Consider the following 286,330-nt stretch of genomic DNA (forward strand, 5'->3'; position numbering starts at 1 on the left):
TTTGATGGCAGGGGAAGGAGCAACAGCTGCTAAAAGACATTTGATTATAAATGCTGCTGGATTAATCCAACATATACATTTTGAAAATGCCTTGACTTCAAAATTTAAGTCAAAAGATATGTTACTTTGGAGAAGAGGTTTTGCTTTTATTTCCACAGGAAATGAGAGGCTGTGGATTCATTCTGGGGTAAGAAAAATCAGGTTTGACCAAAAAAGACACCCTAAAAAAATCTCTGATAGGAGCAGATGGCCCACATGATCCAACGTTTCAGAGGACCTCTGTTGGAGTTTCTTCTGAATTCTACATCCAGAATAGCCTCAAGACTGTTAGCTGAGATAATAAAGCCTCACAGAATTTTCCAGTCAGTATTTGACTATAATCTTAAATTTTCTTTGGGTCTCCATAAGATTGTCATTTCCCCGATGTTGATAGGGATTTCTGTCCTGCCCAGTGCCACAGTCATTCAGCCCCAAAGAAACACACAGAGAGCTATATTAATCATAAAGTGGTTGTCCTATTAGCTCAGGCTTCTTATTAACTCTTTCTTACATCTTAAATAACCCCATAATAATTCTTGTCTGAGTTAGCCACGTGGCTTGGTACCTTTTAACAGTGACGCATTCTCATCTTGCTTACTCTGTGTCTGGCTTCCTCTGTGCTGACTGCAGACAGAATCTTTCCTTTTCCCAGAAATCTCCTGTTCTCATCTTCCCGCCTCTACTTCCTGCCAAGTTGTCCCATGTATAAGTCCAAGAGATCTAGTTTCGAAAAATATGGGAGGGGGGAGTGCTGTGAAACAATGGTCTGTACACTGTCACTTGTATTATTTTGATAAAATGCTCGTTGGCCATTAGCCAGGCAAGAAGTGTAAGTGCGGCAACCAGGCAGGAAGTAGAGGTAGGGCAACCAGGAAGGAAGTAGAGGGAGGGCAACCAGGCAGGAAGTAGAGGCAGTTAATGAAAACAGGAGAATTCTGGGAAGAGGAAGCAGCCAGTGTGCAGTTGAAACCCAGAAACAGAAGAAGCAAGATGAGATTACATCACTAACAAAAGGTACCAAGCCATGTGGCCTAAATAGAAAAGAATTAGGGGCTAATTTAAGATGTTATAAGAGGTAATAAGAAACTGACCTAATAGCCAACCAGTTTATAATTAATGGAAGCCTCTGTGTGTCTCTTAGGGACCGAAAGGCAGCAGGACCAGGTAGGAGAGTAACCTCTGAAACAGAGACTATATATCCACAAAGCATGTATGTGTATGTATATATATATATATATATATATATATATATATATATATATATATATATATATATATTCTGGCACAAAGGAACTGAGACACTGTGTGAGAGTCACTCAAGGTTAAGGATCCTGTTATGATGGGAAGAAAATGGACAGAGCCAAGGAGAGTGAGTGATGGTACCAGCAGTCACGCCAATGACGGAGCACAGGAGCAATTGTCAGAATCACAGACTGTGCATGTACAGGGAACAATACCATACAGTACACATCAAAGCCAGTGACAGAAAGAGATGGACAGATGACTGATAGGTAGAAGGTATATGCATATGTGATAGATAGATAGATAGATAGATAGATAGATAGATGATAGATAGATAGATAGATAGATAGATAGATAGATAGATAGATAGATAGATGATAGTCACTGCGCATTATTAGATGCTCATTACAACAACATTCCATCTCCAAATGTCAAACTCTGTATAACTGAGATTAATCATCTGTATAATAATATAATAATCTGTATAATATAACTGAGTTGTATATAATCTGATAACTACAGAACTACAGTACAACTTGGTCTCAGAAACACACAGTTCTGAAGTCCATCTCAGTGTCACGGGCTGATACGGGGTTGTCACTGGTTCCTCTGGAAGCTCTGGAAGAGCCTCTTTCAGTTCCTCAGAGCTGTCATTAGTCCTTGGTCTGGGATCCCATCACCTTGGGACTTCAAGACACTCTGATTTATCTGCATATCTTTGTCATCCACTGGTGTCATATCTCTTTCGAGAAAGTTCATCTGAGTTCATCCAGATAACTCACGATCACCTCCCAGTGTAATGATCTCAGTTTACTCAGATCTATAAAGCCTCTAGTTCCATGCAACAATATGAGTTTTAGAGGTGCCATGACAGAGGTGCCATGTCTAAGGTCACTAATGACTCTCAAAGGTAAACCTAGGGCGACAAATCCAAATAGAAATGGTATAAAAGAACCTGGACATGAAAGTGTCACCACCTAGTCACATGAAGTCAGCGAATAACAGGTGACCATCATCCAGGAAGCAGAAAACAAGGTTAATGCAAACAAGGAAGAGAATAAATTTGGAAACCTAAGAAAAATCACTAGTGCATGCAGTCAGCAGAAAGTCAGGGAAATGGGCACAACAAACAAAACCACAGCATCAAGAAAATAGCCTGAAGGCACAAGGAAGTGACCAGGAGCCCAGGAACACCCAGGCAGGGATATAAAGGCTCAGGAGGCTCCACACTTCCACACTTCCCTCTACTCCTGCATCTCTGACCTACTCCATCCTCAACCCAACATCAGAACCATGAGCTGCTGTGGCTGTTCTGGAGGCTGTGGCTCCAGCTGTGGGGGCTGTGGCTCCTGCTGCTGCAAGCCTGTGTGCTGCTGTGTGCCTGCCTGTTCCTGCTCCAGCTGTGGGGGCTGCAAGGGAGGCTGTGGTTCCTGTGGGGGCTGTGGCTCCTGTGGGGGCTGCAAGGGAGGCTGTGGCTCCTGTGGGGGCTGCAAGGGAGGCTGTAGCTCCTGTGGGGGCTGTGGTTCCTGTGGGGGCTGTGGTTCCTGTGGGGGCTGCAAGGGAGGTTGTAGCTCCTGTGGGGGCTGTGGTTCCTGTGGGGGCTGTGGTTCCTGTGGGGGCTGTGGTTCCTGTGGGGGCTGTGGTTCCTGTGGGGGCTGTGGTTCCTGTGGGGGCTGTGGTTCCTGTGGGGGCTGTGGTTCCTGTGGGGGCTGTGGCTCCTGTGGGGGCTGCAAGGGAGGCTGTGGTTCCTGTGGGGGCTGCAAAGGAGGTTGTAGCTCCTGTGGGGGCTGTGGCTCCTGTGGGGGCTGCAAGGGAGGCTGTGGTTCCTGTGGAGGATGCAAGTCCAGCTGTTGTCAGTCAAGTTGCTGCAAGCCCTGCTGCTGCCAGTCCAGCTGCTGCAAGCCCTGTTGCTGCCAGTCCAGCTGCTGCAAGCCCTGTTGCTGCCAGTCCAGCTGCTGCAAGCCCTGTTGCTGCCAGTCCAGCTGCTGCAAGCCCTGTTGCTGCCAGTCCAGCTGCTGCAAGCCCTGTTGCTGCCAGTCCAGCTGCTGCAAGCCCTGCTGCTGCCAGTCCAGCTGCTGCAAGCCCTGCTGCTCTTCAGGCTGTGGGTCCTGTTGCCAGTCCAGCTGCTGCAAGCCCTGCAGTTGCCAGTCCAGCTGCTGCAAACCCTGCTGCTGTCAGTCCAGCTGCTGTGCTCCTGTGTGCTGCCAGTGCAAGATCTGAGATATCTGACACCTAGCTGTCAGCTGGGGTAGGGTAGGGTGGAGCTGACTCTTCTCCTTGTGCACAGAGCAGATGTCATCTTGTGTCTCTGGAAGTCTCTTTTCTTGAATTTGACTTTCTTTACAGCTCAGCCCCAGGTTTTAAGATAATAGAGGCCACAAGGCTTTCTAACTTTTATTGTTCACTGTCCACTCCTCCCAGAAGATGATGGATGCTAAGGGTCTGCAGCACAGGGTGAAGGACACCTGTGTGTGCCTTCTTAGCAGCTAAGAGTAACACACTAACCACTTTACACCATGTCTTCCTGCCAGCATGGTGACACTGGCTCCCCCTTCACTCCAGTTTCATACCTGTCTCTTAGAACACAGTAATATTTTCCTTCAATAAAATCAACTCTGTCGCTATAAAATAAGTCTCCTCCAGTGTCCTTCTTTCCTTTTTTTCCTGTTTGTGTGTGAACGAATGGCAAGTTCATGGTCAGTGGGCTCCTGGGAGCCCCAGGAGAAGGTCTCTTTAGAATGGGAAGGTGTCACCAGGAGGGAGCAGTGCTTGCCCAGCCTTTGATAGAGCGAGGTGGCTCTTCACAAACAGGTAGGTGATGGGTGTGTGGAAGAACCTGTGCCCTGTGTCTCAGATGAATTGCATTGATCTCCTGACAGGACTCCATTGGGTACCAAACCCTGGACTGCAGGTCATGTCACCCCTGCACTTCCCCGAGGAGATATACAGGGTGGATATTAGTCACTCCCAACGCTGAGGCTGAGATCTCCTATGATTGCTGTTTCTGGGGTCTCCCATCACCCCACTCCTCTACTTGAACCATCAAGTCCCTGTGACACACACATACACACACACACACACACACACACACACACACACACACACACACATATATATATATATATATATATATATATATATATATATATATAAAGCAAAGCATGATAACATGTTCCTGTGATTCCAGAACCGGGGAGGCTGAACTAAAGAATCTCTGGGACTCACCGAGCAGCTGGTCTATCTTACCCAGAAAGTTCAAGACCAGTGAGAGAGACCCTTTCTCAAAAACCAAAGTGGACAGAACCTGAGAAATGACAACTTAGGCCTACATATGCACACAAATATAGATAGATAGATAGATAGATAGATAGATAGATAGATAGATAGATAAAACAGGACCAAAGAGTGGATGCCCATATAAGGACCCAGAAAGGAGATGCTGACTGAAAGCCAAGGAGAGAGGACTTGGGAGATGCCAGCCCTGTACCACATCCATGTTGGGCACCCAGTCTCAGGCACACAGGACAATGAATGGGCCTCTGACCTTAAATCCACTAGCTGGGTTGGTTGCTACAGCTTCCCCAGCCAATACAGTGGTTGTGATCAGTGCTGGACAGACCCAAGTGGGGAAGTCAGAGTCTGGAGGTCAACCTAGTCTTACAATGCAAAGCTGCACAGGTTCTGCTTGTAGAAGCGTCTGAAACAAGAAGCTAGTTAAAAGCCTGTTTTTTCAGGAAATAGCCACAAATGTGAGCCTGGGATCTGCAGCTTGGGTGGATTCATCACTCAGGTGTTGGGAGCATGTTTGAGGCTGTGTATGAATCCCCTCCTTACCAGGAATGCACTGCCCTCTAGGTGAGTGGTTCTATTGAAATGAGCCAACCTAGTCCTTTTGTCCCCCTCCCTCCCATAGCATATGCCCTCGTGTCTGAGGTTATTGAAGACTGCAGATCCAGCTCAGATGTAATCCGCTCATACACTGGGCACAGGACTGGAGACATACAGTGTCTTGGCCACAGTGGAGTCAGCATGTCAAAAAACTATGGTGGCACAGGCTGGAGTAGGTGGAATAGGACCTCACATTCCACCCTAGGGCTCCAGGAAGGTACAGCTGGGTTGTGTCCCCCAACCCAGCAAGAAGAGAAGGACATAAATGGAACAGTCTCAGGGAGGAGGCCCCTCCATCTAGGCAGCGTTGGTTGCATATAGGTTCTCAGTAAGTCTGTTCATACCTACACTCACCACACCAGAGCAATGCAGTCATGAGGCAGCACTGGTCCCACAGAAACTCCACCACGGAAATGCCACTTCCCAGTGGCCTGGGACCTGGGTCTCCAAGCAGACATGTTCGAGCGAATGCTGAGACTGGGCAGCACTGATGGGGTGTTCAACCAGAGGCCACTTATACAGCAGGTGTCCTCATCAGAACTGAGAGTTGCTCTGGATCAGATGTGAGCCTCCAAACCCCTTTCTCCTCTTATTATTTTCCTCTCTCTGTTCTGAAGCAAGTGTCCACGCAGCCCAGGCTGGCCTTGAGCTCACTAGGTAGCTGAGGATGACCTAGACTTCCTGCCCTCCTTTCTCCACCTCCCAAGTGCTCGGATTGCAAGTACAACCGCCATACTTGTTCTATGCAGTGACTGATTTGAACCCTGTGATTCGTGCAGGTAAGCAAGAACTCTACCACCTTAGCCTTAATCTCTCTTAATGCTTTTTTGGTGGAAATACGCATGACATAATGAGAACACCTCAGCCATGTTCAACACATCTCCAGTATTTAACAGCCAGCCCCTGGTCCAACCCCTAATCTTTCCATAACTTCAAAACTCTGCCTCCACCCGCAGCCTCTCCCATCCTCCTGCTTCTGGCTCTTGGAATCCACCATTCTGCTTCCTGTCCCTGGGTTTTACCTACTCCAGACAGACTGTATAAGTGGAACCATAGGCTGTGACCTCATATGCCTGGCTGCTCCCACTGACCAACACGTGATGGGTTTTTTTTTAACGAGGGGGTGTGTTCTGTTTTCTGTTTTAAGACAAGGTTTGGCTATGCACCCAAGCTTGCCTTGAGTTTGTAATCGTCCAGCCTTGGCCTCCTGAGTGCTGGACTTACGAGTGATGCTTGGTCATGTTTTCAAGCTCATGACCTTATTCTTTGTGGGGAACCTCTCCACAGAGATGAGATGGCAAGGGTTCCCAGTCTGATTCAGCTGCTAGAATAAAAACTGTCTTGGCAACAATGAGGACACTAAGAGAGACATACATTTATCTAATCTACATGGGAAGTAGACAAAGACAAGATCTCCTGAGTACATTGGGAGCATGGGGATCTTAGGAGAGCGTTGAAGGGGTGGGGAGAGGCAAGAACAGGAGCAGAAAAATGTAGAGCTCAGTAAAAATCAAAAAAAGAAAAATTGAATAAAAATAAAAACTGTCTTAGGCAAACATATGTGCATGCCTTTAAAATCCTAGCACTCAGGAGGTGGAGACAGGGGGATCTCTGTGAGATCAAGACTACTCTTGTCTACATAGGGAGTTTCTAGAACAACCAAGACTTCTTAAAGAGACCATGTCTCAAAAAAACTGCCTAACAGTCCTTTGGTTAGATGTAGTTCTCTTGAGTGTATCTGGTTGGCCTCAAGCTCTTTGTGATGGCAAGGATGAGTTTGAACTCCTAATCCTCCTACCTCTACCTTCCCAAGTGCTGAGATTACAGGTACTACCAATCCCAGCTTCTATGAAGTCTTAAATTCCAGGAATTATCTTCAGATGTGATGAAAAATGGGGCTGGGGAGATGACTCAGTTGGTAAAGCTCTTGCCATATATTCAGGTCCTAAGAGGACCTTAATTCAGACCTCCAGAACCCAAGTAAAATGCTGGACATGGGAGCTCTCATCTGTAATCCCCACATGGGAGGCAGAGGCAGGATGATCTGGAACTCACCAGTCAGTTCGTCAGTCTAGCTAAATCAGTGACTTGAGGTACAATGAGAAACCCTGTCTCAAACATAAGGTTTCCACACCTCTGGTTTCCACATGGATATACAGAGATGCACACATGTGCCCTCTACACATACATCACATGCATGTCCACACACACAGGAAAAGAAAAAGGAATGAGTAGTAGAAGCATAGTCCCCTCCTCCCTGGAATACCTTGGCAGTCCTGGTGCCGTACAGCCGTTGTGCTGAGGTGAACCCTTATCCTAGGAGTGCTGTGGGCATTTCTGCCAGGGGATGAGTCCTGACACTGGTGATAAGCCCTCGATGTCCTATTTCCATCCATTTGCATGCAAAATTCAAGATGTCATTGTTTTTTACCACTGAGTAATACTCTAATATGTATATATTCCACACTTTCTTCATCCATTCTTCCGTTGAAGGGCATCTAGGTTGTTTCCAGGTTCTGGCTATTACAAATAATGCTACTATGAACATAGATGAACAAATGCTTTTGTAATATGATGGGGCATCTCTTGGGTATATTCCCAAGAGTGGTATTGCTGGGTGCTGGGGTAGGTTGATCCCAAATTTCCTGAGAAACCACCATACTGATTTCCAAAGTGGTTGCACAAGTTTGCATTCCCACCAGCAATGAATGCGTGTACCCCTTACTCCACAACCTCTACAGCAAAGGCTATTATTGGTATTTTTGATTTTAGCCATTCTGACAGGTGTAAGATGGTATCTCAAAGTTGTTTTGATTTGCATTTTCCTGATTGCTAAGGAGGTTGAGCATGACCTTACGTGTCTTTTGGCCATTTGAACTTCTTCTGTTGAGAATTCTCTGTTCAGTTCAGTGCACCATTTTTTAATTGGGTTAATTAGCATTTAAAAGTCTACTTTCTTGAGTTCTATATATTTTGGAGATCAGACCTTTGTCTGTTGCAGGCTATCCTGAGTGAGAACCTTCATCTGGCGATGGATGGAGATAGAGGGAGCGACCCACATTGGAGCACCGGACTGAGCTCCCAAGGTCCAAATGAGGAGCAGAAGGAGGGAGAACATGAGCAAGGAAGTCAGGACCGCGAGGGGTGCACCCACCCACTGAGACAGTGGGGCTGATCTATTGGGAGCACACCAAGGCCAGCTGGACTGGGACTGAAAAAGCATGGGATAAAACCGGACTCTCTGAACATGGCAGACAATGAGGGCTGATGAGAAGCCAAAGACAATGGCACTGGGTTTTGATCCTACTGCATGAACTGGCTTTGTGGAAACCTAGCCTGTTCAGATGCTCACCTTCCTAGACCTGGATGGAGGGGGGAGGACCTTGGACTTCCCACAGGGCAGGGAACCCTGACTGTTCTCTGGACTGGAGAGGGAGGGGGAAAGAAATGGGGGGAGGGGGAGAGGAGTGAGGGGAGGAGTAGGGGGAGGGAAAGGGAAATGGGAGGCAGGGAGGAGGCAGAAATTTTTTCAATTAAAAAAAAAGACCTTGATGTCCTTGGGTCTTCCTGTGATAGGGTCACTAATGAATCAGGGTGCAGATCCATGGATGCTCAGCTTCTCAAGACACCCCAACCCCCATCTTATCTTAATGCCTTTGTCAATGTACCACCAAACATGGAAGGCTCTCCAAGAGAAGTTGCAGCCTCTGCACACACATCCACCTCACCCCTGACATCCAGATCAGCCTCAACAAGCTGGAGATTTTCCAGAGGGAAGAAGTATTCAGGAGCTCAGATGTCCCGCTATGCAAAAAATGGTAGAGGGCTGCATAACCAGCCCCGAGTTCCATCTGCAGCACAGCCTAAACATGGGATGGTGGTGCATGTCTATAATCCAGCACTTGGGAGGTGGGGACTGGAGGACAGAAGCTCAAGGTCATCCTCAACTGAGACTCCATTCTCAGGTGACTCTAGGCTGTGTCAGGTTGACAGTTAAAGCTGACTAGGACATTGTGGTTATCTTTTCTCCGCCCCTTTTGTTTGCATCAGAGCACATTTCAGAGTTTGATTCACTCCAGGAAATCTATACCCAGTCAACAGGTGCACAGCACACACCATCCACACATGTCCTCAGTCCGGAGACATCCAATGCTCTCATACGGTCTTAGTAGAGAACCTAGGTAACATTGTGGAAGGGGGAACTGGAATGGGAATGCTGGCCTTGCTCTTGTTGCCTTGATCCAGCCAGGCCTCTATGCGTTCTCACTGGCCTCAGTTTCCACAACTATACAACAGGGAGGGAGCAAGGTGAAGTCAGAGTCCCTGCATCTTTACGCAGCCTCTGTGTTGCAGGAAGGTGCACAAAGGATTCCTTCACAGACTACTGCCATGCAGATTTACTTCCTGGGGCTGACACGTACTTGGACTGCCAAGGTTCAGGAACATTGTCTCATCCAGGGCCCCTGGACAAGCTGTAGGTGAGTGAAGCTGATCATCAGGACACATAGCAGCCACTCTTATGTCTAAATAGAAAATAGGATGCCTGCCAGATCTGCTCACCTCTGCCAGATAATCAAACCCTAACTGGGATGCAGTCATGAAGGTTTGCCTATATTTAAGGTCCTATATTTGTCTGTTCCATGTAACTAGCACAAAACACAAGGCTAGCTTGTCCAAGAAGTGTTGACATATACTTTGGTTGTAGGACATGGAGAAATCAAGTAAGGACTCACCAAAAAGTCCTCCTTGCAGGCTAGTCCTTATATTGATATATAGGTGGCTAGGAGAGAATCGTAACCAATGGCCTTACCCTGTTATGATCCTTATATACAATATTACCAACTTGCCAGCAAAGATGCTATCTACTGGTACAGTTGTGGCATGACTCTCTGGAGGCAGCCAACAGCCTCCTTATTGGATTTGAGCTGCCCAATATAAGAAGGTACTCATATCTAGTACTGTAAAGTTGGTCAAAGTTCATAGTTAGGGAGGCCATAGGAACCGTGGGGAAGCTGCTGCTACTGTTTCACTACATGAACATAATGCATTCATCAAGTTGCCTTCTGGATATATTTATGTCTATGGTTTAGTGCTACTGTCAGCTTTCAGAGAAGCTTCTTTGTGCAGAGATCCATAATTGGTCATAGTTCTGGGGATCCATGACTGTTGAATGCTCAACCCTCAATGGAACATTTAGATCATCTCCTCAAAGGCTCAGAGAACACTGAAGAAGAGGGGGAGAAAGAATACACAACCGGGGCGGGCAAGTGGTATGGAATGCTGCCTCCATGAATGAAATCACCACTGCACCTTGAGCCATCAGCACCTGTGGTTAACTATATGAGATCTGCACATAATTGGGTCTTTGATCTCCCTGTGATGGGGAGAAGGGCTTACAAGACCCATCTCTCCTCTATGGCATACAGACAGTTAATGTTGACTTGGAGAGGGAGAGACATTTTCTTCAATTGTGTAGCTACTGGTAAGATGTCCATGATCTTGTAAATAATCCCTCACCCATCTCCTATAAGTCACCCAAACTAAACTCATGGTTCACTAATGACTCTAAAAGGTGAACCTAGGGAGACAAATCCAGATAGAAATGTTATAAAAGACCTGGACATGAGAGTGTCACCACCTAGTCACATGAAGTCAGCGAACAGCAAGTGACCATCATACAGGAAGCAGACAACAGGTTAATGCAAACAAGGAAGAGAATAAATTTGGAAACCTAAGAAAATTCACTAGTGCATGCAGTCAGCAGAAAGCCAGGGAAATGGGCACAACAAACAAAACAGCAACCATCAAGGAAATAGCCTGAAAGCACAAGGAAGTGACCAGGAGCCCAGGAACACCCAGGCAGGGATATAAAGGCTCAGGAGGCTCCACACTTCCACACTTCCCTCTACTCCTGCATCTCTGACCTACTCCATCCTCAACCCAACATCAGAACCATGAGCTGCTGTGGCTGTTCTGGAGGCTGTGGTTCCAGCTGTGGGGGCTGTGGCTCCTGCTGCTGCAAGCCTGTGTGCTGCTGTGTGCCTGCCTGTTCCTGCTCCAGCTGTGGAGGCTGCAAGGGAGGTTGTAGCTCCTGTGGGGGCTGTGGTTCCTGTGGGGGCTGCAAGGGAGGTTGTAGCTCCTGTGGGGGCTGTGGTTCCTGTGGGGGCTGCAAGGGAGGTTGTAGCTCCTGTGGAGGCTGTGGTTCCTGTGGGGGCTGTGGTTCCTGTGGGGGCTGCAAGGGGGGCTGTGGTTCCTGTGGGGGCTGCAAGGGAGGCTGTAGCTCCTGTGGGGGCTGTGGTTCCTGTGGGGGCTGCAAGGGGGGCTGTGGTTCCTGTGGGGGCTGCAAGGGAGGCTGTAGCTCCTGTGGAGGCTGTGGTTCCTGTGGGGGCTGTGGTTCCTGTGGGGGCTGCAAGGGAGGATGTGGTTCCTGTGGGGGCTGTGGTTCCTGTGGGGGCTGCAAGGGAGGATGTGGTTCCTGTGGGGGCTGCAAGGGAGGCTGTGGTTCCTGTGGAGGCTGTGGTTCCTGTGGGGGCTGTGGTTCCTGTGGAGGGTGCAAGCCCTGCTGCTGTCAGTCAAGCTGCTGCAAGCCCTGCTGCTCTTCAGGCTGTGGGTCCTGTTGCCAGTCCAGCTGCTGCAAGCCCTGCTGCTGCCAGTCAAGTTGCTGCAAGCCCTGCTGCTGCCAGTCCAGCTGTTGTGCTCCTGTGTGCTGCCAGTGCAAGATCTGAGATATCTGACACCTAGCTGTCAGCTGGGGTAGGGTAGGGTGGAGCTGGCTCTTCTCCTTGTGCACAGAGCAGATATCATCTTGTGTCTCTGGAAGTCTCTTTTCTTGAATTTGACTTTCTTTACAGCTCAGCCCCAGGTTTTAAGATAATAGAGGGCACTAGACTTTCTAACATTTATTGTTCACTGTCCACTCCTCCCAGAAGATGATGGATGCTAAGGGTCTGCAGCACAGGGTGAAGGACACCTGTGTGCAGCTGAGAGTAACACACTAACCACTTTACACCATGTCTTCCTGCCAGCATGGTCCACACTGGCTTCCCCTTCACTCCAGGTTCATACCTGTCTCTTAGAACACAGTAATATTTTCCTTCAATAAAATCATCTCTGTCGCTATAAAATAAGTCTCCTCCATAGTCCTTCTTTCATTTTTCTCCTGTTTGTGTGCGAACGAATGGCAAGTTCATGGTCAGTGGGCTCCTGGGAGCCCCAGGAGAAGGTCTCTGTGGAACTGGTAGGTGTCACCAGGAGGGAGCAGTGCTTGCCCAGGCTTGGATGGAGCGAGGTGGCTCTTCACAAACAGGTAGGTGATGGGTGTGTGGAAGAACATGGTTCCCTGTGTCTCAGATGATTTGCGATGATCTCCTGACAGGACTCCTTTGGGCACCAAACCCTGGACTGCAGGTCATGTCACCCCTGCACTTCCCAGAGGAGATATGCAGGGTGGGTGTTAGTCACTCCCAACGCTGAGGCTGAGACCTCCTGTTACTGCTGTTTCTGGGGTGTCCCATCACCCCACTCCTCTACTTGAACCATCAAGACCCTATGACACACACATACACGCACCCACACATACATACACACACACATATATGTACATAAAAAGCAAATCATGATAACATGTTCTTGTAATTCCAGAATTGGGGAGGCTGAACTAAAGAATCTCTGGGACTCACTGAGCACCTGGTCTGGCCTACCTAGAAAGTTCAAGACCAGTGAGAGATACCCTTTCTCTAAAACCAAAGTGGACAGAACCTGAGAAATGAAAACTTAGGCCTACATATACACACAAATATAAATAAATAAATAAATAAATAAATAAATAAATAAATAAATAAAACAGGAACAGAGAGTGGATGCCCATATAAGGACCCAGAAAGAAGATGTTGACTGAAAGCCAAGGAGAGAGGACTTGGGAGAAGCCAGCCCTGTATCACATCCATGTTGGGCACCCAGTCTCAGGCACACAGGACAATGAATGGGTCTCTGACCTTAAATCCACTAGCTGGGTTGGTTGCTACAGCTTCCCCAGCCAATACAATGGTTGTGATCAGTGCTGGACAGACCCAAGTGGGGAAGTCAGAGTCTGGAGGTCAACCTAGTCTTACAATGCAAAGCTGCACAGGTTCTGCTTGTAGAAGCGTCTGAAACAAGAAGCTAGTTAAAAGCCTGTTTTTTCAGGAAATAGCCACAAATGTGAGCCTGGGATCTGCAGCTTGGGTGGATTCATCACTCAGGTGTTGGGAGCATGTTTGAGACTGTGTATGAATCCCCCCCTTTGCCAGGAGTGCACTGCCCTCTAGGTGAGTGGTTCTATTGAAATGAGCCAACCTAGTCCTTTTGTCCCCCTCCCTCCCATAGCATATGCCCTCGTGTCTGAGGTTATTGAAGACTGCAGATCCAGCTCAGATGTAATCCGCTCATACACTGGGCACAGGACTGGAGACATACAGTATCTTGGCCACAGTGGAGTCAGCATGTCAAAAAACTATGGTGGCACAGGCTGGAGAAGGTGGAATAGGACCTCACATTCCACCCTAGGACTCTAGGAATGTATACCTGGGTTGTGTCCCCCAACCCAGCAAGAAAAGAGGGACATAAATGGAACAGTCTCAGGGAGGAGGCCCCTCCATCAAAGCAGCGTTGGTAGCATATAGGTTCTCAGTCAGTTGGTTCATACCTAAACTCACCACATCAGAGCAGTCCTGTCACAAGGCAGCTCTGGTTCCACAGAAACTCCACCATGGAAATGCCACTTCCCAGTGGGCTGGGACCTAGCTCTCCAAGCAAGCAGACATAGTTGTGGGAATCCCCTCTCTGTGTGGTGATTTCCACTAATGAATAAAGAAACTGCATTGGCCTGTTGATAGGGCAGAACTTAGGTAGGCAGGGAAGACAGAACTGAATTCTGGGAGGAAGAAGGCAGGGTAAGAGGTAGACACAACATGGATCCACCCCCAGAGATAGACATGCTGAAACTTTGCTAGTAGGCCACGACCTCCTGGTGATATACAGGTAAATAGAAATGGGTTAAATTAAGATGTAAGAGTTAGCCAATAAGAAGCTAGAGCTAATGGGCCAAGCAGTGTTTTATTTTTTTTAATTTATTTATTTATTAAGGATTTCTGCCTCCTCCCCGCCACCTCCTCCCATTTCCCTCCCCCTCCCCTGATCAAGTCCCCCTCCCTCATCAGATCAAAGAGCAACAGGGTTCCCTGACCTGTGGGAAGTCCAAGGACCGCCCACCTCCATCCAGGTTTAGGAAGGTGAGCATCCAAACTTCCTAGGCTCCCCCAAAGCCAGTACGTGCAATAGGATCAAAAACCCATTGCCATTGTTCTTGAGTTCTCAGTAGTCCTCATTGTCCGCTATGTTCAGCAAGTCCGGTTTTATCCCAGGCTTTTTCAGAACCAGGCCAGCTGGCCTTGGTGAATTCCCGATAGAACATCCCCATTGTCTCAGTGTGTGGGTGTACCCCTCGCGGTCCTAAGTTCCTTGCTCGTGCTCTCTCTCCTTCTGCTCCTGATTTGGACCTTGAGATTTCTGTCCAGTGCTCCAATGTGGGTCTCTGTCTCTGTCTCCTTTCATCGCCTGATGAAGGTTACTATTCAGGAGGATGCCTATATGTTTGTCTTTGGATTCACCTTCTTATTTAGCTTCTCTAGGATCGCGAATTATAAGCTCAATGTCCTTTATTTACGGCTAGAAACCAAATATGAGTGAGTACATCCCATGTTCCTCTTTTTGGGTCTGGCTTACCTCACTCAGGATAGTGTTTTCTATTTCCATCCATTTGTATGCAAAATTCAAGAAGTCCTTGTTTTTTACTGCTGATTAATACTCTAATATGTATATATTCCATACTTTCTTCATCCATTCTTCCATTGAAGGGCATCTAGGTTGTTTCCAGGTTCTGGCTATTACAAACAATGCTGCTATGAACATAGTTGAGCATATACTTTTGTTGTATGATAGGGCCTCTCTTGGGTATATTCCCAAGAGTGGTATTGCTGGGTCCAGGGGTAGGTTGATCCCGAATTTCCTGAGAAACCGCCACACCAAGCAGTGTTTTAATTAATACAGTTTGTGTGTGATTATTTTGGTTCTGGGTAGCCAGTACAAGAAAGTGGCCTCCTCCTACAGATTGGTGCTCCGAAGTGTGCCTACCAAATCCACTTAAAAACCTGATAGTGGCCGGGCGGTGGTGGCGCACGCCTTTAATCCCAGCACTACGGAGGCAGAGGCAGGCAGATCTCTGTGAGTTCAAGGCCATCCTGGTCTACAAGAGCTAGTTCCAGGACAGGAACCAAAAAGCTATGGAGAAACCCTGTCTCGAAAATAAAAAAAAAAAAGAAAAGAACCCCAAAACAAACTAACAAAAAAAAAAAAACCTGAGAGTGCTTGAAAAGGAATTCTAGATAAAAAAAAATTACTGAGTTTAACACAGCTTCTTGCTGTTTGCTGGCAGCATGCTGCAGCTCCTTTAAGAGAAGTTTTCCTAACTCAGCTGAAGCTGCAGAGAAAAAAAGCCATGCAGTTTTAAAAAGCAGCTTGCTGGGCTGTGCCACCAGCATGAACTCTGGCTATGGAGCATTTCAATGGCATTTGTGGGCCCAGGTGCTTGTGTGCCCAGGCAGGGTTGGGAGGAAAGTAGCTGAGACCATGTCCATGGCTCAGTGCTCCCTGCCTGGGCAGGTGGTGGGATCAGGTTTACTAGGCTTGCATAGGTGAGGGAACATGGCAGATTCTTACTGCCATACACAGAGATATTTCCAGGCGGTGCAGTGTGCTGCATGGCAGATTTAGATATTACTCAAATAAAAAGGGTTTGTGGGCTTCATGCTCATTCTCAGAGTTAAAGTACTGAGTGCAGCTCCTACCTGGCAGCCTCAGAGCCTCCACCATTTTTAACCTGGAGAGAAGTGGAGCCAGCATCCAGAGCAGTTGCAACCAAGCTGCTTACCATTTTAAAAGCTCTTCAAGACAACAGAGAATTACAAATAACACAATAAGGACAGACTCAGACATAAAAAAATAAAAAAAAACTCTAAATGGGTCACAGTGTTAGATAAATGTATGTAGGACTGGAAGAAAGAAGAAAAAGAGTATAGAGTGTTGAAAAAGAAGTAAATCATTAAAAAAAAGTCTTTAATGAGACAGAGTACAGACAGTCATAGATTAAAAGTAGTAAAGAAAAATAAGCCATGTAAAGATGGAAAATTCACAGAGTCTAGATTATGTATATTATTGTGTTTTCTTTGAATTTTTTGGCTGTGAAGGAGCTAAGTACAGAGAGACATTTTATTGTATGGTCTGCTAAGCTAAACCAGCTTATATTATAAAGGTATCATGACTTTCAAATTTGGGTCTAAGGATATGCTGCTTTGAAAAAGTTCTTATCTTGTTTCCACAGAAGATGAGAACTTGTGGATTGCTTCTAGACCAATATGGTTTGATGGACCATGGCCCCCTGAAAGGTTGCTGTGAACACCCCCCACAAAAAAATACTTCGCCCAACTGCTGACTGAGATGAACCTAGCATACAGGATACACCATGAAAGACCTGATTAACAACGCCCCCAAACGCCAGGAAGTAGTATGGACAGATCTATGCCCATATTCCCAAATATTGTTTATAATTGTTTGTTTACATTTAAAGGGGGATATGCTATAGAGATTTGCATTGGTATGGATCTTGGTATATTGATACAAATTTAATGTTAATTTTGTTATATGTATATGTATTTCTGATCTTGATTAAGGTATTGTGTTTGTGTAGATCATTTAAAACTGTAATGTATAATTAAGAAATATAAGTTAATAGATAACCATCTAGAATAGTCACGTTAGTTAGATTTTCTCGATGTATAGAGATATATTTCAGTTAGTTAGGTATTCTTCAAATCTTTCAGAGACCTTCAGAATATGGCATTTAAATGTTTTAAAAATTTAGGACTTTTCATGACAGTGAGACAAATCTGCTTCTGGCAGCACCAATTACTTCAATAGGAAAATGGGCATTGAAGAGGCTTCTTATGGAGTTGGTTAGTTATTTGGCCAAGAAACTGCTCTTGCCTGAACTGCTTAACTGGACATGCAGTACCTGCAGAGAAATGACTGTTGAACATGCCTACAGGTAAGATGTTCCTTCGGGGTTCTTGCTTCATGAAAGTGTCTGATAGACATTCTGCAGGATACAGAAGAAAGTGACTGATAAAACTGCCAATACAGGCAGAACTGTCTTTGAAATTTCCTGCTTCGTGGAAAAGTCAGCTGGAAACTATGGGCCGGTGGGCTGAAGATGGATGCCCCAATGGTATAGAAGAACTTTGTCTGACTGTTCAGGTAGCAAGATGTCTCTGTTAATATCTAGTGCATTACAATGTACTTCCTGTTTACTTAGGTAATATTATATCCTTCTGGAGTCTTTGATGGAGTTGAAGAATTTATAGTTATTATAGTTATTGTAAAAGACAAAGTAGATACACATATTGTAACTATAAATCTTGCTTGATAACTGTTTCGTTGTATGTAATTTTACTATGTTAAAGTTAAAACCTTCCTTTTTATTTAAACAGAAAGGGGAGGTGATGTGGGAGTCCTCTCTATGTGCGGTGAAAACCATTAATGAATAAAGAAACTGCATTGGCCAGTTGATTGGCAAGCAATATGGAACTGAATTCTGGGAGGAAGAAGGCAGAGTCAGAAGGAAACGTGCCATGGATCCACCGCCAGAGGAAGACATGCTGAAACTTTGCTGGTGGGCCACGACCTCGTGGTGATACACAGATTAATAGGAATGGGTTAAATTAAGATGTAAGAGTTAGCCAATAAAAAGGTAGAGCTAATAAACCAAGCAGTGTTTTAATTAATACAGTTTGTGTATGATCATTTTGATTCTGGGTAGCCACTACAAGCAAGTGCCTACACATAGTCGAGCGAATGCTAAGACTAAGCAGCCCTGATGGGGTGTCCACCAAAGACCACTTAAACAGAAGGTGACCTCAACAGAACTGAGAGTTGCTCTGGATCAGATGTGAGCCTCCAAGCCTATTTCTTCTCCTCTTATTGTTTTCCTTTTTCTTTTCTAAATCAAGTGTCCATGTAGCCCAGGCTGGCCTTGAGCTCACAATGTAGCTGAGGATAACCCAGACGTCTGTCTTCACCCTCCTTTTTCCACCTCCCAAGTACTAGGATTGCTTTTGTTTCCACAGCAAATGAGAGGCTGGGGATTCATTCTGCGGTAAGAAAAATTATGTTTGACCAAGAAAGAGCCCCTGAAAAATCACTAATAGGAGTGGATGGCCCACATGATCCACTCTTTCAGAAGATCTTTTGTTGGAGTTTCTTCTGAATTTTATACCCAGAACAGCCTCAAGCCTGCTGGCTGAGAAGATCAACCCTCACAGAATTTTCCAGTCAGGATTTGACTATAATCTTAAATTTTCTTTAGGTCCCCATAAGATTATCAGTGCCCTCAATCAGCAGGAAGGAGCCTAGAAAAATATGCCCACATTCCCAAAAAATGGATTATGGATGTTTATCATTGTTTAGAATGTTGGCTATAAGTTGTTATGAATAATAGTCAGGATGAAAGATAAACAAAGGAAATTAGAATCAGATTTTTTGTTTTAAAAAAGGGGGGAATGCTGTAAAAACAATGGTCTTGTGCCCTGTAAAGATTTGTCTCTTGTATTAAATTAATAAAATGATGATTGGCCAGTAGCCAGGCAGGAAGTATAGGCGGGGGGGACCATAAGGAAGTATAGGGAGGGTGACAAGAAGAGGAGAATTCTGGGAAGAGGAAAGGCTCAGTCTGCAGTCATCAAGATGAGAACACATCACAAATAAAAGGTACCAAGCCAGGTTGGCAACACAGACAAGAATGATAGGTTAAAATAAGATGTAAAAGGTAGTTAATAAGAAAGCCAGACCTAATAGGCCAACCAGTTTATTATTAATGTGTGTTTCTTTGGGACTGAAGGCTGCAAACCAGGCGCGACAGAAACTTCTTCGAACAGAGAATATTTGCCACGAGGCAAATATATATACTAGTTTTAGTAATTTTTTTAAAAAAACTAGAAACAACATAAATGTCATTCAGGAGGTGAATGAAGAAATGCAGTGTACAGAAGGACATTACTCAACAGTACAAAGAAAGGAATTATACTCGCCAGCAGAAATGGATCTGGCACGAAAGAACTGAGACACTGTGTGAGAGTCACTCAAGGTTAAGGATCCTGTTATGATGGGAAGAAAATGGACAGAGCCAAGGAGAGTGAGTGATGGTACCAGCAGTCACGGCCAATGACGGAGCACAGGAGCAATTGTCAGAATCACAGACTGTGCATGTACAGGGAACAAATACCACATAGTGCACATCAAAGCCAGTGACAGAAAGAGATGGACAGATGACTGATAGGTAGAAGGTATATGCATATGTGATAGATAGATAGATAGATAGATAGATAGATAGATGACAGTTACATAGATAGATAGATAGATAGATAGATAGATAGATAGATAGATAATAGTCACTGTGCATTATTAGATGCTCATTACAACAACATTCCATCTCCAAATGTCAAATCTGTATAACTGAGACTAATCATCTGTATAATAATATAATAATCTGTATACTATGACTGAGTTGTATAATCTGATAACTACAGAACTACAGTACAACTTGGTCTCAGAAACACACAGTTCTGAAGTCCATCTCAGTGTCACGGGCTGATACGGGGTTGTCACTGGTTCCTCTGGAAGCTCTGGAGGAAAAACTATTCCTTGTCCCTTTCAGTTCCTCAGAGCTGTCACTAGTCCTTGGTCTGGGATCCCATCACCTTGGGACTTCAAGACATTCTGATTTATCTACGCATCCTTGTCTTCCATTGGTATCAAATCTCTTTCGAGCAAGTTCATATGAGTTCATCCAGATAACTCACGATCACCTCCCAGTAGAATGATCTCAGTTTACTCAGATCTATAAAGCCTCTAATTCCATGCAACAATATGAGTTTTAGAGGTGCCATGACAGAGGTGCCATGTCTAAGGTCACTAATGACTCTCAAAGGTAAACCTAGGGAGACAAATCCAAATAGAAAAGGTATAAAAGAACCCGGACATGAAAGTGTCACCACCTAGTCACATGAAGTCAGCGAACAACAGGTGACCATCATCCAGGAAGCAGAAAACAAGGTTAATGCAAACAAGGAAGAGAATAAATTTGGAAACCTAAGAAAAATCACTAGTGCATGCAGTCAGCAGAAAGTCAGGGAAATGGGCACAACAAACAAAACCACAGCATCAAGAAAATAGCCTGAAGGCACAAGGAAGTGACCAGGAGCCCAGGAACACCCAGGCAGGGATATAAAGGCTCAGGAGGCTCCACACTTCCACACTTCCCTCTACTCCTGCATCTCTGACATACTCCATCCTCAACCCAATATCAGAACCATGAGCTGCTGTGGCTGTTCTGGAGGCTGTGGCTCCAGCTGTGGGGGCTGTGGCTCCTGCTGCTGCAAGCCTGTGTGCTGCTGTGTGCCTGCCTGTTCCTGCTCCAGCTGTGGAGGCTGCAAGGGAGGTTGTAGCTCCTGTGGGGGCTGTGGTTCCTGTGGGGGCTGCAAAGGAGGATGTGGTTCCTGCGGGGGCTGCAAAGGAGGTTGTAGCTCCTGTGGGGGCTGTGGTTCCTGTGGGGGCTGCAAGGGAGGCTGTGGTTCCTGTGGGGGCTGTGGTTCCTGTGGGGGCTGCAAGGGAGGCTGTAGCTCCTGTGGGGGCTGTGGTTCCTGTGGGGGCTGCAAGGGAGGCTGTGGCTCCTGTGGAGGTTGTAGCTCCTGTGGGGGCTGTGGTTCCTGCGGGGGCTGCAAGGGAGGTTGTAGCTCCTGTGGGGGCTGTGGTTCCTGCGGGGGCTGCAAGGGAGGCTGTGGTTCCTGTGGGGGCTGCAAGGGAGGCTGTAGCTCCTGTGGGGGCTGTGGTTCCTGTGGGGGCTGCAAGGGAGGATGTGGCTCCTGTGGGGGCTGCAAGGGAGGTTGTAGCTCCTGTGGGGGCTGCAAGGGAGGATGTGGCTCCTGTGGGGGCTGTGGTTCCTGTGGGTCCTGCTGTCAATCCAGCTGCTGCAAGCCCTGCTGCTCTTCAGGATGTGGGTCCTGTTGCCAGTCAAGCTGCTGCAAGCCCTGCTGCTCTTCAGGATGTGGGTCCTGTTGCCAGTCAAGCTGCTGTAAGCCCTGCTGCTGCCAGTCCAGCTGCTGCAAGCCCTGCTGCTCTCAGTCGAGCTGCTGTGCCCCTGTGTGCTGCCAGTGCAAGATCTGAGATATCTGACACCTAGCTGTCAGCTGGGGTAGGATAGGGTGGAGCTGGCTCTTCTCCTTGTGCACAGAGCAGTTGTCATCTTGTGTCTCTGGAAGTCTCTTTCTCTTGAATTTGACTTTCTTTACAGCTCAGCCCCAGGTTTTAAGATAATAGAGGCCACGAGGCTTTCTAACTTTTATTGGTCACTGTCCACTCCTCCCAGAAGATGATGGATGCTAAGGGTCTGTAGCACCAGGTGAAGGGCACCTGTGTGTGCCTTCTTAGCTGCTAAAAGCAACACAATAACCACATCATACCATGTCTTCCTGCCAGCACGGTCCATACTGGCTCCCCCTTCATACCAATTTTATACCTGTCTCTTAGAACACAGTAATATATTCCTTCAATAAAATCATCTCTGTCACTATAAAATAAGTCTCCTCCAGTGTCCTTCTTTCATTTCCTTTTCTGTTTGTGAACGAATGGCAAACTCATGGTCAGTGGGCTCCTAGGAGCCCCAGGAGAAGGTCTCTGTGGAATGGGAAGGTGTCACCAGGAGGGAGCAGTGCTTGCCCAGGATTTGATGCAGCAAGGTGGCTCTTCACAAACAGGTAGTTGATGGGTGTGTGGAAGAACATGTGCCCTGTGTCTCAAATGATTTGCCATGATCTCCTGAGGAATCTATTAGGTACCATACCCTGGACTGCAGGTCATGTCACCCCTGCACTTCCCAGAGGAGATATACAGGGTGGGTGTTAGCCACTCCCAACGCTGAGGCTGAGACCTCCTACGATTGGTGTTTCTGGGGTCTCCCATCACCCCACTCCTCAACTTGAACCAACAAGAACCCTCAGCAACTGTGGCTGAGTACATAAGATCTGCACATAATCATGGCAGAGGGGCTCACAAGACCCCATCTCATTGCTTACATATAGACATTTAATGTTTACTTGGAGGAGGAGAAACATTTTCTTCATTTGTGTAGCTACTGTTAAGGTGTCCATGATTTTGTAAATAATCCCTCACTCATCTTCTATAAGTCACCCTAACTAAACTCATGGTTCACCCCCCCCCAAAAAATAGTGCCCACATACAATATTTACTTTTGATAAAGTCTGTTTCCCTTACTTTGCTGTCCTGTCTTCCTTACACTTCTGGTGACCTACCCCAATGCTTTCATGTTTATTTGGGGATGGGGGGATGATTGTGCATGTGGGCAATAGTTGTGTAGCTTGTTCTGTTTAGGGGCCCCTGGAAATGGGAAAAGGATGTATTACTGGTACATGAGCTGGTTTTTGTAACCCATTATTTATGGTTCGATGCCTTTCTCAGCCTAAATGTAGCAGGGATGGCCTTGGTCCTGCCTCAACTTAATGTGCCAAGCTTTTTTGACTCCACATGGAAGGATTTACCCTTTCAGTAGAGTAGATGGTTGTGGAAAAGAGGTGAGAAGTCGAAATGTGGGTGGTATGTAAAATGAATAGAAAATTCAAAAAAAATAATGTTGATTTTCAACAGAGAAGATTTGATGGAATCTGCAAATATATACTAGAATTAACAAATGAATTTAAGGTCAGTTTAGAGAAACCAATGTTAGAAGCAAAAAAACTGAGATAGAAAATATGGTTTTACCCTCACCACACTATATGAAAATCATGTAAACAAATTTAGCACAATTTCCTATTTATTTGTGCAAAAATGCTTCCAAACAATGCTAAAGACAACACAAAAAAAAATGAAGACAGAGCCTTTGACCATGGACCAGTATATGCAATACCGTGTATTCTCTCTAATATGGTCCATAAATTTTGTGTCATTCAGATTAAAAGGCCAAGCAAGTGTTTTTGTAAAATTTGTTAAACTGATTCAGTCACTACAGGGAAGAAGGAAAGACAGTCCAATTAAAGAAATTAGATATAGGTTACCCATGTGGGAAACAGCTCAGAAAAAGAAAAACAAGTTGAAGGTATAATATAACGCTAGCCATCTTTTGAGGAAAACTTGAAGGAAATTCTTACAGCTGCGAGGTAGCCTAAGGTTTCTTATACAGGACATTAAAAGACTGAGCCATGGGGCCTGAGATTTGGCTCACCAATTAAGAGTACTAGGTACTCTTCCAGGAGACCTGGGTTCAACCGAGAGTGCCTATATGGCTGCTGCCACTCTAGTTGAAGGCAATCTAATGCCTTCATCTGGTCTCTGAGGACACTGCATCCACGTGGCGCAGAGACACAGATCCAGGCAAAACAACCACATACCTAAAATAATAAAATATATTTGTAAAAAAGACTGAGCCATGAAAATAGATAAATAGTTTCTATTATAGTCTGCTTTATGCTGCTGTGATTAACACCATGACCAAAAGCAGCATGGGGAGGAAAGGGTTTATTTTTTCTTACATCTTTAGTCCAGCATTAAAGGAAATCAGGGTAGGAACTCAGGGCAGGAACCAGGAGGCAGGGGAGAAACAGAGGCCATGGAGGAGGGCTGCTTACAGGTTTACTCTCTGTGGCTTCCTCAACTTGCTTTCTTATAAAACCTAGGACTTCCTCCCCAGGGATTGCACCACCCACAACAGGATGGATCTTCCCAAAAACCAAGAAAGAAATGCTCCAAAGACATAGCCACACCAGTCTTGGAGAATCAGTTCTTCGGTTGAGGTTCCTTTTTCCCAGGTTTGTCAAGTTCCCAGCTGAAGCTAACTATAATAAAAAAAAAATTACTAATTTTAAAAAAAAAGTACTTTTTTAAACAAAAAATAGAAAGGTTTAGTATATATGAAAAGATATTCACTATCTGTTACCATCAGGGAATTTAAAGCCATAAGATATCAAGGATTCCTGTTAGAATCAGAAAGTTAAGAAGAATCACAATAGCAAATACTGACAAGGATGTGGGTCCACTGAAGTTCAAGTCCCTAACTGCTATCAGGGTACAACCTACTGAAACATTGGAATTACTCTAGCTATTGCACTTCATGTATATTTACTAAGAGACAATGTGGGACAACAGTCTTGTACCCTGTAAAGATTTGTCACTTGTGTTGGTTTAATAAGAAGCTGATTGGCCAATAGCCAGGCAGGAAACATAGGCAGGGCAACAAGAATAGCAAACATCTGGAGAGAGGAAAGGCTCAATTTACAGTTACTCAGATGCAGAGGAAGAAAAATGAGAATGCCACGTGGCTAACACAGACAAGGATATGGGTTAATACAAGATATAAGAGTTAGTTAATATAGACCAACTGATGAGGAATTCCCCTCTGTATGTTGTGAATACCATTGGCTAATAAAGAAACTGGCTTGGCCTGAAAAGGTAGAACACAGCTAGGCCAGGAATACTAAACTGAATGCTGGAAGAAAGGAGGCAGAGTCAGGGAGAAACCATGTAGCCCCGCTGGAGACAGATACCAGAATTTTAGCCAGTAAGCCACAGCCACGTGGCAAGAAACAGATTAATGGAGATGGGTTAAATTAAGATATAAATGTTAGCCAATAAGAAGTTAGAGCTAGCCGGGCAAAGGTGGCGCACGCCTTTAATCCCAGCACTCGGGAGGCAGAGGCAGGCGGATCTCTGTGAGTTCGAGACCAGCCTGGTCTACAGAGCTAGTTCCAGGACAGGCTCCAAAGCCACAGAGAAACCCTGTCTCGAAAAACCAAAAAAAAAAAAAAAAAAAAAAAAAAAAGAACCTAGAGCTAGAGCTAATGGGCGAAGCAGTGTTTTAAATAATATAGTTTCTGTGTGGTTATTTCTGTGTGGTTATTTTGGGTCTGAGATGCCAGGTGGCCAGGAAACAAAGAAGTGGCCTTATTACAACAGCCAACCAATTTATAATTAATGTAAGCTTCTTTGGGTTTCTTTGGGACTGAAAGGCTGCAGGGCCAGGCAGGATTGAAACCTCTATCAGCAAATGGCACCAATGTGGACAACTAAATCCACTTAAAACTAAGAGAGCTTTGGAAGTAAGTAATTCTAGACACAAAAAGAACAGCCATAAGCATGGCTTTTGGTAGCAGCATTTTTTTCAGATGAGCTCTGTTTACTAGAGGCAAGCATGTCTCTTTTAAGAGAGGCTCCCTGACTCAGCTTTAGCTGCAAACACCTTGCAGCTCTTTTAAGAGGCCCCCCACCAAACATTTAAATGGTATTTATAAATAGCTGACAGCATGCTTCTTGGTGGTGGCATGGACACTGAAACTCCACAGAGTTGTGGCAATTAGCATGGCTCCCACCAGTACCTCCACCATGAAGACAGACTCTCAGAAAGCTAAGGAATGGGCTGGATCCAGCCGTCCTGCCATTGCTTTAATCCTAGCCATATCACTTAGTAAATTAAAGACTCATGTGGTCAGAAAAAAACGATATACACTAAAGATAGATTCAAAGACGAAGAAAACCACTAAATGGTTTACAGTGTGTTTAAAAATATATGGATGTTTGGGAGAGAAAAGAAAAAGAATAATGTCCTTTTAAAAAAGTAAGAGAGTAGTTGGGTGTAGTGGCACACACGTTAAATCCCAGCACTTGGGAGGCAGGTGGATCTCTGTGAGTTCAAGGACAGCCTGGTCTACAGAGTGAGTTCCAGGACAGCCAAAGATACACAGAGAAACCTTGTCTCAAATAAACAAAAATTAAAAAGAAAAAGAAAAGAAATAAAGTTTAAAATAAAGCCATGGAAAGATGGAAAATATACAGAAAATCTGGATACTGTATATTATTATGTTGTCTTTCTATTGTTTGAAGGCTGAGGAAGGATCAACAGCTGCTGAAAGACATTTTATTATAAATGCTGCAGGATTAATAAAACATATATATTTTGAAAATGCTTTGACTTGAAAATTTAAGTCAAAATATATGTTACTTTGGAGAAGAGGTATTGCTTTTGTTTCCACAGGAAATGAGAGGCAGGGGATTCACTCTGAGGTAAGAATAATTATGTTTGACCAAGGACGATCCCTTGAAAAAATCACTTATAGGAGTGAATGGCCCAGATAATCCACTCTTACCGAGAACCTTTTGTTGGGGTTTCTTCTGAATTCTACAGCCAGCATAGCCTCAAGCCTGCATGCCTCACAGAATTTTCCAGTCAGGATTTGACCATAATCTTAAATTTTCTTTAGGTTCTCATAAGATTATCAGTGCCCTCAATCAGCATGAAACAACTTGGAAAATGATGCCCACATTCCCAAAGAATGGATTTTGTACGTTAGTCTTTGTTTAGAATGTTGGCTAGAGTTATTATGAATAATGGTCAGGATGAAAGATAAACAAAGGAGATTAGAATCAGATTTTTGTTTTAAAAAGGGGGGGAGTGCTGTGGGACAATAGTCTTGTACCCTGTAGATTTGTCACTTGTATTAGTTTAATAAAATGCTGATTGTCCAGCAGCAAGGCAGGAAGTATAGGCAGGGCGACCAGATAGGAAGTATAGGGAGGGTGACAAGAACAGGAGAATTCTGGGAAGAGGAAAGGCTCAGTCTGCAGTCGTCACCCAGACCAAGAGGAAACAAGATGAGAACACCTCACAAATAAACGATACCAACCAGATTGCCAACACACACAAGAATTATGGGTTAAAATAAGATGTAAGAGATAGTTAATAAGAAAGCCAGACCTAATAGGCCAACGAGTTTATAATCAATGTGTGTTATTTTGAGACTGAATGACTGTGAACCAGGCGGGACAGAAACCTCTTCAATCAGAGATTATTTGCCACAAAGTAAATATATATACTAGTTTTAGAAAATTTTTAAAAAACTAGAAACAACATAAATGTCAGTCAGGAGGTGAATGAAGAAATGCAGTCTACCGTGGAATATTACTCAACAGTACAAAGAAAGAAAGGAATTATACATGCTAGCACAGTTTCATCTCAGATAGACTGTACTGAAGAAATGGATCTGGCACGAAAGAACTGAGACACTGTGTGAGAGTCACTCAAGGTTAAGGATCCTGTTATGATGGGAAGAAAATTGACAGAGCCAAGGAGAGTGAGTGATGGTACCAGCAGTCACGGCCAATGACGGAGCACAGGAGCAATCGTCAGAATCACAGACTGTGCATGTAAAGGGAACAATACCATACAGTACACATCAAAGCCAGAGACAGAAAGAGATGGACAGATGACTGATAGGTAGAAGATACATGCATATGTGATAGATGATAGATAAATTGATTGATAGATAGAGAACGATGTTATAGAGATGATATACATGGATGAACAGATGATAGTCACTGTGCATTATTAGATGCTCATTACAACAACATTCCATCTCCATATGTCAAATCTGTATAACTGAGACTAATCATCTGTATAATAATATAATAATCTGTATAATATGACTGAGTTGTGTAATCTGATAACTACAGAACTACAGTACAAATTGGTCTCAAAAACAGAGTTCTAGGATCCATCTCAGTGTCACGGGCTGATACGGGGTTGTCACTGGTTCCTCTGGAAGCTCTGGAGGAAAAACTATTCCTTGTCCCTTTCAGTTCCTCAGAGCTGTCACTAGTCCTTGGTCTGGGATCCCATCACCTTGGGACTTCAAGACATTCTGATTTATCTACGCATCCTTGTCTTCCATTGGTATCAAATCTCTTTCGAGCAAGTTCATATGAGTTCATCCAGATAACTCACGATCACCTCCCAGTAGAATGATCTCAGTTTACTCAGATCTATAAAGCCTCTAATTCCAAGAAACAAAATGACTCTTAGAGGTGCCATGACAGAGGTGTCATGTCTGATCTCACCAATGACTCTAAAAAGTGAACCTAGGGAGACAAATCCAAATAGAAAACAGATAAAAGAACCTGGACATGAAAGTGTCACCACCTAGTCACATGAAGTCAGCGAATAACAGGTGACCATCATCCAGGAAGCAGACAACAAGGTTAATGCAAACAGGGAAGAGAATAAATTTGGAAACCTAAGAAAATTCACTAGTGCATGCAGTCAGCAGAAAGCCAGGGAAATGGGCACAACAAACAAAACAGCAACCATCAAGGAAATAGCCTGAAGGCACAAGGAAGTGACCAGGAGCCCAGGAACACCCAGGCAGGGATATAAAGGCTCAGGAGGCTCCACACTTCCACACTTCCCTCTACTCCTGCATCTCTGACCTACTCCATCCTCAACCCAACATCAGAACCATGAGCTGCTGTGGCTGTTCTGGAGGCTGTGGCTCCAGCTGTGGGGGCTGTGGCTCCTGCTGCTGCAAACCTGTGTGCTGCTGTGTGCCTGCCTGTTCCTGCTCCAGCTGTGGAGGCTGCAAGGGAGGCTGTGGCTCTTGTGGGGGCTGCAAGGGAGGCTGTGGTTCTTGTGGGGGCTGTGGTTCCTGTGGGGGCTGCAAGGGAGGTTGTAGCTCCTGTGGGGGCTGTGGTTCCTGTGGGGGCTGCAAGGGAGGCTGTGGTTCCTGCGGGGGCTGCAAAGGAGGTTGTAGCTCCTGTGGGGGCTGCAAGGGAGGATGTGGTTCCTGTGGGGGCTGCAAGGGAGGCTGTGGTTCCTGCGGGGGCTGCAAAGGAGGTTGTAGCTCCTGTGGGGGCTGTGGCTCCTGTGGGGGCTGCTGCCAATCCAGCTGCTGCAAGCCCTGCTGCTCTTCAGGCTGTGGGTCCTGCTGCCAGTCCAGCTGCTGCAAGCCCTGCTGCTCTTCAGGCTGTGGGTCCTGCTGCCAGTCGAGCTGCTGCAAGCCCTGCAGTTGCCAGTCCAGCTGCTGCAAGCCCTGCTGCTCTCAGTCCAGCTGCTGTGCTCCTGTGTGCTGCCAGTGCAAGATCTGAGATATCTGACACCTAGCTGTCAGCTGGGGTAGGGTAGGGTGGAGCTGACTCTTCTCCTTGTGCACAGAGCAGATGTCATCTTGTGTCTCTGGAAGTCTCTTTTCTTGAATTTGACTTTCTTTACAGCTCAGCCCCAGGTTTTAAGATAATAGAGGCCACAAGGCTTTCTAACTTTTATTGGTCACTGTCCACTCCTCCCAGAAGATGACAGACGCTAAGGGTCAGCAGCACAGGGTGAAGGGCACCTGTGTGTGCCTTCTTAGCTGCTAAAAGCAACACACTAAACACATCACACCATGTCTTCCTGCCAGCACGGTCCATACTGGCTCCCCCTTCACTCCAGTTTCATACCTGTCTCTTAGAACACTGTAATATTTTCCTTCAATAAAATCATCTCTGTCACTATAAAATAAGTCTCCTCCAGTGTCCTTCTTTCATTTCCTTTTCTGTTTGTGTGTGAACGAATGGCAAACTCATGGTCAGTGGGCTCCTAGGAGCCCCATGAGAAGGTCTCTGTGGAATGGGAAGGTGTCACCAGGAGGGAGCAGTGCTTGCCCAGTCATTGATGTAGCGAGGTGGCTCTTCACAAACAGGTAGTTGATGGGTGTGTAGAAGAACATGTTCCCCTCTGTCTCAGATGATATGCAATGATCTCCTGACAGGACTGCTTTGCGCACCATACCATGGACTGCAGGTCGTGTCACCCCTGCACTTTCCAGAGGAGATATGCAGGGTTGGTGTTAGTCACTCCCAGTGCTGAGGCTGAGACCTTCTATGACTGCTGTTTCTCCCATCACCCCACTCCTCAACTTGAACCAACAAGAACCCTATGGCACATGCATGTACACACATAGTATAGATACAGATATAGATATATAAAGCAAAGCATAGTAACAATGCTTGTGATTTCAGAATGGGGGAGGCTGAACTAAAAGAATCCCTGGACTCACTGAGCAGCTGGTCTGGCCTACCTAGAAATTTCAAGACCAGTGCAAGACCCTTTCTCAAAAACCAAGGTGGACAGCACCTGAGAAATTTCAGCATAGGCCTATATATGCACACAAATACAAATAAATAAATAAATAAATAAATAAATAAAGGACCAAAGAGTGGATTCCCATATAAGGACCCAGATACCAAGGAGAGAGGACTTAGGAGGTGCCAGCTCTGTACCACATCCATGTTGGGCACCCAGTCTCAGGCACACAGGACAATGAATGGGCCTCTGACCTTAAATCCACTAGCTGGGTTGGTTGCTACAGCTTCCCCAGCCAATACCATGGTTGTGATAAGTGCTGGACAGACCCAAGTGGGGAAGTCAGAATGGGGGGGGGGGGGGGCGGTCAACCTAGTCTTACAATGCAAAGCTGCACAGGTTCTGCTTGTAGAAGCGTCTGAAACATGGAGCTAGTGAAAAACCTGTTGTATTCAGGAAATAGCCACAGGTGTGAGCCTGGGATCTGCAGCTTGGGTAGATTCATCATTCAGGTGTTGGGAGCATGTTTGAGGCTGTGTATGAATCCCCTCCTTACCAGGAATGCACTGCCCTCTAGGTGAGTGGTTCTATTGAAATGAGCCAACCTAGTCCTTTTGTACCCCTCCCTCCCATAGCATATGCCCCCGTGTCTGAGGTTATTGAAGACTGCAGATCCAGCTCAGATGTAATCCGCTCATACACTGGCACAGGACTGGAGACATACAGTCTTGGCAACAGTGGAGTCAGCATGTCAAAAAACTATGATGGCACAGGCTGGAGTAGGTGGAATAGGACCTCACATTCCACCCTAGGGCTCCAGGAAGGTACAGCTGGGTTGTGTCCCCCAACCCAGCAAGAAGAGAGGGACATAAATGGAACATTCTCAGGTAGAAGTCCTCTCAATCAAGGCAGCATTGATTGCACATAGGTTCTCAGTCAGTCTGTTCATACCTATACTCACCATACCAGAGCAATGATGTCACGAGGCAGCACTGGTCCCACAGAAACTCCACCACGGAAATGCCACTTCCCAGTGGCCTGGGACCTGGGTCTCCAAGCAGACATGGTCGAGCGAATGCTGAGACTGGGCAGCCCTGATGGGGTGTTCAACCAGAGGCCACTTATACAGCAGGTGACCTCATCAGAACTGAGAGTAGCTGTGGATCAGATGTGAGCCTTCAAACCCCTTTCTCCTCTTATTATTTTCCTCTTTCTGTTCTGAAGCAAGTGTCCACACAGCCCAGGCTGGCCTTGACTTTGGAATCGTCCTGCCTTGGCCTCCTCAGTGCTGGACTTACGAGTGATGCTTGGTCATGTTTTCAAGCTCATGACCTTATTCTTTGTGGGGAACCTCTCCACAGCGATCAGCTGGCAAGGTTTCCCAGTCTGACTCAGCTGCTAGATTAAAAACTGTCTTAGCCAGAGGTGATGATGCACACCTTTAATCCTAGCACTCAGGAAGCAGAGACAGGGGGATCTCTGTGAGTTCAAGACCAGCCTTCTCATCATCGGGATTTTCTAGGACAACCAGGACTACATAAAGAGACCCTGTCTCAAAAAAAAAAAAATATGCCTAACAGTGCCTTGGCTACATGTAGTTCTCTCAAGTGTATCCGGCTGCCTCAAACTCACCGTGAAGGCAAGGTTGAGTTTGAACTCCCAATCCTCCTACCTCTACCTTCCCAAGTTCTGGGATTACAGGCACTAACAAGCCCAGGTTCTTTGAGTTTTAAGTTCCAGGAAATTATCTCAAGTTCTGATGAAATAAATGGGGCTGGGGAGATGACTCAGTTGATAAAGCTCTTGCCACATATTCAGGTTCTGAGGACCTTAATTCAGACCTCCAGAACCCAAGTAAAATGCTGGACATGGGAGCTCTCATCTGTAATCCCCACATGGGAGGCAGAGGCAGGATGATCTGGAACTCACTAGTCAGTTCGTCAGTCTAGCTAAATCAGTGACTTGAGGTACAATGAGAAACCCTGTCTCAAACATAAGGTTTCCACACCTCTGGTTTCCACGTGGATATACAGAGATGCACACATGTGCCCTCTACACATACATCACATCCATGTCCACACACACAGGAAAAGAAAAAGGAATGAGTACCTTGGCGGTCCTGGTGCCGTGCAGCCATTGTGCTGAGGTGAACCCCTATCCTAGGAGTGCTATGGGCATTTCTGCCAGGAGACGAGTCCTGACACTGGTGACAAGTCCTCGGTGTCCTTGGGTCTTCCTGTGTTAGGGTTACTCACAAATCATGGTGCAGATCTTTATCAGAGCCATGGATGCTCAGCTTCTCAAGACGCCCCCACCCCCATCTCACTCTTTATGTCTTTGTCAATGTACCACCAAACATGGAAGCGTCTCCGAGAGAAGTTGCAGCCTCTGCACACACATCCACCTCACCCCTGACATCCAGATCAGCCTCAAGAAGCCTGAGATTTTTCCAGAGGGAACAAGTATTCAAGGAGCTCAGATGTGCCGCTGTGCATAAAATGGTAGAGGGCTTGCCTAGCAAACCCTGGGTTCCGTCTGCAGCACAGCCAAAACATGGCAAGGTGGTGCACGTGTATAATCCAACAATTGGGAGGTAGGGACTGGAGGGGACAGAAGCTTAAGGTCATACTCAGATCCTTAGAAAATTAAGGCTCTCAAGAAAACCACATTTGGAAAAAGACGCGGATATTCCTATAAATTCATCTCACAGCCTCCCCCAGGACTCACTGTGTGTGTCTAGGGAATTACTCTGGGCTCCAATGGAGCAGATTGTTGCATTTGGTCTGCCCACCCTACTTACTCTGCACAAAGCCAGTGAAAGACACTGTTTTTATTCCCAAAATTTCGACCTACAGTCAGTTGGTTACTTCAATTACTGTAATGAAGTCTCTGTCCAAGTCAACAGAGAGGTCGGTAACCTGGCCTCCGGGAAAGCACATGGTCTCGCTGAGAACTCACTTGAGCCATGCGCCACCTAGTGGAGGCGATGGGAAAGGCATGCCTGCCCTGCAGACCTACTTACCAGAAGCAGCTGAGGTAGATGAGGCTTTGCTTCAGCCACTTTATTGGTGGGAAATGTAAAGAAAATGCACTATCTTACCTATCACAGATGATAGCGGTGAGATGCTTTGGGAAATGTACCCATTGTCTCCAGTATGTCCTTTGGGAAAAGCCTTTCTCCAGCATTTAAGATGAAGACCTTTCTTAGATGAAGGAAGAAAGCAAGGGAATCTGGGGTTCCATCAGGTCTGCTTCCTGTGTCCTTCTGAAGGCTTCCTCTGAAGGTCAAAGAAGCAATGGGGTTTTAGGAACCGGCCTGAGTGGCTCTGCAGCTTGAAGATGGGAGAGAGGAGTGACTTCTGATTCCAACCCCAGATGCTCTAGCTCCGTGACAGAGGGAAAGAAACTAAACTGCGCCCCCTCTGGGACAGAGTCCTCCCTTGATGGAGGAGCAGTCATCCAGGTTTGAACATTCTTCCTGGAGCAGCAAACAGAAAACTGCAAAACAAATAAAGAAAACTACTTAAGAGATTCCGTTGTCACCGCTCGCGGTCCAGCACTCTGGGGGATCGTAAATGTGCGATTCCGTGAAGACTGCTTAAGTGCAGATTTCATCTTTGCTGACTTTAAGAGGAAACTGATGCCCAGGGAGAAGTGTGTGACAGCCTCTAGCTGAGGACTGCCCCAGCTCTGCACCCGCATTCCAGGGTTCACTCAGTTACGCACCTGCATCCTAAAGTTGACTTGGTGATGCGCCTCTGCCCCTGTATTGACTCAACTACACACGTACTGACTTGGATATGCACCTGCACCCTGGGTTCACTCAGCTATGCACCTACACGTTGTCTCAGCGTCTCTACTGCTGTGATAAAACACCATGACCAAGACAACTAATAAAAGAAAACATTCAATTAAGTTTACTAGTTCAGAAGCCTTCGAAGGCTTCTCTCTCCCAGTTTTGCTGCCTGCAAGATACATCTCTCTCCTGGGGTGATTTCACTCCCGGTGTGCAGCTTTCCTTGGCAGATATCTCATGGTTCCAGCACACAGAAGATTTGGGGAGATCCAGTGTAGTCCAGAATTCACATTCAGAGAGTCATGTAATCATCTCTTGGGGCCCTCACAGGGACTCCTCTGCCAGACACCTGGGCTCAGCGGCTCTCCTCGACTACAGGGTTGGATTCTGGACCCTCTATCCGTGTACCCTTCATCACTCAAAAGCCAGAGTTACATGGACAACACTGATGTCTGTGTTCAGCCACCTGCTAGGAGGTTACCCTGGCCCCCAAAACCCTTATGTGGAGGAGCAAGGTTTGCAGTTCCTTCCAGGAACAGAAAATCCCTCAGGCCTTTTCTTCTCACAAGTGGGAAGTTGACTGGGTGCGGCTTACCCTGAGGGCACCACTCAGGATTTAGAGCAGGCCTCTCCTTCATTCTCAGCACAAGCCTTGGCTCCAACAATAAATTTCTCTGGTGCTCATTTTTCTCTTCAAACTAAATTTGTATTTCTTTTTGTCCTACCTGCTCTTTTTCTCCGTAGACCTGCAGAATTCTGATTACTAATCACCATTCCACGAAGTCAATATTAGTTGCTTTGACATCTCCTCCAACAAAGAAATTAGTTTGTCCATTGCTTTTCAGTTCAACCTCAGGCAAATTCTTAGGACAAGGGTTGAAGCTAAATACATTTGTTGTTGTTGTTGTTGTTGTTGTTGTTGTTGTTGTTGTTAAAATGCCACAAGAATAGGCTCCAGCCCAGTTGCTAATACTCTTCCCCTCTGAGAAACCTCAAGTTGGGCCTCCATAGTGCACTATCTTCCAAGCTCTTACTAGGATGCTCCATTTAGCTCTGCTTACAGCATCCAACCACCTTTCTAGTTCCAAAGTCCCAACGTCTTCCACAGTCCTCAAGAAAAAAAAATCACATAGGGCTGTTGCAGAAATAACCCACTTACTCCTACCAATTTCAGAGTTTATATTGCTGTGATAAAACATCATGATCAAAGTAACTCATAAAAGATGGCATTTAATTGGGGCTCACAGTTTCACAGGATTGGAGTCAATGATGGCAGAGTTAAGGCATGGTGGCAAGTGCTGCAGCTGACAGCTCACATCTTGAGCCACACGTGAGGAGGAGAGAGAGAGAGAGGAGAGAGAGAGAGAGAGAGAGAGAGAGAGAGAGAGAGAGAACAGCGCACAGTGGGTGTGTCGCACAGTGGGTGTGTCTTTTAAACCTCAAAGCCCACTTTCAGTGACACGCCCCCTCCAAGGCCTTCTAATCCTTCCATACAATTCCACCAATTAGGGAACATGTATTCAAACAGATTCTGGGGGGGGGGCATTCGCATTCAAACCCCCACAGCTGTGTTGACTCTGTTATGCACCTAGACACCTGAGTTATGGATTGGTACCCTGGAGTATACTTCATTACTTTAAGTGAGCCTGTCCTTTTCCACTTGCATCCTCAAATTGCCATTATTTACCTTAAAACCTAATGTCTGTGTAGCCATCTGTTTTACTTCTTCGATTTTCATCTATCTCTTAGGAAGCTGGTAACGTGATACCAACAAGAAGGGATGTGAAAAAACAGTATTGGATGCTCAACGATTTAAGGTCGTCTCCAGAAAGATGCTTAAAGGTTCAGAGCTTACCAGGCCCACTCTGTCTGCTTTTGCCACTAATCCTCACTGTAAAAACCACATACATTTTCGTATTTCTGGCCAATTGTTCAAGCTGCTCTCCTGGTGGCCTCACAGCTCCAGTCGTAGCATGCCGCGGCAGGAGCTGTGCTGTCTGGACATTTCCTCTGCCTAATTCATTGTGAACTGGACCTCACTCAAGTTCTAGACTGAAGGTTTCAGAGAGATTTCAATCCATCATGTAGAAGAAGGCCTGGTGGAGGGACTCTGTCTGTGGCAGTGGGAGCATGTGGGGACTAAGTAGCAGAGAGGGTGCTGGGGCCAGGGGTGGGGCTACCGTCTTCAGAAAGCTACCTCCACCAACAAGGCCCTTCCACCCACACAGCTCAAAACATTACCACCAGCTGGAAAACAAGGAGATGGACAAAAGATCAGTGGGGAGACAGCAAACCCTAACAGTGGCTGTTTAAGTTCAAGGCTAAGTAGGAGGGAGAGAAAGATAAGGCTGAGGAGCCTGAGAGATGGCCCAGCCAGTAAAGTCACCTGCCAACAAGCCAGAGGACCTGGATTTTATCCCCTGTGAAAGGCAAGACCAGTTACCTGCCGCAGGTGGTCCTCTGACTTCCACACACCTGCCATGGCACAGGCAGCATACACACACTGAAATTTAAACATAATAAAGCTCTTTTTAAAAAAATAAAAGTAAATATAAGGGTTTGAGTGAAGCTGAATTAAAAAGCAATTTGACAGAAGAACCTCAAGTCAGTAATACCTGGACTGTGATAAGCTGATGCTACCCCTTCCTGTCCTTCAGGGTTCAGAAGACTCAAGCCAGGTCACACAGGACTGTAAACATCACAGGACACTGGCAAGGGAGCCATTATGGTCTACAGCTGCTGTCACTTTCGCTTCTGCCCTCAGTATTGCAAAGATAACATGGCCTATGAACCTTGACAAGAAGCAATCTCCCCAGCATAGATACTTCTGGGCAGATATCACATTATCTTATTCACAGACACAGAGGTTCCAGCCCAGGCTCCACCTCCGTCAGTCAGCTACACCGAGTCATCTGGTGCCTGAAACAAACACAAATACACCATATGGTAGACTGTCCTCTATGGGAACACCATCCGTGAGTAACTGCCTCTTGCCATGATTTCTGTTCTAGTTCCATTGCTATTGCTATGATAAAACACACTCAACAAAAGGCACATGGGAGAGGAAAGGGCACATTGGTCTTATAATTCCAGGTTACAGTCCATCACTGAGAAGAAGTCAAGGCAGGAACTCAAACAGCTCATCACCAGATGAGAGAAGAAAGGAGCAAATGCTCCCTACTGGCTTGCTTGCTAGTTTTCTTCAGTCTTCAACAGTTCAGGGTCCATCTTAGTGAATGGCGCCACCCACAGTAGGCTGAGTCTTCCTAAGTCAGTTAACAATCAAGACAATTCCCTACAGACAAATACGTCCACGGGCCAGCCTGATCTAGTAATTCCTCATGGAGACTGTCTTGCTGTGTGATGCTAACCAGCACTCCCATCCTGGCTTGGTGCCCAGGAGAGCGTTCATGGCTGTTGGATACCTACTAGATTGCAGGGAAGGTTAGCAGTACTCTAGTTTCTGGACTTCAAAAGAGATTTCTCCTCCACCACTTCCTTCATGTGACTGGTATCAGTCCCTTCTGATCATCCCTTTGTGCCTGTCATCCACAGCACTCTGTGACACCGCCATCCGGCTTGGTTCCTGCTTTCATGCACTTCATGAAGTATTTCACCTGCCTGGTGGGTCCAAATCCCTGGCTTCTATCGGCAGTCAAGACTGTCCCTGCATCCTCTCTCTTCTCTGGCACAGAGTCAGTGCCATAGGTCCCCAATCATCTGACTCTGAATGACCCTCTGTCTTCCCATGGGTGACACTGGTTGCTACAGATTATTTCCTGAGCTTCACCTATGGCTGCTTTGTCTTGTTACCACTGTCCTTGTGGTGCACACAGAGAGTGACCAGTGTGACTATAAAAATGGTTCCTCCAGTGTGACACCCAGCACTTCTCGTTCTCTCTCACTGGCTTTGTGTTTTCTTCTGTAGTTCCTGTTCACAGTGTTCGCATGGCTTCTGCTCGCACAGGGAGAACGCCCCTCTCATACTGCCATGTCAGTGACTTTGTTGTTAATGCATTTGCTCCCGTCGTCACCGACGACATGTTAAGTGCTAGGATAGTATGCCCCAGCCGCCCTGCGTGCCACTAAAAAGAGCAATGTATCTGTCCCCTAAGATGGTTAACAGCAGCATGGGGCAGGTGCCAGAGCCTGCAGAGAGGTAATCACAGCGAACACACTCGGAAAACTGGCCTCTGGAGGAGGAGGGTCAGTCTGTGGGAATGTTAGTCACACACAGTAACTCACACTCATCCTTCTGATCGTGGGGGACACTAAGTCCTTCATATTCTCACTTTCATCGTGCCATTATGATTTTACTAATGGGGAGCTGGAGAGATGGCTCAGTGGTTAAGAGTGTGTGGTGCTCTTGCAGAGGACACAAGTTAAGTCCCCAGTACCCACACTGGGAGGCTCACAAATGCTTGCAATCTGGCTCCAAGGGAATCTGATGCCCTTCTCTGCACTCCAGGGTCACTGGGTGCTGGGAACCAGACTTAGGTCTTCTATAAGAGCAGTGCACGCTCTTAGCTGCTGAGCCATCTCTTGACCCCAATGTATTAATATTCTTAACTATCTTATTAATCATGTAAATTATGTAACTAGATCATTTAATGTGGTAGTATGTACTTGATAATATTTATTAATATAAATTATAAATATTAATGTAATAATACAAATATTCTTAACAGTAGTATATTATTACTAATGCATCAATTTCTTTTTGTTTACATGTTAACATTATTATTAACATATTGGTTTTATATGATATATTAATGTGTAATAGATTGGTTTTTATACTATTACCACAATTTCTCTCTATTTTTGAGACAGGTTTTCTCTGTGTTGCAGCTCTGGCTGTCCTAAAACTAACTCTGTAGACCAGGTTGGCCTCAAACTCACAGGGATTTGCCTGCCTCTGCCTTCCAAGTGCTAGGATTAAAGATGTATGCCACTACCATCCTATCTACCATTAACTCTTATTTTATATACTTACATCATTTCATAATCATTATATCATTCTTGTTAAAATCATATTGTCACTTTATTATAGTCTAATTAACCATCAGCATCATTAATATTTTTGAATATTACTTCTAGTCATTACTGTCTAGAAGCAAGCTCCTTGGGCTGCTCTGCCCTTTGCTGGCGGTTCCCAGGACTACAGGACTCTGCCCAATCCTCGGGGTCTCCTGTTGTTGAGATTGAAGGTTCATTCCAAGACCATTTTCGGTACTGGCCTGGTGACTGAAGATCCTGACGTTGAACTCTCAGCTACCTCTCCTACACCATGTCTGCTTGTGTGCTGCCATGCTTCCTGCCATGACAATATGGCCTAAACCTCTGACACCTAAGCCAGGCCCAATTAAAAGTTTCCCTTTATAATAATAATAAAAAAAAACAGACAGGAGGACCAATGGAACCAAATAGAAGACCCGGATATCAATCCACACATCTTCGAACACCTGATATTTGATAAAGAAGTAAAAAATATCAAATAGAAAAAAGAAAGCATATTTAACAAGTGCTGCTGGCATAACTGGATATCAACACGTAGAAAAATGAAAATAGACCCATATCTATCACCATGCACAAAACTGAAGTCCAAATGGATCAAAGACCTCAACATAAAGCCAGCCACACTGAACCTTATAGAAGAGAAAGTGGGAAGTACACTTGAACGCATTGGCACAGGGAACCACTTCCTAAATATAGCCCCAGTAGCACAGACACTGAGAGAAACAATTAATAAATGGGACCTCCTGAAACTGAAAAGCTTCTATAAAGCAAAGGACATGGTCAACAAGACAAAACAATAGCCTACAGAATGGAAAAAGATCTTCACTAACCCCACATCAGACGGAGGTCTGATCTCCAAAATATACAAAGAACTCAAGAAATTGGACACCAAAAGATCACATAATCCAATAAAGAAATGGAGTACAGACCTAAACAGAGAACTCTCAACAGAGGAATCTAAAATGACTGAAAGACATTTAAGGAAATGTTCAACATCCTTAGTCATCAGAGAAATGCAAATGAAAACAACTCTGAGATTCTGTCTTACACCTGTAAGAATGGCCAAGATCAAAAACACTGATGACAACTTATGCTGGAAAGATTGTGGGGAAAAGGGAACACTCCTGCATTGCTGGTGGGAATGCAAGCTGCTACAAACCCTTTGGATGTCAGTGTGGCAATTTCTCAGAATATTAGGAAACAAACTTCCGTAAGACCCAATATTACCACTTTTGGGTATATATCCAAAGGATGCTCAATCATGCCACAAGGACATGTGCTCAACTATGTTCATAGCAGCTTTGTTTGTCATAGCCAGAACCTGGAAACAACCTAAATGCCCCTCAACCAAAGAATGGATAAAAAAAAATAAATGTGGTACATTTACACAATGGAGTACTACACAGCAGAAAAAAATAATGACAGCTTGAATTTTGCAAGAAAATGGATGGAACCAGAAAACATTATTTTGAGTGAGGTAACCCAGACACAGAAAGACAATTATCACATGTACTCACTCATAGGTGGTTTTTAAACATAAAACAAAGAAAGCCAGCCTATAAACCACAATCCCAGAGAACTTTGACAACAATATGGACACTAAGAGAGACTTACATAAATATAATCTACATGGGAAGTAGAAAGTATAAAAAGACAAGATCTCCTGAGTAAATTGGGAGCATGGGGACCTTGGGTGAGGACTGAAGGGGGGAGGGGAGAAGCAGGGAGGGGAGCAGAGAAAAATGTAGAGCTCAATAAATATCATGGAATAAATAAATAAACAATAAATAAATAGCCAGAGATAAACAAAAAAAAGAGTCAAAATGACCAAAAAAAAAAAAAAAAAGACCAGTTTCCTCTTCTCTCAGGAGTTTCATAAGGAGGAAACATGTCTTAAATGATGAAACATCACTTGCCACACAGTTTGAAGTCACAGGGTAGAGTAGTAAGTCTGGAAGAGCCCCTGACTTCCCTGGGTTTTTTCATAGCCATTGCTGCCCCCTCTAGAACAACAGAGTGAGCCAGATGGGCAGGACCTGGTTTAGGGGAGAGTGTCCTAGACAGCCAGACTAGGGAGCTTTCTGTACGAGAAATGGAGACCTGCCCTAACCAACTGAATGACAGCCTAGCAGGGTCCTTAGGCAAGTCTCCAGCTCTGAGCAGACAGCCCCATCTGTTCTGTTCCTTTTTTTGTGCGCCTGTTCTTACAGGGAGTCTCATACAATCTGAATGCAATTACTTGTTTCCATTAGCGTGTTAATAAATCCCTAAAGAGTTCCTGGCAATTATAATGGTGCCTAGGCTCTTACACCATATCTGAGCTTAGAGAACATTCTGGTTAAACAGTCTATGGGGGGCGGGGACAACCTAGCAACTGCAGAACTACACAGAGCATCTGATCCTATGGTGGCAGGACCTGGCCACAGCTTCTTCTGTGGACCATGACTTCCTCTGTTGGCCTTTAGAAACTCAATAGACATTTTCAGGATGCCAAAGACGTGACTGTTCACAAGACAGACACTCTGCGAGTTTCTCTAGGACACTTTAGTGAGGAGGTGCAGGAGAATGGATTTAGACTCTTTACAGAAGACTATGACCAACGATCCTCAGCTGAAAATTCAACACCCAACCTCTTAGTTGGGGTACCATGGCCTTGACATATCTCAGCAGAGGTAAGGAGGATGCTACATCCCATGTCCAGGTCTCCAGGGCTCTGGAAACCATTGTGAGATGGCAGTTATGATGAACCCAAATAGCCCACCATGGAGCCAAAACTGCAAGGAAAACCTCTGGGTACCCAAGAAGAAAACTCATGAGTCCAAGTGTCAAGCTCTCCTGCCACCCTGGATGCTGTCAGCGAACTTTGGTTCCTTGAAGACACTAAGCAGATGCAGGTTTTGGGGAAATGGAGTGAGCTGGAGAGAGTGTTTCATAAACAAAGGAGGGCCCTGAGTGAGGTGACAGAGCAGGTCACTGTGATGGTCACAATGGTTCAGAGCTCATAGGCTGCAGTAAGAGCCTTCAACACCAAAACGAACTCCCTCCTTCCAACCTGAGCATCACCAACTTAGTGAGGACAGAAGAACAGCCTGCAGTCATGAGCCGAGGGCCAATGGCTTTGAAATGTGACTCCCATCAGGTATGGGCTCGAATCAAGCATCAGAAAAATGCAAATCAAAAGAAGGCTGAGGCAGGAAGGTTGCTAGGAGTTCAGAGCCATCTTGAGCTACACATAGCGTGTTCTAGGCCAGTCACAGGTACATTGTGAGACCCTGTCTCAAAAAAAATAATAATCAGGAAAAAATCAAGAGCTGGGAAGATGACTCAGGCAGTAAAGAGCTTGCTGCACAGGCATGAGGACCTGAGTTGGGTCCCCGCGACCATATAAAGAGCCAGGTACAGTGACACGCATCTGTGACCTCAAAGCTGGAGAAGCAGAAACGAGATGCTTGCAGCTTGCTGGCCAGCCAGACTGGCCTAATTGGTGAACTTTACCTGTCTCAACAAGGTGGAGGGTGATTGAGAAAGACACCTAAAAGTAGCTTCTGGCCTCCACATGCACACACACACGCGCACACACACACACATGCACACACACACACGCATACACACATACGCACACACATGCACACACACGCACACACATGCACACATATGCACGCACACGCACACACATGCACACACACATACAGAGAGAGAGAGAGAGAGAGAGAGGGAGAGAGAGAGCTCTAAACACATCCAGACCTCCCTAACCGTGTTGGCAAGAGGGTAGGGACAGGTGGACAAATGGATCACTGCTGGCAGATATCTGAGACAGTACTCAGAAGACAAACAGTAAAACTCCCATATGAGGTTAGCAACTCCACTCCTGAAATCCTCCTTGCACGTGACAGCTTATGACCGTGTTAGCACCATTCACAACAGCTGAGAAGCAGAAACAGCCTTCAAGTCTATCAGACACAAGTAAAGAAAATGCCGTCTGCACATACAGCAAACTAAATTCCCACCGTGAAAACTGGACGTTTTGTCACACCCGTGACACTGGGGATGAGCCTGGAGGGCACCATGCTGAGTGGATCAGCCTGTATCTCCAAAGGTTTAGTGGTTGGGACACATCAGTGTATACCTCCAGAACAGACTGCCAAAGGGGAGTAAATTACAGAGAGAATAGCATCGCCATCCTGAGGGCTGGGAAACCCCAGATGGAGCAGCTGGCATTCCATAACTGGGTCTGGTGACAAGCACATACAGTCTCGACTATTCAGGAAACAAAGGAGGATCTTTTGAGCCCAGGGAGTGGAGGCAAGTGGGAGCAATACTGTGAGACCCTGTTGAAGGAGAGAGAGACTCTGCAGGCTTCCGGTAAGACACCCCCACTGGTATAACAGTGGCGCAAATACTCTACGGTAACCAATGGCTGTCTGACTAGATTAGAGGACGACCTCACGGGAGAGAGTTCATACTTGGTGCTGTAAACCTGGCTGGAAGTCCCTGTCTGGGGAGATCACAGGCCCAAGCAGGGGAACCTATTACTGTTGTTTTGCTAAATGAATATGTTGTGAAACAGTCTGCTGAATATTTATGTTCATATACATAGAATAGTGATGCTCTCAAGCCTGGCCAGAGAAGTTTTTTTTTCCCCCAGTGGGCAATGGCTAACGCAGAAACTCTTAGCTGGTCAAAGTGTTGAAATTAAATGGCTGTTAAGTCATCAGCCTTAAAAGGGAAATCTATATCAAGCCTCGTTCTGCCAAGACTCAGGGAACATCACAGAAGAGGGGACAGAAATCACCTCAGAGCAGGAGGATGGAGAAGACCTCTGGGGAACTGTCTTCTGGACACAGGGACGCTGTATGCATGAACTCACAGCAGTTATGGCTGCCTGGACAAGATACACACAATGTTGACTCTGAGAACATTCCAGCATGAGTAAGGGACGGCCATACAAGGTTCTGTGCCCAGCTGTGATGCCACTGGCAGTAAAGGCTGCTGGGAGGTGGAAAGTGACTTTTCCTCAGTGAGAAAGCCTCTGGTAAGCCGACTGTGATTCAGTAAATAGATTCATACTCGCGTCCACGCAAGGAAGCCTATTTAAATCCAATAGATTGTTCGAAATAAATAGATAAGGGCCCGAGATGGCTCAGGGAGTAAAGGTACTTGCTACCAACCAAGGAAGGAGGAAAGGGGGGGGGGGGAGAGTGAATGAATGAATGAATAAATAAATAAATAAATAAATAAGGAAACAGAACGACTGTTGGGACGAAGTATTCCAGAGGAAAGGGGAGGGAGCAAGAGCACTATATTCATGGATGAAATTGTCGACAAATAAATAAAACTTATTTTTAAAAAGAAAAGAAGCCACCCATACCTGCAGTGGCCCATTTGACTGTGGCTTCACATGACAGGCAGAAAACTATACCACCATACCTGCTATCCCTTAAACAGCAACAGGGATTCACTCGCAAGAGTGAGACACCATCTGGGAGAAACCTCAGCACCACTGCTTTGGAGTAGTTTCCAGCACCTGAGTTATGAGGCCCTCTGCCCTATGGAACCAAGCTGAGCTGAGATTCAGATTCTGACTGGCAGTAGCCTCCGATGAGTAGGCACTGAGTGAGAAGGGAGGAAATGGCCAGAGACTTGGTGGTCAAACAGGTGTGGCAGGGAAAGGGATTCCACTGTAGGTGTGAGAGAAGGGTGAGTTTGCACCCACAGGAGAAGAGTGGAGAGCCCACCCCCAGAGGCTGATATAGGCGTGAGGAAACTGAGGCAGAACAGGCCTGGGAATGTCTAGGTAACTCGTGAATGGCGTGCTTAGGGAGAGCAACCAAACGCTCTCTGTAGGAGCAGGGTACTGACTCATTTACTCTCTTCTTTGTTGTTTCTAATAAGACACCATGGGTGACTTGAAAAATTAGAATATAAAATAAATGTCATCAAGGAACATTAAACAACGAAAGTATGTACATGTGACCAAGATGGTGTTCTTATGGGTCACATGGTCAGCAGAGATAGCAGATGATCACTGCACTGGTCTCTTGGGACATCCCTAACTACCTGGATCCCAGGCTCCAATAAGGTGGAGACAAACAAACAAACAAAAACCAGGAACAACACTGGAAAAAACAGAGAGGGATGCTCAGCTGAGCCATCAGGAAGTCGGTGCATGCAGAAAACATGAGGATCTGGAGGACGTGACTGCATGCAGACTTGCACCTGACCCTGCACAGGGATATAAAGGGCCCAGGCTCAGGAGGCTCCACACTTGAACACTTCCCTCTACTCCTGCATCTCTGACCTACTCCATCCTCAACCCAACATCAGAACCATGAGCTGCTGTGGCTGTTCTGGAGGCTGTGGCTCCAGCTGTGGGGGCTGTGGCTCCTGCTGCTGCAAACCTGTGTGCTGCTGTGTGCCTGCCTGTTCCTGCTCCAGCTGTGGGGGCTGCAAGGGTGGCTGTGGCTCCTGTGGGGGCTGTGGCTCCTGTGGGGGCTGTGGCTCTTGTGGAGGCTGCAAGGGAGGCTGTGGCTCCTGTGGGGGTTGTGGCTCTTGTGGGGGCTGCAAGGGAGGCTGTAGCTCCTGTGGGGGCTGCAAGGGAGGCTGTGGTTCCTGTGGAGGCTGCTGCCAATCCAGCTGCTGCAAGCCCTGCTGCTGCCAGTCCAGCTGCTGCAAGCCCTGCTGCTCTTCAGGCTGTGGTTCTTGCTGCCAGTCCAGCTGTTGCAAGCCCTGCTGCTCTTCAGGCTGTGGGTCCTGTTGCCAGTCCAGCTGCTGCAAGCCCTGCTGCTGCCAGTCAAGCTGCTGCAAGCCCTGCTGCTGCCAGTCCAGCTGCTGCAAGCCCTGCTGCTCTTCAGGCTGTGGGTCCTGTTGCCAGTCAAGCTGCTGCAAGCCCTGCTGCTGTCAATCCAGCTGCTGCAAGCCCTGCTGCTCTCAGTCTAGCTGCTGTGCCCCTGTGTGCTGCCAGTGCAAAATCTGACTTTTGAACTTAGGCCTTCAGTTTTCTCGATGCTCCATGACGTCTGGTATCCCTGAAGTAGCTCCTCTCTACGTCTGGTATCCCTGAAGTAGCTCCTCTCTACAGACTCTCCTGCAGATACCTGTAATCCCTCCCCACCTTTCCCCCCATGTCCTCATCTCCTTCCCTGGCAGAACCCTCCAGCTAGGTCTTGTCTCCGCCCTCCCCTTGGAGAAACCTATTTCATAGTCCCTGGAAGTGGCCTCCTGTAAAGGCAGCTAGCTATCTGGCGGCCAACAGTGTGTGTCAGGGTGTTTGGCCCCTGAGTCTTCCAGGCCACTTCCTTTATCCCTGTGACTCATTTTCTACAATCTTCTCTAGGACCTTCCTGCTGCCTCCTACTGTGCCTGCTTGAATAAATAAAACAACAAACAAATTTCTTTTGCGTGTGAGTGTATTGTTTAGGGGCAGTATGAATAGATGTGTTGTGAGTACACATGTTTAAGGGCGGTGTACACAGATATCTGTGTTTGTATATGTGGAAGCTATGGGTCGATCTTGGCTGTCATTCCTCATGGCTGTTGTGGTGATCAGCTGCTGTCAGTCTGACAGAATTTAGCACACTTGTGAGGGGCTTTTGAGATTGAGGGTAACGTCTGAAAGTGTCTGTAGAGGCTTGTCTTTAACACTTATTTGATGCGGGAATACCCATCTTAACTGCATGTGGTACCGGTCTACGTAGAGAGTATTCCACTCATTCATCCATCACTCTCTGTCTTCTGAAGTTTTTAAAGGATGTAACCGCGGCTCCCTTGGCTTCCCCACCATGATGACTACACTCTTTGAGTTAAGGTTTCTCTGTAGCTTCGGAACCTGTCCTGGAAATCGCTTTTGTAGACCAAGCTGGCCTCAAACTCACAGAGATCCACCTGCTTCTGCCTCCCGAGTGCTGGAATTAAAGGTGTGCGCCACCACCGCCCAGTGATGAATACACTCTTGATCTGTAAACCAAAATAAACCATTTTTCCCTTAGGATGCCCCCAGGATACTTTATCAAGGTTACAGGAAAGGAATCAAGACAGCCATTCACCTTGGTTTTGAGGCAGGGTTTCCTCTCACTGGGACCTGGGATTCTCTGATTGGGTTAGACTGTCTGACCACTGGGTTTCTATGAGTCCGCCTGTCTCTACCTGATAGAAAAACCAACAATCACAAATGGTTGGTTAGAACACAAAGAGGTCTTCAAGGTAATGGGGTACAGGTATCCCTGAGAAACAAGTAGTTCATCATGGTGCATTGGGTGGTGACAAAGAGCTCTCATCAGGGTGCTGGGGATGCCGGAGCAGTGAGTGTAATATGGAATGCTGTCTGCAGTTACCAACAACCCGCTGTCTCTCCAAAGAACAGTGCAGATAGTTCAAAGACACCACATTTGCTAAGTGAGAAACAGAACAAGATGTAGAAACACAGTAGATACAGTGAGCATGATGAAGAGCTGCAGCCAGGTCGATTCCTGGGGCTTGTTATCCGGAGTAGAGCCTACTTAACTAGTTCCAGGACAATGAGACCCTGATACAACAAGACAGAGGAACCAGAGAAATGAAGAGCAAGCCGTACACTAGCCTCCACACACTCACACACACACACAAACACGGGGTGGGGGACAGAAAACATTAGAGATCTCAGAGACTTAAAGCTTGCAATCGTATCAAAATACTTCCATATAACAGGACTGTCACTTTTGGGGGGAAATTGTAGGCAGAGTTTCCCAACACACACACATACAGATTTGGGGGAAAATTGTAGGCAGAGTTTCCCAACCCAGAAGCGCTCCCAAATAACCACACAAAAACTTAATAATAATTGTAAATGTTCAGATGATAGCTCAGGCTTATTATTAACTAACTTTTACATTTAAATTAGCCCATATTTCTTCCCATATTTCTTATCTACACTCTGCCACATGGCTTGTACCTTTTCCCAGTACAGCATGCTCATCTTGCTTCTTGCTGTGTCTTCCGGAAATCCATCTCTCTTCCCAGTCCTTAGTTTGGTTGTCCCACCTATACTTCCTGCCTGGCTACCAGTCAATTAGATTTTTATTAACCATGAGAGCAACAGATTTTCACAGTGTACAGGATTATTCCACAGCAGAAAATAAATGGGTGGGGGGGGGAATACAACTAGGGGCTAGAGAGATGGCTCAATGGTTAAGAGGTCCTGAGTTCAATTCTCAGCAACCACATGATGGGTCCCAACTCTCTGTAATGGGATCTGGTGCCCTGTTCTGGCCTGAAGGCAAACATGCAGACAGAACACTGTATACATAATAAATGAATAAATAGTCAAACTTTAAAAAAAATCAACTAAAACACAGCCCAGAGAGAACAAGACAATGACTGAGATGTCAGTGTGTCAGTTTAAATGTGTGTAGAAAGCCACAGGTCAACAAAAAGACAAAACATGGCTAACAAGTTCACTCCCTACCATCAACCAGACATCCAGGTACATAGAAAATGTGGGTACCAGTATGCAGCAGTCTTCCCTATACAAACTGGAAAGATCCCAAATATTTGCCAACCAGTGACGAAATAAATGAAATGTGGAAGGTGACAGAATACCACTAAGCAATGAAGAGTGGATACTGACGGATCATTTCCAAGGGTGGCACTGTTCCTTGGGCGAGGGGTCGTGAACTGAGTAAGAGTAGAGGAAAGGAACTAAGCATGAGCAAGCGACCATGCATACATCCATTGCTCTCTGCTCCTGACGGTAGATGTGATATGACCGACTGTTTGAAGTTCCTGTCTTGAGTTCCCCACAGTAAAGGACTGTAACCTGAAACTGCAAGTTGAAACCAAGTTGCATTTTGTCAGGGTAGTTCACCACAGCAATAGAAATGAAATTAAAATTGTCAGGTACAATGAGACCTTCTCATGGGGAAACAAGCAAGAGCCCCGGATTCACCAGGCTCAAGGAATCAACACACATAGACTGGGAGCAAACACAGAAAGGCACATTGCCTCCCGAAGGGACAATTCAGCTGATTCCCAAAATCAAACCAGCAGGGCAATGCCTGGAGCGTTAAGGAAAACAGCTGCTATTCCTGTGGAGAGATATCCCCAGACAGTGCATCGTTCTATTTCCCTACAAAGCTGGAACATTTCCTAGCAGGTGGTGGGGCTGAGCACATAAGGCAGGAAAAAGGGAAGCTGAGCTCCACCGGAAAGACTGGGCAGTGTGGAAGGAGCAGGAGTAGGAGTCTTGGGAGCATGTGAGTATCTGAATAAACAGAGATCTTCAAGTGCAGAAAAACAAGAGGGAAACCCCCATATAACATGGGTGGTTGTGCTGGGCTGGGCTAGGCTAGAGCTGCTTCCAACTCTGACCATGCCCTCAGGTAGGTAGGTAGGTAGGTCCACAGGCACAGTGCTGTGTTTGAAAGTGTAGAGGGCTGCCGACGAAGAGGGATTGTGGGGCTAGAGTGGTTTCTATCTAAGCACACTAAAATAAAATGAGAGAGGAAACTGTGTGTGTGTGTGTGTGTGTGTGTGTGTGTGTGTGTGTGTGTAACTTCTGAGTGGGTCACAAAGTAAGACCACCAACTCTCAGAAAATGCATGCCTTTATTTCCTGCACTCTTGGGAGGCAGAGGCAGGGATCTATGAAATTAAGGCCAGCCTGGGCTACAGAGCCAGTTCCAGGACAGCCAAGGCTACAAAGAGAAACACTGTATCAAAAAACAAAACAAAACAAGCAAGCAAACAAATCTATGAAAATTCCATCTGAGAGAATGGAAAAGAAGAATGTGGTAGCACATGAGTTTAGAACTAGCATGGGCTACAAGACCCTGTCTCAAGAAAAAAAAAATCCGAAAGGGAGTGTGGGTTCTGAAGAAATGGTTCAGTGACTAAGAGTGCCTACTGCTCTTCCCCCAAGAACACAAGTTTGGTTCCTAGCACCCACCCTGGGCTGCTCACAATTGCCTGTAACTGCAGTTCTAAGAGATCTGATGTCTCAGGCTCATGGGCTCATGTACACACACACACACACACACACACACACCACACACACACACACACACACTTAAAATAAATGGAAAAGGCTAAAGATGAAGCCAAGTTGGAAGAGTGCTGGATTAGCATGTGTGAAGTCCTGGGTTATATCCCTAGCACCTCATAAACTGGGTTTAGTAGGTCAAGTCTGTAACCCCAGTAGAGGTAAGAGGATCAGGCGTTCAAGGTTATCCTCCACTACACAGCAAGGTCAGAGCCTGAGACAATTTATATCCTGTAGAGAGATGGGAGAAATGGGGAAGGAGAGATAAAGGGGCGATGGAAGGAAAAAGAGAGTGGTTGAGACTGAAATAGGGCACTTAAATGCCAAGGACTGTAAGGACAAGTTTGATTAGGTCCAAAGTTGAACACGTCCACTTAGCTCCCCAGGTAAACAACAGATCCCAGGCAAGGAGGTGAATTTTGCACTGCAACTCAGACTGGGTCAGCTGGGGAGGAGCAATGACACAGGAAGGAGGATGAGGGAGATGGTCCAGAACACCCACAACCTGACAGGATGCATCTTGCCATCAGAGCAGCTCCTGGGGAGAAATGTCAGTAAAGCTACAGATATCACCTGGAAAGATGACAGGCACACACTAAGTTTATATATACAGACTAACAGAGCCTTAAATTCCAGAATTCAAGTAATCTTGTTTGTTTTGTGAAACAGGATCTTGTTATGTGGGACAGGCTAGCCTTGACCTCACCCTCTTCTGACTGGAATATCTTTTGGGTTTTTTTTTAAGATTTATTTTATTTTTTATTTATAGGTTCAGGTGTCTTTGGTGGCCAAAAGAAGGTATCAGATCCCTTGGTGCTGGAGTGATGTGCAGATGTGAGCACCTGACATTGGTGGGAGAAACTGAACTCAAGCCCTCTTCAAGAGCAGCAAGTGCGCTTAACCACTGAAACATTTCTTGAGTCCCTGGGGTATCTGTTTCTTACTAGTGTTGTAACAAGTAACCACCAATTCCCTACAAATTGTCCCTCCTGCTCCTCCACATAATATGCATGCAGGTTCATGTGCATACCACACACACACACACTGTAATAAAAAATGGGAAAGAATTAGAATAAATAGTATTTCATCTTTAAAAGAAAAAGATCGGAGGTTGGAGTGATGGCTCAGAGGTTAAAAGCACTTGTTGCTCTTGCAGAGGACCCAGGTTTGGTTCCCAGCACCCACATGGTAGATTGCAACCATCCCTTACTCAGCCCCAGGGAATCCAAATACTTCTGAACTCTACAGGCACCAGGCATACATGTTGGGTCCTATATGCATGTAGATTGAGATGACTATTCTTGGTTGTCAACTTGATTACATCTGGAATTAGCTAAAACACAAGCAATTGGATACATCTGTGAGGGATTTTTCTTGATTGGAACTTGTGAGGTGGGAAGACCCACCCTACATCCAGATCGTTTGAGGTGACAAGATCTAGGTTAAATCTGGGGCCGCATCTTCTGATGGTAGCCTACATAAAAGACATGGAAGAGGGAAGCATTTGCTCTTTGCCTGCTTGTCCTTACTCTCGATGGCAAGTCCATTCCTTTGCTGATATTAGAGCTTCAGGACTCCACCATATACTACAGACTGGATGAGACATCCTGCCTCGTGGTCTGAACAAATATTGGATTCTTAGACTGTCTGTCGCAAGAAAGACAGGCATCGTTGGAATAGTCAGACCACTATATATAAAGTCATTCTATGGGTTCTGTTTTTCTAGAAAACCCTAACTAATACACAGACAAAACACTCAAACACATAAGATAAATAAACAAAAATAAGAATTTTAACAAAGGAAAAAATAAACAGAGCAGGCTGGGAGATGATTCAGTAGTTGGTAAAATGCTCATGACACAAGCATAGAATCTGAGTTTAGTCCCCAGAAACGACATACAAAAGCCAAGCACCATGGCATGTACCTGCAATCCTGGTGCTGATGGGCTGGAGAGGGTCAGGGCCCTGGAGCTTAGCCTAATCATCAAGCTCCAAGCCTGTGAGAGACCCTTTCTCAAAAACCACAAAGAGTGGATGGCACCTGAGGAACAACACTGAAGGTCATCCTCTGATTCCACAGGTACATGTACACACATGTGCACTCACAACAGAGAGAGAGGGGGGTGGGATATTAATTAGATATGTAATATTCGTTTATTCTGTGGACTATTTGTTTAATGATGCAAAGATGTATTTGTATTCTTTTATGTTGCTGTGTTTCTTTGCCTGCCTAAAACACAGAACTGGCCTAATAAAGAGCTGAATAGCCAATAGCTAAGCAAGACAGAGAAATATGCAGGGCTGGTGAGCAGAGAGAATAAATAGGAGGAGAAATTTAAGGAAGAGAGAGAGAAGAGAGAAAAGGAGGAGAGGAGGACATCAGAGGCCAGCCACACAGCCAATTATAGAGTAAGAGGGGAAGAAAGATATATAGAATAAAGAAAGGTTAAAAAAAATCCAGAGGCAAAATGTAGTAAAAGAGAAATGAGATCATTTAAGTTAGAAAAGCTGGCTAGAAACAAGTCAAGATAAGGCCAAGCATTCATAAGTAATAGTAAGTCTCTGTTTATTTATTTGGGAGCTGGATGGTGATCCTCCAAAGAGAAAAAAAAAACTATGAAAGAGAGAGAGAAAGAGATTAAAACAGAGAAAAATAAGAAAATATTTGCTACCAAACTTAAAATTGTCACCCCCACTATATACACTGTTAGACACAATGCCCAAGAGCAAGTTCCACAAAACAGCCCAGGACTGAGTAATTCCTGCCGTGTACAAACTTTTCCAGAAGTAGACAATGTGAGATCAGGTCCATCTGCTTACATGGCTGGGGACTTGTGTGTACTACACACTGAAAGAGGCAGGAGCAACAGGCGGAATCTGAACCATAGAGACCCCTGATATAGAAGGCTGCTCAAAAAACTGTATGTCAGTAACCATCTTGAAATGTATGAAACAAATCAAAACACCCTCAAGCAATATATAGTGCACACAAATAATCCCTGCACTCAGGAGGTGGAGGCAAGTGGATCACGAATTTGAGGCAAGCCTGAGCTACACAGGGAGACCTATCTTAACCCCTCAAAAAAATTACGGACCAATTATACAACATACAAGTTATAATAACCTCCGTACCATGTGCCTCAGTAGGACAAGGGTTATCCACATTTTAAAGTCTATCTATAATTCACCATACTAAGTAAAAGGGATAGCAGAGTATAGAATGCCATCTAGAATATATATTATATATTTACATATATAGTATATATTTACATATATATATATATATATATCCTCACCTCTTGAGGATATAGGAAAATGGCCAGCAAGTTAGAGACAAAGGGCCCTTTCTTAAACTGATAAAATTTCCCACCCAGATGGTACAATACCCATTTTGTTTTGTAAATGTTAGACATGTTACCTGCAAAATCTGGAATAAGGCAAAACTGCCATTGTGCCTGTGTGACCCTGTCCGGGTCAACCACAACAAAACAAATGCTACAAAGATTGAAAGAGAACAAATGCTTTCCAACTTTCACTTTTTAAAAAAGTGTCAGCCAGGAAGTGGTGGCACATGCTTTTAATCCCAGCACTCGGGAAGCAGAGACAGGTGGATCTCTGTGAGTTTGAGGCCAGCCAGGTCTACAGAGTGAGTTCCAGGACAGGCTCCAAAAGCTACAGAGAAACCCTGTCTCGGGGGGAAAAAGTGTCAATACAAAAATAAAGAGACTCTACAGATAAATTATTAGTATTAAAAATAAAACTTGGGGCTTTGGAGATAACTCTGTTGACAAAGTGCTTCCCTCACCAGCATGAGAACCCAGGTTTGATTCCCCCAAACCACCTAAAAAGCCTGGTATGGGGACACACACATATAACTACAGCACTGGGGAGGTAGAAGCGGCAAGACTTCTGGGCTCATTCAGCTAACCTAGCCTAATAGAAGAGCTCCAGGTCAGTGAGAGACCCTGTCTCAAAAACAAGGTGGACAGTTTCTGATGTATGATATCCAGGTTGACCTCGGGCCTCTCCATACACAAGCATACATACTTACCTATCCTTTCTTTTTTTTATTTTTTAAATATTTATTTATTTATTTAACCTGCATGCCTACACACACACATACCAGAAGAGGGCACCAGATCTCATTATAGATGGTTATAAGCTACCATGTGGTTGCTGGGAATTGAACGCAGGATATCTGTAAGAGCAGCCAGTGCTCCTAACCTCTGAGCCATCTTTCCAGCCCATACATACCTATCCTTTCATACGCACACACAGACATACACACACACAAATAGAACTTTGCAGGGTGAGCATGGCAGCCCACCTAGAATCCCAGCATGCCAAAGACAGAAACAGAGAATCCCCGGCAAGCTGGCTAAATGCACTAGCCAGAATAGCAAGCTCTGGTTGCCACAGGAGACAGTACCTCAAGATGAGCAGCAGAGTGACTGAGGAAGACACCTGCAGGCAGCCTCTGAGCATCTGAGTGCTCTCCCCCACAATGTATCCCTACATACATATACACAAATACAATACATTGCATGCACATACTGTGGGAGTTTGAATCTAATTGGCCCCCATAGCCTCATAGGCACTATTAGGAGGTGTGGCTTGTTGGAGTGGGGTATGGCCTTGTTAAAGGAAGTGTGTCGCTGTGGGAGTGGGCTCTGGAGTTTCCTATGCTCAGGATACCACCCAGTGTGTCATATGACTTCCTGTTGCCTGCAAGATGTACTCTCAGCTCCAGCACGATGTCTGCCTGCATAGCACCATGCTCCCCATCATAATGAGAATAGACTGAATCTCTGAAACTGTAAGCGAGCCACCCCAATTAAATGTTTTCCTTATAAGAGTTGACATGATCATGGTGGCTCTTCACTGTAGCAGAAACCCTAACTAAGACAAATACACAAGCAAAAACAGTTTAATTACTCAAATGTGAATCTGTATTTTACTGAAATAAGCTGGGCCCTTAGGGGCCTTGATCCACTCTGGACATGAATTCAGTAACAGAGTTGACCTTACCAGGGAAAGCCAAAGACCAATGGGCAGTATGTGAGGGGATGATGATGCAGGAAAACTGGAGAAGTGACCCTAAAAATGGTACAAACAGGAACTAGGAAGTGACCATGTGCAGCCCACACCTGACCCTGGGCAGGAATATAAAGGCCCCAGGCTCAGAAGGCTCCACATCTGCACACTTCCCTTTACTCCTGCATCTCTGACCTACTCCATTCTCAACCAAACACCAGAACCATGAGCTGCTGTGGCTGTTCTGGAGGCTGTGGCTCCAGCTGTGGGGGCTGTGGCTCCTGCTGCTGCAAACCTGTGTGCTGTTGTGTGCCCGCCTGTTCCTGCTCCAGCTGTGGGGGCTGCAAGGGAGGCTGTGGCTCCTGTGGGGGCTGTGGTTCCTGTGGGGGCTGCAAGGGAGGTTGTAGCTCCTGTGGAGGCTGTGGTTCCTGTGGGGGATGCAAGGGAGGCTGTAGCTCCTGTGGGGGCTGCAAGGGAGGCTGTGGTTCCTGTGGGGGCTGTGGTTCCTGTGGGGGCTGCAAGGGAGGCTGTGGTTCCTGTGGGGGATGCAAGGGAGGCTGTAGCTCCTGTGGGGGCTGCAAGGGAGGCTGTGGTTCCTGTGGGGGCTGTGGTTCCTGTGGGGGCTGCAAGGGAGGCTGTGGTTCCTGTGGGGGCTGTGGTTCCTGTGGGGGCTGCTGCCAATCCAGCTGCTGCAAGCCCTGCTGCTGTCAGTCCAGCTGCTGCAAGCCCTGCTGTTGCCAGTCCAGCTGCTGCAAGCCCTGCTGTTGCCAGTCCAGCTGCTGCAAGCCCTGCTGTTGCCAGTCCAGCTGCTGCAAGCCCTGCTGTTGCCAGTCCAGCTGCTGCAAGCCCTGCTGTTGCCAGTCCAGCTGCTGCAAGCCCTGCTGTTGCCAGTCCAGCTGCTGCAAGCCCTGCTGTTGCCAGTCCAGCTGCTGCAAGCCCTGCTGTTGCCAGTCAAGCTGCTGCAAGCCCTGCTGTTGCCAGTCAAGCTGCTGTGCCCCTGTGTGCTGCCAGTGCAAGATCTGATTTTTGGCTTTGCAGCACTATTTTACCAGATAGGCTCTATCCCTGTCAGGAGCTCTATCCCAGGCTTTGCCTGTGTTTCCCAGTACACTAAACCAGTCTCCTCCAAGAGCTCCCTCTCCCTCTCATCCTCCTTCCCCCAAGCATGAAAATTTCCTTGTTGGTTCAGCTGCTACAAGTGTTGCTTTGGCTCCTTTAGTGGCTACCAGGCCAGTTCTTACAAGACTAGTTGCTATGGGCCTTGAGATCTAGAAAAATGACTTCTAGGGTTCCCCTGTCACATCTGCAGATCACCCCTGGCCATTTCTGCAGATATCAGTCTCACCCTTTTACATAGGGCTATCCCTGCAGTTAAGGCCTTTCTCAACCCACACTCTCTGAAGCCACTAGAAGCACCCATCTCTGCCATTTAGTAACATAATAAAGCCATTGCTCCAGCACCCTATTGCTGTGTTGTGTCTCTTTTCCTCCGGTTGTGGAAGGGTACATTGGGATAACACCTGTGGTCACAGTGCATTTCTGGGTAGACCATAGGCTGTAGTAGTATTTCAACTGTATTTTATTTCATTTTAGTTAAGATTTATTTATTATGTATACAGTATCTCATTACAGGTGGTTGTGAGCCACCATGTGGTTTCTGGGAACCGAACTCAGGACCTCTGGTAGAGCAGCCAGTGCTCTTAACCACTGAGCCATCTCTCCAGGCCTTATTTTAATAAATAAAGACTGTCTGAAGATCTGAGAGTAAAACAGTCCCACTGGTTAGTCTTACAGATCAGATTATGGTAACACACACCTTTAATCTCATTATCCATAAGGATACACACCTTTAATCCCAGTAGCCACAGTAGTTGCCATAGAAACTGGGTGGAGCACGCCTTTAATGAGGGTGGTACATGCCTTTAATTCCTTAATATTAAGGAATATAAAATGGGGGAAGACAGCACTCAGACACAATCCCATTCTGAGATTATGGGAGGCAGGATCACTGTTTTGGTCTGAGGTCGCGGTAAGAGCCAGTGGCTGGATATTTTGCTTTTCGGATCTTCAGGCTGAACCTCAATTTCTGGCCCTGAGATTTATTAATCATGCTTCAATAGGCCAGTGGGCAGAGTGTCCTCCTTAGCACAGCTCCTCCACTCACTACAGATGACAGGAAGAAGCATCCATGACAGCCACTAATCCCTTACTCCCCTACTCCCCCATGCATCTGGGGAAAACAGAGAGAATTAAGGAGACACATCGCCATCTCCGCTGATTATCCCAGCTAATGTTGCTGTCACAAAATGCCACAGACCCAGTGACTTATCAACAAGAGAAGTACGTTCTTCTCATACAGGGACAGTAGTTCAAGTGTGGCAGAATCAGTGCTCTTAGGGCTTGCTAAGATATGCATGTATGTGTGTGTGCATGCGTGTGTATGCCCACGTGTATACAGGTGCACATGCAGATACATGCAGATGCAGAGGTCAGAGGCCAATGCTAGGCATCTTCTTTGATTTCTCTCCAATTTATCTTTTGAGACAGGGTCTCTCTCTCTGAATCTGGAGCTTACCAATTCTACTCATTCACCACAGTGAGCCCCAGAGATCCATACCCACACGTACCCCAGTGCTAGAATTCTGAGTGCTACATACAGCTACCACAGCTGGCTTCTACATGACTGCTGGGGGTTGAACTCAGGACCTCATGCTTGTGAAACAAAAGCACTTTACTGACTGTGCCATGTCCCCAGCCCCATGGGGCATCTCATGCAAGTCCCACTGAGAAGGCTCCAACCTCATGATCTAACGGCCACACAATGAATGGTACTGCCTTCTGATTCCATCAACCTGGGTCTCAACAACAGAAACAAACCATTCAAACCTGGTCGTTCACCAGGGAAAAATCCTGGCTTGGTGTACTCAGGCTGCTTTGCCCCTCCCTACAGTGGCTTGAATGTCAACTATTTCCTTGGGTTCAGGCATTTGAAAACTGGGTCCATGGTTGGTGGCGCTGTTCTGGAAGGTTAGACATGGATTCTCCTTGGAGTAAATGAGTCCCTGGAGGTGAGTCTTGAGATATTACAGCCAGGCTCCACCTTCTGTCTGTCTTCTGTTTCTTGACTAGACACAGTATGACTTCACATCTCTGCCAGCATCCTGGACTCTGTCCACAGAATGCAAGTTAGAATAAGCTCTTTCTCCCTTCAGTTGCTTTGTATTTGGTCAGAGCACCATGAAAAGTTCCAGGACACTCCTTGTCCTGGAACTTACGCTTCATTCTGCAGATTCTGGGAATGATGCATACAGGGTGTTTAGTTATTTGGGGTGTGGGAGAGGGAAGGTCAGAAAGATTAGTGGGAAAAATGGAGTCCATTTGTAAGAGGTGGACCAGAAGACAAAGAGCTTAGAGGAGTTTGGGGGTAGAAGAGGATCTGCTTTCAGGGAGTGATCGGATTCCTGTTCAACCGAAACCTCCAGCTCCCTCCTGCTTGGTCCGGAAAACCCTATTCCTCTCTCTCCAAACCTCGTCCACTCAGAGGATCTCAGAACAAAGGGAAGGCACCAAAAAGCCCAGTTCCGCATTCTTGGCTACTATGGTAGCTCCTCCCCTGAAGTTGCCAGCAGTCCAAGTCCCTAACCAGACCTGGGGCAAAACCCAGCTTTTGGCGGAGGCAGCACCAGCCTTGCCTACAGGCTGTACAAACTCCTTGCCTCAGTTCAGGTGTGTGACTTCTCCTGCCTTGGGGCTGGAGAACTCACCCAGGAGAGACTTTGCTCAAATAAACCTGTTTTTTTACTTTTTCAATTTGGTTTGATCTGGTTTACTGCATCTGTGGAGAAACCTATTATCGCCCTACAGAAAACCTTTTATTTCCACTCTCAGTTGGGTCTCCGGTTTCTCTGTAGAATGTCAAATCTCAACTGCCTCCATGAAGAACAGATTTCTCTTCTAATGTGTTCAGGTTCGTGGTTCAGAGGGTCTTCGTTAGGCAGTTCGGTCCTTTTATTAGTGGTCCTTTGTAGTAGCCCATATCCCCTAAGGCAGTGATTCTCAGCTTGTGGGTTGCAACGCCTTTGGGGGTCACATATCAGATATTCTGCATGTCAGATATTTGCATTACAATTCATAACAGCAGCAAAATTAAAGTTATGAAGTAGTAATGAAATCATCTTCTGGCCGGCGGTCACCACTGTCTGGTCCCTCAAGATAGTCCTTTTCCCAAGGCTGGACATTTTGACAAAAGTCACCATCCCCTCAGGGGTTTTGAAGGAAGTTCTTGCTTGCTTTTAAAGAGAGACTCATTCTCCTTATCTCTGGCAAGAGGAACCAGTGGCTCTGGTTAACAGAAGACCGTGGTGCCTAGTAACTTAAGGTCAATCCTAGTCTCTAGGCTCCCTCAGTCCCTGCTCACAAATCCCACTGTTAGTATTCAGGCATCTATACTGGCCTGCTCCTAATGTCCACATGTGGGTGGGTGGGTACCCACAGAGGCCAAAAGAGGAGCTGGCGTTACAGATGGTTGTGAGCAGTCTGACATGGGTACTGGGAACAGCATGAGCTCTTAACTGTTGAGCCATATCTCCAGACCCTAATTTGACTCTTTTAATTGGCATATTAAGGTCTGGCTTGTTAGGGATACCAAGAGTACAGTCTCTGTTTTTAGCAGTTCTGGGAACAAAGACATCCAAATATCCACTGACATAAGAAGGAAGAATACACGTATTAAATCATGGAGAGACCTGCCCGACATAATGGTGCACACCTTTAATGCCAGCACTTGGAAGGCAGAGGCAGGCAGATGTCTATAGCATGAGTTCCAGGACAGCCAAGGATCTCTGTAAACAGAGAAACCCTGTCTAGAAAAACAAACAAGAAAAACAAAAAACAACAGGGATGAACTTTGAGGACATTTATGCCCCGTGAACAAGTGGGACACAGATGAACAAGTGCTTAGCAACTGTATTTGTAAGAGGTCCCTACACTCAACAGTCCCACAGAGACAGAAAGCAGGATAGGGGAGCCAAGGACTGGGGAGGGGAGAGGAGTCAGCATTTAGAGGGGACAGAGCTGCAGTCTGGAATATGTGAAAGGTCTGGAGGTGGAAGGCAGCAATCAACATTGGATGTGTTTCATGCTGCTGAGTTAAGTGCACTTGGACATGCCTAAGACGGTGACTTTTAGGATTGCGAGATGGCTCAGCAGCGAAAGGATCATCCCTAAGACCCATTCCTGACTGGGGATGTAGTTCAGCAGTACAGTGTTTAACTAGTGCACGTGAGCCCATGAGCTCCACCCACAGGGCTACTAAAGAAAAATAATTTTAATGATACAAAAGGTTTGGTGGTACAGTTGGGCCAATAAGATAGCTCAGTGGGTAAAGACAGCTGCTGGCAAGCCTGAGTTTAATCCCTACTATCCACATGGTGGAACAGGACAACCAGTCCTGAAAGGTGTCTTCTACCTAAACTCGCAAGTGTGCACAACACACATATAGACAGACAGACAGACAGATAGATGGTAAATAGATTGTTTTCATTTTACACATATTTTGCCACAATTTTTAAATACTAACAGTCAACTTTATTAATAATAATGTTAAAAATCAAAAAGAATTATGCAAAAATGAAAATGAAATATTGAACATGTGTTCACATACACTAGACTTGCTAAAACATAGATCTAGAGTTGCTGGATCCAGGCAACATAAAATGGGTAGCCAGGGAACGGGAGAGGGTCTACCAGGGCATTCTTTGCCCTGAAAGCTAAGTACTCATTAGTGGCCATGTGAACAGACTCAAGCAGCAGTTTGTGTCCTTGGTCACTGGTTTGTGTCATTCATCATCATGTTGTCAAGGTCCCATGATGCCTTCCAAAGGGAAGCCTACACAGAGGAAGGAGCGAGACTCACAATAGTGATTCACAGGCCAGAAGACACAGCAAGGGGCCTAAAAATAGTGACAACATCCTTATCTGTGAATCCTTCTGCCCAGGGATGTGAGGCCGTGGTAGAGTGCTTACTTAGCCTGTGTGAGGTCATAGTACTGCCAAAGAAAAACTAACAAAGCATTGGAGGTATGACTGGGCTGGCAACATGATTTGGCAAGTAAAAGCAGCTTACTGCCAAGCTCGTCATCCAGAGTTCAAACTCTGGGACCCGCGTGGTCGAAGGAGAGAACTGATTCTTTTGCTTTGACCTCTGACCTCTAGACATGTACCAAGGCATACCCCCCAATACAAACATTCACACAAAATAAAAGGAGATATAATTTTAAGTCCTTTTAAAAGAATTTTAAAATAGGTATGAATAGTTTACCTGTATGTGCACTGTGTGTGTCTGGGGCTTACAGGGACTAGAAGGAACTGCATCTCCTAGGAACTGGAGGATTGGATGTTTGTAAGCCGCCATGTGGGTGCTAGGAAAAGAACCCAGGTTCTCTGGAGGAGAGGCCAGTGCTCCTAAGTACCGAGCCATCTCTCCAACCCCCAATTTTAAGACATTTTAAACAGTCCAAAGCACAAAATAAAAAAAAAAACTACCTACATAGGGACCAACAGATGTTGTGAAACTACAGACACAGTACAGGAGGTCACCCACAAACCTTGTATTTCCTTCCTGTCACTGTGACAAGTACCCTAAGAGCAACTTTGGGGGGAAAGAGGTTTATTGGGCCTACAATTCCAAGCAACTGCCTCTGAACCCAGCAGCCTGGGGTGGTGGAATCCTTTCTATTGCTTTTCTAATCTGAACCAACAACAACAAAACAGGACAGTATTGATATTGCTGCATCTGGCAGCCAGATACTTGTTATTTTGTTCCCTATGTTTATTTACAATTTTAATTGTGTCATAATTTAAAAAGACATAGTCTGAAATGTATACTAATGGCACATGAAAGGATAACACCCACCATGCTGTATATACTAGCTAAAATATAAAAATAATCTAACATATAAAAATAAAAGGGCCTGGGGAGATGATTCAGTGGGTAAATTGCTTGCTGTGTAAACCTGAGAACCTGAGTTTGAGTCCCCAGAATCCACATAAATGCCAGAGAGGTATAGTAGCTTGCAATCCCAGCATGCAGGAGACAGAGACAGGGAGCCCTGGAACAATGTGGTGCATTAAACTAACCAAAACAGTGAGCTCTGTTCAAGTGAGAGATCCTAGTCCAATATAAGGTGGCAAGCAACCCAAGAAGACACCAGATAATAACTTCTAGCTTCATGCATGCACTCACACACATATATGAGCATGCACCGGCACACATTCAAACATGTATACACATATAGTAAGAAAAAAATGCTTTAAATAGATAACCCAGAATTGTAAGTCAAATAAATCCTTTCCTCCCCAAAGCTGTTTTCAGTCAGGGTATTTGCCACATCAACAGAAACTAGAATACCAGGTTAGTGGGTGTCCTCCTGTACCTGTTTGTAGTTTCATTTACATCTGCTGGTCCCTATGTGTAGTAGGTATAGTAGCAGAAGCCTGTAATCTCAGCACTCAGAAAGCAGAGGCAGTAGGATTACCATGAGTTCCACAGTGAGTTCAAGACCAGTGTCTTGTCTCAGAAGTGGGGGGAGGGTAGGTGGAAATAAATACTGATTCAAATACCACTGCCGACCTCCTGAAAACACAGCACACAGCCATGGTTGTGGGAAAGCAACAATAAGGAAGCATTTCCCCAACTCGAGGAAGCCAAACAGCAGAATACAGACCGTGTTTCCATATCTGTGTCTGAGCACCGATGGCATTAATCCATCAGGACAAGTGAGGGGCTGGACTAGAGGGAGTCTGCTTTCTTATAAATGTATACAGTTGTCAACACAGTTTCCACGGTGGCTGGCTGCACAGTCCACATTCCCACCAGCAGAGGATAAGGGTTCCCCCTCCCCACATTCTCAATAGCATCTGTTGCTATTTGTTTTCTTCTTTTTTTTTTTTAAAGGCTATTTGTTTTCTTGATTCGGACTGGGATGAGGTAGAATTTCAAAGTGGTTTTTATTAACATTTCCCTAATGTATGGGTGTTTTTCAAGCAAACAAAGACAGAACTAACATATATAACCCAACTACAGCCCTCAGCACCATCTACCCCATGGCCTAGGTCCACATTCCACAGAGATAGTGCACACCCACAATCACTGCTGCACTCTCCAGGAAATGGGACCACCCTAGATGTCCACCAATAGATGAATGGCTAAAGAAAATACACACACAAAAGTGATGAAAGTGTCTCACTAAGTGAAGCATGTCAGACTCAGAAAGACAAATACTGCATGTTTTCTCTTATAAAAGGATGTAGATATTTTGAGTAGTGGGGGCGGTGTGTATAGAACATGAATCTAGAAGAGGTGGCTCAGGTGTTAAGGATGCTACCCGCCTGTGGTGGTTTGAATGTAACTGACTCCCATAATCTCACAGTAGGTGGCACTACTAGGAGGTGTGGCTTTGTTGGAGTGGGTATGGTCTTGTTGGAGGAAGTGTGTCACTGTGGGGACGGGCTTTGAGGTTTTCTATGTTCACGATGCTGCCCAGTGTCTCAGTCGACTTCCTGTTGCCTGCAAGACATAGGACTCTCAGCTACTACTCCAGCACCACATCTGCCTGCATGCCACTATGCTCCCCATTATGATGATAACTGACTACACCTCTGAGACTGTAAGCAAGCCACACCAATTAAATGTTTTCGTTTATAGGAGTTGTCATGGTCATGGTGTTTCCCACAGCAATAGAAGCCCTAACGATGACACACTGCCCAAGCCTGAGGACAAGAGTCTGAATCAAAGTAACATCTAACAAGGTCTCTTGGATGCCTGTGGCCCCAGCACTAAGGGAGTAAAGAGAGAAGGATCTCTGGGGCTTACTGGTTTCTAGCATATCGAGAAAAATAGGAGCTCTAGATTCAGGGAGAGACCCTGCCTCAAAGGAATCAGGTAAAGAATGATGACATACAACATCCTCCTTTAGATACCGCTTGTGCACAAAGGCACATAAGCCACACGCCCGTGTGAGCACACACAAACTAAAACCAGAACAATGAGAAGGGACCTTACGGGATTTGGGATGGAGAAAGAGAAGAAGATGGAATACACGTGAGGGAAGCAGAGGAAGCTACTTGGGGGTGGGGGGAGAGAAAAGTTGCCAGCTAGAGAGCAGCAAGAGGATCGTAAGGGCAGTGGTGGAGTGTTATGAAAATAACATGATGAACCCACAGCTTTACATTCTAACCTTAAACTTTAAAGGGGTGGACAGTAGCAGGAGGACTGCAGAGATGGCTCAGCAGTTAAGAACATTTGCTGATCCTGCAGAGGACCCTGGTTCAGTTCCCAGCACCTACATATCACTCACAACAGTCTACAAGTCCAGTTCCAGGGCATCTGGCATCCTCTTCTGGCCTTTGAGGGCACGGTATGCACATGGCGCTTATCCATTGCAGGCAGAAAAAACTCATATATATTAAAAATAAATAAATAAAAGCCATTTCATCAGTTAAAAGTAATAAAAAAAGATAAAGTATAAGATTAAACCTCTTAGGGCTGGAGAGATGGATTGGTGGTTAAGAACACTGGCTGTTCTTCCAGAGGACCGGGGTTCAATTCCCAGCACCCACATGGCAGCTCACAACTGTCTATAATCCCAGTTCCAGGGGATCCATATCCTCACACAGACAAACATAAACATAAAATAAAATAAAATAAATAAAATAAAAGAATAAACCTCTTAGAGGGGGAGTGGTGGCGCACGCCTTTAATCCCAGCACTCGGGAGGCAGAGGCAGGCGGATCTCTGTGAGTTTGAGGCCAGCCTGGTCTACAAGAGCTAGTTCCAGGACAGGCTCCAAAGCTACAGAGAAACCCTGTCTTGAAAAACGGAAAAAAAAAAGATAGAAAGAAAGAAGAAAAAAGAAAAAAAAGGAATAAACCTCTTCCTCATGCTGGGTTGCCTTGCCCAGCCTTTATACAAGGGGAGGAGCTTAGTCCTACCTCAACTTGATAGGCTGTACTCTGTTGACACCCATAAGAGGCCTGCCCCTTTCTGAACAAAAACAGAGGAGGAGTAGATTGGGATGGGATGAGGGAGAGGTAGGGGGAGAACAGGAGGGAGGGGAAACTGTGGTTGGGATATGAAATAAATGGATAATTTAACTAATAGAAAGAAAGAATGAACATCATCCTTTTTAAAGTAAAAGAAAATGATCAGTTTAAATGGTGGCACATGGGGCTGAGGAGGATAAATTCTAGTAGGGACCACCGATATGTTTTGTAGGAAGACAAAGAATTCTGCAGATGGATGGTGGTGGCCGTACATAGCAACCTGAATATTCTCAGGGCGTCTGGGTTGCACTCTTCAATGTTGAAAGTGTGAATGTGTATTTGACCATAAAATATAATTTAAAAATAAGGGTGGAGGGTGTGGTTTTGTGACAAAATGATTGCCTAGCATTCACAAGGCACTGGGTTGGCTCCCTGGCACTGCCACACATGATGATGATGATGATGATGATGATGATGATGATGATGATGATGATGATGATGATGATGATACATTTTTTTTTAAGTCAGGAAAGGGTCATCTGCTTCATTAACATTTCATTTACTGCTCATCTTAGAAGTCAGGCTGAGCAGCCCAGGGTGGGAATGGTTCCCATGCCTCACAGGCTGAAACAAAGAGCTGAACCTTCCCTTCTCTTTGCCAGGCAGAGGGGTCAGCCTCGGGCGACCTCCTAGTTACACCTCAGGCGGCCAGCCTGCGCAGCATTCTGTTGTGGGCGGCAGAGGGCGCGCGCTGACAAAGCAGAGAGACCCAAGCTTGCACCTGCCAGACCCGGCTGGAACAACTGCATTCTGAGGCAGCCAGGACAGCCTCAGTTGGGTGAGTCCCTAGCACTTGGAGGGAGGGTCCTATCAACACAAGGAACTCCAGAAGGTGTCATCAGGCCAGCGCCGGTAGGGTGTGCTCACCTGCAGTCTCCAGTGTCCACAGGGCCGCCGGAGGTTGGATCTTGTCCTCCCTTGGCACAGAGGTCACTACTGGATCCAGCAGAAAGGATAGCAGCACCCTGAGAATGCTTTGCCTGTTCCAGACACTTCTAATCCCCACTCAGTTTGTGAATATATACTCTAGTGACCAGCACGCCAAAAGACCGCCTCACACTATTGGGGATGTGAGAGAATAAGATGCGCAGGGAGAACCCAGCACCCCACGGAGGAGGAGTAGGTTTGCAGAGCAGGTCGTGCTGAAAAGGTCCATAACTAGCGCCATTTGTATGGCAGAGCCTAGCAAGCCCAGCCACAAATTGTATGTGCCCCAACATGACCATAAGTGTGTCCCAACACAAAACTTTAAACTTACTTGAAATACTTTGAATTTTTTGCAACCTGATTATATCATTTATAATATTGTGACTAGTCTCAGAAGGGTGGGGACAGGCTGCTGGCCACACCACCCACCTGGGGTTTCCAGAAGGACCTCCAGGTCACCTGTACCCTGTTGCTCTAACCTGGCAAGAATCTGCTCCTTAATAAATCTACACACACACACACACACACACCAGGAGACTGACAGCTCATCTATCAGCCCCACACCTGCAAACCCCAAGCTCTTTCAGGTCTGCTGCTGTCTCCTCAGGAACCTACATGTCCCACTTGCCACCTGGACCTGTCCAGGTCTCAGCCTGAGTTGCTCCCCCTTCCCAGATCCCCACCTCCCCATTCCTTGGGCTCAAGGTGGGCAGAAAGCCAGCACATTTGCAATCCCCACATCAGCACTGACCTGAGTAAGCGCAGTGGAGTTGGCCAACTTCACCTTCAAGGGTTATCTCCAGCAGTCTGAGGCCTCTATTCAGAGCCCAGCCTGAGGCAGGGAGAGAAAGATCTGAACCCAGTGCCAACCCCAAGCATCCCTGGGGCCCCTTATGCTTCCTTCCTGGCAGCACTCCCAAGTTGTTTGTTTATTTTGTGCTATTTCTGAGCCAGAGACACCTCTTCCCTCCAACCTGTATTAATCCCAGGCTAGACTCCCAGACTCGCCTTGGGCTACACAGGGAGATTTCTGCAAGCTGCTTTTAAACACCCATGGTGAGCCAAAGCCAAGCAGGATGCAGCAGGGGATAGGAGAAGCTCCCCGCAGAGCTTGCCCAGCACCCACTGCTGTTTGTGGTATTCTTCACAGAACCCACACTAGCATAAGAGAGTTCCTTTGTATCTGCTTCCCTTTCTGGGACCTTTCATTCAACCAGCCTTCTCCCAAGCTCTTTCTTTCACTTAGAGACTGTATTCCAAGGGGAAGTTCAGAACCATCCCCGCTCCCCCAACGGGGCATTCATGTTATCTGGTCACCTCACTATTCATTCATCCAGCAGCCAAGATAGGGGCACTCTTTTGAAATGTCTGAAGCATCGTGGTAGGTGCTTGTAATCTCAGCACTGGGAAGGCTGAAACCAGCCTGGGATGCAATATAGAGTTTTGGGCCAACTTAGGTTGTATAATGAGATCATGGGGAGAGGGAAAACTAAGGATGCAAGTGGTTCCTGCTTGCAGGTGGACCAGGGTGGCCCAAGACTCCCCTTTCTTTCAGATCTGCCTGACCCCTGTGTATTTCTGCCCTAGTTGTAATTACCCGTGTTTTGTTCTGAGTGCTCACGTGATTGTGCTCACACAGTGGGATGAGGTCGACAGTCCCCAGTGGGCAGGGTCTCGAGATGTCGGGGTGGGAGCAGAGGACTGTTTCCAGCTGGCTTTTCACTGGAAGCGTCAAAGACAGAATGTCATAGGTAGGGGGCAGCGCCGCCAGGGGAGCATCGGTGGGTCTGGAGCACCGCCCCCAACCCCCATCCCCGTGTTCTCGGGATGAGTGACCTGAGGCAGACCACATCGCCTCGGAGCTTATTCCGCAAGGTGGAGAGCTGGGCTCCCACCTCCAGGGGTCGTGGAGAGGACAAACGCGGACGCCGCAGGTAGGGCGATTTGCGGGCGCGGCTCTCCCTGAGCGCGTGCCCGGGCCGCACCGGGGCTAGGGAGGCGCATTCTTGGAGAGCGTCCCCGCGTGAACAAAGGCTAGGGGAAGGAAAGAAACCAACGACAGCTCCGGTCTAGGAGGTCCGGGAGGGGAAGTCCCTCGCACACAGGGACAGTAGGCACAGATCAGAGTGGTGCAAGGCTGAGGGTTCTTGGAGCCACCAGGAGCCCTGGGCTGGGAAGGCTTCCTGGAGGTGGTAGCCGCGGCATGCGTGGCCCCTTTAAGAACCGGTGCCCGAGGAGCGCGGGGTGCAGGGGACCGAGGGCGGTGGCAGAAAGACCCACGGCTGCCGCCAGGGCTCCGCACCCAAGGCCCGCTCCGCTGACGTCACCTGCCCCCGAGCGGCCCACTCTGATTGGCTGCAGGTGACGTCAGGGGCTTTTTCGCTCGGCATGACCTCATCCCCCACCGGCAGCCCCGCCCTCCGCCCCGGGCCTGTCACTCGCGGCTCCCGCGGTGGCCCAGCCGGCTCCGCGGACCCCCGCCCCACCCGGACGCGGGACGCGGGACGCCGGACGCTGAGCCCGGCCGGAGCCGCCAGCCGCGCCCGCCGAGCCGCGGGCTGGGATGCGCGCTGTGAGCGCGCGTGCCCGACCGCAGTGCGCGCGCTCCGTCCCGAGCGAGCGCTCCCCGCGGTGGCGGCGACGACGACGGCGGCGGCGGCGACGCGCCCCGCGCGCCTCTCCGGCCCTTGCCCCGGCTGTGCGGGCCCCCGACGGGCCCATGGGTGGCCTGACAGAACGGGTGCCCTGAGCGCGGCACCGACGTCGGGGGCACCCCCACGGCAAGAGAGAGCCAGGTGAGCCGGGCGCGGGCACCGGTTCGGTTCGGAGCTGGGCCCGGGGAGTGCGGGAGGTTCAGCGGGTGAGCGCCCTGCAGTAGGCTCTTTGGAGCATCGAAGAAAGGATAGACGACTCTGCCCTGCGCACGGCGCGCGCTGCGAATCCGCGTCCGTCCGTCCTGAGCTGTCTTTCTCCGCGCATTCCTTCTTATTTGGAGAGACGTACATTAGAGACCTAGGGATTCGTGGGGGAGGGCTGAGATCCAGCACAGATCGCTGAGAGCCTCTGCAAGGCGCCCCCGCTGGCGGCCAGAATAGGAGAAGGTCGTCCCCGGCAGCAGCCTGAGGCCGGCGAGATGCGAAACCTCCAACGCCAGAAGGTCGGCTCCGGCCTGTGGTAGGCTCCGTGTCTGGAGGGGAGACCCTAGGACCCCCCTCTCCGGCTCTCTGATAGCTGTCAGGTCACCCCCACTTCGGGATGCTCCATTGGCCTCTGCGGATAAAGAACATCCTTACCCGACGCAGAGGCAGCAAGCGCGATGCTGGGGGAGGGGCCCCGTACAGCCGCCTCCTGCAGCCTGTCTCCCTGTCCTATCTGCCCACCGTGGGAGGGAGCGGCCAGTCAGCCGCCACGGGTACCTGTGGGGCAATCCTTGCAGGTGGAGGGGTAAAGACAGGCCCAGATTCCACTAAATCCAACCTCTTGGGTAAATTTGCCTTTGACTCCTTGTTGACAGGGGGTGCTGCGTTCTGCAGCAGAGAGATGGAAGCTCTGGTGATGCAGTGATGGGGGTGGGGGATCAGTGTGGCATCTGCAATGCTCTGTTGTGCAGCTTGGAGTGGGAGTGGGGGTGCTTCAGACCAGGGCCATAGATTCTTTCACTGTGGGAGTGGATTCAGAATGGAAATTCCGTGACCTGTAGACCCATCCTCACACTTGCTTGCCCCCCAGGGTAGCTGGGTAGGTGAGTGTAGCCTAGGATGCCAGGCTCTGCTCGAGGAGGTCAGAGTCCCTGTGCATCCACTCCTTGGTTAACAAGCACCTGCTACAGATGAGCAGATCATGTGACCAGGAGCTGTAGGTTCATCTTTATGTCTGACTGCTGAAGTCAGCTTAGGGACCTCAGGAGAGTTGCTGGGCAGGTTCTCTTTCTCTCTTGCCCTGTGCCCTTGGGGAGACTTGAGGCTACCTCCAGGGACTCAATATAGATACAGGAAGATGCTTCAAGGCAATGTGTCTAAGGCTCCTGGCAGCATCTCTCTTCTTGGGCTGATGTCCCAGCCCAGAAGTTTCAAATGGACAGGTGTTTCGGTGGGGTACATCTGTGGATCTGGAGTGACTCAGATATGCAGCTCATAGCGAAAACAGGGACAGAAGTTGAGCCCACAACAGAAGAAATAGTTATGTTGTGGTCCTAACAACCATTGTGAGCCAAAGAACTCTGGCTGGAACTCTCAGGACCACAGCTCTCTCAGGCTGTCTCTTCTTGGCCTGGCCATTTGCTTGAGACAATGTTTCTGCCCCCTGGTGCAGGGGAGCCTGGCTAGAGGAGCCATGGGCTCAGTTGCCATGCAGGAGCATTTGACACCCTCCCTCTCACCGGAGATGGTCTCTGCCAGGCTCCAGAAGTGCCCTGTGTGACAGTGAGCTGGCATATTAGTATCTTGGGCCCCTAATTGCTGACTCTTTCATGAGAGCTGCCTGACTGTGGGCAAGGATGCTCAGGCTAGACCACTGTGGGAGGGACCCAGTCTTACAAAGGCTGATGGTCCTGGCAACCATCTCTAGAAGGAGGGAATTCCTTGTTACTAGGCACTGAGAAAGAAGTAGCTTGGTATGGATGCCACCCAGGGGACTTGAGCTTTGGTTGGTCACATAAGGACTCAGGAACTGGAACATGCTGTGTGGAAACCCCAGTGTGAATGACTGGCGCTTGGTATATGGGCACCAGGAGCTTTGGTATACAGAAGACAAGGATGCATGTGCAACTGTATACTTCAGTCTTGCTCTCCAGGAGACTGTAATGCCGTATGTATGTGCAGATGGATACATTGACACATGTATAATTGCACTCAGGGACAAGATGGATTGTCACTATGGCATGCATCTGCCAGTGTGCAAAGGGATGTGTTCCTGTGCCCAGGAAACTGTGCCACAAGGGCTGGGCTGTGGACCTGGCCTGCAGCAATGGGGGCTGTCTGAGACTTCCCTGAGGGGCGTGGTCATTGGTTAAGCATGCCTAGGAGAGGCTTCCTCCTCCTGACTTTGGACTTAGGAATGCTTGCCTCCTGGCTCAAAATCCTTTGATGAAGATCTACAACCTCTGCTTAGAGGGTCCTTGACCACCCACAACCCCATTCAAGGCTCTGGAAGAGCAGACCGATAGCTGTTCTCCCTGGGAAGGACTGGGCAGGGAGTACTTGAGAGCATATGCTTTGCTCAGATTTTGCCTGGTCTATCTGTGCCCTGCTGACCTTCTCAGAATTGACCCCTGTATCTCTGTTTCTAGCCCCGGTAAATTCTAGGCCTGATGCCCAAAACTGAGGAAGCCAAGGGTGAGGGTACAAAGAGATGCTGTCAGGAAGTGCTACTGAAGACCAGCACCTGTGTGAGGGGGTTCATCCAAATCTTCGCAGTGCAGTATACCGACGGTCTCAGAGGAACAGGGAGCTCGAGAACTGCAGTGTGGGGCTGGGTCCTGGGAATTGGAGACAAGTAGGACAGGGTTGGAATAAGGGGCTCTGTTGCTGTCCTTAAGTGATAGGTCGGGACTACTGGGCACCTGCCATGGAGGAGTGGGAGCGTAGAAGAGGGAGACCTGCCTGATCTGCGGAGCAGCCTGCTTAGTGGCTGCTGCAGTAGGAGCTGCCGTTGCCTGGCACCTCTGCTGTTGCCATGGTAACATCGGAGGTGCTAACTTGCTAATGAGTCCCCCTCCGCTGCAAATAACAATACTGTAATGGTTAATGGGGCTCAGCTCCGGTTCTTAGGATTCCCTGGGAGGCAGAGGAAGGGACAGGTAACAAGCCTAAACAAAGCTGCCCCCATCCCACCCTCCACCAACCAGATCTCCCCTGCCCTTCCCTCTCAGGCTCTCAGGCTTCCCTTCCCTGCCATCCTCAGCCGCAGCTCCTTAGAGGTGCTGTGATGAGGGTCTTCAGAGGGTGCACCCCCAGCGTAGCTTCCCTCAGGGTAGTTCAAGGGCTGTTGCAGAGGCTAGGGCTGCATCTTTTCTAGCTCCCCGGACTAGTCCCTCTATGCTTCTCTTGATGCATTTAACCCGTCCCACTCACCTGGGAGGACGCGGAAACTACTGTGGGGCAGAGCCAAGGGAACAGCAAAGGCCCTCTGTGCCCCAGCATCTTGCACTATGGTTCTCTCAAAGACCTGGGTTTTCAGACTTATTGTCCAGCCCTGCTAGTAGGAGGGCTTGCTCCTTCCTCTGACCCGGGTCCTAACCATTAGCCTGTTGTTCCCTTATGCAAGATTCTGGTTAGAGCTCAAGGAAATGTCCCCAAACAGCTAAAATAGGCGTTAAATCAGACTTCTTTCATCAGACAGAGGACCATTTACACAAGTAGTTTATTTTCTGTGGAGCTTCCTCTGTGTGACTGGTCCAGGCCTGGCTCCCCAATGAAGGCTTGCAGAGGGGGCGGGGATATCAGGGATTAGTACCCCAACGCTCCTATTGACTGTGTACTGCCCAGGTCCTGGAAGTTGTGCCCTTGCATCAGCATGGCAGCTCTATCTAGGCTTTCCACAGGGCCCCAGGAAAGCCAGAGGACACTTCACCCCAGAATCCCTGGCTGCAGGGGAGGATTGGGAATGGGCCATGCCAGGTGAGGGCTCAAGTCTAAAGAGCTAAGTTCTTTCCTACCCCACTACATGTGTGAGGCTAGATGGGGGAGGTACTCTTTCACTTCCCACTGCCTCAAGCCTCAAATTTTCCCATTTTAAGGCAAACTCATTGTCCTGACACTGCATGTGTGGTGGGGGCTGCAGGGGAGACAGCACCTGACAGATGAGGGTCGTCAAGTCTGCTTGACAGGGCTTCTAGGTCCCTTGATGCCATCTATCTCCAGTTCCTTCACACATTCCCCAGCCCAAGAACCTCTAGGGTCAGACAGGAGGCCCAGCAGTTCCAAGCATCCTGTATACCCAATCTTCATCTTAGAGCTGACAGCCCCCATCCCTTTGTGCAATGGGTAGAATGCACCAACCTCAGCACACAACAGAAGCTCCCAAGCACCTGGCCTTCAGCCTCCAGGAGCCCGTGAATGGGGTGTGGGGGTTGGTCCTGCCCTCCTATATACCAGCATCCAGATGATGAGCTTAAAGAACCTTTCCTGGAGATGGAGTCAAGGAATTGGCCATGCAGCACTGTGTCAAGAAAGTGGGCAAGATTGGAGAATCCCCAGCTGGAAAAAGAGCAGAGAGACAAGCTTTGTACCCTAGGGTTCTGAGAAGAAGAAAATGCAGAGACCGATAGGACAGAGGTTCTAGATAGCTGCACACCAGTGCCCACAATAAGAATCCTCCTTTGGGGTCCTTATTTGTCCTCAGCCTTACATCAGAAGTAGGGGGTAGTCAGGGTCTCTTCTATGCACTCACCCTACTGGGTAAGGTGTTCATTCATCCATCCAGAAGGAAGGGCCCAAAGGACATGCCAGCTGCCAAACAGAGAAGCCGCTTAGGGGTCAGTTGTAGCTACTCAGATCCTGCCATCTGCTGACCAATCACCTTTCCCTCAGGTCCAGCGCCATGTACTAGGGTACCCAGAACGCTGCAAGGCCACGCCCTCCTCGCTTCAGGGGTCACCCTCCCCACTGCCTACCACCCCACCATGGCTGGGGATCGGCTCCCGAGGAAGGTGATGGATGCCAAGAAACTGGCCAGCCTGCTGCGTGGCGGGCCTGGGGGCCCTCTGGTCATCGACAGTCGGTCCTTCGTGGAATACAACAGCTGCCATGTGCTGAGCTCTGTGAATATCTGCTGTTCCAAGCTAGTGAAGCGGCGCCTTCAGCAGGGAAAAGTGACCATTGCTGAGCTCATCCAGCCCTCGACACGCAGCCAGGTACCTGTGTCCCACCATTGCATCCATAATCCCTGGGGCTGACCATTCCTGAACAAGCACGCACTTGTCACCTCTGAAGGAAACTGGAGCTCCTCGACCTGGTACCCAAGAGTCCTCTGATGAAGCTCATCCCCTTCTCTGTCCCCTAATTCCAAACTGGGTTTCTTGGGGGTCACAGCTGAGAGTGCTGTAGCCTTTAGTGAGACCTTCCTCTAGAAGTGGGGGAGGAGCCCCTTTGTCTACCCATCTTCAAGGCAGGGTAAGAGGGAAGAATTGCTGAATGGATACGGGAAGTGGGATTGCACAGAGGGTAGACCAGCGTAGGTGCAGTCGGCTGGTGCTTTCTGAGGACAGGGACAGCTGGGTCTGGCCACTCTGACTGTAGTGAGGCCAGGAGGGAGTAACTAAGGGGATTATACTAGGCAGACCATTTCACCAGCTTCCCCATTCCTCCTGCCACCTCTCAGAGTCTTCAGTGACCCAGAATGCTCTCTGCGACCCCCAAGAAGGAACTTCCTTCCACAGAGGAAGGGACCAATTTCTCCCCAGGTCTATCCAGTGCATCAGCTGGAGAGGGACTAACCTATCCAGGAGTGTGTGTGGCCTGGGATAGCACCAGCTACCAACTGCTCCCACCTCCTTTGGGTTAGATTGCCTGCCAATGGAACCAAGGCTTTGGGAGGGTTTCCAGTCTCCAAACTGCCCGCATCCAAGCTATGAAGTGAGAGAACCCAGGTGGGGTGCCGCTTGTCGGAAGTCCCCCACTCCAAGGTCAGAGCTGGCTCCCTGTGGTGCCAATGAAGGGAATCCAGTGATTAATCACCCCCAGCGAGGACTTCAGCCAGAGTGTAATCCTATTGGCTGCTGATGACATCATCCGGCCTGGGGTTGACAGCTCAGCTGGCTTAAAGGCTGAGTGTGCTTGGGAGGCAGGGACATCAGCCTGTCTGAGCAAAAGGTCCCTCAACATCTGGCCCTAAGGCCTCCATAGTGGGGAGAGAGGAAGAACCCCAGCTCCTAGTTTCTGCCTCCTGACCTGGTGATATTTGGGAGGGGAGTCCTGTTACAGCCTTAGTTTCTCCATCAGGGGCTGGGGGGCAGCAAAAAAGAAAAGAGAGATACTGGTCTTCTAGGAAGCCTAGGAGCCAGCCCAGGCTCTGTGTATGTGCTCTCTGGGTCCCCGTTATACCTACCTGTATTCTTTTTTTTTTTATTTTTTTTTTTTTATTTTTTTTTTTTTTCCTACCTGTATTCTTTAACATTTCAAGTTCTGGTACTTTTATCCATGAGGGGCATGGCTGCCCAGAACTGGAGCCACCCCCAATCCCTAGTCCTGTCTGGTGCAAAGCCTGATGGTGGAGCCATGGGTTTTTTTTTGTTTTGTTTTGTTTTGTTTTGTTTTTCTGCCTAGCCACGGGAGTGAGAAGGAGAATGGCAGCAGCCCCTGCCTCCTGTCCTCTGGCACCTTGATCTTACAAATGGCCTAACTTCTGCCCTTATGGTCCCCTAGGTGGATGCCACAGAACCACAGGATGTGGTAGTGTATGACCAGAGTACACGAGATGCCAGTGTGCTGGCAGCAGACAGTTTCCTGTCCATCCTGCTCAGCAAGCTGGACGGCTGCTTCGACAGTGTGGCCATCCTCACAGGTGAACTTCGGGAATGGGCCAGGGCTGTGGGATATACCTCCTCTTCCAAACACCCCTCCCCATGCACTTCTCTAGGACTAGAAGTGTCAGAGGAGAAGCAGAATTACTGGGACAGTAGGAGGAGCCTAAAGCCTCTAGATTTCTCAAAACCCACCTCTGCCTGCAATAGCAGAAGAGGTAGACAAGCAGGAGCTCCCCCAAAACCATGCTTTTGGTAGAGAGGGAGCCGGGGATCCAGGCTACAACCGGTTTCTATCTCAAGGAGAGGAAGTGAAGGCTTTACCTCCTGAAAACTTCAGTCTATCCCAGAACTGGTCACATAGCAGGGACCTTACTCAGACAAGGTACCAGCTGGCCACAGGTCATCTCACTACTCCATCGTGGCTGCTACTTAAGGGATCAGCAGAGTGTCTCTCTGGACTACCTGTGCTCCAAAAGCAGTCTGGCCAGCTGGCCTCCAGTCCCTACTCAGAGTCACACACACCCGCTGACTCATGTCTCATACTCCTACTCTCAACCATGTGCTTAGACACACTCACCCTCAGGCCGCGGCTGAAAGGGCTTTTGTAGATTCTACCTCCCCGAGAGGCAGCCTAGATTCCTAAATAGCTGCTGGAGTGGGCTTGTTCAAGGATGCCTACTCCGGCCGGCTGGAATCTAGGCCCTTTGCTGATGCCCTCTGCCCATGCTGGTGGCCTCTGCATAGCACAGAGCTGATGGAGTGTCCTCCACACCCACCCGCTGCATATGGAGTGGAATAAGTGGGTAGGTAGCCAGACCAGTTCAATGGCCTCGAAATCCCATGAGCACCATGACATCTAGCCCAACTGGAGAGGGAGAGCTGAGAGGATCTGGACAGCTTTAGCCAGACTACTAGGTAGATGAATCCAACCTGAGGGGCTTCGAGTGGTTTGGAGGCTCAGTATCATGGGTAGGGTGAGTTGTCTATTTGGATCTGAGTTATGTAGCATCATGCTCTGGGCCAGTATGGTCAAAGGATAGCTGTGTGTCTACGTACCGTGAGCCTCAGGTATCAGCCACATGCACCTCACTCTGGGATTGGTGCAGATGATGAGCCTGTCTGAGTAGGAGTCATAATTTATTGTGCATTTGAGAATTCCTGGAACCAGGAGCCACATAGCTGTACCATAGTTCTAGCCTTCTGGGCTTAGTTTGGGAGGAAGAGGAGTTTGGACCTTTTTATAAGCTCACTAGGCCTACAGGAATACCTCCTGTATCTAACTCACCACCCTAGTCATGAACGGAAGCATGAGGTTCTTCTGAAAATGTGAAGGGCTCCAGAGCAGCGCCCTTCCTGGCCCTAGCAGGACAGCTCAAAATCTAGCAGGTTCTGTCTCTTGGGCCAAGGGCAAGGGGCAAGGACAATTTTGGAGGCAGGAGAAGTCCTGGGCTGGGATCCTCCCAAAGGATTCATCTGGACCTGGTTGTGCTCTATCCAGCCCCCTCTGCAGTTCTAGATGTCTGCCTTGCCAAGTTTACTGGGGGGGTGGAGTTCCTGGTCAAGGCAGTGTGAGACAGACTCAGAGTGGCAACACATCGGCCTGGCCCCTGCTGAGTTAGCGTAGAATCAGAAGCAGACTTCCGAGCAGGGGCTGGGGTGATTTCACAGCACACAAATAGCTCTTTGGCCCCCTGGCCAAATACAACAGAGACCAGGCCTTCTTTAAACATCACCCTGTGGCTGGTGCTCACAGGAAGCTCAGGAAGATGGCCAGTGAAGGCAATCAGGAGAGGGTACTGAGAACCCAAGCGGTGCCCTCACAGTGGTATTTTCTAGGGGGATGTGCCTTAGGGTTTCTTTTTGTTTTGTATTTTTTTTTTTTTTGGACACAGGGTTTCTCCGTGTATCCCTGATGTCCTGGAACTCATTCTGTAGACCAGGCTGTCCTGGAACTCACAGAGATCCACCTACCTCTGCCTCCCAAGTGTTGAATTAGGAGCGGCGGGGCTGCGTCCCCAGCACCCCGGCTGCTTCCATGCTAGCTTATGCCGAAATAACAACACACAAACTGTATTCATTTAATCACTGCTTGGCCCATTTCTATCTAGCCTCTTCTAGGCTAATTCTCACATATTAATTTAGCCCATTTCTAATCATCTGTGTAGCGCCCCTAGGTGCGCTTACTGGGAAGATTCTAGCCTATGTCCATCCTGGGTCGGAGCTTCATCGCGTGCGTCTGCCTGGGAGCTGGGAGCATGGCGTCTCTCTGAGGCGTCTGCTCCCGAGAGGAGAGCTGTGGAGTCTGAGCTCACTTCCTCTTCCTCCCAGCTTTCTGTTCTGTTTACTCCTCCCACCTATCTTCTAACCAATGAGGGCCAAGCAGTTTCTTTTTATTTAACCAATGACCTTCCTCCATCACCCAAGTACTGGGATTAAAGGTCACCTGGCTAGTTAGAGTTTCTATTGCAGTGAAGACACACCATGACCACAGCAACTCTTTTTAAAAAAAAAAAAAATGCCGGGCGATGGTGGCGCACGCCTTTAATCCCAGCACTTGGGAGGCAGAGATAGGCGGATCTCTGTGAGTTCGAGACCAGCCTGGTCTAGAGAGCTAGTTCCAGGACAGGCTCCAAAGCCACAGAGAAACCCTGTCTCGAAAAACCAAAAAAAAAATTATTTATTATGTATACAATATTCTGTCTGTGTATTCCTGCAGGCCAGAAGAGGGCACCAAACCCCATTACAGATGGTTATGAACCACCATGTGGTTGCTGGGAATTGAACTCAGGACCTTTGGAAGAGCAGGCAATGCTCTTAACCTCTGAGCCATCTCTTTAGCCCCCACAGCAACTCTTATAAAGGAAAATATTTTATTGGGGCTGGCTTATAGTTCAGAGGTTTAGTCCATTATCATCATGGCAGGAAATGCGGCAGGAAGCAGAGTAGTACACAGGCAGACATGGTGCTGGAGAGGTTCTACATCTGGATCTGCAGGCAGCAGGAAGAGTGAGACAGTGGGCATGCCTTGAGCATCTGAAACCTCAAAGCCTGCCCTCAGTGACACACTTCCTCCAACAACAAGGCCACACCTCCTAATAGTTCCACTCCCTGTGGGCCTGTAAGCCATTTTTATTCACACCACCACAGAGGGTAATGAACTTAGTCCCTTTTTTCCACAAGTAAAGTTAGAGTTTATTAGGGAAGAGTTTTAACCTAGGTCTCAGTATGCTTTAGTTCTTTGTGCTGCTGTGTTAATCTAATCAAATGTAACTTCAGGGAGGAAGGGTTTATCTGGCTCCCCGGTATGGGTATAGCCATCATGGTGGGGAAATTAAGACTGCAGGAGCCTGAAGTAGCTGATCACATCACATCCACAATCGGGAACAGAACTGCAGATGTGGGTAGGCTGCAGCTCAACTCACTTTTTGTGTTTTGTACCATCCTGGATCCTCTGCCCAGGGAATGGCTATGTTCATAACTAAGATGGCTCTTCCCACATTAATGAACATAATCAAGATAACTCCCTACAAGCTTGCCAGAGAAGCCTCTCCTGAGTGATTCTATATTCTGTCGAGTTAGCAATTAACCATCACAGTGTGCATCGTTAGAGAAAGGGGGAGGGAGGAAGGGGCTTTAGCTTTTTAAACAGCAGGCAGACCCTTAGCTAGAAGCTGGTGTGACCTGTCATTGTACTATCATTGTGGAATGTGAGCCAGTGATGTCACAGCTATGAAACAAACAGGCTCTGAAGCCTGGAGATGCTGACATGTCCGAGACTCTGTTGGGTAGAGATGGCTGTAATCAGACCAGAGCAAACCTGACCATCTGTAGGCTGGACCGTGCCAAGTCCATTGCACAAAGAAATGCATGTTTTTATATGTGTCTCCCTGTAAACATCAGGCATGATAATGGCACTGTCTCTGGCCTCCCAAGTTCAGGGGGTAGAGGCTGTGTATGGGAATGTTCTATAGGAGAAAGAGCTTCAGGGATGGTCAGAGCATTTTCTAGGCCTCCCAGAGACTTACTAATAGCTGAGATGCACTCATTCAACCTTGGCACCCCCATTTCCAGCCACTCACATAGCCTGGGAGAGCCCCCCAAATACCTTAAGCCTCAGGCCTTGAGGGGGATAGAGTCCATAAAAGGAATCTGGAAGGGCGTGTAAGGGCCTCAGCCCAGCCTGGGAACTTTCTAAGGTTCTGAGAAGGCTGGGGTTACTATACTTGGCAAAAACATTTGAACCTCCCTCCTGTGGGTAGGGTGGACAGGGGTCTCTGGTAGAATTCCTCCTCTGGACAGGCTGTGGAGGAAAGACTAAGACCCAGGCTTCTGGCCAAGTAACGAGAAGACAAAAGGGGCTGTAATCTATGGAAGGGGCTGTGCAGAGGCACCATCCCTCTAGGGCCGACCGTGAGTGGTCACGGTGCCCAGCTCAGCCTCCCCTTGGAATGTAAGCTGCAGCATTGCTGCTAGTACCACCTTCTCCTCTAAGGCCACCAAAGATAAGATTTCATTGAGGAGGTAGGGAGCAATACATCAGATGTACTGGTTGAGGGGTTGTGCATACTGTCTATGAGCTGGGCCAGTGTGAAGGCAAAGGTAGAAGCTTCCCTGTTCTTAGAGATTATCCAGGTCCTAGCACCTGCCTCTTTCAAGACTGGGAAAAGCAGGGTGTGTGTGTGTCTGTCTGTCTGTGTATGTGTGTGTGTGTGTGTGTGTGTGTATGTACGTGTACACACGCACCCCAGAACACTATCTTCACTTCCTCCCATGAGACACATTGGGTCTTAGCCCAGGCATCCTGTGCTCGGATGGTGTGATTGAGACCAGAAACTGAGCTCACTTGCTTGTCAGAACTTGGCATCATGGAGTATAGGAAGTCCCATTCTGCTGAGCTCACCTCACCATGTTAAGAGCTGGTTTTTGGATGAACCCCAGCCAGGTTAGATGTGGCTGGGTTTATTTTTACCTCATTATAATTGTGTTTTTCTGAGTCTGTTAACAATGCTGTATGGCAGGCAAAATAAGGAAACTGAGGCCAGAGGCATGCCTTGCCTGAGGTCACTCAGTCAGATGTACCAGAGGAGCCGTCTTGGGTATCTCAAAATGGTGGGGGGTTTCCTTCCCTAGCCCAGAGTCTCGATCTTGGGTGTATCTAAACAGTGGCAACAGGGAGCAAGCTGTTTGTTCCCTGGGTGCAGGCTTCCCTGTTTCTCTGTCATCTCCTGCTGGGTAGACTGGAGCCATGGCTGAACCACAAATGCCCTGTGGGCTATGGCAATTCCAGTGGGTGATGTCATGCCCAAAGAGGCCCCACCTCAGAAGCCCTTTCCTCCCAGGCCTGGCACTAGAGTCCAGGCCTATGGCTTCCAGCCAACTGGAGTCAGGGAGGGATTGCATCAGCATTGAGAGAGGCTAAGTGCCAGCCTGGCCCCAGGCCAGTGATGTACAAGGGTTGGGAAAGAACTTGCCTTGCCACACCTGGGGAATAAGAGACCCCTGATAAGGTCTGAGCTGTCCCTTGCCTGGCTTCCAAGTGCTGTACTGACAGGCCACCTTAACCCCACATTTATGGGCATCAAAGCCATGCCCCTGAGCCGGTCCCTAATTAGCCTGAGGAGGAATGTGGGCGTAGGTGCCTGCTCTAAATGGGCAGCAGCACAGCCCCCAGTGCTGCAGAGAAGGACAAGTAGCCTGCCAGCAAGAGTGCAGGTGCTAGGCCAGAAGCGGGCTGGGCTTGGGGTCCACAGTGTGTGGCTAAGCCCAGAGGAACTCTCCTGCCCTGGCTGGCCAGCCTCCTTAAAAGCCTTCTGTGTCTCCTCCCACAGGGGGCTTTGCCACCTTTTCCTCCTGCTTCCCAGGCCTCTGTGAAGGAAAACCTGCCACCCTACCATCCATGAGCCTCTCTCAGCCCTGCCTGCCTGTGCCCAGTGTGGGCCTGACCCGTATCCTGCCTCACCTCTACCTGGGCTCTCAGAAAGATGTCTTGAACAAGGTGAGTGCACGGGGGCGGGGGGGGGGGAGCACCACTGGTGGTGTAAAGAGGCGGGATCTGGAATTGGGTCCTAAGGTAGTGTGAAGGGAAGAGCAGGTGATAGATGAGTATGGGGTGGGACCACAGGAGGACCCAGAGCCCCAACACACTGGACCACAGCATTGCCCAGGGAGGAACCCAGTGAGGCTAGGTGGAAGAGCAGGCTCCCGGACTCCTCTGTGGTGGGGCGCTGGAAGCCTACATGCCAAACTGCTTCTGTCACTGGGCCACTGGCCAGCTCTGAAAGAATCCCATGTTTTAAAAATGGCGAGGAGGGGAAAGGATGAAGGCACTGCCCAGGCAACCATAAAATTCCTAGGAGCAGTCTGTAGATGTGGCTTGCAGAAGCCATCCTTCCAATACCGATCAGTGGGCTCAATCAATGGTTGGGATGAGAAGGGGTTCCTGGGGCCAGTCTTTCCCATATAGCAAGATCCTGAACAAAATCTAAGGCTCAGGAGCATCACAAGACTTTAGAGTCCTTCTATTCTGCAGAAAGAGGGAGGGAGGGGGAGGGAGAGGGAGGGAGGGAGGGAGGGAAGAAGGGAGGGAGGGAGGGAGGGAAGAGAGAGACTGAGACTCTCAGCTCCTCCTCTAGGGGCTTTGCTTTTCTTTGCTACCCCATTCTGACCCATCTTCCTATCCCTCCAGGATCTGATGACCCAAAATGGAATAAGCTATGTCCTCAATGCCAGCAACTCCTGCCCTAAGCCGGACTTCATCTGTGAGAGCCGTTTCATGCGCATCCCCATCAACGACAACTACTGTGAAAAGCTGCTGCCTTGGCTGGACAAGTCCATTGAGTTCATTGGTGAGGGGAGGGGAGACGGGGAGGCTGGCTCGAGGGAAGAGTGGGCAGAGGGGAGGATTACCCCTGGGGACACCCCGCTCTGGGAAGTCACCCACACCGTCTGCCATAGGGAGGGTAGGGGCCAACCTTGGGCAGGGAGGAATAGTGCAATCTCAGTCCTCACCTGGTCCTCCACTATCCACCTGCCCCCAGATAAAGCCAAGCTGTCCAGCTGCCAAGTCATTGTTCACTGTCTGGCTGGCATCTCTCGCTCTGCCACCATCGCCATCGCCTACATCATGAAAACCATGGGCATGTCCTCGGACGACGCATACAGGTACTCTTCCCCTCCCATGTCTTAGGGACCTGGAACTCCACAACCAATGGCTAACAGTGTTGCCCCCCCCCCTTCCTCTCTCCACCCACTACTGCCCTGGCAGGGAGGGAAAACCAGAACCCAACACAAAACTTGGGTACCTCAAGGCACAGGGGGAAAATCAGCACAAGCCTGTTCTGACAAATTTCTCTTGCTTGTCCAGGTTTGTAAAGGATCGGCGCCCCTCCATCTCTCCCAACTTCAACTTCCTGGGCCAGTTGCTGGAGTACGAGAGGAGTCTGAAGCTGCTGGCTGCCTTGCAGAGTGATGGACCTCACTTGGGGACCCCTGAGCCCCTCATGGGCCCGGCAGCAGGCATCCCACTGCCCCGGCTGCCACCATCTACCTCAGAGAGCGCTGCCACTGGGAGCGAGGCAGCCGCTGCAGCCAAGGAGGCCAGCCCAAGTGCTGGAGGGGATGTTCTGATCCCCAGCACAGCTCCAGCCACCAGCGCACTGCAGCAGGGCCTGCGTGGCCTGCACCTCTCCTCTGACCGCCTCCAGGACACCAACCGCCTGAAGCGCTCCTTCTCCCTGGACATCAAGTCAGCCTATGCACCCAGCAGGAGGCCTGACTTTCCCGGCCCACCGGACCCCGGCGAAGCTCCAAAGCTCTGCAAGCTGGACAGCCCATCTGGGGGGACACTGGGTCTGCCCTCGCCCAGTCCAGACAGCCCAGACTCTGCTCCAGAGGGGCGTCCACGACCCCGCCGGCGACGGCCCCCAGCCAGTTCTCCGGCCCGCTCCCCGGCTCATGGCCTGGGCCTGAACTTTGGAGACACGGCCCGGCAGACTCCGCGGCATGGCCTCTCGGCCCTGTCGGCACCCGGACTACCCGGCCCTGGCCAGCCGGCTGGCCCCGGGGGCTGGGTGCCGCCACTGGACTCCCCCGGCACACCGTCGCCGGACGGACCCTGGTGCTTCAGCCCGGAGGGCGCTCAGGGCCCGGGCGCCGTGTTCTCTGCCTTTGGCAGGGCGAGTGCTGGTGCACCTGGACCGGGTGGCGGCAGCAGCAGTAGCAGCAGCGACCTGCGGAGGCGGGAGGTGCTGCGGGCTGAACCCCGGGACGTGCGGACCGGCTGGCCTGAGGAGCCTGCTTCAGATACACAGTTCAAGAGGCGCAGCTGCCAGATGGAGTTCGAAGAGGGCATGGTGGAGGGGCGGGCACGCGGCGAAGAGCTGGCAGCTCTAGGCAAGCAAGCCAGCTTCTCGGGTAGTGTGGAGGTCATCGAAGTATCGTGACCCTTCAAGAGTCCCTGAGCCCCCGCTCCAGCTAGGCCAGGTATAAATATATATTATATATAACACACAGAAAGGTAAATGGTTTTACTGCAATTTTTATCAAGAAGTAAATATTTCAATTTTTTATTTATTTAAGCTAGTGATCTGGCAACTGTGCGGGGCAGTCCTCAAGCTCTGTTTTTACTGTCTGATATTTAAACTGAAACAGGTTTCTAAGCAATATGAGGCCACCTTCAATCCCAAACTGGATTGACAGGCCTGGGCCCCTCCTTCCCCACCTCCCCTCTGGAAATAGTACTGACCTTGCAAAGAGCTGCCCAGCTTTCCTGCACTTTTTACATAAGAAAAGGGGGAAAAGGAGAAAGATAACCCTTATTTGCCACAAACTGAGCCGCAGACCCCTTGCCTTTCCTTTCCTTCCTCTCCTGGTCTCTCCTCTCCTGTCTTTCATGTCTTGGGCTCTGTAGCAAAGCCATAGATAGGTAAGGGGAGGGGGAGACCCTAGTGTCCCTGCAGAAGGCCCCACTAGCAGCCCCCCACACACACACCTCAAGTTGCCAAGTCTTAGTGGCATAGGGGTACCCTCTCTGCCTGTCCATTACCCCAGGGATGTTCCTTGGCAGGTCTTGGTGGGCACTGGGCCCAATGGACCAGAGTTTTCAGGGAGACTTGGCCAAGAGGTGTGGGGGGGGGTTCCTGAGAGCCAGATGAGGTAGCCCCCAAGGCAAGGATGGAGTAGACAAAAGAGCTCACACTCCTGCAAGAGTGAGATCCAGTTCCTCAAAAGGGCCCAGGAGGCCATTCAGAGGAGGAGTCTCTCTTTCCTTTGCAGATGCTCTTGCCCATTGGGAAGCCCAGTTAGACTCCCCAGCATGGACTGGGGTAGTGCCCAATGCTGCAGGCAGGGGCAGCTAGACTAACTGGGGCTGGCAGGGGCTAGCTCTGCTGGTCAGAGGGGAGTTCTGGGTCCAGTATAAATGGGGGTAGATTCACGCTCTCCTTCTAGGTTCTTCCTGCCCCTGGAAGGACTTGGAATTCAGGTGCACCTGCAGGTTGAGGGGCCTCTGGAGCAGGCCTCCTTACAGATGGAGTCAAGCACCTACCAAGCACATGAGTTTCCAGGAAGTGGGAATCCTCAGCTTTGGGAGAACTCTCTCCAAGCAGAGAAATACCCCATCTAGACACAGAGATGCTGGGGAAGTCCTTGGTGACTACCCCATCCCCACAGGGGCTTCTCAGGAGAGAGTCCCCTGTGTGCTCCCTTCCCAGGGTACTTTCCCACTGTCTTCAAGATGAGATTCTAGCCTCCACCAAAGGTGGCTTTTTTTCTTTTTCTTTTCTCTTTTTCTTTTTTGGCTCAGAGCCAATCTAGAAGCAAGGACAGGAGAAAAGTACCAACCACCCTTGCTGAATATCCTCTTGGACCATTTGGGACCCAAAGGTTTGAGGCAGAATAAGGGCTCTTGCCCTAAGAGCTCCTCAAGTGTGTAAGTGGGGCTATCCTTCGAGGAAGAAGCCAGGGGCTCGGTAATAGGCAGCTGGGGCAGGACAGAGTCCTGGAGAAAGACCTAGGATGGCACCTTTCTACCCCACCTCCCTTGCTGTGTCCTTCTGTTTGTTCTTTTGACCACTACCCTGTGTTCCTGTCATTCTCCTTAAGCAAAAGTCCTGTTGCAGTTCTCTTGACCCCACCCGTCCTGATCCCTGAGAAAATAAGATATTGTTGTATTTGCAATCTATGGATTAGAGGTTTAAGTATTTATTATTATTATTGGTTAATTATTATTATTATTAATTATGTAAATTTCCCTCCTGTCTGTCATTGAATTTCTAAGGTGACCCTGGGTGTGGAGGATGCACTGGCTTCCCCCTCCTTGCCCTCACCCTACTGCTGTCCAGGAGATAGTAGTATGTGGCCACCAGTCGGACCCTGAAGATCCCCCTTGGGTCTGGTCCCTCCCCTCTCTCTGTGGAGATATGGCATCTATCCTGAACACATGGGGCCCATTAGCCTCAGTCTGTCTCTGTTCTCACTCATGGCCCTGGTCACCCTAAAGTGAGCAGACAAGATGGAGGATAAGGTCCCAGCTGCCTGCTCTGATACAGGGTGGAGAGAGGTGGAGCATAGGCCTTCCCTGGTGGCTCTTCACCCACTGTCCAACATGTGGAGGATATAGGGTCCTCCTGAGCCTCTCTTGCTCTCTTACCCCTCATACCTGGTCACTGCCTGGCACTGGAATGACCCAGAATGCACCTGGCCCCTCCTGTTGTTTTCTGGAAAGTCCAGTATAGGAGAGGTAGCTGGTCCCTTGCCCAAGGACCAGGGTGCCAGCTTCCCCCTTGGGACCTTTCCCCATGAGGCCGCACTTTCCCATCCCTCCTTTTGTATTTGAAACAATGTGTTGTAATAAATCATAAGAACGATGTTTTCCCCAGGCCTCTGCTGCCTCTTTCTTAGGGCTGGTTGTGGGAGAGGTTGGACACTGGGGGCTGTGGCAGTCTGGAGGTTCCAGGAGTCAAGGGCCTGGTAGGTTGTGCCTGCAAAGTGGGCAGAGGGGAGAATCTGAGGCTTATCCTTGGTAGACCAGGTATAGAGGAGGGGCATAGGACCTGGAATGAACTCCTAGGATGTAAACTACCCATTTTATTATCTGCTTTTTTTATGACTGAAAACTAGGTAACTTTAAATATCAGTTTGCAGGCTGGGGAGATGCTTCAGTCAGTACAGTGTTTGCTGGGCAAGTATGCGTACCTGAGTTGGATCACCAGAAGCCAGGTACACTGGCATGCACTTGTAATCCCAGTAGTGGGAGGCAAACAGAAGGATCTTGGTGCTCCCTGGCCAAGCCTAGCCTACTTGGTGCCCCAGGCCAACTTGTTTATGTCTCAAAACGCAAGTTGAATGGCACCTGAGGTTGATCTCTGTGCACATACACATGTAAACTGCATATGCATGTGCACACACAGAGCCCAATTCACTTGTCAACTCCCCTCCCAAGACAATCCTACTGTAAACAGCTCACTCCTTGCCTTTTCCCATACACATACCCCACCATGGTCTTTTCAACAGACACAGGGTTTACAAGGAATTCTTTTACGTGACATGAGCACCAAAAGCATGCTGATGGTGCTGACTTCTGCAACACACATACTAAAACTGGAACAGGATGGAGATCAGCATGGTCTTTGTGCAAGAACAACACATAGATTCATGATGAATTCCATATATTTGAGACCCCCCCCAGTAACCTGATAACTGACTCCTAGTGAAGCCCACCTTTTTTGATCTCCCAGAGGATGTGCCCTTGGCCACGACTGTAGCCCCCTCTGCTTCATCCGTTTCCTCATCACTCCTGTGGTAGGGAAGGGTAAAGGGGATAAGGTGCAGATCTTGGGTCATGAGCTTCTCAACAGTCATCTTTTTAATCACCCTGCCTGAGACCAGGAGTCTCTTCCCTGCTCCTTTCCCCCTTTATTTTGCTCTCATCCCCACCACAGATCTTTGGATTGGATGATTTCTGACATCTCCAATTTTTTTTTTAAAGTTTGTTTTTGTAATAAATAAATAATAAACAAACAAATAAATGGAAGCATACTAGAGTGTCTGATGTGAGCCCATCCTTGTCTTCAGACACAGGGTTCCTCTCTCTGGACAGACTGCCCCTACACCAGTGCAGACCGGCCAGGGTCCAGGCTAACCTGCTATATGTCATTACAAGTCATGTGGCCGTGGACATCCATGTACCATTCCATAGGACAGACTTCCAGATCTGGCTTTTCTGGGCCACCTCAACATGTGGTTCTCATCTTAACAGTCTCTGTGTGGACTACCCTAGATGCCCTGTGGAAATTCCTAAGTGGGCTTCTTGGAGGATCTTAGTCCTCATCCCTGCCCCTGGCTAAGACAGCATTCTCCAGGTTCATCCTGTTCAAGGGACCCTTTGTGCTTTCAGGCAGGCAGTGACATTGGCCACTCATATGAGTAGCGGTGTGTGTGTGGGGGGGGTCAGAAGATAGAGGAGGAAAAATCAGGAGAGGAGGGGAGAGGATGTGGCTAACCTCTCTTCCAGCGGATCTTGAATTCTGCATCCTCAGCCCTCAAAGAAGCTGAAAGCTAGCAGCATCGTCTGCCTCTAGCAAGGATATTTTTAGCTCAAGAACATCTATTTATAGCCCTGGCAGCCCCTAGGAGTCAATAAAACCAAGGACTGGAAAAAGCTGATGGTTGTCTCAAGCGGGCTGGGTACTCTTTCTACCCTCAGCGTACATGAGCACCTGCATTTGAAGAAGGTGAGTGACAGCGTCTCTCCTGAGAGACCAGCTGGGAGCATCAACCTCACCTCGGGATCCTGGAGACAGCGGAAGACTCCAAAGGGAGTGAAGGAGGTGCCATTTACTAGCTCACCCAGACTTCTAGAGGTCATCTTGGCCAAGGACTACACAACAGAGGACTATGCTGGGCAGGCTCTCCACTCAACTCCTATACTACATACCTAGATACACAGCCTCCCCTAAAGACCTGATCCCAGCTTCCATCTCTCTCCCTAGCCCTAAGCCAGCCAAGAGCTGTTGACAGTGAGAATGACAATGAGAGAGAGAAATCGTGTGTGTGTGTGTGTGTGTGTGTGTGTGTGTGTGTGTGTGTATGTGCGTGCATGCAAATGCATATGTGTCTTTGGAGACAGGATATAACACATATCCAGATAGCCTCAAGACTAGCCTCAGACAAAGGGTAGATAGGTGGGAAGATGGGAGGATAAGGGAATAGATAGGAAATGAATAAGTAGGAGGGTGGAGAGGAGGATCGATGGATGAATGGATAAGTGTGTGGGTAGGTGAATGGATGACTGAATAGACAGGTATGTGGTTAGATAGGTAAGGGTGGCTGGATGGCTAAAAGTGAGGGAGTTTGAAAGTGTGCATGGGTAACTAATGTTCTGTTACAATGGAATTCTTCTGTCTTATGTCAAAGGCATGTGTTCAGCCATGCACAATGGTCCAAGTCTGTAATTCCAGTACTCAGCTGAGGCAAGAAGACTGCTTGGAGTTCAAGGCTAATCTGAGCTCCATGAAATCTGTCTCAAAACCAATCACATGGAGGCCAGGGAGACAGGTCAGCAAGTTAGGGCACTTGCTGTGAAGCCTAATGACCCCAGTTAAGTATCTCAGATTCACATGGTGAAAGGAAAGAATCAACTCCCCATAGGTTGTCTTCTGAATTCCAGATGCAAGTTGTGGCATGGACATGCCCACACATATGCAGGTGTATGGTCACACATATAATAAATAAATGTGGAAAAAACCCGAAGCAGATGTCAATAACAATAACGAAGGTGTGTGCTTCTCCCCATTCTATGCTGTGCTATAGACAGGCACTAACTAACCTTAAACATAGAGGGCACCCAGTGAATGCCCTCTGAGTAAGCCACACATTAGCACTTCTAGGGCTGCACACCACCACAGAGGCCAGTTTCTCTCCCAGGCCCAGAGGGAGGAGCAGTTTTGTTCAATGTCCTTCAGCAAGTCAGGGGCAAAGTGGGCTGGACTGGGCTCCCCATTTTCTCCATTGTCATTGCTTGCAAGACTGAAAAATTCCTGAAGACATCCTAGAGGACTGTTCTCAGTGGTCTTAGGTGACCTGTGCTGCCTGGGTAGATTTGTCAAAGCACTTCTCTGCCCAGGACTGGAAAGACTTGGGGAGCAATGTGGGGGGCCAGTTCCAAGAAGGGCACCATTTAGCTTCCGAAAGGCTGAGTAGTTGGGAGAAGCTTAGGGCGTGTATGGGTAAGAGGGCACTGCAGAGGGTCACCAGGCAGGAGAAATACAGAGAATGCGCTGCTAGGATCCATGGAGATGCTGGAGGCCTCTGTCTGGGCAGGGTGCTCAGGAGATGGATTGAACCTACCTTGCTCTGAAGGGCAGATAGGGATGGGAGTACAGAGGATTCTGTGGAAAAGGGGGGTCATCTCAGGGTGGTGGCAGGGGGGTGGGAGCAAGCTCTCCAGACAAATCAAATCTTATCTAGAAGGGAAAGCTAAACTAGGGAGGTAGCAAACAGTTCCAGGGCCATTCCACGCCCCAGAGCTTTCACTGGTCTCTAGATGGAAGGTGCTTCCTGGAAATAGAAACAGGGACCTCGAAGTGAAGAATCAGGAGGGGAGCCAGTCTTGCCCAAAGAAGAGAGAAAGAGGAGGCTGTGTGAACCAATTTCCTAAAACTGTCCTGAAGGGTTGGAGAGCACAAAAGCTCTCTCTCTTCTACTCCACGCCCCCACACCTACCCCAGGACACAGAGAAGGATGCTGAGGATGCTGTGAAGGGCATGCTTACGTCAAAGACCAGGCAGATGTTGGATGAGCGCCCTCCAGTCTTTCCAAGCAGAACAAAGCTTGTTTGGCTTTAGCATCTGCCAATGCACCCCTTCCCTCTCTAGCAGCCCCTGCAGTAAGGGTGATCTCAGAAAGGGGAGGGTCTGAGACAGAAGACTTGGGGGACTTCCTCTAAGTGGAAGGGTGCTAAGGGCCTAGAGATATGTCTCTGCATCTTTGCAAACACCAAAGTGAGAACTAAATCACTAGCCAAGGGAAGGGCTGGCAGCCAAAGCCAAAGTTTCCTCTTAACCCTTTCTCAACAGGAATCGCATCAAGGTATGGGGGTCGGTGGCACCATTGGTATCTGCAGAAGAAGCCAGACTCAGGCTGATGTAGTTAGTGGGCATGACTATAAATAGTGAAGGGGAGCCTCAAATAGAAGCGGTGGAGTGAGTCCCCAAAAGGTTGGTGGGGAGGAGATTGGACCTAAGGACCCGACTCCAGAGGAGGCAACAAAGCCAGTTCTGGGTCCTCAGTCTCCCACTGTCCCTCAGTCCGATAAAGTGTCAGCTCCCAGAAACATTTCAGGGAAGAGGGTAAAGTCAGGAGCCCTTCCCATGCACACTAGGGTGGTAGCTCACACTACCCTGGGACTGGGAAGGGTCAGGGAGGTGGGGACCTGTGTTCCTCCAAGCTCATTTTCCACAGCGGCTCCTGGCCTTCGGCTTTCCTGGATAGCAGCCTCCCCTCCTGACGACTGAAGGGCTAAGTAGAAAGGAGAGAAACTGCCCTATCTCTCTCGGTTTTTTCTAGTCAAGTCCTTCAATTTGACTCCTCCCACACCTTTTAGGCACACTCAGTAAGGTCCAGATGGATTGGCACTCCACTTTCCCAGAGTCTGGCAAGTCAAGTCTCTTCCCTGACTGCCTTGATCTCCTCCCTCAGAGCCTCCCCCAGGTCAGATGTGGATCTTAGACAAGAGTCTGGGTGAGACAGCCCGCACGTCCAAGAGGACACTTGGAGCCAATGGAAACCCAGGCAAAAACTTTAGGCACCAGTTGTCTGTCCTGCTTGCTCAGGCTCCTCCCCATGTCTTGTCTGCTCACAAAAGCTTTGGGCACCTAGCCCAGGACAAGCACCAGCAGGCAGCCAGTATTGAGTAGCCATACTAGGCTGAGTCCTGGAAAGAGAGACCCCTACAGCCAGTTGACAACTTCAGTCCAAGTTCTCACTGAGGACTTACCCAACTCTTCTCTCTCTGCTGATGGTTACCGGTGGAGAAGGAAAGATGGGGCTGGTAAGACCTTTCATCATGAGTCAGCACTAATCTGAACCACAGGATTTAGGATCAAGGGCCAAGTAGGATCAAGTGGGAAGTGGAGAGGGGAGTTTGGACCCCATCCCTCCCTTGGCCAGTGACTAGCGCTCCCCTCCCAACAAATTCTGCATTCTGGCTTGGGTAGAGCTGGGAAAGGGGGGAGTAGGCGCGGTCTGGAAGGACCTTGTAGGAAGTCCGCGGCCGCTGGGCGTCTGCCTGGTCAAGAGGTGCCCACGATAGCAGTGACTAGCTAAGGAAAAGCGAGTGAGCGTGCCCCAGGGAAGAGCTCCCTCCCGGAGCCCCAGATGGTGCACAACAGCGGGCGCAGTGAGTGCTCTGGGGCTAGAAGGCTTGGCACTGTGAGTGCAATGCCCTCAGGCGTACAAGGCCCGCCCAGTCTCAGCGGTGAGTGCTGCTGCGCTGGAGCTCCACCTGAGCTCCCAAGAGCCCAGAGACGAGAGAGCACGGGTGCGTTGAGAACCTGCTCGATCTGGGGTCTGCACCTAGCGCAGCTCGAGATCCTTGCACTAGATAGGAAAATGGTTGCCTGCGTTTCTCCTCACACAACCTGTCCTGACTAGGATGGTATGGCAATGCCTGTGGGTGACCTGCCGCTCCCCTTCCCTCCAACCTGGAGCCGGGAGGGCTGCGAGCAGCCCGCTAGCGCCACCTGCTGCCCGCGTCTGAGAGGAGGAGGGCTGACGCCGGTACGTGAGTGATAGTCATTTCTACTCAGTATGACCCACAGATCTGATCTTCAAACTAATAGGAACACTTGACCAAGACTTCCGAGGTCTCCAGCCCCGCCTCCTTCCTACTTTTTGTCTGATGCCCTCCCCTTGGCCTGTCTGCAGCCTCAATTGTGCTGGCATCCTGCACCTGCACCTGATGTTGGCTGTCTGGCTTCTCTCAGAAAGGTCAGCCACACCCATGGTTTCAACAGTCATCTGCCCCATTGTTCCTCGAACCAGATTTCCTCCTGGACTTTCAGACCTGGAATTGCTGAGCTCACCTAGATGGTTTTACCACCATCACTCTATTTGCCCAGCCACCCTTATCAATCCTCCCACTTCCAGACTATCTGCAATTCCTTCCAGAAGGTGCCTCTCTCCCTAGCCTGGCACACCCATTCCCTGCCCAGAGGAAGGTGCTGCCAGGTTCAAGACTTCACTTAAACCCCTCCATACTGAGTGGACAAGTCTTGGGGTTCACATTCAAGTCTTGGGGTGGGAGTCTGTTTCCACCTGTCATACCCAAAAAAGCCTGCCTGGCATTTGAGAGTTTCCCTCTAAGGTACTATGTGTTTCCTGGGACTTCTGTAACAAGTCTCATGAACTGGGTGACTTATACAACTGGAGTTTCTTTCTGAATTCTGACTAGAAGTCAGAAATCAATTTGCTTAGTGGATGGAGGAGTGCTGAGAGAGAAAACCCACGCTGGGCCTCAGTAGCTGCAGCGGGCTTCCAGAATCCATTAAGTCACCAGTCACTTGGGATTAACATTCCCACATATTCCAAAATGATGTCATCTAAATTATATGGTTAAGGGCACAAGTTCAGTAAGATCACATTCTGAGGCCCCAGGCATTAGACCCAAATAAGAATCTCAGGGGATACAACCTAACCAATAATAAGCTTTGGAGGGTGGCTACATGCACATTTGGTTTTTTTTGTTTTGTTTTGTTTTTTGTGGCTTTTTGAGACAGGGTTTCTCTGTAGCTTTGGAGCCAGTCCTAGACCTTGCTCTGTAGACCAGGTTGGCCTTCAACTCACAGAGATCCGTCTGCCTCCCTAATACTGGGATTAAAGGTGTGCGCCACCACCACCCAGCTCTTTTGTTTTGTTTTGTTTTTGTTTGTTTGGTCACAGGCACATTCTGTAGCTGTGGTCATGAAAGCCACCTGGACCGCTTGAACCACTACTAGAGCTGATGGCAGCTGTGGGCAGGAGACTAAGGAAAGTCACTAGTGGTCATGCAGCCCTGTAGATGCCCATTTCAGCATTTCTGGAATGTTTATAAGTGCAGGTTCCTTGGGTCCCACCCAGAACTTCAGGTTGAAACCTAAGGAAAAGGGCCCAGGGATGTGTCTTCAGAGATTTCCCAGAGAGACCTTGCGTTTGGTGGTATCCACCCATTGGGTGGGGGTGGGAATGGACAAGAGTGAGCCCCAGTTGGTCAGTATGGAGAAAGGTAGTCTTTGGGCTTCCTCCAAGCCTTCTTCCTGCTCTCATCTTAGTGGGTCACCTCCCAGAAATGCCTCAAATACCAGCTACTCAAGCTTGCTGAAGCACAGGCTATGCTGAGGTCAACACACTTAGCTGAAATACTGAGTGCCTCCCCTCCCTTGCCTACCCACCCTTGTGATAACTTGTTAACTTGATTGCAACTAGCAGCAAATAAGAGATAAGCCCCTGGGCAAGTCTGTGAAGGTATTTCTTGGAAGTGTTCATCAAGGTGGGAAGATCCTACCCCAGGCTAGATGGACTCTCCAGCAGTAGCCCAGATAGAAAGATGACTGAGAAGAATGCAGTGTTGCTTTCGCCTGCATGCCTTTGCTCCTTGCTTATGAGTGCATTGACTATGCTGCTGCTGCTGTTGCCATCGCTGCCATCTTTGCTGCTATCAAAACCCAGTTACTTTTGCTTTCCGTTAAGGGTTGAAAGCTCTCCAGGAATCCTCCAGGCCTTCAGCACCAGATTTAAGCTGATGAGGCATTGACTGGGGTCTCAACCTGGTTATTGTTTGACTACCTCGTTCAGATTATACAAATCAATCAAATAAATTCCATTTGCAATTATATTTATTTTATATTTTATATTATATTTATTCTAATAATTACATATATTCTAATAATTAATATACTATATATAATAAATGTGCATTTTATTAATATGCTATATTTATTCTATCAATTTTGTTTCCTCTAGAGAACCCTGACTAATAAATAGAGCCTCTCAGCCTCATCACTGAATGAAGACAGAGGCAGAGGCTGAACTATGTGTGTGCAGCAGAGAAAAGCCAGGAGTCAGTGGGGCTAGAAAGAGGCCAATGTAGCCTCTTGATCTCATGCTTCTGGCTTCCAGTATCGGGAGAGAATCCATTTCTGTTGTCTGAAGTCAACAAGTTTGTGATCCTTTCTAAGGCATTCTCAGGAAGCCCCACAATTCCCTACCAGTCACTTCAGGGTCTCTCCAACCCAGCATAAATTTGGAAGTGACAGCAAGTATCTTGGGGGCAGCACAGCCTCTGAAGTTGAACCATACGAGCCTTTGGGGACAGAGACCTTGATGTGCGTCATGTTTCTTGAAGGGTCTACTACCTCTTTAGGTGGCTGCAGCTCCCTGTTCAGTGGACAAGTTGTCTTTCAGGAAGCAGCGAGATGCTGACTGGCATGCTATCTCATTTGGACTTTGGCTGGCAGGAACTGTAATGAGCTTGTTATGGTTCCCTGTAGATACCAGACAAGCTCTCAGTGAACAGGGCCAGGAACAGCTCATGATGCAGGCCTCTGCTTCTGAGTTCCTGGGCAACACAACACACAGTGTGGGGCCTGGGTGCAACCTCCCACTGTGCCACCTCAGCCAGGTATCTTGGCTGCACCTCTATGGAGTATAGTGCCAGGCTGCCCCAGGGCCTGCTTGTGATGCATTCACCAACTCCTAGTGAGCACTTGGAAACAATGACTATACATGAGCCCACCCTGAGCTCTGGCTGCTCCAGAAGCAGAGCACCATGCCCTGTAAACCACAAAAGGGCTTACTTGTGCTCTGCAGAGGGTGACACAGGAGTCTTTAAAAACATCTCAGCCCTTCCTCTGCCACTGGGCAGAGATCTTGCTATCCAGTCTTCTCCTGTGGGTAGCCACCTCAACTGTCCTTTCGGGCCCGAGGAGGAGAGTCCTTCTGGAAAGCAGAATGGGATAAGAAGATGGAGGCACATGATCTGGAATCCCAGCTCCCTACCTGGGTTGACCTAGGTGAGCATCTCAGTCTCCACGTGAGAATCACCACCATGAGCTGCATGAGAATACAGTGGAGGCATAGCATGGGTTGCCAGGAGGACATCTGAGGTGCTGATTGAAGCCTTGGGAAAGCCAATGCCTGGCAGGGCTGCGATAGTCACAGACTATCGCAGTTGGGTCTGTCTCTTTACAACTCTTCCCCAAAACAGATCTCTGGACTTACAGAAGATGAAGTAAATACTATCCTTCATGGGTGGTGAGGACAGAGGGGCCCTCTCTCCTGTCCAGCGGGCACTAGCAGCTGTGGGTGCCCTCAGCTTCACTTGGGACAGTCCCAAGCACAGAGCCAGCTCCCGAGGTAAGAGGCAGCCATTGTTCCCAGTCTCCCAAGGGCAGGAGAATGTGTGTCACATTGCCCACCCTGTGCCAAGCCCCCATCCATGAGGGTGGCAGTGAGGAAGGGAGGAGAAGATTTCCACCCCACATTGGCTGTACCTCTGACTGGGGTGAGGCAGAACAGAGAGTGGGCCCCAGGGAAGGGAGTTGTGAGAAGGGAAGGGCCCAGCGAACTCAAGATATGTCTTAGAGTAGGGACAGGATCACCTTATCCTCTGAAAATCTGGCCACTCAATTTGTGTCGTTTCAAAGGCTTCAACCCTCCACTCCACAGGAGGACCCATAAGTCCTGACTTGAAGGGCTGCCTGGTATGGGGTGGAGACTAGCCCCTAGACAGCTGGAGATAATAACTCCTCACGTCCTGACCTAGGGACCCCTCAAAACTGGACAGAAGGAAGGGATGTAGTAACAAAGGTAGGATCTAGGACGGACCTATGCTGTCAGTTCCCAAGGCTGCCATCACAATGTACCACCAAACAAGTTGTTTAGAAGTGCAGGCACATGTTGTCTTAGCTCTGAAGGCTTGGAGTCCTGTCTTCGGTGTCCTCAAGATTGGCCCTTCCTAGGTGTCTTAGGGTTTCTATTGCTGCAACGAAACACCATGACCAATAAGCAAGTTGGGGAGGAAAGGGTTTATTAGGTTTACACTTCTGCATTGCTGCTCATCACTGAAGGAAATCAGGACAGGAACTCAAACAGGGCAGAAACTGACACAGAGGCCATGGAGAGGAGCTGCTTACTGGCTTGTTTCCCATGGCTTGATCAGCCAGCCTCCCAGGAACAACAGCCCAGCGATGGCACCACCCACCATGGGCTGGACCTTCCCCCATTATCATTAAATGAGAAAAATGCCTTACAGCTGGATCTCCTGGGAGCATTTTCTCAGTTGAGGCTCCTTCCTCTGATGACTTTAGCTTGTGCTAAGTTGACACGCAAAATCACTAGGGCTGTGAGGAGTACTTGCACTGGGTTTCTCTGTGCCTTGTAGGTGACTTTTATCACTCCTCTTTCTCTTCAGTGTCTGTCTGAATTTTCCCTTTATATAAGGACACTAAGTTAGGCCTCTCCACAGTGACCTCAGCTTCAGTGAATATAACAGTTCCTCTTTCATATACAGTCATGAGTCGAGGTACTTGGGGTCAGGGTTTCTCAATTTCTTTCTTTCTTTCTTTTTTTTTTTTGGAAGACATGCATCAATCTTTAACAACCAGCATTCTCTGCCTTTTGTGAGCAGTGGCTTTATTCTCCAGTGTGCCCATTACTTCCTGACACGTATATCCCTCCTCTTTCTCATCAGTTAGTACTTCTGCCAGCCAACTGCTCTTCCAAGGAAGATTTGTGTGTATTTTTCCACTTCTGTTTTCCAAGCACCTTATAAATGCCTCGTGCATAGCTGGCACTCCAAACCTGTTAATGATGAATAGGTGGGTATAAAGAAGGAAGGGCTAAATAGAAAGCCCTATGTCCCATCTTCTAGGTAAAATGGTAAACCAGAACCAAAACTCCATGTCTGGAGAAACCCAGAGGTGACTGTCGCTCTCCCAGTTCTGACAGACATAGAGGGGGAGCGTCCAGCATTACAGTTTTACTCCTGTTTCCATCCCTGAACAGGACAGGGAATGTTGTTAATAAATGGGATTGTCATAAATTGGAAGACATAAATGAGTTTAATTGGAGCACATCAATAGTTTTAACCCAGTAGTCCATAAACACATCTGTACATCTGAAGGGACTCTGGCAGGCCTTGCCCTTCCCCTATTCCCTCTGCCTTGCGAAAAAAAAAAAAAAAAAAACCCTGTTATATTTCATTCCTAAAGCTGGGCACCAGGTCTATTCTCTTATTTGACCACTTCCTCCTCCTGAAGCTGACCACCAATGTCCAGCTATCAAAAGTACTGTTTAATCCCAGCACTCGGGAGGCAGAGGCAGGCGGATCTCTGTGAGTTCGAGACCACCCTGGTCTACAGAGCTAGTTCCAGGACAGGCTCCAAAGCCACAGAGAAACCCTGTCTCGAAAAAACCAAAAAAAAAAAAAAGTACTGAAGTCCACAATCAAAAGACCCCCTCCCTAATTAACATATCTAATCGAAATTAATCAAAATTAAACACCTCATCCTAACCCAGTGTTTTCTCTTTTACCTTTATAAATTGCCATTTGCTTAGGACCACATCTGTCATCTCTTCCCAGAGGCAGTCCTTTGTCCCTCTAGGACAAATATCACTGTCCCCTTTCCCTTGATCCCTTTCCCTTCTTCCTTGTCCTCTGTCTCCTGTTTTTGTCTCTTATTCTCTATCCTTTGTCCGTCTGAGGCAAATAAATCTCCCTTGTGCTGAGAACTTGGTCTCAGGGTATCTTGTGCCAAATACTGGTCCCTTCAGCATCAATGAGCTTTAAGTCAGTATTATAAAATATCGGACCCAGGTTAACTTTGTAAAGGAGGTTTGTTTAGCTCACAGTTTTGTGCAAACAACATGGTGCAGGCTCTGGTATGGATCCTTCTTGGCTATAGTGCCTCACAGTATACAGTAATGGTGGAAACATGTGTAGGAAATGGTGATCAAATACCAAACCTAGTGGCATAGGGAGCTGGGAAGGGCCATGCTTGCTTCTTTTATAACAATTACCTTCAAGCAACTCCAAGAATTACCTTAGTCTTTTTCAGAGCAGAGGCCAAAGGAGCCCCCACCAAATGGCTCTTAAAAGTTCTGACACACCCCTCCCACCATCCTGGAAACTAAGTTTCTAACATTTTGACCCCCACTTCAATAAGTAGAGTGTGCCAGAAATAGCATGCCGTCTTTTGGACAATAGATGAACTTCTTGTTGCTACCACCTTGTCTCAGAAGTAAACCATTTCAAAGGCTGTTCTCCTCAAGTTATGGCCACAGAAACATGTCCCACCATGTTTAGGATGTCCCATGGGTAGACCCTACAGCTGAGGTACCAGTGAAAGGCTAGATGCTAATATAACACATATCCTTACCAAAGGGCTCTATCTTGGCTTAGTCACTGCTCTATTGCTGTGAAGAGACACCATGACCAAGGCAACTCTTAAAAAAAAAAAAGAAAGCATTTCATTGGGAGCTTGCTTACAGTTTCAGAGGTTTAGTTCATTATCTTCAAGGCAGGGAGTATGGAGGCAGATGCTGGAGGAGAAGTTGAGAGCTACATCCTGATCTGTAGACAGAAAGAAGGAGAGCCTAGGCATGGCATGGGTTTTTGATACCTCAAAGTGCACCACCAATGACATGCCTACTCCAACACGGCCACATCATTCTAACAAGGCCACATTTCCTAATCCTTCTAATCTGTTTAAAGAGTTCTACTCCCTGGTGACTAAGTATTCAAATAGATGAGCCCATGAGAGTCGTCCTTATTCAAACCACGACAGTGTAACAAGTCTTTTCCTGTCCCACCAACCAGCTCCCAAAGAATGACATGGAGACTTACTATTAATTATGAAAGCTTGACCTTAGTTTAGGCTTGCCCCACTAGCTCTTTTAATGTAAATTAACCCATTTATTTTAATCTGCATTCTGTCACATGGCTCATTACCTCATTGCCCCATACTGCTTATGCTGCTTCCTCCATGTCTGGCTGGCAACTCCACCTTCTTCTTCCCAGAGTTCTCTCTCTTCCCATAATAAGTCCCACCTATACTTCCTGCCTAGCTATTGGCATTCAGTTTTTTTATTACACCAATCAAAGGAATACATTTTCACACAGTGTACAATATCCCACAATACCACATACCCCAGGAAAGTTTAGGAACTCAGGTATAGGTGACATTTGGGGGCTCCCATGGTTTGGGAATACCAAGACATCAGCTTTAACCAGGTGTGATGGCTCATGACTGTAAACCCTAGCACTCAGGAGGCTAAGGCAGCTAACTGGGTTGCTGTAAATTTGAGGCCAGCTTGGGCTCTGCAATGAATTCCAGAGTGAGACCCTGTCTCAAACACATAGACAATGTCTTCTGAATAGGACAGAGCCATTGCACTTATGAACATTCAGTACAAGATCAAGCCAGTCAACATTCCAGCATGGACAGGAGAAGGGCTCATGAGGCTGTATCCCTAGCTGAGGAGCTATTGTAATTGGTGACTGCTGGGGAAGGAAGAACCATTTCCTTTGGGAGTATGGCTGCTGATAGGTTGCCCATGCTTCAATGGATAGGCACACACTTGCCTGCAGTCAGCACTCAGTGTATTTTTTTTTTAGAAGACATGAAGGTGAGGGGGTAAATATTGGAAGTGCTCTAAGGGATAGGGAGGGGGGTTTTAGTTGAATATGAAGAAATTTTTTAGGTGTGTGAAATTGTCAAAGAATAAAACATCATTTTAAACAAAAACTACACATGCATGCACATACACAAAAAGCAAGCAACCAGATAAAAACATTACCTCTAAAGAGAATCATAAGCCATCCTTACAGTAGTGCAGGATTCTAATTTCAGCTACTTGGGAGACTGAAGTAAGAAGACAAAAAGTTCAAGGCCAACCTGGCCAACTCAATGAGACCCTATCTGAAAATAAAGAAGTCTGGGGATATAGCTCAGTGGTACAGTTCTTGCCTAGCCTGAAGAAGACCCTAGGTTCAGGTCTTAGTACTAGAAACAAAAGAGTGCTGCATGGCCGTTGAACATCTTACCACTAGGACATAGAACTCCCAATCAGATGGTCTGTAAGGTCCTGGTACAAGCATATGATCTGTATTTTCCCTTTGAACTGGGCTTGGGCATGCCCTATAGTGCAGTATCATCCAGGGAAGAGGGCCAAGCTTGAACTTGGGGACTGCTGCACCAGCTAGTATGCTCAGGTACACCTTACTCTCCCCTGCTTCCCACCTACACAATGACCTCATACTTATGCCACATTTTTAGACACTTGTAAAATGTTTGTGTGATCTATAATGTTGTGGGCACAGGTGAAAAGCATATATGATGGTGGTCCCATAAGAGTTTAATGAACCTGAAAACTATTGTCTAGTAATGTTACATCTTACATAATCCATTACTTGTGTTTGCGATGGTGTTGGTACAAATGATCTGTTTAGATACACAGACTCTACTATGTTCTGGTTGCCTACAGTGCAGAGTAACATCTGTACAGATTTGTTTCTCAGGAGCAACACCTTACACCTTGTAGTCTGTGTGTAAAAGGCCACACAATCTAGGTCTGTGTATGGGATAAAATGGCCTAACAAGGAAATTCTCAGGATGTAACTCTATTATGAAGCAATACATTACTGAATTATTATTCTCATTACAATGAGAAGAAAATGGAGGGCTGGAGACATGCCCAGGGGTTCACAGTGCTTGCTGCTCTTCCAGAAGACAGGAGTTCAGTTCTCAGCATTCACACTGGGGAGCTCACAACTACTTGTAACGAACTCCAGTTCCAGGGCATTTGATGATCTCTTCTCAAACGGCAAGCACGTGCACGTGCGTGTGTGCGCACACACACAGAGACAGATGGTGGCAGTCAAAAGCAGGCTGGCTTACCAAGGACTGATGCTCCTCCGCAGCAGTAGACAAAGGAACATTGTAAGGCAACCAGCGGATGGTTGGCTAAAAGCAAGGTGGTTATGGGGTGGGGGAGTTATTCAGTATGACCATGGGCAGCCATGTGAATGGAAATGGAGGAGAGCACAGACCTGATTTCCTCCTGATATAATCTTGATTAGGTGACTTTCCTCTCTCTAGGTATTTCCTTCCTCACTGTTTCATCTCAGGTATCTGTTGGTTGTCACCAGCACCCATCCCCTCCAGGTGCCTATAAAGGAGGAATGGATGGGAAATCTCCCAGCATGCTGGAATGGTTCTTTTGGGAGGAGTGAGTACCATTTCAAGTACATGTATATGTACAAGTATGAGTGGGCATATGGCCTGAAGGTATTATTGGTCTGGTACCCACAATTCATGACACCCCACTGAAGACACTAGTGAACTGAGTTGTTGTGATCCCTCTGCTCAAGTGTGTGATCCTGGGAGCATCTCCACAGTGAAGAGGAGAATGGAGAGCCAGTCTTTCAGTTACTCACTGAGTTCCTGATACTGGTCAGGCTCTGGAAAAAGCTACCAATAGGACAGATATCCAGGACAATGAGGAGACTTGTGGCATCCTGGATGATAGTCACCCAAGAGCCAGAGGGTACAGCTCAAGGAGCAAGGGGACAAAAAGGGGACAAGCAAGTCCACACGGGTGGACAGTTGGGGTGAAAAGGAACAGACAGCAAAGCAAGGGGACACAGAAGAGGCAATGTGGTCATAACAGTTCAGGTAGAGGCACTAGGTGGGGCAAAGATGGCTACAGGGTTAAGGTGGCTAACACGAGGGATATAAACAGTCAGGGATGAGGCTCTGCGGAGGAAGGGGCACATACTCGGGATGCACTCTGGGGTTCAGAGTATTCCCAGTTCAGGGACACAGGGTTGGGGCCACTCTGGGGTTCCAGGCACTTCTGAGTCTGGCACTCCCAGGTCTGGGATACTGGGTTTCTGGATACTGAGATACTGGATACTCAGGTTCCAGGAATTTTCAGATTCCTGGGGTCTGTGCATTCCGCGGATTAGGGCACTGTGGGAGAAAGGGTCACTCCTGGGGTCCGGGCACTCTGAAGTCTTGGCACTCCAGGGTGTACAACACCGGATCGGGTGTGCTCCAGGGTCAAGTTCACTGTGATGTTACAGGCACTTTGCTAGTCTGGGGCATTCCGGAGTTCCGGGTAGTCTGAGTTTCCGGGGAGTTCTGAAGTTAAACGCACGTTGGGGGTCCGGAAGCTCCGGAGTTCCGGGCAGTCTTCGGGTACTGGGTGCTCTGGGGTCTCAAGTTTCGCGGTGCCGCCAGGTCCCGCCACTCGAGAAAAGGTACTCCTGGGCGGGGCCGCAGGGGCCGCTGGGACTACGCGTCCCAGCAAGCCGTGCGCGCGTCACTTCCTGCAGCGGGCGGGAGCCATCGAGTGTTTACTTCCGGCCGCCGGCGGGGCTGAGGCCGAGCGAGGCGCGGGCCCCGCGCAGCCATGGACTGGCTCATGGGGTGAGTGGCGGCTGCCGGCGCAGCGCGGCGCTGTGCGGGGCGGCGGCGAACGTAGCGAACGCGGGGCGGCGGACGGCTGGCTTTAGGAGGGGCGGGGGCTCGGAAGGACGGCCAGCCGCTGCGGGACGCCGGGAGGCCGGCCGGGCGGGAGGGCGGCGGGCGGGAGCGAGGCCCGGTCCCCAAGGCGCTGTCCCGAGAGGCCGCGGCCCCTCGCCGCGGGATGACGGGCCGCGAGTCGGACGCCGGACGCCGTCCTTCGTCGGTCTTCGCGGGGCCTGCGAAAGTTCTTCCGCCCAGATGACTTTCTTCTAATTTACTTTTGTGGAGAGTGAGAGGCGGGCGCTCCTGGCCGCGCGCGCTCTCCCAGCTTCTCAGTCCCCCGTCCCTGTGGCGGTGCCCGCGGCCCTGCTGCGGGTTCAACCTAAGCATTCTGAGCCATGGAGTTGCCCGCCTTTGGTTTCAGCAGTAGGATGGCTGCGTGGGACCCTGGAGTTAGAAGCTGGGGAGAGGCGGAGGGCAGCATAAGCGGTGGTACTTTCAGGATGACTGAGGTGATGGAGACGGGTTCTGACCTCCCCCCAGTGCGTGCAACCTAGGGAGAGGGCGGACCAAGAGGACAGGCAACCCCATGGGTAATCAGGAGACCAAGGGAGGCCAGGAGTCACATTGTGCCACTTAGGTGACACAGGGGACCAGGCCCATCTGGTTTCTCTAAGAGGCAGCACTGTCACCGACTCCTCTCTGCTTACTAGCTGTGTCCTCCTCTCAAGCCTTGCTTTAAAGCATTGCGTGTTCGATGGAAGCTGTGGAATGTTCAGTACAGGTATATGGAAGGGTGAACAGAGATAAGGGCCGGCACATGTTTGGCATACAGTAGGCATTGGCCTGGGATCTGTCCTGTTCATTTTCAAGGTCTCTGAAGCCCAGGGATGTTAAGTGCAGGACACAGAGCTGTGTCCAGCCTCTTCAGTGCAGTCTCCCTTTGTGCCTCTGTGGAGGGAGCCGGCATTGAAGATAACTTGGCCTACCTGCGAAAACGGTTCCACTGCAAGAGACCTGGATCTTCAGCTGGGTCGCTGAGGAAGCTGTCCACTTTTGTACGTGTTATTTTTACAGGGCCATACCCATGAGTGGCAGGTGCCTTTTGCCTACAGACCGACCAGAAGCCAGTCTTGAAACTGACTGAGGACTTTTGTGGGGGCTGAGTCAGCATTGCAAATAAGCATACATTAACCATCATCAGTCTTTGGAGGCACTGGTTCTTGTGACTCCTTGGGAACAAGGAGCCCTGTGGGAAGGGACAGCTGAACCCTTATCTCTTACCCTAGGATAGGGTCCGTCTAGGCCCTAGAGCATATAGCTGGAAGCTGCTTCTGCTTTTGGGGCTTTAGGAAAGGAAGGAATCTCAGCTTCACTGTAAAAAATAGAGATGTGGTTGCAAAGGGCAGTGGAGATTTTTAAGAGGGATCTGGTTGCAGGGTAATTATCTTTGTGTTCGTGTTCTTAAGTGTCACAGATTGCATACTGGATATTGGCATTCCTAAGTTCTTTTATACAGTACCTGTCTAAAAATCCTTTTTTTTCCCTAGTGGTCAGATACAGTTCCTCCTTGATGTCTTTGGAGGATAGAGGCACGATACATAGAGGAAACATCCTGCTTTCATTGTATTGCTATAAAACTAGGAAGACATGAAAGTTTTAGAGTGTGCTTCAGAGATTCCTGCCACTCCACACACACCCAGAGATCTCATCCACTTTGTCTTCTGATCCCTGGGTGAGAGCTGGCAAGGTGGCCAGTAAGGAGTGAAGCCATTTTTTCCTCCCGAGTGCCCATTGTTTGCTCAGGGCTGGAACTTTATCTGCATTTAATCCTTTAACTAGTTTTCGTCTGGAAGAATTGGAGAAAAGTATCATCTTTTACTGTATCTTGATAATTTTCTTAAATTCCGACCATACATTGTCACTGAGGAGTTTAGAATACAGTGGTTGTGTTTTGAGAAGGATTGTTTGCTTGCTTGCTTTAAAGTAGAGGTTTTGTTGGATTGCTTCATGTTGCATGGACCAAGTAATGGGTGTGAGAGTAGCGTTCTTTTCCAGCAATTGTTAGAGCCAGTGCTCTACAAAAATGCAAGTGGAAAACCACATCTTCCTCTTAGCTGGATGAGGATCAAGCTGGGACTGCGAGCATCTCACAGCCTTATCTTTTGCATTCAGCTGCTCAGAGGAAGGGAGGCCCTACAGGGAAACATGCTTGGGATAGCCAGAGCAGAGTTTGGCACGTTGGGACTTGGTAGTGGACCTGCTGGGACTTTTCTGGAGAATGCTGTAGGTGTGGCTCTTAGCTGCCTCTTGTGCTGTTGGTTTCCTCTGCTTGGAAAAACTTTGAGCTTCTTGTTAAGCAGTGTATTTAGTCAGACCACCTTCAGCTCTTTTTAGAAAAGGTTACAACTTTTGTATAGTGAATCTTTGTTCTGTTCTGGACACCCAAGAATGCGTAACACCTAAGGAGAAGCTGCTCAGGATTTGGAAGAGGGAACCTCAACAAATTGTGTGATACTTTAGAAAACTCTTGAATCTTTCCTGTCAGGGGCTGGCATTTGAGCAGAAGGTCTGAGTGTAGTTTGGATTTTATCTAGTGGAAAGCAGTCCAGAAGCTCCTGAATTTCTGGGACTCAGAAGTACACACTTTTTCCTCTTCCCCTGAAAATAGCAAATTGACCTTCCTGCCCAGCAACCCTTACTGAACCTCTCTCTGCCCCCTCCAGTAGTCCCTCTCTAGCCTGCCCTGTGGCTCCCTTTCCATGTGTTCCTGACTCTGCCCCCTCCAGTAGTCCCTCTCCAGCCTGCCCTGTGGCTCCCTTTCCACGTGTTCCTGACTCTTGTAGAACTACAAGGGCCCTTCCCAGTCATGCTCTCCTGTTACTCTTCAGGCATTGGGTGCTGTCAGGAGATTAAACTTGGTGTTGGCGGTTCATACAGTGTACATTTGGAGGTCTGCTCTTGCTCAGCTAACAGGTAAAAACTAAATGGCCTTAGGGCTTTCCAGCCTTTCTGGAGCAGCTTTCAGTAGTCTTCTACTCTGAGCAGTTGTGTGTAGGTGTCTGCAAGTTTGGCATGGGGTAAAAGGCTTTATCTCCTGGGAGAGTATTTCTGGTGACTGACTTCTGACTGGGCTTGCCAGAGTCTGTAGGTTTTGTTTGAATAGCCTCATGTGGTATGGTTTACATACCACCAAGTTTGCTTGTTTTAAGTATATGATTAGGTAATTTTTAGTAAAATTATAGATTTTTGTTACTATGACCATGATTTAATTTAGTTTACAAAATTTCTGCATATGTGTGTTGCTAGGTGTGGAACCCACAGCCTTCAGCATCTTGGGCAAACCCCCTACCATGCCATCCTCAGCCCATTATGGAACATTACCATCATTCTTTGAATAGCCCTCTAGTTGCTGCAGGTCCCCACCCCCACAAGAGGCCGCATCAATCCACTCTATTCCAGTGTAGTGTATAAATGGAGTCATGAGACCTGTTCTGTGATAGATTCAGTGATGGATATCAGCAACTGTGTCCATTTGTTGTTCCACCAGGAATTGTGAGGAGACTTGTATGTTCTGTTGTTGTTGAGGTGGTTGTTGAAAGTTTGCAGTCATGACTGATGATGTTGTAACCCAATCTTTTAGGACAGTGAACTGTACTCCTTCCCCAGCCAAGGATCCCATACCCTATGCTGAGGGTAAGGTTTTCAATGGCTCCAAGGTCAGTGTTTTGAAAGCTAAGGCTAGCAGAGGAGGACAGGGCAAGCACAATAGAAGTATCAAGGATCTGAGTGAGTGTGAAGTAGAGTATAGGAATCTTCCTAAAAGATTGAGGCATAGTTAGTGGAGAGGATACCTGCAAGAGGCCTAAAGGCATGATGGAGATGCCATCTCTTGGAGCCAGGCTCTCTAGTAGATGGTCCCACTGAAAGATGTGATTCTCGGAACACCCCTCAGGAATAGCTTCTTTCCATGAGGGGCTGCCCAGGTAGTCATCTGGGTTGGGCTTGCAAAGGTATCTGCTTGGGTCTTTTGTGTTCCCATTCCCTTAAAAAACAAAAACAAAAAACAAACAAAAAAACCCCAGTGATTGTGAGTGCTGTGTACTTCAGGACACTCTTATTTGCTTAGAATGTCCCCTAGGAGCTCATATACAAGCATCCTCAAGCTGGCCAGCATTGAGCAGGGTGAGGCCAGTGGTGTGTTGAAGAAGAGCTCTCTGTTGACTGGGGACAGTTAGATGGCACGGCTGTGCTTCCCTGTAAAAGTGTGTGAGGCCAGTGCTTGCTTTCCTTAGTGGATCCTCAATCCAACTGTTGATTCATACTGCCATACTCTGTACCTGCCCAGCCAGGCATCTTCTCAGGCTGCCTTTAGACCTTGCTATCATTCATTGTTGCTTGTGGGATGACAGTTGAGAGTACTTACTTGCAAGACTTCCTCTCAGGAGGAGCTGTGGTCTGCCACGGTCATTTGGTATAGCACATGTTAAAGGCCAACTCAGTGGGGAACGCCTATATCAGTGGTCCTGGTAGCCCAGCATTTCCTGTATCTTCCTTGCAGTGGCCATGGAAACAGACACACTTAAACCCCGCTTCCTGTGTTTGTATAGATGTGCCGTACAGCCCTGAGGGAAGCTCAGACTGTCGGCAGGGTGGACAAGCTCAGGTCCTAGTGGGCACTATCTACCCTCCCTTGCTCTACTGTGTAACCGAAAGAGTGCTGGGGTAAGGTCGTTGGGCATTTCTTGGTGGGAATTTCTGTGCACCCTGTCTTGTGGGCCAGTCTGGCAGAAGAAGGTGCTAGCTGCTCCTCTCTGCCTTGCCAGAAGTTCCTTCCATTCTGTGCCTACCTCCTGTTTGTTTTTCTTTCTGTATAGGATTTCTCAGCTGGGGCACGCCCGCTGGTGTTCACTGCAGCTTCATGGGATGGTGCCTGGGAACACGGAAGTAGAAACAATTGAAATAAAAACAAAAGGTTAAAGAGAGAAGGAAGAGGTTGTTCAATAGGGCATTCAGACCAATTGTGACCCATGGCCCCTCCACTTGGCATTGTCAGTGTCTGTGCCATGGACCATAGCCACACCTGTTTTTTTTTTTTTCTCTTTGAAGGTTCTCTTTGCCAGCATGCTTGACCATCTGGGCTGCAGTTTTCATCCAGTTGCTCCCACAATCCTTAGTGGGCACATTCCTGCCAGGGTCATGGGCCATGTACAGTTAAGTCCATGTGGTTATGTTGTGTTCTACTTTGGGCCCAGTGATTTTTGGATGATGTATTTTGTTGTTTTGGTGTGTCAGGAAGGCATGAGACTCACTTCTGTGTATGAGCTTGTCCCCCAGAGGTCATGGATGGTAAATAGGTAGAAACAGGAGGAATGGCCTGGCCTCTGGCTTTTGCCTGTGGCCTTTAGGGTCAGGCACTTTCTTAGTTGCCTTTTCATGGTACTCCTTTTCTTCCCTCATTGAGCTAGCAGAAGAGACACAGTCTCAGCAGCCCTCGACAGTTTTGGACTGCAGTGTCCCTACTGAAGGTTCCTGCCTTTACCTTGTGGGACTGTGTCCCAAATCTTTGAAAAGGCCTGACAATGCCAAGTGTCCCCAAGGAAGTGATGTTTGAGGCTGGCCTTGGGATCAAGCCCAGGAATGTAAAATTAGTCTAAGCATGGTGTAACACACAGCTTGGCTTGTCTGCATGGGACCTTGCTGTGTGAAGTCCTGGCTAGGTCCCCAGCCCTGTGTCAGTGTTCTCTGCAGAACTTCGTGCCACCGGCATACTTGCCTTTCTACTCGTTAGCCAGTTCTTTCAGTGCCATATGTGACAAGGCAGTTTGTGTGAGCACTGGTGTTGTGAGATACAAGGTGTGAGCCAGACTCTAGTGGAATCAAGGAGCTGCCAAAGGTGAGTGCTGTATGAATAGAGACAAGAGGTCTGCTACTTAAAGGGAACGTAAGGAAACTGGGGTATGGTGGATGTGGGGCAGGAGAGTAATTTTAGTGGAGATCCTAGGGTTTGAGAAGGTGCCATGAAGATGGAAGGCTGACAAGGTATGGATATTTGCACAGGAGGGCTGCCTGTACTGTCTTCCCTAGGTCACCATAGACTTGTTCAGTATTCTACAGTCAAGTACAGTCTTCATCATTTATTACTTTTATTCTTTTTTTTTTTATTTTGATGAGTGAATTGCCCCAACTTTAGCTAGTGGGAGTACTTTTGAATTAGCTCTTTTATCCCCTGAATAGGAAAAGGGATTGGGAGAAGTGGCTGGAGGATCAGGGCTCTGACCGGCACTCTAGGGCAGCAGTTCTCAACTTGTGGGGACAACCCCTTTGGAGGTAGAATGACCCTTTCACAGTAATCACATATCAGATATCCTGCTTATCAGATATTTATATTACAGTTAATAACAGTAGCAAAATTACAGTTATGAAGTAGCAACAAAAATAATTTTATGGTTGGAGTCACCACAACATGAGAGAAACTGTATTAAAGGGTCACAGCATTATGAAGGTTGAGAACCACTGCTCTAGGGGATAATGGCAAAGCATTTTGTCTCATGATTTGGCAACTGTCTTTTGAGTATTGTGGATTGAAACAAGTACATACATCATTGTCATCAGGAAACAAGTTAGGTTTTTTCCCTCTCCTTTTAGTTTTGAGAGTCAAGATCTTGCTTCAATCAGCCTCTGTATATGAGTAGTGGAATTCTAAATGTCTTGAGAGCGTGCCTGGCTTTATTACCAAGTTCTTTTTTGATGAGGAAAAAAAAGCCAGTATGAAATAATAAACTAACAAAAACCCCTATAATGTTTCATTGGAGATGCTATGAATTTACAGTTCTGTACAGGTATTCCTTAATATTTTAAGGGTAGTGCTCCCTGGGCCACCTCCAGTACAAAGCTACTCAAATGCTCAAGTCTCTTACGTAAGTGGTATATTTATATGGAACATGGCCACCCTACTATGTACTGCAGACCATCTCTAGATTTTCTTCTGATACATGACAGGTCCAACTGCCATGTAGATATTTGCAAGCTTGTATTATTTAAGAAATAATGACAAAGCCTGTCACCTGCTCAGTGCAGATACTGTCTTTTGTTTGTTGTTTGGTTGGTTAGTTTGAAACAGGGTCATATGTAGCCTGAGCTGGTCTACACCACCTCCTGAGTGCTAAGATTATAGGCATGTACCACCACACATTATGCCCTTTGGGGGATGAACCCAGAGCTTCATGCATGCTAGATAAGTGCTGTACCAACCAAGTCACATCCCCGATGCCATGTACATTGAAAAATTTTTTTCTTATTTTTAATGGTGTGTGTGTAGCTGTCTGTACATGAGTGCAGGTGTCCACAGAGGCTAGAGGAATTAAATCTCCCCAAAGCTAGAGTTATAAGATGTGAGGCTTTTGTTGTGGGTGCGGGAATCAAACTCAGGTCCCCTGCAAGAGCAGTATGTGTTTTTGACTGCTGAAGCATCTTTTCAGCCCCTTCCAGATAGATTTTTTTTGTTGTTACAGGGTTTCTCTGTGTGGTTTTGGAGCCTGTCCTGGAACTAGCTCTTGTAGATCAGGCTGGCCTCGAACTCACAGAGGTTCACCTGCATTTGCTTCCTAAGTGCTGGGATTAAAGGCATGTGCCGCCACCACCTGGCGAGGTAGATTTTTTTTTTAAGTTTTTTGTTTTGTTTTTAAACTCTTATTTGAGTGTATCTTGGATTTTTCAGATCACTATATTGTTTCATGGCTATGATTTACACTTTGCTTGTACATGAGGAGTATTATGGGTTGGCCTTGGGCTTTCCTTGTGCTTTGCCAAAATTGTCAGGAAAGAGCCCTCCTTTCTTCTTTCCATGGTGCTCTTGGCCACATCTCTTTAAAGCAGTCTGTTCTCAGCAGAGGCCACAGCTGTCTACTCATTGTACTCACTGTTTCTGTTGTGACAGGGACACTCAGCAAGGGTAAGTATATGTCTTATGGCAGCTCTGGGGACAAGTGCCTGTCCAACTCTGCATCTCTGACTGTGATTTTGGCTCAGCAGCCCCAGATGGGGCAAGGGTTGGAAGTCTGCTTATCTGTTGCTGCTGCTCCTTCCTGATCCTTAACCTTTGTGCTTCAGACAGGGTGTTTTCACCTCGCCTCCTCTAGTTCTTCCAGGTTGCCTGTGCTACCTCCATCTGTCTGGGAGTCCAAGAGGGCCTTGCTTTCTTGAGTGTCTTGGTGTTGGCTGGCTATCAGAACATGTTTCCCAATGTAGCCTTTCTTACAAGAAGTTTCCTTCTTGGCTTAGAGCAGCATTCTCAAACTCTTTGCTCCCTTTAGACTCTATGTCTTAATTAGATGTGTGTTAGTCGTGGATATCAGGACTTAACCATTTTAGACATTAAACAGAAATATCTTTAACCATTTTAAAAGGATAAGAACTAAACATAATTTAATATAAATAACTTTTTAAAAAATTTATTTATTATGTATACAGTGTTCTTTCTGCATGTATGCCTGCAGGCCAGAAGAGGGTGCCAGATCTCATTACAGATGGTTGTGAGCTACCATGTGGTTGCTGGGAATTGAACTCAGGACCTCTGGAAGAGCAGCCAGTGCTCTTTAACTGCTAAGCCATCTCTCCAGCCCCTAAATAACATTTTTAACTTGAAAAAGAACTGTTTTCCAAAGTGGAAAAACTGGCAAGAACAGCCTTGCTTTTTCCCACCTGTAGAGCTTGGTCCCAGGGTGGTTTGTGTTAGTTCTGGTGGGATTTGGCCCTTACCAAGCCTATGCATAGTTGTATTGAACACTAGTGGGGTGAAGGTGTGAGAGGCAAGTCATATTCATGGGACAGACAGGGATTTTTGGTTAACTTCTGGGCTTAGATGCTACTTGAGGCTTTGTAACTCTGGGGCTCTTCCCTCTGGGGGAGCTTCCCACCACAGTGAAATGGCCTGGAAGGGGAGAGCAGCATTCTTGTCAGTTTCTGTTGGTCAGAGTTACAGCTGCCTGGGTATGGGGGCGGGGCTGGGAGAAGAGGCTGCTCTTTGGGTACAGTGAAATTATTGTTGATCTTGTTAGCCCTTGGTTCTTATCCCAAGGTTTGGTCAGAAGGCACTAGGATCACCAAGGTGACACAGAACTCCAGGTGGGTGGAGTTCTGTGGCAGAGTAACTTCAAGTTGACCTCCAGGCAGGATGAGATAGACTTCCTAGATTCCCTGATACCTAATCCAAGGCTAAGTGACTAGTCCCTTCTGGTCTGTGCCTGCAGTTGTAGTCTTTAGGGTCTCTTCTGCTGTAAACAATGGAGAGCCTCTGAGGCCTGACACCTGACCTTCTTACTGCTGGAGATAGAAGGGACAAACTCTGATAGTAGTTTGTCCTCAGCAATGTGATTGGGCTCCTTCCTGGCCCCTTCTCTCTACTGTATCTTTTTGCTGTGACCTTGTGAACTTTCCTTGTATGACATCACAGGATGTGATGGACCATAGTATTCAAGGCCCAGTGTTCTTGGTAGCTAGCAAAGGGAGTCATAGAAGCAGCCATGTTGACCAGAGAATAGGAGTCTGCTCTGTCTCTAGTCTGCCTATCTCTGGGCTTTGCTTTTTATCAAAATAATTGTTTCTTAGTGGAAGGTTTTATTTTTAAATTATTATTTCTTCACTTATGTGTTTGGGTATTTTCCCTGGATGTACTTCTGTGTACCATATGCATGCCTAGTGCTGTGGCGGCCAGAAGAGGGCATCAGATCCCCTGGAACTGGAGTTACAGACAACTGTGAGCCACCAGGTTGCTGGGAATCAGCCTGGGTCCTCTGGAGAAGTAGCTAGTACCCTTAGCCACTGAACCGTCTCTCCAGTCTCTAGTGGAGTGCTTTAAAAAGATCATTCTTTATGTTTTTAGCAATCTCTTGCTAATGCCCCTCTGCCTCTGGGACTTGGTAGCCTTGACATGCTGACCTGCTCTGGCCTTTTGGTGGAAAAAAAATTCCTATATGGAATCTACCCTTCGTTCTGTTCTCTTGCTAGGGTCATTGCCTCCTGGTGTCTTCCTTTGGGATCTTACTTCTTCCCTCAGCTTGGCCACTCAGCCCAATGCTAATAAGTCTTCTTTTATTCTGGCTTGCTTGGTCCATTCAGCATGGCTTCCTCCAGGTACCTGGTTGGCCTCTCTAAGGCCCCAGCCCCTTTTCTTGTCCCTCTCTGGGTAGGGTGTGGCTACTTGTCTTTCCTGACCCTTATTTCCTCCCTCTTTTCTTCCTATCTGTACTTTCCCACAAGGTTCCTGTGACTCCAATAGCAGCACAAGACAGTGAGTCCATGAGTAGCTGCTGTGCCCATTGCTCTCCTGTTCACATTCTTCTAAAAAGAGATACTTCATATTATTATAGAACCGCATACCAGATGGAGGTGCCACTGGAACCACAGAGGCCTGCTCAGGATTGAGCCCACTTTAGACACTCCTTCACATTTTTCATGAGACTGCCTTGAAGAAATAGTTGCCTTTCATTGTGAGATTGATTCTCAGTATCTGGAGGGAGCGAAGAGGGATAGTTATCACCTTCTTTCACCCTGCCTTTCTACCTGTACCTCTGTGGTTACTGCTGTGTGAGGGCTTGAACTCAGGAGCCTGACTGAAGCTTTAAACCTTGCTCCTTATTCTTACTCTAGAATAGCGATTCTCACAGGGGTCACCAAAGACAACCAGAAAATACAGATATTTACATTATGATTATAACAGTAGCAGAATTACAGCTATGTAATTTTTGGTATGGAGTCACCACAACATGATGAACTGTGTTAAAGGATTGCAGCATTAGAAAGATTGAGAACCACTGCTCTAGAACGACAAGTCAGCATAGCCCTACTGCTATAGAAGGCAATACTTGCTGTATATAGCATGAAGCAGCAACTAACCCACTGTGTTTGCAGAAAGAGTAGAGGCTGGAAGGACACTGTGTTAGACTTGGTGTGTGGGGCCATTACCTTCACCTGATACTTTGACAAGCAGGTGTTTGGTAGGGACCAGGTATCTGAGGAAGGCTTAGTGGATGAAGGCTTTGCTTCAGCCTGTGTAGCCTCAGGGCTTTCTGCCTTGAGGAGTACCTGTCCCAAATTGAAGTATTAAAGCACTTTTAGAACCACTTATGGCATCATTTGGGTTTTGGTTTCTGAACTTGACTAGTTCTCTAAATGCCCTTAGGTTGCTCTTCAGGTACCTCAGAAACTGGGAGTCAAGGAGAGCCAGCAGAGAATGACCTATCCAGGAGGTAGGAGAAACCTGTGATTACCATCCAGTCCCAGGTAGTCAAGAGTCAGAAGCTTTAAAGCAAATATACTGTTCCTCACCTGGTTGGGTTGTCTCCCCTCTCTGTTGTCAGGTGCTGAGGGAAGCAAGTGAGAGAGCATTCCCATTTCTAGAGCTAGTGCCTCAAGAGTACCCAGGGCTCACTTATATCAACAAGGGTACTGCCAGCCAGTGCCTGTCAGTGGGTGAGATGGGTATGTAGTCTGAAGCTACCATCCAACCTGAGTGCTGTCTAGGTGGTATGGGGTCTATTTCTCGTCTGATTTAGTACCTACTGTGTGTGGGACTTGGCCTGGCAGATTTGTGACTTTAGTGGAAATCCTCTGACTTCCTTATGGCTTTACTCTGAGTGTCATCTCCTCAGGGCTTTAACAAGGCCAGGGAATACCTGTTGTAAGAGGGCCACTTGTTTGTTCCTGGCTGCTCAGCCCTGAAATAACTGCATAGAAACTGTATTAATTAAATCACTGCTTGGTCTATTAGTTCTAGCTTCTCATTAGCTAGCTCTTACATCTTAATTTAACCCATTTCTGTTATTTTATACTTTACCACAAGCCTTGTGGTTTACCAGCAAGGTTCCAGCACGTCTGTCTCCAGCGCAGCTACATGGCTTCTCCCTGACTCCACCTTCTTTCTCCCAGCATTCAGTTTAGTTTTTCCTGCCTACCTCTTCTGCCCTGCCAGGTCCAAGACAGATTCTTTATTAACCAATGGTATTTACAACATATAGAGGGGAATCACACATGAAATACCCCTAGAGATAGGTGCTGGGATTGCCCACTTAAGAAGGGTTACTGAACCCCCAACCTGGTCTGGATATTTAGCACCTCCTACATAGCCTGATTGATTTGCCAGCTGTGCTGCCTGGCACCTAGTAATTGGCAGAATGGTGCTGCTGAAGGAGGGAAGAACATGTGACAGCCAGGACAGGCAGTTGGCTCTTGTGGGACAGTATGCCTCCATTCAGTGACTATATCTAGCCAGGTTTCTCTGGGAGCTGCTTACCCTGGCTGTGGGCCTGCACATGATAGGCTTTAGAGGCTTGCTGCACGCTCTACAACAGCAGACCCCACAGGAGCTTACCAGTGAGTAGGATCTATATATGAGGTTCAGTGGCCTCACAAGGAGAGTAGGGTGTGGTGCATAAGAGACTGTATCATTGAACTGGACCTGTTATAGTGGGGTAGAGAATACCACAGATGGCAGGCAGTCAGACACTCCCTGTGCTCTGGTGACACCTGAGTGGGTGGGCTGAGATGGGAGGGGTCAAACCATAATCTTGGCACTTGGCTCTTAACATGTGGTCTCTCTCTGACCTGCATTTTTCCTGTAAAATGAGAGTGAATCATTATCCTTGCCTCACTGAGGGTAGAGACAAGTCAGTCTGAAGTGGACCCCACACAGTGTCTAGCACCTGGGAAGTCAGCAGGGGAAGTTAGGTTGCCATTTTTCCATATCGCATTGTTACTGTTTAAAGACAAAGAACAAAGGGTACAGGAAGGGCACTGGGTTCTGCTTATGTGTTGACACAGAGGGAGAAGAATCTGAGCCAGGAAGCCTGGAGGGCACTGCCACTCCCAGGTGGAAATGGGGTCAGGTCTGGCCATTTGGAGAGGTGGGACTGAGACACGTTTTCTTGGAAATGTGAATTTCTCTGTCTTGATTAGCTGTTCTCTGGTGGTCCGTGGTGCTACCGTGAGGTTTTGGCTGGACTGGACCTGGTGGGTGTTCACAATGGGGACAATATTGGTTTCTTTGCCCACCTCTGAAGAGTGAAGGTTGGTGGTCATGGCACTTCTGAGAACTGGGTACACAGGCATGTTTAGAACCCTCAGTTGTATTCACAGTCCTGTATGCCCAGAGCTTGTGGAATTCTTTTTTTTTATTTTTAATATTTTATTTATTTATTATGTATACAATATTCTGTGTGTATGCCTACAGGCCAGAAGAGGGCACCAGATCTCATTATAGATGGTTGTGAGCCACCATGTGGTTGCTGGGAATTGAACTCAGAACCTTTGGAAGAGCAGGCAGTGCTCTTAACCACTGAGCCATCTCTCCAGCTCCCAGCTTGTGGAATTCTGATGGGTGTACTTTGAATCCTTGTATGGGTGTCATGGGAGAGGGAGGAGGACCTCTGTTCTTGTGAAACTTGGTATTATGTGTCTATTGTAGAAAGACAAAGCACATCGAGAAAAAAAAAGCAAAAGCTAATGATCCCACCACTTAGGTAGTTCAAGCTGCCACACTCTGTCCTGTTTCCTGTGCTTGGTACTTAGAGTGTTTCCAGACCAGGTGGTGCCTTTTGAGGTCCACACTGCTGTACCTGATGGTTTCTTGAGTGGTTACTGGCGTACTCCAAACAATTCTTCCATGCTTCTCCCACCTTTCCTGCTAGCAGTAGGCAAAACAGTGTCATTCCATAGCACTAGGACCTTGTGGTTTTATTTTCTGATCATTGTCTTTGCCTTTGCCTACTCTACCTTGTTTGGTTCTGTCATTTAGTGGGCATTGAGTTCTCTGTATGGACAAGCTCCTGAAAATTAGGAGTTAGCCATAAGTAGGTTCCTAGACACAAGTGTAAGTCAAGGCAGGAACCATGGGGTTGAATAGGGCCAAAGCCTATTGCCACTTGGAGCTGCAGTGAAGCAGAGGATCTAGACCAGAAGGCAGAGGTGCCTGAGACCAGACAGTGGTGGCTGGAAAGGTTAGGGATAACAGGGACAGGCCATGACATACCTGACATCTTCTGGGCCCATGTCTGTCTTTTCCTTCATTGACCCTTGAGGGGTGCTCTGCTTTTGTTGTACCTTGCCTTCTTTACAGCCTTTTCTCTCCCCCCTAGTTGTTGAAAGTGTATACTTGTTTAGTTCCTCAGTCAGGAATCCAAGGTCTATTTGCTTTTAGCACCTCACTGCCCTATGTGTTCAGTGCTGAGACTGCATGGGGTCTTGAGAACATACAGGGTGCAGGACATTATGGAAGGCCTACAGCAATTCCTCAAATTACCTTTCAGGGAACACTTCCCTACTTCTATAACTAGGTGAGTGTAGTAGGCCCTGGAGTTCTGCTACAGGTCCAGGCATGGGTTCTTTGTATGGTATGGTGTTAGTCCTGAATATTAGGATTTCATCATAAGTTGATTCTTGAGAGACAAGTGAATGGCAAGGTAGATAGGTAGGTTAGACTGAGGGTGTCTGTCTCTACCACTCAGTGCAGCAATCATAGTCATGGGGAAATCAGTGATGTCTGGCTGTGCCATGTGTCTGTCATGGACTTCTAGGGCCACCATATTTTATGGTTGACTAAATGCTAGGGTCATTGGTCCATGGGTGTTTATAATTGACTTCTTTCCTGTAGGATCTATATATCATGAGGAACAGGAGGTTTTGAGAGCAGTCTGCTTGCTGGATCAGCTTCTGTTTTACTGGATGGGCACTCTGGTCTTAGGTACTTAAGTACGTTTCCTAGGAATGTAGCAGGGCCTTGTATTCTCTAGCTAAGTATTCCCTGTCTCTCTAGATGACTGTGTGAGAAACCCCAACAGTACAGGCTCTGCTGCCGTCTGGGTGCTCACCAGGAGCCTTTGGAGCTCACATTTCTGCTTATACAGGATCTAGCATTACTGGTCTGGTCCTGGAGCCCTCAGCAGAAGAACTGGGTAGGAAGCCTGTTCTGTCTATGCCCACGATACCCCCTGTGCAGTAAAACTGCTGCCTGGCAATACTGGGTGGGACCCACAGCTGCCTTTTCCCAGTAGGCTCCTTCCTGTCCTAGGTATTCTATAGGTTGAGTGTCTGAACTGTGTGCACTAGTACTCAGTGTTCCAGGCAGGCAGTGGTTTCAGCCCTTGCCTGGGGCATGTGTTGGAGTGATGCACAAAGCAGCAGCAGAGTGGTTCATTCAGGGCAGCTACTGGTTCATTCACCTGTGTCTATCTCTTTTTACACAAGTAATACACATTGAGGTGAGGCTGGCCAGTCTAGGAACACAGAGATTTTGCCTTGTCTGTCCAGTGAGAGGCTGCAATTGCTTGCCACTCAGGAACTGTGATGTTGGGCTGTTTTGATGGATCTGGGTATCTTTCACTATACCTGTTATATTGGTCCTTAGCTGCTAGATGGTGATTGTCTCTGCTTTGACTCCAGTAGGGGTCCTGGTTATAGAGACAGGTGTGATGATGAAGACCTCAGTAGTTATTTCCACAGTGACTGGGAAAGAGGGCAGCATTGTCAGCCCTGGGGGTGATGGTGGAGGTGTTGTGCTCAGGTGTGGGCTGTGCCCACAGATACAGTGAGGTAGAGAGTTGGGTCACTCCAGTGATGCTGTTGTCCTGCTCTGCCTCAGAAAGATGAATGCCTCTTGACTTGGTGATTCCTAAGTCAGTCTGCCTTGCCCACGGACCAACTGCTGCATTTTAGCTAATAGTCCAAAAGTGAGATTAGGTGGTACCTACAGCTGTCCTAGGTCTCTGTTGGCTCTGTATCATTTAAGTAAAGGACCAAGCAGATGAAGGTAGAAACGCCTTAGTGTCCTGCACTTCTGAAGCTGCTGTCCCTACCAAATGTGGCTGACAGGGACATTAATATTGGTATGGTCTTGTCTCCTCTTGTACTTACAATTTTTTTCTTATTAATGAATTAACTTACTTATTTTATGTGTTTGGGTATGTTATCTGCATGTTTGTCAGTATACCATATGTATGCCTGGTGCCTGGGGAGGCCAGAAGAGGACAACAGATCCTCTGGAAATAGATTTTCAGGTGATTATGAACTGCCATTAAGGCAGTCCTGGGGCAGATCCTCTAAGATTGGGACTCTAGATGTGGGAAGATCCCTGGGTTTGTATAGTGTCCTGCCAGCCCTGGGCTCAGTTAGATCTTCAAAGTTGGTAGTGAATTGACAACTTGTTGCATTCAGGAACATGGACCAAAATGGTCCTATGTGACCTGAAATAATGCAGAGTAGGTTCCAACCAAAGTAGTATTAACCTAAAACTTGACAGAGGAAACTATATAAGAAACCAAGTGCACTTCCTAGTAACCTGAGTGGTAAAGGATCAGTGAGGGGAAATAGGAAATATCTTTAGCCAGAAGATAACATGCACAGTATATGCCCAGACTTGCAGAATGCAGATAGACCAGAAGGTGGCTTGGAGGCTTGCATATGCAAGAGGAAAGTTGGGGTTCTGACTCACTGAGTTGCAGCACCAGCCAGAAAAGGTGAGAATGAAGGAGGATTAGAGCTTGGGTGAGGCAGTCAAGGCAGGAATAGACTCTCAGGGAGAACCAAGCTGGGGGACTCCGAGGCCAGAGGCTGACTCTGGAAACTGGAAGAAAGTGAAAAATCCCTGGATGTGAAGGAAGAAAGGAGAGATGTACAGACACTGGACTTGGTAGAGCATCTCACTGGAGCCTCTGAGGTCCACATGTAAGAAATTGACCAACCTCCTGTTACTGAAAGATGCACTGAAAGGTATGTTTAGGATGATCTTTGACTGGTGCTCTGACTGTAGAAAGACTGGACTTTGAAGAAAATGATGTAAACTCTTATTAGCATTTTTTTCACATTAGTTGGCTGTTGCTATTTTAGTTATCTGGGATTAAATAAAATATATTGACTAATTGCTGGTTTCTTTTACTTGTTCACCCCCTTTCAAGACAAGGTCCCATTATGTGGTCCTGGCTGGCTTGGAATTTTCTATGTAGAACAGGCTAGCTCCAAGTTCACAAAAATCAGCCTGCCTTTGTCTCCTCAGTACTGGGATCAAAGATGTGTTCCACATCTGCAGCTTTTACTTTTTTAATGTAGCTTTTAAAAGTGTAACATTACACCTAGTGCTGCAGCTCATCGCACACTGCTTGGTGTGCAACTCTTAGTCTTGGGGTAGAGCAGACAGATAGGTCACTACTTTGGCTACCTCCTCTTTCCTCATTCTGAAGGTCTCTGTTTACATGGGTGACAGGACAAGCTATGACAAGTTTTTGCAGTGACTGGAGCTGAAAGACAGCTCCATTGAGAATATAACTAACTTACCTCCTAGGTCAGAGTTGGACTCAGGTTCTCATTTACTTTGTGTCTGGTCTGTTCTGTGTTCAGAGAGCAAGAGGTGCATCCTTTACTTCTCCATCTTCACTTTTCTGCCTAGATCTTGGGGCTTGGCCATTGGTGCTATTGTCTGATCTGTGTGCTTAGCAGTTAACTCAGGAGGAACCCGAGGCTGATCCTGGTTCTACTCATGTCTTAATTCCTTCTCCTTCTCTGGGTAAGGGTTGCACACCTGGACTGTCCTGTCACATCTCCTGAACTCTAGACACTGACTCCTGCCTTCACTCACCTACCGCCTTGAGCCATTAGGACTCCGTGAAGGCAGGTATGTGCACAGATCAGAACCTGTGAGAAAACTAAAGGGAACTTGCTGCTTGTTTACTAGGCAGATGTGGACCTGTTAGATCCCCTGCAGGAAGCTCCTCCCTCTGGGAGGCATTACAAGAGCCAGGGAGGTATTTGGGAGCTCTTCAGAAGTGAAAGCCTGTAAGTCTTAGGCCAATTGCCTACCCGGGATGGAGAGCCTCCAGGAGTCCAAGTCATATTTTGCCCCAATACCTTGCATGCCTGCCATGGGACTACCTCTTGGTCCTTGATTGCTATCTTTTTCTAATGGGAGCTCTAGTGTCTTCAACTGTGTGTGTATGGGTGTGGGTAATGCAAGAAAGTGCCGCTTCTAGATTTGTCATGGTCAGCACAATCCATGGTAAGTGTTTCCACAGCTGTTGTTCAGGAAGTGTGGTGGATGTGACTGGCTACATTAAGTTGTGTCCTGAGGTTGGTGGGGGTGGAGGGCTCAGAAGGGTTTTTTTCTCCTGTGGAAGCTGCTTGTGAGGAAGGAAGTGGCTATGGCCTCATTACAAGGCTAGCTCCAAAGACAGACCAGGCAAGGCTTTCAGGTCTGTAATGAGCTAATTATGCTGGCAAAAGAGTCACTAAATGGATGTCCTGCGTCCAGGAGAGTTGTGTCAAGGTGTTTGGTACAGTGGAAGGGTGACCCTGAGAGGGTTTTGGGCCTGCCCTCCTTTTTTTCTTCTCCTCTCCTTCTTGATGCAGTACCACCCTTTCTAGTCATGTCCAGATCATATCTACATGGGACTCTAATGGAGCCCAAGAAGCTGAAGGACACAGCCCTTAACGTGAATGTTGCCCAGGCCACAGAATCAGAGGGTGGTGTTGATGACATCAGCTTGTTGCTCAGTTCCTGTTCTGCTGTCTGTAGCTCTCTCTTCCTGTCCAAGCTTTTGATGCACTTTATTTCTGTATGTGGTGCTGGGAAGCAAACTCGGGGCCTTACAATGTGGGCAGGTACTTTAGCACTGAGCTATACATTCTCCCAACCCTCTGCTGAAACATATCGAAGTCTTAGTATTCTCGTGTAAGTATTTCATTGTACATCTCTGAAAGATGAAGAATGGTTTTTGTTTTGTTTTAAGATAGGGTCTCAATTTGTCACCCAGCTTGACTTATAACTCTTAATCCTCCTGTCTCTGCCTCCTAAGTGCTGGGTTTGAAGATGTATGCCACCACTCTAGTCACAGGGAGTCTTCTCGCAGTGTCCACTTCTTCCTAAGAACCTCACACATATCTGCCCCTTTCCTTTCCCTCCTCCAGCTTTTCACTTCTTTTTCTTTCCCTTTACTCATCCCTCCCATGTTCACTCCCTTCTTGCCTCCCTTCACTCTGAGACCCAGATAAATCCCATGGGTGGCTCTCTTGGTGTTGCCAGGTGCCATATGAGCTGTAGGAGCACCTTCTTTGTACTTTTCTGTTGAGGAAACTGGTTTTGCTGTGTGACTGCCATCTGTACTGTGCCCTTTACAATATTTCTCTTTGCTTGGGCAAACTGTCCATAGGTATCTTGACAAAGGCCCATACTCCTTCACTTCCTCAGTTAATGGTGACGCTGTCAAGCACTGGTCATTGGAAGGATCTATGAAGCCTTTGGATGCCACAGGATGTTTCCTTTGTCTGCTTTTCTCACTAGGTAGACATCTATAAAGAAGTGGCTCTTGTAGCTGCCTGGCGCCCCCAAGAAAGTCAAGTACATGTTGTCTTTTCAGTTTTCCAGCTCTCATAATGAAGGTTTTGACCTAAATGCCTTTCAGAAGTGCCAGTTTAAGGTTCATATATCTGTAAGCATTCTTGGTCACCTGTTATGGCTCTCACCTTGTGATCTCCTGCTCAGCTCCAGTGCCTACTAGAGCCCTCATGTGTGTGTCCCTTGGCCCTGCCCGAGTTCCCTGCTGCTATCTTCAATCTGCAAAGTGGTCACAGAATGTTTTTTAAGCCTTGGCTCAGTGCTGCAGGGTGCAGGTAATGCATGTAGTAGATAGACATCATCAAGGCTCATCACTTAACCCTCCCTGAAAATGGAAACCTGAAACAGGGAAACTTGGGAGGTATAGGAAGGAAAACAAGCTAGATATATTTTTTTCAAGACAAGTGAAGGCTACCAGTGAGGGACTTCAGACACCTTGGCAAGAACTAAAACAACAGACTTCATGGGTTCAGCATGACCAGGTATGCATTTTTGCAAGTCCACTGTGTTAAGTGTGGCTTGTTGGGGCTGTGATCACATTCTACACACCTACTGTAGAGGCAGTCTCTCATTGTTCACTATGGCTTGAGATACCTAGGCAGGGAGATGTCAGTTGGGTAGTGAGCATAGGATAGGTCAAGCCATTGTCCTAAAGCAAGAGTAAGATGAGCATGGGTGAGGTAGAGAAGTGGGACCCAAGAAGGCCTGCATGATCAGAAGTAGGGTGCAGAGATGGAAAATAAGCACCAGCCGGTGATCATAGTGCTTCATAGGTGTATGCCTCTGCAAACAGAACTGGCTGCTGATACAGAGGTGACTTGTTGGGTTAGGTTTTCCTTGAGGATAGGACAGGGTTGGCCCTGTCAATGTAGCTAGTACTTGGCATCCTCTGTCTGGCAGCTGGAAGATTCCTCTTCAGGTAACTATTCAGAGGTCGTTGCCCAGACAAGTCCCCTCTGTGAGGGTTCTGTTAGATTTGAAACACTACCTCAGTCCAGAAACCCTTCAAGTATTGATGGCCTTTCCATTTCCAGGTCCAGGTCGAGCCAAGGGTGTCCAGCTATTGCCAGATTTCTAGAAAAAATGCTGTACTCTGCTCACTTAAACACGCCTGAGCCATTTTGTCCTCACATAACTAGTGGGGAGGTGAATCACGGAGGTTGATGAGCCCAGGAAGTCTGATTTCACAGAGCCCATCTGGTCTGCATGGAGGACTTCAGAAGAACATTCAGGCAGTATCCAAGAAATGGCTAATCCAACCTTATTTTTTCTGCCTGTGGTCTTCAGTTCCTTGAAGGCCTTAAAGGATTGTAAGCCCTGGACACCAGACCAGGGTGACTCATGTAGAACTAACCAAAGCCGTTTGAAAAGGACTATTTGTCCACATGTCAGCATGTCCCATCTGTATATGTGTCACCCCACCACCACCACATCAGGATGTAGTTGCTGGCAGGCTAGGCTGGGCCCTGTTTCCACTAGAGGGCACTCTTGATCACTGAGGACCCCACAGTGATTCTGTTCAGTACAAAGAACAGTGCCTCCCCTGAGTTACTGTGGGGTTAATGAGAGAAGGCTGAAGAAGCTCTGCATAGTGAGAACATATCCAATATCAAACGTGGACCTGGCATTGGAATCAGCACCTGGTGTGTTTGTACACATGTGCACATGTGACTCAGGAGCCAGGCCCCAAGACCTGTGCTTTGTCCCAGAAGTGGTGGGAGAGTCTAAGTGCTCACTTGTGCCATCTTAGGGTGACACTGGTATTTTCATCTCTGACATTTCAATGGGTGAAAGAGATTATTCTCATTGGGTCACTTTGGCCTTGTTTTATTTTGACCCACCATCCTCTTTGCTTATATTTAGTTTGGTTTTAGGATGCCTGTGACCACTCCTACATCTCAAGAGCAGTCAGGATAGTCATGGAGAACATGCCCATTCTATCTGTGTCTGGTTCTTACCTGAGTTCTGGGCTCTGTTAAGCAGGCACAGTCCTTGGCTCATCATGGAATGGCATTTAGGTGGCTTTTTCTGAAGGGAGCACCCAGAGGTAGGGCTTATAGTTTACTACATCATTGATGCTATTTAGGTAGCAACCATACTTAAAGATTATGGTCTGCTATTATCCCCTCTCACAGAGTGCCCTGGGTTTGAGTCATGTCACTGCCAGAATTGGGATTGGTGGCTCTGCACCAGAGGAAGAGGGAGCTTTTGAACCACAAACCCACCTGAAAGTGGTTGTAGGATTTTGTGTGTGATGGACATGAGATAGGTACACAGTAGTAGCCTGTGGTGGGTTTGCTCATCAACGGTGTGCTGGTTTGCTGCATCCTCCCCTGTGTATATTCGAGAGACAATGATTGGCAGTCCTGCCAAGTGGATAGAGAACACATTTGAGTGTCAGAGCTATAATCTTGGTCCTTGGTCACTAGGGCAAATCACTATGCAAACAGTATATCAGGGTTTTGATTTCGTTTTATTTTCTTTCTTTGTTTCTTTTTTCCCTTTTGGTGCTGGGGTATGGGGTGGGATCCACGGCCTTGTGCAAACTGGGAAAGTATCCTATATCTGAGCCCAAGTACATCAGTTCTGAAACCTTAAACCAGGACTCTGATATGGTCCACGAAATTGGACAAGGTGGAGACCCTGACCTTAAGGGTCACAGTAGTGGCACTTATTATGGGATAGGCCCGGAGCAAAGCCTCTGCCTTAGGTCTGTTTGCTGACTGGGAAGTGGGGCAGGTGTGGAGCCAACCCACCTGCTATGGGAGTCTGTATAACAGGTTTCCTCTAGATGCCTTAGAGTCTACCTGAGTGGGGATCGATGCTCCTGATGGCACAGCCTCCTCATTACACATACATGACAAAGCAGACTTTTAGCCTTCATGAGGGGAAGGGCTATGTTGCTCTTTCTGGTATGTCATTCTGTAGTCAGCAATCAGTGCTTCGTTCAGTCTCGTTATTTGAATTGTTAAAAATCAGACTTTCTGGTCCATGGGTCTTCATGTTTTGCATGCTGAAGCATTCTACGAGGTGGCTTCTAGGTAGGGAATTCCTGGCCTGCTGTAATAGAAGATAGTGATAGCCATTGTCTTTAGTTGTTTCTTCTTTTCTTTTGTTTGTTGACCTTTTGCTCTTCCCACCCTACTTGTGTATTTTTTCTTCCTTGTATTGCAGTTTTTGGGTGGAGTAGACATCTCTTTGGTGTTGATTTGCAAACATTTAAACCTATGGAATTGTCCCCCTGCTTCTTGGGCCCTTCTCTAGGATGCAGGTGATAACGTATAGACCAGGCAGAATAAGGAGGACAGCATTCCTGGGTAACCTTGGAAAGAGTCATAGAGACCTTCAGAATGGAAGTGGGGGCCTTCTGGACAGAGGGCATGGCAAATGCTGGGGTTTGAAGAAAGCCTGTCTGTGCTAGCACATATATGTCAATGGTAGGTCTTAGGGAGCTTTGGGAGTCTGAGTCAGAGCAAGACAGCCACTGCTCTGGTTTAATATGCTAATGTTAGTAGTGCACAGGCAGTACTGTTTGTTTTCTGTCATTTCTGCCCTTCAACTTTCTGCAGTGGATGCCAAAGCATGGAGGCCCTCACCAGAGGGCAGCTTCTTGGACTCAGGAATGGAGAGCTGAATAAGCCTATTATAAATTTCCTACCCAGGTATTAGTGTGTTACATCAGTAGGAAAAGGAACAAGATGGGCTTTGGAAACGTATCCAAGAGTGACTTGAGCAAGCTTGGCTTTGAGAAGGCTTCTCTGTCTGGCCAAGGGCCAAGACTGGGCCAGGGGCAGCGAGGTGGTGACTGCTAAATTGCCCTATCATGTCTGGCTGGTGAGGTGGCTAGCAGTGTTATCAGGCCCTTTTCACGGGTGCTGTATGCCAAGAGTCTCCCTTGGAAGCCACAGCCTCTCGGCTCGGTTGCTGCCTCCTTGAAGAATGTGAAGGATAGTCCCTGGTACCTGCCCTGCTGTTCTTCTCACTTTCAGAAATTAGGCAACTCCCACATCTAATGCCTCCCCTCCATCTTTAAAGACAACACTATTTCTAATTAGAGAGGAATGTGCCTTTGAGGGTACAGCCTGTCTGTCTGGTGACCTGCAGCTGGTGGTCAGCGAAGGACCAGTGTCCTGTGTCTTTTTTAGAGGCCAGCCTCCTGTCCACCCAGTCTTTCCCTGTACAAAATGACCGAGACTGGTAGAGCCCTGACATGGCCTCCTGGTTCTCTTGGACATCTCACCTGGTATTTGTGACGTAACTGAGCTAACCTCTCAGATCTTAGAATCCACTTGGTGGTTTGTGACTCCACTTTAGAGCTATAGGTCAGGCACAGTTCGTGAAGGGGTATATATTGTCCTGTGTGATTGAAGCTGCACTTCTGCAGCAGTGGGCCTGGGTCTTGTTTCTGATGGGATAAGGCAGTAACCAGTTCTCAGTGGGACCCCTTGTATTGGAATCCCCTGCATTCCCTTCTGGAGATGCCTCTTATCTTTCCATGGGGGTGCTCTTTCATTTTCCTCTGATAGGCAGTTTCTCTGTATTTCTCTCTGAAAGTCCTACTTCTCTGTATTTCAGATTTTTCTTTTGGAAAAAATAAAAACCACCCAAACCCTATTGATTTTCAGTTTTTTGGTTTGAGTACTACAGTAAGGCCATTGTGGGGGCTTCCTTGCCTGGCATGTAATGTGGAAGGACAGGGCTGGAGGGGCCTCATAACCCAATACTTAGGGAGCAGGCACCTGGCAGGCTCTGAGCAGCTCTATCCATCTCGCCAGTTGTGCCAGAGCTGCTGCCTCCCTCTTGGGCTCTCTGCCTCCTTCCCGTGTACTGAGCCAGGCTAAATTTTGCAGCTGAGGTTTTTATACCACCAGGCAGGGAGGAGCAGCTTGGCAGGGTTGGCCATCACCCTTTCCTGGCTGCCTGTGCTCAGGGCCTGGCTTGGTGACATGCCAAGGGTGTGTGATAGGCAGGATGTTACAGTCTTCCTGCTGTGAATGGACTTTGCTTTAGAACCTACAAGCTCCTGGGAATAGTGAGCAGTCAGCTTAGTGGGTGTAGAACCCACTTGTGATTGCAGGTGAGCCTAGAGCTGGTTCTGTGCCTCTCCAGTATAGGGCATGCTTTAGCCATGAACACAAGTCTTCCTTCCATCCTAGACCTCCTTCCCACTTTGCCATGTCTGTGAGTGTAGGGCATCAGAAAGGAAGAGATGTGGAAGCCTCTTAACACCCTTGCCCTTTTGTTGGTACAATAGCTAGGCCAGACAAGATGACTGTAGCCTCCAACAGCCTCTGGTTTTTAATTTTCTGGTTTTGGTGGGACATGAGCTTGAAACAGAAGGATTTGGGTAGCATGATGGTGCATTTCTTTGCCTTCTAAATTTGTCGTAGAATTCTGGCCTTCCTCCTCTTCCCTCTTGATTGTGCCAGGCAGTACTTTCTTTCCAGCCTTACTTGGCTGCTACTTCCTCACAATCAGTGCCTCACCTTTAGGAGGGTGTTTGACCTCTAACTTGGACCCTGTGAGCCCTCTGCTTGCTGCCTTGGAGGTGGGGCTCTTCCTAATTTCTTCTGGCTGAGTTGTGTCAGTTTGCAAGGCACATAGGGGGTTCCACTTGGCTTCCTCTTGGAGCTGAGGTACCCTGGCTTGTTGCCTACTCCTTTATATATTTTACATTGGCTTAGCCTGTCCAGGTCCCAGGTTGACAACTGTGGGAGACTTCTCCTGACTTGGGAAAGGATGTCCCTGTCCTTGTATTTCTCAGTTCAACATGTGAAGAAATAGGTGCTGAGTTCCAGCATCACTGACTGGCTTGTGGGAACAGTGGTGGGTTTAAAAGGGCAGAGCTCTTAGTTGTTTCTCCTCTGTAGCCCAGAGAAGGAGCAGGATATCTCATTTAAGTAGTAGTCACTTGTCTCCTGAGCCAAGCACAAGATTCCTGGTGAAGGGCTTTGGAGTCCTGGCACAGGAGCATCACTCTGGCCACATGGATGTGCACTTGTCTCCTTGGAGCTAGTCAAGGGAAAAAGGCTTCAGTGCTTATAGTGCCAGTATAGAAAACCGCGTAGAACATCCTTGGAGTGTAAGGCTGGGTCAGATCCAAGTGTAAGGGAGCCTCAGACGGTTTCCTCTCCTCTGGTAGAAGATACTGGTAAGTAAGCTAGTTCTAAAAGCTCTCCCTGTGTCTCCCTCTAGCCTGAATGGCAGCTCCTCTTCTTGTGACTTTTAGGATGTTAGTAAACAGTTGAGGCTTTTCTTAGGTTGCTTCTGGGCCATGTCCGTCAGTGGGACAGTGACTTCTCACTCAGGAGCTAGCTCAGTTGTTTTGAGAGTTAGTGTTTGGATACAGAATGTCCCATCTACCCCCTGGGGCATGTTTACATTGGAGGGTGTCTTAGTTTAGGGTTTCTGTTGCTGTGAAGAGACACCTTGACTGGGCAGCTCTTATAAAGGAAAGACATTTAGTTGGGGTAGCTTACGTTTTCAAAGAGTCCATTTATCATCATGGTATGACATGATAACTCGCAGGCTGCAAATTAAGGCATATGCTTGGGCATACACACTTACAAACCCATGTAGCCATGAGCCACACCCCAGAAGACAATATAGAATAGTAAGAATTTCTGGAACCATTCCTAGCTTCACCCTCAGCCACTGCCCGCCTGCCTTCAGTACTTCATTTGTTTTTGCTAAAATGTCATAGAAAGGGACTTCTAGGTTGCCTTGGTTTTGATGCCTCAGCTTGGGCTGTGCAGTTGGCACTTATTTTGCACTTTATGCCCGTGGTTGCTGGGAGGCATGTTGAGGTACTCTTCCCTCTGTATGGGTAAACTGACCATATCCATTGATCGGGAGCCTTGTGCTTCTTGTGTCAGTTGTACACAAATGAAAAAAAAGGCCAACAAAATTTGTCCATTGACGCTGTCAGTGGTGAGTTCTCTTTAGCAGGAAAGTTGACAGAAACCTAGACAGTCGTGCACATGGGGATGAGAAGTAAGAGCGTGTCCAGAGTGCTACTGTGTAAAAAGCTGAATGAGGAAATTGGTCAGCACACAGTTTATACACTCATGACACCACCTCATTCCCACTGTTACCTTAGGTGTTGTGGTGGTCAGGATGAAGCAGGTGATATACTTCCCCTTGGGCCTTACTGATGGGGTGATGGGACAGGGCAGATAGTTTGCAACTCCCGAGTATGTGACTGTAGTGAGGGAAGTGAGGAAAACACTTGAGAGAAAATGGTTCAGAGTCCGTTCTGAGGGAGCCTTCACAAAGCCCTCAGAGCAAAATAATTTGGGGTCCTGACCTGGCTCTGTGACATGTCGAGAGCCTGAGAGGGAAGGACACGCATGGATGTACACAAGGGCTGAGTACGGCTTTGCACACAGCTTTGTCATGTATAGCCCTCCTTAAACACCACATGGAAGAAAGGGAACTATAGATCCTGTTCTGTTAGGCAACACTTGAGAAAAAGATTATAATGGGACTGGTTGATTCTCCAGATGGTTGGAGGCCTGCCATGGACATGTGTCAACTGCCCTATTCTGTGTGTTAGGAATTTGAGAAATTGGGTGTGTGATAGTTGTAACTGTCTACTTGAAACAATCTAGATTCACTTGGGAAGAGAGTCAAATGAGGGGTTCTCTAGATCAGGGTGGCCCATGAGCAGATCTGTAGGGGATTATTTTGATTATCTTAGTTGAGGTGAGCAGACCGTTCCTTGGGTTTGGATCCTAGACTGTGTCAGAATGGAGAAAGTGAACTAACCAGTTAATAGTGCATATATTCAGTCTCTCTGTTCTTTACTGGATATGACTAGGTGGCTTGACTTCCTCCACAGTGATGGACTGAAACCAGGTAAACCAAATAAGCCCTTTCTCCTGTGTCTTAGTTAGGGTTTCTGTGACTGTAAAGAGACACCATGACCACAGCAACTCTTATAAAAGAAAATATTTAATTGGTGTGGCTTCCATTCTAAGGGGTTCAGTCCATTACCACGGTGCTGGAGAAGGAGCTGATGGTCTGGGGCATTGGGCATGGCTTGACCATATAAGAGACCTCAAAGCCTACCCCTACAGTGACACACTCCTCCAACAAGGCCATACTTATTGTGACAAAGCCACACCTCCCAATAGTGCCACTCTCTTTGGAGGCCATTTTCTTTGACACCACATGCTGTAAAGTTGTTTTTGTCCAGTATTTTATCACAGCAACAGGACAGGAAACTAGGACAAGAGGTCTCTGTGTTTCTTTTTGTTTTGTTTTTCTGAGACAGGGTTTCTCCGTGTAGCACTAGTTGTTCTGGAACTTACTCTGTAGACCAGGCTAGCCTCAAACTCAGAGATCTGCCTGCCTCTGCCTTCTGAGAGCATGCGCCACCACCCATCACCAGGCCATGGGTCTTTTTTATTTTAAACACCCACTGTGGGTATGGAAATACCCGCTCTGATGTTCTTATGGGGTTAGGAAGATCCATTGAGATGGAAGGGTGCTATGCATGCATTTCTGACAGGCAGATGTTCCTCTTCAGTGCTAGCTCTATGTCAGCTGTTATTGATAAAAGAAAAAGAAGGTCTTTGTCCCCATTTCCAAGTTTTCCTTCCTGAACTTTGTTTGGAGTCAGTGGTTGTACAATGTCTATAAGACTGCCGACCGTGTCAGAGTCCTCACACTTCCTCTTTGGGTCAGATGCTAGAAAGAGTCTTCTCATTTGGTGTGAGCAGCTCCTTCCTGGGCAGTCTTGCTGAGCACCCCCTTCCAGGTGTCTGCTGTCATCAGAAGCCATCTGGGGGTCCTGGGACCCAAGTGCACAAGCAGTGCATGCTTGCTCTGAAAAGAGGACAGCTTTCCCCATTGGTTATTTTTCGGTGACTTCAATTTTTTTTTTTCCACCAAGGCCAGTCTTGAGAGGAAAGCAGTCTATTCACTTTCCTGGGGTCTCATGTGAGCTCTCCACTCTTCCAGTAGCCTGGAGGGCTTTGGTGGGAGCTAATGTGTTTGTGGTCATTTCTTCCTTCTTTTCATTTCTTTCTTTCTAGATGAGATGTAGCTGAGTTTTAAAATTATTTTTTAGATTTTTTTATACATACATACACACATATATATGTGTGTATATATGACTTTTCCCTCATATGTATATTTCTCCATCATTGGTATGCCTGGTGCCCAGAAGAACAGGGCATTGGATCTCCCTGGAACTAGAGTTACAGGTAGCTGTGAGCTACCATATGGGTACTGGGAATGAATTTAGGTCCTCTGTAAGATCAACAAGTATTCTTACCTGCTAAGCCATCTCTTCAGTCTTATGCTAATTCTTGTGTTACCTGGCACATGAAGTAGTCCCAAGGAGTGGCCTGTCCTAGAATTTCACCCTGTAGTTTGTATAAAGTTGTCAGAAAACAACTGTTTGGTGTCCTTGCCTGACCCCTGCACAGAGTAGTCCTTTCCTACCCAGTCCAGCCTGAGTTACTCAGGGATTAGCAACTAGTTGGCAGCAGGGTTTGGGTCTGACCCAGGAGCCTCTTTGTAAAGGATACCATCTAGCATAGCAGGTGTGAAGCCCTATATCCTGAAGTTCCATGGGACTCTACAGTTTCTGCTGTAGTCATATTGGCTATTTCCACCCTTCCATTTATTCAGGCTGCCTATTCCCCCTAAAGAGAGCTGACAGGTTCAAGCTCCTTAGTGGGATGGTTTTCTGCTACCTAGAATCTCTTAGTGTAGTCACATAGATGAGATACTTGCATGCAGGTGAAATTGGAGGCGTAGAGAAGACTTGGGGGATGGGGATCTTAGAGAGCCCTCCTTCTCCTGCAGGAGAGGTACAACCACCATTGTGGTTTTGAACCTTGTGGCATACCAAGAAAAGGCTCTGCATTTCTGGAACAGAGACTCTCACTGTTACTCACAGCTTCAGGCTCCTGGGTTCTGGAGAATCTGGAGGAGTGCTGGGACAATGTACTCTTCCCCCCAGAAGCTCTTACTCTCTGGCAGTGGGCAGGCTGTGTTCCTTCTGCCCAGCCTTGGCTCTCTGGTTGCACTGCCTGGGAGTCGCCTCCGGTCCTTTGCAGGCTCTCCATAACTGTGCGGAGGATAATAGACTACTACTGTTGGTCACTCTGGATTTCTAAGTCTTTCCCCCAGGTGTGTGATTTATGAAACATCGCTCTTGCAACCTGACCAGGTGTGCTCCCAGCAGACTGGGGCATGATGTGCCTCTGCTCTTTCCAGGCTAAGGTTGCGTGGCTAGCGGGAGTAATATGTTTGGAGGCCACATTTGCTTTGCTTGGGGACAGCAGGGCACTGAGATGACAACTTTGTTACGGCATCTGTGCTCCTGGCCAAAGTGGACCCAGGAGCTTCTCAATCATGATGTTGCCTCAGGTATATAAGCTGAATGCAGGTGTGAACATGAGGGTACTTACTTATGGGCACCTCTTCTGTGGGTAGGGGTTTCACGTGGGCATATGCTGCACCTGAGTCTGCAGTGTGGGAATACTTTATGATGACATCTGCTTGTTGGTTACTCATGCAAAAACAGCAGTCATCTGGATGCTAAGCCCTGAGTCTCAGGAGAAAGCTCCCTGGGGCATTGCTCAGCTGACAGGTGCAGGTCTGTCTCCATCTCTTGTGGGGCCAGGGGAGGACAAGGCTAAAGCCAAGGCTGATGCCTCTACATCAGGATGTCACCTGAGGTAATAATGTTTCTGTTTCTGTTTTTGTTTTGTTGTTTTTCAAGACAGGGTTTCTCTGTGTAACTTTGTGGCATGTCCTGGAACTTGATTTTGTAGACCAGGCTGCCCTTGAACTCACAGAGATCTGCCTCCCAAGTGCTGGGATTAAAGACATGCACCACCACTGCCATGCTGCAGTAATGTTTCTACTGTGTGATTATCTAGGATGTCTGAGTGTCCTTGGATCTCTTGATCCTTCTGCCTCTCAGAGCAGTCTAGCTTTGCCCCATAGTGCCAGTGAAATCTCTGTTCTCCTGATTATATCCTACAGGGGCTTTCTGGATCTTCAACCTCACCTCAGTCTCTAGAGGTTCCTTCCCTATATGCAGACTTTCCCCTTTACCCCTCCTCTGACTCTTCCCAAGACTCTTGTCCCTGGTCTTTTCCCACTTGCTTGCGTAAAAGCCTGTTAGAGTTGAACCCTCAATATAGGCTGGTTGCCCAGTCTAACCAGACTGGACTGGTTAAACTTTTGAAGAAAGGACCTGGGATCTGGGCATGGGATGGAAAGCCAGATGTCTCACACAAAGAACTCTACATTCATGACGCAAGGCCCTGCCTCAGTCTGTGGAGAACTGTGTTGTCCTCCTGCCTTGTGTGCCTGGGCACCAGAGGTTGCTGGTTAGAGTTCTCTGAATGGGCTAGTGCTGTTCCATGACAAGCTCATTTCTGGAAGCATCTTTAGGAACTCAGATGCTTTGGAACCCCAAAGGCAGGAGCAAGTGAAAGACTTTCTACTCGAAGATAGCTAACAAGATACTCTGTATGTCAGGGTCTGCAGTGTCTTGTGATTGTTCTTATTTTGAGACTAATCTCAGCACTGACTACTAGACGTTCTTCCCTCTAGTATTCCCATCCCTGCTCCTGCTTGTGGGACCAGAGAACAGATTGTTCTATGGAATGGGCCTTCTAGCCTGGGCCTGAGGGTCTTGGCTGGCTATGTAAAGCCATGTGTCTGCCAACTACGGTATCATGGCAATAGAACCCTGGAGGTCTTTTTCTGGGTGGCCACAGCAAAGAGATAGCTCCATGTTTTCTGTCCCATTAGCTTGCCTGCCTCAAGAAACATTTCAGCTCTACTAAGTACCTTCATTATGTGTGTGGTGAAACCCTGAAAAGTGGCAGGAGACTCACTTGCCTCTCAGTTTTGCCTTTCTGAGATTTTTGCTTTATGGGGTGTATTTAACCTGCACTATGGATTTTGCTTTGGAAAATAGCTATGTCTTCTATACCCAACTCCAGTCTAGTGCATAACAGCTTCCCCACTTGTCCAGAGGGTAAAGGTTTGTGTGTGTGGCTATCAGGGAGGGGTATGTTTGCTTGCATGCATGTGTGTATGTGTAATAAGGGAATGAAAGAGAACAAGGATGAATGGCTAGAGCTGTGAGCTGAGCACCACAAGTCTTGCATTTTTCTGTTACTAATTACAATTGCCATCAGCTACAACGTTCAATTCCGTTGTCTCTACTGAATCATTGGTATAGTATCATTGTTAAAACTGAGTGCTATCCTGGTGATTCTGGTTTGCATGGAAGAGAGCACAGAATTAATCTGTCAACATAACAGGCACTGTGGGGTCAGAGGCAAATCACAGAAGTGAAGAGACTGCCTGGGGAAGTGTTTATAACTGAGGGGCTAAGGTTTGGTCACAGGTGAGTGTTTGGGAGGGTAGCTAAGCCTGTGGTTTGCAGAGGATCAGCCCTGGTGCCCACCTTACTGGAGTGGTCCTTGAGGGGGTTAAATCCTACTTTTTCTTTTTTAATTCTCCTTTTTTTATAGACTTTCTCCTGTCCCCTTAACACAGCCATTGGTACAGTGCGACAAATTTCATAGGGACAGACACATGGCTTCTAAGGTCAGCTTTTCCCAGATGCCAGTGTGGCTAGTTTAGGGATGTAGTACCCTTAATCTGGGTCTCTGTGGGCATCCCAGTCCAGTCAACCACATATGTCACAGAGGTTACTGTCTTGAAAAAGGCCGCCCTTTCTCCATTCCTGTCTATAATTAGAGCTTTGTACTTAACCACGTCAGCCTGAGACTCTCAGAACTGTTCTAGATGCCATCAGGGAACTGCAAGGATGGAGCATGGAGTTGATTCAGGCCTCATGGACTGAGAACACATTGAAGCAGGGTAGGTAGGCTCATTTGACTCACTGTCGTTTGACTCCCTGACTTGCCCTTGTCTTCTCTGTGCTATAAGAATTAATTTTCTCCCCTCCCCCCCTAAAAAAAGAAAAAAAATAATTTTCTGAACCAGGCATGGTGGTGCACGCCTTTAATCCTAGGTAGGTGGATCTCTGAGTTTGAGGACAGCTTAGTCTTCATAGTGAGTTTCAGGACAGCCCAGGCTACATATGGAAACCCTGTCTCGAAAAACAAAAATATTTTCTGACTATGATACTAATTTAGAATTTCTTTCATTTGTTGCCAAATACTGATTCCCTACTGGTGCTCTATTCTAGGTACTAGGGCTGTAATGGACATAAGGCCCCTGCCCTATAGTCTCTTTTCTGACAGGACAGATGTGCCTGAGGAGTGCTGGTGTCTGCACAAGGCAGGGACTATAGCGGGTACTCTCTAGATCTGACCCTATGCAACTTCTGACAGCAAACAGGATCAAGGTGCTGTGGTTCCTAAGCCCTTGCTTTCTTTGATGTGAATATGTTGAGCTGTTTAATGGCAGAGAAAAGCTGGGTTTTGATACCAGAAACATTCTCTTTGAGTTTGTGTCTCCAGTGCAGAGGTGCTACAGTGCTCCTACAACTTCAGCTTCACGTCTGCTGCACTTCTTGCTCAGAATCATACTATCTGTAGCTGGTTTGTACTAGCTCTGCAAAAGAACCTTGCTGGTCATGGGCAGTGGCATTTCAGTAGCAGGCCTTACTCCACCTTTTAGAGCAAGGCTTCTGCTTTCTAGCTGCTGCCATGTTCTTGCTAGAACCTTTATATGGACATTTATGTTTTATTTTGGGTTAGTGTATAGCTGTAGCACTACTTACTGGCTTGGTATAACTTTAAAAGAAGCTGCCAATTGTTTTCCAATTTAGTCCTTCTGCTTCATGTCCCCACCAATGTTGTGCCCCTTCTCTAGTTGTCCTCCTCCTTTACTACCTTGTCTACATTTGCATTCTATTTGGCTTAAGCCATTCTTCTCAGGGAGCATGCCGTTCCCAGCAATCAGCGCTGCTAAGCACTCTTATGTATAGCACCCTTTGTCTTAGTTAGAGTTTCCATTGCTGTGATAAAATATTGTGACCAAAAACAACTTGGGGAGGAAAGAATTTTATTTTCATCTTATATCTTATAGTCTGTTCATCCAGGGAAGTCAAGGAAGGAAATCAAGGCAAGAATCTGGAGGCAGGAATGGATGCAGAGGCCATAGAGGAGTGCTGCTTACCAGTTTGCTCACCATAGCTTACACAACCTACTTATACCATCCAGATGGCATCACCCACAGTGGTCTTAGTCCTCTCATATCAATTATCAATCAAGTAAATGTCCTACAGACTTGCCTACAGAAAATGTCTAATTTTTTAGGTCAAGATTTCCTCTTCCCAGATGACTCCAGTTTGTGCCAAATTAACATAAAATTAACCAGAAGACTGTGGGATTGTCTGTCGTTATAATATGTCTTGTTCAGTCTTTAACTCTTGAAAACAGAATTGTCTTTTCTTTAAATCATTGAGTTATAGGACTTCTGTACTTAGTGCAAATAAGAGTCTTTTGTTAAGTAATGCAGCCTGTGATAACTACTATGTTCAGCTTTTTAAAGATTTTATTTTATGTGTATGTATGTTTTGTCTGCACGCTCATCTGTGTGCCATGTGTGCGCCTGGTACCTGCAGAGGACAGAAAAGGGTATCAGGGGAGCTGGAGAAATGGCTCAGCGGTTAAGAGCACTGCCTGTTCTTCCAAGGGTCCTGAGTTCAATTCCCAGCAACCACATGGTGGCTCACAACCATCTGTAATGAGGTCTGGTGCCCTCTTCTGGCCTGTAGGCACACACACAGACAGAATATTGTATACATAAAGAAAGAAAGAAAGAAAGAAAGAAAGGAAGATAGATAGATAAGGGTATCAGATGCCCTAGAAATGAATTTCAGATAGTTGTGAGCTGCCATATGAATTCTGTGAATAGAACTCTAGAAGAGTAACCAGTGCTCTTAATAATTGAGCTGTCTTTCCATCTCCAAGTATCTTAGTTGGGGTTCTGTTGCTGATCATGGCAACTCTTAGAAAGGAAAACATTTAATTGGGACTGGCTTATAGTTTCAGAGGTTTAGTCCATTATCGTCGTGGTGAGAAGCATGGCAGCATGCGGCAGACATGGTTCTGGAGAAGGAGCTGAGAGTTCTACATCTTGATCTGTAGGCAGCAGGAGATTGAGACACACTGACTAGACTTGTGCTTCTTAGACTTCAAAACCCACCCCACAGTGACACACTTCCTCCAATAAGGCCACACCTCCTAATAGTGTCCCTCCCGCTGAGCCAAGCATTCTAACACCTGAGTCTATGGGGCTCACACCTATTCAGATTACCACCCCAAGTCCATTTATTTCAAACAGACACATGAGTCTATGGGGGCTGTTCCTATTCAGACTACCACCCCAAGTTCATTCATTTCATACAAACTTTAAAAAAGAAGTTTGTGTCTGTTTAAATGTTGGTGAGATTCTTTTTTCTCCTTTTAATTTAGTATTATTTGTATTTTGAAAAACTTTGCCTTTTCTGAGCTTGACAAAGGCACTGATTATTAAGGTTTGTTTCTCTTTAGTTCTCTGATGCATCTGGGTGTGAGGTAGGGCTTACCACTATTTCTTACCAACACATTCCTTTCTCCACTGAATGATTTCATACCTTTGTTCTGTCATAGTTTTCATTTCTCTAGGTCACATGCCCAGGAGAGAAGTAGTTGAGTCACAAGGTAATTGTATTTTAACTTTTTAAAATACATTCAAATTGTTTGCTAGATTAGTTGGGCATTTTGGATTTCCTCCAGTAATGCTTAAGGAATCTACTTTCTCCATGTTAGCACTTTGTTTTAGCTATGCTGATAGGTGCTGCTGTGGTCTGGATATGGTTTGAGTATGCCCCCCCAGAGCCTGTATGTTGTAAGACAGTCAGTCATCAGTGGAGACTGATTCTTACCATGGTGTTCAGAGGCAGGAGCTTCAGTGGGTGAGTAGGGATAGAGGAATCTCTCAGATTGGAACCCTGACCAAGTAAGAGTAGAGGCCACACAGACATACTCTCCCCATCTCTTGCCATGTGATGCCCTATGACACCTTGGACTTCAGCTAGCAAAAGGCTAGAGAAATGGCTCAGTGGTTACAAGCACTGGCTGCTCTTCCAGAGTACTGGAGTTTGGTTTCCAACACCTACAAGGCAGCTCACAACCAGTCAGGGAATCCTATGCCTTCTGGCCTCCATGGGTACAGATATACATGTGGTACAGTCATACATACAGACAAACACGTATACAATAAAGTAATAAAAGTAAAAAGGAGCTGGGTGGAGTTGGCTCACACCTTTAATCCTAGCACATGGGAAACTGAAGCAGGTGGATCTCAGTGAGTTTGAGGCCAGCCTGGTCTACAAAACTAGTTCCGGGACTGTTACACAGAGAAACCCCATCTCGAAAAACCAGATAGCTTAATAGCCAGCCAGCCAGCCAGATGAACATTTTAGGTTTGTTTTTTGTTTTTTTGTTTTTGTTTTTGTTTTTGTTCTTGGCAGTTTCCGAATAGGGGCTCCTGAACTTCAGAACTGTAAACTAAACAAGCCCTCTTTTTAAGATTGCCCAGTTTCCGTCTGACCAACCCTGCAACTACCCAGGCCCAGAACCAGGCCTATCCCAACATCTACTCTGTCTGTGATCTGCTGGAATACGTGGGTTGGGGGTCCTGCAGACCCAGGCCTACAGGATCTCCATGACACAGGGCAGCAATGGCATGTTCAGGAAGAGTCCCAGTGAGGGCTCAGTGTCAGTAGTGTAGCAGAGACCAGGGGCCTTGAGCCTAACCAACAATTCTTTACGATGACTGCCTGCATGTAAAGATACATGGATAAGGGGTTGGGTTTACTGTGTGACTCGTTGTGTCCATGACAACTTTTATGATGAGATTTTCCCTTTTTTATCTTAAATTCTGTTTTATTTTATTTGTGGGGGGAGGTTGCAGGGGCAGAGGGCAGATACGAGGGAATGGGAGATGAGTAGGATTGGGAGGCGTGATATGAAAGATACAAAGAATAAATAAAAAAGAAAGTTAAAAAATTATCTAGCTTCAGCTTATTCTTTTTTTAATTTATTTTTTAAAACAATCTTTTCTCATTTTACATACTAATCCCAGTTCCCTTGCCCTCCTCTCCTATTGCTCCCCCTATCTTCCCCTCCACCCCACTCCTGTGAGGCAGGACCAAGGCCCTCACTCCTGTATCTAGACTGAACAAGGCATCCCTTCAAGATAATGGTCTTCAAAAAGCCAGTTCAAGCACTAAGGATAAATCCTGGTCCCACTGCCAGTGGTCCCACAGACTGCCCCAGCCACACAACTGTCACCCACACTCAGTGGGCCTAGTTTGGGCCTATGAAGGTTCCCCCACTGTCAGTTCAGAGTCAGTGAGCTCCCACTAGCTCAGGTAAGCTGTCTCTGTGGGTATCCCTATCATGGTCTTGACCCCTTTGCTCATATTTTCTCTCTTCGATTGGACTCTGGGAGCTCAGCCTAATGCTAGCTAGATGTATCCCTACATCTGCTTCCATCAGTTGCTGGATGAAGTTTCTATGATGACAATTAAGGTAGTCATCAATCTTTATTACAGGGGAAGGCCAGTTCAGATACCCCTCCACTATTGCTTAGGGTCTTAGCTGGGGTCATCCTTGTGGATTTGTGAGAATTTCCCTAGTCCTAGGTTTCTTGCTAGCCTCATAGTGGCTCCCTCAATCAAGATATTTTTTTAAGATTTTTTTTTTTTTTGAGACAGGGTTTCTCTGTAGTTTTGGAGCCTGTCCTGGAACTAGCTGTTGTAGACCAGGCTGGCCTTGAACTCACAGAGATCTGCCTGCCTCTGCCTCCCAAGTGCTGGGATTAAAGGTGTGCACCACCACCTCCTGGCTCTTTTCAGGTTATTCTTAATAGTAAGACAGAATAAAGTGATGCCGGTTGCTAGAAGTCATATTGGATGCTATCTCTCCCATCATCGATATCAAACTCATCGTCAGACCCTGGTGCTATCTCCAGAGCATGCTGGGCAAGTGCTTCTTCCTACTCCATGTTCCTCAATGTTTGTAGAAGCTGCTAGCCCAGACTTCTTGTTCTATCCCCATTAGTACATGCCACCAGAGAACCAGAGACACCTGTGAGGAATATAAATTAGGTCATGCCACTGCCCTGAGTAAAGCTGTTGATAATTTTTTGTCCTGATCCCCTTTCAGGACTTTGGGCCAGCCAGGTCCAGCCTCTTTCTGTGTCTCTACCATTGCACACCACTGATGCCCCCTTTGGTTCTGGCCTTCTCTCTGTTCTTTAGCTAGCTGGTTGGTTTGTTTTCCCTTCTCAGTGTCACTAGGGTCTCATCTCACAGTGTGACAGTTTGACTTACAGGTTTGTGTGTTCTTATTCATTTGGATACTGTTTTTTAAATTCTAAAAATTGACACATAATCAATTTGTGGGGTCCAGTTACTATCGTTGGCATCTCAGAATCTGTTTGCACTAGCATTCTTTCCTGGTCGTGGTTTGTTTTTCTGCTTCTTTACACATCCAGTACTTTTTAAAAATACTACTCCCTGGAACTATATTATTCAAAAAGCTCAGTTTCTTATAACCAGACTACTCTCCAGGAGGTAAGAACAAGCTTATCAGCAATTACCTACTCACCTGTGGCTAAACAAAGCCTCTTCCTTCCTGAGAGAGGCTCTGTGCAATGGAGACCTTGCAGGTAACCCAGCCAGGACAGCTAGGGCTCCTGACTCAGAGACAAGTCATGTGGGGGACTCTTGGTGGGAGGTTAAGAGGGCCATCTGCCTTCCTTTCCCCACAGCTTCTGTCTAACCGTGGGGAAAATATAAAACACCCAAGCCTGGTTCATACCTGTCACTTATGTGGAGAAGTGCTGTAGAGCCTATCCCTTGATTGGCGGCAGCATGGGAGCTTGACTCACACCCAAACTATAGTGGAGTTTGTGGAGCAGAACCTCCCTATCAGTCCATATTGGCTACTCTGACACCACAGTGGAGTTCAGGATGAGATGGAGTGGGAGTACCACTCCCAGATATTTGATTTCTATGGCTGGGCAGTCTCCTGTGTACAGAAAGCCATAAAGAAGGTCTTGGCTACACAATTTGAGAGCACATGAAATGATGCAGATATTTCTGATGCCATAGTGGCAGTGGTCCTGGCTGGTAGGCCTAACAAGCAGTCCAGAGCCAGCTTTGTGCCCTCCAAATTCTCCAGAAGCCTGTTGACCTTTTCAAAGCTTGTCTGAAGCGCACCTGCAGAGTAGCAGCAGTTGTGCCCACTCCGGAGGGAACCTCATGGCCTGTTGATCCCTTTTCTGAGCGTGCTTGCTGCAGAAGCCTTGCCTGCCTGCTGATTTCCAGGCTTTACTCTTCAGGACTGTATTCAACCCTAGGCCTAGGTGGCAAGGGAGGGCCTCCAGGTGTGACTTGGGCTTCTCTGGCAGGCCCCTCCTACTGCTGTCTGCCAGGTCTCCTCCCTTCTGGCTTTGTTGATCCCACCCTGCCCAGCCAGCTCTTCACCACTTTGAAAAAGCAGTTCAGGCACTCCCCTATTTCGCCAGCCTGGGCGGCCCTTGCTGTGTAAAGAGAGCAGCTGTTTGTCTCTCCTGTGGTCCTCATTGGCCTAGAGCAAGGGCGGAGGGCACTTCCGAGGGAGGGAGCCCAGATCTGCATTGCCTGGCCTCCACTTTCCCTCACCAGCTCTGCACTCCCCACATCATGTTTGGAGAGCACTGCAGTCTCCCTTCAGAGCGAACTCTGCTCAGCCATCCCCCCAAAACTGGACTCCGCTGCAAAATGGTGCTTCAGGCCGTCAGCAAAGTGCTCAGGTAACAGGCCCAAAGACAGTCTGCCTGGGAGGCAGTTGGCTGTGGCCCTGATTGCCTTCTCAGCAAAGCAGCCTGCTATGCTGAGCCTGCAGTGGGGTGGGTGTGCCGTCCTGGGCCTAGAGCTGGGCCTAGCAGCCAAGCTTACTGCTTGCTGCCCAGGAGCAGCAGTCTGCATTAGATCTTTGCTATGTGTGGCTCTCCTTGAGATAAAACGAGTCCTACCTTGCTCCCTCTGGAGAGTGCTGGACAGTGAGTGAGAGTGCCTTTATCACCAGCAAGTGTGTCTGGCTGGGCTTGTGTTTTTTGGCCAATGACTGTCTCTTGAGCATGGGCCTTGGCCAAGGCAAGGATTTCCTGGAGCTTGTCCTTGTGTGTCCAGAGAAGTGATGGTATGTGCTCCAGGTGCCTGCAGTATGTGAGCTGCTACTGGGTGCTGCCAGGAAGACTTTTCAGACGTTTTTAACCTGCAGTGGTGCTCTTTCCCCAATTCTGGGGTGTGTGTGGCATGCAAGTGGATGGGTGAGAGGGTATATGCGTGACTTGGTGGGGTGGCAGTTTCAAGGCAACTTGTTGCTCAGCCACGAGGGGAGAGGCACTGCCATTTAGAGTCCAGTCAGTTTTCCTTCAGTGATAGAATCTTGTATTTGCCTCTCAACCCAATAGGTCATCTCCCTTCCCTTCCTCCCCTCCTTCCCTGCCTCCCTTCCTCCCTCCTTCCCTCCCTCCTTCCTCCCTCCCTCCCTCCCTTTCCTCCTTTCTTCCCTTCTCTTTCCCACTCCCTCCCTCTCTCCCTTTCATCCATCCTTCCTTTCTTTGTGACAAGGTCTCAATATGTAACCTTGGCTATCCCGGAACTCACTGTGTAGACTGGCTGACTTTGAACTCACAGAGATCTACCTGCTGAGTGCTAGGATTAAAGATGTGTGCTGCCATGCCCAGTAGAACTGTTATTTAAAATGAAAGTAAGTAGCATTTGCTTTTCTAGTGCCTCTTTTGACTGTGAACTCCTAAAACAGAACTCTTGGTGAGGCTTTTGACATGAATCCAGTCTCTGGTAGCTCCTTGCAAGTGGCTGATGAGTTTTGGGATATATGTGTCTGTGCATCTGCCTGTCCCTATTCACCTCTGACCCCACCTGTTCCCCTGGGTCACTGCCCCACATCATTAACTGAGTACCTGAACAGGGAGTATCAGCAAAGTGGTGATATCACCTGCCCTGATTTGGAATATTATTGATGGTGACAGTATACACAGAGGACCACACACATGTCAGTATGTGTGTTTCTACATGTGTGTGGATGGCAGATACCCTCATTAGCTCCAGGCAGGCTAAAGAATGGCACTTACCTGCCAGTGACTCTTGGCTGTTTACTCTGGGTAAGGTCCCGTTGGAAGACATCTTAGCCTGGCCTTCCTGAAGATCACATTGAGTTTAATAGGGTAAGTGGGTACTGTCTAGGCATACCTCAACCCTGATGTGTCTGTCTCTCTACTGCCTTGTTCTTCAGGTGAGTGGGTCTTTTACTGGGTTAAGGACACCGGTGAAAGTGTGCCTTGTCTGTGGCTGCTACTAACCTTTCTGGATAGGGGGCACAGAATACTCTTAAGAGAGAGCTCCAGTAACCTTCTCCATTGCTTATGACCCCAGCCAACATGTGTAGTGAGATGGTCTGGGAGAGTCTTCCCATCTTGGTCTCTGAGGCCAAGTATTGGGCAGTGGAGTTAGTGAGGACTTAGTCCAGAATGGGCTTTCCAGTCTAGAAATGAAATTTTTGGGCCCCACAAAGACCTAGGCCCAGATAGATGCTGCAGAAGAATTGGTAACCTGAGGTAAGTATCTTCCCTATACTCACAATTCAGTGGTGGGAGACTAGCTGTTGAGGGGCTGGGGAGAGCCTGGGAGTATTTGGCTGGGCTGTGAGGGCTATGCTAGCTTGGATCCTTTGTCCCAGGGGCCCTACACTGGGAAAAAGTATCATTATAAACTTGAAGTTAGTGCTTTGAGTAGACTGTAGCCAGACTTCTTAGCATCTAGTTGCACTCTGCCTGATAGTAGTGTTTCTCAGATCTGGCCTGGGAGGAATTGTATCTATCTTTAAGCTCCTCATTCTCCTGCTCCCTTGCCATACCCTCCTCCAGTGTTATCCCCCAGCCCCTCAGTGTTAGCATCTCCTTCCTTAATGTTGAGCACAGGCCTCTAGATGTTAACTTCTGATCCCTCATTGCTAAATCCCCACTTTATCCAGCCCTTCAATGTTAACCCAACTGGGACTGGTCAGGTGGCAGGGTGGGAAGCAAATACATTCTCTGTTTCTCTAGAGACCTGAGCTGTTCACACTCAATATTTCGTACTTCCTTTGAGTGATATACTTTCCCACAAGACTCTTGTATCCCCTCCCCCACTATCCTCAGACTTTAGTGTTCTTAAGCCCTTCAGCCTCTTGACTTGCTATGTATACTTCCCCCAAGTCTGAACATCTTTCTCTTGGAGCACTCTGCTTCATGAGCATCTATGTTGGGTCAGAGGCTGGGGGAATCTGGGTGGTGTGCTAAATGGGGGCTTGTGGCGAGGTCATGTAGGCTAAGCAAGAGCACATCCCAACGTAACATCTCACCATCCCGGTCCCAGAAAGATGCTGCTAGCCTACCTCCCAGTATAACACCCACAGCCATCCTAGCCTCATGCTTGGTACCACAGATGCCACAGAAATTGATTCTCTCTTATTTTTTTTTCCTGCAAATTTCTGTTTCTCCTCAGAGGTCAGACTATCAACCAGGATTGATTCATACCGTGTGTGTGTGTGTGTGTGTGTGTATGTGTGTGTGTGTGTGTGTGTGTCTGATAGATGAGGTCTTAGAGGACCAGGGGAGTTTGCAATGTGGGCAGGAGGTGGACAGAACACTGTGGGCAGCACAGGCATTGGAGCAGGGGGAAGGAGGCTAAGGCCAGATGGAAATGTGGGAGGCAAGAAGGTGATTCTGGTAGAGCCTGGATAACTCTTAATGTAGGTGTTTTACTTTATGAGTAGGTCCACCTACTCACTGGGGGCCAGCCTCAGCCTCACTGTTGGGGACTTTGTTTTGGCAGTGTCTTCCCAGGAGCTCATAGCACCTGTGTGGATGTGGTGTTGCCTAGACTCACTAGTCCCTTTAAGACAGTCTCTGTGCTGCTCACACTCAAGGCCTTGGCTGCATAATCCTCCTTTTACAGAGTAACTGTGGTGAGTGGTTTAAGGGGAGCAGGAAGAGTCTGTAACCTCAAGCTTGTATGCAAGCATGGCTAGCCACTGATGCCATGGTCTCTAGCTCTCCTCGGATCCTGGAAGATGTTTGCTCATCCTGCCAGGTGAACACAGAAACACTGGCAAAGGAGCTAGAAGTGGTTTTCTAAATGAGTCTAGTGCCCTGGCTAAGCCCCACTGATTCAGGGAAATGAGAGAAGTTGGAGTTTGGACTTTGATGTCCTGCTAGTGTTCCACTAGCACCTGCCACATTCTTCCTCAAGTAGAACCTGGGCCCTGGGCTGCCTCTTGTTCCTCTTGCCAGAGTGAGGGCTCTGTGACTATGACTGGGAAATTTAGGTTGGCAGGAGAATGTCGCTGAGTGCAATATGCTCTGGGTCCCAGGTTGACCCTTTGTGATGGGGACAGTAGCTAAGTGGGGAGGTGACTGAAATAGGGAAGACTTGGGGCCTGGTGTAAACATGGTGGTGTCTAGCATGCCATCTACTTGCCGCCTTTTGACTTCACCCCAAGCCTCTGTGGCGCCATTACAGAGTGAGGCAGGCCCTTCAGGAACACTTTTCCTCATCAGGGTTGGGGAGTAGCTTCTGCCTGAAGGAACTATCTCCTCCCTTGCAACTGTGAGTGGGTGTGAGGGCAGGATGTTGTTCATAGTACATCCTCCCTGAATGGGTCCTGAACTGTGCTCAGGAGCTGTGGTGATGGCTGCTTCCTACCATCAGCTCTTCTTAGTTGTCCTATTTTTATTTCCTTTAGCTTTTAAGTGAGCATCTCAAGCCCCAAAGCATGGACATTGCTTGACAGCTTGACTTTTACCAGCCCCTTTCTTGACTTCTAGGATAGGACACACAGAAGATAGAAGGTAGCTTGCTAGTCTTGAGGACACTACAGGCCTAATCCAGCATTAGAGAAGCAGATCTCTGTATTCTGACCAAATAGCAGGTGAACTCAGTAGTGGGAGACAAAGGTTCAGAGAAATGCCAAGGACAGGGAGTGGATGTGTCCCAAAGACATTGGTAGAGCCCCTCCTAGGGTTTATCTACAACTCCTGGAGTTGTAGAGTCCCACACTGCTGGGCTGCAAGACTCTCTAGAAGCCCCTGTCAGAGGGACTTGAAGTACCCACTTTCTGTATGGTACACCCACACCTGTGTTTCGGCCCTAACAGACTTCTGTGCTGTTTCCCTTAGAGCTTGTGCTGGTTCAGGAACCTCAAGGCTGGGCTGTGCCCTGTCCTGTCCACTGCTTGGTTCTGGCTGCTCTTGGCCCTGCCCCGGAGGCTGAGCACACATCGCCTTTTAAGGCTAAGCTCTGCCATGAGAAGCTGAAAGGAAAACATTTCCCTGGCATTCAGGGAACATTTTTCTTTCCTCTTTCTCTTAAATAAACCATCAGCAACCTTTCAAAGCAAAGAAAGGAAAAAATAGGTCACAGTCAGTTAGAAAGACCTTTCACCCCACCCCCATCTAGCCTTCCAGAGCTGTGGAAGACAGGATTCAGAGCCAAGTTAGGCTGCCTCCTAATGCTATGCATGGTAGCTGGTCTAATTGCCTGTGTTATCAGGTCAAAAAGAAAGGTATATAAGAGGTGCCCTGGCCTGAAGCCTGCATTGTACTTCATCTGGACAGGCAGGGCTAACCTGGAGTGGGCATGGTAGGAATCTGAGCCAAAGGCCACCTCCTACACACACCCCACCAGCCCTCGTGTTTGCAAGGAGGCCATGGTCTTAGACATATGCCTTTAACACACTGTTCTTCTTTGCTTGATGCTCTGACTTCTTACCCTTGTGGAACAGAGTGGGCATTTCTAAGGAGACTGCTTCTGGGTTCCTCTGTTAGATCTGTTCCTTGTAATCCCCTGGTCTGTTATAGGCTCTGTATAGCCCAGTGCTCCTTGCAATTGGTTGCCTTATAGAGAAGGCCTGTGTTCCTGTTCTTGGTCCTCCAGCTGTCCAGTATCTCCCACTGAATCCCACATTGAGAGTTTCTGATCAAAATTATCCTTTTCTGATCATAAGGCTTAATGCCAGTATCAATTTACACCTGACATGTTAGAAGTCAGAATGTTCACTACTGAAGAATTTGTTTTATTACATGAGGTCAAGACTCAGCTTTACTATGGGAACACTCATAGTGCTTCTCAGGTTTCTCATCCAGTACTCTCATTGTGAGCCTGAACATGTTAGACATGTGTGGGTGCCAGCTGGCAGTTCAGAGATTGGTAGAAACTCCTTTGTTTCTAGCATTGTATGGTCAGTGCCTAGAAGAACCTGATTTCCAGTGTGTGGGTCTGACATGACCAGCCAGGAACCTACAGACTCTTTCACTTGACTGCCTTGAGGAGCTCATCCGGGAGATTTCAGGTCAAAAATCTTTCTGACCAGGTACAGACTTAGCTACGTAAAAGAGATTTCAGCAGAATCATCTGTCTTCTGGTGGGCTAGTGCCCCATAAAGCACTCAGGCCAGGTAGTTATTGCCAATGGGGCACTGCAGGCCTCCTCTTAAAGGGCACACCCTATCTCAGTGCTCCACCAGTGTCTGGGGAGTAGCTGGCCTGAGGGAATTGCACATATATGTCGTTGGGGTGCCACTCCATGGCTTTAGGATTTCTATTGAATGAAAACAGGTCCGTCCGCCGTCCGTCTGTCCTTCCTTCCTTCTTTTCTTTCTTTTTTTCCTTCCTTCCTTCCTTCCTTCCTTCCTTCCTTCCTTCCTTCCACTGGTGCATGCCTTGAATTCCAGCACTCAGGAGGCAGAGGCAGGTGGATCTCTGAGTTCAAGGCCAGCCTGGTCTACAGAGCAAGTTCTAGGACAGGCTCCAAAGCTACAGAGAAACCCTGTCTTAAAAAAAATGTAATAATAAAATGTTTATTGTTCAAAAATAGACATAATAATCCCACTGTTAACAGAGCAAAAAATTTTATTATAAAATCTTCAAAACAAGGTAGAAGCTTAGCAAAGAGTCCTGTGCTGTCTGGCTTGGGAGGAGACTGGATTTTCTTATTGCCTCTGCCTTTACATGGGGACTAGTGGAAGGAGTCTCAGTGCTGAGGCAGAGCCTTAACCTTGGGGGTTGTTATCTCTTGCAAGGTCACTCCATGAAGGGTGACAAGGTGGGGGTGTTGTGCCCTGTGTGGGTATGGCTACACCCTAACTGCTCAGTGGTAGAACATATCAGCAAGACCTAAAGGAGGAGCTTGTCCTTTACTGGGGAGAGTACTCTGTCTTTGGGTACCCTTTTATGGGTTGGCAACCTACTACCTCCCATGGGTGGTCTTTTCTCTGAAGCTTTGATGGTAGCTGTGCATCCTCCTGGAACTGGCCTGCCTGGAAGGTAGAGCTTTGGTGTAGCCTGTGGGAGCCTCTGCTCAGAAAAGCTCTTGTGTAATGTTACAGCTCTGAGGGCAGAGGTATCCTGGCAATTGGGAACCAAGGAATACCACAAAGTAACACCACACAACAAACCTCACATAAGAGATTTATTGGGAAAGGAATTAGAGAGTGGCTGCCTCTGCTTAGTTGAGAAACAGCAAAGAACTGAATAGGAGGCAGGCTTTATAGGGCAGTGATTCTCAACCTGTAGGTTGAAATCTCCACAGGGATTGCATATCAGATATCCTGCATATCAGAGATTTACATTACAGTTCACAACAGTAGCAAAATTACAGGTATGAAGTAGCAACGAAAATAATTTTATGGTCAAGGGCCACCACAACATGAAGAACTGTATTAAAGGGTCACAGCATTAGGAAGGTTGACAATCATTGATGTTGGGTTTCTTGCGGGGGGGGGGGGGGGGGAGGGGGCGGGCACAACTTTCCAGGTTGGAGATTGGTGGGATTTCAATTTATAAGGCAGGATGTAACTAGTAGGATTCCCAGAGCTTGGGCTTTTTAAAGTCTGTAGGTAGGAGCTTGGCCACCTGCATTATAGGGTCTAGGTCAAGCCATCATGATCCTTAGAGTGTTCTATGGGTGGAACCTGATGGTTGGAGGTCCTCAGGGGCTGTGTTGTGTATTGGGGGGGGGGGGAGCTGGCAGATGGAGGTTCTCAAGGGCGGGACTTGACACTTAACACACCTCGAGGGGCTTACAATCCCCCTTTTTTGTTTACAATTGATAAACAATCAGGAGTCAGGAAAGGAGGGCAACAGTACCATTAGACTACTCTCTGTTGAATGGGGGCAAGCAAGGTATAATTAGGAGTTGTAGGCTTCTGACTCTACTGTAGCTAGGGGCTGGTAATCCTGTAATAGCAACTGATTAAAAGTCTGGTTAAAAATCTTTTGGATCTGTTGTTGAAGAAATCTAGACAATAAATGTATAAGGCAGGATGTGACTAGTAGGATTAAGAAAAGGAGGAGAAAGGGGGTTAAAATTCCCTATTGGATTGTCAATGATCCACTAGCCAGAGGCATCAAGCTGTTTCTTATGGTTTTGGAGATCCGTCTGGAGTTGTTAGATCTTATTTTTTACTGTACCCAACTGGTTGACATAAAAGCACATTTTTCCTTAAGGAAGAGACAAAGACCACCTCTGTCTGAAGTTAGTAAATCTAACCCTTGTGGATTTGTAGTATTACAGTGGCCAGTGAGTTTATTTGGCCCTGGAGAATAAAGATGGTCTGAGCCACCCATTGGAGATCCTGGATGAAGTTAGGGGAAAACTGGTGGTAAATAGCTAGGAAAGAAGTCATTCTCTCTGCTTCAGTGGCGATGCCAATGGTTATACCAAGGACTTTGAGAAAGCATAGGACCTGAATCATTCATTTGTCATGCCATGCTGCTATAAACCCTGTGATGTGAATTGGCAGGGGTCCTTCGCCGGGTACTGCCTGTAGTTTTGGAAAAAAGGACACAAGGGCACAATTCCCAGACCACCCAATGGGTAGACAACAGGAAACTTGAGTGCTGCAGGGAATCGAGACATTTTTGGGCATAGGGCCTCAGGTCTGTGGAATCGGGTGTGCCTACAAAAGTTAAAGCAATCTGTGATGTCAAAGAGAGAGCTGTGGGAGATGGAGTGGTAGTGATATTTGGCAATGATTGGTGAAATAAGAGTCTGATAAGCCGATGGGCAAGGCCACAAATGGTGGTTGTGAGTTTGACCCAGGAGGGACACACAGTCAACATTCTCCCAAGCAGTCAGAGTGTTATTCAGTAGCTGATATATAGAGGGTAAGGTCTGAAACAAGAGATGGTGTGACAGGGAGGTGGGATCTCTAAGAGGGGTATTATTAGAGATATCAGGAGCATTGGACCATTTCTGCTATGTCTATACCTAGGGGCTGAGAGTGTGGGGTGTGTACCCTCTGTACTTTGATCATGCCTGATGAACGGCTATGATACTACTATATAGTAAAGTTTACCAGTGACCGCCATTTTCTATCTAGGAGGCCGTAGGTTCTTAATTAGGATGTAAAAGATCCTCCATTCTGAATAAAAGGTAGAATGCCTTCCTGAATATGCATTATGTCTCCTACAGGACCAATAAAGACAGTCTCCATAAGTATCTGACCAATGTCGACAGTAATTTCTAGTTTGATCATAGAGAAAACAAGTACAGGGGACAGGCATTTTAGAAAGTGATTGAAGTGTTACAGTATCTCCTTTTGGCAACCTGCTGGTGAGCTGTCTCCATACCCCACCTTGTGAGTGGTCTGGTTGAACCACTGGGTATAGGTTTCCTGAACCTTTGAAATCTTAATGTAATAATAGCATAAAGGGGAAAGAAATCAGAAACATTTTTTCATTACCTTAAATCACTTCCTTATACATTCAGAACTTTTATTTACATGCACTAAAACACTTTCTCAGACCCTCAGACCTTTATATATACATTTCTTAGACCCTCAGATCTTTCACCTTGGAAGAGCAGCTTTTTGAAAGAGGTTTATGTTTCAGGCACCAGGTGCTGCCCCCTGCTGTCATGCCTGTGTTGCAACCCAGGTCCACAGTACTGTCCCCCAGAATGTCTAGAGTCATGACCGTTTGGATTGGCCACTCAGTTGCCCTGAGCAGTCTGGCCTTTGGTGGTCTCTCCTTGCCTGCATCTGATTTAATTAACCCAATGTGTGCAGGGTCCTTCCCCTGTGGTTTAGGCCCACATTGGGACATGAGGTGACCATGAAATCCTTTCTTTCTTGGCAGGAAATCTAAAGCTAAGCCAAACGGCAAGAAAACTGCTTCAGAAGAGAAGAAAGTATACCTGGAGCCAGAGCACACCAAGTCCAGGATTACCGACTTTGAGTTCAAGGAGCTGGTAGTGCTGCCCCGGGAGATCGACCTCAACGAGTGGCTGGCCAGCAACAGTGCGTGCGGGTGGGGAGGCGGGTCCAGCAGCTGCAGGGCAGGGAGTTTCTCCCCATCTCCAAGTACCAAGTACCCCCAGAGCAGTGGTCCATGGACAGGCTGAACTCAGCTGAACCCACTCCCTATCACGCCAGCTGGAGCAGGGGTGTTTACTCACCTGGCCCTTTGCTTCTCTTCCAGCAACAACATTTTTTCACCACATCAACCTGCAGTATAGCACAATCTCAGAATTTTGCACAGGAGAGACGTGTCAGACAATGGCTGTGTGCAACACGTGAGTAGCAGCCTGGCCATAGCACTTGTTGGGAATGTGGGATGGGTTGTGATTGACTTTGCTGTCTTGACTACTAGGCTTCTCGGACTCCATTCTTAAGTGGAGTCCCTGTACAATCTCAGGCTAGGCAGAGTTTTTCTATATGTGAGGGGCCAGGTGTCCAGCGTGTCTCTGCTGAGGCATAAAAGATGCTAAAGAGCCATCAGGTGCCAAGGGCAGGCCATTTTTAGATGGCCCCTGAACCTGCAGAGTGCTCATTGTCTCATTCTATTAGTAGAGGTGTCTTATTGACAATTCCTGAACAGGTCTAGTGCTGACAGCTCTCTTCTAGGTATATGTGTATATCCAGTGCTGTAGTATGCAGGTGCCTTCAGGGTCTCCAAGATAACTCATCTTGCTTTTTGCATAGGAAAGCCATTGGATGGCACATGTCTGCCCACAGCCCTGGGTTGATGGTACGAGTGACTATGCTAATGCACACAGAAGGCTGAGTCTGGCAGCTGAGCTTACCTTTTGCTCACTTTGTGGAATCACTTAATTCCTACTATAATCCCTTTGCAGGAATCATGTGAGACCAAGGAATTATGGAAACTCAAAATTAGTTTGAAAGGAAAAGTGGGTTAGTCATAAATCCACAGAACTTCTTGCTGTGCATCAGCCCTGGAGGTTTACCTAGGTTGGAGAGGATCTTCTGCATTAGGCCAGCTCTCATTTTATCCTTGCAGCACCTGCAGGATAACCCCAAAAGGCCAGCATTGGGATCTAGGGAGATAAGACACATTCAGAAACATGGCTAAACAGCTCCCTCAGAGACTCCTTTACATTGACAGAGTTCAGTGAATCCTTAAGGACTGTCCTGTGAAATAGCCCAGACACCAAGCACAGTAAAGGCCCTGTAGCATCCAAGGCAGTACTGTGGGACTTGGGGAAGCACCCCCACGTCTCACGTGTCACAGGGAAGAAGCATTACTCCACATTCCACATCCAGCAGCCATGCCCTTGAGGAGCACAATTGAATGGACCACTGCAAGCTGTCTGACCTACTGCCAGAGAGTTCCAACCAGTTCTTCAGGTGTGTGACAGCACAAAAGGATACAGCAACAGGAGAACTACAGATTCTTCTCTGGAGCTCTCAGAAGTTATTGGAGAGTGAAATCAAGTGTGGTCTGACACATTCTCGGAATTCAGAGAAAGGACATATAAGCAATGGCCATGAGAGGCGAGAGGTGCCCACTTCCTGTTAGTGACCAACTTTTCCCAGCTGACACCAAACTCAGAGTGAAATGTTGAGCATGAAAAGTCATGCATGTACTTTGAAATTCTTTAAGCAACTTCAGCATTGACATGAAAGCATCCAGTCAGAACTATAATGGAACCAAATTGAAATGGAATCGTTAAAAAGGTAGGGGTGGGGAATATAGCCCCAAATACAGCATGAACACAGAAGTATGAAGATCAAAACAAGAACAAGCAGAAAACCAACATGGTAATGTAAATCCAGCAGCTGAGTGACCGCCACAATGTGAGCATAAGAGTTTCCAAGAGATTTATATGAAAATATTCTTGTAGAATTAAATTTGAGCTTCCCCATGAGAAACACACTCACCGTCATCAGTCTGGACTGCCGTAACCAAATGAGGGTCCTGGAGGCTACTGAACAGCACTGGTATATTTCTCATGGTTCTGAGAAGAGCTTCTCAGTTCATGAATAGCACACTACCTATTATCATGACCTTAGGAGTAAGGATCATTACAATGATTTGAGGGACTTATATGCCATTCATTTTGGTTGACTGGTTGATTGACTGGTTAATTTATGCTGAAACTCAGCATTATGCATGCTAGCAAATGAGCCACATCTCCAGCCCTGTTTAAAGTTTTATAAGAGAGAGAATTCTGCCATTCTGTCCAGGCTGACCTGGAGCTGGCATCCTCCTGCCTTTATCTGCCAAGCTGAGATCACAGGTGCACTCTACCCACCTGCTCCTGGCTCATTGCAGCACTTTAAATGCAGTAATGTAGTAAAGTTAACCATTGCAGATGGGAGATGGAACCTAGAAAACACTAACAAATGGAAGCTAAAGTAGCTCTATTCATAGCAGTAGAGACTCAAAATCAGCCAGGTTACAGAAGGAACCTGTGTTGTGAGTTGGAAAGGGCTGTTCATCAGGCCAGTAGTGTTCCTCATTGCCTGTGTGCCAGATGGCAGAGCTTCACAAAGCATACCACCAGCTGCAGGGGGAAGGGCAGGGGCAGAGGGGCCGAGGTGCCATGTAAGGACATTCCAGTGGATTTTGATTGTGTTTTTATAAATAAAGACTGCCTGAAGATCTGAGAGTAAAACAGTCCCACTGGTTAGCCTTCCAGACCAGATTATGATGACACACACTTTTAATCTCAGTAGTCATAATGGCACACGCCTTTAACCCCAATATCCATACTAATTGCCATAGAAACTGGGCGGTAAATCCCTTTAATCCCAGCTCTAGAGAGGATTATAAAATGGGAGGAAACAGTTCTCAGTCACATAGTCTCCTACTGAGATTCCAGGAGGAGGATCACCATTTCAGACTGAGGTTGAGGTAAGAGCCAGTGGCTGGCTGTTTTGCTTTTTGGATCTTCAGGTAGTCTTTATTTATTAAAATCCACTATACCAGCCTAGCAGCAAAATGCACCTTCTTTTCAACTTCACAAGGAGTGTTCACCAAACATAATGCCCTGGCTCTCAGAAGAGCTCTTGGCAACTTTTAAAGAGTTGAAGTCACACTAAGTGAGTTATCTGATCATTGTAGAGTTAATCTGGAAATCAGTGTCAGAGAAGTAACATAGTTCCAAACACTCCTGAATTATCCACGGGTCAGGGGGGGAAAAAACAATCTCAAGGGCAATGAGAAGTTCGTTTGAACTAAACACAAGTAAAATGAAAAGTATCAGAATCTGTGAGATCTAGTCAAGTGTGATAGCTTGCATCTGTAATCCCAGTACTTGGGAAGTTGAGGCAGGAGAATTGTTTTAAGTTTGAGACAAGTCCTGACTACAAAATGAACCTGTCTAAGAAAATGCAAAAATAAAGAAAAGAAAGAACAATTTGTAGCAGGGCAGTGAGAACAGTTTATAACACCAAGTGTGTATTTCAGACAAAGACTTCAGAGCAAAACCAAAACCAACCCAGGGTAGACAGAAGAAAGGAAATCATAAAACAAGAGTGGAAGTCATTCAAGTTGAGTTCTAGAAACAATAAGGGGAATGCATGTTTGCTTGGAAAGAGCAATAAAACTGATACTAGATGAGACAGAAGATCGGAATTATAAACATAAGAAATCGGAACAGTTCACTGTGAATCCAACAGTTGTTACAGAGGTAATTAGGAAACTGCCAAATCCTCTCCAGCTATTACACAGCTGGCATGAAGTCCACTGTTCTTTGGAGAAGAAAACTTGAGAGCTCATCCAGTTCAGTGAGATAAGGGAGAGGGAGGAAAAGTCCACATCCGAAAAGAAGAAATCAGCTGTCCTCCTTGCAGAGAACACAGTTGTGAGACTCTGAAGGAGTCCAGCAACGAAATAAACTGTGCAAAGTCAGCACACAGAAACAGTCAAAGGTCTGCATGCTAGCTGTGTATGATTGAAAGCCTAACTAATCAGAACCATTTACAATAGCCCTAGAAGCAACAAAATGCTTAGGCATAAACTTAGCATTCATAGGGCTCTGTTTCTGGAAACCACAGAAGTCCAGGACAGTGAGTCAAAGACAACCACACTGTGTTCATGGATGGGAAGACAACAAACTGAACATACAGATCTATGTTCAATAAATCTGTGGTTTAATGTGTTCCCAATTGAAAACTCCTCAGAGATATTAACTGCTAGACTGGTATGTTCTGGAATTTACATGGCCACGGGTAGCTGGAGTAGCCACAACAACAGTGCAGCTGGAGGAGGCACAGTTTGAAGTTACACTGCCAACCACAGTGATATAAGAGTGTAGTGTGGATCAGAGGTGAGACAAACGGTAGTGGGTCAGAGCAGCAACCAGAGGAAAATCAAAAGCACAATTGTTGATTTCTCATGAAGGCGGCCAATGAAACTGAATGGAGAGAGCACAGTATTGTTTCCCAACGGTGGCTCTGAAATGCAACTTTGCACAGAGGAAAGGAAAAGTACCTCAACTTTAAGCCTCACGCGTGATGCAGAAATGGCAAAATACAAAGCTTTTAGAGGGCAGGAGAACATCTCTGTGACCTAGCATTAGGCCCCTGGACATTACGTCAAAGGAGCAGTCCACTGATGAAAAGGACTCAGCCCATTGGATTTTATGATGATTCAGAAATTTTGCTCTAAGAAACTGAGGAGAAAGAACAAACACAAACTATGCAGAAACATCTGGGAAGCATCTGTTGCACAAGAATTAGGATCTGGGACATGCAGAGAATTCTTAGTGCAGCAGCATGCAGGTAGCAGTTTGATTGACAAGAATGGGGAAGGACTAGTTGCCCCAGTGACAGTATGTCAGCCACTAAGAAGATACTCAGCACTGGGGTGTTAAAGAAACATAATGAAACCCACATTGGGTATTGCAGAACTAGGTGTTGGGGAGCACACATCATACTGGTAAGGTACAGGTGACATAACATGTGATAACGTTGACACACTCTCATGAAATGATGTACAAACATGCTGTAACAATAACCCTGTCCTTGGCTTTTGCTTTAGAGACATGAAAACTTGTATTTACATATTCTCCCCATGAGAACATTTGTAACAATGTGGTCAATAATTGTCCCCAATTGGAATGAATCACAGGCCCTCAGCAGGAGCTTGGAGGAGCATGCTGTGCCCTTGAATCCAGGGCACCTAGGTGGTGTGACATCCCCACAGCATGGCCAGATAGCAGAGACTTGTGAGAGACCTTCATCCAAGATCTCCCAAGGAGATGCCTGAGGGGGCAGCAGGCAGTGCATCAAGGGTAGCACCAGCTTCTCTTGGCAGAACACAGAATAACTGTGACTTTGCACATGATTGAGGCCCAGGAACTCTATACACCCAGTATCTCCTATCCCTGATGTTGATCTTCTCAGAACTGGCAGTCATAGGAGGACTGGCAACCCCATGCTAAAGAGTATTGGGGTGGGCCTCCTGGGGTCAGGTCACTTTACAGCAAGCATCTATTTCCCCTGGGGAAAGTGTGACTTCTTATTCTAGGAATAGGGCATCACCAAGGATCTAGGCTCTCTGATCAGTCTCAGGCCACCTCCTAGACAAATATCTGTGCCCAATTAATTTTAAGGGGTTTATTTATAATAAATACAGACTTATTTAAAAGAAGTAAAATCTGCAGAACTAAGCAAAATGAAGGTGTCACATGGGGCTCCCTGCACTCTTGGTTCTGTACATGAGGCCCTTGCTTTGCTCAGATGCTGTTCTGAGCATTCTTTGTGTCCTGTTGGAACAGTTGTATATAGCTTGCCCACCCGACTGCCACTGCCTTTGTATTTGTACTGTATGAGTGGGAGCCTGCACTGGGGTGGGTATTTGGCAGGGTTGTCACCCTGACCAAAGTCTCTGTCCCTACAGACAATACTACTGGTATGACGAGCGGGGGAAGAAGGTCAAGTGCACCGCCCCCCAGTATGTTGACTTTGTCATGAGCTCTGTGCAGAAGCTGGTAACTGATGAAGATGTGTTCCCCACAAAATACGGTATGTCTCTTGCAGCTTGTACCCAAATCCTTATGCAAAGCCAGCAGGTTCTTCAGCACTGAGCTAGAGAGTGTCTGGAGTATGATTGCAAGTGGGGTGTAGAAGGGCTACCTCCAGCTTTGTAACTCTGGTTCCTGCTCAGCAAAGGGGGCTGGGCTAATGAGGGAGGGAGGTTCCCATGCAGGGTTCAGCTCAGTTAGAGCCAAATACCCACCTACACTCTGGGGACCCAATACTTGGCCCCCCTTTGGCCCCTGCTACCATCTCTGCACAATGAGGCCATCACAGTCCATCTTGCTGGGGTTGGTATTTCCAGACCTGTCAAGGTCCTAATGAGGGCTCAAACTCATCCTGAGCAGCAAAAAGCCAGCACTGTTCTACAGGTATCCTCGTGTACTTGTTACTGCTCCTCTAGCTGGTCTGCAGATAGCCCTGGGGTGTCTACTGAAGGAAGCATATGAAACCTGAGGGCCCACCACATATTCTTTGCTGTGCAGGTGGCCAGCATGGCTTAGCCAGTGCCTGTTACTCTGGGCACATGCCACTCTGGGGGACAGGTTGCTGGGAACGCTGTGGAAGAATAGTAACAGGTGTGAGCACTTCAGGCCCATCCAGGAGAGCCTAGTTGTAGGAGCCTGGCCTCATTGCGGGTCTATGACATGTGGCTTACCCCTAGGTAGAGAATTCCCCAGCTCCTTTGAGTCCTTGGTGAAGAAGATCTGCAAGTATCTGTTTCATGTATTGGGCCACATCTACTGGGCCCATTTCAAGGAGACCTTGGCCCTTGAGCTGCACGGACATTTGAACACACTGTACGTGCACTTCATCCTTTTCGCCAGAGAGTTCAACCTGCTCGACCCCAAAGAAACCGCAGTCATGGACGACCTCACTGAGGTGCTGTGCAGCAGCCCAGGTAGCGGTGGTACCACTGGGGATGGGGCTAGCAGTGGAGCTTCCGGAGCACAGAACCACGTGAAGGAGAGATGAGCCTCCAGGGCCAGATGGATGCACATGTGCAAAGAGACAACTGTGTGTCTGTGTGTGCGCACACATTCCCCGGGCGTGCTGGTGGCAAGGTCTGAGGGCCCCAGGCTGCGCAGAGTGTGGGCTCCATGGATGCCGCTGGAGTCAAGGCGTGTTTCCTGACTTTCCTGTTGGATGGATGAGTGCTGTTTGTAGTGAAGAGCCTTTGGAGTCATTCATTCATTCAACAAACATTTATTGGACTGATGTTTTGATTTTTCTTCTGTGGGGCTTTCCTTCTTGGGTCTTCCATGTGGCTCTTGCCCTCCCCTCCCCTCTCTCAGAGGGGCTCTGCGGCTTTGAAAGTAGCACCTTGTGAGGTGTCTCCCCCTTGCGGGGCTTGCTCTGCAGACCTGGAGTTCTGCTGTGCTTTGGGGATGGGCTTTTTACAGAGGCCCACCCTACAGCTTCCATCCCTAGCCCTTGCCTGGATCTTGGCTCGGAGCCCCTAGGGTAGAGAGGCCTGGGGTGACCCTTGAGGGCCCACACCTGCTGCTTGCTCCTGTCACCCCTTCTTGCTGCCTCCTCAGTGCCCATGGAGGTCCCATTTGTGCATAGGGGCCAGGGTAGCATCAGGACCTGGCTGAGTCCCTGTGTGGAGACAGGGCTGTCAGTGAAAGGCAGAATCTGCTTTAGTTCATCTGTTCGGTCATAATAAAAGAATTCTCTCAGGTCAGAGCCTGTGTCCTCTCGGTCTGCTCTTTCATATTGCTTTTCTGAGTCTTCCCTGAGGCTCCTTGACCTTATCCTCACTCATTGCACCTCCTTGAGTGAGAATGGAGGCCTTTCAGACCTGTTTAGATATGGCTCAGGCTCAACATTAGGGGTCCAGAAGGAGGCAGCCTGCTGCTTAGGTGGGGACTGGGCCTAAGCTCAGGCCTGGAGCTGGCCCTGGGCCCAAGAGGGCTAAAAGGGGCGGGGGCGGGAGACAGGCATGGTTATGGCTTGTTCCTCACAGACAACAAACTTGACTCTTTGGATTCTAGCAGCCTGTTGGCTGTGCTTGCCAACATCTCCTGGGATGCTCTGCCCCGACAGGTTTCCTTTAAATTGTGGGCCTTCCTGGGTTTTAGAGTTCACCTGATCTTCTGGTTCTTCACTTACTGAACCATCAGCAGCCCCCTTGGAGGCTGAACTTGAGGCTGGAAGCTCTTCTGTTAACTATGGGGATTTAGCTCCTGTAAACACCTTGACCAACCTCATCTGTCTTCTGACATTCTCAATAGCTATCTGCCACTGTCTAATGATGGCCAGAAAATTCCAGGGTACATGGAGTGTTCAGTCTACTCCCTCTCTATAGGCACCTTCTGAGCTTGAGGCAGGAAGTAGGCATGTTTGAGTCCAGCCTAGGGCTATACAGGGAGTGCCTATTTTAAAACAAAAACCCTCCCTGAACCAACTTAAAGCCTTCAAGCCATTAGTCTTAGTTCCTGGGAACAGAACCCATCAGACTATCTGAGCCTCTGCCCCTGGGTATTGCCCACCTGTCTTAGCAGAGACCCCTTGAGTGGAAACCCAGGGTGCCCATGAAACTGTTATGTCTAGGACTACTATAAGGAGCCTGTGCTGGGGCCTCAGCTTGCTGGAAGTACCAGGGGGAATCATTGGGGCAAGGGAATGCAGGAGCAAAGTGGAGCTTAGCTCATTGAGACTTCCCTCTCCTCAGCTCCCAGGGAACAAAGCTACCATAGCCCTGGCCACCCAGTGTGGGGGAGGGTGCCTAGTGCAGATAGAGCCCATGGCTGGCTGCTAGGAAGATGGGCTTCTAGCTGGAGCTGCTGTGTGGAGTCTGAGACAGAGTCTAAGTAGCATGGTATACCTCCATATCTCCGGGTGGTGGGGTTTGATCTGACAGGAAAGAGTGGCAAGACCTCCAAGCACATGGTGTTGCCACACAGCCTTCTGAAGGCTATCCTTGAAGGTATGGACATCTAAATGAGGGCTGCCACCTGCTGAGCTTTGTGCTGGGGCCCAGCTTCAATGCTCTGAGGCACACAGGGCAGTTGTGTGTGCTATCTACCATATGTAGATGGCTTCTTGCTGCCTTCTTGTCCCTGTCGTGGGTTCTCACCTGTACAGGGGGAGTTGATCCATGAGGCAGTCCTTGGATTTAGCCTTTGGTGAAGTGAGCTCACTGCTGATAGAAAGGCATGTGTGGGGCTGGGCGGTGGTGGCACACACTTTTAATCCCAGCACTCGGGAGGCAGAGGCTGGCGGATCTCTGTGAGTTCAAGGCCAGCCTGATCTGTAAGAGCTAGTTCCAGGATAGGCTCCAAAGCTACAGAGAAACCCTGTCTCAAAAAAAGAAAAGAAAAAGGAAAGAAAGAAAGGCATGTATGGAATGCCTAGAGGTCCCTAAATGGTAGCAGAAGTATGGTTGTAAGTGGGGGTTGGGAAGTGAAGGAAAGGATCCAGCCAAGAAAACCCACTCCACCCCTGAGAATGCTGAGTTGCTGTGACTGGTTGGTGAATGGAAATACAATGTGAGCAGCACTGCAGGTGAGGGCTCAGGAGAAAGACATGCCACTGGGACTGAAAGATAAGTGTAGTAGGAGAGTGACTGCACAGCTGGGCTGGCAACTGGCAACTGGAGCATCTGGCAGAAGTTTCCAAACAGCATGAAAGGCAAAGCCTGGTCTTGCCAGTGTGCAGTCTGAGGGAAAGAAGACAGAAGAGCTATCGCCCAGCAGGGAGCTAACATGTAATTACTGAGAAGCACACAGGCTATGTGAATGACAGATGACATGCAAGTTTCACTGTCAGGACAATGTGCTCCAGAGATAGAAGCCCGAATGAAGCTGGGCAGTCCTTTGAACCTCACAGCTACTAACACCTTTGGTCAGCACCCTGGCCAAAAGCTGAAAGTAGAGCAAAGATTATTTGTGAAGGACTTGCTGGCCTGTAGGACTTCAAGGCCTCACCATCTCCCCCAGGAGCTGTGTCATTCTGCCTTCAGGATGGAGACTCACCAAGGTAGAGAGAGGTTGGGTTCTGAGCATTTCTTCCTGAGGGTGCCAGGTTGTGCTTCACCCCTGGGCTCTGAAGCACCCATCAGAGTATCCCTCTGTTCTGCCTATACACTTACTGCTGGGCCAAGTTATGTCCTGAGATGGGGGCTGGCCTCTAGAGGCCTTCTATTTACTTTTTGGTAGTCCTCTCCTCATTTTAATTTCTTCAGAAGAGTGTGCAGGCCAGTAAGTTTAATACTCAGTGTGAACTCATGAGGCTTCCTTTATTTTTTTATGAATAGTGGGCTGAGCTTGTTTTGCCTTATATACAGTTAGGAGTAGGTTCCTTCATGGGCCCTAAGGGTGCAATAGTGTGCAGATAGGAAGCTGCTGGCCTACTTAGTGCCCACCAAAACTCACTGTAGCCTATATATCCAATGGGCCAGCTGGAGGAAGATTGGCTGGGGGTGGGTGGGTTGTTGTTCTTAGCAAAGCAGATGCAGGAAGAGAAGACACGGGAAGACATCTTAGCACCCAGACCCAGGTAATCAGGCACCTCTTGATCAAATCCTTACCTAAACAAACATTTCAAGCCAAAGTTAACTGAAAAGCTCAGATAAGAGCTTGGTCCCTTGTCCTCGCCAAGTACCTTCGAAGTACCACACTCCTTAGAAAGCACAGAGACCTCCAGAATTAAGCAGAGAGTGACTCTAGCTTTACTGTGTTGCTTTCTTATCCTGGGTTTTGAGCTTGATTCTGCAGAGTTGCCTGCCTCCATTAGATCACAATAAAGCTAGGCAAAAATGGCTTAGATGTCTCTGGTAAGATTGTGTGTTAACTAGGTCTTGTGCCAGGGCAGGACCTCATTTGGGTCTACTCCATCCCCAGGAAATACACAATAGTGTCAGAGAGCCCCAAAAAAGTAAAAGTAAGCTGGCATCAACTAGGCAGAGGCCAAGGATGCTGTGAACTCCTACAGTTCCAGGCCCATTAGCCCTCCCCCCAACTGTCAGTATGCTACATAGTAGAGCTCTGCCACCAGGCAGTGTGGCACAGGTGTGCCAAGTGCACTTTTCATGGTCTGGGCACTTTGCTCAGACTCTTGAGGATTGTCCAGCCTCAGGTTCCTGGCATTCAAGACATGAAACTAGACCTGTCCTCCGTATACTAGCAGCCGAGAGGTGGTAAGGCTGGGGCATCCCTTGCTGGCTACGGGAACATGGAAGAGACTCTTAGTGGAGAAAGTCCAAGTGCTAGATGACCTCAGGCATATCTGGGGTGACGCTGAAACTGCCACGAGGAAGAAGACAGCTCTCCTGTCACCTCTGCTATCTTCCTAGCAGATAGCCTTGCCAGCCTATGTCTCTAGACTGCTCTTTCCTTAACTCTGGTGGAAGAGCCCAGGGAAACGCCCCAGCCTGTTTAACAGACCCCCTTCCAAAGGTGGACCTCTTCCCTGAGCACAGCCCAGACAAGTACAAGTTGGGGACAAGAGCCACTTTCAAACATCCTGTGCCCTTTCCCATGCCCGCCCAGCCCTGACGGAGACCTTGCATCACGTGTCTTTACGGAAGGAATTTATTGTTCCAGAACTGAAATTGCTCACAGTTATTTGACAGGGGTTACACCAGATGGGGCTTGTCCATTTCTGTGATGTCTGCGAGTCCGCATGTGTCCAAAGTACAAAAGAGGAAGGCTAACAAGAGGTATTGCTTTCAGTATCCTGACTCCGTGGATAAGCCCCTTCCCACTTGTACTGCGTGGCTTGCTGTTGTTACAGGTGTTTGATTTTGCCCTATGTATGGGAATCCCAGCCTATGGTGGTTGAATGTAATAGAAGCATTAAAATCTGTACATGAGGGGAAGAGCAAAGGCATGCATGAAACCTGCCCCCCGGCCCCTCCTGCTGCTACACTGGGCACCTTGGGCCAGCTGGGAGGGACTGGCTCAGCCAGACAGAACGGAACACAGACAAAAGCTGAGGATGAAGAAAGTGAGGTGGGCTTCAGTGGGCAGCAGGCAGTGGTGTGGGCCCCTTGCCCTTGCCACCTCCAGGAGGAACCCACTGCAGAGCACACTGCTATCTCCATTTCTGGCTTTGATTTTTTTTAACTTTTTAATTTTAATTTTAAAAAAGCCCGAGGTACCCCTGCCATCCTGTATGTGAGTAGGGTGCCAGCTCAGGGTCTTCTACCCCTTCTCGCTCAGACACCAAACCAAGATCACTCTCAGCCTGGTGCAGCAGGCACAGCTGGCCAGTGCAAGCTGATATCCTGTATCCTGAGCCCTCGTGTGGAACTGGAGTTGCTGCTAAGTAGTAATAAAACAACCCGGGACAGAGCTAACCACATCGTTCTTTAAATATATATATTATATATATATGTATATGTGTATAGAAATAGCCAAGAGCAAGGAGCCGAAACACAAACTCTAGCTCTGCCCCAGCGGCCCCACCCCACACCCTTTTTCCAAAAACAACCAAGAAAAGAAAGTTTATAAAAATATCTTGCAGGAATTCTTTTAAAGTTTACAGTAGCTTGCCAGTGCTGCATCCACTGGCCGGCTCCCCACCGTTCCCAGCCCCAACGGCTCTGTCCTTAGAGGGAACCTGGGCTCTGGACCCACCCTGCCCAAGTCAGAGACAGAACAGACAGACAGATGGCAGGAGGGTGCTGCTGCTGCTCCCCCTTCCCTGAACAGAGAACAGAGACGTAAAGAAACTCAATAAATTAAAACAGCAAATAAATAATACTGGTCTCAGCCCAGCCCCCACAGTTGGCCAGCCCAGGCAGCTCTGGAGCACCCAGGTCTCTTATTTCCACTTCAGCCCGAGAGAACCATCTCAGCCGGAGCTCTGCAGCCTGACAAGGTGGAGCAATGGATGCAAATGAGAAGAGGTGGCCCTGGTGAGGCCAAAGTGTGGAAAAGGTGAGGTGAGTGGCCCAGGAGGCCTCCAAATGTGGCGTGGAGGACAATCCATTCCCACTGCTTCTCCCACCATGGTCCCCTACCCTGGAAGATCGTGGACAGGTTGTCCCTGTCAAGGGTCTGGTCACTGGGAGTCCAGGGTGGCTGGGCTAGAAGAAGAGTCCCCCTGGGAGTCAGGCCCTCCTCCCTTGGGCCATGCAGAGCTGCCTGGGAATGGGCAGAGGTGGACAGTGGGCTGGCCTCTCTGCCCAGCAGCAGCAGCAGCAGGAGGAGGGGAGGTGGTCCGCAGCAGCTGCCTTCGCTCAGCCAGTGTCCACACGCAGCACAGAGGATGGCCTCGTGGAGGTGACATGTTAACTTTTCGGGATAATTCCTGGTATCAGAGCGGAAACAAGCGATGCTGTCAGAGACAGGCAGAGACAGACCGCAAGAGAGAAAAGAGAGTAAGCCCAGCAGCCCAGCCTGTGGGCCGTGCCCTGGCCACTCTCCTTTCCTCCCAGGCTTGAAACAAGTTCTGGGCAGGCAGGTGGGGCCTGGTCCACACAGGGTGGCAGAAGGCCACAGTCAGTGCTGTGCTGTGCTGTGCTGTGCTGGGGAGGGACTAGTGTCTAAGGCTGCTCACGGTGGGCGGCGGGCGGCCCCATCTTGGCCATGTCCTTGCCCATCGGGTACTCGGTGTCCCCTCCAGGGCCAGCGGCCGCGGAGTCACCCAGGGGGCCGTGGGCACTCCGCTTGGCGGGTGTGCTGGGGGCCTGGGCCGCCTGCCCGTTCTTCTCGTCTGAAAAAAGTTGTTTAATTACGTCAAAGAAGTTACTCAATGGGGTGCCTGGGTACACAGAACAGAAGACACAAAGAGAGAAAAGAAAAGAAAAAAGTGGGAAGGGGAGAGAGGGAGGGAAGGAGAGAAAGAACAAACAAATGAACGAAGGGGCCTTGACAAGAGAAAGAAAAACCCAATGAAATGAAGTCAGATGGAATGGCAGAGCAAGGATAGGCGGGTAGCAAGCAGGGCGGGCAGGCGGCCAGTGGGGTCCCTATAGTGCCAGGAGCAATGCAGTGGGAAAGGCTGCTGTGGAACAGACCCTGGGACCCTCCGTACCTTCAAAGTAGATGGGTCCTGGGGGCTGCTTCTGAGAACTGGGGCCCAGGACTGGCAGTGAGATTCCTCCCTCACCCAGTGTAGCCCTGAGTCTTCCTTCCCAAGTGTTAGGGCCACGTAAGCTGTCCAACCCCAGGTATAAAAAGAGCAATGGAAAGACCAGGGCTGAGTCAGACCCTGGGGTTGGCTGCTGCTCTGTGGGTAATGATTGCTCTCAGAAAGGGTGGCCAGAGCCAGTGAGCAGCAGCATACAGGGAGAGCCTGGCCCTGGCTAGCACAGACAGTTTAGCAGCAGACAGACAGGATGAGTGGTCAGCGGGCAGGCAGGGAACTGGGGACAGGCAGCCACAGCTGGGTTTCTGGTCCTGGAGGGCAGAAGTAATGGGTGACCCTCCACCCTCCTGAGCCTCTGCTCACTACCCAGCTGTGCCAATTGGAGACTTTGGTTCCATTCCCTCGCCTGACATCAATCTGAGCCCAGTGCTGCATAACCCTCCTCTTCTGACTGGCATGGTCTGTGGACAGGTGTCATCTTGCCCTCCAGGGCAGTGCTACATATAGGCAGTGCTTTTATATATAAGATCCTTGTTGGCCTCAAGCACAAGGACCTTTTCCTGCTCTGAGCATTGAAGTCCCTCCTCAGCCTGGCCTGATTGTAGAAATGGGGAGCAGGAAGTGGTTAAGACCACTCTGGGTAGCAGATGGGGCCCAGGGGTGGTGGGCGGTCCACTGCCTGTGCATACACAGGGGACCCAGTACAGTCCAGGGACAGTGGGACAGCACTAATCAGGGTAGGCTGTGGGGGCACGCAGTGGAGGTGACAGGCTGGGGGCCAAGTGAGCGTGAGGGGTTCTTACCACATTTGGAAAGCCGCCCCGTCATCACCTCCATACAGTTAGTGTTGTCTGGAGCACAGAATGGAAAGAGGGAGGGAGAGAGTAAACAGGCTGCCCACCTGCAGCCAGCCACCGTGGGACAGGGCGGGGCCTGAGAGGGCTGAGCCAGGAGTCGACAGAGTTCAGAGGGATTGGGGCTCATAGAGGAGCAGGGCTTTGAGTAGTCAGGGCCCTAGAATACTGGCTGGCAGGAAGAGAGGAGCTGAACCTGCAGAGACAGGGTGAGGGATCAGGCAGGCCCAGGGAAGTGTAGAGTTTGGAAGGGGCAAAACTGAGAGCTAGGATCTAGGTCAGAGCAGGCCTGTGACTACAGCTGGGTAGGAGCCAGGCAGATAGTGGAATGTCACCTTCAGTAGCTAAAGCCAGAAGACTGGGTGTGGTCTTTTCCAGTCACAGGCCTTTCTCCCCTGGGCTAGATAAACCTCTTGCTCTAGCAAGGTTTAACAGACCACCTACACAGTGCCTGCCCCTCACCACCCACTGGCATTAGACCTGGAGGGGGTGTCCATGGGGCCTACTCATTAGAGGTTCCCAGCCTTCTCTCCCTGAGTGGGGTCCATGTCTGGATGGTCACCAGGTATCCTGGAGGTCTATTTCTGTTCACCCCCAACAGTGTCTTTGGAGCCAAGCTCATTGGACTAGGGCCCAGGACACAGGGACCCAATGGGAAGGTATGGGAGGGGCAGGCTGCCAAGAGTAGGTGGTGCCCAGCAGTCCTAGGGTGGGCTCCAGCACTGACAGAACTGGTGAGTGGGTCCTGTACATGACACTGGTGGGGTATGACAGAACATCTTATAGGACAGGGCATGGAGAGCTGTCCAGTACTCAGGAGTCCAGCATAGTTGCAATGTCCGAGTGATCACTATGAGCAGAACCCCAGCAGCATGCTAGCCTCTGGTTTCCTTGCCTTGAACAGTCCTGGCCTGCTTCTGCCTCTGCCACTGCCTGACATTCCTTGATCTCAATTTCCCATTATTGTTGCTATTCCCAAGCATGCTTTCCTCTTTCCAAGATGAAAGCCTAAAGCCCCGGGAAGACAAGACTGACCGTAGTACAAGTGCCTACAAGAGCATCTGACCCTGCCTGCTCGAGAAGAGAGGAGAGCTGAGCCCAGGGCTGCTGGGCAGCCCCACCTGCCAGGAGATGATAAGGCCCATGTTGGGAGCACATCTATAGGCGATGGGATGAGGATGGGATGAGATGAGGAACAGGTGGAAAGGACCTACACACACACGCGCCCACACACACACACAAAGAAGTGCCTAATAGGTAGGTGTGCACGCAGGTGTGCACACGCGTGCATGCACACACACATAGAAGTGACTAACAGGCGCGCGCGCACACACACACACACACACACACACACACACACACACACACACACACGAGGTGACCCTAAAAGGCCCCAGCTGTGGAAATAGTAAGCTGGGAATAGGGCTTGGAGAAGCTGGCCCTGAGCCACATCCCATCTCTTCTAGACTTCTCAAGAGTGTCTTAAGTATCCCCATGCCATTCACCATCAGTTTGCCCCTTTGCTAAAAGATAGCCCAGACTATATCCTAGCTATTATTCTGACACACAGGTCCCATGTGTATGCCTGTGCATAGGGCCAGACACACCGGTACTACCTCCTCCCATAGACACCAGCAACCCAGATACCTTTCCTAGCACCCTGCTGGGATCAGATCCCCCATCCTGCTTAAGGCAGAGCTCTGGTGGTCAGTGGCATGAGGGTGGCAAGTCCCAGCCACTGTAGAGTGCTACAGGGGGAGCCCCAAGGATCAAGGCCTTGGGCCTTAGTCCCAGAGCCTGCTCAGGCTGCCCTCATGTCCAGCTGCCTGGGTGCTGAGCCTGCAGGCCTGTCCGGAGCCTGGCCAGGTGAGTGGCCACGGGAAGCCCTTCTTAGGGCAAGCCTGGCTCCTGCAGAAGGCCCTGCCCGCAGCCCCTCCCCTCCCCGGCAGCAGGCCAGACACCTTACCTGCCAGCGTCAGAGGCTACTCTCGTAGCTGGTGGCCACCTTCTGGCCCTTAAGCCCAGCACCCCAGCTTAGTCCTGGCGCTGGCGGGGGTGGTTCTACGGTGGACAAGAGGCGCCTTTCAGTGTGATGCAGCCCACCATGCCCGGGGAGGGGCCCTGCTCCCTGAGGGGTGCAGCACTGCTCAGGGCAGGGAGGTGGGCATCCGTCAGAGTAGGAGGCCATGTCAGTCCTCATACCTCCCATCCAAGCAGCACTAGCCACAGATGCTATGCCAAGCCCCCACCTCACCTGACAGGTGCTGGGCTGATGGCTGGTCATGGGTGCTCAGCAGCTGGGCCTGGATGGTCTCCACCACCCTCTTGAAGCGACGACTGGGGCCTGGGGGAAGAGTGGCAGTCAGGGCACTGGAAGGACCAGTGGGGGTGAAACACAACTACCAAGTCGGCTGGCTTACCTGAGAGCAAAGTGAATGTGACTGAGTAGATGCCATTCTCCTTCTGGGCCTCTCCACCCTCAGTGTAAGTGATATCCACCTGGAACTTGACTGGCTTCTGGAATACTGCTGGGCCCCCTGTTGCTTTGTATTCAGCCCGGAAGCTTGTCTGGGAGATGACGCTGTGGCTGAGGCTGGGTATCTGTGGTGTGCACAAGCTGGACATGAGCGCAGCTTACCAGCAGGCCCCACTAGCCCACTCCTGGACCTATGGGAAGGAGACCTCGGAAGAGCCAGCACTATGTGGGCACCAGACACAAACCCAGCCTTCCAAGCCATCTCCAGTTTTGAGAACCAAGTATAACACAGAAGACTAACAGAGAGAAACTTACTTCAGAGCCCCCTTGCTCAGTCAGCCAGGGTGCACACTAGCCACTACCCTGGGTTTCCCACAGAGAAGCTTACACTGGAAGGGGCTAGATGACCTTACAACCCTGAGTCAGGAGCATCACAGTAGTGAGCAGGAAAGCTAGGAACCTCTGCGAATGTGGGAGGCTGTGTGTGAGTTCACAGCACTGAGGGCTGATCACATGGACTGAAGTAAGGGCAAAACTAGAAAGCAGTCAGGGTCACCACAGTATACAGGACTAACCTCCATGGGAAAGTCCATGGGGGCCCAGACTGGCCTGGTGACCCAGGGGCCTTGGGAAGGGATGTAATGGATGGAGGTGAGACGTGCTAAAGAGACACAGCAGGCCAAGAGTCTGGCCAACCTCAAGTGTAAGCACTCCCCTGGCTTGAGGCTTCTGGCAGACATTCTCAGCTGTCCTCAGGGTACTAAGGAAATCTTTCAGCTGTAGCCACAGATATGGTAGCCTAAAGGACTCCAGGGCAGAATGTCTGATGAGGCAAGGGCACCTTGGAGCAGGACCTATCTTGGAACAAGGCAGGCACTTTCTGATGGATGACCGTAGAAAAGATGACTTCCCTGAGCAAAAGTCAGTGCACTGAGTCCTGAGTGGGAGGTCTAAGCGAAGGAAAGCCCCAGAGAGGCCTAGCCCAGCATAAGGCAGCCCCAATTCTGAGGTTACTCTGGGAGTCCATATCCTGGCTGGAAAGTCTCATCTCCAGTCTTTGGGTCCCTTTCTGTTTCTCAGAACCTAGAGATGCTCATGTTCTCTGAGAACCTCAGCCTCTTCAGGAAGTTTGGGGGCCACTGGAGGTCACAGACTTCAAATAAAGAAGTGGTATGAGAAACAGACTATGGGCTTCAAGATGTTAACTGAGTGTTATCAGAGTCCACACAGATCCCTCAGGTCACAGTGTCTTTCAGATTCACATGGCCACCTGTGCTTCACCCTCAGTCTCAGGGAGGCTTCACCTGAAGACCAGCACACCCTAGCCATAGGCAGCTCCCCACTCCCAGAGGTGCTGTGCAGTTCCCAGCAGGCTGAAAGCCTAGGCAGACAGTGGTGGTCCTGGCAGACGCACATAAGGACAGGTGGGTGCCCAGAGTTAGTGTGAACGAGAGGTCCTGTGTTCTGCCTGGAAGCTGGGCCCATAGGTGAGGGTGGCTGGCTCTGCCGTAAACTTACCGACAGGAAGGCATGGACGATGTCAGCCTTGATGGAGCTCAGGGGCTTGTCCTTGATCACCACAAAGATCTGTTCCTCCTTCTCCAGGTTAATGAAGTTCCCGAACCATGATTTCTTGGCCAGCCTAGGCAGAGCAGAGGCTCCAGTGATGAGAGTGTGATGCCTGGTCTGCTCCTGTAACCCCCATAGGGGCTAGGGCAGTAGAGCCTCCCTGCAGAGCAGTGCTGAAGCTCCCAGCAGCCCAGAACAGCTCTGCAGCCCCAATGCTAATAACCACACCACTCCTAACTCCACAGTCCAACACCAAGGGCATCCCAACTCTAAAACTTAACCCACAAACAAAACCTAACCAAATATCTTTCACTGTAACAATAAACCAAAATCCTTAACCATAACCAAACTCTCCTAACTATAACCCCCAACTTTTTCCCAGCATCCATAACCTAGACCTATATCCCAGCCTGAACCCCATGTCACTAACCCAGACCCCATGTTTTTTAACACAGACCCCTTGTCCCAACCTTTACCCTATAACTCTAACCCCAATCCTATGTCCTTCACCATAAATCCACCCCAACACCAAACCACACATCCTTGACTCCTACAGAGATGTCTGAGTGGCACTTGCTAGACATTCCACTGGGTAGAGCAGGGGACAGGGGAATGTCTAGGTCTCATCCTCTTTTGGGTCCCTAAATTTTGGAGAAGCCTGCTTTCCAACTTCCTGGCAGAAATGTTCCCAGTTTGTTGCAAGCTGGGGCATGGTGCAGAGTCTGGTAGGGTTCTCTGGGGTGAGGTAAAGATTATGTGGTTCCACACCGCAGCATGTAGAATAAGATCCATGGCAGACCTTAGGGTCAGTTTGGGAAGGGCCTGCCCATAGCTCCTACTGCCACAGCCTCATCTAGCTCTGGCACCCATCGCCCACCTGAATACAGGACTTGTTTTCCTCCCATGGTAGCTTGGCCTAATGCTAGGCTACCACTCCACTGCTGCCCAGCTGGCCTCAGCTGTCTGGCAGGATACAGCAGTACCACCCCAGCCCCACTGCGACACTCCTCACTGCATACACCGTCTCCTAAGTTGTGAATACTTTAGTCTGAAATAGAATCCCTCAGCTCCAGAGCCTGGGAATATCAGTCCAAGGGGACAGAAGGCAGATATCAAGCTTCCCAGTCTCACCTGCACGGTCCCACCAACTAAATGTGCATCGAAGCTCTTGCCACCAACAGCTGCAGAGACGGCAGCCCACCCCACCACCATGGGCAACTAGAAGATTCTTTCCTAGCCCTAGAGACCACCACAGCCTGACACTTGGCTTGCAGCCTTGAGACCAGAAAGCAGAATGCCCGGTCAAGTCATTGCTAGATGCCTGTTGAAGAGATCCTAGGGGAGGCTGAGCTGTAGGCTATCTCATGGCAACTCCCAGTCAACATAGTCAGGGAGACTTGGCTGCAGTGGGGGCACAGTCAGCACCCCCAGTCAGATGTACCCCTGTACAAGTGACTCAGAGAGTCTAGAAATAGGGAATGGCCAGAGAAGCACTGGTGGTCAAGGATAGTGTTAGCATGTGGCCAGCATGAACAGGAATATCTATGCTGGGCAGCATAGAGCCTCTGTTAACTTGGGCTGGGTATAGGTTTTCCTGGCTGTGTGACCCCTCCCTTCTTTTGCCTCTGTGGCAGAAACAGACCCCCAGCCCCTCCATGCTTCTGCTGTCAGTTCTGGGTGTATGTGTCCCTCATGTAGACCCTTGTCCCCCCTATACCCAAGGCCCACACCTGGGCCTAGAGACCAGCAATGCTTGGGATATTTCAGAGCAGCCAAACGGTTCTAGAAAACACAGGTGGAGTTTCTCATGAAAATCACAGATGCAAGCAGTAATACTTGGCTGATGTGGCACTAGAGGCATGGCCATGACTTAAAAAAAGAAAAAGCCAGAGGATCAGAGGGGATTGTGTGGTCCAGGGTGACACTGTCCACAATAGTGCTCTGGTGTCCATATTGCTGGGCCCAGATGCTAACCTGGGCACACAGAGTTCTGGGTGTGGGCCATAAAGGTGCATGAGAGAAGGACCTACATCAGTAGGCAAAAACCATTCAGCTGGGTGGGCCCCAGCTTGCCAGCTAAAGGGAAAGAGAAAGGCTTTGGAGGAGAGAATTCTATAGATTGCTGTAGCTCCCATGGCTTCCAGCCAGCCGGCCTGACATGGACAACCAAGGGAGTCAGTTCCTGAGATACCCTTCCTCTCCTCTCCCAGTTATAGTTCTGTGGAGGTTCATGACCAGTGAGGGGCTGGCCGGTGAAAAAAAAATGAGGGTGCTAAGCCCTTCTGAACCACCATGCAGGGCTTGGGGATGGGGGGTGTGGGGAAGCTTCCAAAGGGTCTTGATCAAGGAGGTGGTGGAAGACCAAGGCTTTCTCCTTGGCCTTACGCTACTGTCACAGATTTTCTACTTTTCTTTAAAAAAAAAAAAAAAGGTATTTCTAAGCAGATCTCTAAGACCTTTGATCAGAGCAACTAAAAGGCCTAACCTAAACAAAAATGGTCCTATGCTCCAGAGCCTCAGGGCAGTTGTGGTTATGGAGCCTCTGACCTCCACCTGGCCAAAAAGCCTGCGCAGCGATTACCTCTGCAAACGCTGCTCCCGGTGGGTTAGCACACAGCAAGCAACCTCCCTCGGGTCCTTACTGAGTGCTGGCAACACAACTCCTCTCCGGCCACTCTGTGAGGTTGTGTAGCTACAACATCTATTCCATGCTCCCCCCATCTCAGTCATATGGCATTTTCATGCTTTCACACCAGTAGCTACCAAGGAAGCGACTACCTGGAGGCCACTGTTAAAGAAACAAAGAAGCCACACCGTACAGGCATTTTGTGTTTGCAGGGTGGCAACACTGGGCCCACCTATTATATTCCCTTTCCTCCAGCTGAAGGCCAGGGGTACTCTGCCTGTCCCAGGCCTCTGCCAACTCCCCATCCCCACAAGCATCACAGGTCGACCCCGTTTCTCCTTGTGTCCAAACCATCCCTATGACCCCTTAGAGTCCTAGGAAGTCCAGGGCACAGTCACTAGCCCCTAGCCAACTTCAGATGCCTCTGATCAGAGTTAGGACATGTCCTGCCACTGACATTCCTCATGTGGACAGGACCTAAAGTCCATAAAAATTCACGGGCTAAAGCAAGCCCAAGGGGTTCAGGCCAGAGACCACTGCCCAGTGGAAAGATCCTAGGTCCCTCTCTCACCAGCCTCAGGCAAAGCCACTTACTCTGGAGAGGACTCTGGGGTCAGGTTGGACATCTCCTCTGGCGTGGGAACTGTGTACAGGAAAGGACAAGGGCAAGGTTGGTGAGAGCTGCAGATTGTACCCATTTTGCCCCTGGCCCAGTGCGCTGTCCATGCTCTGGTGCTGAACCCCCACTGTGCCTCTCCAGGCCCCAGCTGAGCAGAGAACTGGCCAGGCCAGGCCTGTAGACTTTCCTGACTATCCAACAGGCCTCGCTGAACATAGCTGCTGCTCAGATGACAAGTGAGGGCACAGGGCAGACGTGGAGATTTGTGGAGAGGCCCATAGAGCTGCCAGCTGCAGGTACACTCCATCTCAGCTGTGCACGACCTCCTATGCAGATCCTACCACCTAACCGGCCCCATATCTGTGCTAACCTTGCAATTTCCGGCGGTGGAAGCGAGGTGAGCCCAGGAAGCTATTCTTGATGGAGTTGAGCCGTGTCCGCCAGGGCACCCCTCCAACACTAGGACTGGATGGTGGTGTGGGGTTTGGTGTGCCAGCTGGGCTCTCCTTTGGCGTGTGGACAGGCGTCCCTTTGGGGGTAGGAAGGGGACTACCCCTTGGTGAGGGGTGAGGGGTCACCTGTATGGTGGGGACAGATTTGGTGTTTGATTCAGTCCCAGTTGGCAGGAGCCGAGCAGGAGCCGGCAGGGTGGGGGGCCCAGGGGACAGGGCCAGTGGAGAGCCAAGGCTGGCTCCAGGAGGCCGGGTCTGGGTGCAGGCCGGGAGCGGATTGGACTTGGTGCCCTGCAGTGGCTTGTCAGTCAGCTTGGCCTTGCACGGCAAGGTCTGAGTCTTGGGGTTGGGCCGCAGGGCGGCCTGTGGAGAGAGGATGTGTCCAGGCCGAGAGGTGCTCCGACAAGCTTCGGGCTCCGAGGAGGTGGCCGGGGGACAGGCCACATAGGGAAGCTCAGGGGGCAGAGGGGGCAGGACAAATTTCCTAACAGGCTACAGTGGCGCAGAGTAGGAGCAAGGGGGGTGCCGCAAAGTGGAGCCCATGCATCCCCCCCATCCACATGCACACACAGCAGCCAGGACCAGCAAAATCATTCAAGCAGGACCCCAAGCAGGACCAGAGGGAGGGGGCAGGCAAGGGGAGGGTTTGCCACAAAAGAAAACATGTGACACACAGGAAAACGGACAACACAGAACAAAAGAACATGCAGTTAGCCAGAGCCCAGCACCAGAACAGCAGCCAGGAGGGTGCCCGCAAAAGATGCCTGTGTGCAAGGCAGGGACGGGGGCCTCTTCCCAGGCTGTGGAGGCCCTGTTCCCCACCCCGGGTACTTTGGCTGGGGTTCCTTTTATTTCCTGAGGCTAGCCCTGTAACCTGAGACTTAGGTGGGTTAGTCACTCACCCGAGGACTGCTGAGAGGACTCGTAGAAAGGCCTGAGGAGGCGCCGCTGATGGAGCGAGACCTGGGGGTGCAAAGCAGAGTGCTGATTTAGCAGAAGGCTTCCGTGTTCCTGTCCCCTAGGTGGCCTTTTCAGGAGGCTTGTGGTCCTGGCCCAGAGCTCCAAGGCTCCTACCATGCCCAGGAGGGTTTCTGGAGGCACAGCTGTGTCGGGGATCATTCTGCTGACCTTGGTAGTCACCACCAGTATGCAGCCATGGTTCCTGGGGTTCCTTCCCACTCAGACAAGCCACCCACCAGCGACCCCAGCCCAGGCACAGGAAAAGGTACTAAGGGGCTCTCAATGAAAGTCCACAGACACTGTGTGGACAGAGGTGCAAGGACACGCAATGGAGGATTCCCACGAACTAGATACAACTTCATGCATTCTGTGATCCTGGCACCCAAGACCAGCCTCTCCAAGGCTGTACTGTACACCGTCCAGTATGTGGCTTGCTACCTGGGCACTTGCTCGGTCCTTTTATATCCACAGCTACCCACAAGAGAAGCCCAGGGCCATCCCACAGCCTTCATCTCAACCCACTATTATCCCACTGGGCTGAAGACCTGGCCTGCAAATAGCTAGGTGCAGGTGCTAGCCCAGCATGTTCACTTCTACACGGGTGAATTGCTGCCCTTCAGGTCAGAGACCAGGACTTCCTTCCAGCTCACCATGAAAGGACACAAAAGCACTGGTTAACCCTTGGCAGTGGGACCTGCCATCTTTGGAGGGAAAAGTGAGGATGGGATGCAGCCACAGGAGAAAAGAGGACAGAAGAGCCCTAGACCAGCCTGCACTGCTCTGGCCTGCCCACCACGAGCCAAACCATACACAGTGGGTCTCTGGTCCCCACCTGGGCAACTCTAATCTCTATTGGTTTCTTGCCAGCTCCTAGAGCACTTGTGACCAGAGCCAAGTGTCCATGATCTCCAAGTCTCTCCCCCCACTGCTAAAGGAGCCCAAGAAACAATGGAGACCTATGGTCAGGGCAGCATGCCTGGGTCAAAGTGGTACCAGGCTCCCCACTGGGACAAAGGTCCAGGTGTACAGCTAGGAGCCAGGCTCTGAGAAGATGGAGATGGCCATACCAGGAGATGGGAGAGGGGATACAGGCATGAGCAGTGAGGCCTAGGCTTTGATCCCACCATGGCAGATAGGAGCACATTGCTGGGCACAAGGGAAGAGGGAAGCTGAGGCATAAGCATGGGAGCCAAATCAACCTCTCCTCAGTTCAGCAATGCTGGAGTTGAGCTGCAGTTTGTCTGAAGTAGGAAAGATGACTCCAGCCCTGAGGACAGCCGAGTGGGCAAGAGGCAAGCAGGAAGGGGCACAGGCAGGTACAGGGATAGTGTGCTACTAAACAGGATGTGGCCCAGCCAATCAGCAGCATGAGTGGGCAGTAGATGTTACTGGCCTGCAGTCACCTGTCAGGGGCATGGGACACTTAGCCATTTAATCTAACTGGCCAGTCCTTGGAGCAAAAACATCCAAGGCCACTTGGACAAAAGAGTGACAGAGGTGGCAGGCCTATACCCAAAAGGCAGATAGTTCTGTTCAGGGTGCAGGGTTGTGCCCCTGTGCTGGCCCTATGCAAACCTGGAGTATGTGGCCCTCTGCCTTGGGCTGGCCGTGGGCCTTGCCCCAGTAACCCCACCCTTCCTTGACTCCTCATAGCTGGCCAGGCTTTTCCCCTGACCTGCTGGATGGTTCCATTCCCAGAAAGGAGAGGTGGAAGTGTCTGTCAGTAAGCCCTGCCTCCAGGCCTGCCTCTGTCTGCCTGGCTCAGGCAGGAGTCCTGCATCTGGGGCTGGGAGGACGGGATGGATGGGCAGGGTGTATACCTGTCTTCTTTGCTGAATTGGGGATGGGCTTCAGCGATATCCAGGCTTTTACTGAACACTGCTTTACTATAGCAGGAACAAAGCGAGAAAACAGAAGTTACTGCCCTGGCCACACGCACGCAGGTCAGCTGCTGGGCCATGTGCTGCCTGGCCACACCGAGCAAGCCCTCCAAGCATGGCCCGCCAACCCCAGGCCACTTTAAGGAGATGAAGAGAGAGGAAGGGGACAGGAGCCACAGCACAGCCTGCCCTGGTGACCTTTTGGGTAGGGAGGCAGCCAAGCTTAGAGATATCTACACTCACCACCAGCCACAGGATCCCTTGTCCCAACCAGTGGTCCCATCAGAGCCCAGTGTCAAATGGCAAAACCAGAGCAGAAGCAGGCCAGATGTGCCAGGACAAAGGGCCTTCCAGATTCCCTTGGAGACAGCCACCACCCCACTGATGGGCCCACGCTGTAGCGCCCAGGGTGCTATTAGGCCTGGAAGGTGTCTTAGAAGCCAGGGAGGCTCACTCAGGCTTTAGATGCTACTGGCCCTCAGCTACCCTTTGGGGTTCAAGGGGGGCCAGGGAGAGGCAACCATCTCTTGAGTAGATGGGGTGTGCTAGAGCTATTGGGAGAGTCCTGATGAGGTGAAGCATAGCCACAAGAGGCAGAATCCCAGAGAAGGGCTAGGTAAGAGCATGGCCAAGAGGGACCCTTGTCGTCCCGCCTTGTTGCCAGAAGCCGAGTGACTGTGTGGCCTGGCTGGCTGGAAAGTTGGAAGAAGTTTCTCAAGGAGTGAAACTTTGAGGCTAGAGCATGAGTCCGCCCAGATCCATGGGGAGGACCTAGCAGGGCAGAAATACCTGCACACGAAAGTCAAGGCAGAGGATGCTCTATCTTGATGACTACCTAGCTGCCTCATGGCTCCCAGTTCCTGACAAATTCGGGGCAGACCTGGCCTGCTTCATTCAGCACGCAACCTCCCAGCAGGAAGAATGAGCAGTGGGTGCTGTGTGCAGAGTCCAAGGCTGACCTCTGCTGGCAAGGCCTGTGGGATCTCCCAGCTCCGGGTCTGTTCACAGATGACCAAAACCCCACTCAGCCAGGGCAGACTTTGCAGGCTCTAAGTGCCCTTCTACTCATCTCTCTCCTGAGTTATACATCTTGCCCACAACACTGCTACTGGCTACCAGGGAAGCTCTGATAGGCAGGGGGCTCTGAACAAAGCTGTAACACACCACAGCCCAGCTCAATACAGATCAGAGGCAGCCAAGCATCAGGAAGGGACAAGCCTGCAGATCAAGGGGCTCTGAACATAGCTGTACCATATCACAACCCAGCTCAAACAAGAACAGCCCAGCCAGGTACAGCCCAGCTCAGCCTAGTCCAGTCCACCCCAGCCAGCTCAGTTCAGCCCACTTCAATTTATTCCAGTCTAGTTCAGTAATGCCCAACTCAACTCAGAAGACTCCCCAGCTTAGTACAGGCAAGACCAGCTCAGTACAGATCAGTTCATTCCAGTCTAGCCCAGCTCAGCCCAGATCAGATCAGCTAGCCCAGTTTAGTCTAGGGCATCCCAGCTCAAACCAGACCAGACCAGTTCAATCTATCCCAGCTTAGCTTAGTCCAGACCAGCACAGCTCAGTCAAGGCCAGCACAGCTCAGTCAAGTCCACCCCAGCTCACCCCAGTCCATTTCACAGTAGTCCAGCCCAATTCAGTCCAGTTCAACTGAGTTCAGTATAGCCCAACCCAGCTCAGTTGAGAACAGTTCAGCTCAGCCTAACCCAGTTCAGTCCAGTCCAGTCCAGCTTAGTCAGATCAGTCCAGTGCAGCCCAGTTCAGCCCATGCAGCCAGCCAGCATGCTTAGCACAGTGAACTCCAGCCCAGTCTAGTGGCCTCAGTCCAGATCCCAGGGACAGTGGACAGAGACAAGCAAGGCCAGACTAAGGGTAGGAGGCTAAGAACCTGATGCTACCCTGGCCAGGGCGATAGGAAGGAGGCTTGGGCCCCAGGCAAGCACATACCTCTGGCCGTGCTGGGCCATTTCAATGGCTCTCCGTGCAGGCACCGGGGAGCCACCATCTGTTACACTGAGCACTTCCATGGACTTGCGCTCAGGTCGTCGCTTGCCATGCCGGTTCAGCATTGGGGAGTCCACACGCTTCCGGGGAGGGTCTGTGTGCAGACTGAGGTCAGGCTGTGCCAAAAGCCAGGAATAGGGGCACAGGGTGGGCTGGAAGCTTTGTACCTATCTCATTCCTGGGAGGCAGGTCCTCATCCTCATGGCTGGGATACCGTTCTTTCCGGTCCAGGAGGAGGAAATAGATCATCTTTTCCTGATTCTCCCTGCAGCAGGTGAGAGGTGCCAAGAAGGTGGGCATATGGTGACATGGAATACCTGACAATGGGCCTGTAGGAACTCTGGCTGTGGTCACCTGCCTGGGACAGTCCACAGGGATGCTCCCTAGAGAAGCTAGAACTTGGGGCATGAAGTCCAGTGACTAAACCAGCCCTACCCCCACTCCAACATACTCCTCAGATAGCAGGTCCTGCAGCAGCTTGTTGCGGTCTCGGAAGCAGCCCAGAGAATGCATGCTATCCAACACATCGGGGTCAATGTCTTCCAGGCTGGGCAGTGAGCGGATCTGAACCTTGCGTGGGATAGGCTGTTCCGGCTCTGGCTCATTCTTGCCACCTCTGTGGACGACAGGGCACCCAGCAGCAGTCACTCATTTCTGGCCTATTCTGAAACCATTCCACCCACCCTGAAGTGGCCAGGAGGGTGAGAGATCACCCTCACGCGAGCCCAAGTCCTGCTGCTGTCCCTGCACCCAGCCCTGCAGACCTCCTGTATCCTGCTACAGCCGCTCAGGGAGGTGGAGAGTGAGGCCAGGGAAGCCCCCGAGCTGGCTGGCACCCTCCCCCCTTCCTAGCAGGCCCTGCAGGCCACAGCAACAGGCAAAGCAGGCGTTAGTGGGCAGAGAAGCTACTTACATATACCATATGTGTTTCTGAATGTGCTCTAGCTACAAGGAAAGAGAAACAGGGGGTTAGTACCAGGGGGAGCCCACGTTAGGAGGTAGGGGGCCAGAGCGGGAGAACAGGAGAAGGCAGGGCAGGGGCTGCATTCCCAGAGGCCCAGGCCAGCATCCCTACCCCTGCCCCACCCCAAATGCAGAGGAAATAAAGCCAGGAAAAAAGAGCCTGGGGGTCAGGGGTTCATGGAGAAGAGAGGCAAGGAAGCAAGCAGTGCCCTGGGACACCTGTCCTGCCTGGTTGGGCCCTCCCAGATCAGAGGGCATGAGTGAGGAACCAGTCCAGGAGGCAAAGCCAGGCGGCTGGGAGGGGCTGGGTGCAGGTGCGGGCAGGAGGCTGAGGTAGCCCTCTACACCTTTCTCTCCATCCTGACTCAGAGACAGGGATAACTAGATTTGTGGGAGAGGGCAGATGATATCTATTCTAGAAAGGCTAGCCCACAAGGCACCTTGCTTCCTTTACATGGGCAGATGCTGTGTGGTTCAAAACCAACTGCTGGGGCTTCCCTCACACCTTTTCCCACGTCATAGCTGATGGAGCTGTGAGGCTTACACTGCCAGAAGGCATTCTACAAGGATGTCAGAGGGCAGGATGGCAGTAAAGGGGAACAAACTCTCAACCACTCACAGGTTCCCAAAGATTTGTCAGAGTCCACCCACCCAACCACACACACACACACACTTGGGCGCACACACAGCTGTGTACAGATAACACACACAGGCACCTTACACACCTATGCACATTTGCACCCACATACTGGTGTGTATAGATGACATACACCTGAGGACTCACCCTGCACACAGCTGGGCACATGCTTCCCAAGTTGGGCATATACTCTCCCTCACAACAGCTGGTAACAGCCCCCCAACACACACCTAGATATATACAACTATATGTGTAAATAACACACACATGGGTTCACTCACCCTACATGTAGCTGTGCAGTCTCACACACAGCTCCCCCATATACACCTAGGCACACATGCTAGCAAACATGAATCCACGCTGGCTCATATCCACCTGGCATGACACAGAGACTCATCACTATGCACGTGGCATGCCTGCAGGACACACACAGGCACAGGTGGGAAGCCCCACCCTCAGAGACATTTTTCTCCCTAAAGTGCCCAGGAGCAAGTGCTAGAGATGGAAGCTTGGCCCCACCAGGACAGAGCTGTCTGAGGAAAGGACAGGTCCAGAGATGGTGTGAAGAAGGGACAACAGGAATGCAGCAGGGCCTGGCTCCCCGTGGGTACCCAAGTTCCGGCTAGGGCAGAGGAATTAAGGAGGACGCACCGTGAGGCGCCGAGCTGCATCCACCTCAATCATGCCACGCAGGAGACTCTGGCAGTCTGGTGGGATAAAGTGTGGCATGTGGAACACGCCACGCTTGACCTTCTCCAGCAATTGCCGCAGGTTGTCATCATCGAAAGGCAGAGCCCCCTGTGGGTAAGCAGGACAGAAGGACGGCACTCATCATGGGGAGGTAGCATAAGAGGAGGGAAGGAAGAGAGGATGCGGGGAGCAGGGGGAGTGGAACAAGGTGAGGTGAGTGGGGCTCACCACCAGCAAGGCGAACAGGATCACACCACAGCTCCACACATCTGCCTTGCGGCCATCATACTTCTCGCCCTGTGGGAGGAGGGCAATGCCAGGTGTTGGCAATATGCAGAGTGGGGCTATCTAGTGTTGGGGGGTGGGTCTGAGAAAGGCAGCTGAGCTGTGACTCGCTCAGCAGTAGCAGGATAAGGGGCCCTTCCACCACAGGGACCCCAGTGGCTGCTTACCCGAATCACTTCCGGACAGGCATAGTGTGGGGATCTAAGGGCAAAACAGCAGGTCAGGGGGCAGGAGGCCAGGGTGTACAGCCCATATCTTTACACCCTCCCTGAGGCTTTTTCCACATGAGTCCTGCCCTAGGAAGCTCGCATGTGAGGTCCACAGGCCATGGCTGGGCTGGCCCCAGAAGGATGAATGACTTTGAGACCAAGTTCCCCAATCTAAATACCCTGTATGCTCTGGTAGAAGATGGAGGTCTGGAGCCTGGGGACTCAGACCTGCCTGCCCATCTATCCAGACCCAGGAGAGAAGACCCAGTAAAATGTTTCCCCAGATCCTACCACTGAAAGAAGATGCTGGTGCCAGACAGAGTCCCCACATGCCTACTATAAGGACAGGGGTCCTGTCTTCTGCCCCCAGTCCAGCTCTAGTGCTGGGAGAAAGTCCTTGGGCTTCCCACTAAAATGTCCTGTGGCTCTGCAGTCACAGGCCGGTCTCAAAACGTGTCCAGACTGGGCAGCAATGGCTGTGGTGCCTTGGGCCTGTGGGGCACCTGTCACTCACCCACAGCTGGTCTCCAGCAGGCTGTCTCCCACCTGCAGGGATGCCATGCCAAAGTCTGCGATACGAATGTTGTTTCTCTCATCCAGTAGCAGATTCTCTGGCTTCAAGTCTCTATGGCTGAGGAGTAAGACCCAGGTGAGCCTACATGCAGTCCTCCATGTGGCCCCCTTCCCCACTGCAACTCCCTGATAGGGACCGCTCCCCTTTCCAAACTTCTGAGATGTTCCCCTGTCCTCCATAGGGATGAAGCCTGAGTGGGCTCCTGGCAGCCTTTCAATGCCCATAGGAACCCCACTGCCCTCTTGAGATGCAGGCCTGACCCAGCCTGGCCTGGCTCGCACCATATGGAGTGACTGTGGCAGAAGTCCAGTGCAGAGATGATCTGCCGGAAGAACTTGCGGGCTTCCTTGGGGGTCAGCCGTCCCTTCTTCACCAGGTAGTCAAACAGCTCCCCCCCAGACACATGTTCTAGCACCAGGTATCTGCGGAATGGGGCAGGGGAACATCAGTGCCAGCATCATGGCCTGATACATAGCCCCTGCCTGCCCTCCTGCTATCTAGTCAAAGAAGCCTGGTGCAGGGCTCAGAGCAAGGCCTTAGGAGGGCCCATGCAGGATACCTGCTGTGGCTCCTGGTAGCTCTCATACCAGGCAGCTGGGTCCCAGTGAAGACCATATGGACCCCCTGGAGCTGGGCAGAGGGTTAGGTGTGGAAACGGCAGAACAGAGTGAGGCTGACCCAGCAGGGCCTGCCATCTCCTCCCTGCCCAGTTTGCATCAGTCCCTTAGAGTGGTTTCTGTGGGGGAAGTGAGGATAACTGGAGAATGACATCCCAGTCCCCTAGCATCTTATCTATATAACAGGACTCAAGAAGTGACCAAGAAGATGCAGGGGCTGTAGGGGATATGGTCTGATGGGGGAGGCAAGACCTCCGAGGGAGGGAACAAAGAGCAGCCAGTAACGTAGACGGGAGCTATCTCATGTGGTGAAAGGCATCAGTGGTACTGGACAGAAACCCAGGCTGGGATGGGGACCTTCCAAGACGTCAGCTGACCTGGGGTCCCAAGCCCTGTAAGCGAGCCTTGTGGGATCTAGTAGGAGTTGGGGAGGCAAAGCAGATTGTACAGCGGAGCCACACTGGGACCAGCATTGGAGGATACAGTGGCAGAGAGGCTCAGCACTGCCTCAGCAGAGCCCCTCCCCAGGTCCCTCCTGCCTGTCATGGAGGTCCGGGATTATCAACTGCCCAACCTCCAGACTTGTGGAGGCTGACACTCTGCTCACTCCCACCACACAGCCTCAAAAGGGCCAAAATAAGCTTTTCTTCCCTCAAGGTGCTTCCTGTCAGGTATTTGGTCAAACTCACCCTTCATGCAATGCCCAATCTGCATCACTCATGGCCCTGCTTGCTGGCCTCCTAATGACCCTGGCAAGCTACAGCTCCACCCTCTCCCCAGGCTGTTTTACAGGGTCTGGGCCTTTCAGGGCAGTGGGAGGTGGAGACTAATGTATCCCCACCCTATTCAGAAGGGGATAATATTAGGAGGGAACAAGCTCTACTAGCCCTAGACCCTGGATTCTCCTCCAGCGAAGCCCTTCCCATTGTTGTCCTCAAGTTAACAGTGTGGGGATCCCCAGGAGCACCAGCCACAGCCTGGTAATGAAACTGTTGCCACTGTGGCTAGGGCTGAGAGCCCCTCCTCCGCTGGATGGCAACACTGACACAGCCAGCTCTCCAAGCACAAGAGCAGCCTGGGCCTCTGCAGCCACCCACCCTGGCCTCCCCAGCTCTCCAGGCCCAGCAATACCTACAAATATTTTTTGTTTTCATAGACGTCATGCAGCTTCAGGACATGGGGATGCTCGATGAGCTTCAGGATGGCAATCTCTCGCTCCACCTGCAGAGAAACCATGTCACTGCCCTGCAGCCGACCACAGCCCACTCAACAGGCCCTGCAGTGGCCTACATGCATTGTTTCCCAGGGTTATAGCATTGCATTTGGGGCTGAGCTCTGGAGAGAAGCAATATCTGCAGCTTGGATCTTGCTATCCCAGGTGCCAGGATAAACGCCTTGGGCAGGGGTTCTGCATAAGCTGGCAGTGGGGACCAGGACAGAGCTGCAGGTGAGTGTGCTGTGTATATGTGTACGGGGCTGCTTGTGTGTACAGGGGATGTATGCACCTGCACATGCAGGGTATGGAACTGTGTGGCAGGCCCTGTGTAAGAGCACAGGTCCCTCGTCTATAGGCTCCACGATGTCACTGTTCTTAAAAGTGAAGGTAGAGTCTGTTTCTGAGCTTAAGCCTAGAACTCTGATGAGCATAGCTTTGCTCAGTCATCTTGGCCCCATATAGGTAACAGCAATGAGAAGCTATTAATAGGCACTAACCTCTCATAGGCCTCTCTATCCTCAGAGTCTTTAACCCCCATATGATCCAATGGGTATAATGTCCACAGTACCAAAACCCTGCCCTTTACCTCAGGACCCCTGTGCATTGGATATATCCATCCAGTGTGTCTCCAGTTCAAAACTGATCAGCCCACCAATGCCCCAAACCCTCCACTCTACCTAAGCTGTTGTCTTCTCTTACAACCGCCACCCATTCAAGTCTCTAAGCTTCTCCACATCGGGAGCTAGAGCTTATCCATCCCTCTTCAAGATAGCCTGGTCCTGGCAGGGGGGTCTCAGAGGCAAGGGGCACTTCCTCATTCTAATTAGAGGACTGATGTCCAGTCTGCTGCTCCAGTACCACCACTGTCCACTGTAGGACTGCTCTCTGGGATAACACAGTCAAGGCCAAGTGGAATCCTTCCTGAGGATGGAATAGCCCAGGAGCTAATCTGCTATTGCACCAGCAGCAATGGGTAGGATCCCATGGATTAGCAAGGACAGAGGCCACCCATGTCAGTCCCAGATACCTAGGCCCATCCCTCCAGGTGGTAACCCTTCTACCCCAGCCCACTGCCTCACCTTCATCAGCACCGACTCACTGAGCTTCTCACGGTTGACAATTTTGATGGCGACCTTCTGGCAGGTGACACAGTGGATTCCCAGCTTCACCAGGCCTGTAGGAGAGAGGCCATACTCTAATCCCAGCACCACTTCATCCCGACCTTAGATAGCAGGGACCACATCCCAACTCCTGACATGCCGTTTCCAAGTCTGTCAGATCCTGGCCATTAATCACCTTACCTTGCTCACTCATCAGAATGGATCCATGGGAAAGTGGCTTACTGCACTAAAACCAGATTCCTCCTGAAACCTGAGGTCTTCATGTGCCACTGTCACTGCCCCTGTCCCAGGTCACCAGAGCCCTTCCCCTGGGCCAAGCATATTTCCAGCTGAAGAGACAACATGCTCTGAGTCCAGAGACACTCTGACCTCTAACACAATCTTACTCAAGATGCTTCACCTGTAGACTGTGCCCCAGAAGCAAAGCTGGACCAAGATCTGCAGCCATGAGGCAGAGACTGCTCTTTCCAACTCAGGCTGTGTCCAGATACTGTCCCAACAGAAAGAGCCACAGCAGGACACATGGAAATAGTGCAGGGCAAAACCAGGGGAAAAGTAGTGTAGGGCTAGAGGAAGCATTTCTGATGTGAACAGCTGTCTCCCTTCTCCACAAAAGATTAATTTTCCAACCAATCCAAATCAAAGGGCTCTTGTAAATTGATAAGAAAGCACATATGCCATGCTCATAGACATGTGCATGTATATGCATGTGCATATCTCATGCACATGGCAGTAATATACAAATGGGCAAAAAATGAACACAAAGCAGATATATGTGTAGAAAGACAGTTCATGTTTTGAGTAAGGTCACAACAGAGATGTGGTTTCAGAATGCAGCTGGAGCTGGGGTCCTGGGTATCTAAATGCAGAGCTGAGTTTTCATGATGGGGAAAGCCCAGGCTGCCATGTGAGATCTCAGGCTAAGAGGTGGCCACAGTGGGACACCGTAGCCAAGGAAGTCATCTCTGAGTCACAGGCTCTGGTGCCTCCTGCTGGCTGTCTTTGATCCAGCACGAATGTCTGTGATTCACACTCTGATGGGGAGAAAGAGAACTAGCCAGGAGGGCAAAGGTACTGATCATCTGACATTATAATTCAGTCACGAATTGGGCTGTGGCACTGGCCAAGGCACTAAGGCGTGAGGTCACCTGCTCTTGGCCAGAAGGTACTTAAGACTTGGTAAAAACTATCCAGTCCCCCAAGAAGACTGCAGGTGCAAGAGAAATGAGGAAGGACAGTATGACAAGTGATAAAGCCTCCTGCCCCAGGATGAAGTACTCTTGCAAACCTAGAAGGCCCACTTGCGGAAGGACAAGGCCACAAGGGCAAAGCAGGAGATGAGCGTGACCCAGAAACAATGTGTCCCCTCAGGAGAGCTCAGAGGACAAAACATGGTTGTTCTGCCCACAGATGGGATAAAAGAAGACTGGCGGGGGCGGGGGGCTGGAGAAATGGCTCAGAGGGTAAGAGCATTGCCTGCTCTTCCAAAGGCCCTGAGTTCAATTCCCAGCAACCACATGGTGGCTCATAACCATCTGTAATGAGGTCTGGTGCCCTCTTCTGGCCTGCAGGCATACACGCAGAAAGAATATTGTATACATAATAAATAAATAAAAATATTTAAAAAAAAAAAAAGAAGACTGGCGGGGAGGACAGAGAATGGCAGGCTCCTCAAATGTGTTCCAGGCAGGTAGGCTGTCTTTCGGCTGACTGTATGTATCAGCATGCGAGGAAGAGGGAACAATGGAGTCTCAACAGGAAGAGTTCCATATCTCATCACAATTCAGCTAGCAAGCATACCTGGTAGCCATTTAACCACTAGTGCAGCTAAACCATGAGATGTCCACCAACTGGCCTCATGGGACATGCCGGGCCCTGGCAGATATGGCACTTGCCTCCTCTCTTAGTCCACACCACAGGCACACTCAACCTTATATGGCTATGTGCACACCCATACCTCCCCATAATGCACTTATGCATATCCAGTCACATACTACGTACATGCCCTTGTCCTCACTGTCACAAACAGGTGACATACACATTCAGCCTCCCATGTATGTGCACATACAGCAGAACCCTCACATGGATGGGCACACATACCCACACTCAACACATGTGTGCGCTCATACTCATGCAGCCCTCCAGCCATGAGAGACATGTAGAAAAATGTCGTCCTGCCTCAGGAACTGGGAGGACATGGTGCTAATATGGAGTGAGCATCAAATAGTAAGAGGACAATGCTGTCATCTCCATCCAGTGTGATTTCCAACGTCTGCCAAACACAGCTGTGTATCAGACACTGTCTCACACTTAGAGGTGGGGAAACTGAGGTTGTGGCATCTACCTAGCTGGCTTTTTAAAAGCCAAGAGGACTAGAACACGGTGTCCCTGAGCCCCAAGTTTTCTTTAGGGGCTTCCTGGGAATATGAGATTATGACCTCTGCTCAGGGAATGAGTGACCAACGAGTAGCTCTAGATGCAGTAGGCTAAGGAGTGGGCAAGCTGTCCTGGACCCCTCCCTTCTTTCTTCCACTTGCTTCCAGTATGCACAGAAAGCCCATTCCTCATCACTGTATATGGAATATTCCTACATAGCCTAGCATAGCAATGCTTCTCCTTGGTAAGGGTCTCCTGATACTTTAGGCCACCCCTTCCCTGTCTCATGAGGGAAAATGGGGTCCTGCCTCAGGAATAGGGGCAGATGGAGATCTTCTGGGGTTAGATGTCTGGGTTATGAGCAGTTCTGCTCCTTCCTGTTGCACTGAGTAGGGAGTATGCCTTCAGGAGCCTTGCTGTCTGGCCTGCAGCCTCAGGGACAGGCGGCTTTCTGGCGGGAAGCCCATGATCACCCCTCATTACCCAGCCCTCTAAGTTGCTGGGGCTTATTTTCCAATTGTGATTTTATCTCTAATTATTGTCTTCACACAGATGCAGCCTCACATAGAAAAGGAAAGTATACCATGTCACACATAATTACACGGGGCCCTTGCCAGGGTGGGGCTGAGCTAGAAGCAAGAGGAGCCACCAGCTCTAACCGTGCCCTGCTTCTGCAAGGGCAGCAGCAGATTCAAAGGGACTGGGGCTTCCAAACCTCTAAGGAGGGTCCCCAGGCTTCTTCCAGTGGTGACTCTGACATGAGTGTGAAGGGTCCAGGCCCCTCTAGAGCTACTCCCATCCACAGGCACCTGGGACTTCTGAGCCTGACTAGGGAATGGGGGAAATAGGCAGATATACAACTGTAGTCGGTCAACTCAGGCGTTAGGCAGGCCCTGACTGGGCCCCCAGTTGCCCAGGTAGCACATGGTGACTGGGTTCTGAGCAGTGACCCTCAGTAGAGGCAGAGTCTAAGGACTGTGGCAGAGTGAGGGCAACAGGATGGCCTTCCAAATATACCTGTCCTCTACCCAGCTACACAAAACAGGGGCAAGACACTACCATGTGGGTTGGGCATTTTCTAGGGGGTGTGGAGTAGCAGCTTGGCACTCTGCTTTGCTCTTTGGACTCAAATGACCCCAAAGAATTGCTCAGTTGGGGAGAGGAAGGAACAAGCCTAATTGTGGATCAAGCCAGGTGATCTTCAAGAATACCCCGGGGATAACTTTGGGTAGTGGAGATGGAAGAGGATGGGGCCACCATTTGGGAGGCAGATCTAGCTCCCTACAAACTTGCAGAAGTCCTTGGCTGATGGCCAAGTGCCTAAGGGCACTGGACACAGATTAAGATCCAATGCCTCTTCCCTCCTGCCCTGCCATTGCTGGCCTCTTATACAACATGATCCTTCTGAAGACCCCAACTGGGCTGAGCCCTGGGGACCATGAGTGCAAAGGTCAGAGAACACGTCTCACTGTCCAGTAACAGCTGCCAGAATAGTCTGCTGCTTGGTGATTTGGATATTGTACACTAGGTAGGTGACAATGTCAGCACTGGGGGGGGGACCTTCTGTAACTCCTAGCCCCTCAGGCCATAGCAATGGGGTTGGAGAGGTAGAGGTAGCAGTCTACAGATATTCTGTCCTGAGATAGACAGAACATCCATTTGGGTGGCAGCACCAGTCATGGGTGCAGCATGTGCCTGCATGTCTCATAACTGATGTCCTCCTCAAAGTGAGGAGCACAATATGTCTGCAGAGGTATCAAGTCAACTGGGAAAACACGGTCCATTTATAACCTACTGCCAGTTTCTTCCCTCAGTCTTTCCACACTGGGCCAGGGCATCTAGAAAATGCACATGGCTGCAACTTTCTGCTTGTTCCCCAGGTTCCAGTGCTACCTTCAAGACTATACCCCCCCACCCCGTGGTGGTTTGAGGAAAATAACCCCCAAAGGAGGTATATGACCCTGTTGGAGTAGATGTGGCCTTGTTGGAGGAAGTGTGTCACTATGGGGTTAGGCTTTGAGGTCTCATTTGCTCGAGCTACACGCAGTGAAACAAACCATTTCCTGTTGCCTATGCAAGATGCAGAACTCAGATACCTCCCCGGCACTATGAATGCCCGCTTGTCACCATGTGCCACCATGATGATAATGGACTGAACCTCTGAACTCTAAGTGAGCCTCTAATTAAATGTTTTCCTTTATAAGAGTTGCCATGGTCATGGTGTCTCTGCACAGCAATAGAAACCCTAACTAAGACAGAAATTGGTACCCAGGACTGGGGTGTTGCTGTGATTGGCCTGACCATGCTTTTGTTTGAAGGAATATGGACCTTGGCACCGTGGATTAGAAATGCAGATGAAAGCTTTAGGTGCTGCTTAATGGGCCATACTAATAGGAACACGGAAGACTGTGGTGTTGAGTGTGATTTGAACTGTGGGTGCCTGGATCAAGAGGTTTCAGAGAAGAAGAATGTTAGTATATGGCCTAGAAACCAGTCTTCGATACTTTGGTGAAGAACGTGGCTGCCTTCTGCCCATGTGTGAAGAGTCTGCCTGGGGCTAACATGAGCTGCATCCACTTGCACTTACATTTCTCAGGCCCTCAAGCTCCCAGTGCCCCCAGGGTCTCCTGGTGTACACAGACTCAACAGACCTTGGCTTAGGGTCAAACTCCCCAGCCCCAGCTCCCCTCTGTGAAGGATGCTGGTTTCTCCAAGTCACCCTCCTTACAAAGCCAAGGTATGACCTGTCTACCATCACCTGAGAGGAACAATGACCATCAGCCCTTCCCACAGGGTCCTCTCAGGCCGTCCCACCCACACTGCTCTACCTCCCCTCTTGCCAATGATGTGACAGGCACACAGCCCCCATCTGTTCACCTCATGGGGGCCTCAGTGCAGGGCTGGCTAGGTTACAGCATACTGCCTACCCTATGCAGATGGGAATCCAGAGGTCACAAGGCCCTGGGTATGGCACATGCATGTGGGCCACCTGCTGTTGGGAGTACATGGCCCAAGGAAATAGCCTGGATAGGGAGGCATGACTGCCACAGACTTTCAGGTCACTTCCCACAATGCTGACTTCCTAGAGTTTTGTCCAGTGGCGCTCAGGTACAGGGCATGGCTGTTTAGAGGCCACCAGTGTCGCAGTGCTGCCCAGATCAGGCTATCCCCATGAGCACTATGGGACCAGTGTAAAGGAAAGGCAGCACCTTAGTCAGGGCTTCCAGGAGCCAGGTCCAGTGAGACCCGGGCCAAGTGCTCTTCCCTCCTCTCCTATCCCCTAGGCCGTCTCTTACCAGTCATTCTTAAGGCTCATCCCTTCCTAGTACTCCCAGAGGGCCATCAAAGAGGATACTCTGCCTAGTGTCCTCCCTGGCCTCTCTGGAGCCTTGTCATATCTCAGGAACACAGGAACAGCCAGGTGTGGGGGGCACCTCTCTTCTAGGCACCTGTCTGCACACACTTGGGTGCATCTGCCCTGCCACTACTACCCATGAGGTTGCTCATCAGCCTAGAGGTCACCCTGGGGACCCACCTAGCTTCTGCCAACTCCTTTCTTAGCCAGAGTTGGTTTAGAGGGTGGAAAGGAGTCGGTTCTGCCCAGGGCAAAGTGCCAGTAGTCAGATGCAACACTAGGGCAGAGGATGGAGGGGGCAGGCTGTGGCTGAGCTGCCTCCTGGCTGTGCTGGGAGGATGGAGCTGCACTGCTGTCCTTGGTGCTGAATGTAGTAGGCTGGGGGCAATGGTGCTTAGCCTGTGGCAGCCTTGGGGGTAGGGTCTTGCACAGTTAGCTCGTGCTTGGGTGCAGTGTGTGAGTGGCTGGCAGCAGTCTCCTCTGCAGGTTTTCAGGAGTGAGGTTTATCACCAGGCAGGATGCACCTGAATGCTGGCCTCAGTCAGCTGATGAGCATACAACCTCTAGTTCCAGTAGAGCCCAGCACAGAGTACCTGTCCCAATCTTAGGTTTGAGACTAGTGCTCATGAGAAGAATGCTTCAAGTATCACCTGATCTCCCCCCATAAGTGACCAACTTGTCTCTGGGACAAGACCCCTGGCTCTATCCTGGGAGGCTCAGCTCCCAGGGCAACCACTATAGCACACGATGACCCATTTTTCCTTTACTTCTCTGTAGGCAGCACTGTGGGCGTGTGAAGGGGCAGTGGCTCCCATTTTCCTGAGGTGACAGATGGGACTCACAGCCAGCCAGCCTATGTGGGCTTGGCAGGGGGTGACGCCATCCTGGGAAAATAGATCACAATGCAGAGTCCATCTTGCCCTGGCCAGGCTGCCTAGTCCTTGAGGAAGTGTCTGCTAAGATGCAGGACAAGACACTTGCCTGAGAAATGGAGTCCCAACCCTTGCCAGAAGGGGGCAGATGTTCTACATCGTGCACAGAGTCTCACTGACAGCAGAGAGCAGATGAAGCCATCCCTGCCAACCCACAGCTGTCCTTGAATGTCCTGAGAGAATTCTGCAGGCTCTGCTCAGAGAGCAGGCACCACTAGTAGTCTCATAGCTATTACTGCAGGTCACATCCCCAACACACACACACATACACACACACACACACACACACACACACACACACACACACACACACGTGCTGGCTGTATTCCCATGGGTTCCTGAAAAGAGCTGACCCTAAAGTTGAGGAGGACGGCCAGGAGGAAGCATCCACCCAGGTCCCCAGCCACCATGCTGATGAGAGAGGTTAAGGAGGCAGGTCCTTTGGGCATAGATAGCCACAGCTGCCCTATGGGTCAACCTTCCTGGTCTCAGCTCTCCCATCCACTCAGTCACTGTTCCAGCAGGCCTCTCTAAAGCCCACAATGAGCCAGACTGCTGGAGCCACACCCTACACAGGCCCCTCTCTGCGCCATGGGTCCCTGAAACATGGCCACCATTGGGGAGTTGCTCTGCTGAGAGCCTCCTGCAGAGGAACAAGGGCTTTGTACAGTAGCTCTCTGGCCCTGAGCAATGGAGGGAGTGGCCTTCACCTCCCAACAACATCCCAACTGATCCTCATCAGACTGTGAGCCAGGACCACAGCTAAGGCACAATTAAGGCAGGGTCACAGCTAAGTCAGGGTCACAGCTAAGCTGGGACTGCAGTTAGGCCAAGGCCACTGCAAAGCTTCCCCAAGTCCTGACACCAGGGACCAGGAGATGATGGTGTTTGCCACCCTAGGTCATTCAATGTCAGGGTGACCAGTCATACAACAACAAGGAATGTTCAATCCCTAAAGGGCTCCAGATGACAGGTAGACATGCATAGGGGCAGCCATTCACTGCAGCAGTGCCCTGGCCAGATCGACGGTCAGCAGCCATCCACTGCAGCAGAGCTCTGGCCAGATCGACAGGCATGGGGACAGCCATTCACTGCAGCAGAGCTCTGGCCAGATCAAACTTGCTTTCATCTCCTCCCGTTCCCAAGCCCAGGAGGACAAGGCTGAGCTCTTCTTTAGCAAAAGGAGGCAAGGTTCAATGGCAACAGCTTGCTTAGCTCCCCTTCACATCCCCCGCCGTGACCACAGCCCCAGAATCCTTCCTGATGGGAGTCCCATAGCTAAACCACTCCTGGGTAACAAGGGACCACAGTGCTCACTAATCCCACCCCATCCAATGCCTGGGCCTCTCAGGCCAGGATAGAGGACAGAGGGTCAGGGGAAAGGATAGGGACACTGGAAGGCAGCATGGACACTGGTGGAGGGCAAGGGTTTTGGCCATTTCTTGCCCTTGCTGGATACCTAGGTTTTTTTGGAGTGGGGGAGTTCTGTATTCCTCTTCCCTTTTACATGCTGGCAAAGTTCCCACTGCTGGGTTCCCACTCTAATAAACGGGCTCCTCATCCTGCCGCATCTCTCATGAAGATTCCACAACTCCTCCGCTGGCTGCTTGGAAGGCAGGGTTGAGAGTGAACTGGAGCTCCCCCAGGAGCACCTCCTCCCTGCTTGGCCCTCCCTACTCTTGCCCAGCACCGAGACTCATCTGATGCTAGGGAACCCAGAGTGGGAGGCAGCCTTGAGGGTATGGAGGTGATAGACTTGGTGGAGATGGGGCTGTCATGTACTCATTGCTGACGCCTGCACCCATCCTGAGTGCCAACCCTCAAAGGGGGCACACGGGGAGAGGTGATGGCCTTGGGAAAGGCCTTTGCACATTAGTTCAATATCCCAATGTGAGGTATCTGTATTTGGGGGTACCAAAAACTACCAGTGACCCCCCCAACACTGGAACGAAGCTAGAAGGAATTCCCTATAATCTCAAAACTCAGCCCTGCCTACCCCACAGTGTGAGAGATCACATCCTTTTACAGTGACTTCTGTCTGTAGGCCCAAGAAGCTAACACATGACACCTCGGGCTCACATGCACTTGTACGTTCTTCATCACAGACCTGGTCATATCTCCACAAAGGCTCGTTCACAAGACATCTTTGTTTATTGCAATGACTGACGTCAGCAAATACACCTGCACTGGCCAGAGGCACTAAGACCTACTGCCAGGCTTGGACAAAGAGGACAGAATGGTAGTCTGAGCAGGTGTCCCAGCAATGCTACCGTGTGACCAGAACTAGGCTCACAGGCACTTTCCTCTTTAATCATGAAGCTCTGCTCTTTTCCTCAGAAGGGAAGTGGGCTCAGGGCCCGGAGTCACACGCCCAGAAACTAGGTTCACCAGACTTCAGGCCTCATTCCCCTGCTACGGCACCAGCAGTCAAGGCTTCCAGCTAGGTGGTGTCCCAAGCATTACCCCTCAGTCCAGGCTCAGGATGGCTACCATGAATGGACAAAGGGGCAGACAAAAATGAGAGAAGACAGAGGGATCATGTTTATCCGTAGTCAACCACACTGAGGAGATGAGATAGCCCAGGGATAGCGCAGGTGGGAACATAAGGGTCCCAAGAAGTCTGGGGTCATGAGAAGATCTTTGACAGCCACCAGCTGTCAACACAGACAGTGCAGTGCAGCTGCCAGCCAGAGGGGCTTCCTACCACACAAGGCTGAGCAGACTGGGGGAGCAGACTTTCCCAGGGCTGAGCTTGGGGTATCCTTGGAAGTTGGTTGCCAGTGTTCCAAGTCACCAGAAGCCCCTAGGTCTCCAGAGCCCATGTTCAGTGGGACTTCAGGACTCCAAATCTCTAGAAGCTGACCCTTCCTCTGCCTGCTGAGAATGACAAAGCTCTAGAGAGTCTGGCACTTTAACTACAGTCCTGGAGCCTGGCTCCTGACCCAGGAAGGCACCTAGATTTCCTCACCCCTAAACCCCGACTGGCCCCTCTTCTGATCCTGATGACAGATCATGTCAGGCTGGAAATCAAGGCTGGTGGGCAAAGGGATTAGGATGCCTGGGGCACACAGAGGGGAGGGGATTTGGCTCCTGGGTTGGGGGTGCTCAGACCCAGGGGGCAGCTTCAAAGGCAGACTGGCTTGGAACATGCCTCTCCCACAGCTGGGCTGTGGAGACTTTGAAGTTGTAGACATCAAAGCATTCGTGTTCTCAGCAGCCACACAGTTGTGGGTGCCGAATCAGCCTCCCCAGCCACCCCTCACCTCTCAGCCTCTACCCCACAGCTTGGGCATCCATGTCTCCAAGCCATGACTGTAATCAGGATTCCCCAGTGCTAGGGAGGCTGACGACAGGGCACAGGCAAAGCTCCTCCACACAGATCCTGAGGACGCCCACCAGTGCGCCAGGGAAGGAACACATCTCTGGGGAGACAACTGTTAACACTCCGAAAAGGAATCTCTCAAATTAAATTAATTAAGCCCTGGAATATTTCACATGCCAGAGGCCCTTTAGCTGCCTCTGTGCACTCCTTCTCCCCCTGCCTATCACCAAAATAGGGGGCAGGGGTCTCCAATTCTTAGGCAAAATGTGCCCCCAGGTCAGTGCCCACTAAAGGAGGCTCTGACCCAGGAAGGGAAGGGATGTGAAAGGGGAGAGGAGCATGAGCCTCACGTGAACTTGCTGTCCTGTATCCCAAATCCCTTCCCAGACAGAGTCATCTCCATAGCCCATGGATGGGCAAGGAGGGCTGGGAACCTGGCTTCACTGTAACTTGGTCTGGCAGGAGCTGAGTCCTTCCAGCCTTGACACAGGGTCTCCCGGTATCCTTTCCTGGTAGTAGACATCAAATGTGAAGACCCCCACATTTGAAGGACCAACAAATCTGCACTTGTTCATCTCATCTCCCATTGAAAGGTGGCTAGGAGCTCACCAAGGAAGAGGCACAGGCAGGGGTGAAGCCAGGAGCCATCCCCACTGCCCGAAGGCATCCTGGAGGGTTTCAATACTGGGCACCCAGGCCTCCAGGGACAGGCTGGCAAAGGCTTTGAACAGATGGGAAAGAACTGCAGTTTGGGCCAGGAGTGGACACAGAGGCATTTTACATATCAGGCCACAGTCAGGTGAGGATACAGAGGTCACAAGAGAAGCTACAGGAAGGATACTGCTCCCAAGAGAACGTTCCAACCCAGGCAATGGGGCAGGGGGTGAATGCACAAAAATGGCCCTGGAGTTTATAAAATCAAGCTTATAATACGTAGACAATGCCACAAAATAGAAAAAAATAAATGCAACTTAGAACTCCAGGAAACTCGAAGGCCTTAGAGACATGGTGAGATATAAGTGAACCACATCATGAATTACAAAACAAAACAAAACTACTCAACAGGTGTCCAGCCCCCTGACCTCCCAACTCTATGAAAATCAGGTCTCAATACAGAACCACTAGGCACACAGGTAGTGTCCTTCCAGTGGGTCACTGATTCCACCCTGGAGTCAACCCTGTCCCTCATTCTCCCTGTCCCATTCTCCTGCCATCTAGCAATAAGAAAACAGTGAAATTAAATTGACCCACATAATGGGAACATTCTACCAAGTGGCGAAGAAACCCCTTTTGATCCCCTACTGGGGGAAAGATTAACCCTGTGCCTCTACCCCACTTCTCCACATGGGCCCTAATGTTGGATGTTTCCAACAGAGAGCTCCTCTCACACCAGGTCCCAGAGGACCCAGGTCCCCTGAATGCATCCCTTTCCAATCAGAGAATGGCAGGAATGGGCAGCAAAGGGAGCCCAGCCTTCCTCCACATCAGGCCAGGGGCTTCAGGGAGCTCTGAGGCCAGCCTATATCACTCCTGTGATCGCTACCCTGATAACAGGCAAAGCCAATGTGATCCCCTGCAAGTGGACACCCACCAAGCAACGAGGCACTAAGTACCGATCCACCCAGCCTGCCAGCCCCAACATGTCCTTTTGTGACTCATCAGTGCCACTTCCCACTGTCAGCCCAGGAAAGGAAGGCCATGCTTGTATGCACCTGCACAGCAACTTCCTGGGAACCAAGAGACACAGACTTGGGACTAGCAGGGTCTCTATCTTAGAACAATCTGAGGGACAAAGCTCAGGTCCTATCACAGCTGCCTCTCCCTCCTCTTTGTCTGGCCCAGTCTCTGTATACTGGGCAGAGAGGAAAGGCCTGGCACCTTTTCATCGAAGGAAGTGATATCATTAATTTTCCAACATACCCGAGGGCAGGGTCACTCTTCTCTGCCAACACCAATGCCAGAGGCCTTCACAAGCTAAAGGGACCCAAGACCCTGTAAATGGCCCTGTAGAACTCACAGCCTCTTGAGGTGGTCCATCTCCCCTCAGAACCCTCTAAAGGCCCACAGGGACCATTACTGTGTGGGTCTTGGAGGTAAGACCAGAACCCAGGAACTGGGAAGGGCAAAATTCTCTGGATTAATAGGGAGGATGGTGGGCTTGGCATGTGCTCGTCTCTACCATGTCCTAGTGAAGTCATCTAACGCAGTAGACTGGAAATTGGAGAGAGCCCTGTCTACAGTGGAGTACAGGACCACCAGGGGTGCTTATAGCCAATATAGCCAACTGGTTCCAGCCTTAGTGTGAGTTGGGGTAGCTATGAGACAGATACCCACTCTACCATCCTCCCTGGGAGACCCGGCTAGAACACCAACCAGGCTTGTGGCAGGGAGGAAGGGGCATGTAGCGGAGGATCATGCATTGGCTGGCAGGTAAGCTTATATACTATCTTTTGCTGTTTGGGGTCCAAGGAGATCATGACCTATATCCAACTCTGGAGAATGAGGGACCACATGGTGGTGGCCTGGGAGCCACAGTCATGGTAGAACACTGTGTCACTGTGTAGTCTAGGCCCCACCGACTACACTAGGCAGGTGGGCAGTGTTGGATCCAAGGTAGAAACTACCATGGGATCCTTACCACTGTCTCCAATTGAGCACTGACACCACCCCCCTTCCTTTCTGATCCCCTCTGAGGTGCCTACTCCCTTGCCACTGCACCTCACCTAAGGAAGCCATACCTCAGTTCATTGACTATTGATGCAGCAGAGAAAAAACACTGGGGCTAGAGGCTGTGCTCCAGAGGGAAAGGCAGGTAGGGGTTTCTAAAGCCAAACCAGGTTGGCAAGTTGCTCCTGGGTACCAAGGTCAGGCTTATAGCCAGTGATGCCCTCCTCCCCAGAGGCCCAAGGCCTCAGCTCAAGTGCCAAGCTCCCACAGTACTTGGGAATGCAACAGCTGACAAGGGCTGGTCTTCCTCTCCACGGTGAAAGTTCCCACTGTTTGCTCAGGAATTTGTCTAGGCCTTCCCAGAAGCTCAACTCCCTCTCTCACCCCCTCATGCACCAATATGAACTTTCACAGGCTGTAAATGTTCCAAATGTTGGTCCAAACCTGCATGTCTATCCTTAGCCCAGCCTTGAAGAGATCAGAGTACTGAAGGCTGAGCCTGGGAGAATAGCCAGGTGGTACTCCTCAGCCCAGCTCTACCTGCCAGGTCAGGCCAGGAAACTCTCTGGGGAGGAGGGGAGGAAGGACTCAGAGACACCTGGGACATGACTATCTATGGGTGAGGTTGGTGTCCCAGGGAGGCATTTTCCTGGCTTCAGGGTGTGTGAAAGAGTCATGTCCACTGTCAATCTCTCTGCCCTGATGTTCACTTCAACAGAAGCTCTCCAGGTGGAAGCATGAAACCCTTCCCAATCTGCCATTCTGAAATCAGAATGGGGCTGAAAAGTGCTTTAAAAAAAAAGAGAGGCTCATGAGTAAAGCCCACTCACAAGTCTTGGGGGTCAATGGCCCCGAGAAGAGGTCCTGAGGTCATATCCCTCCCTCTTGAATGATCCTTGGAGTATCCCTGTCTCCAAATCTCAGGCACCTCATATAGAGTCCTCCTTCTCTTCTTCTAAACCTCCATCTGTTGCCATGGTTACAGGAGCGATAAGGCAGGAGCATCTAAGGCTCCCCTTTTATTCCTGCCTCCTTTCATTGGGGTTAGGTTCTGGTCCCCACTGTGCCCCAGACACTTTCCTGGCCACTGAGTTTCAACTGTCCATTGACCCAGGTCCCTTGCTGTGCCCTCATCTGCCAACACCCAAAAGAAGGGGTGCCCAAGGACATCCTGGCTGAGGTTCATGGATAATGCCAGCCCCCAAAGTCAGAGAATATGGCTCCTTTTATGTCTGCTACCCATAAAACTTCCAGTGGCCCAAAGAATAAAGGAGACACCCAGTACCCATCTGTGCTTAACATTGGGGACTCATTACTGTCCAGGACCCACGGCAGCCAACAATCCACCAGTATGCTGCACAGGTCTTCCCAGCATCACTCTGAAGTGCATGCCACTCTACGGCAAAGAAAGCAAGGGCATCCCTACTATAAGACACCCGAATCTCAAAAACTACAAAGGCTGCATGACAAGTGGTAAGAGGGAAGAGGATATGGATCCATCCCTAGGGTCTTCACAGTCCCTGTCTTCTGTTTTGAACTGTTGATGTGTACCTCCACACACTGAGACTTGCTGTCCAGCATTCCCACCTCACCTACATCCCATAGCACTCTCAATAGACTTGACTTACAACAGCTACAAGAAATTCAAACTCATTTGATCTTGTATTTAGCACTCATGTACTAAGTCATCAGCCAATCAGGAAAGCCTACACAGCCTTCACGCCCCCGCCCCCCAAAGTATCCTTGCATTCTTTGCAACCATAGCCAAGTTCCATCACTGTCAAGGTCTGCCTTCTGCCACTTCACAAACTGGTTAGCATGGCACATTATCCCAGCCTTTGGAACAACACATGGACGTTAGTATGACTTCTACAATCTAAACACACAGAGTGACAGGCTGGTGTGAGTCAGGACATCACCAGCACCCATAAGGCTATGACAGGTAATTCTCCAATGAGATGTAGATGGCCTAACACCTGAGCTAAGTGGCTCCACATGCCCAGCCCGGGAAGTTTCATGGAGAAACTGTCCTCACCTGCCAATACATCTAGGACAGGCTCTGAACTCTGACCAGAGTTCAGAATGCTCCAAGACCAGGTTATCCCCTCAGGTATTAGAACAGACTTTCAGGAAAGGGGGAAAATTTTTGTGTAAAGGAAGACATAAAGTGACAGAGGAATAAGAAAAAAAAAACAAGCATCACATCTGTAGCCTAGGCAAGGCCACCTCTCCAGGGGCCCAGCCACCAGTCCAGCTCTTCCAAAGGCTCTCTTGTTCCCAAGATGGAGTCAGCATGAGAAGCAGGAGAAAAGATTTGACTTGGATTTAACTCTGAGGCCAGGCTAAGGTCTGCAGGTAGATTCATAGTCAATACTGGACTGGTAGTGTGGGTGTCTCCAGTGGGTGAGACCCAACACCCAAGCCTGACAACTGGCTACAGCACTCGGGTCTGGCAATAAGCATGTACTCAAGCTAAGGGACAATAAGGACATGGATTCTCTACAGTTGTTTCAATAGTTCTGTGTAGTAATATGGGTGGTGGGGCTGCGTCCCCAGCACCCCAGCCGCCCGCACGGCTAGCTTATGCCCGAAATAACAACACACAAACTGTATTCATTTAAACACTGCTTGGCCCATTCTCTTCTAGGCTAATTCTCACATATTAATTTAGCCCATTTCTAATCATCTGTGTATGGCACCCCAAGGTGCGCTTACCAGGAAGATTCTAGCCTATGTCCATCCTGGGTCGGAGCTTCATCCCGGGAGCGGGGCATGGCGTCTCTCTCAGGCGTCTGCTCCCGAGAGGAGAGCTGTCGAGACTGACCTCACTTCCTCTTCCTCCCAGCGTCCTGTTCTGCCTACTCCTCCCACCTATCTTTCAACCAATAAAATGGGCCAAGGCAGTTCCTTTATTAGCCAATGACCTTCCTCCATCAGTTCTGCCCTGGGCTCTGCTCCAGGCCCCTTATGTGCATTGACATGTGGTCCAGGCACTGAACACCAACCCCCTAACGCCAGGATTCAGGATGGGTAGGTGAGCCTCCGTAAGGGCACTAAGAGTACTAAGAGTAGGACCATAAACATGTGTAAGAATGAAAAACAAGGACTAGACTGAGGAAGTACCCCATAGCAAACTGTAAGCCCCACAGTGGAGGAGGCTCAAGGAAATCTAGGCCAGGCCATGAACTGGGTATCACAATAAAATACTCCACATTGGCAAGAAGAAAAAGCAGACTACAGGTCCTGGAGGAGAGGGTTTGAGAGGCTATGGGGATGTTGGGGGAGGGGTGTCCTGAGAGCTGGACTTTATGGTTAAAGGATCTAGGTTCCTGGCACATTCCAAGATCTACCATCAATACCCTATGTGAGGGATGGGGGACAGTTCCATGTCTTCCATTCATAGAGGAAGAGGGGCCAAGAACTTGTAGCAGAGTGTTAACCCCATGTACACCCCCACAGAAGCCCAGCAGCAGAAAGGATTGTACAAGAACCCATGTGGAGGCCTCAATCCCCCACTAGTGTGCACCACGGGCATCCTCTGCAGTCCCCTCATGTTGGGCAACCTTCCCCTAGCACCCTTATCTGGGGTCACAAGTGCTATGAAACTGGGAATTTCAGGGCACACAAGGAATCTAGCAGGGCATTCCCCGTACGCCACTTCTGTTATCCATGCTGGAGACTCAGCCAGGTCTGGGAACTCCCTTCCTGCTGAGGCACGTCCCTAGAGGTTGGAGAGGACCTCCCACTCCACAGTGCCAGATGATCACATTACACTTCTATTAACTGGGCTCCGCAATTCAATACTGCAAAATTATCCCGATGAGGTATTTTTGATAAATCCCTTATCTATTCAGTAATTCAATTGAGTGAACCGTTCATCTAAGCTGGTGTCCTAGTTAAGGAGACCTTGCTCTTCTTCCCTCCCTAGGTGCAGGACCTAGGGAATGGAAGCAGGCGATTAGGCCACCGGCTGAGCTGCTTTCAGAGTGGCAGGCCTAGAGACCCCAGAAGGAGAAGGTTCTGACGGAGCAGCATTTTCCTGGAAGGTATGTTTAGGGTAAAGGTGGAACAATGAGCAGGGGCCAGGTGGAGCCTGATAGAGTGAAGGGGGTTGATGCCCACACCTAGGGATCCAACACTGGGAATACCCATTGGCCTCCATGAACGTGAGGGCAGATCCCCACCTCCTGCATGCAGACCGTGGTACAGTAAAGGAGACACAGCTAGTGGTAGTACTCTGACCAGCAGCTGCCTAGCTTCTGAGGGACAGGACAGGCAGGGCAGAGATGCAGGATTACAGAGATGGACAGTCTGTAATGCTCTGGGAAGGCGGGGGCCTGGAAGGAGCAATTACAGCCTGCAGGCCTGACTGTGGGAGTCCAGACAGATATCCACTCCCATGCTCCCCGGTGTTGGCAGAGCTGAGTTCTGTAGCTGCTATCTCCTGCTTTGCACCTGCCAGGCCCCACCCCTTCAGTGCCCAAGGGATGGGCAATGGGGTTGCCATGGTGATGAGGTTGGGGATGCCTTCCTTGGGAAGCCCCAGGGAGTCTCTGACTGTCATCCCACACACAGGGAGACATGAGAGTTCAGCTCTACACATACACACACACACACATACACACACACACACCTTGTACACACTTTCACACATGCCTACATGTACATAGGTACACAAGCCTACAAAACATAGGACACAGACAAACACGTGCACACACAGATACACAGGCCTGCAGATCTGCATACACCCTCAAGCCACATTCTAAAGCAGAAGGCTCCAGGTCTCCCCATCTGAACATCTTGCAGGCTTTTCACTCAGGTCCTCTGACAGCCAGCGATGGGCCACCCAAATGTTCTCCCAGAAACCCAGACATTACTAAAGACAACTTGCAAAACCTACAGATGTCCCAATTCCACTAGCTCCTTCACAATCAGCCATGAGTGTCCCTTAGCAGCATCCTCCACAAGCATGTGAGGTCCTGGCAGGACACTCTGGGCTTTCTCACCAGCAGAACCCTAGTAACTCCTTGAGAAATTCAAGGGCAGAAAAGGCCTCGATCCTTAATCTTTCCAGGGATGCTTCTGCCCATTACTACTGGCGGCTATGAGCACCAATGGGCCAGAATAGGCAAATCTACTCCATTTAGATGGGACTCACCTGCCTCCGCCTTCCTCCATGTCACTTAGCCAGTGTTCACCCCATGCCTGCGCTGTACCATCCCTGTGGCAAGAATCCACAAAGCAGTAAACTAAGACAGAACCTATGAACTAAGAGGAAGCTGAGGAGTCCAGCTGTTGCCTAGGTGTCCTTATAGCCAAGGAAAGGGAGGCAGCCTGGCCAGTACTACTCTCATGTCCAGGGAAGCAACCTCCCTTGAGAAAACATACACAGTTCAGGAACCCCTCCCCCCACCAGGGGGACACGCTGCCCAGATAATCAGAGACAGGGACAGATGGACCCATGCCTGGCCTACAATGCTGATGGGAGGCCACTGTCAGGGAAGGGAGTCACGCTGAGTCCTGCAGTCACCTGCTGTCAGGGACAGAAACACTGGCCCCACCCCCGCAGCAGTGCCTGCCCGTCCATCCTCAAGCAGGAGGCCAGTAATCTGCAGTAAGGTAATAATAGAATCTGCTTAGTGGGCAGCGGTCAGGAAGGACAGGGAGAGGAGAGAGGCAGAGTTTGCCGGCCCACACTCAGTACTTCTAAACAGCAGCATCTGTCCCCAAGTATCACTGAGCTAGTGTCCAACTGAGAAGCCCAGCATTATGTCTGCCTCAGCCACCTCTTCCTCTCCAGGCTGCCACTCAGGTTGGGGGCTGCCTTGTCCCAAGAGCTCTCCCTTGTCCTCATCCCAGTTCCCAATCGATGCTAGAACCTGATATCAGAAGGCCTGAGTCTGTGCAGAGGGGTCTCTATTCCCGTGTCTGCCTCCTGGGCACTAGGCAGGGCCATCTGGCTGGCTCTGTCCTCATACACCCACTCTTAAGTCCACAGTTCTGGGAGGGAGCCCCTGGAGAGGCTGGGACAGAGGAGGAAGGACCAGGAAGAGCATGGTGTTGCAAATGCGAGCAGAGCTGGGAAGGCAGACAGTGAGAGGCACGGGCATAGAGAAGAGAGGCCTGCTAGAAGGAGCTGATCACCACACCTCAAGTCCCATAGCCCTAAAGGCCTTGGGGTGCTGGAGGTCAGGAGGCAAGCCATCTGACCCTGGCAAGCCTCCCAGAGTAGCTGAAGCCTGGAGGAAAACGCTGTAGGAAATGCAGGTGCTTCTGAAGGGCTGGAGAAGAGCACTAGCTCTGGAAGCTTCCATCTAGAGAGTGGGTCAAAGCACATTGGGCAGTCAGACCCAGCCTTGGCAGCATGAATGAGCCTGCAGGCTGGTAATTACTTGTAGAGATCCCCCTCCTCCCACCCCAGCCATGCATCTGCCAGCAAAAGAGCGGCTTCAAGAGCATCCGACTAGCACATGTCCAACCAGCATTGCTGTAGTAGGGAAAGTGGTACCCTATCAGCTCAGGACCCACAAGAGTTCTCCCTGGTGGAACTGTCATCCCAGCACCGCAACAAAAGATCCAAGGCAGAGATCCCAACAGTGGTCTATGAAACAAAGACAATGTAGCCAGGGGTGGGAGCCATCATCCTCCCTTCTCAGGCCTGAGAACAACTGCCACTGACCCCAAAGTGACCTAACCAGGCTCTGTGTTCCTCTTCTCCAGATGATGCTAGGGTACATGCAGGAAGTACATAGACCCCAGAGGTATGTGTATCAGGGAAAGCAGCATGACACAGGAGAGGGGTTGGGGCAAGGGTACTCCTGCAAACCCACTCCTGCCTGCATTTGTCAGTGTGTCTAGGACAGTAAGCCAAGCTCTGGGGGACAATGGGACTACCAAGTGCCTATGCCAAGCCTATAGCATAACCCCTTCCCCACAGACACTGGGTCCTGATGTCACTGGATTTCCAATTTGCAGCCTGGGATAGCCCTCAATATATCCTTCCAAGAATGGGACAGGACAGTGGGCTTGTGAGCTCTTTCAGCGAACACAGCTGTGGCAGTTACTGTGTGCTGTCAGACTGCTTGTAAGTCCTCTGAGATTTGGGGTTTGGCACCCACAATCTTCCAATATGAGATGAGCCCGCTTCTTTATAGATACCCCTGCAGCTGGTTCTTCATGAATCTTCTGGCTCAGCAGTCCCTCCTGAGACCCCCAAGGCCTCTCCTTATTGCAAATGTCACCTGTTTCCAGGAATTCCCATCTCCCAGTTAGCCTGAGGGAGGTGACAGGAAAGATGGACACTGTGTGCAAGGAGCCAGTAGAGCTGGCCTAGGATCAAGCCCTGAGGAAATGAAGGACTTGGGCTGGAGCAGCCAGAAGCGAGCACTAGTAACCTCTCACCTCCATGGGTAGGGTGCAGGAAATCAGCCTGGCCTACAGTCAGTCTCTCCTCACTTCACGTCCCAACAGCTACCCAAGACCATCATCACGTCCTAGCATGCCATCCACACTCAGAACTCTGAAACAAGCCACACTCATCAATGGCAGACCTACCCCAGCCCCGAGATACCCACGTGAAAGGCTATGTCCACATCCTCCTGCAGTCAGAGCCATTCACAGGAGGATCTACCACCTGGTGAGGAAGCCAATGTCAAAGTCTGTACCAATGAGAAGTGTTCTCCTCCAGAGGCAGTCGGAGGCCTGCACCAAGCACCCTTGAGCACACGGGCCAGGCCAGGACTGGCAGCAGGAAGCCCAATATGTGTAAGTTTCCACTGGCCCATAGCCAGGTCCATGTCCCAACAGCAACTCAAGGCCATCACAAAGCCCAAAGCCATATCTGGGAGACAAATCTTGAAACTCACCAAAGACCTCTGAGTCCCTCACACAGCTCAGCCCAGCTAAAGCTTGGGACTGAAGACCAGAGGCTATCAGAAGCACGCTCCCCCCAACTCCACCTGGCAGAAGTTGTAGACTTCAGCACAGTTATGCTGGACAGCTCCCAATGAGTGACAAGCAAAGGCGGAGCTTAGAGCAGATTCTCCACAGTAGAGCAGAAGGCCCGAGGCTATCCCCCAAGAAGGATCCAGGAATTTGAGGCCCCTGCACCACTTGGCTTTGCCAAAGGCTTTCTCTGAAAAGTAGGGTGGGCAAGGGTCACTAGATGCTGGCACCCAGCAGCCAAGGGCTCTCAGTACAGGGTGGGCAGGGGTCTGGGGCTGCTCAGGTGAAGGGTAATAGTCCCAGGGACTCCTGAGCCCTGACGCCTCCCATACATGGACTAACAACAGGCTGAGGAAAGGTGTTCTCTTCTAAACTGCCACAGTTGCATGCATACCCAAGAGACCTGTGATCTAGACATGTATCACAGGCACTAAGCTTAGCCTGCTACAACAGCAGCTCCAATGCCAATGAAAATACTCATTCTCCAGGGATGCCCATGCCAGTTTCCCTGCATCTGCTAGATGACAGGCAATATGACCATGATTGCCACTGCCCACTACCTCCCAACTCCTGGCACAGCCTCCTGAGCCACACAGAAGCCATAAGTCAGTGCGTTAGCACAAGAGCTCCATGAAGAAAGGTGCTAGGATGTAGGGCCTTGGAGCAAGGGGCCTGGGTAGGCTGGCTTGCTTAACCCAGCTCCATGCCTACTGCACCCACTGTCCATCTGCTGGAAATGTAGTGTCCCTAGTGGTGCTCATAAAACCACATTCTGACTGCATGGAAGCCCTCCTCTCTGGAGATGGAAGCTGTATCATGAGCCAGTAGGCACTGAGGGACACTGCTGCCCTGCCTGGCATATATGAAGGCTGGCTCTGAGCAACAACTCTGACATCAATTACACAGGAGTTTGAGAGACCTGGCCTAAGCTGGGATGCCATCCTTCTACCCATACTTCTGTCTACACCTGCTGAAAGGCTCAGGACAGATGATTGGATCTACGGCAATCCCAATGCCCAGAAAGAGGCCACTCTCACCCTTGAGAGATCCATCCACCTAGGTTTCCGGAGGAACAGATCAGCAAATGCAAGCAGTCAGTGGAAGAGGTTCAGGCCCTGGAAAGCTTTTTACTCTCATTCAAGTGCTGGACCAGCTTATGCTGCTTTAGAAGGAGAGTTACTTCTGGGATGGTAACAGCTCTGTGATCCTCCGAGTCTGTCTTTTTGATATATACACTGGAACATTACCAGGTATGATTTCTTTCCAAATAAATAGGATTGAAGCAAAACTGGGTACACATTGCTGGGGGTTGCAGCTGGGAATGTCAAGAAGGGGCATACTGTGCTTTAGAGACCCCTCTACATCCTACATGGCAATGCCATAATCCAGGACTGACCCAACACAGGACAGTTTCCATAACAGCCCCAAACAATAGAAATCCCACAGGACATCCTTTAAGCTGAAGACCCTCTGTCGGCTTGCTGCCCAAGTCCCTTTCACCAATGCCCAGTATGTTGGAGACAGGGTCAGAGTGAGATGAGCTCAAACCAGTAGGAATCTAGGGATTTGCTTGAGACTTCACGGGCACATGAGAAGAGACAGAATCAGCCTGCCTGCTCAGTAGTCCAGAGCCTGTGAAGGTGGCAAAGGTGCCATTCTGAGTCTCAAGAGACTGGGCCTGCCCAGAATCCCCTTGGCTAGGCAGAGATGACCATAATCCCATCATCTCTCTCTGCCTGCTGTTCCACCAACAAGGGTTCCAGGAAAATCTCCTTGGTGGAAGGGGTAAACAAGCAAAAAGAACCACTTATCTTCTTTCCCCTTCTTTCTCAGGTCCTTTAGCCTGCACATCACTGACCCTGAAGTTGTCACTGACACATCAAGAGGCACAGAACTGCTCAGTCCCATTTAAGAAGGTCTCCCTGGCATCTTCTCATTGTCTCACCCCCACTGCTACATAGACATGTACATAGACATGCTACATAGTCATGAAGAACAAAGAATTCCCTATTGTAGTCTGGTCTCTTAACTAAGTCCTAGGGATAGACCTGCCCAGAGACACGGTACACAAACTCTGCCATAGGACAGTCGTGACGCCAGGGCTTCCAGACAGGTACAAACACTACTTGCTGCAGTACAGGATAGGGCTTGCCCAGCTCCTCGTGAGATGGACTTGCCTTTGGGGAGTGTCAGGTCAGTGGGATCATGTCTGCAGCCCCATCAGCCCTGAAGGAAGGTGACACAATGTGACTCTAAAGACTAGGAACCTACTTGATGTTGTGTGTATGAGATCCAGAAACAGCCAGAATAGAGGGACACTGCCGCTTCCGAAAGCCAGCGAAATTCTGTGCCCCTCAATATGGTCTAAAATGAGAAGGGTTGGCATTCTGGGTATTTGGGTCACTTCTGAAGGGCCTACTAATCACACCAAGACAAGCCTGGGGCTGTGTCTGAAAGTGAGGTTGAGGGTGGCATTCACAGCTCTTTTATTTGAGGGAGGGGCTTCACATGAGGAAGCTGAACAAATCCTTACCTGTCCAATGGACTCCAGTCCCAGAGCATGAAGACCTCCACCTCAGGGACAACCTCCCCAACCCCAGCACCAATAATTCCTCAAAGTGGCCCACTCTGGCCAGTATCTTTCCTTGGGTGAGGACTTGTGGTCAGGACAAGAGAACTCTCAGTTGAGGACAGAAGCCACATGCTGAGTAAATCAGTATCCAGGGGCCCAGGAACCCAGGAGAGCTTGTAACAAGTCAACTCATGTGGCAGTAATCTTACCAAGTTGGCTTCACCCTGGCCATGGGCTCTTGGAACAGGTTCTCAAGGACCCACAGCCACGAGATTAAACCCAGCAACCTACTCCCTGGGCACTGAGGGCCCCCCAGGCACGACCACCCAACTCCTATCCTGATACTTTCACCCTCACAAGGGTTGTAGGCAGCTGGGGTAACTGGGGCTCCCAAGCGCAGTTGTCCCTCAACAGCCACATTCATAGCCTCCTTGCGCACACCGCCCACGGCTCTGAGCCTCAGCTGACGTGTAGCCGCCTCCACTTGCGTCACTGGCCCTTAGGCAGCTGTCCAAGCTGCCCTCAAGCCTCTGCCCCTAGGGCCAGGACCCAGAGTGGGCAACTACAGGGTGAATGTGCCCAAGGCACTTCTATCCCCAAGAAGGCCAAAGACTTTCTGTGCCAGAGAGCCTCCAAATAAATGAACCTAGAATTCCCAACGGCTCCAGGACCAGCTCTGTGCCTTCTCTAGCCATCCCAGAACCACAAGGTCCCCAAACTATCCATTCGACCCTGGTCTGGTTCACAAGGATGCTGTGGCTACCCAGAGAAGGTGCGTACATCCTCCCACACAATTAAGAAGTGAAGACTCTACATGGATTGATCACTCACCCAAGAAGATGCTGTCAACCTCTAGTCCTGGAACAAGACCCTAGACCCAGTCTGTGACTAGCATGCCAGAATCCACCCGCAAAAAATGGGAGGTTTCTTATCAAACAGATGGACTTTCAGGATACTGTCCAGCAGGCGGGGCTGGCTCCCAGCTGCTAGGATCCAGAACACTGACCCTTCAGAAACAACAGAACAAGGCCTGAACCAAGCGGGCTGGGCCCTGAGTGGTGGCCCCTCTGGCACAATCCGTGCTTTGTCCCTGAAGCCTAAGTCAAAGCCCAGCCTCCATCCTGTTCAGAACCCTGGGCAGCCTGGTTCAGCTAGCATCTCTGGGCAAGGTCTTGTGGAGGCCTGTGGGCAGCTGTGGCCACGTTAGGCTTGGACCTGAGTCACCAGGCATATTAGCTACTAAGCAGGTGAGCTCAGGTCTTACTTCTAATCAAGGAAGCCCACTTATGGGCCCATGAACTTCCTAGAGAGTACAGGGCAAAATAAGGGATCCCTTCAAACAGAGGAGCACCAAGAGACCCTCATCTACCATAGTATCCCCAAGAAGGGCCATGACAGGCACCCTTACTTGCTCTTACCAGACACTGTATTCAGCTTTGGAGCTTCATAAAAGTCCCAAGGAAACCTCATTCCCAAACCCATTTGTAAATGAGGTCAAAGGCCTAAAGCCCTTCTGCTATAGTTAGCAGCCAGCATACAGCCTTCAGAATCAGTGGCATAGAATTGCCTCCACTAAATTCCAGGTGACTACGGGACCTCCAGACCTGATCCACCAAGGACAACCTGAGACTCTCTGAAAGAAATACCCCCACTAGGTCACTGTGAAGGTATCCTCACTACTCTGCCAGAGTTCAGAAAATGGGACTTTCTAGTGACATGAGTCACCCTTAATAATAGCTGCTGGCTATCCTGGGGAGGGCCAGCTGCCCACTGTGTGGTATAGAAGCAGGGTACCAAGGTAAGAAGGGGTTAAAGTGATATGCTCTCCCTGGCACACTCCACAAATACCAGGGAAGTACCTAGGGCAGATAGAATGGTCAGGGCACCAGAACACACTTGACAGGCTGTGTCCAGGAATGGGCCTGGCTGGTGTTGCTAACAGGTGGGGTACAGGGCTTGCCAACCTCACCCTACTGTTCAGGTGACTTGACTAGCCTCAGAGAAGGGCAGTGCATGGCAAGTTAAGGGGCATCTACACACCAATGACACAGACGACGTCTGGCTACCATCAGAGTAAAGACAGCCAGGGATATGGTGGGACCTAGAGCCCCCAGAGCCTCAGCCCACCCACCGCCTACTGTTGTGGTGGCTATGGCTGGCCACAATGGCATTCACCTCTGAGACCTGCTGATGATCTGTCAGAAACAAAGCCTGGAGAGCAGTGGAAAGAGCTGATTCTGCTTCGAGCCTCGGCGAAGGCTAGGCCTGCACCTACTTCAGCACAGCTGCACAGGACAGTTTGTGCCTCTGCTTCTAGACACAGTTCTCCCCTGGGCAGCAGCAGGGCAGAGACCTAGGCATGGCCCACTCTGGAAGTCAGCCCTTCATAGGCCTATTACACGAGGGCTCTGGTGTGTAGCCAGGCCCTGGGCAAAGCCCACACAAGAGAGGCCCATGAGCACACCAAGGAAGGATCTGTGCAGGAACACGGCACATCCTGAGTGAGCACCTATAGTGTGCCTTTCCAGTACAAACATACCCCATCCCATGGCAGGAAGTTCAAGGGTCCCTGAAAGGTTCATGCTAGTTTTCATCAGAGTAGGCAGAGACCCATGTGCATGGGGACACAGATGCACTGTGAGCCACCTCAGTGAGCCAGGTCAGGATGGTTCCCTTGTGGTTCTCCAACCTCTACCAAGAGCACTTATCCTTCAAGCACACCTCCGCTTCCTTGGCCTCTGCGTCCTGCTGCCTGTGAAAAGCTCCCAGAGAGAATAGGAGCTCCTGAGCAAGTATGAACTGTGAAAGGAGGGCTGGCAGTGCCCAGGTTTAGCCAGAGAGGAGCTGAGCAGGGCAGAAGACAGGCAGGAGAGCTGCATGACCCATGCAGCTCCCAGACCTGCATACCACCTGATCTGAGCTCTGAACAAGGCCCTGGGCAGGAGATAAATCATCCCCTGTTCCCAATAAGTAGAATTCTAACAGAGTGCTAGTTCTGAAGCCACGGTACCCTCATCTGTACAACTAGGTCAGATGGCCAGAGCCAGATGTGGAAGAAGGCTGTATAATTCCACGAGGGACTCACAGCAGGAGCCAGATGAACCTGGTGAGTGGCAATCACTAGGCACGACATACTACCCACTTTCACCGCTGCAGAAGCCACCAGGCCCTTTCCACCCAGCTTGAGGGGCCCTGGGGCTTGGCCCCACACAGCTTCCCCTCAGCTCCTCACCAGCATGGCTCATCTACAGGGCCCGGCACAGCAGCCACTCACTCACTGCGTGACTTTCAAAAACTGACCTGGTCCCAGCAGCCACCTTCAATCCTGCTTCTGTTCACTGTGTTGCCCTCTACCCATGAATATCAACATTCCTGGTCCTGTGACACCTACGGGTCTGCTACATCCTCACCTGTTTCTCTACATCCATCTCCCTTCTCACCTGTCTCCCCCCTTGCCCACCTATCCCACCCTCACAGTTTCTTCTACCTCAAGATTCCCCTGTAGCCTGCCAGTCATCAGGGCTCCCATCCAACCTCTTAAAGGCCATTCGTAAGTGTGAAATGGGTATTTCAGGTTTCTCAATCTGGCAGACCCTCCACTGACCTGTGAGCCCATTCAGGTAAGCTTGAAGGCAATCCCCCACTCATCCCCTTCTCTTGGCCTGACTGACCACTTCTTGCAGGGTAGGGGGCCCTGTCATCACCTCCTATAGTAGGTCTGTGCTGGCTAGTTTTTACATCAACTTGACACAGACTAGATTTGGGGAGAGAGAAGATCAATTGAGGAAAAAAGATGCCCCCACCAGATTGGCTTGTAGACAACCATTTTCTTGGTTAACGATTAATATGATAATTGCCCATTCCATTCTGAGTGATGCCACTCTTGGGTAGGCAGTCCTGGGGTGGTATAAGAAAGCAGGCTGAACAAGTCATGAGGAGCAAAACAGTAAGCAACATTTCTCCGTAGCCTCTGCTTCAGTTCCTGCTTCCAGATTCCTGCCTTGCCTTAAGTTCTCGCCATGACTCCCTTCCCTGATGGACTGTGATGTGTAAATTGAAATAAACCCTGTACTCCCCAGGTTGCTTTTGGTTATGGTGTGTAGCACAGCTATAGAAATCCTGACAAAGACAGGATCCTACAGGCCTTCCTGGGCTGTGGGCCCACGAAGGCAGAGCTCCAGCATGGGCAGAAGAGTAGTGAGGCTACACAGCCTATGTAATCCTCCTTCTGGTCCTGGTGCTACCTAGACTTGAAGCATCTCCCATTCCAATTCAGTCTCTAGGGGTGCCTTCAAAGGGAGGGATTGTCTCCCATCTCTGTAGGGGCCAAGTTTGGAAAGAACTAGGGGGAAAAAGCGCATCTTAGATCAGGGGAAAGTCCTGCAGAGTCCTGGAATTCCCAGCCCAGCCCAGGAACCCCCCATCTCCTGAAGAGCTTCTGTTGGTCAGGGTTCCAAGCATTCCAATGTCACTCAGCACCTGGACCCAGGGGGAAAGTCATCAGAGGATATACTCAAGGCCTCCAAGGGTAGTTTAACAGGAGGAGAGATGACTGCATGACCACAGCTACAGCAGCCAGGTGCAAGGCCAAACACCAGCAAAAGTGATAAGAGAAACTCCCTGGGCCCAAGCCACCGCCCCATGGGTAGTCCAAAAGAAGGGGCAGATTGGATGCTCCAGAAAGCATAGAGGAGCCACATACCCCCTACCCCATCTAACTCCATGGAGGCAACATCTTGCGGTCTGTCTTCCTCTAGGTAATGTGCTTACACTACTCCACAAGGCTCACTGCCACCAGACTATCCCACAGCCCCAAGAAGCAGCTTATGTGTGGATAGGCAGATACAAGCAGAAAGAAGCAAGGGTTAGTGTTGAAATGAGCAGGTGGGTAGGAACTGCGAGCCATCTGTGTGTGTGTTCCCATGACATGTGGTCATGCCAGGAGAAACCCTCAGATCGGCATGTAAGCAGGGCAGAAGTGGACAGAGTCGAGCCCACACGCCCCATCAAGCTTTCCTGGCAAGAAGTTGGACTCTGCCTGATCCAGGGGTAGCACAGAAGGCTGAGACACAGCAATTCGGCTGGCATCTGGTGTTAAGTGGCCAGGCCCAGCAAATACAGTCAGGACCTACCTACATCCACCAGGATGACCTTTCAATAGCAGAGCGGGAAGACACACATGATGAAACATGATGAATAGTCTCCTCGGCTGCACATTGGCACTCTGGTGGTCAGAAGTCAGGAGAGAGGGTGTGTCCAGACGGCCCAGGAACAAGGCTGCTCAGGGTCCTTCTAGATCACTGGCCATCATGGTGCCATTAACTACACGACCATATAACGCCACAGAGAAAACAGGGAAGCCAGCCCCTACCCACAGGGTCCACAAGGCACCATGCATCATTCACTGCTATCATCACTTATACGCCCAGGGCTTCTTATAACAACGTTTTATTGGTAAGATAATTAGATTATTTTAATGCCTCCTGCATTCTGCTGCTCCAGGCCCTTCTCTCACACACTACAGTTGCTCATCCCAGGAAACATGCATATCCGGAACTCAATGGAACACCACCTGCCTATGCCTTACCCTCAGCCCCGAGTCCCTTGCTCAGTGACTTGGTGTTGACTGCTGAGTTTAGGGGTTGACTCCAAGGTGGGAAGATGTAGCTTCTGGGGTCCAAATATATATATATATATGCCTCCGTGACATCACAGTTGCAGGCCTCCAAGGGAACTCAGCCTGGCTCATCTCCTTCCCAAACATTGCCTTTACCACTGCCTCCCTGAAGCCCTGGGGTGCTTCTAGAGGGCCCCTAAGCCCCCACCGCACCCTCCCGCTGTCCTCCACTCCCAAGCCTGCACTGGCTCTGGGGAACTTTTCCAAATGAAAAGGAGATGTGGGCAGTGCCAGTTGGACCTCTGGGCAGCCGGAAGACAGGCCAGTCCTGGGAGAAGAAAGAAAATGGCTGAGTCCCAGCCTCCCACAAAGACGACTGTGTGAATGCGCCTAGCTGACCAGATGAGGGGGCTGACTAAACCCAGCCCGTTCCAGAAAGCTGGCCAAATTCAAGGTAGCCGGGTTCTCTGCTAGTCTACGGGAAAGCTGTGCAGAGATGGAACCTGCCCAGCGAAAGACAGTGAGGACTCTTGTGGAGGTTCGTCTCTGCTGTAGGCCCAGGTCTGTTCCAACCGTCAGACGGGGATGTATGGCTCAAGCCCAGGAACTGTCACCCTCTACCTCCCCAGGGAAGCCCAGTGTCGCAGAAGCACAGGCTTGAGGCTGGGTGCAGAAGAAGGCGCTGTCCAGCTTTCCTAAGGTTCCTGAGCTGTCACCCCCAACCCGAGCCGGAGGTCAGGGCTAGGAAAGCCAGGCCAGGTCCTGCCGGGCGGTGGCCGTTGCCTGGAGGTGGGGGTCATGCAGCCGGGACGCAGCTGCTCAGGCAGCATGCCTATTAGCGCGGCAGACGGCAGATGGGCGCCCGCTCGTCCCCCTCCTCCCGCGGCACAATGGGCCCGGCGCTAGCTCGGGCGCACAATGCGGCCCCGGGCCGCGCACCTGCAGCGGGACTGCCGGGAGCCGCCAGGCCCGGCTCCTGCAGCCCCAATCGCCGTGCGCCCCAGGCCGCACCGCGTGCCCTTGGGCTGCGCCCGCCGGCCCGCAACCGGTGGGCTGCGGGGCTCCACCACGGGACCCAGGAGTGCGGCGGACGTCGGCGCACCGCCGCCCATTGTTCGCGGCCGCCGGGCCGGGCCTGCAGCATCCCTGCTCTGAGGCCTCCCTCAGCCCCGCCCGGCCGGTCAGCACGGTCTCACCGGCCCCGCGGCCGCGCGCCCGCCCCCCACCCCGACCCCGCCCGCGCCCCAAGCAGCCGGCGCGCACGCACCTGTCTGCCCCTTGCCCAGCGTCTTCTCCAGCCGGTAGGGCCCCACATACTGCGCGTGCTGCGCCCCGCCGCCGTCCTTCCCCGTCGATGTCATCGCTCCCGGGCCCCGCGCCGGCGAGTGGGCGCCCGGGCGCGCGGGCAGGGAGGGGCCGGCCAGCCGTGCGTCCGAGTCCGCCAAGCGCCGTCCGCGCTGACCCGGCCAGCGGCGCCCCCGGGCGGGCCGCGCCGCTCTGCGCCCCCGCCGCCCCCCACGCCGCGCCCGCCGCACCCGTGTGAGGCCGGGCTGCGGGGATGCTTCTCTGCCTCTCTGAGAGAACCCGGCGGGCGGGGGCACCAGGCTTCCGCCGCCACCTCCGAGGCCCGCGCCCCGCGCCCCGCGCCCCCCAGCGCACGCCCGTCCGTGGCCGTGCAGCCGAGCCCCGCCGAGCAACCGAACCGAGCCGCTCAGCCGAGCCCAGACGAACAGCCGAGCAGCTTCGAGTGCCGCCGAGCCCGAGCCGAGCCCGAGCGGGCGCCACCGGCCGCAGCTACCGTGACAAGTGGTGCTTGCAGCTGTCAATCACAGCCATGGTCCAATCAGCGCCGTCCGCCTGGACCGCCCCGCCAGTCTCCAAGAGCGCGCTGGGCCGCTGGGCCGGGAAAGGCGAGATTGGGGTGTCGATGGGGCGGGGGCGAAGTGGAGGCCAGGCTAGGGCCAGGAGCCTCCCGACTGTGCTCTCGCTGCCGGAGATCTTGTCATTAAATGGAATGCTAGGGCGGTGCAGGCAGCAGGCCTCAGGGAGAAGTCCATGTGGCCGCCCTGGTCTGGGGGTTTCTCCCTGCACCCCTGGGTTTTGGGAGGAGTTTTCCGCCCCTCGCGAGAGTTTTGTATATAAAACTCAGACGTTGAACTGTGGTAGGGTGCCGCAGGCAGGTTTGGAGTGCTGGTCACCAGGCACAGGTGCTCCCTGCAGGGTGGGGATGTTCAGCATTGGCGAGGATACTGCTTGCGGGCCGGGTTTTGCAGACGGGGTGGAGATGCTGCTTTTACGTTGAGGTTCTGCATATAGCGTGGGTGCTATGAGCAGGCTAGAGCTCTGAACACAGGTAGTGTTCTGCATATGAGGCGGAACGCTTCATGCGGATCGAGAGAGCTGTACACTGCAGTACCTAGAGTGCCCTGGATGCCATTCTCTACCTGCTGTTTCTGTTCCCGTGAGAAAGGGGCCAACATTTTTGCGGTGTGCCAGTAGACACCAGTACAGTAGGATCAATGAACTCTAGCAGAGGCACTCTGCGGCAGGGCCCCCTGGTGCCTCCAAGACCTTAGCTGCAGACATTTCTATATTTAAGATAAGCTGTGAGCCAAGGGGCTTCATGGCACCTAGGATCCCAAAAAGCCTCTGAAAATTGTATGGCCTTAAGGCCAGCAGTGGAAGCGGTCAGACCTAAAGGGATCCTCCTTTTCTTGCATGAAACCCTTGTATTTCCTTAAGATGTGCTGTGGGTGGAAGGTGGTGGAAGAGGTGAAATGAGGCCCAGGCCCAGAACTTTCCAGATGTGGGTTATACTTCTTGTGCACCTCAGTGGAAGCTGCATTAGTCCACGTGCCAGGTCAACAAGACCCTAGGTGTGAAATGTCACCTTCACCTTCAGTCACCTGCTTGCCCCTGCCCACCCTAGGTGTCATAGTGTCAGCTGAAGGAGGGCCTCTCTTTCCAGCATGACCAGGGAAGACCAACGGGGAGTGAGAACACTGTGGTCTGTTCATATGTCCAGTGTAAGAACAAACTCTCAGAACCACTCCCCCTTCAAAGAGCTGGCCTGATCTTCAAAAGCGGTAGATTTAGGGTACTAAGTGTTGTCCCGGAATGAGCAGCACTGGTCTGCTAATGGGAACACACAGGCAATCTCTGAGGTTAGCCTCAGGCTGATGCTGGCACCACTGGGAGATCTTTCAGCCATGCATAAGAGTATTTGGGACCTTGCAGTAGAGAATTCAACAGAATTTGGACAGGGGCGATCAGTGGAAGTAGAACATGGGCAGGTGAGTAGGAGGACCAATGATCCTCAGAAGAAAGGAAAGACTGTACCCGGTCCCTATTCACTCAGGCCCTCCTGGTCAGCTGGGCCTCCTTGTCTACATTCCTACCTTTCCAGTGGCCTCAGCAGCCTTTGGTCTGTGGCTTTCTTCATTTGGTCCCCAAAACTTTTATCTTCAAGACTGCTCTCTCCCTACCTGCAGTCTAACCTCTGTGTCTCGATCTCTTCCCCTCTCTCTTGCTCCCCATTTTTGTGTGTGCATCCAGCCAGCACCAATCAGCAGGTCTCCGGGGTCAGGTGTAGAGCCTCTTCCCTTGGATGTGCCCTCCAGGAGCAGCTGTGCCCCTGCTGTACCTTGGAAGCCCAGTGACTCTCTACTGCCAGGACTACCCGGAGTCTAGGTTCCAATCCAAACATGCTCCATAAATCCTCAGATTCTACATCTTTAGAACATATGTCACATCCCCTGCCCCATCTTTGTGAAATCACGAACACAAACTCTTTGACCAGTCTGCCGTCACCCAGGGTTAGTGGATCTGAGACTGAAGGGCATTCCAAGTAATGGTCAGCTAAGAGGCACTTGTGACTGTGGGTGCCATGGCTAGTGGGGCCCACTTGATCTTTTGTGTTGTGGGGTAGAAGTTGTGAGGGATCCAGTGCTATTGAGCAAGTTGACCTGCTCCAGAATTAGAAAGGGAGACCCCTGTCCAAACCAGGGGGCCTCTCTGGCAGATTAACCTCCCACTACACCAGTACATCTAGAATTATTTAACATAACCCAGGACCAATACCAGATAAAGGCAGGTTAAAAAAAAAAAAGGTAAGTGGAGCCCACTACTTCCAAGGACCTAGAAACAAAAATCCTTAACAGAGGATCAGCAAATTGATTCCAGCGATACATGAAAAGAATACTTGTGAACCTATAAGACTTTTGTCTAGGAATGCCCAATTAATGCTTCAAACTAATTTTAGTAGGTTAGGCCATTATGCCAGGGAAAAAAACCCTATAATACACAGTCATTAAAAAAATGTTTCCCATTGCCTTATCTAGTGTCAGGGAAATCCCAGCACCCGTAGCGTGAGGGTCCTAGGAAAGTCCTCTGTCTTTTTCACCTGCTTCTTTTTGGTTTTGTTTTGAGACAGGCTCTCTCCATGTACTCCAGGCTGACCTCAAGTTTGCCATGATTCCCCTTCCAAGTCTTGATATTACAGGCATGTACTGCCATGCCTGCCCAGGGAGAGAGGCTACAGAGCATTTGGGGGGACAGTCAGGAGGGAGACAAAGAAGCCAGGAGAGGCTCAGAATTCCTGCAGACTGGGCTTGCTTCTCATTAGCCTGGCTAACCTAGAGAAAGAGAAAGGACTAGAAAACCCCAAGACTAACAAACATAAGTCCCAGGGCAGAGGCCACTACTTCGGAACTGCTTTTACAGTGATTCAGCTGTGGGACCTGGGCTTGGGAGGGGCTTAGAGATGGCAGGTGGCCAAGCTATAGGCCCACGTGGAGTGCGGTTGGGAAGGTGTACCTCCACTTATCTTCACTTGTTCCTCCATCCGGCCTATTATTCCATTCACATTTGTCCAAGAAGAAAACGAGGCTAAGAGAACACAGCACTGGCCTTGGGAAGGGTTGTACAGCTCTCCGAATGCAGATAAGAGACTGGCGTGTGGATACATCTGAAGAGGACCACAAGGTGCTGTGTGCGGTTGTGAAAGCCGGCTAGAGAGTCTCATTTTAAAATTGGTGCTTTTGTTCCTTTCCTCCTTTGCTTTCTGGCACACGGGATATTGTTTTATGACATCTGGGGCCCCCACTGATACGGCAGGGGAAGCCAGAGCCAGATGCAGGATTATGGGGAGCAAGGAAAGGAGACATTGTTTCCAAAGCCTTCTAGATCAGTTTAAAGCATTAATCCATTTCCTGAGAAACAGCCCAGGCCCCGGAATGCATTCCCTAGGAGACAGCACCAGGGGGCCCTCATTCTGGCTCCTTACTGTCTTGTACATACAGTAAGGCAACCAGAGTGGAGGGCAGGCTGGGAATATGCACCCACACCCTCCCTGGAAGTAAGAGAAGGAAAGAAGTTTGCAGTGGCGGTATTAAACAAATGCAGTAAATGCAAGTGCTGCAGTTGCCAGGAGCATGCATTATTTTCTCTTCCCTCCACTCCTTCTGGAGCAAGCCATAAAGAATTGATGAAGAGAGAAACTGTGTCCAAGGCAATTGAGCAAACACTGTCTGCATGGAGTCTTCCCAGACCACTGGTTACAGCTGAATCAAGACAGAATAGTAAGCTGTCCCTTCCTCCACAGCGGATTTTCAGTTCCACACTCCTTGTATTGACTCATTTAATGAGATGGCTTCTGAGGCAAAGGTGAGGCCCCAGCCACAGACCTGCTTTGAGGAAAGGTGCCCTGCCTAGCATTCTCATCCTGCCTGCTCTTGCTTGTAATGAGACTATTTATGCTTTCAATTTAGTTTTTATTATTATTGCTGTTTGCTTTTCAGAGTTTAGAGATGTACATCAAGGCATCTCCCGCCTCAGACACCTCCAAAGCATTCCTCAGCTGCCAGGGAAGAGCGTCTCAGTCATGGTGAACACTGATAATTAAAGTCAACATCTCAGCACATTGAGTCAATTTCTTGAAAGTCTTTTTTTCAACACCAGGTAACCCTGTGTGTCAGTTCTCCATACCCAATAGCTGGCAGGCTTCCTCTTTTGCAAAATGAAAGTCTCTCATGAAATTTGCATTTAATAAAGGTTTTTTATTTTCCTGCTTTTCTCAGGAACCTCTGATACCATGGTCCTCTCTTGGTCCTGACCTGACCATTTTCCAAGTGATGACCATTTTCCAAGTGAGGGTAAGGAGCTGCCTATGGTTATCATGGCTACTGAGTGTGCATTGAACTGTCCCATGTTTGCTCATACATGAAGAAATATGAATCCCGTTTCACCCGAGCAGTGTGATCCTTGAACCTCCAACTCCTTCTGTGAAGAAGCCACAGAGCTCTGTCCTCCTCACCCCCTTCCTTAAGGTCCAGGGTGGGAACAAACCTGGGCTGTGAGCTGGAGCCTCACAGCAGCCCTGAGGCTCAGTGTACTTCAGACATCAAGCCTTTTATGGCTGGGTATAGTCGTGGGGTCTCATAGAAACCCACAGTCCTTCCTCTCAGGTAAGGACCTCTGCAGAGAGACTGTAGTCCAGGCGGTTATAGGATGCTTGTCTTAGAGGGCACCCTGATACTCAGGGGGAGGGCATTGATGGTCCTGCAGTTCTAAAGGGCTTGAACTTTCCTCTCCACCCCTGACTACCCTCTGCTCAGTAGTCATTGTCCCTCACTTCCTCCATGGTATCATTCAACAGCAAGGCAGATGAAGGTCTCCCACATCCTTTGAGGTCCAGCTCCACCATCCTCACCTTGAGAGCAAAGGCCAGGGACTTGCTCATTGTCAAGGCCACCATCCCTCCTTGTCCCTCTTAGCCCTGACCCTCTGGGAAGCTTGAAATCTGCACAGTGCCTCCTTGTAGTCAGAGTCCCCTGTATATCCCCTAATCAACATTTGATCTCTTCCCATCTCACTCCAAGCCCCCTACTCTGTGAGCCTTTTCCTAACATGTACCAGTGTTAAGGTGAATGCCAAACAGACCCTGCGCACCTCCTGAACAGTTGTGTCTAGGTCCTTACAAAGCCAGGGCTCAGACAGACCCATGGCTGGGAGAGGAGTGTTGTTCCCTGGCTTTCCCTAAGGCTCCGTCACAGAACCAGCACCTCGTCCTCTGAGTAGGCACCGGTGCTGGATGTGACCAACAGACCTGCCTGGCTAGTGCAGCGTACAGGGCGTGACCACAGACTTGCACCTGACAGACTGCTGTGTTTTCCTCACGGCTATAAGGGGGACATATCTCTGGTGGCTTCTCCAGGTGTGACACGGGGACAGAGGGACTCTAAACGACACCCTGGAGTCACAGCACTGAGCCACAGGCCAGCTGTCCTGCACACATGCTTCCACTGCACACATGCTTGTACTGCACACGGACACGCCTGGGGTTGTTGATGGCTGTGTCATACTATGTCTCTGGTGACAGACTAGGGTTCCTGCCACCCCTCCTACCCCAGCCTGGTGACCCTGGGCCACAGTCCAGACAAGCACCAGAGCCCCTTGGCAACTTTGTTCATTTCTATTTCCCACAGCCCATTTCCCCTCCTGATAGGTCTTTCAGCCCCAATGTCTAGAAGCAGCAGAAAGTGTCTGACCTCCCCATGATAAAGACAAACAGCAGACCAGAAGGAAAATTGAAAGCATTTTATTTTCATTAAAACATATCGGACACTAAGAATTGTGTTTTCCTAATCACGGCGCTGGGCCTGATCTCTGCTAACGTCAGCTGTGTGTGGAGGCAGGCAGGACCCAACCCACTGATGGTTGAGCTGACACTTTTGGAAGCTGCTCCGTTTTCCTGCGAAGCTAGCATGGCCTAGGGTTTGGGGGGTTCATCCCCTCCACCTGTGGCTGAAGCTATAACTCTTCTTGATTGTAGACTTCTAAACACCTTGCTATCCACCCATAGTTGAGAGCTGCAGACACTGCTGCATATAGTGCCTGCCAGGGACTAGTCAGAAGGGGTCCAGGACTACAAAAAGACCGAGATGCCCGTCAGGTGGCTATAGTCCATGGGTTTCTAGAGCCACAGGATTCCTGAGCTCATGGCAGAACCCCAGGAAACAGATGTTACTGCCATCTTACCTCCTCACCGTGCAGATTCTGTCAAAAGCCTGCTGGGGAGGCTGGGCCTGGGGTACAGCAGCCGCTTCACTCCTGTCCTCCTTTGGCTATGAGGCTTGTGTCGTCGTCCCCCCCGCCCCCACACATGCCTATTGGTATCTCAGTTTCCATAAAACAGGCTAATTCTTCACAAGGTTCCTCAAGGCTGGGGTGTGGATAGGGCCAAGGCAGAAATGGGGAGTGAGAGCTAATTGGCTGTTCTCGTTCGAGAAGACCCAACAACAACCACAAAAATAAGGCTCTCCTGCCCCATCCCTGAGCTTAAAAAACAATCTTTCTTAAAATCAGAGTTTGCTGTCCTGTACAGCAAGACAGGCCCCATGATCAGGATGAAGCACAATTCAGGACCTCAGTGCTAACTGGCTAGACTGTCCCAGGCAGGAAGCAGCCAATGGTTTGCAAGTGGGTGTCCTCAACACCTCGTAGGCCAAATAATCATTGTCATCATGACTAAGGTAGAGGTCAGGCAGAGGAGGTCCTGGGAGGCTCTAGGTAAGTCCCATTTGGTTCCTTCTTCCTTCGGGTCAACCAGTGTGTATCCCTGAAGCTTTGTAACTTGGGTGAGAAGAGGTCAGCCTCTTGCTGTGACACAGATCTCCCAAACAATGGCACAAAACAACTGTTTATGACACTCAAGGGTATGAAAATCCAGCCTAGCAAGCCCAAGCTGGGAGACAAAAGACTGGGTCTGGAATCTTCCAATCATAGGAAAGTGTGTTCTCATGCTGCATTTAAAACAACAACAACAAAACAAACAAACATTTGACTGGGGTCCTTATGGCTAAAAATCTGTGGGCAGGAAAGGAAAAGCTCTTCTAGTGCAGTTAGTCCCTGGCTCCTGAGTGCCCAAGACCTAGGGTGGGCTGTTCCAAGCTTACAAAAACTCAAGCCCAGCCGGGCGGTGGTGGCGCACACCTTTAATCCCAGCACTCGGGAGGCAGAGGCAAGCAGATCTCTGTGAGTTCGAGGCCAGCCTGGTCTACAAGAGCTAGTTCCAGGGCAGGAACCAAAAAGCTACGGAGAAACCCTATCTCGAAAAATCCAAAAAAAAAAAAAACAAAAAAAAAAACAACTCAAGCCCGGAGAGCTGAGGGTGTAGTGTTCCAAGCTTTAGAAACCAGAGACTTCGGTTCTCTATACACAGCTCTATTACTCTGCACTTTAACCTTCAGTGACCCCAGTACTTGGCAGCAATGCTTGCTGCCCCACGCATCATTGTTACTGAAGGAAGAGGGCCCCAGTAACAATCGGGGATTCCCTGGCTTTTCCATCTGGTGCACTGGTTTTCCTTTTTTCTCCTGCTTTTCCTTCTCCTGTTCTCCTGTTCTCCCTCCCTCCCTCCCTCTCTCCCTCCCTCGCTCCCTCCCTCCTTCCTTTCTTTCAGAGGAGACAAAGCTTCATACATACAGCCCTGGCTTGTGGCCAATTCACTAAATAACAGAGGGTGTCATTTAACTCATAATTTCCTGTCTCTGCTTCCCAAGTGCTGGAATTATAGGCATGTGACACCATACCTAGATCACTGGCTTTTCTTAAAATGAGAAGAAACTGTCACACCCAGTGCTTCCGGTGAAAGCAATGTCATGCCCAATGTCTCACCCCAGAGGAGCTGAGGAATACCCTGGATGTCTTACCAAAAGTCCCCTTAGGGGCTGTAAGATGATTCAGGGGATAAAGGTACTGCCATCAAGCTTGACAGCCTGTGTTCAATCCCTGGGACCCACGTTGTGGAAGAGAGCCAACTCCCGTGAGTTGTCTTCTGACCTCCACATGGGCTCTGTGGCTTTCACCTCACACAGACACACAACAGACATCAAATAAACAAGCAGAATAAAGAAATTAAAAACAGAGGCTGGAATTCAGCAGGTAAGAGAACTTCCTATTTCGGGCCAAAGGACCTTGCTTCAATTCCCAGAACCCACGTAGCAGCTCAGGATCTGACGTTATGCTCTCCTCTGGCCTCCACAGGCACCAGGCACTCATATTATACACATACATACAATAAAAATGAATGAAATTTCAAATTAAAAATATGTATAAAAATAAAAATATATGTATAAATGTTCTCATCTTAGCTACTTTCAAGTGCACAGCTCAGCAGCATGAAGCTCCCAGTCCATCCACCTCCAGAACTTTCCATCCTTCCAAGTGAAATTCTGTTCCCATGAAACATTTCATCCCTGCCCCTCCCCAGCCTCTATCAGCCCCATCCTACTTTCTGTCCCACCAGTGTCATTGCTGGAGAAGAGCCTTGTGTAAGGGTGCAGGTGGCCCAGACTTTCTGTCATGCTTCCTGACTTTCATTGCATTATATTCATGGGATAGGGGCTCAAAATGTGACAGGAGCAACCCAAACCCGTTGGGTTAAAGTGAGAAAAGTCACCCATTGGTTCAATGTTTGAAAAATTGGTTCCCAGTTAGTGATGCTGCTTGGGGAGGTAATGGAACCTTGGGGAGGTGGACTCCTGCCAGAAGCATGTCCCTGGAGGTGGGCTTTGAGACTTCATAGTTTCGCTCCCACTTCCAGCTCACTTTCTCGGCTTTTTGCATGTGGTTGAAGATGGATCTCTCAGCTTCCTGCTGCCAAGCCTCCTCTGCCATTATGTGCTTTCCCTCTAGACTGGAAACCCAAAATAAACTCTTCTCTAAGTTGCTTTTGGCCATGGTGCTTTATCACGGTGACAGAAAATTAACTAATACAGCTGGGGAATGGCTCAGTCAGTAAAACGCTTGCCACACAAGCGTGAGGACCAGGGCACCCTCTCAAAACAAAACAAAACAAAACAAAAAAACCCAAAATATGTGCATGCTCAAAGCATTTGCACTGGGGTTATAGAGTAGAGACAGGAAGATCCCCACGCTCCCTGGCCAGCCCACCTAGCCTAATTGGTGAGTTTTGGGCCAAGCATGAATCTGTGTCTCACAAAATAAGGCTCACAGTGCCTGAGGAAAACCATTCAAAGTTAACGTCTGGCCTTCGAGTATAAATGCATACACGCGCGCACTTACAAATAAACATGGATGTGTGTATTTGTGCGCTCATACACACACAGAGAACATACATACTAGGACAGACAAACAGACACAAAGAGTGGGAGAGAGAGAGTTTGAGAAATTGCTCCAACTGCTCAACTGCTCCCAGGCCTAGGACCAGAGCCATGAAAGGTGTGACCAAGCCTGGGCAATGTCTTTCTGGCCTCCTCTTTGTGTTCCTTGATTGTAACCACATCATTCCAGCCTCCCCTTTTGCATTCTCACAGGCCATTCCTTTCTATCCACTCTTCCTTGATCTCTTTTATTAGCATGTTGTCCAGGGGCTGCCCTAACTCAGGACAGTGTCACCCTGAGCTCCTCCACTTGATTATGTCTGTAAAAGTTCTTTTGTCACACAGATGCCCTTACAGAAGCTGGGATTGGACACAGGTGGATCTTTAGGACCTCCCCATAGCCCACTACAACTCTGTACAACCCTACAGTGTTGATCAGAGACCCAGATCCCTGGGTGGGGGCCCAAGCCAGTTATACCCGTGGGGCAGTGGCCCTTCCCCAAGGAGTGGAGGATGGGACTGGGTCCTGTATATCATTTGTAGACTGGAAAAATATGGTCCTGGAAGCCCATGCTCAGGAACACCTAGGCCATGGACCTTTCCAGAACCATCAGGATGTGATCCCAGTATCAACCTGGGTGTCAACGGTTATGAAAGAGCTACTCTAAGCAGCAGGTGCTCCTACTAGATCTGTTACCCCCAGGTGAGGGCTTGGGTTGGACCCTTGCAGAGCCCTGAGCGACACCACACTCACCCTCTGCCAAGGAAGAAGACCCAGAGCAGCCAGGGCAGAGATAGCTCTGAAGCCCTTTAGGGCTGCAGGCTGAGGCCAAAGGGTGATATCTGCTCCCACAGGCCCAGGGGTTAGGAAGGACCGGCTCCTCCACCTTCCTGGATCCTGGATCGAGTTAGTGCAACAAATCCTAGCAAGATCATCCTGGAACTGCCTGGAAGTTATTGGCCTCTTGGTACAGCACCTCACCCTCCAGAGGCTGTGGGCCAGTGCAATAATAGGCAAGCAGATGGTCTGTTTTTCCCTGGGCGTGAGTGACAGACTGGCCTACCAGTGTCTCCGAGTGTCCTGGGAGCTCCCAGACCAACAGGAAGACAAAGTACAGGGTAAAAGATGGCATAGATGATAGAGGCCCCTGCAGGACAGGGCTAGAGGCATGTGACTCTCCTGGAAAAGGCTCACTATCCAGCTTTTGATCAGACCCTATCATCCCGGCCAGGTCCCTCCACTGAGAAGTGGAATCCCACAGTCTGGTGAGTGAGAGACAAAGAGAAGGCTGGCCAGCAGCTGGCCGCTGAACCTACCCCCACAGCAGGCAGCCCAATCTCCCAGTGTCAGACCAGACGGAGCAGGTGCGGGGCCACCACCAGGACTGGGGCTTTGTGCTGTCAGCCTGGGGCCTGACAGACGTCATCCATCATCAACCTGAAGGTCCCTCATCTGCATTCTAATGAGAAAGGGGGTGGGAACTACATGGAGCAGCTGATCCACCAGCCAGGGTCCCAGGGCCCCGCAGGGCTAGGCAGTGAGAGGCTGCTTCCCAGAGAACAGAAACATGAGTGCTCATGGCTTTCCTGGAGATCTACTCAGATTGTACCACCTGCCACGGAAGGAACTGCAAACTGCCTCTGCCTGATTTCAGAGAGGCCTTCCTGGACACTGCCCAGCCCTGCTTGGCGAGGACTGAGTTCTCCTGGGGTCCTACTGTATCTGATACAAATTTTCCCTGCTATCAGCTGGCCTTGTGTATAATAAAGAATAACAGAAGCCCCTTCCCAGACGAGTGCAGTGTCCCACACAGGGCCCTGCCTGTGCATTGACTGTGTGTGTGTTGGTGGGGGCGGTTACGGTCTGACACTCACTGGGATCCCAACGGGGCCACACATCTGCACCTATGTGAGTAGACAAGAAGGATCTGGGCCTAGGTTTTAAACCCCCGCAGTAGGAGAAGCAGGATGAGTTTAAGATGCTGTGAAGAGGGATGTGAAGGGGATGGGGTTTGCAGGAGAGATTCCCAAAGACATGGAAAGATCCGCAATCTTATTCCAAAGGAACATTAATTCACGACCAGGCAGAAAGGCAGAATCTGGGTCAAGTCCTGTGCTGGCCTCCCAGCAAAGCTGTTCTGGTGAGGTCAGATCCACTGACTAAGGTTCCCAGCTGTCTTTCTGCTTAAAGAACAAGGTGAGGAAGGGTTCACTGCAAGCTCTGGAGAGTGTGTGCTGAGCCCGGACAGAAATCAGTCAGAGAGTGGCGGGGGGGGGGGGGGGGTCACTGGCACCTTTTGGTAACTGTTATAAAACTGGCAACATTTCCAGGACATTTACATGTCTGTCCTGACCCTGGCAGAGGTGTATTTGTTTGAGACAGGGTCTCTTTACTGTGACCCTGGAACTCGGTGTAAATCAGGCTGGCCTCAAAATCATAGAGCTCCTCCACCTACCTCTCTGTCAAGCACTGGAATTAAAGGTGTGTCCCACCACACCTTGAGTGAATTAAAAAAAATCTTTTTAAAATTTAAAAATTACATTTATTTATCTATAGTGTGCATGCTTGTGTGTGTGTGTGTGTGTGTGTGTGTGTGTGTGTGTGTACACATGCTGTGGCACACACGCGGAAGTCAGAGGACAACTTTTAGGAGCTGGTTCTCTCTTTCCGCCGCCATGTGAGTTCTGGAGGTCTCACTCAGACCCTCAGGCTCAGTGACAAGGACCTTGACTCACCTTGCTGGCCCAGTCAGGAGTATTCTTAATTAGTCTGGAGCATAATTCCATGATCTAAGAACTATACCTGACATTTTGAAGAAAAATAAATGGAAGCATCTAGATCTCCAGAGTCCAGAAGACACCCTTGACAGTGGTCCACCTCTGTAGCCACATCATGCATTCAGAATTCAGAGAGAACCACTATTAATAAAAACAGCCCACAGCAATTTATGTGGGTTTTCGGTTTTAAGTGTCTAGAGAGCAGAGCTCAGAAACACAAGAGAGTTGCATAGGCTCTATGAAGGATTAGGCTATCTTATCTACAGAGTAGAGTTGTCAGCTTCACTGACCTTGGGCACAGTTTACTCTAGAAACTCATTTTTTTTTTCAATAGAAAAGATTTACTTGGAGGTTAGAGAGATAGCTCAGCAGTTAAGAACATTTACTGGTCTTGCAGAGGATCTGAATTCAGTTCCCAGCACCCACAGGGTGGCTTATGACCTTATGCAATTCTAGTTCCAGGGGCTCTGACACTCTCTGATGGCCTCCATGGGTACCTACAGGCAAATGGTCCACATAAACCCTTATAGATACATAATAGGAATATACAAACAAACAAACAAATACAGATATTTGTAAAAGTTTGGTTCAACAGGGCAACATGAGAGAGGTGGTAGAACAAGAGCAGGCGTCTGACCTGCTCAAAATTCACTTAAAAACAGTGCTTCCCTGCCTTGTCCTGCTCATGGGGGAGTCTGGCCCAGATTCAAGGTGTCCTTCTCCTCCCAGCACCTCTTGACATCACGGTGTGTGGAGCATCTGCTCCTGAGGGCTCTGCCTGCCGCACACAGCCCAGCACACCTTGGATAAGGTCTACACTCTCTCGCAAAGGCTGTGGGTTATTTCAACATATCTCTGTTCATGACTTGTAGCATCCAGTTATCACAAACATCTGGTCTGCATCTTTCCCAGAGGTGTGCAGAGAGTTTCCAAGTCTATGCCATCTGGTTCCCTTACAAGTTTCCATTCTCTTCTTTAATTTTTTTCATTTTACTTTATTTGTGTGTGCATGTATGCATGCAAGTGGAGGTCAAAGGACAACCTATGGAAATCTGTTCTTTCCTTCCACCACAGGGGCCCTGGGAGTTGAACATAGATCATCAGGCTAGGCAAAAGGTGCCTTTACCTGCTGAGCCCTTTTGTCTGGCCTCCCTCGCAAGTTTTCCACCCTGGCTGTTCAGATACAGGGGTTTTGGATTCTTTGCCAGAACCTTAGGGTCAACTTGTCTGATTCCACTATGTGGGTCCTGAATCTTCACCAGAATTGCACAGAATTTCCAAATTAACATGGGAAGAGCTGACATTAACATGGGACTTGGTTCTTCAGTCCACAAGAAGGAGCTACTTCTTCATTCACTCAGGTGATTTGTTTATCTGTCAGGCATCTAAAGCGGCCCCTCCTACAGCTCTTAGAGTAGCAGCATGGCTCATGGCAGCTGCCACTGTCTTCCCAGGGAGGTTTTAAGTGTCAGGAACCCCATGTTGTTGTTCTAATCCTGGCACTTAAGAACTCCTCGGAGACCCATCCCTAACCCCACGCCTCCTCCACACATCCCTGTACCTTCCAGAGAGACCCCAACCTTGCCTGTGTCCTAAAGGCAACCCCGATGCCCATCACTGCGCAGAAATGAAGATCTGGTTGTGATAGGGCAAAGGAACTCCAGAGAATGGAAAGGATATGTGCCTGGAATTTACAGTACACAGGATGCCGGGACAAAAGACCCCTGGAGGTTTCATTGGCAAAGCTCGTGTGTAAACTGAGGGAAGGGAGAAATTGTTGGCTCTTCTCAATAGATGCTGGTAATGCTCTCAATAAAGCCTAACATTCATTCATAAGTAAAACAAAACAAAACTAGGACTAGAGGAAACTTCTTCAAGCACCCTGCTGAGTCACATAGCCACCCCTGACGTGATGCATGGAGCTGAGGCTTGTGACGAACCTGCCTTCAATCCTGGGCTTAGGAGAACACAGGGAAAAAGCAGTGTTGCTCTCACATGTGACATAGTTGGACACACGGAAAATCCAGCCTCTAACCTGCACACTGTGTCCCTATGATGGGGCCAGGTCAGACGCCATGAAGTTATAGAGAGGTTGCTGGAGTGGGTCCTGACCCATAAAACTGGAGCCCTTGGAAGAAAAGGATTTCAGGGCACTCCTGCTCCTATAAGTCACCATAAGGAAACTCACTGGGTCCCCAGGGAAAAATTAAAGACATGAAAGTGGAAGAGGTATTAGTTGTGAGAAGAAAGGAAGTCTGTGGGAGTAGGAGGGGACAAAAGACAATAATGAGGAGATGGATATGATCAATCTAAATTATATACCTGTATGAAATGTCATAATGAAAGCAATTTTTATAAAAAATTGCTATATGCTAATAAAACATGTTTTTTTTTTTAAAAAAAAAGGCTGGGAAGATGGTTCCATGGGTAAAGCACTTGCCGCACAGGCATGAGGACCTGAGTTCATTGTCCCCAGAACCCACATAAAGCTGGGGGTGGGAGCATGCAACTGTTATCTCAGTGCCCCATGGCTGGATGGGGGCAGAGACACAGAATACCATGGAAGACTGCAGGCCGGCCTACCATCTGTACCAAGGGACAGAGACAAGGTAGATGGCAAGGACTGAGACTCCGGTTGTCTTCTGACCTCCACATACATGACTGCACCCACACACATGCGTGTGTGTACACACACACACACACACACACAAACAAACAGAAGAGCATTTCAGGGCGCAGACGGCAGGAGGGTGACTGTATGAAGACAGAAGATGCCATCTCAAGCCAAAGAGAGAGGCCTTGTGGGAGTCATCCCTGTGACACCCTCATCTCTGACTTCCAATCTCTACGACTATGAGAAAATAAAGTTCTGTTCAAGCCCTTGGACTATGGATGGCTCTTTGGGACACTTGGCTGAAGCAAACTGCGAAATCAACATAGAGGGATCAGCTTTAGCTCAGGGAGTAGAAAACCTGGAGATGGATGGCCACACAGCAACGTAAAGGTGCCTGTTGCTGCTGGGCTGTGCACTTACAATGCCTGGATTTTATATCATGTATATTTTGCACCACTAAAAAAAAATCAATGTAAGGTTGATAAGAGGGTTTGGCAGGTAAAGTGTTTTCCATTCAAATGAGAGGACTGGAGTTTGGGTCCACAGAACCCACAGAAGTGTGTAGAAGGAGCAGCGGGCTGTGTTCCTGCCACCGGGCTCCCGGCTGCCTGGCTAGCTTATGTCCCAAAATAATTACACGGAAACTGTATTCTTTTAAATACTGCTTGGCCCATTAGCTCTAGCCTCTTGCTGGCTAATTCTCACATCTTGATTAACCCATTTCTAATAATCTGTGTAGCACCACGAGGTGTTGGCTTACTGGGAAGGATCTTTACCTGTGTCCATCTTGGAGAGGAGAGCTATAGTGTCTGCCTCACTTCCCTTCTTCCTCCCAGCATTCTGTTCTGTCTTTCCTGCCTACCTATGTTCTAACCTATCAGGCCAAGCAGTTTTCTTTATTAATTAAACAATGAAACAACAGATAGATAGAAGACCTACCTACAACAGAAGTGCCAATGGGTGCAGTGGCCCACCTATAATTACAGCCTTGGAAGGCAGAGACAGGCTGGCTAGTGAGGAGACAAGCCAAATCCAAGAGCACAAAGAAAACACATAAGAACACTTAAGGAGGAGTCTTGACACCAGCTTTGGGCCTTCACATGCACTCATATACACATGGACACATGACCCCCCTGACAAGTACCAGTGCACGTTCAGATATATACATATACCTTACACACATATACATGAAACTACTAAAGAAAAAGGAAAAAACAGTTGTGAGCCAGGGTGGGGGTGATGCTCTCACGTACTCTCAACACTTGAGCGGTGCAGGCAGGAAGACCAGGAGTGCAAGGTCATCCCAGCTACATTAGACTGTGTCTAAAGCAAACAAACCATTGCCACCACCACAACAGGCAAAACTAAACTCAAACTAAGCTAGAACAAAACCCGCTGTTTGCATGTTGGCATCGAACCCCTGGCAGGTGGAGACAATGTTCCTGATATCCCCAAATATCAAACACCTATAGATGAATCCAGCAAGAGATGCGGGAAAACTGTACAGAAATCGTGACAGTCTGGGAGGATTTAATTCATAACTAAAAGCAGAGAAAGACACTGCAGCTATGGGTCCAAAACTTGGAGCTGAACATGTTGAATCTCCCTAAATTCCCCTTTGTGCTTTATTTCAGACATAAGGAATGGCCCTGCCCATCTGACGCGAAAGAAGTCAGGGGCCATTGCTGGGGGGGGGGCATCTCTGAGCCACATGCTGGGCCGCTAAGACAGAGATTTCTATTCCTGATGAACTTCTCAGCTCTGTGTGTGGAGCTGGTGCAATAATAGACTTCCTAAAGTTGCCGCCCTCGCGCTGAGATAACCTGCTTCCCACCATGACTAGCTGCTATTTTCATCCTCCGCTGGGTCCCGTTCCTAGTGTCTTATTTCGGAAGCACAAAGGCAGCTCTGTGCATTTCCACAAGTGTAGAGAACCCACAGTTTCAAGCCCAGAAAACCATTTATCTTGGGAGGGGTGGGGACAGGTCATAGGAGGCAGCCTTGGGGTGGGGGGACACCTCCTGCGTATGTGGCACATGGACTAACATAAACTGCAGAGTGGACCTCCTTGGAGTGTTTGTGTCCACCTCCTCTGAGGTATTTTTCTTTTTTTTTTTTTGGTTTTTTTTTTTTTTTGAGACAGGGTTTCTTTGTGGCTTTGGAGCCTGTCCTGGAACTAGCTCTGTAGACCAGGCTGGTCTCAAACTCACAGAGATCCGCCTGCCTCTGCCTCCCAAGTGCTGGGATTAAAGGCGTGCGCCACCATCGCCCGGCTCTCTGAGGTATTTTTCTGTGGTATATTTCTTTCTTCATGTGTGTGTAGAAATACGTGACATATGGACTGTCTCATGATGCATGTCTATGTATATGTGTCTCTGTGTTTGTTTCTCTGAGCCTGTGTGTGAGACTGTGAATGTTGTCTAGGTCTATCTGTGTGTGTGACATGTGGACTGTCTGTGTATCTATGTGTATATCTGTATGTGTGTATATGTGTGTGTGACATGTGGATTGTCTGTGTATCTATGTGTATATCTGTGTTTGTCACATGTAGACTGTGTATCTATGTGTATATCTGTGTGTGTGACATGTGGACTGTCTGTGTGTATATCTGTATGTGTGTGTATGTGTGTGTGTCATGTGGACTGTCTGTGTATCTATGTGAATATCTGTGTGTGTGACATGTGGACTGTCTGTGTGCTTATGTGTATATCTGTATGTGTGTGTGTCATGTGGACTGTCTGTATATCTATGTGAATATCTGTGTGTGTGACATGTGGACACATGCCTTATGTGTATGTTTGTATGTGTGTATGAGTGTGTGACATGTGGACTGTCTTTATCTATGTGTATGTCTGTGTTTATAGATAGATGTGTGGCATGGGGACTGTGCTTCTATGTATATATCTCTGTGTGTCATGTGGACTGTCTATGTATCTATGTGTATATCTGTGTTTGTGACATGTGGACTGTCTGTGTATCTACGTGTCTATCTGTGTGTATGTGTGTATGTCTGTGTTTATACATGGGTGTGTGACATGTGAACTGTCTTTGTGCATGTCCATTTCTATGTCTATGTGTGCTTCTCTGTCTTGTTTGTGACTATGTGAGATCCAGGACCGAGGGAGCTGTCCACAGTTTTAGGGACACTGTGCTCATATTTAGACAGAATATACTACTTAGATACTCACTGAGCCTGTTGTCGGGTCCCCACGGTGTCAGTGTCAGTGTCAGGCAAAGTTACTACCCTCTACTCTCCTGGTTGCCGTCATCCCGGCTTTCTACCTCTCTGGGTCCTGTTGGAAAGTTGGAACCTCGGGGGCAGGGGTCCAATTTTATCTACTATCTGTCCCAGCTCTATCTAGTCAGTCTGGCTCCTCGGACGGTCAATTTATCAAATGAGCCTGATGTGACCCCCAAATGGCCTTACAAATTATCCATTTCAATAGCTGCAAATTTATAGGCATAAGCAGTAAATATGTGTGTAATGTCCATCCTTTCCTCGCTTTTCTCTACTCTTGTTGAGTTTTTACTATTTGGTTTGTTCGTGGTTTTTGTCTGTGGTGGGTGTGAGTCCCTGTTTGTTTAGTTTTGTTGAGATAGAGCTCACGGTATAGTCAGGCTGGCCTTAAATTCTGCTCCTTCAGCCAGGATTACTGATATGCACTATCACATCTGACTTGAAAGTTTAGAATATATTGTTATTACATTTTATTATGTGTGTGTGTGTGTGTGTGTGTGTGAGAGAGAGAGAGAGAGAGAGAGAGAGAGAGAGAGCATGTTCATGTCATAGCTCCCCTGTCAAGGTCAAAGGACAATTTGCAAGAGGCAAATTTCTCATTCTACCATGTGGGGTTCCAGGGATCAAACTCAGGTTATCAGGCTTGGCATCAAGATCCTTTACCTGATAAGCTATCTGTGACTGTGAATCAATCCATAGCTGACATTTAATATACATACATATACACATACACACATATATAATTTAATGTGTTTGAATTTTTGTCTGAATGTATGTAAATGTGTCTGTTGCCCACAGAGGATACAAGGGAGCCTCAGATGCCCTGGAACTTGAGCTACAGATGGTGTGGGTGCTGGAAGCTGAACCCAGGCCATGTAGAAGAGCAACCAGTGCTCATAACCAATGAGCCATCTCTCTAGTCCCACATCCAACTGTTTAAATGAACATCTCTTATACGTATTTATAAGCATGGTTGTTTTCTGTTTGGCTTCATGCCTGGTTGCCTAATCTCTGTTTTCCTCTGTTTTCTCTTTCTTGTCTTGTTTATTTTCTACTGTGTCTATTGTAAACGGCATATTGGCTCTGGTCCCCTTTCCCCACACTCTCAAGTCTGGAAAAGTTTCAGTAAAAACCGAGGCCTGGACCCTGTTCTGTGATTCCCAGTGCCTTAGCATCTGCCACTACCATCTACTACTTCCTGTCCCCTGAGCTGGTCTTTTTCTTTCTCCAACTTTTGTGGTTTAATTAGAATGGTCCCCATAGACTCATATTTTTAGATACTTGATCCCCAGTTGGTGGAACAGTTTGGGAAGAATTAAAAAGTGTAGCTATATTGGAGGAGATATGCCACTCAGGGTAGGCTTTGAGTTTTCAGAAAGACTCAGTCCTCTCTCTCTCTGCCTCATGGTTGTGGATCAAGACGTGAACTCTCAGCTGCTTCTTCACTCCACTGTCACGGACTTGAACCCTCTGAAACAGTAAGCCAAATTAAAGGCTTTCTTTTATAAGTTGCCTTGGTCATGGTGTTTTATCACAACAGCTGCTAAATAGCTAAGACATTAGCTCTCACCGTATCAACTGAACTTTCTTTGTTCCACTTTCCAGGGTTGCAAGTTTTATGTCTGATATCCATTTCCTGGTACCTACCCTTCACATCTTATACACCCAAAAGGTATTTCTACCAACGTCGGAAGTGATCCTTTGTGGTCCACCCATTGTGCTCCACAATTCCCCTGAGAGACAATCACTCACACAGCGTTTGAGACAGTCATGGTGTGGTGCGCGCGCGCGCGCACACACACACACACACACACACACACACGCAATTGGTCTATTACTGATTTTGAATCCTCTTAGCCCCTGTCTCTTGATAGGTGGCTGTCATTGGCCAAGGTCCCCTCAGAAACAAGAAGAGTCCCATACTCTGAATCAGAAAGCCTCCACATACACAATGCACACATGTCCATACACACAACTACACTTTGATAGCTGCATAACTGTATGCCCACATATGCCCAGTGCATACTACACATGCATGTATGTGCACACAAAACACATTCCACCATGCTTGTCTATGTCTACAGCACATACTCTTGTGCCTATATACATACTCATGCATGTGCTTAAAATGCATGCACATATTGTCCCCTTGTAGAATCCCTACACAGATATATGAGGACTAATCTTGTACCACAGCTACACACAAGCATGTAGGGAACACCTCACGTACCTCAGGCACATATGTGTGTACACTCTATTGCTCACTCCCACATGGCCTATCATGTCTCTCCTATCTGCTCTGGCTTTGTCCTCCATGTCCTGAGATGCCAGGTCCTGGGCAACACCTGACAGTGCCCTAGGGATAGAGAGTTGTGGTGTGTGACTGGTGCCAATGGAAGCAGGTTACAGAGCCCAGGTGGTCATCTTTGTCCTCTCAGGGACTGCTATGTCTCTGTCCGCTAATGACCAGAGACTCAGAAAAGGGACAATTACTGTTAGTGCCTGAGTAGCTACAAACAGCCCCCATCCTGAAGGCTGTGTCCATTGCAGCCTGATGCTGCCCAGTGGGTCACACAGCCAGCAGTCACTGGGGGACTCTAAGCCAGAGGAATACTCCAGCTTCATGGACAACCTCTAGATCCTAAAAACGAAGCCTCGGGAGTAAATGAGGAAAGCCAAGGTGCCAGTGGAGATCAGGAACTGGGCCTCTCCTTGCTGTGGGAGTGAGGCCAGGTAGGGGAAAGAGGGACAGAAGATCAATAGAAGGCATTTTGAAAAGGAGGCAGGAGGTGAACCGAGAGAACTAGTGACGAAGACGGACATAGAGACAGGGAGACAGAGAAAGAATAATCGAAAAGGTGAGAGTAGGTGGTTGGGAGCCTCAAGAGCTGGAAAATACCCACCCCCATCCTGGCTGCCCAAGCTTGCTCCATCTCCCTTCTTTGCAAGCTTCGGGGGTGAGAGAAGAGGACTTTCACACCTAGACCGGCAGGTGGCGATAGAGACACCCTTCCCCGCTCCCCCATTCCACTTCCCACTCCCCACCCCCGACTTGGTTTCTGCAGGCAGGACCATGGTTTCTATTTTGGAGCCCCACCTCCCTCTTATTTAGGAACTGTGTCCCTAGAAGGCTAGGGGACATTGAAGGATACGGGGTGGGAGGAGGGAGCCTTGAAACAGGCAGGCTCAACACTGTGGGATCCTGCAGAAACAAGCATTCTCTGAGGCTGGTTGTCCTAGGAGGTGACTGGAGAAGCTCCAGGACTGGAATCCCCACTTCCCAACCTGTCCCTAACGTCTCCTCCCATGGAGCTAGGATCAGGGGACACAGTTGATTGTGGACGTCGTCCCTCCGCAGTCAGCTGACCTTATCAGTAATCTTTCCCAGGGATTCTGGAGTCCCTTGAGTCACGTGAGTCACAGCCGGATACATCCAGTTCTGTGGGGCTGTCCTCCTTCCTCCTGTTGTTGGGACTTTTTCTGGGGAGACGAGAACAAAGCATTTGTTCACCATAGATAAGGCATCAAGGACAGATCGAAGAAATCATTTCCACCCAAGTCTAGCTTGGTGAGGCACGGACTTAGTCTAAAGCTTGCTTCCTAGAGCAGAAGCTGCAGGCAGCGCTACTGAGGCATCTCTTCTCCACGGTTACTGGGGTCCTATAGAATCTTGGATAGAGATGTGATCCCAGGAGTTGGGGAGCTCTCCGCGTTTTATACCTTCGTTCAGCTTCCTGAACTTCCTGGGTCTTAGGACCCTCCCCCCTCTTTCCAGGACGGAATGTTCTAATTCCCATGGTGTGTGTGCCTGGCCACTCTACATGAAAGTAAGCTGAGTTTTGAATCCTTTATCTGTGCTGTTTAACTTGTTTGGTTCAGTAAACGATGTTTCCCAGGTAAACATGAAGTTTTGAGTTGAGTCCCCAGCTTCCACGTAAAAAGCTGAGTATTGGAACTGCAGAGGAGGCTCAGTAGTTAAGAGCTTCTTCCAGATGACCTGTTTTCAGTTCCCAGCACCCACACGGCAGCACATAACTGTCTGTAATGCCAGTTCCAAGGGACCCGACACCTTCTTCAGACTTCCATGGGTACTGTATTCTCATGCATCACCCAGGTAAATACTCATACACATTAAAAACAATAAAAAACTAAGCATGATGGTGTAAACTTGTTATCCCGGATCTGGGGAGGCGGAGACAGGAGAATCCCAAAGCTTGTTAGCAGACCAGTCTAGTTTAATTGGCAAGTTCCAGGCTGGTGAACGAGGCTTAGTCTGAAAAGGCTGAGGAGGTGGCTCTGTGGATAAGGCACATGCACACAAGCGTGAGGACCTGAGTTCAGATTCCTAAAACCTATGCAAAGCTGGGCACAGAAACACACTCTAATGTGAGACTGGAGGCAGAAGCGGGAGGTCCCAGAAGCTCAGGGTGCTAGCCTGGAGTGTGTAGCAGAAACATAGAGAGAGAGAGAGAGAGAGAGAGAGAGAGAGAGAGAATGTCTCAAACAAGGAGGAAATCAGTGACAGAGATCTGAGGTTGTCTGCTGAGCTCTCTCTACACACGTTATGGCATGCATGTGACCACACCCACACTTACGAATAAACACATACAGACATACATACATATGGGGTTAGGAGGCTTTGTTTTTTGTTGCCTTTTTGGTCTGTTTTATTTTTCTTGTTGTTTTATTTTGTTTGAGACAGAGTTTCACACTCTAGCCCACGCTGTGCTCACAGCAATCTCCTTGCCTCAGTTTCCGAGTGCTTGGAATTGCATGTATTAGCCACCACACCTAGAGCGTTGTGAGGAAAATGTGTGGTTTTCCCCATGGCTGAGATGTTCTACAAATTAACATGGGAAACTGCATCCCCACTCATTGCCCCAGTGCCCTAGAAGGGACACTGTGCTATGTGGAACGTGAGGCTCTTGTGAGGAGTGGGGAAGACTGAGTTTACTAGAGCTTCTCCGTGGATGTTAGCTATATGCTCATCAGCCACTCAGCCCTGTACATGTGAGTCTGTGAATGGGGATATTCCTGCCAGACTCCAAGACGACTAACATCAGTACTGGTGCAAAGACCTAAGGCATGAGCCTGGGTCCCAGTCAATCACTAAAGCTGCCCAGGACTGTGGAGACAGTCTTAACCCAGGTCTGGTTTTATCTTTTATCTTTTATTTGTTATTTTTTTGTTTTCAGTGTGTGGGTGTGTATGCATGTGGGCACATATGTGCCAGGGTATGAATGTGGAGTTCAGAAGACAGCTTGTAGGAATAAGTTCTTTCCATTCTGTGGGTCTCAGAGATGGAACTCAAGTCCTGAGTCTTAGCAGCAAGTAGCAGCTTTTATCTCCCGAGCTGTCCTGCCAGCCCCCAAGGCTGGGCCTTGCTGAATGAACAAGAGATTTTCAGGTGGTGGAGAGGACTTACAAGCAGAAAAATAAAGGAACAAGACAGTTTAAAGGCCATTAGAAAAGGACAGGCACCTCAGGTCACAGGCAAACATCTGTGCAAAACAAAGCAAGCTAGCCAGGCAGAGGGAAAATGGTGCAAACTGCAAGGTGGCTGGAAGCTGATGTATCTGTAAAATTCTGTTACAGATGGGCCACTTGAAACTGGGGAGGATTAGCATCACTCATGAGATGACCAGGTACGGTCAATTGCTTGGTTACCATATTATTTGAATTGCAAGGTCACTGGTTGCCATCACACTTCTAATATTAGAATACATCCAGAAAACCCCATCAAGGGCAAAAGGGAAGTGCTATGATTTGAATGTGAAATGTCCTTGTAGAATCTCCTAGATGATTTCAAACTGTCAAGATGATGGCCAGTATTAAACTTCACAAAGCCTATAGCCACATCCCACATCCATCTCAAGCTTTCTGCTTCCACAATGACCAGCACAAGTTCCCTCCTATACAGGCCCAGTGCTCTAGAAAGCCCTGCCAAGGAAACCTCAGAAAGTTGTTGGGGCTTTGCTTTCCCCTTTCCTTTTAGCTATAAAGTACTTCTGGTCTAGAATACACACAATGTCAGTTCAGGCCCTGTGACTAAATCCTAAGAAGAAGGGACAGAAGGGTGTAGCCCTAAGCAGGAGTTCTTGGCTTCTCTCCTTTTCTGGATGGGGAGGGAGCAGCTATGGGAAGAAGGGATCTTGGGACCCAGGAAAAATACCTAGCTTTGTCCTTGAAAGAAAGGGACCTTACTTTGCTTGAAGTTAAGCTCCTGGAGCACCTTACTATGAGGCTGAGCACAGGAAAGGATACAGAAGCCAAGAAGGAGAGGAGTGGCTCCCTTTCTTGCTTCTCCCTCCACCTTGAAGATCTGATCCTTCACACACCAGAAGCTTCCATCGGCAAGGCAAGCCCATGCTTTCGAAAAGCCCACACTACTGGGTTTACTAGTACATACTTGTAGTCCCAGAACTCAAAGGGTTAATGCAGGGGAGTTGCAGTAAGGTCAAGTCTAGCCTTGGCTACATAGTGTGAGCACAAGGTCTGGCAAGATTATATAGCAAGATCAGATTTCAAAAACAGAAACAAAAACATAACAACAAAAAAGGAAGGGTCAAAATTCAAGATTGATGACCGTGGTGGGTTCCATACCTATAATCCTAGAACTCAGGATGAGGCAGGAGGATTGCCATGAGTTTGAGGGATGCTTGGGTTATAGAGTGAGGCCCTGTTTCAGAGAGAGAGAGAGAGCACCACATTCCCTGTGCTTGGCCCCAGACAGCAGCCCAAATGGGCGCTGAACCTTTTTAAGAGGCACTGCTGTAGTTTTCCATCTCGGTGTCTCTTGTTTCTTAATTTAAAGGCAGAATGAGTCTGTCCTCTAGGGACCAACTCCTAGAGGCAAAATTTCCCCTGTAGCCTGTCCTTCCATGGCTGGCTAGGACAGTTGAAAGAACATTTTTGTCAGCATTGTATTGATACTCCCAAAAGAGGAGGGCTTGTGGGGAGAGTCCCCGGACCCTTACCTAATCCCAGGAACTCTCCTGCACCTCCCAGCCAGTTCTGCATAGCTCTGTTCTTGGATTTGTGGTCTCTGAAGGTACTGGAACATACAGGCTGTGAAAGATTAACCCATTTATGCAGCTAAGAGGACATCATCATCTGTACCAGGGGGAGATTTTCCAGTGTGTGTATGTGGATGATCTGGGGTCACCCACACCCTGTAACCCCTCACCCATGCTCTGTAAGTAAGCTGGACTCTGGTGGAAGCATACTTCAGCTTGTCATCTGTATTCTATAAGGACAGGGTAGACAGTTGTTTGCATCTCCCCAGGACAAGAATTCCTATAACACCCCTCCCCCAAGTGGTGACTGTGCCTTTGTCATTGTTCTGGAAAAATATCTTGACCAATTTACAATGCAGACAATGTACAAGAGTGAGATGAAGAAGCCCACCAAGAGATACTGCGGTAGAAACACTGTGATCATGGCAACTTAAGGAAGAAAGAGTTTATTTTGGCTTCTGGTTCCAGAGCAATAAGAGTCCATGATAGCAGTGGGGAGGCATGACAAGAACAGGAAACGGAAAGCTCTCATTTTAAACTGTAAGGACAAAGCAGAGAGAGAGAGAGAGAGAGAGAGAGAGAGAGAGAGAGAGAGAGAGAGATATTGAGGAGAGGGTCATGCTTTAAAACTTCACAGCCCTACCCCCACCCCCAGTGACTACTTCCTATACAGCAAAGCCATATCTCCTAAACCTCCCCAAACAGCATGGCCAATTGGGTGCCAGGTGTTCAAATGACAGAACCTATGGAGGACATTTCTCACTCAAACGACTTCAACTTGTCTCCAAATGTGGTGACATTCTGAGGTGTTAGGGGTCAGGGCTTCAGCACACAAATTTGGGACAGATAGGATTCAGTCTGTGACATGGCTTTGTTGAGGCCACCAGCCCCAGAAACCTGCAGGCTAAAGCAAAGGGTCAGTTCTGCTATCGGGCGGGTGGGACTGCTGAGGCATCCCAGAGACACGAGAGGAAGCGTGGACAGTTTTGTATCCATCCTGTGAGAAGCCACGTATGCTATGAAGTGCTGTAGTTCAAATTGGGGCTTTGACGGACGAAGCTGGACCAAGCCACTGAACAGAATGTTTGTCCACAGCTTGAAGGACAGCCAGCAGAGAATGGCGTTGAACTCATGATCCTCCTGCCTCTGCCTCCCCAGTGCTGGGATTACAGGTGTGTGCCACTATACATTGTCCACATCTTTTGTCTGTTTTAGTTGAGATGTTGATTTTTTTGTTATTGGTTATAAAGAGTTAATGATATATTCTGCATAAGAACTCTTTATCTGATCGATAATTTGCAAATATTATTTTTGTCTCCAGTGTCTTTATGTTCCCTTTATTTTTTAAAAAATTATATTTATTTATCATGTGTGTGGGGAGGGGTGTGACTGTAGAACAGTTTGTGTGAGCCAATTTTCCTCCACCATGTGGGTCTTGAGGATTGAACTCACGTCATCAGTGTTGACAGTAAACACCTTAACCTGCTGAGCCATCTGGTCAGCCTATATCTGAGTAATTTTGAAGTTACTGTAAATCGTACCTTTAAGTTAAATTTCTGAGTATTACTGCTACAGAAATACAACAGTATTTTTTGCTTTTCTCAAATTCTGCAATTGGTAAAACTCACGAATTCTAATATGTATTTTGTAGGTTTTCTCACATGTATTTTATCTGCGAATGACGATAATTGCTCCTATTATTTTTCAGTTAGGACACCTTGTGTTTCTTCTTCGCTTGACCTCTTTTATTGCCCTGAATAAGAGTGGCAGGAGTGGCGTTTGCACCTGGGCGAAATGCCCCTTGCTCACTGCCCCTTGCCTTGCTTGCTGCTCAGTGGCAGACAGAAGGCGTCCTTTCTAATCTTACTCCGCAAAAAAAAAAAAAAAAAAATTAACTACTAACCAGGTATGGGTTGCTTTTTCTTACTCTCCTGGAGGTTCTTTCTGCATCTCTTCAGCCAACTATCATCCTTCTTAGTGTAGCATATGAGAGATTACACTGAATGATGACTTTTAGATGGAAATCACTCCAGCATACCTGAGAAAGATCACTCTCTGGTCATGTTCTGACCTTTCTATATATTAATACTTGCAATTATCAAGACAATTTTAATTTTTTTAACAGTTTGTAATAGGATTTATTTCTTCTAAAAAGTACACCTCCTTTACCTTGTTTCTCGGTGTGAATGTCACACTAATAATGGGCAAGCAGTCTCTTTCCTTTTTTATTTTTATTTTTATTTTTTTTGTCTTTTGTTCTTTCGAGACAGGATTTCTCTGTGCTGCTTTGTTGCCTTCCCTGGAAGTAGTTCTTTTTTTTTTTTTGTATTTGCTATTAATAAACTTTGCTTTTTTCTTTTTTGAAAAAATTTCTGCCTCCTCCCCACCTCCCATTTCCCTCTCCCTCCCCCGACTCCTCTCCCCCTCCCCCCCCACTCCTTTCCCCCCTCCCTCTCCAGTCCGAAGAGCAGTCAGGGTTCCCTGCCTTGTGGGAAGTCCAAGGTCCTCCCCCTCCATCCAGGTCTAGGAAGGTGAGCATCTAAACAGGCTAGGCTCCCACAAAGCCAGTTCATGCAGTAGGATCAAAACCCAGTGCCATTGTCCTTGGCTTCTCATCAGCCCTCATTGTCCGCCATGTTCAGAGAGTCTGGTTTGATCACATGCTTTTTCAGTCCCAGTCCAGCTGGCCTTGATGAGCTCCCAATAGATCAGCCCCGCTGTCTTAGTGGGTGGGTGCACCCCTCGCGGTCCTGACTTCCTTGCTCGTGTTCTCCCTCCTTCTGCTCCTCATTTGGACCTTGGGAGCTCTTATGAGTTTCAACTCTGTTGAGCTGTAGTGATGTCTCCTTGCCCACTTATGGTATTAATAACTTATGTCTTCTTTCTCTTGTTCCCAATCTGCCAGATGTATATAACTCCACTTGTCTTCTCAGGGTGCATGATTTGGTTGTTGATTTCTTCTATGACTTGTAGGTTTCCTTCTCCACACCCCTGCTTACTTAATATTGATTTTCTACCAATTTTATGATGTCTAAAGGAGAATGCTGCTCTCCTTCTTTTCTAGAGCAGATCTTATTTACTAAATACGGTTTCAGCTCCATTCTGTAAAGCATTTTATGTTTTATTTTGTTCACTACAAAGGACAGTGTAGTTTCCTTTCTTTTTTCTTCTCTGAATAATGGGTTATTTGGTTGCATTTAGTCCACAAACACTGAAAATTTTAAGATCTATTTAAAAATATTTTCAAAGATTTTTATTTTATTTTTAATTACAAGCATGGGTATGTCTTTGTGTGGGTATATGTATGAGTGTAGTGCCCAAGGAGGCCAGAAGAGGGTGCCATATCTCCCTAGAGCTGGAGTTACAAACAATTGTGAGCTACCTGTTTTATGGGTGCTGTGAACAGAACTCAGGTCCTCTGCAAGATCAGCAAGCTCTGTATCAACCCTAAACCATCTCTTGAACCCCCAGACTCCTCCTCTCTCCTGTTCTCTTGTGCTCTCTCATATTCTGATTTCTAGTTTAATTCCATTTTTACCAGAGAACATATTTCTTATAATTTTATGATTTCAGACTTGTTTTTTGGTCCAGAATATGGTCTGCTTTTGTAAATGTTTGATATGCAACTTACATGTTCTGTTGTTGGCTAATATATAAACTGACATTTTTTTATGAACGGTGCTGTTGGGATCCTTTACACCCTCACCACCTTTTTCTTTGCTCTATTGAATGTTAACAGAAGTGTGTTAAGAGCGCCAGGAATAATTTGGCATTTGTTTCACTTCTTGCGGGTCCATCAATTTTGGCTCCAAGTATTTCAAAGCTCTGAACCTAGTGTATGAACTTTCAGGATTTTTATCTTCTGTTATGAAACGATTCATAGGTTCTTAGGAAGGTGCCTGTTACCTTTCTGAGCTCCTTTTGTGTGGTCTCTTATTCTAACTGACAGTGGAGAAGCTTTTCCTGCCCCTTGTGAGCCCACGATGTTAACTCCATTTCTTTCCTGGGGTAACGGCATGAGATGCCTGTATTGCTCTGTACTGAATCTCAGAGAGTCTCTGCAGATCTCTGTTGCTTGTTCTCTGTGAAGAACTCTGCTCCATGATTCTGTCCTCAGAAAATCCAAGCCTTTCTGGTCTTCTCAACTGAGGGAGTCCCAGTCTTTGCCTCAGTTTCCCTTTGTGCCGTAGCCTGGAAACTCTCCAGGCAGTAAACAGGGACAATTATAGGGCTCTCATTGCTTGCTGCTTGTCTCACAGGGAGATCTGACTTTCCTCCCCTGATACCCAATGCCCTGAAAACTGCTGCCTAACCTATTTTCCTGGATTAAAAATAAAAGTATGCAAGTTGCTCTGTAAACATCTGCTTTGTTGCTTCTCCCTGCTGTACAGTGTTCCATAGTGAATACCCATCGCAGTGTGCTTATTCGGGCCTCTAAAGAGGGGTAATTAAGCTACCAACTCCTGCTACACAAACAACGGTGTAACAGTCTGAAGTGTGTTCCCTTGTGAGTCCCTGTGAGAGTGTTTACCGAACAGACTCCAAGGGAGCTCATTAGGGTGTCTTTGACTTCCCTAAGCAAGCTTATATCATGTTTTAGAGATCCTATGCTTTCTGTCCCTCCCCCAGATCCTCCCCTCTCCACAGCAGCCACCACGCTTGCCACCCTCCCTTTCTAATTGTTATTCTGATAAACACAAGTGGAATCTCATTGTTGCATAATTTCTCTTCTTATCGGTGAGTTTGAGAGCCCCTTGATGTATCTGGGAAGCATTGGGATTCACCTCTATGCTATCAATTTACAACACAGATTCATTTAGCTGTTACTTCTTTATATTCCTGTTGATATTTAGTAGTTGATGGCATGTTGTATGAATATGAATTATTTATTGGATTTGGACATTGTAAACATTCATCTTTCATCTGCTTGATGCAGGTGACCTCAAAACACGCTGCAACATGGTTGTGCTGTCCATTCACTGAGACGACAGGATTGAGTTAGAGCAATGCCTGGAACATGGTTAAGTATTCAAAAATGCCATGCAACATTTTCAGCACTCAAGAAGTCCACTGACCTAGGCAAGGGGTCACACACCTGTAATCTCAGAACCAGGAAGGCTGAGGATCTTGAGCACAGGTCAGCCTGGGCTATGTAGTGAGAACCCGTGTATGCAACCTAAAGATATGCAGGAAATGTATCTGGGCTCTCTGAATGCTTTGCTGTCCCATAAACATGAAGGCACCTGTGCCACTGCAAGCCTGGGATAGAAACAAAAAATGAGACAGAGTAGACTTTTGCAGGCAGCATAAAGATTCATCATCTCCTTAAGCATGAGGCTCTGAGTACTGGCATCAGATGTCTAAGCGATGGCAGGCAATTCGCAGAAACTACTGATGTTCAAGTCAGAACTCCTTACAGAATGGACACCAAGGACAGAGACGCATTTGGCTGGCCTCCTGGCCTCCACTACACCCTCTTGTGTAGTTTTGCCAAATGCAATATCTCTGCTTACCGGAATGGGAGGGCATCATTCTCACTAATCAAGATGAGATGTCCTCCGTTGATTCCCTTTGACATTTAGTAGTGGATAATGAGGCGATGACCTCTTCCCTGTTCACCTTGTGAGAAAGTCTTTTTTTCTTAAATCAACAATGGTTAGCCCACCAAGGGCCCATATTCTATAAACCCACCCATCTTGTGAAACTCTTGTGTACATTCCTGAAACTTGACTCTCTGTCACACACTTTCCCTTCATGCTGATTGTGAATTAGCTAGCTGTGTTAGACTGTGAGGTTGGGCGTCCACCAATGGGATGAGACACAGTCAGTACTTGGGTTAGGATAAGAACTAAGCCAGCTCCCTGCCCCACTGTACTTACTCGTCTGGTTTGGGTCTCAGTGTATCCTTCTGCAAGAGTAAAAATTGCCTTGCCAAGGTACTTTGACTTAGTTCATCTGTTTCTTTGCAGGACACTAAGAATATTCTTTTCCAACAACCTGTAAAGGGCATCACCTTACCTGCTCGCCTGGATGGGGTAACATCTAGACAGACGGCCATCTCACCCACTCACCTGTATGGGCAGACACGTCCCTGTTCACATGTGTAGAGCTATACTTTTGCTTACATCTGTCCACGCCTGAGGATCTGTCATGAGCACATCGCTGTGCCTGTGATGGCTCCTGCTGTTGTTCCCTACCCACGTGGGAAACTTTTCTTGGCCCACCTAGCCCATTCTTCTTCCCAATGAACTCCACCTTCTAATGTACTGCTTGCTACTCGGGGCCCTGTCAGGTTGTCCTAGTCTGCTGGGTACCTTTCTGCCATACTTGGCTGACTAAGAGGCTCCACTTTCAACATACCTATTGTTTCCCAAATGAGTCACTGTAGAGGTGACTTCCTGGTCATCTTTCACAAACATGATACAAATATTGAATTCAACTATTTATTGGACCAACTCTATTAGGAATCATTTTTCTGTTTTATTAAAAAATATTTATTTTTACATATGTGCACACGTATATGTGAACGTATATATATATATATATATATATATGCATGTGTGTGTATATATATCCCTTTTGAGATTTTATATATATGTATATATATTTCTAATAAATATAAGCCTTTTTGAGAAATTGAATTTTATAGAGCAGTTTGGAGAATACTAAGTCTTCCATTATTTCTCACCATGATAGACCTTATCTCCTTAAACTTTAAGCCAAAAAACTTTAAGTTTTTTTGCCCTTAAATTGTTTCTGTTATATATTTCTTACAAAAAGTGAGAACTAAAATGTATATTAATTGTACTTAGAAAAAACTCTTAGTGGTTGCCCTGTAGTTCACAACAGACAAATGTTTACAGCTAGCATAAGACAGCCTCACAGATGGCATGGACACAATAAAAGAGATAATTCTGATTCCTCTCCCAAACTTGTATGACCGCTGCCGTTCATAAAAACTACATATAGACTGAAACCCTCAAAGACACCATCATAAATATATTTGAATAAACTTACCAGTCTTGTTTTTGGTTTTGTCTAAGCTTGTCTTTTTCTTTTTCCTTTTTTTCCTTCCTTTCTGACCAGGCTGACCGCAAACTCACAATCCTTCTGCTTCAGTTTCCCAAGTGCTAGGATTACCAATGTGTTTCACCAGGACTGACAACTCTTACCTAAACTAAATATCAACCAAAAATAAGGAAAATAAGGAAGTTTTTATGTAGCCTTCCCTAGTTTCTTCTTGGGTCTTCTTCCTTTAGAGGGGTCTAAATTCCTGACTTCATCACTCCCCCTACCACCTGAAGAACTTGCATCAGTATTTTGGGGCTAAGAACATTGGTCACGCCAGGCAGTGGTGGTGCACGCTTTTAATCCTAGCATTCGGGATGCAGAGGCAGGCAGATCTTCATGAGTTCTAGGCCAGACTGGTCTGCAAAAGCTAGTTTCAAGACAGGCTTCAAAGCTACAGAGAAACCTGTCTCGAAAAATCAAACCAAACAAAACAAAAACCCAAATAACAACAACAAAAAAAAAAAACAAAGAAAGAAAGAAAGAAAGAAAGAAAGAAAGAAAGAAAGAAAGAAAGAAAATAGGCTACTTGGTACAGTATTTGTCTTCCATGCATGCAAACCAGGGTTCCATTCCCAGCACTTCAAAATTAAACTAGGCTAAAAAGAGAATGAAGAACTTCTTTCAGTGTTCCCGGCAGGGCAGGGCCGCCGTGAGTGTTCCTGTTGCTTTCTGGGGGATTTTAGAACTCAGACTCAATCCCAGCATGGGATTTCATTCCACATCACTGTCTTCTTCCTTGTACAGTTTCTGAAACAAAACTGTGTGTAATTATCATCTTTGTTCTTTGTGTGAAGGATTTCCCTCCACTTTCAAGAATTTTAGGAAATATCTCTTTGGTTTGTTTTGTGCTTATCCTGCCTAATGTTTCATGAGCTTCCTGTGTCTGTGGCTTGATATCTGATAGTGACATTGGGAAATTTTCAGCCATGTGCTTCAGATGTTGCTTGTTCCTTTCACTCTTTATTCATCTCCTGTTTTCCCCATCAGAAGTATCCACACCTTCTCAGTTGCCGACACAGAGTCATCAGAGAGGAAGGAGCCTCAGTTGAAGAAATGCCTCCATGAGATACAGTGGTAAGGCATTTTCTCAATTGGTAGTCAGCAAAGAAAGGCCCAGCCCAAGGTGGGTGGGGCCACCGCTGGGTTCTTTTTTTTTTAAATAGATTTTTATTGAGCTCTACATTTTTCTCTGCTCCCCTCCCTGCCTTTCTCCTCCCCTTCAACCCTCTCCCAAGGTCCCCATGCTCCCAATTTACTCAGGAGATCTTGTCTTTTTCTACTTCCCATGTAGATTAGATCCATATATGTCTCTTTTAGAGTCTTCATTATAGTCTAGGTTCTCTGGGATTGTGAGTTTTAGGCTGGTTTTCTTTGCTTTACGTTTAAAAACCACTTGTGAGTGAGTACATATGAAAATTGTCTTTCTGGGTCTAAGTTATCTCACTCAAAATGATGTTTTCTAGCTCCATCCATTTACTTGCAAATTTAAAGATGTCCTTATTTTTTCTGCTGTGTAGTACTCCACTGTGTAAATGTACCACATTTTCCTTGTCCATTCTTTGGTTGAGGGCATTTAGGTTGTTTCCAGTTCTGGCTATGATAAACAATGCTGCTATGAACAGATTTGAGCACATGTCCTTATGGCATGGTTGAGGATCCTTTGGATATATACCCAAAAGTGGTATTGCTGGGTCTTCAGGAAGGTTGTTTCCTAATATTCTGAGAAATTGCCACACTGACATCCAAAGGGATTGTACCAGCTTGCACTCCCACCAGCAATGCAGAAGTGTTCCCTTTTCCCCACAACCTCTCCAGCATAAGTTGTCATCAGTGTTTTTGATCTTGGCCATTCTTACAGGTGTAAGATGGAATCAGAATCTCAGAGTTGTTTTGATTTGCATTTTTCTGATGACTAAGGATGTTGAACATTTCCTTAAGTGTCTTTCAGTCATTTTAGATTTCTCTGTTGAGAGTTCTCTGTTTAGGTTTGTACTCCATTTTTTATTGGATTATTTGTTCTTTTGATGACCAATTTCTTGAGTTCTTTGTGTATTTTGGAGATCAGACCTCTGTCTGATGTAGAGTTGGTGAAGATCTTTTCCCATTCTGTAGGCTATCATTTTGTCTTATTGACCGTGTCCTTTCCTTTACAGAAGCTTTTCAGTTTCAGGAGGTCCCATTTATTAGTTGTTTCTCTCAGTGTCTGTGCTACTGGGGTTATATTTAGGAAGTGATCTCCTGTGCCAATGCATTCAAGTGTACTTCCCACTTTCTTTTTTATAAGGTTCAATGTGGCTGGCTTTATATTGAGGTCTTTGCTCCATCTGGACTTGAGTTTTGTGCATGGTAATAGATATGGATCTATTTTCATTCTTCTACATGTTAATATCCAGTTATGCCAGCACCATTTGTTAAATATGCTTTTTTTTCTATTTGATTTTTTTGCTTCTTTTGTCAAAAATCAGGGGTTTAAAAGTGTGTGGATTAATCCCAGAGAACTCAGACAACATTGAGGACACTAAGAGAAACTTACATAGATCTAATCTACATGGGAAGTAGAAAGTAGAAAAAGACAAGATCTCCTGAGTAAATTGGGAGCATGGGGACCTTGGAGGAGGGTTGCAGGGGGTGTGGGAGAGGCAGGGAGAGGAGCAGAGAAAAATGTAGAGCTCAATAAAAATCAATTAAAAAATAAAATAAAAAGTGTGTGGATATCTGGGACTTCAATTCGGTTCCATTGGTCCTCCTGTCTGTTTTTATGCCAATACCAGACTGCTTTCAGTACTATAGTTCTGTAGTGGCATTTGAAGTCAGGGATTGTGATGCTTCCAGAAATTCTTTTATTTTACAGGATTGTTTTGGCTATTGTGGGTTATTGCTTTTTCGTATGAAGTTGAGTACTGTTCTTATGAGGTCTGTAAAGAATTTTGCTGGGATTTTGATGGGCATTGCATTGAATCTGTAGATTGCTTTTGGTAAGATTGTCATTTTTACTATGTTAATTCTACCTACCCAAGAGCATGGGAGATCTTTCCATTTTCTGGTGTCTTCTTCAATTTCTTTCTTCAAAGATTTAAAGTTCTTGTCATACAAATCTTCCACTTGTTTGGTTAGAGTTACTCCAAGATATTTTATGCTATTTGTGACTATTGTGAAGGGTGATGTTTCTCTGATTTCATTCTCAGCCTATATACCATCTGTGTACAGAAGGGTTAGTTCCCTCATTTCTCTGTTAATTTTTTGTCTGACTGACCTGTCCAGTGGTGAGAGTGGAGGGTTGAAATCTTCCTCTATGAGTGTGTGGGTTTAGTACATTATTTAAGCTTTAGAAGTGTTTCTTTTACATATGAGGGTGCCCTTGTATTGGGGGCATAGATATTCAGTATTGAGATTTCCTCTTGATGGAATTTTTCCTGTGACTAATATTAAATGTCCTTCTTTATCTCTTTTGATTGATTTTAATTTGAAGTCTATTTTGTTAGATATTAGGATAGCTACACCAGCTTGTTTCTTGGGTCCATTTGATTGGAATTTTTTCCCCCAACCCTTTACTCTGAGGCAATGTCTGTCTTTGAGGTTGAGGTGTGTTTCTTGTATGCAGTAGAAGGATGGATTCTGTTTTCGTATCCAATCTGTTAGACTGTGTCTTTTTATAGGTGAGTTGAGTCCATTTATATAAAGGGATATTAATGACCAGTGATTGCTATCTCCTGTTAATTTAGTTTTCGTTGTTGGTGATGTTAATTTGTGTATTTTTCCCTTCTTTGGGATTTGCTGCTGTGAGATCATCAATTGTCTGTGTTCTTGTTGATGTAGTTATCTTCTTTGGGTTGGAGTTTTCCTTTTAGTACTTTGTGTAGGGCTGGGTTTGTGGCTAGGTATTAGTTAAATCTGGTTTTGTCATGGAATATCTTGTTTTGTTTGTCTATGGTGATTGAAACTTTTGCTGGGTATAATAGTCTGGGCTGGCATCCGTGGTCTCTTAATGTCTGTATAAGGCTTGATCATGAACTCCAATGAGAAGTCAGGTATAATTCTAATAGGTCTGTCTTTATATGTTACTTGGCCTATTTCCTTTGCACCTCTTAATATTCTTTCCTTATTCTGCATGTTTAGTGTTTTGATTATTATGTGGTGAGGGGACCTTTTTTTTTGATCCAGTCTATTTGGTGTTCTGTTAGCTTCTTGTATCTTCATAGGCATATCTTTCTTTAGGTTGGGAAAAGTTTTCTTCTATGATTTTGTTAAATATCAAAAATCATTTCCTGTGCTTTTGAGTTGAACTTCTCCTTCTTCTATACCTATTATTCTTAGGTTTGGTCTTTCCATTGTGTCCCATATTTTCTGGATATTTTGTGTTAAGCTTTTGTTAGATTTAATGTTTCCTTTGACTGATGAATCTATCTCTTCTATGTATTGTCAGCGCTTGAGATTCTCTCTTCCATCTCTTGTATTCTGCTGTTTATGTTTGTATTTGTGGTTCCTGATCTTTTCTCATAATTTCTGTTTCTATAATTCCCTCAGCTTGTGTTTTCTTTATTGTCTCCGTTTCAGTTTTCAAGTCTTGAATAGTGTCTTTCATATGTTTGATTGCTTTTTCTTGGTTTTCTAAGGGATTTGCTGATGTCTTCCAATTTTTTGTTTGTCTTTTCCTCCATTTCTTTGAGGGAATTTCCCTTTAAGAGTTTCAAACATTCTCCTCAAGTTATTTTTCAGGTCATTTTCTTCTGTTTCATCTATATTTGGTTGTTCAAGTCTTGCTGTTGTAGGGTCACTAATTTTTACTAGTGACGTGTTGCTCTTTGTATTGTTGTGTGTGTTTTTATCTTGTCTACCCATCTTTTCCTCTATTTGGTGTGGTTAGGGCTGTCTGTAACTCTGGTGATTAATCTTCTAGGTGCCAGTGGATCCAAGGCTCAGATGGTTGTTCTTCTTGGTACAGTCAGTGCCACAGTTCTAGCTACCTTATTGGTCACTCCATGTTCCTAGAGGTTGCACAGTGCTTCCAAGGTTTACTCTGCTTATGTGGAGTTTGCTGTCTCAGGCCTGCTCTGTTCTAGGTTGCTGGGTCAGACATGTTTCTGTAAATGTCCCTAGTCTGGATCTGCTCCTGCAGAGGTCCCTGGCTTGGGGTTGGTCCTGCAAAGGTCTCTGGCTGTGATCTTCTTCTTTGGAGGTCCCAGACTTGTGTGTACCTGGATTCACAGAGTACCTGGCTCAGGCCTACTTCCTCAGAGGTCTCAGACTCACGTTGGTACCCGCAGAGGTTTCTGGTTCCTGCCTACTCCCTCAAAGGTCCCAGACCAACGCCTGAACCCACAGAGGTCCTGGCTCAGGCTTACTCCCTCAGAGGTCCCAGATTCACACCCGGCTCTGGCCCACTCGCTCAGCAGTTGCTCCCCTGTACCTGCTCCTGTGGAGTTTGTTGTTTCTGGTCTACTCCGGCTTAGGCTGCTGGCCCAGTCCTGCTTCTGCAAATGTCCCTGATCTGGATCCACTTCTGCTCCTGTAGAGTTCACTGTCCCAGGCCCGTTCCAGCTCAGGTCACTGGCTCAGTCCTGCTCTTGTAGAGTTTGCTGCCTCCCACCCCTGGTTTCTTCTATAAGATAGGCTGAGCAAGCCATGATCAGGAAGTCATTAAGCAGTTTCTCTCCATGGCTTCTGCATCAGCTCTTGACTTCTTTCAGTAATGAACAGCAATGCAGAAGAATAAACCAAATAAATCCTTTTCTCCCCAACTTGTGTTTTGGTCATCATGTTTCACCATAGCAATAGAGCAATTTTCACTTCTATGATATTTTTTTCTCTGTGTTATTTTCTTTTGATCCTTTCTCTGCCTGCCTTTCCCACCCCTTTCATGTTTCCTGATCCCATTACAACCTGATATTAGTTAGTCATAGTTGTTTTGAATTCTGAGTATCTCAACATTCCTACTGTATTTAGGTCTGGCTATGCTTGCTCTGTCTCTCTGTCTCCCTCTTTCTCTTTCTCTCTCACCCAGATGATATTCTCTGCTTTCTAGTGTGCCCTGTAATCTTTGTTGGAAAAGCTGACACAGTGTACTGGAAGTACCCATTGCCAAGAGACCTGTCCTGTGCTGAGGGCTCTGTGTCAGTGAGCTTGTGGCCTAGAGCTGTCAACCTCATCAGAGCTTCTTAGGTTCCCACACGATTTCATGTTGTGTGACATTGACAGATCTGAAACTGGGTGTCTCCCTTCTCTTATGGGAAACTAGGCAGAGCAGGATTTGCACACAGGCCAGATGGAGTGGTAACACCCTGGTTGAGTCAGTACTGGTAAACTAGTTTCTCGTGGGGACAGACTTTAACAAAAGCAGAACCTGCGGCACAATTCACAACAGAATCTCTCTACCTTACTGTGGATGCTTGGGGAGGTATTTCTCAGATCTCCCCAGGGAGAACTGGATAGAGCCCTTGAGGATGAGTCTCATAAAGCACGTAGCTTCACATCAGGTTCTCTTGGCAAGCTGGGCCTCCTGCACTTCATCAACTAGGTGCCAGGTTCTCCTGTGGCTTCTGCTTTGCTGAGTTACAATTCTTTGTTTTCTTGTCTGTCTTTCTGGTGTATCTGGTGGAGGCATTTGCCTGTGACCTCACTTCTCTGACAGATCCTTAGATCTGCGGATTTTTCTAGGTGTCTTATCAGCATATTACTTTGTGGTTGCTAGGACAGAGTGTCCCCATTAAATATCTTTCTGGGCATGCCATCTGTTCCCTGCTGGGATCCCTACTAACACAGTAATTGGTAGCAGAAGTGGTCCCAGGAAACAGACTCTTGGAGTGGGATTCCAGTACAGAGTGATGAGCACATGGATATACTCCTTGCTGGGGTGAGTGAGACATTGGGATTGGCATCTTATGTGACAAACTACCGTCAAGGATGACATGGGACTCGGCATAAGCAGAGGACTAATAGGTGGAGTAGACCGGGACTAAACCACTTAGTTGCTGCTATGACAAAAAAAATATCTAATTCAGAGGATGGAATGGTTACTCCTGACTTTTCTGGAAGCTGTACAGACAGGACTGGGCAGTTTTAGCCTTAGGTATGCCGAAGTCCTCTGGCCACTTCCAAGAGCACGCCTGCAGCTGAGCAAAGCAGGGTCATGGCTCACTTCTGTGCAGGACAACACAGACCATGGAAACTGAAGAGAGACTTTAAGAGGGCAGTATCATGGGCTAACCAGATGTCTCAGCTGGTAAAGGTGCCTGCTGCCAAGCCTAACCTGAGCTCGATCCCTATGACCACTGGAGTAGGAGAAAACCAACTCCCACAAATGGTCCTCTGACACATGCGCACATGCAGGATGGCAGGCATATACTCACAGTTGTGAGACAGATTTTCCCTTGGGAGATGCAACACAACACACACCCCTACACCTGCTTGCACCAGAAAAAGAACCCACAACAGACCAACGGGACATTTGAACCAAACTTCAATTTGGTGAACTGATGAGTTTTTATTGAGGTTACTTACAGCAGTATGCGTAATGAATTACTTACAAGGATCAAAGATATCTCAAAAGCCATTGTATTACTGAAAAGCTCATTCTAATATAAAGGCTGCAATCCCGGAGTTCTTGCGGGTGACTTAACAGTTCAAGAATCCTCTTCTCTCTGCATTGTAGCTCAGCTGGTTAGAGTCTCCTTTCCCAGCAGTTAATTCTGTTTATACTATCAACTGTATACATGTGCACACACAAAATAAATAAAATGTAATGAATAACAAAAACATGAAAAATATTTTTCAGCCAAAAGTAATCATTCCAATAAAAGTTCATTATTTCCCAAACTTTCTCCTTTCCCCTTTACATCTATTAGCCAATGGCATCAGAATGTAAAGTTGAGCTCCCACCAATGGAATGATACCTATGTTGGGAATAAATGACAGAGATCATTTTGGTGAGTGTGCTCAATATCTCTGTTTGGGTTCTGGCACGCTCTTTTTGCAAAAAGAAATCACCTTGGGGCTGGAGAGATGGCTCAGCGGTTAAGAGCACTGACTGCTCTTCCAAAGGTCCTGAGTTCAATTCCCAGCAACCACATGGTGGCTCACAACCATCTGTAATGAGGTCTGGTGCCCTCTTCTGGCCTGCAGGCATACACACAGACAGAATATTGTATACATAATAAATAAATAAATATTTTTTTTAAAAAAAGAAATCACCTTGCCAAATTCTTTCACTCTGTTCATGTGTTCCTTTGTGCAACACCAGAATTAGTCTTTTCCCAATAAAGATGGTATCAGACTTATGGGAGATGGTTTGGGAATGGGATTTTGCTCTGGATTGGATGCTCTGAAGAATCAGAGTCAAGTCTATCATTAGAATTCTAGAAATTCTCTTGTAAAAAGAATATGAGACAGACAGTGTTGGTATACACCTTTAATCCCAGCACTCAGGAGGCAGAGAGGGTTAGATCTCTGAGTTTGAGGCGAGCCTGGTCTACAGAGTGAGTTTCAGGACAGTCAGGAGAAACCTTGTTTTGGAAAAAAAAGAATAAGACTATGAAGCTGAGGTTAGTCTGACTCCATGACTTTCATATTAGTTGGAATGAAAACCTGCTTATTTGGCTTGAACGGTATCCTGGCTTGCTTTCTATTGCTGTGATAAACACTATGACCAAAAGCAAACCTGAGAAGTAAAGGCTTTATTTGGCTTACAGGTTCTAATCATATTCCAACATCTAGGGAAGCCAAGTCAGGTACTCAAACAGGGAAGGGACCCGAAGGCAGGAACTGAAGCAAAGGCCATGGAGGAACATTGCTTACTGGCTTGCTTTTCATGGCTTGTTAAGTTTATTTTTCTATCCAATCAAGGACTTACGCACAGTAGGCTGCCCCATCCCACACACTATCAATCATTAATCAAGAAAATGTCCCTCAGATTTGCCTATAGGCCAACCTGATGGAAATGTTTTCTCAGTTGAGGGGTTCTTCTTCCCATATGACTTTAGCTTCTGTCAAATTAACAACAACAACAAAAAACACAGACAGTATTCAGACTGATTGTTCTCATGTCACACAGTGGCCTTGTTCAGTTAACTTGCTCATGTTTACCAAAATACCACAGTGGGAACCAGAGGCTATGTGCCCTCTGGGTGACTCCACTTCCAAGCAGCGTTTGGCACCATTTTGAGTGCAAATGAACAGGCAAACTCTTTGCTTCTTGAGCACACAGACAACACTGCCTATTCAGTACCACCTACAACACAGAGACTGAGAAGTCACTTATTTGTGCAAGTAAAAGAGTACCACCTAGGAATTTATCAAAGTAGACTGGGGACACAAGGGCACATGGTGTATTAAAATATCTTTGGAGGAAACTGGAGCAATTGCTCAGTAGTTAAAGAGTCCTGGCTGACCTTCCAGAGGACCCAGGTTCTATTCCTAGAACAGACACTGTGGCTCATAACTGCTGATAACTCTAATCCCAGGGGACCTGAAGCCCGTTTCTGATCTTCTCAGACACCAAGCATACATGTGCACAGACATACATGCAAGCAAATACCCATTGTGCTAGCTGGTTTTGTGTGTTAACTTGACACAAGCTAGAATCATCAGAGGAAGGACTTTCAGTTGAGAAAATACCTCCATGAGATCCAGCTATAAAGCATTTTCTCATTTGGTTATCATTGGGGGAGGGTCCAGCTCATGGTAGGTGGTACCATTCCTGGGCTGCTAGTCCTGGGTTCTATAATAAGGTGGGCTGAGCAATGTGGCAGAATTTCCTGCCAGCCTGGCATCAGAGGGTTAGCAGACAACACTCCCTACCCCAACTCCCCACTCCCAGGTATACCCCCCCCCACTGGGTCATACCTGGCCTAGCTCCGGGAGTTATCACCCAGCCCCGGGAGTTATCACCCAGCCCTACTCCATCCTTTGCGTTACAGATACCTTTTATTGCCCTATGTGGATCTTGTCTTAGAGTTTTTCATGAACACAAAGCCTATGCAAAACTAGGTTAGGGGAAAACCTAGGGAAAAACTGTGCTACCTCCTGAATCAGGTAGTTGCACTTGGCATTGTATTTTTGGTGCCTTCATTCAGGTTGTTTTGAGGGATGGAAATCTACTGGCTAAAGTGGAAACATAGGAAGAAATGTTCTGTAAACATAGGGGAAAAGTTATGGGTTAAAGGAAATTGCTTCAGTCCACCGAGGCTGGAAACCCCTGCAACCGCTAAGGCTAAGTTCATTCTCAAAGTATCTCTGAGTCTTCATTTCACAGACCCACGTGACCCCACACACCTGCACCATGCTACCTGCACCATGCTACCTGCGACAGAGCAAGTCATGGGAAGCAAGCCAGTAAGCAGCTCCCCTCCAGGGCCTCTGCATCAGCTCCTGCTTCCAGGATCCTGCCCTATTTGAGTTCCTGTCCTGATTTCCTTCAGTGATGAACAGCAATGCTGAAGTGTAAGCCAAATAAACCCCTTCCTGCCCAACTTGCTCTTTGGTGATAGTGTTTCGTCGCAGCAATAGAAACCCTAACTATGATACCCATAGACATTTTTGTAAACCGGGCCTGTAGACTTACTGAACATACTAGACCAACAAAGGATGCAATCCCCTCACCATGTTAGAAATAGATAACAAATTCAAGATACATGTGAAAACAAAGCTGTTGTTAATATATAGTTCTGCAGAAAGGGCTGCCAGCAAAAACCTCTACCAGCAAGCAAATTTGTCACAAAACAGTGGTTTTTAAAATCCTCCAACTGCTAAAAATTCCTGACCTTGTCTTCTGTAGGTCAAAACTTGCACCCCTCCAAAATTCTTCATTTCATTGGTCTCAGATACAAAGTATCAGCCAGTGAAAAATCTGGAGCTTGAGACTGACCCCTTCCCTTTCAGCTTCTGGGCTCAGTAAAGTAAAATCTAAATTTCAACATCTTGAGATGCCAGACACCTGGCTAGTGCCTCCTATAATTCCAATCATCTCAAGTGCACCTCATATTGCTACATGAACTATACAATCTATTTCTTATGCTTGGATCATATAAAAAGAGAGCCAGTTAGTACCTATCAGCATCAGCCTCTGCGTCCTGTCATGGGTGAACTCCTGAATGTCCCGGGGCTTCAGCTCAGCATGGTCCTTATACACCTTTCCACCCAAGGCTCAGTTCCTCCTGGGTCTGTTTGCAACCTCCTAAGTCAGCTCCCCAGGTGGAAATAGAGGTGCCTGGGGTTGTTTTTTATCCCTCTGTACCGTGTTCTTAGTGCCTCATGGTTCTGCTTTTTTTTCCTTTCCCCACTCCCCTCTTTTGCTATGGGGTCTCACTCTATAGCACTGGCTGGTTTAGAACTCACTACATAAACCAGATGGCATCAACTCATAGAGATCAGCTTGCTTCTGCCTCCTGAGTGCTAGGGACTGGCATGCCCAACTACCCCATATATTTTTATCCCTGCTCATATTCTGGTAAACAAGTGTTTGATTAAAAAAATCTTGAACTATGCTTAAGTATGATACTTGGAACCTACTTGCACCTGAATATTTGAGTCTTTAAAATCTTTCTTTTATTTTTTAAAGAAAAATACTTTATAGTCCAGGTCTTCTTGTATATTAAGTCATGAATTCACAGTGCATGGGCTTCTGCAACTCAAGCTCCTCTGTGAGCTCTCACAAAACACGCTTCTCTGGATGGAGCAGCCGGTGCATCTGTTGAAGCCAGGTACCTCTCTTGGGCTTCCTTTTTCCCTCCTGATAACTCTTATTCCTAAGAATTTATAGAGTTGTGTGCTAGTTACTTTTCTCATTATTATGACCATGCACCTGACAAAATGAAAAGACAGGCAGGGCTTCTTTCAGCTCATAGTTTGAAGGTACAGTCTGTGTCAGGGGAAGGTGGGGCAGCAGGAGAGGGAGGCAGTTGGTAGCAGAGAGTGGACAGAAAGTAAGACCAGGCTAGAAACCTCAAAGCCTGATTTCAATGACACACTTCCTCCACCTCCCAAAGGTTCAGCAACCTTTCAAAACAGGGCTGCCAACTGGGGACCAAACGTCTAAACACATGAGCCCATGGCAAATAATTTTACAACAATAGGTATGGAGACAATCATATTGCTTCCAACTAGTTTCTTCCTTCCTTTATTGATTTTTTTTTTACTTTTTTATTATAAATTGGTCAGGCTTTTTCATAAATTGAGACTAGCAGCCTGTCAGATGCATAGGGGATGTTTTGTCACCAACTTTTTAAATCGTTGAGGTAAAACTTGCATACATCAAAACACACAGATCACAAGGACACACTGGATGGCTTTTGATAATCTTCTATGTTTATATAACTACCACCTGTCATCAGATGATTTGACCTTATAGTATAGAAGCAAAAACAATGTCACCAAACACAAAGCGATGAACAAGAATGGCAAAGCTTTACTGAGACTTCAGCTCCTGAGCAGAGGGACTTAATGCCACCTGAAGAGGTGACTGTGCTGTTCACTCAACCAAGGAAGCAGTGGCTTTTATTTATTTTTCTGGAGAAGACTAAACTTTGGTAACTTTTCATTGTCCGTGGGCATGTTTTCCTTCCCCTGAAAAATTACTCTGGCCCTGAAGTTTACTCAGTTGTCTTAATCCTAGGAGTAATCATTTACGCTTAGAGCTAGTGTCCTGCTTAAACACCCTGCTCTTGTGGTTTGGTCTGAGCCTTAAAAGGTCGTAGGACCTAAGATAATTGAGTCACTGTGGTTGGGTCCAAAGTAGCCCTGGACACAGCAGTCTTGGACATAGCTGCTTCCCCCCCTTGCTTTGTAGCACAGGCTGGCCTCCTCAAATTTCCAATCCTCCTCCTGCCTCAGCCTCCTGCTTGTCAGGACAATAGATATGTGCCTACATGAAGAATTGAATAGAACCTTGTAGTTAGGTGAGCTCACAGGCCTGGGTTTGAGGACTTGATCCCCAGTTGGTGTTTTTGAGAAGGATTAGGAGGTGTGGCCTCACTGGAGGAGGTATGTCACTGGGGGTAAGTTGTGAATTTTCAAAAGACTGATGACATTCCTAATGTGCTGTCTGTCTCCTGCTTTCCTCTCAGCTGTTGCTCCAGCCACCCGCTATCTGCTACCTCCACTATCATGGACTCTAGCTATAAGTCCAAAATAAACTCTACCTTAGGTTGCCTTGGTCTTGTCATATCAATAGAAAAATTCTACAAATCTGAGTCAAGATGAAGGTAACAAAGGGGACAAATACAAGATGATGAAGACAGAGATGCTAAGCCTTTTTTTTTTCCTTTTTCTGTTACTCATAACACCTCTCCACTGAGTGGAGAGTTAGTACTCACAACAGAGGTAGTTTTCAAGCTTCTGCAAAGTAACCTAGGCAAATTCTACCACAGCCCACACACACGAGAGCTGCTGCCATCTACAGAAAATCTAGTAGAAACAGGTAAGGTTATGTCCTGCCAGATGACCACCACCATTAAGAGAGCTTTAGGTCAACAAAGAGCAAAGGTTGTGATTTTGCTCTGACAGACTGTGTCATTGGATTGACTTTGGGGACTTACTGGGAAATGTTATGGGAAGGGATCATGGGTTTCTTAAACTCTGTCTGCCACATTGGGTGCTGAGTCTTGAGTCCTCCTCCATCTGAGTTTCATCAGCAGAGAGATAACATTTGGGGCAACAGGAGCTGGAGACCAGTGCAAACTGGACAGACAGTTGTCCGTGTGGGACAGAGTCCAGATGCAGTCTATGTGATATCAAGGAAGAGACTGGTAATGGTGGTAGAATGTATGATCTTAGAGATGAAAGAAACACAAGAGAAGATGGTGAGTGATGAAGCGTACTAGAGTAATGGCAGCACCAAGTCTACAGGAGCACACATGCAGAGGGCAACCAGCACAGGGTAAAACTCCGAACAGTAACTACACCGAGTCTATCTGGCCAGACGTCCTTCTGAGGAGAGTGCTCTGAAGAGGCAAGAGTGGGTGGCCTGGGTTTCCTAGGGCTCCATCTTCCATCTCTTCCATTCATCTAGCAAAATCCAAGGCGGGTGGAAGTGTTCCAGCCCACACTTGCCTCTCCTTCGGCTTGGTTTCTTTTTTTAAATTTTAAATATAAATGTTCTTCCTCCCACAGCATTTTGAGGTAATTCAAGGGCTTGAGGGTAGCTGGTTTTACCGCCATCTGTTTTCTCAAGCTGCCAAACACCAGTTTTCTTTTTTCTAGCGGATCAGGCACCTGCAGGTGGTGGTCTCATAGCTATCTTCAGTTAGGGAACTAGACGCTGTGGTGACTCGACGGATATGAGACGAACGTCCCTGTTCTGGGTGCCCGATGTGGGCGATCAGGCTGGCACACGCTAGGAAATGCTCAGGCTCAGGCATGCGCAGATAGTCTGGCAGCCATTTTAAGGGGTTACTAGACTCCAGGAGTGAGTCACTGCGCAGGCGTACAGGGAAGACTTAACCCTCCCCCTCCGAGCCCGGAGAACGCATGCGCGAATGAGCCGGAAGGGGCGGGGTCATCCATTGGGAAGCGCCTGCGCTTTGGAAAGGCCGGGGTGGGGACCGGGGCGGGGCGACTGTCAGCTGACTGAGGCGCAGGTCGCCTCGCGGGACAACGGTCGGCGACGCAGGTTGTGGTGGGGGCGGAAGAGCTTTCCCGGCGGGTCTCCGTGCAGTCGGCGAGGCACAGGGCCGCCGCAGCACCATGGCGACCACCGTCAGCACGCAGCGCGGGCCGGTGAGTTCCCTGAGCTAGGGCCGGACGAGGGCAGCGGAGTCTGGGATCGGGCTCCTCTTCTCAGCTCCTCGCGGGGACCCTCGCGAGTTGCTCGACGGTCCTGGTGCTGCGCGGGTCTCACCTTCGGGTACCCTACGGAGTAGCGACTCTGGTCCTGAGGGTCTCGCGGGTGGAAGAAGGCAGAGAGGTTGATGGTTAACCCAGGATGCCCACGGGTCCTGAAGCCTCCGGGCCCCTCGATGTAGAGGGGCCCTCAGTTCCTTAGTCCCCCACACAGAGGAACCCTGACCCCATTGTTCAACCCAAGGGAGAGTGGCTCCCACCCTCCTTGGTTCCCCAGACTGAGAGGGACCCAGACATCCCTAGTTCCCCAAGTGGAAAAAAGGCCCTGAACCCCTCGCTTCCCAGATGAACCAATCCCCTGGTCTCCCAGATGGACATGGGCCCTGACACTCTTGGTTCTCCGCGTGGAGAGTGGTTCCCGTTAATTTCCCAAACTGATAGGAGCCTTGGTTCCCAGGGTCTCGCAGAGGAGTGGAGCCGGACACCCTCGGTCCCCCAAAAGGAGAGATGACCTGGTCACCTTGGTTTCGGAGGTGGTGAAAGATCCCACTTCGTAGTCGGCCCTTAGTTGTGCCTGTTTCCTCCTCTGGCTGCACCTGTAGCGAATAGTACTGCCTCTTGAGCCCAGTTAGTGGCCGCCTTTCCAGGCCTCAGTTGTTCATCTGTCAGTGAGATGGGGGCAGAGAACTTGGGAGAGCCATCAGTGATATCTCCTAAGGGTTGCCGTGGGCTCCTCGACACTGCCTGTCTCCCCTACCCCTCGTGTGGCTGTCCTCCCAGTAGCTCTGAGACAGGTGTGGGTCGGATGTTGTTGGCTCACAGAGGCTGTGTGTAGTAGAACACAGTTCTGATGGCTCCATCCACCGTCTTTTCTCCGAAGTTAATATTGAATGTGTTTGCAAGTTTCCCAAGTCCCTCACCCTGACAGCTTGGTGTTGACATACATCCGTGTGTGTGTGTGTGTGTGTGTGTGTGTGTGTGTGTGTGTAACAGATAATTCCTTGGGGCAGCTGACTGATTTCTGACTTTGAAGAAAGCCCTAGGCTTGCTTAGATGCTTTTAAAGTAAGTTTTGTTTTGTTTCGTTTTGGAGAGCTTTGACCCCTTTTCAGTCGATAGTGAGCTTTCTAGAGTTGGAGTTACCTTCACATTCACGATTCTTCTCCATCCTCACTGTGTCTCAGCAAACTACAGAAGATTGGTGGTGGCTGCTAGAAGAGGAAGGGAGCCAGTACTTGCCCTTTTCATGTCCCCTGCCAAGTGGACACACGGCCAGGCAGAGCGGACCCTTCCTTACTGTGTGGTCTGAGGGTGTCCTTACTTCTGTGGTGAGCTCATTGTCTGTCATTAATTGAGTAAGAAGCTGCTGAGGGAAACCCTGGTGCGGAGTGTACAGAGCAGGACTAAAACACTGTGATGAGTAATTGGGAGTGTCAGGTGACGTCCATACTGGCAGAATCTGTGCAGTCAAGTCCTGACGTTTGCTCTTTCCACTTGCCCAGTGTTCTAGGGACCACATTGTCATAGAAATAAATATAGGCAGCTGAGTGGTTTTTAGGAGCACTCTTGATGACTGTAACCTTAAGGGGGTCTGGGCTCTGAAAATTGTCATCAGTGACCAGTATACCAGGCTTTATGTGGGATGTGCAGACTTCATTGTAGTGTCAGTAGCCACAATATTTAGAGCAATTGGAGAGATAATGAGCTACAAGTGTGCAACATGGGGACACAGCTATGCATGATGACCCATGTAAGCCAGAGAAAAACAGTTACCATCAGGGCTGTGCTCCGAACCATTGAAAGCAGGAAGGTATGGACTTGGTGTGGGAGGGCTGCATGAGACATGGTCAGGGTCTTTTACAATAGGTCTTGACCTTCATCTGGTGAGTGGCATCTCTCAGAGCGCATTTCTTTCTCAGTTTTCAGCTTTTCACTGACTCCTTCACCTAGAATGATCTACCCATATGCCTCTGGATTCATTAATATTTGCAAAGGTTTTTTTGTTTGTTTTTTGCTTTTGTTGTTGTTATTTTTTTTTAAGTCAGTTGTCAGGGTCTAGTAGAACTGTCAGAGTGTGGTAGTTCTCTGCTATTCATGGCATCCTCAGGGTGGTGGAGCTGTAAAGATAAGCAGAATGCTGGCTTCCAAACATAGATAAAGTACACATTTGTTCAGTACTGAGTTCTAAAGCTTTCTTTGTGTAGACCCAGCAGGGAGTTAGACCACGGCTCAGAGACCCCATCCCAGGAGCCTGGACTTAGACTTGGGCAGTTGTCTCTGCAACTACCCTTCCCCTCTGGTGAGTAGGGAAGGGCTGACAGTGTCCTGGCAGGCTGTAGAAGGCAGGGAACACTCATCTGGGCAAGGGGGGTGGGGAATTCTCTGTTCTTGGTTGAGAGTTTAGGGGGGCAGGTGTGAGGAGGACAGCCAACACTCCACATAGTCGTAAAGGAATGTTTTTCCCTGGGACATTAATATTTTACATTTTTAGTTTTTTGTTTTATTTTTAAGTAGCCACCATAGGGCACTACACCCTAACCTGTATCCATCTCGCTTTTGAAAATGCTGGTATTTTGAAATTACCCCTTTTGCTACCTAGTCCACACACCTATCCTTTACTGCACCAAGTGACTTTAAAGACTCTGCTTCTTGTGGGGACGCATGCAGAAGGTCTTGCTTGCCTGGAGGCTGCACCAGATAGATGTAGAGGGTGACATTTTGAAGGTCTTTTTTTATAGATGTGTTCTGTGGAGTCCGGCAGTCGCTAACTTGTCCTGCTTGAGATGCTGGTTAACCAGTGAGCCTTGGCCCTCCTCATTCTGTGGGTGGTCCTTAGTGCCCATGCCTGTCTAGACCCCATCCGTCCTGTTCTTCTCTGATAATTATGGCTGAGCCAGTGACTTGATTAGAGATGGCAAAAGATGATTTATTTTTATTTTTTAGATTTTTTTTATGTGTATGAACATTTTGCCTGTGTATATGTAAGTGTACCTTGTGCATTCTTGGTGCCCATGGAGGTCAGAAGAGGGGATCAGATTCCCCGGAGGTGAACCATGTGGGTGCTGGGAATTAAACCTGGGTCCTCTGAAAGAGCAGCCAGTGTGCTTAACCTCTGAACATCTCTCCAGCCCCAAAAGGGTGATATTTGAATTTGATCATATGTTCTACACTTGGTAACTTGGTCTGTTGTTAAAGATAAGATTTTCCCATCAGCCAGAGGTGCCTGGGCTGTCCCTAAACAGTTTTTAAAGTAAGGCAAAATATAGGCTTCTTATTTTCTAGTAATGGAGGAAGGAGTTCACTTCTTTAGGGCATATGTCGGCTTTCTTTTTGAATGCTATTGCATACCGATAGCTTTCAATCCTCCTGTGTGAGTTAGCAGCCTTTGTGTCCATGCATCCTCACAGAGCAGAGCCTGAGCAAGAGGTTGTGCTCACTAGATGGCCACTAGGCCTGTATCTCTGGGTCCCTGGGAATGTCTGCTCTGGATTCTGAGATGAGGCTATGCCTGGGTACAAGTCTAGCATTCCTACGTCAGTCTGTAGCCACCACATAGTGACCTCCACTGACCTCTTGCCTTTTACTTTGTATGATAGTATGGCTTTTAGTAATTATTTTTCCTTTTAGTAATTATTTGACAGGGTTTTTCTTTCATTTATTTTTTTTTGCTTTACATTTTATTCAACATTTATGTTTAAGAGGGATCTACCTACAGCATCATACAATTGTGTCCTTTAAAGTCAAATCTAAGAAATACCAGTTTCTATTAGAATCTATTAAATAGCTTTATTTTATATAGGATAATATATACGTTTTTTTAACACTTTAGGCTTCCATTTGTCCTACATGTTTCTATTCTTACTTTGATTCATTGAACATAGATCTTTTAAAATTCAGTTCAGTAGTAATTTCTTCACTAGTTTGGTAAAGGTTTGGTGTATTTCTTTTCTCTAGGGAGTTACCCTAGGGATTTCAACATACACTATTGTAGATTTGAAGTTGGTTGCATCTCTCTCTCTCTCTCTCTCTCTTAGTCTGTGCAAAAACCATAGCTGGTGCTGTTGTGCCATATGTGATGGTTCTCCTTTCCTTTGAGCAGCAGTGTTTTTATGTAGCCAGTACTTGCTCAGATCTGAGATGTGTCATTTTCTTCCCAATCCTCTTTAGTCTATTGTCAGGATCCCTTTGCCTTACTTTGAAGTAAGAATCTTTTAGCATCCTTCGCTGTAGCTCCTGGGGGCTCTGTGAAGAGTTGCAGTGGACAGGAGCTTTTCAGTCTTCTGTAAGTCTGCCCCGCTGTCATCCCAGTCACTATTTTACTTGTCTTCAGAGTTTCAGTGTAAGTCGCTGAATGCCTTTAAGTGCAGTTCTGTTCTGACTGAGATCCAGTTACCATTTATAGAACTGTTGTCAGGGCTTGTGAGGATGTGCCAAGTTTATGTATAGAGAGTGCACCAGGCCCAGTGTGTGGGAAATGAACTAGTGAGATACTGGGTCCTTATGAATTATTTTTCATTTCTCAGAAAACATGATTATTTCTGTGATCGAATCCTTTTCAGATACCATTTCTGCTTTAACATCAGAGAGACGGTGTATCTGGGTATATAGGTGGATTGTGTGGTAGTTGCTAGGTACCTGTTGAAGGCAGGGATTGGGGCTGGCTTTGGTGACTGTGGGGAGACACAGCACCAGCTAGTCTTGTGTGTAGGAATCTCTGTGATCTCTGACTCTGGAAAGCTCTCCTGGCCTTGGCACCAGGCAACAGATCCACCTCTGCCCAGCTACCAAAAGTGCACTAAACTGTGAACTGGTGCTTATTCAAAATCCTCCCTTGCTTCCTCTAGCCTTTCTGGTGCCACTGCCTCACACTGATGCACACACACACATTTGCACAACCACCCATTGAAGTAATTGTGTTCTTGTTTATCTCTCCCACCCACCTACCCCCAAACTCTAGAGTAGTGGCTTCTTGCCTTTTTGTTGTCCCAGATATGCTGGGCAGGCCAAAAGCCTTTGGACAACCCTAGGAGAGACAACTTTCTTCTCTGACTGTGGGGAAATTCCATAGGCTGTGTCTCAGATGCAAGGGCTGGGTGTTGTGTTTGCCCTCATTCACTAAATTAGTCTGTTTGTTCCTACTTTTTCTTGCCATCAAGTGCTACACAGAGCCGAGGGTGAAGCCAAGTGTGCCCTGCATACTGGCCCCTCCTTTTGGACAGGGTCCTGGGGCTTCCTTGCGTTGTTTTAGGGACACAGAAATACTCCATTTCTTTTGAGGAGTATGGGTCTGGGGCACACAGATGTTTCTGACAAGGGAAGACAGACATTGCTTGGTGGTTCTTTTCTCTTTCCTGAGCCACAAGGAGTGAGCATACCTATGCTTACACTCCTGCAGCTTTTTCATGGGACTGGTGCCTGGAAATTGTTTAACACACATGCTTAAAATCATTTGTTAGTTTGTACTCAGTTTAAGTAAAACTGTAAAAAAGATCCTTTCTGAGTCTATTAACAGAACTCATCATTTAATATTCCTAAGTCTTTAAGCCCTGATTAAAAAAAATATATTTTCATGTGGCCAAACATTTCCTCCACGAATATTTGGCAAGAAAACATTTTAGCACTAGCCCTGTATTTTACAGCTTCACTAAAAGTAGCTGTCTATTATAGATGGTATTTTCCCATGGAGTCATTGGCTTTACAGGAGTTGCACCAATGCCTGGATTCACCTTTGGCTCTTGAAGCATTCCTTACTATGCTGACAGTGGTGGCTTCCTCTAGGTGTAGCATGAGGTGTCCTCATTTAGACAAATCATGAGGAATCTGCAGCAACAGGCAGGCTTGTCTTTTCCCTCCCAGGAAAAGTAAGTGTTGGTTGTATAACCTGATTGTCATCTGGTTTGGGCTGAAGTCTTTCCATCTTTTCCTGCTCCCTCTTTGGGTTAAGACAAAACTTTTTCTACTAAATTTGTGAATTGAATAATTTTATATTTAAGGAAAATCTATAGAAAAAAGTTTCCCCTTTTATCATTCCATTTCCTCTAACGCCCTTGCCACAGACCATTGTTACTGCCATGAAACTGGCTTCAGTCCATGCTCCAGATTCAGCTTTTTTCTTTCCCTGCTGTGGGCACCTTCAGCACCTTGCCTTTGCCTTTGACCATCTCTACTTTGGCTGCTTTTTTTTTTTTTGAGGAGGTACATTATTCAAGGATTCAGGGTGGTATGTCACATCCTTGTTTGAATGATGGTTCACCTCGCTAAGGCAGGGTGAGTTAGCTTTCTCTACCATAAGGTCGTTTTCTGCTCATTAGTAACACTATTAAACTCACATTGTTAAAATTTTCCTTTCCTATTTATAATTTTATGGTTAAATCCTTATTGAAAAATAGCACATTTGAATTTGATCTTTTTAGGGCTAGGGTATTAAACCTTTGGACCTAGTACATTGTGTGTGCTTGGCAAGTGCTCTTCCTCATAGCTGCACCTCTTGCCACATTTTATCCTAGCCATTCCCCACCCCCAATAGTCTCTTTCTCTTTAATGAAAGCCTGAAAGAGTATAATATGAAATCGCAGTGTCTGGAGGTTCCAGTCCCAAGAAAGGGACAGTTAAGAAACAATTTAAATAAATAAGTAAGTAAATAAAACAACCCTGACCTGCTTCACATGGCCTTCCTGACTTCCATGTTTGAAGCTGCTCCCATGATTGCCTGTATCGTGACCTATTACTGTAATACCTACTGGCCTGTCTGCTCTTCTGGGTGTATCCCTAGGAGACACAGGTGTGCCTTGCTATGGTCCTACAGCTGTAATACATGGCATACAATTGGTAGTTGTTCCTATGGCAAGAACTTGACCTATATAGGTTAACCCCAAGAACCCGGCTGAAGAAAGTCTGGTTTTGCTAATAACTAATGCATAGATAAAGCTGGTTATACATCTTGGAGGAGCACCCTCTAAACTACTTGCAACTAGCACAGGTATGAGTGAGGAATTCCTCTGGGAGGAACCAAGTGTTTCTGGTTCTTGACTCTTGTGCCATCACCCTTTCTTTTCCTGGTCTCCCTGGAAGTCTGTGTGATGTGCCTTGGGAAAGGCTGTCCATCCCAGAGAGGCTTTGGGCTTTGAGAGCTGTGACTTTCTTGGTAGGAGAGGGTGTCACTGGCCACAGCTACTTTCCAGGAAGCCTCTGCCAGTGAGAGCCTGGCTCTGAACTGAGTGACCCCAGAGGTGCAGAGGGGCCTGCTGCTGACTAGTTACCACTCACAGACATATCCCTTACCAGACAGTGAGGCATTGTTAGTTTGTTTTGTTTTGTTTTTGTTTTTTGTTTTTTAAATTAAAGAAGAGCAGTGGGAACATCATCAGACCAACTGCTCAGGGGTGGCCCACAGAGAACTCTGGGCTATATTTTTGGTTGGTTCTAAACTTCTGACTAGTCTATATTTTCTGGAAATTCATAAATGGGGAAATGATAAAGGCCCAGACTCAGGGATCCAGGGACTTTTGCTTGCTTGCTTTATTTATTTTTTGACACAGGGTCTTGTGTATAGCCCAAGGTAGCCTGCAACTCACTATATAGCCCAGATTGGCTTTGAACTCACAGTACTCCCCTGGCTCAGTCTCCCAAGTGCTAGGATTGCAGGAGTGAGCCATCATATCTGCCTTTTTCAGGGATCTTTGAAAAGAGCACCCAGAACACTCAGAGACAGGTGCTTTCCAGGTGCTGTGAGCTGAAAAACCTGCAGAAACTGGAAATCTATTTGATGCATATCAGTAGGAGCCCACAGCTAGGCGGGATAGGAAGTAGTGTGTGCGTGTAGGTCATCAGGGCCTGAGTGACACTGGCTCAAGGCAAGTAGGTTGTCCTGTGAAATTGCTCAGCTACATGCTTTGACTCTACTCTTTTCTTTTTCCTCTCCGGAAGGTGTATATTGGTGAGCTCCCCCAGGACTTCCTCCGTATAACACCCACGCAGCAGCAGCAGCAGATCCAGCTGGATGCCCAGGCAGCCCAGCAGCTGCAGTATGGAGGAGCAGTTGGCACCGTGGGCCGCCTCAGCATTACTGTAGTACAGGTTGGTCTCAGTTTCCTGTTGAAGACTGGTGGGACTGAGGAGAAGAGGTGGTAGGCTGTGCTTGGGCATGGGACTGGGGAGTTCAGCCTTTACAACTCATTTCCCATGTGGACAAATAGAACTTTTTTGATTCTAGTTACTCCTGAAAAATATCTGGTGATATTTATTGATTTCCCAGGGATCTGTCTAGGATACTTACAATCAATCACTATTGGTCCATGCTGGGTACTGTCCTCCATGAGGATGATTTCCCTAACCCCTTTGGAGCAGCTGAGGTTTACAGTTGCCCTGCAAACTATGGTTTCTGCTCAACTTAAGCTGCATTCTAAGGCCTAGCATGTGCACAATCAGTGCACAGTTAGATTAGAGGTCTTGTCTAAATTGCTCACTGCCAGGGGTGGCCAGGTTCCAAGAATTATGTGAGTCCAGCAGTGACTAACACTACGTTTAGGAGCTGGTTACTGGTAAGGTTAGGTGAACTTGAAGGCTGTTTTTTCATGCAGTGGGAAATAACCTATGAGATAAGCAGTTTTGGTAAGCACTTGCCTTCCTTTCTGCTGGTAGATGCCTCCTTTTCTAAACTTGATGTTATTTCAGGCAAAATTGGCAAAGAATTACGGCATGACTCGCATGGACCCTTATTGCCGCCTGCGTCTGGGTTATGCTGTTTATGAAACTCCCACAGCACACAATGGTGCCAAGAACCCTCGCTGGAACAAGGTCATCCAGTGCACGGTGCCCCCAGGTGTGGACTCGTTCTACCTTGAGATCTTCGATGAGGTGAGGGACATCCCAGTGTCACAGATCTGCCAAGTTTGGGATCCAGTAGATTTGGGGGTGCTGCAGTATACCTAGCAGTTGTGGTCATAAGACTACTCTACTGGTGCTCAGGCCTGTGTACCTAGCATTTAGTGCCAGGTGACAGGGTGTAACCTGCCTGGACACCTGGCATTTTGTGGCTGGATGACAAGATACAGCCTTTCTCTCTCAGCTCCTTTGACAGTGTCCTTTGGGAACCATCACCAGTGATACAAGTATGGGCAGAATATGAAAATAGCTGTTCATGGGTAGGTCAAATTTCAAGCAAATCAGGCTCCACCAGTGGTGGGAGCACTGTTTTTGCAGGCATGAGTGATAGGCTCTGTCAGCAATGTCCCATGGCCACGCCAGTAGTTAGATATGCAGCTTATTGAGGGCAGTCTAGAAACTCAGGTGGCTGAAGGTGTTTTCTGGTAGCTTAGATCTAGAAACATGTGCCTGTCTCCTTAAACCAGAGCAAAGGGTGGTAGAAAGAGAATGAGAACATTGTGGGCCAGAGAGGAGTTGGGCATGGGCAGCCCGGCTAGGAGGATGCAGCCTCCTCCTTGTATTGTCTCTCTGCCTCTGTTTTTTGTTTGTTTGTTTGTTTGTTTAGTTTGTTTTGTTTTTGTCCCTTTCTCCTTCTGTGTCCTCACAATAGTAGGAACATATAAAAAGGAGGTTTGGGGCTGTGAATGATGGGTTGGAGCTCTTGCCTCTTCTGTACCTACTTGGCTTGAGACTTGCACCTTATATCTGGTGGATTAGAAGTAGGTCCACAAGAACTGGGGAAGACAGGACTCATCCCTGAGCCAGGATGACAGCCCAGAGATTCTTTCCCATCCTTTGGCCTGGTCTTATGGTGGTCAGGTAGAAGTGGTGGTCAGGTTACAGATGATCCATGGAGGTCTGGGATTGTTTAATGGGAAGCTCCTTGAAGGAAACTGGAGCAGTGAGGAGAAACCCTGTCCTGTCAAGAAGACAGAAGATGCAAATAACAGTCCAGGTCAAGTTACAGCCATAGGGAAAACTGGTCTCCATAACATGGGTCATTGTGGGCCATGACAAAGTCACTTCACTTTTGTCCTCCTCAGCGAGCCTTCTCCATGGACGACCGCATAGCTTGGACCCACATCACCATCCCTGAGTCCCTGAAGCAAGGCCAAGTGGAGGATGAGTGGTATAGCCTAAGTGGGAGGCAGGGTGATGACAAGGAGGGCATGATCAACCTGGTCATGTCCTACACGGTGAGTCCACTGTCTGGAGAGGCCATACTCAAAGAAGTATGGTACCTCCCTGAGGGAGCTATGACTCCCAGAACCTTGGGAAGTCATGGGAGGCAGGGTTGGGGGTCTGGGCTTCTACTCTCTCCTTTGTATTACCCAGGCCCTTTTCCTTTTAGTTGCTACTGAGCCTATGAGAACATGGGAGTATAAAGCACCCTGTATACAGGCCTCCTCCGCTTGACCATCCTGCATGCGTCTCCTTCTGGTGTTCAGTGTTGGTTACCTATTTTTAACAGGCATTTTATGTAACACAAGTCCGTTTTGTACTAGCTCACCTACAGTTCAAGATTATTTGAGCTGGGGCTGGAGAGGTTGCTCAACAGGGCAGAACCTGACTGCTCTTTAGAAAGTCCCAGGTTTGATTCCCAGGACCATATGGTGGCTAAACCAGCTGTAACTCCAGTTCCAGGGAATCTGATCCCCTAACCTAACCTTCACTGGCACCAGGTACATATATGATGCACATACATACATTCAGGCAAAATACTAAGACGCAATGAATAAATAAATTTTAACAAAACAAAACAGTTAGTACTTCTGCGAGAAGCTACTGATACCGATGCAGTCTCCAAAATAGATGCCGAAGTGAGCTTTGTGTGAAGAGTGGTGGTGGTGGCAGCTCACAGGAGGTCAACGATTGATACCCTAACTTTTGTTCTCACTGAAAGTGGGGCTCATTTATTCCACTGAATTGGCTGGCCAATGAGCTTCGGGTATCTTCCTTTCTCTCCCTCCCTCGCCATGGAATTATAGAAACGTGCCACCCAAACTGACTTTTTATGGGAGCTGAGGGTTGAGTTCAGGTCCTTATGCTTATAAACACTTTCCTAACTGAGCTGTCCCCCTAGCCCAGAGCGATTCTAGATCGCATTTCAGTAGCTGTAGTTCTGTGACTCTATAGCATGTGTTAGCCTAAGTCTTCCAGCCAAGGGGAGGCGGTGTGCTGGAGTGCTGGTGCAGATGAAGCCAGTGGCCAAGGCCACTACATTCTGCCTTAGGACTCCACCGTGTTCTTGGTGTTAATGCCTGGGCTGTGGCTGGGACTGTTACTGTGCAAATGGAAGTAACAAGATTTACATATGATATGATCCTCCTTGACCCCCATATTTTTCTTTGTTGTGTTTCAGTCCCTCCCAGCTGCCATGATGATGCCTCCTCAGCCTGTGGTTCTGATGCCAACTGTGTACCAGCAGGGTGTCGGCTATGTGCCCATTGCAGGTGTGTGCCTCTTCTTTGGTAGGCAATCCTGAGACAGAGTAGGACTGAGGAGGGTGAGGCCCAGCATCCCTCTGAAGCTTAGGTAGTGTAGAATTGTGTGAAGATGGCTACTTCAAATGAAGAGCCTTCTGAAACTGACTCCAGTGTCATACCTCAATTATTTATGCATACATAGGAAATGGTGTTTTCCCTACTGCTGGCACATGTGAGGTGAGTTGTAGTTTTTGGAGGTGTAGAAATGTGGTCCTGTACATTTTCTTATGTGGTCACTGAAATGAGAAAACCTGATTCCTGTTAAGCAGGGCATACTGCATCTTTTTCTTTTGTTTCTCTGTGTAGCTTTGGAGCCTGTCCTGGAAGTAGCTCTGTAGACCAGGCTGGCCTCAAACTCACAGAGATCCGTCTGCTTCTGCCTCCTGAGTGCTAGGCTTAAAAGCATGCACCACCAGTACCCAGCTGGCATACTGCATCTTAAAAAACATGACTTCATTTGAAAGTATTTACCCATGTAAATTAACATCTGCTTGGGTCATAAAGTCAAGATGTAGCTTTTATGTTTTTTTTTTTCTTTCTAGTCTTTCTTTGACTTTCACAGTGCCTAGTACCCAACTGGCTCTCCCATTAGAACAGGACACGCCGGGTGAGACCATAGCTGCTTCAGCCAGCGGGAAAGACTGTGGCTCTGAGAGTAGACATCAGGGCAGGCCTGCAGTGACCCCCATTCTCTGCCAGAGTCCAGGGAACTGTAGTCTAAGCAGACTGTGGTGATCCTGCTACCCAAAGGAGATCAAAGGCTAAGGCAGTTGGGGATGGCTGGATCTATAGGGCAAGAGGAGATAGGAGGTCCTGGGTGGGAACTGGTCTGCATGGTCCCTGGTTGCTAGTGCTCAGGATGGGTGTTATCTTGGAGCTGGGACAGCATAGAGGTGCTATGGCTCAGCTCTGTGGGGTCTGAGAGTCCTGTACAACCAGAATGGAGTGACTCATTAACCTTTCAGTCCCTATGCTAGCTGAGCTAGAGAAAATAGTGCAGGACTTGGGAATAAGATCCACCCACATATAGCCTGAAAACAGCCCTGACATAGCTCAGGCCTTCTGCCTGAGAGAAATCTGCCTACAGGAACTAAGGGCAGCAATCTGCAAAGGAGAGGGAGGGTACGTCACCAGGCCTCTGGACCCTTGTTACCAGTCCACAGAGACCAGAATATACAACCTGTAATAGAGGGCAAACCAGTTAAATGGAGCATGACCCAGGACTGTAAACAGTGTGGTTATTCAATGAGAGAACCTTAGAAATCTGAGAATGGGGTCTCAGAATGTGTGTTCTCTGGAGTCCTGACCCCAGTTCAGTGACTGGATCATAAGGTCTGAAGATTGGATTCCCAAAGTGATTCCCAGGTTTCTTTCTGAAATGCAGTCCCCTCCATGCTCTGTGCAGTGCATCACTGGTGTGTACAGAATTGTCATTGAGCTGTCCTGAGGGGAGAGCCGAGTGGAATGCAGTGAGCAAAAAGGGTACCCTATTGTAGCAGAAACAAAGGGTCACAGGTGGGGACTGTGCAGTAGAAGTATGTTCCCCCAGTTTCTGAAGCCAGAAGTCTAAAACGAGGGCCACAATCCCTTCTGAAGCTCCAGAGAGGGCCCTTTCTACTTTTTCCAGCTCTTGGCATTATTTGGTTTCTGGCCACATCTCCCCAGTCTGTTTTTATTTAGACTCTTGTGGTCACCATCCTCTTTATGTGTTTCTGTCTCTTATGCTCACTGGACAAGGACTTTTCTGCTCCTTTATGATCTCATCCTAACAAGGGTACACCTCTTTCCAAGTAAGGCCTATCTGAGGCACACGGTTGGACTTGAGCATATCTTTAGGTGGGCATATGGGTAGGGAGGCAGCAGAGACAAACTTATGTCCAGTTACTGACACCAGAACTTGTTCTGAATAAAAGATAAAAGTTGTTGACCAGTTTCCTGTCCTTCCTTCTCTGTAATGCCCCTAGACTGCTCTAGAATATGTTTGTTAGGGAAGGAAGACTCCTCTATAAATAGACTTTAATCCTTGCTTTTGATGTACATCTTGAAAGTTAGAAGCAGTCTCCTACTGATGGAAAGGCTGCCACAGAAATAAAAGAATATTTTTTCCTTTGGAGACCAGCCTCTGATATCTGCTTTGTCCCCATGTAAGCATGCTTCCAGGAAGTGAGGACACTTCCCAAGGGGAACCTACTGCAGAACTGCAGCCAGGTTCATCCCCATTTGTTCTCTGAAGGGGCTCAGGCTCATGGGGCTAGTGGAGCTAGGTCTTCCCAAAACCTGTGACAGGCCCTGCAGTTCTTTGTGTTGCCCTGTCTATCTGGCCAGGTGTACCCGAATACTGCTTAGAACACTGCTCTTTTGTTACTTCTGCTCACACAGTGTGCCTTTTCAGTCTCTAGTATCTGCCCAAGGCTTATATTCAAGGTCACAGTTGCCGCCTTTGTTTTTGTCAGACTGAACTGTTCACTGATAGCTGTAGCAATGTGGGCTTGAGGTTTGTTTTGTTTTCTGAGCTATAATTTGTTACTATCTTGTTTTGTCACTCAGTGACTCCAGATTGGCCAGCCCTTCAGTCTGAATTGTGTGCTTTTTGATGTCTCACAAGCTGTGTGAGCTTCCTGACTTTGACACAGGAAACCTCTGGCTGTGTTGTACATTTCCTTCCTCCATGCTGGAATTAGCCACTTCTCCTTGAACCCAGGTTTCCACTAATAGAATCAGTTCTAGAAAAGTTCTTGAGTTGTTTTTTGTTTTGTATTTATCTTAATCATTGGGAGGGTTAATAAGCATTCTGCTTCACTGAAACTTGATGCCCAGCTTTGGTTCTTATCATTCCTATATGTTTGTGATGACAGAGCCATCCTATCAGATTACTTGGGGTGTCCTGTATAGAGACTGACAGGGGCTGCCATCTGGTTTATGTAGCCACTTTCAGGGTATCTCAGGCCACAGAAGTAAGAGCAGCAGTTCCTGTTGCTCTCTGGCTTCTCAAAAGTGAGGTCAAGTCACATGATACTTCTTGTTTCACATTAGCGCCAATTGCTGTCCTGCAGAGTTTGCTCTCTTGGGAAAGACTCACACCCTTGACTATTCAGGGTGCTAAGTACATGCACACAGACCATGCATGAAAAAGGACTGCACTCAAGCACCTGATCCTGAGGTGAAATAAGTCTGTGAACAATAGAAGAGGAATGAGGAGTCTCACAAGTTAGCCTGTTCTCATTGTCCATTGGTCCTCCCCTGCCATAAGCCCAGGGGGCAGTGCATAGCCAATAGGTACCAGCTGCCTCTGCATATCAGGAGACATAGACTTTGTTCTCTGTGTCTGAGGTTCCAGGTTGAGCTGAAGCTGAAGGCTGAGGATCAAAGGTTAGCTGTGTGTTTATGAATCCACTAATTTGAGAACTTAGAAATGTCCCATGCTATGCAGCCTGCTCCTGAGCCCATGTAGCCAGCAGGAGAAGCCTCAGGGATCTTTGGCTGTTGGTGTCAGTTCTGGCCTGTTGCTGTGAGGCCATTGTGGGGCCCAGGCTGTCTGTGCTGTCAACAGTTCTTCTTGAATGGAAAGCTCCCTTGATTTTGTTTTCTGAGTGGCATTCTATTTATTGGTGAAGAGACTCTTGTTTCACTGAATTGTGCTTGCCCACTGTCTCCATAATGTGTGCTTTGTAGCTAAATGTTCTTCTATTGGAAATGAATTGTTCCTACACCATCAATTTGTGTCCATGATGAAGAGGAAGGATCTTGTCACATCACAAGATAATGCCATTGATTGGCCCTTATTGAACAAGGTGCTTTAGAGTGGGGCTATGGGTTCATTTCCATATTTATGGCTTCTCCCTATACCCACTTGAACCTATAAGGACATTCTTTGGAACTCAAGGCTGCAGGGCTCCTGTCCATCTTTTACCTACAAAGTTGGCTAGTCACTCCACACCTACTCTCACAAATTCAAGGAAGTTTTGATAAACTGGACCACACTTAGTCATGGTGACAGGTCAAACTTGGATTGGGACTCTGGTATCCACTCTGGAGGAAGAAAGATACCAGGGTCAGTCTTACTTCTTTGTATGTATTGACTTGCTCCTCAGGGAGCTGATTTATAAGAGCAGATGGCTGTAGACAGCTCCCCTATGCTGACCCCATGCAGTTGGTCTATAGGTTTTACAATAGTTCTCAGTTCTTTCTTCCCTGTACCCAGCTAGGTTGAAAAAAATGTTGAAACAATCTGAACAAAACCCCAAGGGAACTGCTGTTTATATTTTTGGTTGTGAGCCATCTCTCCAGTGCTACCTGGACTGTTTGTAGTCATGTACTTTCCTTGTGTAGTGGCTGTGTTTGTGTACAGGCACTTATCCATCCAATTAAGGTTGTTTGAGTCCTTTTAGGAACAGACTGCTGTCTTAGACCTGGGCCAGGCAACATACAGTCTACTATCCTCAGTGAAGGTGGCATTCTGTCCCCTTCTTTGTTATCACTGAAAGGCTGAGCAGCATGGCATTATGCTAACAACTTGTGAGATATGCGGTTGCAGCCTACCCAGGTCAGTCAGGACAAAGGCACAAAGGTAAAGGCCTGGCCCACAGGGTACTTAGGAAACCTTCTGTTTCTCAGTTTGTGTCCCTTCATCTAGCACAGGGTGCAGGGGTCCATGTAGCATCAGTACTGAACCCTCTGCCAGCAGCCTTTCATTGCTCACATGGCAAAAGAATTAGCTCCCCTGGTACCTTAGGCTGCTGAAAACTGATGCACTTTCTGATATGTGTATTGTCTTCATTGTGAAAAGCTAACAGCCTTTCTGAAATATAAATGTTTAGTGCCTACTGTATGTAGCTTTACTGTAAACAGAGACTGCGCTTATGTGTCCCAGCTGTCCAGACCCGAATAATCACACAGAAATTATATTAGTTGTAATACTGCTTGGCCAATAGCTTAGTCGTATTCCTAGCTAGCTCTTATATCTTGAATTAACCCATTTCTGTTAATCTATGTATCATCACAAGGCTGTGACCTGCTGGTAAGGTTCTGGCTCATTCTGGCATCCTCCTTTGGCAGCTACATGGCGTCTCTCTAACTCTGCCTACTCTCTCTGTTCCGATTTTCCACCTGACTTTCCTCTGCTAAGCCATTGGCCCAAACAGCTTTATTCATCAACTAATAAAAGCAGCACATATACAGAAGGACACCCCATATCACTTTATCTTACCAATGCATGCATGGTTACTGTAATGTCTTTGCTAGGTTGTAAAAGTAGAATGTTGAAGGAAGCAGACTTTGGAGTGTGGGGTGAAACAAGCAATAATACTTTGCTGTTCCGATTCTTAGTAAGGACTCCTGTCTATGGGGAGTCTTCTAAGTTCTTGAAGTAGCACATATGGCTACCAAATTGTCATTTTGCTCCTGTAACTTTTGATTGGAAAGATCCAACTTGAATTTTTGTTCAGAGAGAAAATACATCAGAAGAGGAGACCTCAGTGGTAAGGAGGATGGCCCAGCCCATCTGCCACAGGCCTTCTTGTTGGGTCTGTTTCCAAGTCAGACTCAAGGTAGCCTTTACCTTTAAGGCAAGTCAAATGTATTGTTTCTTCCTTCGGCACTACAGCTTTGTAACCCCACTGTTTTTGGTTGTTTCGGAACAGGGTTTCTCTCTAGCCCTGGCTGTTCGGGAACGTACCCTGTAGGCCAGGCTGGCTATGATCTTAGAGATTCACCTGCTACCTCTCAACCGCTACAATTAAAGACATGCATCACCACACCCGGCTGACCCCCTCTTTTTAACCAAACTTCATCTTTTGTTTTCAGGGATGCCTGCAGTCTGCAGCCCTGGTATGGTTCCTGTGGCCATGCCCCCACCAGCTGTGGCTCCTCAGCCCCGCTGTAATGAGGAGGACCTCAAGGCTATCCAGGACATGTTTCCCAACATGGACAGGGAAGTAATCCGCTCTGTGCTTGAAGCCCAGAGAGGGAACAAGGATGCTGCCATCAATTCCTTGCTGCAAATGGGTGAAGAGTCCTAGACCCACCTGTGCCCCGTGGCTCACACCACTGACCCTTGGACTTGCCCACCCAAGGCTCTCCAGGGTCACCATCCCCAAAAGATTCCAATGAAAGACCATCCACGTACCCCTTCCTTGGACATCTGTGCTGCCCCTTCCTACCTATTTTGGGGATGCATGTGGATTTTTGGTTCTAGGCAGGCAGTCCTCTTCATTGTTGGTGGGGAACAGCTCCCTCCTTGTCTCTAGTTGGGTGATGGTGGCATGGCCCTGTTACTGCACGGACCAGTGGTCCTGTTGTTTGGGGACCTGCATTTCCCTTTCTCACCCTGTTCTGGAAAGCATTCTTAAAGAAAACAGCTCCCCCTGCCAGGACATTAGAGTTTGTACAGCATCCTTCCGAGTTGATGGATGTCATGAAGTTATTCAGTCTAACTGGGATGGTTGTTGATGGTGCACTAAGTTCATGTGCACTTATTTGCAGGTTATTTTTAGAACTTACTCTGGTTTTGTATGTGAACCTGGGCCCTCACCTAGTCCTGGGCCAATGAGATACACTTCCCAGCCATATCTAGCAGGTCTGACCTCTTGTCTAGATCACCTGTAACTGTCTGGCTAGGCTTCAGCCACAGAAATCCAGCTTGAATATAGAAGGTGTCCAGACCGGGTGCTTAGCTAGACAGGCCCCACCTAGCCCCTCACTGCTAGAATCTGCTTTCCACCTCATTCTGTTTAGTACCAGCACTATGGAGTTACTCCAGGGGCTGATCTTGTTGATAGGCTTTTATCATACAGCCCAGAGTCAAGTGAAGGAGAGAGATGGGCAGGTGTGGCACTGTGTTTACTACTAAAAGGCATTCAGGCAGCATGACACTACTGACCTGCAGCAGACTTTGTTGACCCATACTGTAGCTCTGCTTGAGTGATAGAAATCCCATGCTTCAATTAAACCTTCATGGAGGTAGAGGTGCCTGTACCTGTCTAGTGGACATCGTGTATTGTATTTTGTTGCAAAGCTTTGGGCACATGACCTGGCTATAGATCAATTTAGGGACAGAATGGGTGACACCTGGTCCTAAGATTCAGAACCTTGAAAACTTTCTCAAAATCGATACACTGTACAGGTAACATTAAGAAGCTAGCAAGCATCATCATGTTTATGGTGTTACAGTTTTGCCTTACATTGCAGTTGTTTCTTGTTTTTCCAAGAGTTTGTACCCTGCCTTTGGATATGTGATCCACCAATATGGGCATGAAGTAACTTGTAGTAGTTGGGACTTTTTGTGAAAGACTTAAAATAAGAAAGTTAGTGCTTCGGTTTGGGTCTTTTCCCCTCTAAAAACACAGATTAAGTTTTAATGTCAGCTAAGATATACTACTTTCTATCATCCATGGGGGTGCTTTTTGTCAAATGTATTGTTCATAAGTATTTATTTTTGTAAGCCTAAAGGCAATATGTGGTGATAGTGAGCACCGGATGGTGGTAACAAGCACTTTTCTTTAGTTGTAGGTTTTTAAACCTTTCTTTTTATCTGCAAAATGGAGAAGAAAGACCAATGTTTGTTAAATAAATTGAACCACTCACTTTAACACAGCCAGGCACTGGAAGTCTCCATTCTAGACTGTTGTGTGACCTTGTGCTTGAGAAACAGATGCCCTCTGTAGTCTGAATGAGTCAAGCAGGCAGGACCTCCTTAAGTGGTCCACTTGGTGTATCCAGCAGACTTGAGACTCTGCAGAGCAGGAATCTCAGCGCCTGTCTAGGTCTCAGGTGTGGCTATGTGCATCAGCTTCTGTCTTAAGGAGATATGGGCTGAGCAAGGGCTACTTTGTTCATGTAAGGTTCTGGGGGGAGCATCAGCATTTGCCACCAAGCCCTGAGCAGCCCCCAGTGCACTCAGAGGCAGCATTCACTAACTTGTGTTTGCTCAGACGGGGCAGAGTGATGGTTTTAAGACAGATTTAAGGCTTGAGCTGAACAAAGACTCTTCCCTTTGTCATGAACATTTTATTTTTTTAATAGATTGAAGAAAGATCACATTTTATAAAACCTGAATGAGACCCCACTCTAATAGGTTTTGTGCTGTCTTGTCTTGGACTTTCATGTGACAGAGCCCATCTAGTGCAAGGGAAGAAGCAGTGCTGGCAGGACCTGTCTCGGAGCCTAGGCATCAGAGCGTGGCTTGCTTGGCCTTCCATCCCATCCTGAGTCTTCTTGAGATAAAAAGTTGTTACAGCTGGAAGGAGTAGCTCCGAGGCAGAGGCCATAGCAGTGTAGACAGGCTTCTGGGTGGGGACCAGGCTCTCATTGGGTGACACTGCTGCTCTTGCCAAGTTTCAATATTCAAGGTGATAGCAAAGTTTCACAAGGTGATCACTGGAGCCCCTGCCCTCAAACCAGCTCTTAAGGGTGGGTATGGGTCTGGGTATGGCCCAGGCTGTTTTCTTCTCTGGACATGCTGGTTGACTGAAGTCGTAACCTGCTTCATGTCTGTGGTCTGACATGGCCACTGGCTTTCATCTCACCATGTGAATGACACCTACCCAGTTGAGAGAAGTGTTGTGTAACTGGGTTCTGCCCTTCCCCTCCCAGGTCACTCTTTACAGATACTGGTGTCATCTGAAACATTGTCTGGAGGTTGGTGGGAATGGTTCTCAGAACTCTGTGTCTGTGGTTATCTTGGGGATGGGGTTCAAGTCCAGATTTTTCTTTGATTATATGATATATTTTTACTTTTCAGCCTTCTTATTTAATAAGTGGTCTATATAAAATAGAAAAATAAAGTCCTATAAGGAAATGTTTACCATTTTTGTTCCTGAGTGTTTTTTAACAAAGATCACTTTAGCCGGGCGGTGGTGGCGCACGCCTTTAATCCCAGCACTCGGGAGGCAGAGGCAGGCGGATCTCTGTGAATTCGAGGCCAGCCTGGTCTAGAAGAGCTAGTTCCAGGACAGGAACAAAAAAAAGCTACGGAAAAACCCTGTCTCGAAAAATTAAAAAAAAAAAAAAAACAAAGATCACTTTATACTAGTACAGGGAACTAGTAAACTCCCTTGTTCATGACCCACTACAGGGTTGTGCTGAGCAGCACTGAAGGTGATTGAGAAGACAAGCCTGAGGCTCAGTGTGAACCAGGTGCTCAGTTTGGGTGTTTCCAGTAAGAAACAGGGCTCTGCAGGGAGTGGCAGCAAGCGAGTACTTTGGTTGTTATTGGCTCCTCTGTGAAAGTATCACTTCCTGACTTAATATACTTCTAACCTTTCTTCTCCAGGCCATTTTGGGTGCCCACCATTTCTCAGAGAGTTGATTGTATCTCCCCACATAGTTATCAATACCCGTGTGATAGTCTTCTCAAGCTCTCTTTAATCTCTGAAGGCAAGTAAGGTACACACAGCTTACCTACCCCTCTTCTCACTGGGCCAGGTAAGGAGGTGCTGATGGAGTTTCATGGTCATTATAGCTGTAGGTTATGTGCTGGGGCAGCAGCTGGTATAACCTCTTCCCTGCACTCTTTGAAGTAGGTAAGTAGATAGGGAAAGCACCTCCACGGGGGAGGCCACTCTGGGTGGTGAGTGTTACTGCTGTATTAGCAAGGGTCTCCCACCTAATCCTAAAAGCAGTACTCTGCGAAGTGTGATCTTCAGGCTTTGATTCTGTGCTCCAAACAGCTGACAGAAGTTGTGTGTCAGGACTGGATATGATGCTGATAAGGGACATTTATTCTTAAAAGCTTTTCTATGACAAATGACACTTTCCTAAGTGCTCATCAGGGTAGAGTGAAAATTGCATTAGATTTCAGCAGGCAATTAGGGTTTGGCCTCTGTTTGCTGCTTTTCCTCGAGATGAGCCACAGTGCTGGGCATGTGTGATGAACACAGGTGTGAAGTCCCAGGTGCAAGGTGTTTGATAACAGGTCCTGCAGCCAGGACGGGGCCTTGGCTCAAGAACAGGACTGTTGTCAAGCTAGGATGTTAGACAAGTAAAAGCCTCATCCCCAGGTCAAGCTAGGGAAAATACAACCTGATAGGGCAAAAAGTCAAGGAATGATTAACAGAATTCATGATTTAGCTTCTTCCTACTGTCTTAAGTTGTGGTCTACAGTCATTTAGTCCAGAATCTGTCTGGGGTACATAGAAATAAAAGTGTTTCTTCTGGAGAAGCAGGGGTTGATGCAGGCCTACCAGCATTCAACACTGACCACATGTGAGTGCAGTGGGAAGTTAGGAGCACTAAGAAGCAAGCTGTCAGCTGGGATCAGCAGAAGCAACAATGCTTCCAAATCCCTGATGAAGTATGTATGCTGGATTTTTTTTTTAAGGTTTTAAAAACAGGATTAAAAACATTGCAAGCAAAAATCAACAGACTACTAAAAGCACCCAACAATGCCAAAAAAAAAAAAAATGAGTTGAATATTGAGAGTTAAAAACCAAGCCTTAGGGTGAATTTCTTATATAGGTTGGTCAAGACTGAATGATGAGTTGGAAAATGAGCCACAGAGAGGAAGCGCTGTGTGAGTAGATTAGAAACTAGTGGAGGAGACCCTGCTCTTCATGGAGTCTCAGGGTTTAGAGAAGGAGGCAGCATGTCAAAAGGACAGTGGTGGAGAACTGACAAGATGCAAGGATTGTTGAGAAGCCCGAAGCGGGGGAGGGGAGGACTTGTGTGAACAGCACAAAACATTTTATTTAACACAGTATTTGATGTCTGGCAAAAGTAATGTGAAAGATGGGATTCCCTAGAGGCAAAGCAGAAGAGATGACTAGCCCAAGTGTGAGCGAGCATGTTAAATTTTAAGAGCAGCTGCTGAAATGGTAAGATCCTTACATTGCCGTTTCAGGGCTCTGCAATGATTCAAATGTGTGTGTCCACACCATCATGCTTCTTACAGCTAGAGGACTAAAGCGTCAGTCTTAGTCACATGCTCCCTCTGAGCTTTGTAGGATCAGAAAGATGAGTTATATAAAACAGGTGAGGGTCACCTGCATCTGAGTTTTCTATCCTAGGGGTGGGCCTACTTTGAGCTTTATACTCCAGGCTCTAACATTTTAACCATGGGCTCTCAGTTATAGTCTATATAGGGACCCTAGCATCTTGACTCTGGACTTTAAGCTTTTGTTAACTTCAGTCCCAATGTAGACTTGATTTACCTGTTTTGGATCCTGCTTGCCTGTCAGCTGTAGTAGTTCTTATTAAACAGGCCAAATGGCCATGGGTGCACACCAGCTGCTGAGCATCCAGAGTCATGGAAAATTATCAGAGTTCTGTCATGGGGTGGACAGAAGCAGACCTAATACCTGATTCTACAAAGGCCTACCTAGCATGGGCACAGTGGTATGCCACATGATCCCAGTGTTAGCAATTACCTGACAGACTTGATCTCATATTCTCACCCATGCATATAGTAGAACACTCACATACCAACCTGGAGGGGAGGCTGGAGACCCAACACCTTGTGGTATCTCTAAAGATGTTTCTCAAGGGAGTATTGCCTCTCCTTCAGATATGTGTCCATATTAGCCTGACGCTTGCCAATGGATAAGACTTAGAGCTTTCCACTAAGGAGGTTGGCCTCAATCTCTGCTGTCCAGTTGGTGCTTGGTTCTGAGTACATGTCCTTGTCAACTTGTTCTTGAAAATTATATGATCCAGGGCCAGTCACCACCGATTCTGCGCGCCGCAACCCTGAGATGCCCCTGGACCCAGAACTTATCAGGGCCTCTGGAAGAGGTTTGCTGTTCATTTCTCTGCTAGCTTAGAGTCCTGTTGTCCCTACTGTTTCAAGAACCCAATCTTACAATGTCTCTTCAAAGACCATCCCACGTAGGACAGCCCATCTACATGTTCTTTACTGCTTTCTTGAGCAAAACATCCTCCAAGACCTGATGGAGAAAAGGTCTCTCCCCTCACCATCCATAAAGCAGTACTGGGGTCTTTACTTGACACTGTTCACAGCTCT

The 286,330-nt window shown here is 48.4% G+C and overlaps 4 protein-coding genes across 27 annotated transcripts; 3 read left to right on the plus strand and 1 right to left on the minus strand.

Moving 5' to 3' along the window:
- Window positions 1-67,868: 67,868 nt before the first annotated feature.
- Window positions 67,869-86,425, plus strand: Dusp8 (dual specificity phosphatase 8). 3 transcript variants are annotated; one of them, XM_041666557.1, is made up of 7 exons: window positions 67,869-68,029; window positions 73,625-73,947; window positions 75,458-75,596; window positions 81,387-81,553; window positions 82,244-82,403; window positions 82,596-82,719; window positions 82,922-86,425. In XM_041666557.1, the coding sequence occupies exons 2-7, from the start codon at window positions 73,717-73,719 to the stop codon at window positions 83,997-83,999; spliced, it is 1,899 nt and encodes a 632-aa protein (XP_041522491.1). In that variant the 5' UTR covers window positions 67,869-68,029; window positions 73,625-73,716; the 3' UTR covers window positions 84,000-86,425. The 3 variants fall into 3 exon arrangements, with proteins under 3 accessions (XP_041522491.1, XP_041522489.1, XP_041522490.1); XM_041666555.1 differs by lacking the exon at window positions 67,869-68,029 and adding an exon at window positions 68,545-68,890; XM_041666556.1 differs by lacking the exon at window positions 67,869-68,029 and adding an exon at window positions 68,946-69,269.
- A 16,506-nt stretch (window positions 86,426-102,931) lies between these two features.
- Window positions 102,932-159,462, plus strand: Mob2 (MOB kinase activator 2). Of its 3 annotated transcripts, none has more exons than XM_041667108.1 (5): window positions 102,932-103,022; window positions 151,630-151,790; window positions 151,972-152,065; window positions 157,639-157,763; window positions 158,440-159,462. In XM_041667108.1, the coding sequence occupies exons 1-5, from the start codon at window positions 103,006-103,008 to the stop codon at window positions 158,748-158,750; spliced, it is 708 nt and encodes a 235-aa protein (XP_041523042.1). In that variant the 5' UTR covers window positions 102,932-103,005; the 3' UTR covers window positions 158,751-159,462. The 3 variants fall into 3 exon arrangements, with proteins under 3 accessions (XP_041523042.1, XP_041523041.1, XP_041523043.1); XM_041667107.1 differs by lacking the exon at window positions 102,932-103,022 and adding an exon at window positions 142,115-142,239; XM_041667109.1 differs by lacking the exon at window positions 102,932-103,022 and adding an exon at window positions 142,115-142,239 and having other exon boundaries at window positions 158,444-158,616.
- Window positions 159,463-163,296: 3,834 nt separating this feature from the next.
- Window positions 163,297-216,059, minus strand: Brsk2 (BR serine/threonine kinase 2). 20 transcript variants are annotated; one of them, XM_041666299.1, is made up of 23 exons: window positions 215,626-216,059; window positions 185,532-185,626; window positions 184,372-184,457; window positions 182,901-183,041; window positions 182,560-182,676; window positions 182,004-182,037; window positions 181,780-181,848; window positions 181,513-181,659; window positions 180,175-180,206; window positions 179,713-179,877; window positions 179,429-179,526; window positions 179,205-179,355; window positions 177,192-177,257; window positions 175,314-175,374; window positions 174,330-174,537; window positions 173,935-173,983; window positions 170,664-170,787; window positions 169,090-169,270; window positions 168,924-169,013; window positions 166,619-166,666; window positions 165,762-165,883; window positions 165,285-165,440; window positions 163,297-165,035 (listed from the first exon to the last, which is right to left on the minus strand). In XM_041666299.1, the coding sequence occupies exons 1-23, from the start codon at window positions 215,717-215,719 to the stop codon at window positions 164,787-164,789; spliced, it is 2,583 nt and encodes an 860-aa protein (XP_041522233.1). In that variant the 5' UTR covers window positions 215,720-216,059; the 3' UTR covers window positions 163,297-164,786. The 20 variants fall into 20 exon arrangements, 16 of the variants coding, with proteins under 16 accessions (XP_041522233.1, XP_041522234.1, XP_041522236.1 ...); XM_041666300.1 differs by lacking the exon at window positions 177,192-177,257 and having other exon boundaries at window positions 215,626-216,058; XM_041666302.1 differs by lacking the exon at window positions 215,626-216,059 and having other exon boundaries at window positions 184,368-184,457.
- A 46,682-nt stretch (window positions 216,060-262,741) lies between these two features.
- On the plus strand, window positions 262,742-283,171 carry LOC121457605 (toll interacting protein). Its single transcript, XM_041666506.1, has 6 exons — window positions 262,742-262,904; window positions 270,893-271,042; window positions 271,640-271,822; window positions 272,935-273,087; window positions 274,254-274,344; window positions 280,180-283,171. The coding sequence occupies exons 1-6, from the start codon at window positions 262,872-262,874 to the stop codon at window positions 280,392-280,394; spliced, it is 825 nt and encodes a 274-aa protein (XP_041522440.1). The 5' UTR covers window positions 262,742-262,871; the 3' UTR covers window positions 280,395-283,171.
- The last annotated feature ends 3,159 nt before the right edge of the window (window positions 283,172-286,330 follow it).

This window comes from Microtus oregoni, unplaced genomic scaffold, assembly GCF_018167655.1.
Source record: "Microtus oregoni isolate MIOR12 unplaced genomic scaffold, Mior012 000016F_ref0000370, whole genome shotgun sequence".
In the NCBI taxonomy this organism is placed as follows: Eukaryota; Metazoa; Chordata; class Mammalia; order Rodentia; family Cricetidae; genus Microtus; species Microtus oregoni.

Excerpts from the sequence above, each read along its gene's own strand:
- Mob2 (XM_041667107.1), top strand. The coding sequence starts at position 142,130 with ATGTTTGGAGAGCACTGCAGTCTCCCTTCAGAGCGAACTCTGCTCAGC. Across the intron at positions 142,240-151,629 it reads GCCGTCAGCAAAGTGCTCAG|GAAATCTAAAGCTAAGCCAA; the intron begins GTAACAGGCCCA and ends CTTTCTTGGCAG. Across the intron at positions 157,764-158,439 it reads TGTGTTCCCCACAAAATACG|GTAGAGAATTCCCCAGCTCC; the intron begins GTATGTCTCTTG and ends GCTTACCCCTAG.
- Dusp8 (XM_041666557.1), top strand. The coding sequence starts at position 73,717 with ATGGCTGGGGATCGGCTCCCGAGGAAGGTGATGGATGCCAAGAAACTG. Across the intron at positions 73,948-75,457 it reads AGCCCTCGACACGCAGCCAG|GTGGATGCCACAGAACCACA; the intron begins GTACCTGTGTCC and ends ATGGTCCCCTAG. Across the intron at positions 75,597-81,386 it reads CAGTGTGGCCATCCTCACAG|GGGGCTTTGCCACCTTTTCC; the intron begins GTGAACTTCGGG and ends CTCCTCCCACAG.
- Brsk2 (XM_041666299.1), bottom strand. The coding sequence starts at position 215,719 with ATGACATCGACGGGGAAGGACGGCGGCGGGGCGCAGCACGCGCAGTAT. Across the intron at positions 182,038-182,559 it reads CTGCTGGAGACCAGCTGTGG|ATCCCCACACTATGCCTGTC; the intron begins GTGAGTGACAGG and ends TTTTGCCCTTAG. Across the intron at positions 174,538-175,313 it reads GTCCTCTCAGCAGTCCTCGG|GTGACCCCTCACCCCTCACC; the intron begins GTGAGTGACTAA and ends CCCACCATACAG.
- LOC121457605 (XM_041666506.1), top strand. The coding sequence starts at position 262,872 with ATGGCGACCACCGTCAGCACGCAGCGCGGGCCG. Across the intron at positions 271,043-271,639 it reads TCAGCATTACTGTAGTACAG|GCAAAATTGGCAAAGAATTA; the intron begins GTTGGTCTCAGT and ends ATGTTATTTCAG. Across the intron at positions 274,345-280,179 it reads CGGCTATGTGCCCATTGCAG|GGATGCCTGCAGTCTGCAGC; the intron begins GTGTGTGCCTCT and ends TTTTGTTTTCAG.